The sequence below is a fragment of the Oncorhynchus masou genome, chromosome 6, assembly GCF_036934945.1.
Source record: "Oncorhynchus masou masou isolate Uvic2021 chromosome 6, UVic_Omas_1.1, whole genome shotgun sequence".
Classification (NCBI taxonomy): domain Eukaryota; kingdom Metazoa; phylum Chordata; class Actinopteri; order Salmoniformes; family Salmonidae; genus Oncorhynchus; species Oncorhynchus masou.
The window spans coordinates 46,081,200-46,324,404 of record NC_088217.1 but is presented as its reverse complement, the minus strand read 5'-3'; the positions used below and the strand labels follow the sequence as shown (position 1 = coordinate 46,324,404).

At 42.1% G+C, this 243,205-nt stretch overlaps 10 protein-coding genes and 1 pseudogene across 17 annotated transcripts; 3 read left to right on the top strand and 8 right to left on the bottom strand.

The window, feature by feature from the left end:
• The first annotated feature begins 331 nt into the window (after positions 1-331).
• Positions 332-5,274, top strand: LOC135542149 (E3 ubiquitin-protein ligase TRAIP-like). Its single transcript, XM_064968857.1, has 16 exons — positions 332-545; positions 796-907; positions 1,058-1,115; positions 1,258-1,344; positions 1,477-1,516; positions 1,632-1,759; positions 1,857-1,951; positions 2,120-2,233; positions 2,830-2,917; positions 3,042-3,131; positions 3,270-3,358; positions 3,474-3,629; positions 3,742-3,793; positions 3,948-4,055; positions 4,281-4,331; positions 4,557-5,274. The coding sequence occupies exons 2-16, from the start codon at positions 810-812 to the stop codon at positions 4,668-4,670; spliced, it is 1,368 nt and encodes a 455-aa protein (XP_064824929.1). The 5' UTR covers positions 332-545; positions 796-809; the 3' UTR covers positions 4,671-5,274.
• A 609-nt stretch (positions 5,275-5,883) lies between these two features.
• LOC135542148 (metabotropic glutamate receptor 6-like) lies at positions 5,884-46,220 on the bottom strand. The gene is made up of 12 exons (XM_064968856.1): positions 45,777-46,220; positions 44,011-44,621; positions 15,179-15,395; positions 14,887-15,022; positions 14,585-14,739; positions 14,300-14,440; positions 13,985-14,185; positions 13,104-13,243; positions 12,225-12,848; positions 11,740-12,051; positions 7,420-7,655; positions 5,884-7,285 (listed from the first exon to the last, which is right to left on the bottom strand). The coding sequence occupies exons 2-12, from the start codon at positions 44,551-44,553 to the stop codon at positions 7,282-7,284; spliced, it is 2,709 nt and encodes a 902-aa protein (XP_064824928.1). The 5' UTR covers positions 44,554-44,621; positions 45,777-46,220; the 3' UTR covers positions 5,884-7,281.
• Positions 46,221-46,621: 401 nt separating this feature from the next.
• LOC135541129 (catechol O-methyltransferase B-like) lies at positions 46,622-54,174 on the bottom strand. Of its 2 annotated transcripts, XM_064967246.1 has the most exons (6): positions 54,077-54,174; positions 52,429-52,600; positions 48,626-48,743; positions 47,923-48,116; positions 47,642-47,773; positions 46,622-47,348 (listed from the first exon to the last, which is right to left on the bottom strand). In XM_064967246.1, coding segments are annotated over exons 1-6 (801 nt in total). In that variant the 5' UTR covers positions 54,079-54,174; the 3' UTR covers positions 46,622-47,165. The 2 variants fall into 2 exon arrangements, with proteins under 2 accessions (XP_064823318.1, XP_064823317.1); XM_064967245.1 differs by lacking the exon at positions 54,077-54,174 and having other exon boundaries at positions 52,429-52,751.
• Positions 54,175-54,272: 98 nt separating this feature from the next.
• On the bottom strand, positions 54,273-65,129 carry LOC135542147 (SRSF protein kinase 3-like). Its single transcript, XM_064968855.1, has 14 exons — positions 65,055-65,129; positions 61,978-62,340; positions 61,760-61,868; positions 61,551-61,638; positions 61,273-61,360; positions 61,040-61,146; positions 60,731-60,896; positions 60,453-60,478; positions 59,396-59,768; positions 58,587-58,684; positions 56,523-56,630; positions 56,372-56,441; positions 56,152-56,244; positions 54,273-55,974 (listed from the first exon to the last, which is right to left on the bottom strand). Exons 2-14 carry the CDS (start codon positions 62,225-62,227, stop codon positions 55,790-55,792), a joined length of 1,761 nt encoding a protein of 586 aa, XP_064824927.1. The 5' UTR covers positions 62,228-62,340; positions 65,055-65,129; the 3' UTR covers positions 54,273-55,789.
• Positions 65,130-66,082: 953 nt separating this feature from the next.
• LOC135542145 (coiled-coil domain-containing protein 120-like) lies at positions 66,083-96,068 on the bottom strand. The gene is made up of 11 exons (XM_064968849.1): positions 95,797-96,068; positions 74,903-75,063; positions 74,709-74,811; positions 74,123-74,241; positions 72,804-72,908; positions 72,579-72,699; positions 71,940-71,999; positions 71,354-71,510; positions 71,147-71,248; positions 69,763-70,791; positions 66,083-69,660 (listed from the first exon to the last, which is right to left on the bottom strand). The coding sequence occupies exons 3-11, from the start codon at positions 74,755-74,757 to the stop codon at positions 69,564-69,566; spliced, it is 1,839 nt and encodes a 612-aa protein (XP_064824921.1). The 5' UTR covers positions 74,758-74,811; positions 74,903-75,063; positions 95,797-96,068; the 3' UTR covers positions 66,083-69,563.
• An 81-nt stretch (positions 96,069-96,149) lies between these two features.
• On the bottom strand, positions 96,150-110,228 carry LOC135542144 (methyl-CpG-binding domain protein 1-like). 3 transcript variants are annotated; one of them, XM_064968846.1, is made up of 17 exons: positions 110,027-110,228; positions 108,135-108,842; positions 107,511-107,654; positions 107,069-107,207; positions 106,624-106,946; positions 105,467-105,549; positions 105,264-105,313; positions 104,926-105,066; positions 104,789-104,842; positions 104,561-104,581; positions 100,777-100,875; positions 100,327-100,491; positions 99,919-100,128; positions 99,709-99,780; positions 99,327-99,413; positions 98,995-99,171; positions 96,150-98,768 (listed from the first exon to the last, which is right to left on the bottom strand). In XM_064968846.1, exons 2-17 carry the CDS (start codon positions 108,608-108,610, stop codon positions 98,253-98,255), a joined length of 2,757 nt encoding a protein of 918 aa, XP_064824918.1. In that variant the 5' UTR covers positions 108,611-108,842; positions 110,027-110,228; the 3' UTR covers positions 96,150-98,252. The 3 variants fall into 3 exon arrangements, with proteins under 3 accessions (XP_064824918.1, XP_064824919.1, XP_064824920.1); XM_064968847.1 differs by having other exon boundaries at positions 99,919-100,107; XM_064968848.1 differs by lacking the exon at positions 104,561-104,581.
• Positions 110,229-111,451: 1,223 nt separating this feature from the next.
• Positions 111,452-127,453, bottom strand: LOC135542146 (CXXC-type zinc finger protein 1-like). Of its 4 annotated transcripts, none has more exons than XM_064968851.1 (14): positions 127,126-127,453; positions 116,562-116,674; positions 116,368-116,468; positions 116,132-116,274; positions 114,520-114,675; positions 114,249-114,395; positions 113,987-114,094; positions 113,584-113,762; positions 113,292-113,499; positions 113,042-113,152; positions 112,642-112,691; positions 112,460-112,556; positions 112,186-112,338; positions 111,452-111,868 (listed from the first exon to the last, which is right to left on the bottom strand). In XM_064968851.1, exons 1-14 carry the CDS (start codon positions 127,192-127,194, stop codon positions 111,722-111,724), a joined length of 1,782 nt encoding a protein of 593 aa, XP_064824923.1. In that variant the 5' UTR covers positions 127,195-127,453; the 3' UTR covers positions 111,452-111,721. The 4 variants fall into 4 exon arrangements, with proteins under 4 accessions (XP_064824923.1, XP_064824924.1, XP_064824925.1 ...); XM_064968852.1 differs by lacking the exon at positions 127,126-127,453 and adding an exon at positions 126,412-126,546; XM_064968853.1 differs by lacking the exon at positions 127,126-127,453 and adding an exon at positions 126,000-126,121.
• A 19,602-nt stretch (positions 127,454-147,055) lies between these two features.
• Positions 147,056-159,255, bottom strand: LOC135542143 (transcription factor E3-like). The gene is made up of 9 exons (XM_064968845.1): positions 158,826-159,255; positions 156,815-157,026; positions 156,433-156,657; positions 154,141-154,236; positions 151,768-151,879; positions 151,495-151,545; positions 151,284-151,359; positions 150,586-150,733; positions 147,056-149,085 (listed from the first exon to the last, which is right to left on the bottom strand). Exons 2-9 carry the CDS (start codon positions 157,004-157,006, stop codon positions 148,639-148,641), a joined length of 1,347 nt encoding a protein of 448 aa, XP_064824917.1. The 5' UTR covers positions 157,007-157,026; positions 158,826-159,255; the 3' UTR covers positions 147,056-148,638.
• Positions 159,256-176,985: 17,730 nt separating this feature from the next.
• On the bottom strand, positions 176,986-183,134 carry LOC135541618 (red-sensitive opsin-like; annotated as a pseudogene).
• A 32,331-nt stretch (positions 183,135-215,465) lies between these two features.
• Positions 215,466-228,958, top strand: LOC135542142 (host cell factor 1-like). The gene is given in 30 exon segments (XM_064968844.1): positions 215,466-215,599; positions 216,754-216,924; positions 217,688-217,836; positions 217,985-218,033; positions 218,036-218,144; positions 218,286-218,494; positions 218,611-218,695; positions 218,832-218,938; positions 219,156-219,335; positions 219,461-219,787; positions 219,972-220,120; positions 220,225-220,395; positions 220,553-220,777; positions 221,193-221,300; positions 221,407-221,623; positions 221,711-221,841; positions 222,201-222,339; positions 222,472-222,683; positions 222,834-223,169; positions 223,318-223,750; positions 223,835-223,971; positions 224,202-224,463; positions 224,617-224,898; positions 225,000-225,088; positions 225,199-225,333; positions 225,415-225,544; positions 225,547-225,599; positions 225,734-226,031; positions 226,156-226,219; positions 226,355-228,958. Coding segments are annotated over 29 exon segments (4,992 nt in total). The 5' UTR covers positions 215,466-215,599; positions 216,754-216,758; the 3' UTR covers positions 226,395-228,958.
• Positions 228,959-233,049: 4,091 nt separating this feature from the next.
• On the top strand, positions 233,050-239,015 carry LOC135542141 (GATA-binding factor 2-like). 2 transcript variants are annotated; one of them, XM_064968842.1, is made up of 6 exons: positions 233,050-234,413; positions 236,473-236,709; positions 236,857-237,360; positions 237,472-237,617; positions 237,784-237,909; positions 238,188-239,015. In XM_064968842.1, exons 2-6 carry the CDS (start codon positions 236,496-236,498, stop codon positions 238,473-238,475), a joined length of 1,278 nt encoding a protein of 425 aa, XP_064824914.1. In that variant the 5' UTR covers positions 233,050-234,413; positions 236,473-236,495; the 3' UTR covers positions 238,476-239,015. The 2 variants fall into 2 exon arrangements, with proteins under 2 accessions (XP_064824914.1, XP_064824915.1); XM_064968843.1 differs by lacking the exon at positions 233,050-234,413 and having other exon boundaries at positions 236,449-236,709.
• The last annotated feature ends 4,190 nt before the right edge of the window (positions 239,016-243,205 follow it).

Here is a 243,205-nt window from a genome sequence, read left to right as displayed (position 1 = left end):
TAGATATACAGCTAAATAGAATAGTTAAGAAGCTGAAGAATTTTCCTGCGTGTAACGTTGCACAAAATATTCTTAAATCATAGCTACCTCTTCGAGTCGAGTTAAAATGCATATTGAATGTTGTAACGTTGACTGCCACTGTGTAAAATAATACCACTCGCTTGGGCTGGCTAGCACATAATTTCCTGCCAGAGATGGTACAGGGGTGCAATCATAGTACACAGTTTCGTTTTGCAACAGAAACTAGTTTATTTTCGACAAATTCAGATATGCCCCTCCCCGTTTCGTTCAGTTCAAGAAACGTTTTGCAACAGAATCGTCGTAATGAATACGCCCCAGTTGTTTCGCTATCATTGAATCTTGTGGAAGATATCTGAAAGTACCATTTAGATGATTACGTACACGCAAGGGGCGGGGACTTTTACGTTCGAACTGCGCCGCGCGAGTGTTGTGCGTGCTAGCTAGGCGTAAACATGATTTCATAGTTATTTGAACTGCAATGAATAATATACGTATTAATGTAACAAATACTCGATAGCTTTAAGGTAAATACGGGCGAATGTATGCAACACAGCCTGCTGTATCGTAGGTGACAATGAGGGTTAACAGCTATCTAGTTGGCTAACGCGATCTAGCCGGCTAGCTAGGTTGCTAACTAATGGCTAGATAACTATTGGCAATAATAACAAAGCTAGCTAGCTAGCAATTTAGCTACCGGTAGCTGATATCAACATTAGAACCAGCAAACATGACTATGTTGAACACAAACATGATAACTAGTTTTTTTCTTGACAGGGTGGTCTTCAAAAATGCCTATTCGTGCTTACTGTACCATCTGTTCAGATTTCTTCGATCACTCCAGAGATGTGGCTGCCATCCACTGTGGGCACACCTTCCACTATGAATGGTGAGGTACCAATGACTGTCAGATGAATCAGTATCTACATTAAGGAAATAGTTTGACTAGCCAGTACTTGTGGCCCTAGCCAAATTTAATAGTCTAGCTATTGTTAAATGTCAGTTGTGTGCAACTTTTCACTCTTTCCTCTGCTTACAGTCTTCTTCAGTGGTTTCAGACTGCCCCCAACAAGACATGTCCACAATGTAGAAAACAGGTAGGACTAACTTGCTATACTGCTGACCCCTTCTGAACACTGGTGTCTCATTCTGTACCCGTTACATCAATCCCATTCATCTCAAAATAACCCTACAAATACTTTTTCTACATTTTTATCTTTGTCTGGACTCTCCCCTCAGGTTAGCACCAGACACATTATCAACAAGTTGTTCTTTGACATTGGTGGTGAAGGAGAGGGATCCTCTGCGGATCCAGAGTGTTTGCAGGTAGGCCTACACCAGGAGGACTACCATCTTGACTCACGTTGTGGCAACATTGAATAGAACATTGTCATGGTGTGAATTTGGGATATTATTGTATGATATCGCTCATTCTGTGTTTCATTTTTTCTTCTGCAGAACGAGCTCGATAGAATGAAAGCTGTTTTAAGTACCAAAGGTAAGAGGCCAGTGAACACAACTGATGCTTGCTTTGAGACCACGTGTTATTATGATGGTGTAACAGTTTTGGGCATTTGGACGGCTGAAACATTGACTTGTATTTCTATCCTCAGAGAGAGACTGGAGGGACAGACTGAAGATGGTAGAGGGCTTGAAGGAGACTGTGGACAGGCAGAAGAAAGACCTGGACATTGTTAGGAAGGAGATTGGCGAGAAAGATATGCTCTGCTCAGTTCTCAGGGTAGGATGTTAAGTTGTCAAACATAAAGCCAAATGTATTTACATGCTCCTTTCTACCTGACATCTCTCTAACATTTTGAGGGTTTTGGAACTTTCAGAAACAGATGAAATACCTGGAGAACCAGCAGAGTGAGACTCAGGCTGCTAAGGAGGAGGCCCGACGACTCAGGACCAAAATGAAAACATATGAGAGGTAGCCCACAGACTCGCACAATAATAATTTTCTGACTTTTGTGCCAACCCAAACCATACTGTGCTGGCTTGTATATTTTACTAGTGTGTGTGTGTGTGTGTGTGTGTGTGTGTGTGTGTGTGTGTGTGTGTGTGTGTGTGTGTGTGTGTGTGTCCTTGTCCTTCCCAGTCTGGATGTGGTGTTACAGGGTCAGAGGGCTGAGGTGGAATCCATGATCAGTGACATGGGTGTTGGCCAGGCTGCCATGGAGGAGCTCTCCATCTACTGCATCTCTCTCAAGAAGTAAGTAATGTCAAACATTTACATTATACACTGAGTATAGCAAACATTAGGAACGCCTTCCTAATATCAAGTTGCATCCCTCCCTTGCCCTCAGAACAGCCTCAATTCATCAGGGAATGGACTCTACAAGGTGTCAAGCGTTCCACATGGATGCTGGCCCATGTTGACTCCAATGCTTCCCATAGTTGTGTCAAGTTAGCTGGATGTCCTTTGGGGGGTGGACCATTCTTCATACACACAGGAAACTGTTGAGCTTGAAAAACACAGCAGCGTTGCAGTTCTTGCGTCTGACACCTGCTACCATACCCCGTTCAAAGGCACTTAAATGTTTTGTCTTGTCCATTCACCCTCAGAATGGCACACATACACAATCCATGCCTTAGTGGTCTCAAGGCTTAAAAACCCTTCTTTAATCAGGCTCCTCCCCTTCATCTACACTGATTTAAGTGATATCAATAAGGGATCATAGCTTTCACCTGGTCAGTCTGTCATGGAAAGAGCATGTGTTCTTAATGTTTTCCATTCTCAGTTTACACTGTCAGGGCAACAGTGTTTTGTAAGGATATTTATCAAGTAATTCCTATTATCCTTTGCAGAGAGTATGAGAACCTAAAAGGGAGCCTCAGATATTCAAATGAAATGTCTGAAAAGCTCAAAAGGGAGGTGTTTGCTTCAAACAACAAGGTAATACATGTAACAATATATATATATATTTTTAGAAACACATTAATTTAATTGTTCTGTGATAATGTGGGATGTCTCACCTACTTCCAATCTGAGACTGACACAGTTTCTCATATCTCTGTAGTTGCAGAAAGCCACAATGGAGATGAACAGGACCAATGATGACATGAAAGCTGTCCAAAATGACTTGACCAATGCAGACAAAGAGATCACTGTAAGGAGCCCTCAATTCTGTAAATGATGAGCACTATACAATTTGCAAAGCTATGTTATACTTGGGTAATTAAAAATACTAATGTATTTGAAAATATGAGTTTACTATTCCACTATTTTGTGTTTTTAACACTGTTAGAGTCTGAAGAAAAAAGTTGAGATTCTTCAAAAGACCCTGAGCACACCAACCCGCACTAACGAAGCCTTGAGCCGACTAGTCTTCGAGAGGTTTGTCACTTCACCAATCGATTTTCTACACAGCGCGTGCTACTTAGTATATAGATACCTTCTTGGTAGATCTGGTGTTAGTCACTGATTGGGGTCTTTCCCCCTTGTCTTTCAGCCCTGCCCCAGTGCAGCTGCAACAGCCCCGTCTCCACCAGCCTGCCAACAGTGAGGACATTGACCTTAACATGACCTTTGACATCACCACACCTGACCTGGTGGATAAGAGGGCGTCACAGGTCCCATCCAAAAAGATGCGTCTGGATCCAGCCACGTGAGTCTCACTCTACAGTGTGTCATTGACGAGGGACACATGCTCCTGACACTTATTTGTTAAACGTTTCTGAAGTATTGATCATATTTATCTTATGTTCCTTCTTTCTCAGGTTGTCGTCCTCGCCAACCAAACACCGTGACAGCGCCTCGTTTGGAAGCAAGGTATTTTACCACTTCCAAGGGTTCACTTAACACATGCACCACATGTACTGACTTTGTGATGACCACATTGCTTTGGATACATTTTAAAGCTAGACGTGTTGTACTTTAGTGTGCATGGCATGCCATAAGCTTCTGTGTTTATGAATTCTCCCAGGCCAGAGAGGAGGAGGTGCCAATGGGTACATTCTTCCGTAACTCCATTCTGTTCAGGAAGAAGACCTTTGGTAGCATGCTGGACCCCCAGAGGAGTAAACTGGGAGCTGTAAGTAACCTGACTCTATTCTCTTTCCCTCACAACACTACAGTTACTGTATGATTGTTCTGGTGTTTTTCTTACTATGAACCTGTTCCACATTTTCACACCTTCAATTACAGTGAAGTACAGTGCATTCCACCTAATGACTTCCAAAACATGACCCACAATTGCACTTGCTTCCCTGTCTTGTTCCTGTCAATGAAATAACAACATGTATGACTCATATTCCAGGTCAGAAGTGGTTATGATGGACTTGGAGGGAGAACCAAATTCTTCCAACCTGTATCCTTTTCTTAAACTGTACAATTCAGGTTTCCTGACTGGTATTTCTCATTGAAGCAGGTGTTGAAGTACATATTGTGACTGTATTATATCCTATGTGATGTCTATTGATAAATGTCTGTTATACATTACTGTAACTAATCTCATAGGAAACAATCAGGGAGGAACAGGAAAATGCCATTTGTTATGGAATGCCATTTTCCTTAATTCGGCCACCCACACCAGTCTCCTTTGTCAGATATTCGCCCGCTCGTGATGAAGGCAAAGAGAAAAAAGGTTTCCCGACCAGCTCCTCCCAAGATCTCCACCTGTCTTACTCTGGACAGTTATCTGGAGTGACCTATGACCTGTCCATCCCTGACTAATACAGACGTGTCAGATGCACCTCTGACACTAGGGGCCAGCCGGTCTGGAACAATCGAGGGAGGAGCAACCTGAATAGGTTTACCGGTCCAATAAAAGGACTATGGTCTACTTTGGTTTGCACTTCTTACTTGAGGGCTTGCTCGAGGCTTTGGGCATGAATGGGCACAGCAGATGGTTTGGTGTAGAATATTTGTTTTGGTGTATTGAAACTTCTTTTGTCTCATCATGAAACTGTGTAGTAATCTTGTTTTTGAGGTATTTTATCTAATTGTAATTAAGTGTGCGGTACAGAGTTATTCTGGGAACTTTCCTGTATTGTGAGCATCTGTGAAATGTCAGCCATTTGACTGTTGCACATTACAAAAAAAATCTCTTTCGCACTTGAACATTTATTGTTTTACTAACACTGTCCGAATATTGTAATACAGCACTGTATTGAATATTTGTTTCCCACTTCCCCAGAACATCATCCTCTTGTCTTTTAGTGCTATTTATTTTAGATACATACATACTTTTACTTGTGATTATTGTGTAAGATCTCTTATGTTTGTGAAATAATAAACTATCGTTTCCTTAACTTGAGTGGGCTGTGTTAATGTATGTTATTATTTTTTTAAGTTTCCACACTATGCATCTCGCTATGATACTGTAGCAGAGACGTCCTCTCCACCGCATGGTCCAGTAATGTGTCCCACAGTCCACTCTCCATGCTACAGAATGGTTAATTAAGTTTCTTTGCCAGCACGTTGCTGTTTTACCGTACATTTTTAATAAATCTCCAGCAGGGGGCAGTGTACGGATGATGCCAGCCTCACAATGGCTACAGTTACAGAAGTGCAATAGTACGAAGGTGGAATTATTGGGTTTTATCTATATTTTTCGTTTTCACAGTATTTTTAAGTTAAAATTATTATTTTTCTGAATTAAAAACTTTGTTTCCTGAACTTGAGCATAATCCCAGCCAAGCCAAAAAAGAATCTTACTGCAAATAACTTAATGGAAACTGTGCCGCATCCACTGCATTGTGTTCTGACAAAATCAGAAGCAATACCGCTCAAGAACAGAGTGAATGCTACAATCATGCGATGTAGGACTGCTTGGAGTGTGACCTGAACTGGGCTGCCGTCATTTTGTGTACCATTACAGTGCAAAAGTATTCATTTTCAAATAAGTTTACATAATTTAAATGATACAGTAATTTTATTTTAAGGGAAACTTGTAACATACATTTTGAGAACACAAAAGAGTGATTTAATGGCACAATATTGGAGAACACAAGTGATCATTGATGCTAAAACCAGTGATATTCTCAGTGAACTCAAGTGTTACCATCAACTGTTCTCACAACCGCAACACCAGCAGCACTATAAAGAAATTAGGAACAATCTACGGAAATGCCATACGTTGCTGTCTAGTGTCTACCATGTGTTGTTGTGATTCTAACAACAATTGTCTCAGAACACAATATCCTGTTCAGAACCACTGCTTCTCAATTTAGAAAGTAGCATCGTATAGAAGGTATTACTGCTAAAGCAATTAACAGCAAACTAAACCAAAGCATAACAGAAAATGTTATAATATTAAAATGGTACCTTACATGAGATCTGGCAGTATTGATGTCAGTAATCAGAATTCCCTACAGTTGTTTCTCTTTATCACTATGTCATTCAAGAACCCAACACTAGTTACTCCAGGATAAAGTGGTGCATAGAGAAGCTAGTTCCTTCCAGTGTAATCAGTAAAATATAACCACGCGTCAAAGTTGTGACACCCATACAAACAGTTCTGTGGAAACATTCGTATAATGTACACACAAACTCACAACCCATGCAGTGCTGATAAATCACGTAAACAACAAAGCTTGTTCTCAAAGGATCCGACTTTAGGTCCTCCAGTCAGGAAAATGTTTAACATTTTATTCACTATTGATCCAACTAATTGTCCTGAGAGAAATCAAAGAGAACTAATTCATTGCCATGGTCGCTGAGACATATCCTAATGTAAAAGGAGACTTTGTCCTGAAATCTAGCAAAGCTGTCCACAAGGTTCATTGTGTTCTGTTCTGTTCAGGATTCAGTATGATCCAGGATGATCCAATGCGTCGACTGTTCCATTTACAGTCAGGTCACAGCATCTGTGGCGAGTCAGTGAGTGTGTATTTCAAATTACAGAAAAGGTAGCATCTCCATTTTCCTTTATTTCCATTCCACCCATGAGACAATGTAGCCTTCACCACTGATCAAAAACTGGCTCCTTTTATTTATTTATTTGAATTTTACTTAACCTTTATTTAACTAGGCAAGTCAGTTAAGAACAAATTCTTATTTACAATGACGGCCTACCCTGGCCAAACCCTAAGCCGGACGACGCTAGGCCAATTGTGCGCCGCCCTATGGGACTCCCAATCACAGCCAGTTGTGATACAGCCTGGAATCGAACCAGGGTCTGTAGTGATGCCTTAGACTGCTGCGCCATTCGGGAGCCCCCTCTCTGCATGTGAGGGAGTGCTTTGCCAAGGGAGACCATTATAAGCTGTCGTCTGTTAGGTGCCAGGTGTCGTATTCATCTCTGGTTTCCAGCTGGATTATCTAAAGTGATTGAAGAGAGAGACAATTACCAATTGTTTTAGTGAAAAATGAACACTAATCTGTTTCGAGATCATTGTGAATACATAAGGTAGCACAGGTGAGGGATCAGTGGATACCGCCGGTGCTTTACTCACTGTGATCGGTCAGGCACTATGGCACTACTTTTGGACTCTCCGTTCTGCTTGTCGTCTTTCTGGGAGAGTTGTGAGGTCACTGTGGAAGCCACAGCCTTGGAGCTGCGCTTGCGTTTCTGTACGTTCTGCTCCGGTTGGAAGATGATGACATAGACCTTAGGGACGTACAACATGCCCAGGGACACAGTGGCACTCAGGCTCATGGACACCGTCAGGGTGGTGGTCTGGATGAACATCTAGAGCAGAGGGAAAGTAGGATGAAGGTCAATAATAAATACCTGAGTATACACCTAGACATTTTACAATAGGGTTTGGATTGCCTGGCTGAGTACTAAATTAATTGTTTGTGTTGCGTTCACAATTCAAAAGACACATTTTCCTAATTTTCCTTTCTATCCTATGCCTATCCTTCCATCTATTCATCTGATAATACCCTGAGAATGAGAATGTAGTATTCTGATAATATTCTGAGAATACAGTAAAACTGTACATTCAATAAATATTAATAATAATGTATGGAGGTTGTCTTACATAATATTGTCCATGGAAATCCCCATGACATACCTTTATTATACCTAATTATTGTATGAAGAATTGATCGACAGCAGGTCAAATAGGAGGTACACAAGTATACAGACGTTGTTTCTTCATCTGAATGCTCAAGGAGACAGTTGTGTTTTTAGCCTGGGATGAATGATTTATATCCCAGTATAAGCACTGAGGAGTGGTGCTCTATTTATGGGCCTTCAACATGTCTATTCACGTGTTGTTCCTCTGTTGTCAGCCTGGCAACAACAATACTGAGAACAGACTTGTGATCTGAGTCTGATGCACTGACAATTCAAACGCAGTACATGTCATGAATAAATGAAGAAATACATGCCATAAAAAAATTAATTAACAAAGACCTAAAGTGCATTTGGAAAGTATTCAGACCCCTTGACTTTTCCCCCATTTTGTTACGTTACAGCCTTATTCTAAAATTGATTGAATTGTGTTTTTCCCCTCATCAGTCAACACACAATACCCCATAATGACAAAGCAAAAATAGGCTTTTAGACATTTTTGCAAATCTATAAAAAATATCACACGTAAACCCTTTACTCAGTACTTCGTTTAAGCACCTTTAGGGGCGATTACAGCCTCAAGTCTTCTTGGGTATGATGCTACAAGCTTGGCACACCTGTATTTGGGGAGTTTCTCCCGTTCTTCTCTGCAGATCCACTCAAGCTCTGCCAGGTTGGATGGGGAGCGTCGCTGCACAGGTTTTTTCAGGTCTCTCCAGAGATGTTCGATTGGGTTCAAGTCCGAGCTCTGGCTGGGCCACTCAAAGATATTCAAAGACTTGCCCTGAAGCCACTCTTGCGTCGTCTTGGCTGTGCGCTTAAGGCCGTTGTCCTGTTGGAAGGTGAACCTTCACCCCAGTCTGAGGTCCTGAGAACTCTGGATAAGGTTTTCATCAAGGATCTCTCTGCACTTTGCTCCATTCATCTTTCCCTCAAACCTGACTAGTCTTCCAGTCCCTGCCGCTGAAAAAAAATCCTCAAAGCATGATGCTGCTACCATCATGCTACAATGTAAGGATGGTGCCAAGTTTCCTCCAGACTTGAGGCTTGGCATTCAGGACAAAGAGTTCCATCTTGGTTTCATCAGACCAGAGAATCTTGTTTCTCATGGTCTGAGAGTCTTTGGGTGCCTTTTGGCAAACTCCAAGTGGGCTGTCATGTGCCTTTTACTGAGGAGTGGCTTACATCTGGCCACTCTAACATAAAGACCTGATTGGTGGAATGCTGTAGAGATGGTTGTCCTTCTGGAAGGTTCTCCCATCTCCACACTTGGTTACCTCCCTGACCAAGGCCCTTCTCCCCCGATTGCTCATTTAAGAATGATGGAGGCCACTGTGTTTTTGGGGACCTTCAATCCTGCAGAAATGTTTTGGTACCCTTCCCCAGACACAATCCTGTGTAGGATTGGGACAAGACTGTAACTACCAATTGGATATCACGAAATTGGGGAGAAAAAGGGGGTAAAGTAAAAAAAAAAAACATATATATATATAAAATAATAATTCACACATTAAGGGATGTCAGTAGAAAAATGTAAGAAAAATAGCCAACCCCTAAGTTTGCCATCACCTTACATTCACACTTCCCTATTGATCAACTTGCAATTCTTTACACTTTTCTGAGTACCTCTCAAAGTCTAATGCATCAATAACCTTGCATCCAATCTAAGAACACTCCTTCCCTGTTACTGTAATGTTGTAATACTGTCTGGTCAAAAATGTCAACTAATGCGATCTGAGAACTAAATGTTATTGATGCTATATTTAGATGTTCTAAGCTGTAAGTGTGTAATTGAATAGCATGTAGTGGATATTTATTTGTCTCTCAGAGACCCATTTTATCACTGAGCTTATCTGACCTCTTTTTTGACCTCTTTGATTCATTTCATTTCGATTTGCAGAGGTGAAAAGACTTTAAAGACTTAATTTAGGCTGACTGATTTAACAACATACTCTACTAAACTGAACATACACTACATTGCCAAAAGTAAGTGGACACATGCTCGTAGACTCTCTCATTCCAAAATCATGGACATGAATATGGAGTTGGTCCCCCCTTTGCTGCTTTAACAGTCTCCACTAATCTGGGAAGGCTTTCCACTAGATGTTGGAATATTGCTGCGGGGACTTGCTTCCATTCATCCACAAGAATATTAGTGAGGTCGGGCTCTAATGTTGGGAAATTAGGCCTGGCTTGCAGTTGGTGTTCCAATTCATCCCAAAGGTGTATGATGGGGTTGAGATCTGAGATCTCTGTGCAGGCCAGTCAAGTTCAACCACATTGATCTCAACAAACCACTTCTGTATGGACCTCGCTTTGTGCACAGGGGCATTGTCATGCTGAAACAGGGAAGGGCCTTCCCCAAACTGTTGGCACAATGTTGGAAGCACAGAATCATCTAGAATGTCATTGTATGCTGTCGTGTTGAGATTTCGCTTCACTGGAATTAAGGGACCTAGCCAGACCATGAAAAACAGCCCCAGACCATTATTCCCCCTCCACCGAACTTTACAGTGGGCACTATGCATTCGGGCAGGTAGCGTTCTCCTGGCATCCGCCAAACCAAGATTCGTCCATCAGACTGCCAAATGGTGAAGCATGATTCAACACTCCAGAGAAGGCAATTTCACTGCTCCAGAGACCAATGGTGGAGAGCTTTACATCACACCAGGTGACGCTTGGCATTGCACATGGTGATCTTAGGCTTGTGTGTGGCTGCTCGGCCATGGAAACCCATTTCATGAAGCTCCCGACGAACAATTGTTGTTCTGACTGTCACGCCCTGACCGTAGAGAATGTTTTATGTCTCTATTTTGGTTTGGTCAGGGTGTGATTTGGGTGGGCAGTCTATGTTCTATGATTTTCTATTTCTATGTGTTTGGCCGGGTGTGGTTCTCAATCAGAGGCAGCTGTCTATCATTGTCTCTGATTGAGAACCATACTTAGGTACCCTTTTCCCCCACCTGTTTTGTGGGAAGTTAACTTTGTCTTTGTTCAGAGCCCAAAGCTTCACGGTTTGGTTTTTGTTCTTCGTTTTGTCGGCGTCATTTTTGAATAAAGAAACAATGTACGCTTACCATGCTGCACCTTGGTCCAGTCCTTCTGCCAGTCGTGACACTGACATTGCTTCCAGAGGCAGTTTGAAACTCGGTAGTGAGTGTTGCAGCTGAGGACAGACTATTTTTACCTGCTACACGCTTCAGGACTCGGTGGTTCCCTTCTGTGAGCTTGCGTCTGAGCCGTTGTTGCTCCTAGACGTTTCCACTTCACAATAACAGCACTTACAGTTGACCGGGGTTGACCGGGGCAGCTCTAGCAGGGCAGAAATGTTAGTTATGATAGTCACTGAGCTCTTCAGTAAGGCCATTCTACTGCCAATGTTTGTCTATGGAGATTGCATGGCTGTGTGCTCGATTTTACAGACCTGTCAGAAAAGGGTGTGGCTGAAATAGCCGAATCCACTCATTTGAAGGGGCGTCCACATACTTTTATATTTATAATGTACTTCCTTATTTTAAATCCTGACCATTGTTCCACTGTAAGTCAATGAAGAGGATGCTGAACATACTGTGAGTGCCTCATGGGAAAAAATCTGATATTAAAGGTAACATACAAGCATTTGATAACAGTCTAGAACCTATTCTAGAAAACATACTGATAGTTCTAGGGTTGCTTTTTTAAGTATATAAAAAATTGTCTTTCTCTGCCAATGGATAAATACCAGCAACTATAGAAATGTGATTGATTTTCAAACCTTCTCAGTAGACTGTGCTGTACCAAAGAAGATGGGCACAAAGGCCAGCCAGATGATACAGGTGGTGTACATGGTGAAGCCAATGGGCTTGGCCTCGTTGAAGGTCTCTGGCACCCCTCTGCTCTTGATGGCATACACAGTGCAGGTCACCATCAGCACAATACTGTAGCTCAAGCAGAGGACCAGGGCCAGGTCGGACATGTCACATTTCAGGACCCCACGTGCAAACTCTGGGTTGGGCGGCCGCTGCTCCTCATAGTCTATGATGGTGTGTGGGGGCACCACTCCGAACCAGATGAAAATGCCAAGTAACTGTGGAGATACAGAGAATGATCCAAAGATTGATGTGGCCCATGATTCAGCAGATCAATCTAATTCTCCTGTATACCATTCCAGATACCATTTCCTGTGTCTTTAACAAGCACTGTTGTATTACTGCCTTGTTTTCATCAAATGCAATAGGAGAGGGGCAGCAACTCACTCACCTGCACTCCAATGAGTATAAAGGTGATGATCAGCTGAGAAGCAGGGCTGATGAATGGAGGTGGCGTGACTGCTTTCTTGCCCTGCTCAAAAATACGGTAAATGCGGTTGGTCTTGGTGAGCATAGCTGAGTAGGTAATACACATGCCCAGGCCCAGCAGCAGCCTGCGGAATGCACACACTGGGGCGCTGGGCTCTGCGATCATGAGGAAGGTGATCAGGTAGATGAGGAAGATGCCTGTCAGGAGAACGTAGCTGAGCTCCCGACCGGAGGCTCGGACGATGGGGGTGTCGTTAAAGCGGATGAAGGTGATGATGCATCCGGAGGTGGCCAGAATGCCCAGGACAGCCAGGAACACAGGGATGATGGCCCAGGGGGAGCTCCACTCCAGTTTGATGATGGGTGTGGACCGGCAGCCCGTTCTGTTTGGCATGGGACGCATATCGAAGGGACACATGTCACAGTTTAGCTCATCCAGCTGGTATTGATATCCATCGCACAGTTCGCAGTGCCAGCAACAGGGTACACCCTTCACCATCTTCTTCCTCTCTCCTAGCTCACAGGGGAAACTGCACACCGAGTCAGGGACTGCACGGTCCCCACCCGACCACTGCATCTCCTCAGCCTTTAACAGAGACAGAGACAATGTTGAAGAACATCAAGTGAACTCCTGAAGTAGTCACATCATGTCATTACTGGGGAAAAGAGAATGAATGACTAAATGGAGCTAAATAAAAGTGCATGAATAACTGGAATGAGTTTGGTTCAATTGAAAGGTTGTTAACTCAAAACACAAACAGTACATTCCTCAACGCAATAGCAACACTTATCAAGTGAACATCATCATTGAAAAATAAAATAGACCAAAACAAATGTTTACATTGAGTCGCAGATTGTTTGTCCACTGGCCAATACACCGGTAGCCGGGGTTGGTGGTGTTTGAGAGCTGGAACTGGAAGATGTCATAGCGACCAGGAGCATCTCCATTCTCATTGAACATGACCCCAGTCCCTGCACTGCCTGTTGGATAGAGGAGCAAGGATTTTTAACAGGGCTACCCGCTCGTGGGCCGTGCAATGCTTTTACCTTTGAACAAAGAAAAATTAAACCTACGGTGAACCTAAAGCTCATGTCTTATGCAACCAGTGCAAAGCTGAGCATAAGATCCTTCCTGCTGAGGGTTCCTTTCCATACATGACGCTATTTCTGTACTCTCTGTTCCCTTCAAGCATTCAATCAGAGGGCTTCCACACAAGCAAAGGTCATCCACAAACAGGGAAAAGGAAATAGCTTTGCTTTTCATAGAAAGCTCCTTGGACTCCAAGAAAAATATTTTTTTGTGAAAGATGGAGATGAAAAGAGGAGTGTTTCTTGTGTATGAAGAATAGCGCATTGAAGAGGTTAACACAGAGTGCAGTGATGTCTTCAGTCTGACTTCCATCCACACTTTTTTGGAGTGACTGACCTCTCAGACTAACCACTCTGATGGGATGTGATGGGAACCAGTAGTGGAAAAAGCTTCATGAAACCAGGACATTTCCTCTGTTTGGGCTTTAATTATAAAAATATATAATTTCAATTATCAAGAGTATTATCTGACTTGACAGCCACAACAAAACGAAAAGTCAGGATAGACGATACAATTTCAAACTCGATCCAAACAAAGTTTATTGAACGTTCCCAGACCTGATTAACTGCTGCTCCAACGAAATTTCTCAAGACCCTTTTTAATAATCCCTGGTCTGTACATTTCCAACTCACCATTAAAGTTGACTGAGCGAATGTAATGGAGCAGCTGACTCCCTTCCACTGGGTCCATCTTCTCACAGATGCCCATGGAGCCCGGACAGAGGTCCAGGTGCATGCTGTGTAAGGCATGCGCCATGGCATACACCGCGTCTATCACAAACTGTACTTTCCCTTCCTGCTCGTACTGAGATTCCTGTGCAATTCTCTCTTCCCCTGAAGAAGGGAGGAAGGGTGGCATACAATGGATAAAACCTGTGTAGCCTGTAAGTAAATCTGCTTATTTGAGATAAACCTTTGAAATATGTCAGAAATAACCTTTTTTCCTACCTGTACATTTTCTTCTACCAAGGTCGTACTTGATACCTGGTCGAGTGAGTTTACATTTGAAGTCGTCCTCCCAGTATTCTGCAAACCAGATGTTCCTTCTGTTGTTTTTCAGGGATCTCGAGGTGAAGTAGTTGTCGAACCCTGGGCAAAGGACCAACAGAGCATCACTATCACCTTATTTTTAAGACTTTCCCAGACTTTCCCATCCCCCACTAAAGTTAAATTCATATTGAACACCAAAATACAATGTATCTCTGCAATATCTTTTTCATGTGTTTGCCTTACCATCGATGGAGGCCCTCTTGGGGAGGATGGTGACAGCCCCCTCAGCCACATCCTCCTGGTCCAGGATGGGGGAGCTCTTGGCCCCCCAGCTGTCAGAGCCCACAAACAGGAAGTGACCCGTCAGGTTAGCCCTCTTTGCTGCCTCCAAGACACGTCTGTGATAAGTGGTGATAATGGATTAGCACACTGGACCTTCATTAGCTTTGATTCTATAGGAACTTGGTACTGTGGTGCTTAGAGAACAAGTAGCATGGTGGTTGTGTGACAACAGCCCTAGGGAAAGGAACTAGTTTGCCACTAACCTGATGTCGTCCTCATTAGCAAAGATGATGACCCCACGAGCATTAGAGGTCTCCATTAGTCTCTTGATGATCTTATCAAATCCACCTGGTTTCGGCTCTCGAGGGATTTTGATGGATTGGCCGATGCATAAACCTCCTGAATGAAGGGAGAAGAAAGACAAGACCCAATCCAAGGCTGCTCCTCCATTGGACGTCATGTCCTCCCCATATAGTACCATCAGTTCCAACACCATGTTGGTCATGGTTAGGCTACACCAGAACATTTGAATTCCCCACTAAATTCGGTACAAACCTGCCTCTCGTGAAATCTGGAGGAAGGCATCGACGCCGCTCTCACCGTAGTTTCCTTCTGAGGCCAGTGTAGATACATAGTTCCACCCCATAGCCTTGACGATGTCCACCATGGCCTGGGCCTGGTAGGAGTCAGGAGGGACCACGCGGGAGAAGAACTCATAACGGCTTTTGTCACTCAGCTCTGGAGCCGTGGATGCATAACTAATCTGGGGGATCTGAAAGATACATACGTTACATGATGTTAACGGCTGAATGGTTTTAAGAAGAGACCGGAGACAGTCATTAGATTCAAAAGGAGGGTTAATGGACGTTGGACAGCTACTGAACCAGACACCATGTGTTATTATCAAATCAATCTTCGTCGGGATAAGTCAGACACAGTTGGTAAACTAACCACTTAATACCTTATGATGATATGTTGCCAGTAATTGAGAGTACTGAATAGTTCTCACATGTCCAGCCAATGTAATCCACTAGGACATGGCGACAATCATCCACTGTAATATTTCTAGAGCTTTACTACTGGTCTATGTCGGCCATAAAAACCAACGTCATGGTGAAATACAGATGGTAAATTTCACTGCTGTAAAAGCATTTGTTTGAAAAAAATTAGATTAGATTAGAGGATTAATTTACTGGTGTGCTACTTCCTTAATGACATAGTTTATGTGAGTGGGCTTGACTCTGATCCCACTAATGCCCGCCCATGGCTTGATGAGAGGTTCTTTAGAGGGAGTAGAGAAAGGTAGACAAACAAAGGGTTGTGAAGGGAGAAGAAGAGAAGAGGGAGAGAACCATTTCACAGATTATCTGGAAGGATTATATGGGTTTTAGTCTAATTACATTGAACACAGAGGGACAGAGACAGAGATCAAGAGACAAGGTTACCATATCTCAGCTGAAAGCCATACAATATATTTAATTCTGATGGTCACGTGCAACTTACATTTGCTGCTTTACTTGAACTCTTTCTCTCTAGAACATTCATCTATTACTGTGATAGGTATGGCTCTTACTAGTTTATAATCTTCTGTCTGGGAGGGTGAAATTCGATACACCAAACATTGATGTGATCAATGATAACATCATTTTCAAATATTTACATTCCGTTACTAATTCCTAAAGCAAAATGAAGCCTCCTTTAATCCAATATACAAGGATGGCATAATTTATCTTCAAAATCAAGTAATTATGGCTGTCAGACAGTCCATAAAAAAATACATCTGTAGACTGTTATGCTATGTTGCAACCTTAACTGGTTCTTTGGCCCTGCCATGTACATTTCAGTGACATGTGTGTTGAGTTCCATGACATATCTAAGGATCTCTGACCTCAACCCCATAGACAAAACCTAATCTTTTTCTGACAGGAACATTTAGAGCATAATTATCTAGATTTCCATTCAAATGTTGTTGTAATCCTTATCATTGGCATAAAACACTCATAGCTTAACTGACGTAGAGTAGCTGACATGTTATTTCAAGGTGTTATGACACATTCCTCTTCTGTGCAAACCATTTTCATTCAGAATATACTGAAATTACTGATGGCAAAGCATCAGTAGGCTAAGTATTGTTTCGTAAATGCGCTAGCACTCTCCACTTATAGAATCCTATAGAAGCTCTTACAATTCTATCTCAATGTGTGAGTAGTCACAATTCAAATGTCTGCTGAAATTCAATAAAATACCACAAAGAACATTTAGTTCAGATGTCATGTTAAAATATTATGTAATGTGATTAAAGAGAACAATCATTCAAATATCTGATATGGGCAGAAAGCTTAAATTCTTTTTAATCTGACTACACTGTCCAATTTACAGTAGCTACTACAGTGAAAGAATACCATGCTATTATTTGAGGAGAGTGCACAATTATGAACTTGAAAATGTATATAATAAACCAATTAGGCACAGTTGGGCAGACTTGATGCAACATTTTTAACATATATGCAATGGTTCATTGGATCAGTCTAAACTGCTGCCATCTAGTGACCAAATTCTAAATTGCGCCTGGGCCTTTCTCTTGCATTTCAAAGATGATAGTGCAAAAAAAGCATGTTTATTTCTTTGTATTATCTTTTACCAGATCGAATGTGTTATATTCTCCTACATTAATTTCCACAAACATTTCCACACACTTCAAAGTGTTTCCTTTCAAATGGTATCATGAATATGCATATCTTTGCTTCAGGTCCTGAGCTACAGGCAGTTAGATTTGGGTATATCATTTTAGACAAACTTGAAAAAAAGGGTCAGATCTTAACTGAGTAACTGTGCATACTCTAAAAAAGTGCCTACTGGGAAATGCCAAAATAAAGGAATCAATTGAGTAAATGAGGGATAGAAAGTACAGTGCCTTGAGAAAGTATTCGGCCCTCTTGAACTTTGCGACCTTTTGCCACATTTCAGGCTTCAAACATAAAGATATAAAACTGAATTTTTTTGTGAAGAATCAACATCAAGTGGGACACAATCATGAAGTGGAACGACATTTATTGGATATTTCATACTTTTTTAACAAATCAAAAACTGAAAAATTGGGCGTGCAAAATTATTCAGCCCCCTTAAGTTAATACTTTGTAGCGCCACCTTTTGCTGTGACTACAGCTGTAAGTCGCTTGGGGTATGTCTCTATCAATTTTACACATCGAGAGACTGAATTTTTTCCCCATTCCTCCTTGCAAAACAGTTCGAGCTCAGTGAGGTTGGATGGAGAGCATTTGTGAACAGCAGTTTTCAGTTCTTTCCACAGATTCTCGATTGGATTCAGGTCTGGACTTTGACTTGGCCATTCTAACACCTGGATATGTTTATTTTTGAACCATTCCATTGTAGATTTTGCTTTGTAGATTCCATTGTAGATTTTTTTTGTTTTGGATCATTGTCTTGTTGGAAGACAAATCTCTGTCCCAGTCTCAGGTCTTTTGCAGACTCCATCAGGGTTTCTTCCAGAATGGTCCTGTATTTGGCTCCATCCATCGTCCCATCAATTTTAACCATCTTCCCTGTCCCTGCTGAAGAAAAGCAGGCCCAAACCATGATGCTGCCACCACCATGTTTGACAGTGGGAATGGTGTGTTCAGGGTGATGAGCTGTGTTGCTTTTACGCCAAACATAACGTTTTGCATTGTTGCCAAAAAGTTAAATTTTGGTTTCATCTGACCAGAGCACCTTCTTCCACATGTTTGGTGTGTCTCCCAGGTGGCTTGTGGCAAACTTTAAACAACACTTTTTATGGATATCTTTAAGAAATGGCTTTCTTCTTGCCACGCTTCCATAAAGGCCAGATTTGTGCAATATACAACTGATTGTTGTCCTATGGACAGAGTCTCCCACCTCAGCTGTATATCTCTGCAATTCATCCAGAGTGATGATAGGCCTCTTGGCTGCATCTCTAATCAGTCTTCTCCTTGTATGAGCTGAAAGTTTAGAGGGACGGCCAGGTCTTGGTAGATTTGCAGTGGTCTGATACTCCTTCCATTTCAATATTATCACTTGCACAGTGCTCCTTGGGATGTTTAAAGCTTGGGAAATCTTTTGTATCCAAATCCGGCTTTAAACTTCTTCACAACAGTATCTCGGACCTGCCTGGTGTGTTCCTTGTTCTTCATGATGCTCTCTGCGCTTTTAACAGACCTCTGAGACTATCACAGTGCAGGTGCATTTATACGGAGACTTGATTACACACAGGTGGATTGTATTTATCATCATTAGTCATTTAGGTCTACATTGGATCATTCAGAGATCCTCACTGAACTTCTGGAGAGAGTTTGCTGCACTGAAAGTAAAGGGGCTGAATAATTTTGCACGCCCAATTTTTCAGTTTTTGCTTTGTTAAAAAAGTTTGAAATATCCAATAAATGTCGTTCCACTTCATGATTGTGTCCCACTTGTTGTTGATTCTTCACAAAAAAATACAGTTTTATGTCTTTATGTTTGAAGCCTGAAATGTGTCAAAAGGTCGCAAAGTTCAAGGGGGCCGAATACTTTCGCAAGGCACTGTATATCGAAACCACAGGTGTTTCCACACAAGTGTGGTTTCTGAGTTAATTCAGCAATGAATTCCATCATGTTTAGGGTAATATAAAATAATAGAGTCAGCTATAACTCTGAGTTGGACGGAGACAGACTGTATAGAGCACCGAGATGGACAGTACAGCAAGCAACTGGACGGACCCGCTAGGAAGAACCCTCGAATGGATGTTGAACTGGATGCAGTTCAACAATTGAAACAATTGTTATTGTTTCAAACATTTGTTTTGGTTGTAGCAGTTGGGCTAGCTAGCATGCTAGCTAACAATCATACTGGTTTGGTTCGCTAGTTAGATAATACACACTAGCTATCTAGCTAGCACAATACAGCACTAGCTATTTGGGTTTGTCTAGCTAGCACAATAAAACACTTGATATGTAGCTAGTACAACACTCGCTAGTACACATGTGTGCTTGAGCCAGACCCTACTGAACCCAACTCTTGATTGGCACTACTTGGTGGGTACGGTGTGTAGTTGATCGTCACTACACATTGCGACCCACATGCCCTGCACCCCTGATAGACCCTACTCATCTAGCCTAGTTATTTGGATTCCAGTCTGTCCATGTAGCCAGTTGGCTCTTTGCTATGTGAAAATGTGTTATTTGTTCTAATGTCTCCAATTCATAAATGTTCAATGTCAAAACATATAACAAGTTCAAACAGGTGCCATTAATACAGTTAACAAGTGGAGGACAGAGGAGCCTCTTAAAGGTCTGTGAGAGCCAGAAATCTTGCTTGTTTGTAGGTGACCAAATACTTATTTTCCACCATAATTTACAAATAAATTCATAAAAAAATCATACAATGTTATTTTCTGGATTATTTTTCTTCATTGTGTCTGTCATAGTTGAAGTGTACCTATGATCAAAATTACAGGCCTCTCTCATCTTTTTAAGTTGGAGAACTTGCACAATTGGTGGCTAATTAAATACTTTTTTGCCCCACTGTATGTCCTAAATGTTGAGGATTTTATTTCACAACATTTTTTTCTTCATACACAGTACCAGTCAAAAGTTTGGAAACACCTGCTCATTCAAGGGTTTTTCATTATTTGTCCTGTTTTCAACATTGCAGATTAATTGTGAAGATATCAAAACCATGAAATAACACATATGGAATCATGTAGTAACCAAAAAAGTGTTAAGTAAGTCAATATATATTTTAGATTCTTCAAAGTAGCCACCTTTTGCTTTGATGACAGCTTTGCACACTCTTGGCATTCTCTCAACCAGCTTGAAGGAGTTCCCACATATGCTGAGCACTTGTTGGCTGCTTTTCCTTCACTTTGCGGTCCAACTCATCCCTAACCATATTAAATGGATTGAGGTCAGGTGATTGTGGATGCCAGGTCATCTGATGCAGCACTCCATCGCTCTCCTTATTGGTCAAATAGCCCTTACACAGCCTGGAGGTGTGTTTTGGTCATTGTCCTGTTGAAAAACAAATGACAGTCCCACTAAGAGCAAACCAGATGGGATGGCATATCGCTGCAGAATTCTGTGGTAGCCATGCTGGTTAAGTGTGCCTTGAATTCTAAATAAATCACAACAGTGTCACCAGCAAAAGCACCCCCACACAATCAAACCTCCTCCTCCATGCTTCACGGTGGGAACCACGCATGCAGAGATCATCCGTTCACCTACTCTGTGTTTCACGAAAACATGGCGGTTCGAACCAAAAATATCCAATTTGGAGACCAAAGGACAGATTTCCACCAGTTCATTGCTTGTGTTTCTTGGCCCAAGCAAGTCTCCTCTTTTATTGGTGTCCTTTAGTTGTTGTTTTTTTGCAGCAACGAAGGCCTGATTCACGCAGTCTCCTCTGAACAGTTGAAGTTGAGATGTGTCTGTTACTTGAACTCTGTGAAGCATTTTTGTTTGCAATTTCTGAGGCTGGTAACTCTAATGAACTTATCCTCTGCAGCAAAGGTCTTCCTTTCCTGTGGCAGGTCTTCCTTTCCTGTGTCGGTCCTCATGAGAGTCAGCTTCATCATAGTGCTTGATGGTTTTTGCGACTGCACTTGAAGAAACTTTCAAAGTTCTTGACATTTTCCATATTGACTGACCTTCATGTCTTAAAGTAATGGACTGTTATTTATCTTTGCTTATTTGAGCTGTTCTTGCCATAATATGGACATGGTCTTTTACCAAATAGGGCTATCTTCTGTATACCAACCCTACCTTGTCACAACACAACTGATTGGCTCAAACCCATTAAGGAAGAAAGAAATCCCGCAAATTAACTTTTAACAAGGCACCCCTGTCAATTGAAATGCATTCCCGTTGACTACCTCATGAAGCTGATTGACAGAATGCCAAGAGTGTGTAAATCTGTCATCAAGGCAAAGGGAGGCTACTTTGAAGAATCTAAAATATACAGTATAATGACTTATTTAACAGTTTTTTGGTTACTACATATTGTAACGACTGGGTTGAAGAAGGAGACCAAGGTGCAGCGTTGTAGGCGTTCATTATTCTTAATAAACTGAACACCGCAACAAAATAACAAAGCAGAAAAACGAAAGCGCACAGTTCTGTCAGGCAACAAAACAGCTAAACAGAAAATAACTCCCCACAAAACCCAAACGGAAAATCACAACTTATATACAACAATAGACAGCTGTCTCTGATTGGGAACCACACTAGGCAAAAACAACAAAGAAATAGAAAACATAGATTCTCCCACCCAAGTCACACCTTGACCTAACCAAATATGTGTTATTTCATTGTTGTGATGTCTTCACAATTATTCTACAATGTAGAAAATAGTTAAAAAAATATAGAAAACCCCTTGAATGAGTACGTGTGTCCAAACTTTTGACTGGTACTGTATATGTTAAGTTCACACAACAATCACCCCAGACTTTTTTTAAACACCTTTCTATCAAGTATTTTAGCTACTACTCAGGTACATTTTATACCTACATTTCACTGTTTTGCTCTTGTCCCTGACCCAGACATTTGAGCTTCTACTATGTTTTTCTATGAGAAGACATTAATAATTACACATTATATAATGTTATTTACTATAGAAAGAGTCAATGGCATAAAATCTATATCAATATTTACTTTGAGTATGCCCTTTATATATTTTTTCACACAAAATATACCTGTCCTTTGGTAGTGGTGTCATTTCCACCACTGAGGACAAATAACTCATTGATAAACTTTTTTCAAGAGAATGTTATCATGGAAACTTAATGTGACACTGAAGCACATGGCTGCAGAGGACATTTGTTCCAGATGTCCAGAAGTTTGCTTGTGTTGAGAATATTATTTTTGTCAGACATTTCCAAACAGGCTATAATTTCTTTCATTTGTGGTAGAATTTTGTATATTTGATGTATGTATTGTAAACTATATGCTAGTTGTAATACTAGCCAAAGCATGTTAAACTGCCTGTAATTTTTCTCCAAAAACTGTATTAAGCATAATTTCCACCACAGTCATTTCCATTACAAACTTAACTGTGGTGGAAATTACAGAACATGGTGCAAATGATCCATTATGTTTTTTATTTATTTTAGGCTTATTTAATCATGTTTTAAATTAATTAGAAGATGCTACATAAAACAGCACAGACATAGAAATAAAATAAAAAAGGATCCAATACGATACCAGGAACATCTGCATACAGACAGGGAGAGATACTGGAAGAAAAAAGAGAAGGGAGAAGTGAAATCTATCTCTGAACTTGCAAAGTGAGAACAAAAAAGCAAGTGAAGAAAACGGAAATGCAACCAACGGAATAGAAGACTTTATCTAAAGATAAAAGTTGCAATGGAGACCTACCTATCAGGCAACACACCACCTCAGTCACCAGATGACTTGCAGCCAGAGGTCAACATAACTGCCCCTAACTTACCTACCCCGATGCATGCCCTGGTACCCCTTCCTCATTGTCTGCAAGAGGAATGAAAAGTCTAATACTCACAGGAAGGAAAAAGGTTGGAAGAGGTCACTCAAAAACATACAGAGATCTTTGCATGACAAATGTCAAACTTCATAATGCTTTACGGAAAGCTGAGAAATACAAAAAAGGTATTCCCCAAAGACAAAGACAAAACAGCAAATGAAGGGAACTCTGAATGACACGAGAAGGATTTAATTGTTTCAAGATTCCATCATTGCAGAGTTAAAGCAAAAGTATCAAAACATGTTCAGTGCCAAGGACAAACAAGTGGCTTCAAAAATGCTCAGAGGCTACATCCTGAGAAAGTATGGCCTGGTCAAAGCCACAAACAGAGAATGAGGGAAAAGGGAAACAGGCCAACAAGTCTTCAATACTCCATTAAAAAGCAGTGTGACAGATGTATTACAGCCACAGGAGACAAAATCACTAGATTCTATGAACGTGATGACAACAGAGCAACAACTGGGAAAAAGGACACACTAACGAGGAACAAGAAGAAAAAGATGCACTTCTTGAATGGTACAATTCAGAACCTTTATCATAAGTTTAAGAGGGAATATTCAGAGATTAAAATGTCCTACTATGAATTCTTCAAAAGAAGAATTTGGGTTGTCAAGCCAACAGTCCAGGATAGGGACACATGCCTCTGCAAAATCCACGTCAACCTCCAGTTCATGGTGGACAAACGGCAGTATCACAATGTGATCAGCTGCAACAACATTGAGAACCTCATTGAGTCTTTCTGCTGTGAGGACCTAAAGAAAGAGTGCATGTACACAGAGTGCTTCCTTTGCCAATCAAAACAGCTTAAACATCTGACTTTGATGCTGGTGAGCAGACATGCTGGTTTAGGTGGAAAAACAAAGCTGAAGAGACAGAGAGAAGACAAACAAAGAGGGAAACATGGAGAAGTTCACGGTACATTTGACACTAAAATAAAATGTGTGCGGCACGCTACAGACTCTACTGGAGGACTTCTCCAAAGGAATGAAAGAGAACTTTGGGAAACACGTGTACAATTTTCGACATCAATAAAGAGGAGATCATTGTGCATATTGACTTTGCAGAGAACCACTTCTGTAAATACACTAGTGAAATCCAGGCAGTTCACGCTGGTGATTCTCACAAGCAGGTGACCCTCCACACCTGTGTTGGATATACCACAAACTATACAGTTTCACTTTGCTCACTGAGCTCTGCTATGCAGCATGACCCCTCAGCTATCTGGGCCCATCACTTAGAAACACTGGCCTACATCCTTGAGCTCTGCCCATCGGCTACTTTTGGAATCTTACTTTGTCTTATATTAATTCAATGTTTAACAATGGTTGTTGTTCAAAATGTTTGCAATAAAATATTGTTTTCATACGTTTTGTTTTAACATACTGTAGATGTCATTTCCACCACACCCATATCTTCTGGGTAAATTAGTATAGTATATATAATTTACATTGATTGGTTTGTTTTCGATAGGTGGTTGATATCATAATCTCACAAAAGGTTTGGGTAGAAATATTTTATGTTTCAGGATAAATAAACCTTTTCACCTGTCTCAAAGGCAAATTTATTGAATTATTAGTATCAGGAAAACCTTAAACGTCACTTAAAATAATATTCAATACACGTTAATGTACAAATGTATAAGAAATGTGTTCTAGATAAATTGTATGATATTTCATTTTCAACTAAAATGGATTTTTAATGACGTGATGGAATTGACATTTGTCCATGGCTGTCTGGGGAAAATGACAAAAACATATAAATTCCTGAATAGTACGATCACAGCCATTATCAGATATTGTTTCTAGACAAATCAAAGACAATTATAATACTGGTAAAATGGTGTTTCAATAAGTTTTCATTTCTGAAATCTTGCAGGGCCAAAGTGCACGAAGTTGCAGAATCACCCAGTTACCATGATGATCATTTTACATTAGTCTGGAAAATATTGTAAAACATGTTGATGCTCTCATTATCACTGTGTTGACACATACTGCTTTTTTTGTTACTATTTTGCATGGGTGAGCCTGGTGGATGCCACACCACTAACTCAAGCTGAACTGAAAGAGGTGGTTGCAGCTTTGGTCCATGTTGTGTCTAGAACTGTCTCCACACTGACAGGAAAACACACGCACTGCTGGGAAGAAGCTTGCCAGACCCAAATGCTTCAAATGACACAATTACTTAAGGGGCTGTCTGTTTGACAGTTTTATCAAAAGGAAACCACCAGAACAATCCCTCACAAGGTCGACTAAAAACTGTGAAAAAAGTACATTTATTGAAACTGTTTTATCATAAACTAATGATTCATTAATTACATGCTGCCTACATGTTGTGTCACCCTTTCCTGATGTCATTTAATAAATCCTGACTGCTGTCTCTAGGTTAGTATTATATGGCACTTGTAGCTGAATGTATTGCTAATACCGCCCCAAAAACATTGCCATTCCCATGCTGATTCATTCTGTGTATCTCATTAATCATTTTCATAAACATCTGTGTGAGCTATGTTGTGTTGTTATTCCTGTGTTGACAGTTGGTCAAAATGGCAAGAATTACAAATCTATTTATACATTTTCTTTCATTGATTTTGATCTCAGTGCCAGTTCCAACATCATAAATTGTGTACTCTGCCAGGTCTGAACTACATGTTCTCTGTGGTATTTTATTGAATTTGGCCAGTTCATTAAGTACACCATCGCTGTGACTCGCTATATAAAGCAGGCAGACGGGCATCGATGCATTCCATTACTGTTCGATTGAATGGTCAAAGCGAGTGACCTAAGAGACTTTGTGCATGATATGATCATTGGTGCCAGGCGTGCCGGTTCCAGTATCTCAGAAACGGACGGTGTCTTGGGTTTACCAAGAATGTGGCGACAAACAAAAAACATCCAGTCAGCGGCAGTCCTTTGGGCGAAAAACAGCTTGCGTGTGAGAGAGGTTGAAGTAGAATGGCAAGAATCGTGCAAGCTAACAGGCGGGCCACAAACAGGCAAATAACGATGCAGTACAACAGTGGTGTGCAGAATGGCATTTCGAAAAGCACAACTTGTCGGTCCTTGTCATGGTTGGGCTATTGCAGCAGAAGACCACACTGGGTTCCACTCCTATCAGCTAAAATCAAGAAGAAGTGGCTCCAGTGGGCATGCGATCACCAACACTGGACAATTGAGGAGGGGAAAAACATTGCCTGGTCCAACGAATCCCGGTTCCTGTTGTGTCATGCTGATGACAGAGTCAGGATTTGGTATAAGCAGCATGAGTCCATGGCCCCATCCTGCCTGGTGTCAACGGGACAGGCTGGTGACGGTAGTGAAATGGTGTGGGGAATGTTTTCCTGGCACACGTAGGTCCCTTGATACCAATTGAGCAACATTTGAATGTCACACCTTGTAGAATCCATGCCCCAAAGAATTCAGGCTGTTCTGAATTCAGGCTGTTCTGGAGGTCTGACCCGCTACTAGATGGGTGTGGCCAATAAACTGTCAAGTGAATGTATATATTTAGCTGTAGAGGGATAAGTGTGTTGACTACCGATGCCACCCCAGGTTAAACGAGAGCATGAAGAGCTCTGCCTAGTAATACAGTACAATACACGTTCTTAGATCTGATGGGAACTCCCACTGTTTCACCCAGGGAAGAGGCTAAGACTGAAATACCTTTCTGGAATTTGTTTATTTTAATGTAACTTTTAAAGGTAGAGTCAGCGATATGACATTGATGCAGACGTAAATGCGTCCTTTCTGGTCCAAGGCAACCTAATATACTGTAAGTTGGGCTAACATGAGCAAAAGGGGTGGGTTAACAGGATCACATTGTGTTTATGAACAGTGAGCCTCAAAAGTACTGGGACAATGACACATTTGTTTGTTGTTTTGGGTCTGTACTCCAGTACATTGGATTAGAACTTATATGATGACTATGAGGTTAAAGTTCAGACTGTCAGCTTTAATTTGAGGGTATTTTCATCCATATCGGGTGACACCTGTTCTGCCAGTCACATTCTGTTAAAGGTCCCTAAAGCACACACATCCTTGGGTCACTTGTCTTTTCAGTTCGCTGCAGCTAGTGACTGGAACAAGCTGCAACAAACACTCAAACTGTAAAGTTTTATCTCAATCTCTTCATTCAGACTCAATTGTGGACACTCTTATTGACAGTTGTGGCTTTGCATGATGTATTGTTGTCTCTACCTTCTTTCCCTTTGTGCTGTCGTCTGTGCCCAATAATGTTTTTAGCGTGTTTTGTGTTGCTACCATGTTGTGCTGCTGCCATGTTGTGTTGCTACCATGCTGTGTTGTCATGTGTTGCTGCCATGCTATGTTGTTGTCTTAGGTCTCTCTTATGTAGTGTTGTGTTGTCTCTCTTGTCATGTAGTGTGTTTGTCATATTTTTTATTTAATTTATTTTTATTTTGAATCGCAGCCCACAACTCCTCAAGAGGCCTTTTGCCTTTTGGTAGGCCGTCATTGTAAATAAGAATTAGTTCTTAACTGACTCGCCTAGTTAAATCAAGGTTAAATTTAAAAAAATAATTAACAGACATCTCAATATCAACTGTTCAGAGGAGACTGTGTGAATCAGGCCTTCATGATCGAATTGCTGCAAAGAACCCACTACTAAAGGAAAACAATAAATAAAATAAAATAAATTGTATTGGTCACATACACATGGTTAGCAGATGTTATTGTGAGTGTAGCGAAATCCTTGTGCTTCTAGTTCCAACAATGCAGCAATATCTAACAAGTAATCTAACAATTCCACAAGAACAACCTAATGCACACAAATCTCAGTAAAGGGATGGAATAAGAATATGTACATATAAATATATGGATGGGCCATGACTGACCGGCATAGACAAGATGCAACAGCTGGTATAAAATCAGTAGAAACATCTGGGATGAGTAGTGCAAGATATGTAAATATTATTAAAGTGACATTAATAAAGTGACTGGTGATCCATTTGTTAGAGTGGCTAATGATTTCAAGTCTGTATGTAGGCAGCAGCCTTTCTGTGTTAGTGATGGCTGTTAACAGTCTGATGGTCATGAGATAGAAACTATTTTTCAGTCTCTCGGTCCCAGCTTTGTTGCACCTGCACTGACCTCGCCTTCTGGTTGGTAACGGAGTGAACAGGCAGTGGCTCGGGTGGTTGATGTCCTTGATGATCTTTTTGACCTTCCTGTGACATTGGGTGCTGTAGGTGTCTTGGAGGGCAGGTAGTTTGCCCCCAGTGATGCGTTGGGCAGTCTGCACCACCCTCTGGAGAGCCCTGTGGTTGTGGGCGGTGCAGTTTCCATACCAGGAGATGATACAGCCCGACAGGATGCTCTCAATTGTGCATCTGTAGAAGTTTGTGAGGGTTTTAGGTGACAAGCTAAATTTATTCAGCCTCCTGAGGTTGAAGGGGACAGCAGTGGAGAAACTTGAAACTTTCCACGAGAAACATGAAACTTTCCACCTTCTCCACTGCTGTCCCATCGATGTGGATAGGGGGGTGTTCCCTCTGCTGTTCCTGAAGTCCACGATCATCTCACTATTTTGTTGACGTTGAGTGAGAGGTTGTTTTCCTGACACCACACTCCGAGTTCCCTCACCTCCTACCTATAGGCTGTCTCATCGTTGTTGGTGATCAAGCCTACTACTGTGTTGTTTGCAAACTTGATGATCGAGTTGAATGGCCACACAGTCACAGGTGAACAGGGAGTACAGGAGGGGTCTGAGAACGCACCCATGTGGGGCCCCAGTGTTGGATCAGTGAGGTGGAGATGTTGTTTCCTACCTTCCCCACTTGGGGGCGGCCCATCAGGAAGTCCAGGACCAAATCGCACAGGGCGGGTTTGGGACCCAGGGCCTCAAGATTAATGATAACCTTGGAAGGTACTATAGTGTTGAATGCTGAGCTGTTGTCAATGAACAGCATTCTTACATAGATATTCCTCTTGTCCAGATGGGATAGGGTAGTGTACAATGTGATGGCGATTGCATCGTCTGTGGACCTATTGGGGTGGTATGCAAATTGCAGTGGGTCTAGGGTGACAGGTAAGGGAGAGGTGATATGATCCTTGAATAGTCTCTCAAGGCACTTCATGATGACAGTCCAGTTACCTTTGCCTTCTTGGGTACATGAACAATGGTGGCCATCTTGAAGCATATGGGGACAGCAGACTGGGATAGGGAGAGGTTGAATATGTCCATAAACACACCAGCGAGCTGGTCTGTGCATTCTCTGAGGACGAGGCTAGGAATGCCGTCTGGGCCGCAGCCTTGAGAGGGTTAACACATTTAAATGTCTTACTCACGTTGGTCATGGAGAAGGAGAGGGGGAGGGCACAGTCCTTGGCAGCGGGCCGCGTCAGTGGCATTGTATTATCCTCAAGGCGGGCAAAGAAGGTGTTTAGTTTCGCTGGAAGCAAGATGTCGGTGTCCGTGACGTGTCGGTTTTCTTTTTGCAGTCCGTGATTGCCTGTAGACCCTGCCACATAGGTCTCGTGTCTGAGTCGTTGAATTGCGACTCCACTTTGTCCCTATTCTGACTTTTCGCTTGTTTGATTGCCTTGTGGAGGGATTAACTATACTGTTTGTATTCGGCCATATTCCCGGTCATCTTTCTATGGTTTAACGCGGTTGGACACGCTTTCAGTTTTGCACAAATATCGCCATCTAGCCACGGTTTCTGGTTAGGGTAGGTTTTAATAGTCACAGAGGAAACAACATCTCCTATGCACTTCCTTATAATCTCCCTCACTGAATCAGCGTATAAACCTATATTATTTTCTGAGGCTATCTGGAACATGTCCCAGTCTGCGTGATCAAAACAATGTTGAAGTGTGGATGCCAATTGGTCAGACCAGCATTGAATGGTCCTAGTCACGGGTACATCCTGTTTGAGTTTCTGCCTATAGGAGGCGAGAAGCAAAATGGAGTCATGGTCGGATTTGGCGAACAGAGGGCAAGGGAGGGCCTTGTATGCATCGTGGAAGTTAAGAGTAGCAGTGATCCAGTGTTTTGCCAGCCCGGGTACTACAATCGATATGCTGATAGAATTTAGGTAAGCTTGTTCTCAAATGTGCTTTGTTAAAATCCCCAGCCTCAATAAAAGCAGCCTCCGGATATATGGTTTCCGGTTTGCATAGAGTCCAGTTGAGTTCCTTGAGGGCCGTCGTGGTGTCTGCTTGGGAGGGGATATACACCGCAGTGACAATAACCGATGAGAATTCTCTTGGGAGATAATACGGACGGCATTTGATTGTGAGGAATTCTAGGTCCAGTAAACAGAACGACTTGAGTTCCTGTACTGTATGTTGTTACAATTACACCTTGAGTTGTTAATCATGATACATACACCCCCACCCCCAATGTTTATTCCTCTCGTCGCGACGCACAAAAAATCCCGGTGGCTGTACCGATTCCGACAGCATGCCCCCAAAGAGCCATGTTTCCATGAAACAGAGTATGTTACAGTCCCAGATGTCTCTCTGGAAAGCAACCCTAGCCCTAATTTCGTCTACCTTGTTTTCAAGAATCTGGACATTAGGGAGTTAGATACTCGGAAGCGGTAGGTGGTGTGCGCATCTCCGAAGTCTGACCAGAAGGCCACTCCGTCTACCTCTCCTGCGGCGACGTTGTTTTGGGTCAGCCTATGGAAACATTTTGAATGCCTCAGGTGGTTTGAACAAAAGATCAGCTTCAGGAAAGTCATATTGCTGGTCGTAGTGCTGGTAAGTTGATGTAGCTCTGATTATCAATAGTTCTTCCCGGCTCTATGTAATAATACTTCAGATTTTCTGGGCTAACAATGCAAGAAATAATAAATAAAAAACAAAATACTGCATAGTTTCCTAAGGACTTGAAGTGAGGTGACCCTCTCTGTCGACGCCATCTTGCTAAGAAGAAGAGATTTGCTTGGTCCAAGAAAAATGAGCAATGGACATTAGACTGGTGGAAATGTGAGATTTTTGATTCTAACCCGTGTGTTTGTGAGACGCAGAGTAGATGAATGGATGATCTCCGCATGTGTGGTTCCCGCCATGAAGCATGGAGGGGGAGGTGTGGTGGTGCTGGAGTGCTTTGCTGGTGACACTGTCAGTGATTTATTTAGAATTCAAGGCCCACTTAACCAGCATGGATCCCACAGCATTCTGCAGTGATCCGCCATCCCATCTGGTTTGCGCTTAGTGAGACTATCATTTGTTTTTCAACAGGACAATGACCCAAAACACACCTCCAGGCTGTGTAAGGCCTATTTGACAAATAAGGATAGTGATGGAGTGCGCATCAGATGACCTGGCCTCCAAAATCCCCCAATCTCAACCCAATTGAGATGGTTTGGGATGAGTTAGACTGCAGAGTGAAGGAAAAGTAACCAACGAGTGCAAAGCATATGTGGGAACTCCTTTAAGACTGTTGGAAAAGCATTCCAGGTGAGAGAATGCCAAGAGTGTGCAAAGCTTTCATCAAGGCAAAGGGTGGCTACTTTGAAGAATCTAAAATTCTTCAAATTCTTCAAAGTACAGGGAGTACAGGAGGGAACTGAGCATGCACCCCTGAGGGGCCCCAGTGTTAAGGATCAGCATGGCAGATGTGAATTTACCTACCTTTGGGGCCGCCCATCAGGAAGTCCAGGATCCAGTTGCAGAGGGAGGTGGTTAGTCCCAGGGTCTTTAGCTTAGTGATAAGCTTTGAGGGCACTATGGTGCTGAATGCTAAGCTGTAGTCAATGAATAGCATTCTCACATAGGTGTTCCTTTTGTCCAGGTGTGAAAGGGCAGTGTGGAGTGTGATGGTGTGCAAATTGGAGTGGGTTTAGGGTTTCTGTGATAATGGTGTTGATTTGAACCATGACCAGCCTTTCATAGCACTTCATGGCTACAGATATGAGTGCTACGGGTCGGGAGTCATTTAGGCAGGTTACTTTAGTATTCTTGGGCACAGCGACTATGGTGGTCTGCTTGAAACATGTTGGTATTACTGACTCAGACAGGGAAAGGTTGAAAATGTCAGTGAAGACACTTTCCAGCTGGTCAGTGCATGCTCATGGTACACGTCCTGGTAATTCGTCTCGCCCTGCGGCCTTGTGAATGTTGACCTGTTTAAAGGTCTCACTCACATTGGCTGTGGAGAGAGTGATCAGACAGTCACCCAGATCAGCTGGTGCTCTCATGCATGTTTCAGAGTTACTTGTCTCGAAGCGAGCATAAAAGTAATTTAGCTCGTCTGGTAGGCTCCTGTCACTGGGCAGTGCTTCTGTGCTTCCCTTTGTAGTCTGTAATTGTTTGTAAACCCTGAAACATCTGACGAGCTTCGGAGCCGGTGTAGTATGACAGTGCCGACTGAGATGGCAGCATAGCGACTAGCTCTTAGAAAACTTTGCAGTATTTTTATTTATTTTTTACTATTTTTTACATTATTAGCTCAGGAAATGTTTTGTGTCTTTATATACAGTTGGGAAGAACTATTGGATATTAGAGCGGCAGTCACCAGAACTACCAGCATTATGTCCAGGAATACAACTTCCATGGAGAAGATTCTTTGTTCACTCTTCCCAGAGCAATTTAACTTATTCCAGAGGCCAACCCAAAACATCACTGGCAGTGGAGAGGCACTCAAGGCGGTCTACTGGTACACGCATACCACCCACCGCTTCCGAGTATATTACTCGCCAATGTTCAGTCTTTGGATAATGAAGTTGATGAGCTTAGAGCAAGGATTTCTTCCAGAGAGACATCGGGGCCTGTAACATACTTTGTGTCAGAGTCGGTAAAGCCAGCAGGATTCTTAGTACATCACTCAGAAAGGAATAAATATTTATCCGGGAAGCAGAAGGGTGGAGGGGTGTGTTTCATGATTAACGACTCATGGTGTAATTCTAGGAACATACAGGAACTCAAGTCATTTTGTCCACCCGACCTAGAATATCGCACAATTAAATGCCGACCTTATTATCTCCCAAGAGAATTCTCCCCCATCATCGCCACGGCCGTTTACATCGTACCTCAAGCCGAAACTTTGATGGCCCTCAAAGAACTTCACTGGGCGTTATGCAAATTGGAACTCACATATCCTGAGGCTCAATTTATTGTAACAGGGGATTTTAACAAAGCCAATCTGAGGACAAGGCTGCCGAAGCTCTATCTGTCTTTCTCGCGCTACTAAGACTCTCGACCATTGCTATTCAAACTTCCGGAATGCTTACAAGACCCTCCCCCGCACTCCCTTTGGTAAATCTGATCACGACTCCATTTTGCTCCTTCCGTTCTATAGACAGTAACTTACAGGAAGTGCCCGTGCTTCGTACTATTCAACACTGGCCTGAACAATCGAAATCCACTCTTCAGGATTGTTTTGATCACGTGGACTGGGATATGTCCAAGGTAGCTTGCGGAAATCATCTAGACGCATATACAGATACGGTGACTGAGTTCATAAGAAAGTGTATAGGAGATGTAGTACCCACTGTGACTATTAAAACCTACCCTAACCAGAAACCGTGGATAGATGGTAACATTCATGCGAATCTGAAAGCGCGAACCACCACATTTAACCATGTCAAGGTGACTGGTAATATGGCAGAATATAACAGTATAGTTATTCACTACGCAAGGTAATGGAGTCGCAATTCAACGACTCAGACACAAGACCTATGTGGCAGGGACTACAGACAATCACGGACTACAAAAGCAAAACCAGCCACGTCGCAGAGACCAACGTCTTGCTTCCGGACAGGCTAAACACATTCTTCGCACACTTTGAGGATAACACAGTGCCTCCGACGCGGCCCGCTACCAAGTACTGTGGGCTCTCCAAGGACTGTGGGCTCTCTAATATTTTCTAACATTTGAAAGGAAACACTTTGAAGTTTATGGACATGTGAATGGACTGTAGTAGAATATAACACAATCGATCTGGTAAAAGATCAAATAAATAAATAAAAAAACGTTCTTTTGTATTTTTTTGTATTTCATCTTTGAAATGCAAGAGAATAGCATGGTATTCTTTCACTGTAATAGCTACTGTAAATTGGACAGTGCAGTTATATTAACAATAATTTAAGCTTTCTGCCAATATTAGATATGTCTATGTCCTGGGAAATGTTCTTGTTGCTTACAACCACATGCTAATCATATTAGCCTACGTTAGCTCAACCGCCCCGTGGAAGGGACACCAATCCAGAAGAAGATTTATTAACCTGTGCAAGGCTGCCGGCCCTGACAGTATCCCTAGCCGCGTCCTCAGAGCATGAGCAGACCGGCTGGTTAGTGTGTTTACGGGCATATTCAATCTCTCCCTATCCCAATCTGCTGTCCCCACATGCTTCAATATGGCCACCATTGTTCCTGTGCCCAAGAAGGCAAAGGTAAATTAACTTAATGACTATCGCCCCGTAGCACTCACCTCATGAAGTGCTTTGAGAGACTAGTCAAGGTTCATATCACCTCTACTTTACCTGCCACCCTAGACTCACTTCAATTTGCTTACTGCCCCAATAGATCCACAGACTATCCAATCGCCATCACTCTGCACACTGCCCTATCCCACCTGGACAAGAGGAATACCTACGTAAGAATGCTGTTTATTGACTATAGCTCAGCGTTCAACACCATAGTACCCTCCAAGCTCATCATTAAGAGGACCTGTGTCTGAACCCCATCCTGTGCAAGAGGGTCCTGGAGTTCCTGACAGGCCACCGACAGGTGGTGAAGGTAGGAAACATCACTTCCACTCCGCTGATCCTCAACACTGGGGCCCCACAAGGGTACGTGCTTAGCCCCCTGCTGTACTCCCTGTTCACCCATGACTGCGTGGCCAAGCACGCCTCCATCTCAATCATCAAGTCTGCAGACGACACAACAGTAGTAGGCTTGATTACCAACAATGACAAGACAGCCTACAGGGAGGAGGTGAGGGCTCTGGGAGTGTGGTGCCTGGAAAACACCCTCTCACTCAATGTCAACAAAACAAAGGAGATGATAGTGGACTTCGGGAAACAGCAGAGGGTTCCCCCCCGTATCTATATCTATGGGACCGCAGTGGAGAAGGTGAAAAGCTTCAGGTTCCTTGGCGTACACATCACTGACAAACTGAAATGGACCACCCACACAGACAGTGGCGAGGTCAGTAGAGGTGCATCAAAGCTGGGACCGAGAGACTGAAAAACAGCTTCTATCTCAAGGGCATAGACTAGGAATCACTGGCCACTTTAAGGAATGGAACACTAATCACTTTAATGTTTACATATGTTGCATTACTCATCTCATATGTATATACTGTATTCTATACTATTCTACGATATCTTAGTCACTTAATACCATTTACATATCTTGCATTACTCATCTCATATGTATGTACTGCTGTTTTCTATACTATTCTACTGTATCTTAGTCTATTCCGCTCTTACATCGCTCATCCATATGTATATAGTCTTAATTCATTCCTACTTAGATTTGTGTGAATTTAGTATATGTTGTGTAATTTGTTAGATATTACTTGTTAGATATTACTGCACTGTCGGAGCTAGAAGCACAAGCATTTCGCTACACCCACAATAACATCAGCTAATCACGTGTATGTGACCAATAAAATTTGATTTAATGATTCGAACTTAGTCCTGTTGTCACGCCCTGACCTTAGAGAGCCTTTTTATTTCTCTCTTTGGGTAGGTCAGGGTGTGATTTGGGTGGGCATTATAGTTTTCTATTTCTTATTGTGATTATTGTGATTTGGGTGGGCATTATAGTTTTCTATTTCTTTGTTGGCCAGGTATGGTTCCCAATCAGAGGCAGCTGTCTATCGTTGTCTCTGATTGGGAATCATACTTAGGCAGCCTGTTTTCCACCCTAGTTTGTTGGATCTTGTTTTAGTACAGTTATTGGTGTTCATAAAAAATAAAGAAAGATGTACGCTTACCACGCTGCGCCTTGGTCTCATTCCAACAACGGACGTAATAGCTGTATAGACACATTGCCTGTTTGACGGTTCGTCGGAGGGCATAGTGGGATTTCTTATAAGCTTCCGTGGTAGAGTCCCGCTCCTTGAAAGCGATAGCTCTACCCTTTTAGCTCAGTGCCTGTGATCTATGGCTTCTGGTTGGGGTATGTACGTACAGTCACTGTGGGGACGACATCATCGATCCACTTATTGATGGAGCCAGTGACTGATGTGATGTGCTCCTCAATGCCATTGGAAGAATCCCGGAACATATTCTAGTCTGTGCTAGCAAAACAGTCCTGTAGCTTAGCATCTGCTTTATCTGACCCCTTTTTCATTGACCGAGTCACTGGTGCTTCCTGCTTTAATTTGAGCTTGTAAGCAGAAGTCAGGAGAATATAATTATGGTCAGATTTGCCAAATGGAGGGCGAGGGAGAGCTTTGTACGCGTCTCTGTGTGTGGAGTAAAGGTGGTCTAGAGTTTTTTTTCCTTCAGGTTGCACATTTAACATGCTGATAGAAATGAGGTAAAACAGATTAAAGTTTCACTTCATTAAAGTCCCCAGCCACTAGGAACGCTGCCTCTGGATGAGTATTTTCCTGTTTGGTTATAGTGGTATACAGCTCATTGAGTGTGGTTTTAGTGAAAGCTTTGGTCTGTGGTGGTGGTATGTAGACAGCTACGAAAAATACAGATAGTGTGGTCTACAGCTTATCATGAGATACTCTACCTCAGGCGAGCAAAACCTTGAGACTTTCTTAGATATCGTGCACCAGCTGTGGTTTATAAATATACATAGACCACACCCCTTGTCTTTCCAGAGGCTGCTGTTCTATCCTGCCAATGCAGTGTGTAACCTTCCAGCTGTATGTTAATCATGTCGTTGTTCAGCCATGACTTGGTGAAACATAAGATATTACAGTTTTTTAGGATATATGTGCTTTTAGCTCATCCAATTTAGTATCCAGCGATTGTGCGTTGGCCAGTAGTACGGATGGCAAGGGCAGATTAGCCACTCGTTGGCGGATCCGCACAAGGCACCCCGGTCTGTTTCTGCGATATCTTTTCCGTCTCTTTCTCCTGCGAATAACGGGGATGAGGGTCTGTTCGAGTGTCTGGAGTAAATCCCTCTCGTTTGACTCATTAAAAATAAATTATTTGTCCAGTTCAAAGTGAGAAATCGCTGTTCTGATTTCCAGAAGCTCTTTTTGGTCATAGAGGGTAGCAGCAAAATTATATACAAAATAAGTTAGAAATTTTTTTTTTTAAACGAACAAAATTGCACGGTTGGTTAAGAGCCCATGAAACAGCAGCCATCCTCTCCGGCTCCATCTTACTTGCGCCAATTGTGTACAGATCCTTGCAACATGGGGCCATACATTATCATGCTGAAACATGAGGTGATGGCGGCACGACAATGGGTCTCAGGATCTCGTCACAGTATCTCTGTGCATTCAAATTGCCATCGATAAAATGCAATTGTGTTTGTTGTCTGTAGCTTATGCATGCCCATACCACAACCCAATCCACCACCATGGGGCACTCTGTTCACAACGTTGTCATCAGCAAACCTCTCGCCCACATGACACCACACATTCTGTCAGCCATTTGCCCAGTACAGTTGAAACTGGGATTCATCTGAGAAGAGCCTACTTCTCTAGTGTGCCAGTGGGCATCGAAGGTGAGCATTTGCCCACTGAAGTTGATTATGATATCAAACTGCAGTCAGGTAAAGACCCTGGTGACAATGACAAGCACGCAGATGAGCTTTCCTGAGACGGTTTCTGACAGTTTGTTGTGCAAACCCATAGTTTCTTCAGCTGTCCAGGTGGCTCGTCTCAGATGATCCCGCAAGTGAAGAAGCTGAATCTGGGGGTCCTGGGCTGGCATAGTTACACGTGGTCTGCTGTTGTGAGACCGGTTGGACGTACTGCCAAATTCTCTAAAATGACTTTGGAGGTGGCTTATGATAGAGAAATGAACATGCAATTATCTGGCAACAGCTATGGTTGACAGTCGGTATGCCAATTGCACGCTCCCATAAAACTTGAGACATCTGTGTCATTGTGTTGTGTGACAAAATTGCACATAAATAATATGGATCACCACAGATAACACTGCTACTCCTACTGCTCTCTCCTCGTCCGCCCACGTGTTCTCGCACACCCCGAGAGCTTCTGGTCAGCGGGGTGGTGGCACCGGGATCCTCATCTCTCCCAAGTGGTCATTCTCTCTCTCTCCCCTTACCCATCTGTCTATCGCCTCCTTTGAATTCCATGCTGTCACAGTTACCAGCCCTTTCAAGCTTAACATCCTTATCATTTATCGCCCTCCAGGTTCCCTCGGAGAGTTCATCAATGAGCTTGATGCCTTGATAAGCTCCTTTCCTGAGGACGGCTCACCTCTCACAGTCCTGGGCAACTTTAACCTCCCCACGTCTACCTTTGACTCATTCCTCTCTGCCTCCTTCTTTCCACTCCTCTCCTCTTTTGACCTCACCCTCTCACCTTCCCCCTACTCACAAGGCAGGCAATACGCTCGACCTCATCTTTACTAGATGCTGTTCTTCCACTAACCTCATTGCAACTCCCCTCCAAGTCTCCGACCACTACCTTGTATCCTTTTCCCTCTCGCTCTCATCCAACACTTCCCACACTGCCCCTACTCGGATGGTATCGCGCCGTCCCAACCTTCGCTCTCTCTCCCCCGCTACTCTCTCCTCTTCCATCCTATCATCTCTTCCCTCTGCTCATACCTTCTCCAACCTATCTCCTGATTCTGCCTCCTCAACCCTCCTCTCTTCCCTTTCTGCATCCTTTGACTCTCTATGTCCCCTATCCTCCAGGCCGGCTCGGTCCTCCCCTCCCGCTCCGTGGCTCGATGACTCATTGCGAGCTCACAGAACAGAGCTCCGGGCAGCCGAGCGGAAATGGAGGAAAACTCGCCTCCTGCGGACCTGGCATCCTTTCACTCCCTCCTCTCTACATTTTCCTCCTCTGTCTCTGCTGCTAAAGCCACTTTCTACCACTCTAAATTCCAAGCATCTGCCTCTAACCCTAGGAAGCTCTTTGCCACCTTCTCCTCCCTCCTGAATCCTCCTCCCCTCCCCCCTCCTCCCTCTCTGCAGATGACTTCGTCAACCATTTTGAAAAGAAGGTCGACGACATCCGATCCTCGTTTGCTAAGTCAAACGACACCGCTGGTTCTGCTCACACTGCCCTACCCTGTGCTCTGACCTCTTTCTCCCCTCTCTCTCCAGATGAAATCTCGCTTCTTGTGACGGCCGGCCGCCCAACAACCTGCCCGCTTGACCCTATCCCCTCCTCTCTTCTCCAGACCATTTCCGGAGACCTTCTCCCTTACCTCACCTCGCTCATCAACTCATCCCTGACCGCTGGCTACGTCCCTTCCGTCTTCAAGAGAGCGAGAGTTGCACCCCTTCTGAAAAAACCTACACTCGATCCCTCCGATGTCAACAACTACAGACCAGTATCCCTTCTTTCTTTTCTCTCCAAAACTCTTGAACGTGCCGTCCTTGGCCAGCTCTCCCGCTATCTCTCTCAGATTGACCTTCTTGATCCAAATCAGTCAGGTTTCAAGACTAGTCATTCAACTGAGACTGCTCTTCTCTGTATCACGGAGGCGCTCCGCACTGCTAAAGCTAACTCTCTCTCCTCTGCTCTCATCCTTCTAGACCTATCGGCTGCCTTCGATACTGTGAACCATCAGATCCTCCTCTCCACCCTCTCCGAGTTGGGCATCTCCGGCGCGGCCCACGCTTGGATTGCGTCCTACCTGACAGGTCGCTCCTACCAGGTGGCGTGGCGAGAATCTGTCTCCTCGCCACGCGCTCTCACCACTGGTGTCCCCCAGGGCTCTGTTCTAGGCCCTCTCCTATTCTCGCTATACACCAAGTCACTTGGCTCTGTCATAACCTCACATGGTCTCTCCTATCATTGCTATGCAGACGACACACAATTAATCTTCTCCTTTCCCCCTTCTGATGACCAGGTGGCGAATCGCATCTCTGCATGTCTGGCAGACATATCAGTGTGGATGACGGATCACCACCTCAAGCTGAACCTCGGCAAGACGGAGCTGCTCTTCCTCCCGGGGAAGGACTGCCCGTTCCATGATCTCGCCATCACGGTTGACAACTCCATTGTGTCCTCCTCCCAGAGCGCTAAGAACCTTGGCGTGATCCTGGACAACACCCTGTCGTTCTCAACCAACATCATGGCGGTGGCCCGTTCCTGTAGGTTCATGCTCTACAACATCCGCAGAGTACGACCCTGCCTCACACAGGAAGCGGCGCAGGTCCTAATCCAGGCACTTGTCATCTCCCGTCTGGATTACTGCAACTCGCTGTTGGCTGGGCTCCCTGCCTGTGCCATTAAACCCCTACAACTCATCCAGAACGCCGCAGCCCGTCTGGTGTTCAACCTTCCCAAGTTCTCTCACGTCACCCCGCTCCTCCGCTCTCTCCACTGGCTTCCAGTTGAAGCTCGCATCCGCTACAAGACCATGGTGCTTGCCTACGGAGCTGTGAGGGGAACGGCACCGCAGTACCTCCAGGCTCTGATCAGGCCCTACACCCAAGCAAGGGCACTGCGTTCATCCACCTCTGGCCTGCTCGCCTCCCTACCATTGAGGAAGTACAGTTCCCGCTCAGCCCAGTCAAAACTGTTCGCTGCTCTGGCCCCCCAATGGTGGAACAAACTCCCTCACGACGCCAGGACAGCGGAGTCAATCACCACCTTCCGGAGACACCTGAAACCCCACCTCTTCAAGGAATACCTAGGATAGGATAAGTAATCCTTCTCACCCCCCCTTAATGATTTAGATGCACTATTGTAAAGTGGCTGTTCCACTGGATGTCAGAAGGTGAATTCACCGATTTGTAAGTCGCTCTGGATAAGAGCGTCTGCTAAATGACTTAAATGTAAATGTAAAATGTAATAGAGTGGCTTTTATTGTCCCCAGCTCAAGGTGCACCTGTGTAATGATCATGCTTCAGCTTCTTGATATGCCATACCTGCCAGGTGGATGGATTATCTTGGTAAACGAGAAATGCTCACTAACAGGGATGTAAACAAATTTAAATTTAAAGAAATGAGCTTTTTGTGTGTATGAAAAATGTCTGGGTTCTTTTATTTTAGATCATGAAACACGGGACCAACACTTTACATGTTGCGTTTATATTTTTGTTCAGTGTATGTGAAAATATGTGAAAATGTTTGCTCTTGGACTGAATGTAAATATATACTTTTACATAATCTATAGAGCTAAAAACAACAATGGCATTGACATTGAGGTTAAGAACGTGTACTATATCAATTTACCTCATTTTGCTAACCGTTACTTTGGACAAAAACATCAGTATTGTTTAATGCTTTAAATATAAAAACTAAATCTTAAAATTACAGCACAATGAGCAAACTCTGAAATTTCAATTAATCTTAATTAATCACAGCAAATCCTATGATTAACTTGATTGCATGTGAAAATCCATGTGGAACTTCACATGTCCTAAAACCACATGTCTGACTCATGTGAAAGATATAAAAATATATTGTGTTTTTTTTACATGTCATTTGTCACTTGTGTCCGAAAGCCACATATTATTTTTTTTCCACAATATTGTTTTAGCACATTTGGTTCTTTGGAAGTTATGGGAACATATATGTTTGGTTTCACATTGGTTGGGGGAACAAAATCATACGTTTCCCGCAAACACATTTCTTTTTTATTGTGAAACAGCATAATTGAGATTCACATCTATAAGCTTCTGGTCGCTATCTGTGGAATTAGACCACTGCACCACCAGAATAGAGCTACCATGCCATGTTTTCTTAAGTATGCAAAGCTGTTTATTTTAGTTGATTCAAATTAGATGATAGACAGAGTTTTGTTGATGCTGATAAAGGAATGTATATGTTTTTATATAACATTCTTAGAACGTTCTCTGAACGTAATTAAAGTTTTATTGTGTTTTTTATGGATAGTTTTCTTAACGTTCTCTGAACAATTTGAGAACATGACTTTAAAATAGAACAATGAAGAAACCTGTAGGGAACGTTATGCTGAAGTACTGAAATTCCCACAGAAGAACATTATTTCTTAACATTCTTGGAACAATGAGAACATGACTTTAAATAGAATCATGAGGAAACGTTATGCTAAAGTACTGAAATTCTGAAGTACTATTGTTTCTTAATATTTGAATGTTTTTTCTTAATGTTCTTAAACTACAGGACCAGTCAAAAGTTTGGACACCCCTACTCATTCAAGTGTTTTTTTAGTTTTTAAAAAACTATTTTCTACATTGTTTAATAATAGTAAAGACATAAAAACTATGAAATAACACATATGGAATCATGTAGTATCCAAAAAAGGTTTAAACAATTAAAAATATATTTTATATTTGAGATTCTTCAAAGTAGCCACCCTTTGCCATGATGACAGCATTGAGGTGCAGTTAATTGCCGATTTCTGAAGCTGGTAAATCTAATGAACTCTGCAGCAGAGGTAACTCTGGGTCTTCCTTTCCTGTGTTCGGTCCTCATGAGTGGCAGTTTTATCATTGTGCTTGATGGTTTTTGCGACTGCAATTGAAGAAACTTTGAAAGTTCTTGAAATTTTCCAGATTGACTGACATTCATGCCTTAAAGCAGGGGTGGGCAATTCCAGTCCTCAAGGGCCTGAATGGTGTCCCAGTTTTGCCCCAGACCCAGCTAACACACCTGACTTCAATAATCACCTAGTCATGATCATCAGTTTAGAATGCAATTTGATTAATCAGCTGTGGGGGATGGAGAAAAAGTGTGACACCAAACAGGCACTCGAGAACTGGAGTTGCCAAAGCCTGCATTAAAGTAATGATGGACTGTCGTTTCTCTTTGCTTATTTGAGCTGTTCTTGCCATAATACGGACTTGGTCTTTTACCAAATATGTCTATCTTCTGTATACTACCCCTACCTTGTCACAGCACAACTGATTGGTTCAAATGCATGAAGGAAAGAAATTCCACAAATAAACTTTAAACAATTGACACCTGTTAATTGAAATTCATTACAGGTAGCTGGTTGAGAGAATGCTAAGAGTGTGCAAAGCTGTCTTCAAGGCAAAGGATGGCTACTTTGAAGAAACTAAAATCTAAAATATATTTTCATTTGTTTAACACTTTTTTGGTTACTACATGATTCCTTATGTGTTATTTCATAGTTTTGATGTATTCACTATTATCCTACAATGTGGAAAATAGTTTAAAAAAATAAAGAAAAACCCTTAAATGAGTAGGCGTGTGCAAACCTTTGACTGGTACTGTAGGTCTATAACCTCTCATATAGTTTTAATATAAACTCATGCAAAAATCAGTAGCTGTGCATTGGTAAAATCACTGTGGAAGTCAAGCCCCAACAACATATTACAACTTACATGTTGTGATAATTGCGTTGTTTGCATTAAAGGGATGACACACACTGTCATTGCACTCTGAAAACTCTCAAAGGGAAACGCTGTCGTAATACCTGTCATGGCAGGCCTCTGGAAGAATCACAATACCATAGTAACAATGGTGAACTTTTAAGATTTAAGGCACACCTGTTAATTGAAATGCATTCCAGGTAACTACCTCATGAAGTTGGTTGAGAGTGTGCAAAGCTGTCATCAAGGAAAAGGGTGGCTACTTTGAAAAATCTGAAATATATTTTGATGTTCTGTTTAACACTTTTTTGGTTACGACATAGTTTTGATGTCTTCACTACTATTTTACAGTGTAAAAAAATAGTACAAATTAAGAAAAACCCTTGAATAAGTATGTGTGTCCAAACTTTTGACTGGTACTGTATATTAACTCTGATGAAGAAAATGTGTGTGAGGATGAGAATTCAGCATGGGATTATAGTATAGGGAGGGCTAAAAATGCACAGCACAGGAAGGAGTCTCACCGCAAAGAGTCTCAGCACGTTGGCCACCATGATGGACACAGAGCTGCCTGATGCCCCAATTACTCCCACCACCCTCTCTGGTTTGCGAATAATGGGTGGCTCATTGTTGGAGCAACGCACGTCTGAGTTATCCTTCTGGATGAGGGCCTGGACGAAGGTGAGTGACTGCTCCAGAGCGTAGGTGTCTCTGGAGCAGGTGTCCAGGACCATGGCCCCCAGGGTGATGTTAGGAAGGAGGTCAGGGTCACTGTTGATCTGATCCAGCGCATACAGCATGGCCTCCATTCGGTGGATCCCCTTCTCCCTCTTGATCTCCCCACAGGGCACACCGGCTGGCCCACGGGAGTGCACTGGAAACAGGCCACCCAGGGTGATGTCCCCCTTGATCTTGATGGAGTGTGGTTGTGTGCCCTGTTGAGCCCATGCATATGGACTTAGACCCAGAAACAGCATCCACAGTAACCTGAGCAATGTAGTTACATGGCATCCAAACAGTGGACCAAACCGACAGCAGAACTGTGATATGTGGCACTGTGATATCATGATTCTGGCCACCAAAGGTTCCTGTATCCAGTGTTAAAGTACCAGGCTTCTCCCTCTACATGTGGTACCTGTGAACAGTAATGAGGACATGTTGGTCTTTGGTTTAAGTTCAGTCATAGCTTTTGTTACATCAATTTTAGACACTGAGTGAATAAAATAACTGTTAATCATACAAATGGATCTGCAAGGGCTCTTACCATGACATCAGAAATTACTATACAGTATGTCTTGGCATCAATGGCATATTACCAAACATCATCATTCAATCGGACAATATAGGACATGCCACTTCAATTCTTCACCACAATCTCAAAATGGGAATAAATATGTGTCTGTGTAAGAGAAGATCTACTGCTTCTAGACTTAAACATAGTCACACTCAAACCCCACAGCAAAGAGTCTTCTAAGTAAAGGGTATCTGCATGGTTGGACAAGTAAATCACAGCCAAGAGAGCAGCAAAGAGCATAGTGACACATCTCATAAATATTGCACAAAAGCTAACATGGACAGATATGTGTTTTATGAATGTTTTTCATGTTCTGTAGTACTATTTAGGTTTAATGAAACATAAGGGAAACATTGGGGTGAGAAATAGAATTAAGGGGCATGATCAAGATACAAATATGTGTTAGGCAAAGATCAAGTCTTCTCCTGATTAATTTCATCCTGATATGAAGCTAAGAATATAAATATATACTGAAATATTTATAGCTCAATTTGACTGCCTATCCAGCTTACTTTCCTTCCAATTTCACTGTGTCATCCAATTAAGTTATAACAGTATTGAAAAATGGCATATGATGTAAAAGATTTGGTTTAAGACAAATCCGACTAAAGATATTGAAATTACAAATATGATGTTCCACCGAGTAAGTTTAATTAAAGTTGTATCTGTTCACGTTTTTTTGCAAAACAGAGTTTAATCTTAGTTGTATGATTAGCATTAAACCAAACATTATATTCTATAATTTGATGCAACATATCAATATTGTGCAAACAATGAAAAAACTGCCTCGAAGTTTTTTGGCATGAAGTTTACACAAATGATGCAATGCATTGAAAGAGAGATCTGCCTCACAGAGATTAAATGTTCAATACACAGTTTGGGTAGCAAGCTTAACACGTATATGACACATATAATAAAAGAGCCAAATGTGACCTAGGTACTTGAAATCTGAAAAGAGGTTTATGGGTGTAATAAATATAAGAATTGACTGCTTACCTGAATATTCCATTTGGACCAGTCTTGATTTCATCCATCACTCCAACACTCCCACACAGGTCTATTCCCATATTCAATATGTGATGATGTTCAGTGCCAGATTCTTCATTGTTTTAGCAAAAAGTAAATCCATTAACATCTCATATATTATATGTATTTTCTAAAAAATAACTGGAATGGACTCAAATCCTTCAATAACATAACATTTTTTTTAGTTAGCAAAAAAGGATCGAACATTTTGGCATTCGAGGCTTTAGTGTATAGCATTGTCTGAATCACGGAAAAGTAGAAAAAACACCATATTATACCACTGAGATTCTACAAATCACTGCCAAATCCCTTTAAAGTTCTCTCCCACTTGCTCTCTGTTTATGTCACTGCCTCGCTCTCTCTGTTGAACCCTCTTCTCTCTCAGTGCACTAATGGGCACAGATTGAGATTATCATGCGGCCGTCTGTGAAGAAATCCCTAGGTGGACTAGCCTTTATATTTGTATGCAGCTGTACTATATGTAGTACCCTCCCCCTTTTATGATGGAACTCCGTCACTTTGCAGGGGAGATTAGAAAGGCAGCGACATGAGAATACATTCTCATACACACCTGTAGAATATCATGTTCTAACTACTGAAACATGTTCAACTAAAACAATAGTGATTCACACAATCACATGGAAATGAAAAAAGATGCATGTGTTTCTCTGCTGTATAGACAAAATCATTTTCTATAGCATCCCCAGGATCAGTCACATTAAATAGTACTGTTAATCCACGGCTTAAGTTGATATTTTAGTGATCTGTTTGATACCCATTGGATTTGATCAAATCAACGATTTTGGTGCAACAGACCTTTCTCACAGAATCTTTAATAACTAAATGGAGACCTGATACAGATTCATAACAAAACATAAATAATTATTTACAGTTGCTAGATACGGTGTGAGATTTGATTTTAGTCCGTTTTCTGTCTGCCTGTAGCGGAAAGAAGACTATACATGCTATGAAGATATGATAGGGCTGCTTTTCAGTTGTTTGATTGGAATCTCTAAAAAGGCACACTACTGCCACCTAGTGTATTAGATCCATGTTTGACATCACACTACCGTAATCATGCAGCGGTAAAACTGACAGCACTAAATGTAACTGTCAAGACCTGACATTTTAACAATTTGCATAGCTAGATAGCATTGTGACAAAGTCAAAACACACAGAAATACTTTTCAAAGACATATTGGTTTACTCTAGATAAATTATACAGGGAAAGAAATGCTTAGCACAGTAAGTTACAGTATGTCATAACTCAGATGTGCTCAGTGCTTAAAATTGAAACAACCAAAAGAATACATTACAAAGAGAGTTACAGTGTTTTAAAACAAGAGGTTCAATGTTTGGCTAGTACCCTAAGAACACAGACTTCTCCAAGCCGTCCTCTGCTTTGGTGTACTCCAGGTGGGATCTGTAGTACTGGCTGTTGTAGTGAGGGCTGTTGCGGACGTACTCCAGATAGTCAGGGGTTCCTGGACAGATTACATTGTCTGCCAGCAGCACTGTGCCTTTCTGTATGAGACCACACTCCTAAAGAGAGAGGGATATAGAAAGAGATATAGTTGGGGGAATGGGAGAAAGAGAGGGAGATGGGAAGAGATATAGTTAGGGAGATGGGAGAAAGAGAGGGAGATGGGAAGACATATAGTTAGGGAGATGGGAGAAAGAGAGGGAGATGGGAAGACATATAGTTAGGGGAATGGGAGAAAGAGGGAGAAAAGAGAGAATGACATGTGTTTTGTTTATTCAAATCGGGGTAAGAATGTAGGACTATCAATGCTTCACTATCATCACAGGATGATCAGACTAGTTATCTTACTTACCTCCAGCAGTTTTGTGTCAGGAAGGTAGCGCTCTTTCCAGTGGTCCAGGAAAACTAAGTCAAACGCCTGGACCCCGAAATGCTCCTTCATCCAAGGGATCCAGTCTCCTGAGGCTCCCTCCACTAGCTGCACCTGGACAACAGTAATGAGATCTCATCTAAGCTTCTGAGTTATAACTGACCCGTATCTTTTAACATCTACTACCCACCCATATTTACATGAATGTACATCATGTTCATCATCAGATGTAATTATATTCATCTATCCTAATTTCCTTTTACCTTATCTTCCAGTCCTGACCATTTGATGACTTGACGAGCAATGGCAGCATAATCTGGGTTGAACTCCAAGGTAATGACACAGGCTCCAGGGGGTAATAGGCGGGCTATGCGTACTGTTGAGTAGCCACAGTAGGTGCCTAACTCCAAGACAGTGACTGGACTCACTTCATTGACCACCGAGTCCAGAATGGAGCCTGTAATGAAGTCACAATATATAGACACATACACGAAGATGTGGACACAGTCAAGACCAGGCAGACATGTGGCCTGGGGTGGTCTAGAGGTCTAAGAACACATCCTGTATATACGGCTGCAACATGGGTTAATTCAATCTGACTGTACTTTCAGCACTCTCCCCTACCTTTCACCTCTATCTATCCAATAAACATACACAATATTTACTATATATATACTGTGTTTGCGTATATATATATATATATATATATATATATATATATATATATATATATATATATATATATATATATATATATATATATATATATATATATATTTAGGTTTTAAATACCAGGCAGACTGATGATAGGGTAAAGATCAATTAAAGACTTCTATTCTCATTCAGCTGGTTATCTGAGGCCACCTGATTATAAAATGCATGCACACACACACTTTGGATAAAAGCATCTGCTAAATGGCATTTGTTATTATTATTAATAACCCATTCAAAGCACATGTAGAGTACCTTTCTCATCCCCCACATTCATGGCCCATTCTCTATGTCTGCAGAAGTGGTCGATGGCTGTGATCACACTCTGGGGGTCTCCTACAGTGGCTTTCGTCTGCACTGCCTTCAGAATACGCTAGATATGTCAGAGGGAAAAATTACGGATGGTATTGTACCTACGATGATGCCTACATTACATTTAGTATTTACTATTTTATTAGGATCCAAATTAGCTGCTGCCAAGGCAGCTGCTTCTCTTCCTGGCGTCCAAACAAGAATAAAACGACACATCACAACAAAACAATAGTCTACTCTACATCATAAATAAAACAACACATCACACAATACATTGTGCACTATACACATTTACACTGGTCCACCATAACAAATGTACAATATAACATGTACAATATTACACCAATACAATATCACAAATACAATGTGTGTGTGTGTGTGTGTGTGTGTGTACGTGCATGCACGCGTGGCAATGGGTGTGTGTGCGTGTCTCTTCACAGTCCACTATTTATATAATAATAAAGAATGTACGCATACCACGCTGCGCCTTGGTCCCATCCTTATAACGATCGTGAAAGAAGAACCCACCACAAATGGACCAAGCAGCATGTTAATGAGGAGCGGACATCATGGGCCCGGGAGAAAGATGAGTGGAGGACATCCTGGACCTGGGAGAAGGTAATGGCAGGGGACAAGACCCTGCCATGGAAGCAAGTGGAGATAGCGCAGGAGGAAAGGCGACGATACGAGGGGACACGGTTAGCACGGAAGCCCGAAAGGCAGCCCCAATATTCTTTTGGGGGGGGGGGGGTTCACACGTGGAGATTGGCTGAGTCAGGTTGGAGATTTGAGCCAACTCCTCGTGGTAGCGTGTGACTGGTCAGGCACCGTGTTATGCAGAGATGCACACGGTGTCTCCGGTTCGCATTCATAGCCCGGTGCGCTCTATTACAGATCCTCGCATTTGCCGGGCTAGAATGGGCATCCAGCCAGGACGGATGGTGCCGGCTCAGCGTTCCTGGTCTCCAGTATACCTCCTTGGACCAGGATATCCTGTGCCGACTCTGCGTACTGTGTCTCCGGTGCGTCTGCACAGCCCAGTGCGTCCTGTGCTGGCGCCCCGCCGGGCTCAAGTGAGCATCCAGCCAGGACGCATTGTGCCAGCTCTACGCTCCAGATCTCCAGTGTGCCTCCACAGTCCAGTACGTCCTGTGCCTGCTCCCCGCACTCGCCCTGAGGTGCGTGTCACCAGCCCGGTACCACCAGTGGTGGCACCACGCATCAGACCTCCAGTGCGCCTCCACAGTTCAGTACGTCCTGTACCTCCTCCCCGCACTCACCCTGAGGTGCGTGTCTTCAGCCCGGTGCCACCTGTACCGGTCCCACGCACCAGGCCTCCAGTGCGCCTCCAGAGTGCAGTACGCCCTGTTCCTGCTCCCCGCGCTCACCCTGAGGTGCGTGCCCCCAGCCCGGTACCATCAGTGCCGGCACCACGCATCAGACCTCCAGTGCACCTCCAGAGTCTAGTATGTCCTGTGCCTCCTCCCCGCACTCGCCCTGAGGTGCGTGTCTTCAGCCCGGTACCACCTGTACCAGCACCACGCATCAGACCTCCAATGCACCTCCACAGTCCAGTACGTCCTGTGCCTCCTCCCCGCACTCTCCCTGAGGTGCGTGTCATCAGCCCGGTACCACCAGTACCGGTCCCACGTATCAGGCCTCCAGTGCGCCTCCAACGTCCAGAGCTTCCGGCGACGTTTCACAGTCCGGAACCTCCAACAACGGGCCACAGTACGGAACCTCCAACGACGGGCCACAGTCCGGGACCTCCAACGACAGGCCACAGTCCGGAACCTCTAACGACGGGCCACAGTCCGGAACCTCCAACGACGGTCAACAGTCCGGAGCTTCCAGCGACGATCCCCAGTCCGGAGCCTCCAGCGACGATCCCCAGTCCGGAGCCTCCAGCGACGATCCCCAGTCCGGAGCCTCCAGCGACGGTCCCCAGTCCGGAGCCTCCAGCGACGGTCCCCAGCCCGCGGCCTCCAGCGATGGTCCCCAGCCCGGGGTCTCCAGTGACGGTCCCCAGTCCGGGACCTCCGGCGATGATCCGCAGTCCAGAGCCTCCGGCGATGATCCACGGTCTAGTTCTACAAAGGCGGCGGGATCAGTGTAAAGAGGAGGGGCGGCGTCCAGAACCAGAGCCGCCACCAAGGGTAGATGCCCACCCGGACCCTCCCCTATAGGTTCAGATCCCCACCTTTAGGGTGGGGTACTGTCACGCTCTGACCTTAGATATCTCTGCTTTCTTTAAATTTTGGTTAGGTCAGGGTGTGACGAGGGTGGGTATGCTAGTTTTTGTATTGTTTAGGGTTTTTGTATGTCTAGGGGTTTTGTAGGTCTAGGTAATATTTATGTCTATGGTGGCCTGATATGGTTCCCAATCAAAGGCAGCTGTTTATCGTTGTCTCTGATTGGGGATCATATTTAGGTAGCCGTTTTCCCTTTTGTGTTCGTGGATTCTTGTCTATGTGTAGTTGCCTGTCAGCACTCATTTGTATAGCTTCACGTGTTGTTTTGTTATTTTGGTTAGTTTGTTCAGTGTTCATTCTTATAATAATAAAGAATGTATGAATACCAAGCTGTGCCTTGGTCCTATCCTTATAACGATCGTGACAGCTATGTTTTATCATTTTTTTTAAATCTGAATTTACTGCTAGCTTCAGTAACCTGATGTGGAAGAGAGTGCCATGTAATTATGGCTCTATAGTACAGTAAGTTTGGACTTAGGGACTGTGAAGAGACCCCAGGTGGCATGTCTTATGGGGCATGTATGGGTGTCTGAGCTGTTTGTTAGATGCTTGAACAGACAGTTGGGTGCTTTCCACACTTCAATACTTCTGACAAAGACAAGTAGTGATGCAGTCAATTTCTCCTCTACTTTGAGCCAGGAGAGATTGACATGCATGTTCTTGATATCAGCCCTCCGTGTACATTTAAGGGCCAGCTGTGCTGCTTTGTTCTGGGCCAACTGTAATTTGCCTATGTCCTTCTTTGCGACACTTGACCATATATATATATACATACAGTACCAGTCAAAAGTTTGGATACACCTGCTCATTCAAGGGTTTTTCTTTATTTTTACTATTTTTTACATTGTAGAATAATAGTGAAGACATCGAAACGATGAAATAACACATGGAATCATGTGTTAGTAACCAAAAAAGTGTTTAAAAAGTGCTTTGCTGGTGACACTGTTGTGATTGATTTAGAATTCAAGGAACACTTAACTAGCATGCCAAGAGTGTGCAAAGCTGTCTTCAAGGCAAAGGGTGGCTACTTTGAAGAAACTAAAATCTAAAATATATTTTAATTTGTTTAACACTTTTTTTGGTTACTACATGATACCTTATGTGTTATTTCATAGTTTTGGTGTCTTCACTATTATTCTACAATGTGGAAAATAGTAAAAATAAAGAAAACCGAATGAATGAGTAGGCGTGTGCAAACTTTTGACTGGTACTGTAGGACTATAACCTCTCACATAGTTTTAATATTAACTCATGCAAAAATCAGTAGCAGTGCATTGGAAAAATCACTGTGGAAGCCAAGCCCCCCCCCCCCCTCAAATGATAATCGTGTTGTTTGCATTAAAAGGATGACACACACACTGTCATTTCAATCTGAAAACTCTCAAAGGAATCTGTTGTTATACCTTTCATGACAGGTCTCTGGAAGAACCACAATACCATAGTAACAATGGTGAACACCAAAGACTGAACTATACATCTGTTTAGAGAGCTCACTTGAGGACGTGAAGTCCGGGTCAAGGTGTCCAGTGCACGCTCCACGATGACATCATGCCACAGTAGTGCCAGTCCTCCATGATACTGCACAGCCATGGGGATCACCCAGCGGTAAAGAACAAAGAGGACAGCCGCTCCCATGATCAAACCAGAAAGAAGGCTCAGCAACATCCTAGGACACACAAAGATGGCTGTCATAAAAATGAATTCACTGTAATATAAACTATTTCTAATTTAGTTATGAAGACGGATAAACAGATAAATAACCATAGACACACTGTACCCATTTTAAAAGATTTTGCAATACAGTATGTCCTCTTATAAACAACAAGAAATCTGTGTGATCATAATGAAATGAATACTTATGGAAATCAATGCCCACGTCCATCAGATCTTGTATCTCTCCTTTCATTCCTCCTTTTGTACTAGGCTAATGAAATGGGTATTTACTATGCAGCAGATGACACTCAAACATGTCCTCCTCTCATTATCATTCAACCACTGTTGTCATATCCACTCATTACTCTCCATCACACTCACCATCACTCATCAAGGGGAAATGTATTTCATGATTGGCACTTTATATTAATATTTTTAACAAATACATTCATGTGTCCATGTGTTTCAAAATAATACTAACTAAATCACACTGGACTATGACAAAGTAACAACAAACACAACAAGTGTCTATTCGTGAAGAAAAGTCAACAACCTAGCGCTCACATTGAAAATCAAAATCACCTCTGAAACATGGTGGTTGAGTTGAGAAAAGTGCAAAAAGGGATAAGAACAAATCCTAAATCCACTACAAAACACATGATTTACACGTATGGAGGCGGGGGGTGGGAGTGTGGACTCTTGAACCTTTCATAGAGAATGCAACTCATGTCTATAAGCCCAGGAGAGGCTGAGCGGAGGTAATGCCTCGAGATGGGCTTTGCGTTGCATAGCAACGGGCAGAACAGGTCAAGCTGTGAGACAAAACCCATGGCACTTGGGCTGAGACCATCTTTACTTAGCCTTTCTTACACGTACGTGTACTGTAGCTACACACATAAAAGCTTCTGGAAATGTAGTCAGGCGCTTTGAGAGAGTGCCTTAATTAGATGGCAAATATACAGCAAATTGTTTGATGAAGCGGATTAACTGTACCATATTCCAGTGGGCCTTGCACCCTCAAGGTGCTTGAGATGTATAAAATGTATAAAGACAAAATAAAAATGTATAAAGACAAAATATTAACACCCGCTTATACTAAATAATCATAAACTGCAGTGTACAGAGAGAGAGCTCAATAAAACAACTCTGAAGATCGTTCCAGGATATCATGAGGTGAAGAGGGGCATACGAATCAGATGACAGAAAACACATGCCACACATATTTAACCCAATCCCCTCTGATGTAATTATGGAATCGAAACAGTTCCAATGAAATCTACACAATTCAGTCAGTCAAACATCAAAATGCTCCGCAACATCTTAAGCTTTTTAGAAAGGGAGAAGACAATTTACTGCACTGTTATCATGAAACCACAGTTGAAACCAACAATGTAAGCATGCAAAACGTAGCAGCTATTTCTTATACTATTTCAGCATGCAAAGGTAGATCAAAGACATGTCAATGGCATAATAACATGGCTATACTTACATCTGAAGCTTGTCAGTCTCCAATCAGGATGGAGATATTCTTCCTTTTCTTCACTTACACTTCTCCTTCTTGATGCCACCTCTCTCGCCATAAAACTGTTCCACACCTTCCAGCACAGTTCGTCTCACACACCAGCGCATTTTCACGAGACCCCTCCCTACATGCCAACCCTCCCCCTCACTTTCCGCTGCTGAATAATAGCTAACCCTTAGTGTGAACAGAGCGGAATCCCACTGGGCACGGACGTCAATTTAACATCTGGTTCACGTTGGATCGACATAACTTCGTTGAAATTGGAAACAACAACGTTGAATTGACCAGTGCGTGCCCAGTGGGATGTGGAGGTCTCACTAGAGAAAGCCCACTCTCAGTCATCAACACACTCACAGCCCACCTCACGCATAAGTTGGATCAGAAGGGACAACACAGAAGGAAGCAATGAAAAGAGAGGAGGTATGGCTTACCTTGCATGGACTGGATGACCGGGCTGCAGTTTTGAACCCTACTCATCAGTATCCTAATCCCCTTTGAAGCCACTCCTCCTCTGTCATTCCACGAGATCTCATCACAGGAGTCAGGTGAATCAGAGTATTATGAATTCATGCATGAATTGGCTAAATTAACACAACGTCTAATTCTGACCCGATTTCTATTAATTGTTTTAAGAAACGTGGTAGATAATGAAAGCCTTGTATAAACAAATAGCATTTATTCAATGAAAGACAAAAACAAAAATAATGTTCCCAGTGTGCTTTTGAAAAGGCAGTATTCCAGTAAGTCTGGCCTTCTTTATGATTTTGGTCATTGATGTGCTCCAATTTGAATAATCTGAACACAGGCCATCACATCAGAAATAATCTGGAATATCAAATGAATATCAAAAGAAAGCTGTAAAATTAAACAGTGACAGTTTTACATAAACTGGATTTGTTTCTCATGTCATCTCTCCATATCAAAAGTTATTATCTCCACATCAAACGCTTCAAATCACCCGACAAAATATAGTGATAATTGATTGCTCTCGCAGAGTAAACAGAAAAATAGCACATGCAGAAAATCAGCTGAAAAAAAATAACACTTGCTGAATTTCATACATGACCCACAAAACCCCTTCCCCCACTTTAATGGCAATTCTGCCACTTTTTAACCTCATAATTATCACCAGCACCAAACCAGTGTCTACATACGGTATGTGAAAACAGCACGTTTCTATGATCTGTGGTTAAACAGATAAGGTCCTAAAAAAGACTTCTCTGTGACATCACAGGGTAGGATTAAAAGTAAGAGAAACTGATTTTCTAAACCTGCAACAAGTTACTAGTCAGAGGGAGGGTATTTTCTTGCTTCCCACGTTGCCACGTGTCTCACAGTGTTAGAAAATCTCCTTTTTTTTAAATGTTTCAACTTCTGATGATGTCATCGCGTTTAACTTTTTTTATTTATATTTTGTTCTACAAAAAGTAGAAATACGCAAATTTCATATTTAGACACTGGTATTGTGCTTGAGATAATGACATGAGGTTTAAAATGGGTGGAATTACCCTTGAAATCATCATCATATTATGGGACTTCACCTCTGTAACCTCTGTGGCCTCGGTGAGACGGCTGTGTCTCTGATGTAATCCAGGGTGGTTCAGACACTGTGCAGTGGTGGCGACTCTGTGTCCATGAGGGGATCCAGAGGGGTTCAGACACTAGGTAACAGTATGATGTCTATGAGGAGATCCAGGGATGTTTTAAACACTGGGCAGCGGTGGCTCTCTTCTCTGGGAGGGGCTCCAGCATGGTGAGGAGGAAGGCACTGAACTGGACTGCCTGCTCCCGTGGCCACTCGTATTTATCCAGCAGGATCTCACACAAACTCCACGGCTTCAGCCTTGAGATGCGCCTCAGATGCCCTGTTAGCAAACAAGGGAAAGAGTCTTAGTATTGACTGAACAGAATATGTCAAATGAATTTGATAGTCATTGTGTGGGTGAAATTAAAACAAGGGTGATTCACATAAATATGAATCAGATGCTACAAGAAACCCTTTGTGGAAACAACAGTTCACAAGTCATTGTTAATAGATATACCTTTGTGATTGAAATATCGCCTGGAGTTTCTCCCTGAGAGGGCAAACTGGGATGGAAGGGGTCCCAGCAACTCAATTATGTGAGCAATGTGATCTGAAAGGAGACATTGGACTATGCAGGTGAAATAAATATTATAGCATTTATTTTATTTCCTTTTTTTATGAGCAAGACAAATCACGTGGAAAAACACAGGACAGAGAGCAGAAAGGACAAGGCTTACCTTCCTCTCGAGAGAAGTTGTCCCCTGAATGGGGTTCAAACAGATATTCCCCAGTGGCCAGCTCAAATGCCTGTATGGATATGTTAAGAGTTCTTAGTAATAGATATTATGGACAGTCATAAGGGTGGATGTGGTGCTCCTGGGTTCTCACCATGCAGGCTGTGCTCCAGATGTCTGCAGGAGTGCCATAGCCAGCCCCAATCAGGACCTCCACAGAACGGTACTGACAGGTCTGGATGTCCTCTGTGAAGTGTTTGTACTGAAGAGCAGAGACATGAAGAATTAGCCCTCCATACTATGAGCAATTACTTGATATTAGCCTGTTGAATGTTATATTAATGTATTTTGTCATCTAAGGTACCATATTTAATACCTATACATTACCAGTCCGAAGTTTGGACACACCTTCTCATTACAGGGTTTTTATTGATTTTCACTATTTTCTACATTGTAGAATAAAGGTGAAGACATAAAAACAATGAAATAACACATATGGAATCATGTAGTAACCAAATAAAAGTGTTAAACAAATATATTTTATATTTGAGAATATTCAAAGTAGCCACCCTTTGCCTTGATGACAGCTTTGCAAACTCTTGGCATTCTGTCAAACAGCTTCATGAGGTAGTCACCTGGAATGCATTTCAATGAACAGGTGTGCCTTAAAAGTTAAAAGTTCATTTGTGGAATTTCTTTCCTTCTTAATGCGTTTGAGCCAATCAATGGTGTTGTGACAAGGTAGGGTTGGTATATAGAAGATAGCCCTATTTGGTGAAAGACCAAGTCCATTTTATGGCAAGAACAGCTCAAATAAGCAAAGAGAAATCACCATCATTACTTTAAGGCATGAAGGTCAGTCAATTTGGAAAACGTCAAGAACTTTGAAAGTTTCTTCAAGTGCAGTCACAAAAACCATCAAGCGCTATGATGAAACTGGCTCTCATGAAGACTTCCACAAGAAAGGAAGACCCAAAGTTACCTCTACTGCAGAGGATAAGTTCATTAGATTTTTTAGAGTTACCAGCTTCAGGAATTGCAGCCCAAATAAATGCTTCACTTAGTTCAAGTAAACAGACACATCAACTGTTCAGAGGAGACTGCATGAATCAGGGCTTTGTGGTCGAATTGCTGCAAATAAACGATTAGTAAAGCACACCAATAACAATAAGAGACTTGCTTGGGCCAAGAAAAATGAGCAATGGACATTAGACCAGTGGAAATCTGTCCTTTGGTCTGATGAGTCCAAATTAGAGATTTTTGGTTCTAGTCTTTGTGAGACACAGAGTAGGTGAACGGATTATCTCCACATGTGTGGTTTCCACCGTGAAGCATGGAGGAGGAGGTGTTATGGTGTGGGGTTGCTTTGCTGGTGACACTGTCAGTGATTTATTGTGATGGTGTGGGGGTGCTTTGTATATAATAATAATATATCCCATTTAGCAGACGCTTTTGTCCAAAGCGACTTACAAGTCGGCTGGGGCCACTACTTTACATATGGGTGGCCCCAGTGGGAATTGAACCCACGACGCTTGGCGTTGCACGCGCCATGCTCTACCGACTGAGCCACAGCTTTGCTGGTGACACTGTCTGTGATTTCTTTTGAATTCAAGGCACACTTAACTAGCATGGCTACTACAGCACTCTGCAGCAATACGCCATGCCATCTGGTTTGCGCTTCGTGGGACTATCATTTGTTTTTCAACAGGACAATGACCCAACACACCTCAGGCTGTGTAAGGGCTATTTGACCAATAATGAGAGTGGTGGAGTGCTGCATCAGATGACCTGGCCTCCACAATCACCCGGCCTCAACCCAATTGAGATGGTTTGGGATGAGTTGGAACGCAGAGTGAAGGAAAAGCAGCCAACAAGTGCTCAGCATATGTGGGAACTCCTTCAAGACTGTTGGAAAAGGATTCCAGGTGAAGCTGGTTGAGATAATGCCAAGAGTGTACAAAGCTGTCATCAAGGCAAAGGGTGGCTACTTTGAAGAATCTCAAATATAAAATATATTTAGATTTTGAATTATTTAATACTTTTTTGGTTAATACATGATTCCATGTGTTATTTCATAGTTTTGATGTCTTCACTATTATTCTACAATGTAGAAAATAGTAAAAGAAATTAAGAAAAACCCTGGAATGAGTAGGTGTCCAAACTTTTGACTGGTACTGTATTCATTCATATACATAATGTCTGTCAGATAGTAACTCACCACCCAGCAGGCGTTGCCCAGATCTGCAATCTTGATGCTAATTCCATCAGCATTCTGTGGCTTCAGAAGATTCACCAACATATCTGTTTCACTGAACCCTGAAACAAAATACAAGACAGATGGTGCAGATAGATATTATGGATGATGGATGTGCCGTGAGTGCTCTGGTGTAAAATGGATGCTATGTATGATGTATTACAGCATAAATATCATTCATATACACTGAGCATACAAAACATTAGGAACACCTGCTCTTTCCATGACATAGATATGAAATGAAAGCTATGATCCCATATTAATGTCATTTGTGAAAACTACTTCAATCAGTGTAGATGACGGGGAGGAGAGAGGTTAAATTAAAGAAAGATTTATAATCCTTGAGACAATTGAGACATGGATTGTGTTTGTGTGCCATTCGGTGTGTGAATGGGCAAAAATGCGCTCAAGTTTCCCTGTGCATCAAGAATGGTCCACCACCCAAAAGACAGCCAGCCAATTTGACACAACTGTGGGAGGCATTGGAGTCAACATGGGCCAGCATCCCTGTGGAATGCTTGACACCTCGTAGAGTCCATGCCCCAACGAATTAAGGCTGTTATGAGGGCAAAAGGCATTGCAACTCAATATTAGGAAGGTGTTCCTAATGTTTTGTACACTTAGTGTAACTTAATCATCAGCATATGCATGAAATATTGTAATGCAAATCATGAAAGTTCAATTGAAACACTGGACAGGTATTCTGACATATACTACACGGAAATATGCTGTGACAATATACTCTATACAGGGGGCTCCAGATCAAGACTGACCATGTGATGGTGATGAGGGCTGGTTGTCTCTCTGGGTAGAAGGATGCAACACTGTAGATTGTCTAGAGCAGTGTGACATTGTAGTCAATGATGGTGCATCTTCTATTGGTGACGAGACTGACTCCCTGCTGTCAGAGCCCATTGCTTCTTCATGCAGCAGGTTCCGTCTCCATGTAGTACGCACAGGACCTGAAGGCTTAGGGGGAGAGGTGGAACTGGGAGTGCTACAGGGAGTGGTGATATTGGAGAATGACACATGAGGTTTTGCCCTCTTCTGACGGTCAACTAAATTGTCCTCGCCCTGTTGCGGCTGTTGATGTTTGTTCTCCTTTCTCGACAACCTGGCCCTCGGGATCCTGGAAACCTTCCCGGTCTATGAGCACAGTCACAGGATTTGTTGGGAAACTTAAAATGAGACGTCTCTCATTTTGCAGCATGCAACAGCGTTAAATATATTTTAAACCAATCTCTGCAAATAAGGTACATTTCTTTAAATATTAGTACCACAAATCCCTTTTGCATGCAGTGCATGCTAATTTTCAATGAATTGATCAAGGTGAACAATTTCACTACAAACACAAAGGTATAGTTATACATACTGAATGAATACAAATATCAATTAGTAAACTGTGCATCTTCATTCAGAAATGCTGTTCATGTCCAAGTTAATGATTAATACACATTTGTTATAGCACACACACACCATTGCTGTTGTAATGGTTGAATGAGTAGAACACCTGAAACAATACTGTAACTATTGACAACAGCCAGATTCACAGATCAATGCTTTTCTCCAGAAGAACCTTAATAGGGCCAAGATGCAGTGAATCAGCACACACTCACAATGCCAAGTCCATCTTACCCAAACCCCAAGAGTTTGGAAAGCCACAGTCAACTTCCCCAACAAGTTTGACACAATCTAATACCAAAATGATGATAGGAGGGGTCAGAGAGACAAGATGAGGTCATCAAAAGATTACCAGAAACTATGTTTCACCCTTTGTAGCAATATGGCTGGTTCATGATTTGAGACAAGACAAAGAGTTGATTGCCATACCTGCTTCTCTCTTAGACTGGTATTTTCTGGCATCAGTAGTAGATGAAGAGATCAGCAAGGCACAAGAGAACATGAAATCAAATCATAGAGAACAAAAATAATAACATTAGGTAATATTAAACTTTGAATATTCAACATTGTTATTGCATCTCCATCTATCTGTAACAAATCTTTTCCATTTCCCTCCATCTAAAAAATAAATTAAGTTTAAAAAAGACAAGAGGGAATTGTACTTAATGACACATGTATGCCAACTTGGAATAGAGAGCAATCCTAACCTGAACAGCTTGTGGGAGCAGGAGAAACTGGCAGCTCCTGTAGGTTGGTGTCGGCTGCCAGCTCCTGGACGTAAACATCATCCACTCTCAAAAGGATGTTCTCTGGCTTGATGTCTGTGTGGATAATCTTGCATTTAGTGTGCAAGTAATCTAAGCCCTGGAAAACCTGTGATATGAGACAACAATGGTGATATACTATGGCTACATGACACCAGGGAACACACAAAGGAGATCATCCTTTCACAAAAGCTGCTCTAGATGATAAAACGGTAGAGACAGGATGTAGAGATCACAGGGGAAAGACACCACCTGTCTGAGGATGCTCTTAACGCAGGGCAGGGGAAGGCCAGTGTAGTTGGATTTGATGATCCACTTCAGCAGTTGGTGACCCAGCACTTCAAGAACCATGCATACATCTGACACATTGCTGAATTAAGGAGAAACCATTTCACTCAGATGTGCAAGTTAACATACGACACATACTGTATGAGAAATAGATCACGGGTAAAATGATAACACGTGGAGGACTTTTAAAAGGATACGCTCCCCATTGACTCCAGAGACCTTGAAGTCATCGATAAGTTGCACAACAGTGTCTCGTTTAGGGTCAGATGGGTCACTGTCCCTTACCTAAATGCAATTGATAACAGGACATAACTGGGGAGTAAACATGTGACTGTTCATTTTCACCATTGTGCAACTAATAAAAGGCAATATTTCCTAATAAGCTTGGCTCTGGTTGATGAACAAGCAAGGTATTAGACTGATTAAGCCTATGTAGCAGAGAATAAAAGGTTGAACATGGGTATACAATACTAACACATTTCAGAAGCTTGATCTCATCCAAACCAGTCTCTGTGAAGGTTGGAGCACTCTTTACCACCTTCAGAGCCACGAAACGCCTCTTCCTGCTCATACAAATAAAACATGTGAATCACTTGCTTTAACTGTCATAATCACAATATGAAACCGAAGGTCAATCAATAACCAAAAACAATGTTATCAGTATACTGTAACTATTATACTTACTCAATGTCCCAGCCTAGCCACACAGTGGAGAAGTGGCCCCATCCCAACTTCTTCACCACCTGGTAACGGTCAATGAATATTGCTCCAATTTCCACCGGGTAGTAGCCACCTACAATGAACATTGAAGCCTCTTTCCGATCAACAATAAACTGTATAAAAACTCCTACCACACAATATTGTATTGTTGTTTGGTGATATTTGGCACACTGGTGAAGTACCTATACAGTAATCAGATGGATTCTCCTGTTCCTCATCATCGGATCCGAAAATCTCAGGTGAAGGGGAATATGATGATAGTTTGATGGTAAGGGGTGGTTTGGGGGTAGGGTCAACTAGTGGTTTAGGGGTCAGGGATTTGGGGGTAAGGGATGATTTGGGGGTAAGCGGTGGGTTGGGGTTAACAGCAGGTAAACTGAGGGAAAGTGCTGATATTGCAGCAGCATATCTAGATGAAGGCACATTGGACATTGTCAAAGGACACACAATAGAACAGGGAGCCGACGCCTTCTAGCCTAGACAGCACAGGTCATGCAAGTGTAGGGTTGAAGAAAATGGAGATGAAGATGGTACACGCAGAAGGCCTACAGCAAAAAGAAAAACAGACAAACTTTTCATTAAACACTTTCACACTATTATAAATTGACATCCTAAGCATTCATACATAGGATATATGAGGTTAAATCAGACAACACAAAGTGGCCAATGTACAGGTAACTGCCAAAATAAAGGAAACACCAGCATAAAGTGTCTTAATATGGTGTTTGGCCACCACAAACCCCTCTTTTAAAGTCGTGAGATCTCTTCTAGCCATGGTAGTCAAAACAATGGGAAATGGGCATTTTCATACATGACCCTAAGCCACTGATGCAGACCTTTGGAACATCTACATTTTAAAAAGTCTAATAAAATCCATTTAATATATCCTACACCTTCACAATTAATCCATTATTTATTTTAGACAGGTCTAAAGAAACATGATATGAAGAAAATGTAGCCTATTTCAGAAGAATGAATAGCATACTTTGAGTTGTCCTAAATTAGTTCCTGATCTGGCTATGCCAAATGGCTGTGGGCTACACTAGTTCATTTAACAGACAAGACTTGCTTAGAATTCCGTGGCATTATTTAATATTATTTTGTAGTATGAAGAATACAATTGAACAAAGCTGAATAAAATAGACAGGATATTTTCTCCAACCGATTTGAGGGAGTGCACACATGTGGCTATTCTGTTGAGCGGTTAACAAAGAAATATGTACTCCTATATGCTTATTGATAGTTATTAATGTAACTTTAGTTGTTCTACAAACGCTGGGCTATATGTTTGGATTTTTTAATACATTGTAAGGCTGAATGATGCGACTCTAATGATGATTTGAAAAAAGTTGCTTGAAAGACATGAGCTCTGCTTTGTTTTTTGCGCAGTCTGTACACTCTTTGTCAGTCTCTAAATTACAATTTGAGAAGCACTTGATTATGCCTCGAATTTCCCGGCGGCCTCCCCTTTGTGTGGCGATAATGCACCCTAAAATCAGAAGCACCCGGGACGCAACTTTGCGCGTCCTTATCCAATTCAGAGGTGCATATTGAAGATATAGCCAACAAGATGAATAGGCTTAACGAACTGCAAAAGCACTAGCCTATGTCAATCTACTATGCCCCATAGTACAAATTCTACTCTGTGGGATAAATACATATTCCAAACATATTCTGGGACAGTTGTAAAATGCGATAGATCCCAAATTAATATAAACACTAGCATCCCCAAAAAGTTTTTTTACGCAATGAGGCTGACGCAACAGATCAGAAGATTTAGCTAAAAATGTTGATAAACTATTCGGCTATATCTTCCCATTATAAGTGCAGTAATGCACACACAGCAGTAGGTTATACGCGCAAATGTTCCATTAGCGGGAAAACACCATTATCAAAAGTGACCATGAATGCGATTATGCATATAATGCTTTTATTATAAAGGTGCATTTTTATGGTGAAAATTATCTTCCCCAAACTTGAAACAGTGACCCATCTGACCCTATACAGTATGTATGCCCGTTAGGCTCTGCACCCCTTGTAAAGAGGATTAATGTGTTTCATTTTAAGAAGTTTTTTGGCCACTTTAGTTGTGATTACAAACCTTGTCAAAACATATAGGCCTATGGGTTAGGCTATATGAGATGTCCGACTCTGATTCGAAACAGTCACACAAAAATCTTGCCTTGACATGTAATAAATAATATATGTGTGAAATTCGCTCTGATTTAGAATAGCACTGTTAGAGGGAGAAGCCCAATAACAGTGACTGAAAGGTCACGTGGAATTTGACTGCCTTCATGACTGGTGGCACATGGTGTGGCGGTAATAGGGTCACCACAAAAGCCCTAGGTGTGAATACTTATGTAAATTAAGTATTTACTTTTGATTTTCAATAAGTCTGCAAAACATGTTTTCACTTTGTAATTAGGAGGTATTATGTATAGATGGGTGAGATTTTTATTTTATTCATTTTGAATTCAGGCTGTATGTAACAACACAATTTGGAGTAAGTCAAGGGGTATGAATACTTTCTGAAGGCACTGTACTTCGTATTCCTCATTTACTGAAGTATTTTCCTTTATTTTGGCACTTACCTGTATCTACAAAAAAGTAAAGCCTATTCAAATTCTAAATTTAGTCAATCTTATCATTCTAGAAACTGTCTGCAATTACATTTTCAGGGTCCAGTGGATGTGCAAGAGACAGTTTATTTTTAGCTGTGTTTCGATGAATGGCTTGTCAACTTAAATAGCTCTTCAAAGCTGGCCTGTAACTATTGACTGGGTGCATGCTCTCTAGCAGAGTCCTTCTTGTAAACATGTCACAACGATAGCTAGATAGGGCCGTCTGTCAAGTCATTCTCTCAGTCAAGTCATGAAGGTGTCAAACACAACCTCCAGTTTGAGTTGTTTGGTAAGACTTCAGCACTGCCAAGTACAGCAATCCTGTCCTCTAAATAAAACAAATGTTTAAAAAATGTAACAGATGATTTACATTTGTGTAACTGATTTATAAAAGTAACTATCTAAGGCAAAACAGAAATTAGCGTGCTAATAATAGTCGTTAGGTAGCCTGAGTCTGTTCTCGACAAAAGTTGTTTATATGTTGCAGTTTGTCATTGTTTTGAAGCCTATTTCAGCGAACAACTTCAAGTTCATGTATTTATTTCAAGGTGACATATTAAATAACAATTGGTTCTAAACTTTATTACACTCTGTAACTGTGAAATTATTTTTAAAATATTTACCCAAATACTTACATATGATAGTGAAAAACGGTGTCCTCCGATTTCTCTGGCAGCTGAGGGACCGTTCTTCCCTCGTCAATGTTTGCTCTGCGTGCCTGCCTGCCTGCTTGCCCATAAGCACAGCATATGTTCTGAAAATGACGTGAGCTGAGCTGTGCTGGTGGCTGGCAGGACACTGGTTTCCACTTTCCACTAGAATCAGTGGTATTTAACTGGGTCTCCGCGGCCCGCTGTAGGGGGTTTCAATGTTTTTATGAATATTGCTAGAAACAACAGAATACGTTCATTTGGAATTTCAAACCTACAAGTGTATGTGCCTGCTGGTAAGGTTTCTTAACTTGGACATACATTTTTGCCAACACATGGCTAACCTTTGTTTAACCAGCTAAACAGCTGCTCTTAGTGAAAATGTGTTTGGGAGTTATCTTTCTAGCTAATAGGCTATGTTGGAGTGTACAACTCCGCTTCCAATTATAATGTGGGGTGGTTAAAATAATGAAAAACGGTCTACCAAATCTATTCATTTTAAAATGTTGATTACTTCTCCGTCCCATTATCATTCACCTGATGAGAAAACATATGATTGGGTCACTGGTTTGCCTGGGAGGGGGTCCCTGGGCAATATTTTTTTTTAAAGACCACCACTAGATAACACAGCCAAAGTCAAATTGGCTATATTTATAAAGATGAATGCTTTTTGGTCTAAATTTAAGGTTAGGGTTAGGCATAAGGTTAGCAGTGTGTTAAAAGTTAGGGTTAAGGTTAGGTTTAAAATTTTAACTCACTGTGCTCTTTCCCTCACTCACAAACTCCCTCCAGGGGTGGAAAGAGTACTGAAATATCCTATTCATGTACTGTTACTTTAATAACATTTTACTCAAGTAGAAGTAAAATTACTCAGAAAAGCTATTCAATTTTAGGAACAAGAGTATTTGCAATTAGTTACTTTGCACCTCTGTAAAAAAGTAATCTGTCAAATTGTGTCATTCTTCAAGCAAAGCCAAAGCCATTAGAATTAGGCTAATAAGGATGAACTGATGAAATGTCCTATGATACATATTTTATTGAACTGAGGCAAATCACTCACAGTCATTACATTGTAAATACATGAAAATCAACATACTGTCGTTTTTTTGTTGTTGAATGATTCCATTTCAACATGTTTAATTAACCATGATTACACTTTATTAAAAAAAGATCAATGAATGCACCCCATCCTCCTCCCACCAAAAATGTACAGTATGTCTCACCCCTTTGAAATATGGTCATGGCCTAATGGGATGAAAAAAACTTGTCTCAACTCATTCCAGTCAATCAATATAACTCATTTGTGGCATTACTCCAAAAATCGAAAAAACAAATACATTTGTAAATGTCAATTAACACCACACTTATCTTGCTGGTGCTGAGAATTGTATGGGCTTTATGACAGAAGTGTATTTCACAAAAAGATACAAAATATTATTAAGTTCATAAATATACAATATATATATTCTGGATAAATTTGCTTTGAGCTGAGTGTATATTCATTATGTTTTACAGACATAAGTTACATCACCTGAAAAATACATTTATGACCCCCAATGCACAGCAGTTTGGTCATCCGTTTCAGGTTTAGACTAGCTGGAAGAATTTCACACACTAACTACTGAATGGGAAAACAGCAACATTTAAAACCATATAACATTCCACTAAAGGTACTTGAGAAAAAGGAACATTTTCAGCTGTAAAACATGTCAATAGATGAAAAGCCATGGCATTCATGAGTCTATTATCCTCAGTAAAAATGAAAGATCATTATTAGCTACGTACATACTTTTTTTGTTTTCAGATGACAGTTTGCACCATAATGATCAATGAAGAAATACACTTACACTTTCAATATTATTCCAGAGGTATTCCTTTCCTACCATTAATTTAGTTAATGATGCACTTTTATAATGGTATAATCATGAACCTATGATACACAAGAACAGACAAGCACATACACTATAAATACAAAAGTATGTGGACACCCCTTCAAATTAGCGGATTCTGCTATTTCAGCCACAACCATTACGGACAGGTGTATAAAATCGAGCACACAGTAATGCAATCTCCATTGACAAACATTGGCAGTAGAATGACCTTTTCTGAAGAGCTCATTGACTTTTAATGAGGCACCGTCATAGGATGCCACCTTTCCAACAAGTCAATTAATCAAATTTCTGCCCTGCTAGAGCTGCCCCGGTAAACTGTAAGTGCTGTTATTGTGAAGTGGAAATGTCTAGGAGCAACAACAGCTCAGCAGCTAAGTGGTAGGCCACACAAGCTCACAGAACGGGACCGCTGAGTGCTAAAGCGCGTAGTGCATAAAAATCGTCTGTTCTTGGTTGCAACACACACTACCAAGTTCCAAACTGCCTCTGGAAGCAAAGTCAGCACAATAAGTGTTAGTCTGGAGCTTCATTAAATGGGTTTCCATGGCCGAGCAGCCGCAGACAAGCCTAAGATCACCACGCGTAATGCCAAGCTTCGGCTAGGGTGGTGTAAAGCTCGCCATCATTGGACTCTGGAGCAGTGGAAACGCGTTCTCTGGAGTGATGAATCACGCTTCACCATCTGGCAGTCCGACGGACAAATCTGGGTTTTAGAGGATGCCAGGAGAATGCCACCTGCCCCAATGCATAGTGCCAACTGTAAAGTTGGTGGAGGAGGAATAATGGTCTGGGGCTGTTTTTCACGGTTTGGGCTAGGCCCCTTAGTTCCAGTGAAGGGAAGTCTTAACGCTACAGCATACAATGACATTCTAGACAATTCTGTGCATCCAATTCTGTGACAACAGTTTGACAATTCCCTCCTGTACAAGGCGAGGTCCATACAGAAAGGGTTTGTCGAGATTGGTGTGGAAGAACTTCACTGGCCTGCACAGAGGCCTGACCCTCAACCCCATCGATCACCTTTGGGATGAATTGGAACGCTGACTGCGAGCCAGGTCTGATCGCCCAACATCAGTGCCCGACCTCACTAATGCACTTGTGGCTGAATGGGAGAAAGTCCCAGTAGCAATGTTCCAACATCTATTGGAAGGGCTTCCCAGAAGAGTGAAGGCTGTTATAGCAACAAAGGGGGGACCAACTCCATATTAATGCCCATGATTTTGGAATGAGACGTTCGATTAGCAGGTGTCCACATAGTTTTGGTCACGTAGCACATCATGGGAAGCTCTTGAATTGTGGTGGCATTAATGACTTAAAATATTTTTTATCATTATGATAACATTGTGCCAACACTAGGAGTAGCGTATGACAACATGATTTCATTGGAAATGGAATCTCCTACTAGCACAGTTCTGACATAAGGCCTGCTCATGCCATCATTCAGCAGTGCCATCCCTAGCCCTGTTCTTGTTAGATCCTTTTAAAAGGAATTTATAGTCAAATCTTTCTTATTATCATGATACATACAGATCCAAATGTGTGGTTTATTGTTGATCTTGAATGTCCAATTGGGCCACACATTTTCTTATTTGCTCAAACTTGATATCCTGTCAACCATTTTCTGGTTTTCAAGTGTTCTCTCTTGGGGAAAATGTCCCATCCCACTGTTCTACTTGCTTTTGAGGGGTTAAGGCTTTTGACATTCATAAAGTGCTCTGAAGGAAAACATGCTACGCAACTGAATGAATAAAAATGACAAGAAAGTTCATTAAACGACTGTCCTAGACCAGTAAAAGCCCTCTGAACATTACTATTATGACATTTCAGCAGCTGGACTCAGAAAATGCAGAAAAATGAGATTGCATGAAACAACTCAATTTGGCAACAACAGGCATTGCTTTCATTTGTTGATTGAAGACCAAGCTTTGAAAGGATTAGTGTTAGCATTGCAGATTATTAGAAAGCACTAACGTTTTTACAAAAGGTAGGGTTCTGTTTTAAACACAGAGCCACAGCTCCTGTTCCTCAGTCTACCATATTGCAATGTAAGTCCCCATTCGTTTAACAAAAATGAGAAATAGCAAGCCAATGCATTTTTGATGGACAGATGAAAAGATAAGACAGATGTAATATATTCATCTTTACAAACATGTACATTTACACATTCACTGGTGTCTAAATACTTTTTAGATCATATGAGTTCATTACATATGTTTGTAAATCACAAGACTAATGAGCAATAAATGACCTGTTCTATATCTATTCTTTATACCTCATAAGATACAAAATAGTTATTTAGAATACATATACTATATTCTGTAAAAAAATTATATATTGGGAGATTTGTTAGGTTAAACAAGGAGGATGTTTGTTACATGTGGCTTGGGTCTGACCAACGATAGAATACAATAAATACAGTATACGGTAGCTACAGAATAACAGGGCATTCAGAACGGCTTTACAGTCTTTTTCTGCTGGGGTTGTAATGTGTTTTTTTTTAGCTTGTGGGGTCACCTTATATCAGCTCCCTTTACATTGTCTGGATCTGTGTGTGTGTGTGTGTGTGTGTGTGTGTGTGTGTTTAAAAAATGATTCAGCTACATTAGACCAACGTGCCAGGGTCAGCGCTGGGCTCCTTCGGAGTCATGTCTTGCATCTGAGGATGAACGGGCTCTTGATAGAGTGAGAACTCCATTGACCTGCCATAGAGAGAGCACAAATCATCACAGTACTCAAAAGTACCGGAATCTGCACCTGTGTGAATGTTACCAACAATCATTACAAAGTACAGAAATACTCACCTTCCATGCAGTGGGTGGCCATGGAAGCTGGCTGACTGAGACATCTGGGACCTATGGAGTGGATCACCTTGTATAGACTGAGCCTGGTGCACCAAAGGGTGGGGGTGTGAGAGGCGGGAGACCCCTGAATCATGCCCCTTTGACGTGGTAGTTGGGTAGCCAAGGGCGTTCCTCAGGTACCAGTCTCTGAGACCCTCCAGCGCCAGAGCTTTATGTAGACTCCTCGTCGAGTCCTCCGGGGTTGGGCGAGAGAACTGGGGAGGCCTGTGATTGAACGAGGGGCCGGACAGCTCAGTCTGGTAGGGGTGCAGGTTGGGAATGGAGGAGGTAGTGGAGCTTGGGGCAGGGTGGGGAGACTCATAGGCAGAGAGCAGGATGGTGTCATGCTGCAAGGGGATGAAGGGTCCACAGGACTTGGTCCGCGTGACTTTGACTCTGTGAGGCTCATCCTGGGAGCCACGGATCACCATGGGGCTGTAGGGTGGGGCAGCACTGGGTAGATGCACCTGGGATAGGGAGAAGCCGTTGGCTTGAGGAGGCACTGCAGCAGTGGACGATCGAGGAGAGGAAATGTCCTGCCAGATTCTACCTGTTGATTGGTACAGCTGGTGTTGCACTTGAATCCTCTGTTGCTTCCCCCAGATGTAATCCATTAGGAGCTCGTTGTAACCCCCTCCCCCTGCTTCTCCTCTCCCACCCATGGACAGCCGCATGTTGCCCTGCTCCACAGATCCGTCCAAGTGTCTCTCAGGACTGCCCAGGTGGATGTGCCTCAGCTTGCCATCAGTGAGGGTCTCAGAGCTTTTGTAAGGCCCTCCTTTGGCGGGCATCCCGTTCCTGGGGCCTGGGTCCTCGGGGAGACTGGAGCGGTCAAGCAAGGCCTCAGAACTGTTGCTCCGCCGGGCACGGGAGCTGTACGGGCAGCCTCTGCGCTCCGAGGAGGAGCCTTCCTGGGTTAAGGGCACCATATGAGGTACATCCAGGCTGCCAGACCACTGCTTTAGTGCAATCCCACCAGAGCCATCCGATCTGAAGGAGAGAAAGAGAGCAAGGAGCTTATTGTAATAGGTTAGTCCTAATGTAAACACAATATCTTTACATTTCATATTCCATTGATTGAATGTGTGATATCAAAGGGAGCATGATATAAGTATCTATGGCACTAAGCATCTGAATTCTCACAAAATAAATCATCTTGAGAGCTTTGATGATAAAATGTTGATGCAAATGTTGATGCAATGTTTACCATTGCTGGCATGTTCTGTAGTCTAATTACCTGCTGCACTCATCTGTTATTCTGTCAGCCTCTCTGTCATCATAGTGGGTGGGTAGCAGTGGATGTGCTGCATTAAGCAGAAGCACTGGACCAGAGGAGGAATATTACCTGACATGAACACTGATTGGGGCAGTCCGGGCGATGAGGGGGGTAGCAGGAACACTTCTGCCTTCAACATTAGATGTACTCCTTGGTAGAGAATGACTAGGGCTAGGAAAAACAACATGAGTTCATAGCTTTAGACACAAGAAGTAGGAGAGCGTTACACGTGTACACACACACACACACACACACACACACACACACAGACAATACCTGATGGAGCTGGTCACAGAGTTACGGCGCGTCCTCATTTCATAGTATATCTCCACTGGGGACAGTTTCCTACAGACCTGGTGGTCTGGGCTGCCCAGGGACAGACGGGGCTGGGACATGGAGCGGTGGTCTGCTGCCACACTGGGAGAGGACTCCTCTAAGGGAGGGAGAAGATGAGGTTTGGTCAACTTGAGTCACCCTAACTCACAATCGACACGCAAATACAGTAAACAGAACATTCTCTGTCATGAACATAATCAGACAGCAGCCGTCTAATTCTGAATTTAAGGAAGACAAATGTAAGTCTTCGCTCTTCTCATTTTTACGATAGGTACTGAAATGTGATCTGTCATCTAGTAACTGATTATAAACTGAGTATGCACAGTACCAATCATCCAATCTCTCTTTTTATGTAGCCTCACCGAATAACGCAATGAAAACAAACTCTGTCTAGACGTTTGGATAATATTTTGCAAGACTTCAGTGTTTGGGTGAAACAGACAAAGCTAACTGCTCAATGATTTTTACCCACTAGCATTAACAGATTTGGTTGTTATGATTGTTTTTGCAGCTCTGGCTAGCTCACCGTTGTCATGGGATGTTGAATCTGACATGGAGCTAGTGCTCTCTGACATCACCGTGTCCTCTGCAAGAAAAACAAACACTACCTCTTTGTATCACATGGAGTAGAGACCAAATACACACACTGTACCATCACATCATTGGAGGGGACAGGAGAGGAAACTGGCTCATATCAAAGTGAACTTCTGTGAGGTTAACCTTTCACTGCAGTGAGCTAAATCAGGGCCACACAGAGAGTTTCTTGGTAGTCTTAAACAAATACACCTGACACACATGGTTATAGGCTTTAAAACAAGAAGACACCTGTACCATGTCGGATATAGAGTTGAAATGTATTACATTTTGAGTTTGCATCCCAATATTACACTTTATATACATCACAGAAGATTGAAATATAACAAAGAATTGACATAGAATCACTGGATTTCCAGCAGTAAATTTGTATTTATTTGATTAATTATCAAATGATGAAAAATATTAATAACATTCCACCAATGAAGCCACTAGGTAATGTGACTGCAGGAAAGGGCTACCCAGTACCCAGTTGTTTGGCCTAGATAGATATCATGGAAACATTTATCAAGATATGTATGTATAGCTGTGAACACGTCTTTGAACTCTGCTGTACACAGCACTGCCTTACCTGTGTGGCATCCCCGGTGAACGGTCCTCCTGCTGTTGGGGACATTCCTGTCTGACTCTGAGTGCCTGTACAGGGCACCACTGAAGATTGTTTTCATCTGCCTTCGCTGACCTGTCTCATCCTGCACAAAGCAATAGCTTAGTCAGTGATGTGTTGATAACCAGTATTAACAGACATTCAGGACCTCTGTGACCAGTGTCACAGTATTTGAGAAAGTCCTCTGACCTCTCCCCTGGTGTTGTTATGTGGCAGGCCAGCCCTGCGCTGTACAACGGGAGCTCTCTCTCCTGTCTCCAGGGGGAAAACATGTGGGACCTTCCCGGTCAGCTCCTGCAGACAAAATACATGCCACAGAATTAGCCTAGTTAGATTAAAAAGTGAACACTGTTTTCATACAGCCAATGCCAAGTCAAATGTCATACTGTCTGTTATATAATATAGTTATATAATTGAGCAATAGAAACAAATGTAATAAACACTGATACATATCCTGTTAGTCTCCAGTCTTTGTATCTTAAAATAGTTGATTGTTGCGCTTGAATACATGTGCTAGAACTAATGTCATAATAGTCCAATGAAGATTAAACTGTTGTTCAAGAATAGTATCATTTGAATGGTGGTACATCTGACCACCAAATCAAAAGTACTGTATATAGAGAGTATATAGAGAGCGTTTCCCATGCATTAATAATCTTATTCTAGAGAGAAGCTGAGACACATCTGTGTTCAATTTCAAACCAAAAGGAGGGGGATGTGTGAAACAGCTGTGAGTGAAAAGCTGGAGCTGCTGCCTGGTATGTCTGGCTCTGCCTCTGGAGAAAATCAGGCTAACATTGATACGCTGTCGCTACATATTCTTGACTCATGCAGCTCTGGAAGGGGAAAGCTTTAAACTTCGCTATGGAACAAAAGTTGCCAAATGTTGTTCTTTCATCTGCAGCCAAACTCAGTGAGCCTGATTTACAATTTCAGGTGGTTGAGGTTTACAGGGGTTTAGAGCTGCTCCGTACTGAGTCAGATACAGAAAACAAACCCAAAGTTGGTTTATGCTTTTCAATAATCTGATAAAGCACACGTCTCTATATCATGGCTTGGGTGAATGGAGCCATTCCCTCTAACCTGACCTGAGACCTACAATGGTTAACAGGTAGGAAAGAGGAACTGACCTGAGACCTACAATGGTTAAAAGGTAGGAAAGAGGAACTGACCTGAGACCTACAATGGTTAAAAGGTAGGAAAGAGGAACTGACCTGAGACCTACAATGGTTAAAAGGTAGGAAAGAGGAACTGACCTGAGACCTACAATGGTTAAAAGGTAGGAAAGAGGAACTGACCTGAGACCTACAATGGTTAACAGGTAGGAAAGAGGAACTGACCTGAGACCTACAATGGTTAAAAGGTAGGAAAGAGGAACTGACCTGAGACCTACAATGGTTAAAAGGTAGGAAAGAGGAACTGACCTGAGACCTACAATGGTTAAAAGGTAGGAAAGAGGAACTGACCTGAGACCTACAATGGTTAAAAGGTAGGAAAGAGGAACTGACCGCCTCCAGCAGACACACTTGTCTCAGCTCTCCCACTCGGCTGCTGAGGAGGTCCTCCAGGAGTTGCTTTCTCTCCTGCAGTGCGGAGATGCGTTCAGCTTGCAGCTTGCTATCCTGATCTGCACACCAACACACACATCAACACATGCAGCTGAGACAACAACCATTTATACAATTACTTTGTTGCAACAATGGTGTTATTAGGTAATTACAGTATTACTGAGCACTTAAAATATTGTGTAATTGCATCAGATTATCAATTAAGATCTGGGGGCAGATGTGTTAGAAAAGATACTAGAACGAGGAGCAGAAGCAGGGCGATAGTTCCACCCCCCTGTCTCTGCAAGTTCCAGGCAAGTCTATGGGCCAAATGTCCCCTCCCCGAAAGATGTGAACACCTGCGAAATTGGGATTTGTCTGAAGGATCAGTGACGGAAAAATCTGTGCACCGGAACAAAGTTAGTTGTTAGTCGTTACATCCCACAGGCTGTTGACAGATGCTACGATACCATCTTATGTTACATGCGTCTGTCCACAAGAAATTAGTAAGTAACCCCAAATCTCTCTGTGGAGGTGTAAAACTCACCTGGAGCCCCCACACTCATGGATGTGATGAGGCGCCCTTTGACCTCCATGTGGTCTGATTTGTGAGGTCGTGCTTCTCAAACCTCAGCCAATCAAAACCTCACCTGTTGAGAGAGAGCACTGTGATTACCTAATAGAAATGGAACAAATAATGTGGGCCTAGAACACAGGTTGGTTTAAATACATTCATCTTACCTAGCAACTTCAAGCATGTGTTCTTCAGTAGTTTGGTTAGCCATCTATTTTTGTTAAACCAGTAAGAATGTGTCTTCCACTAGTCAAAAACAATAAAGTGATCCCAGCCACCGCCAGTGGGGGGAGCCTCTGTGACTCTTTTCAGGTGTCTAATGCAAATCCTGTAACAGAGAGGCAGAGTTTCAATTTTTGGTAATGTGACTAAAAACGAATAGGCCTACAGTTAATATAGAATAAGAACCGTGTGTGTTGTTTCAATGATAGACTATCAGGCCTAGCCTGTCTATGTCCATCGTATGTGCATTATATAAAATGTATGCTTGGTGGCATAGGATGGCTTCATGTTAACAGGATAATTCAAAAGTGTGCTTAATAGTGATTCAAAAATTAAATAACATAAGTATTTAACATGATAGTGTAGACTGTGCCAACATAATAAATAATATTAAAGCAATTGTACGAGGGCTTGGCCTGCCTGCCTGCATCTCTTAGCTCTGACAATCATGTCTTCGAAGAGGAGTGAGAGTGAAACAGAATTAATAACGTATGGAGAAGAACAGATGGAGAGAAACCTAAACTGTGTTTCATGTCTCAATTTCCAAAGGTAACCAACACAAAATAAAATAATGTACCAAAAGTAACAGCAATAACTTTTCACTGAAAGTAAGACACAATCTGCTCTGTTTATGCCCAGTTGCACACATTCAGTGAAGACAACTTACACCAGCATTCCCCAAGTGAGGATGGCTTTCACTTCAGCAGTAATAAATTCATTAACTAAATTCATTAACTTTTTTGAGGAAAAGATCATGATCATTAGAAAGCAAATTACGGACTCCTCTTTAAATCTGCATATTCCTCCAAAGCTCAGTTGTCCTGAGTCTGCACAACTCTGCCAGGACCTAGGATCAAGTAAGACACTCAAGTGTTTTAGTACTATATCTCTTGACACAATGATGAAAATAATCATGGCCTCTAAACCTTCAAGCTGCATACTGGACCCTATTCCAACTAAACTACTGAAAGAGCTGCTTCCTGTGCTTGGCCCTCCTACGTCTCTCTATCCACCGAATGTGTACCAAACTCACAAAAAAGTGGCAGTAATAAAGCCTCTCTTGAAAAAGCCAAACCTTGACCCTGGTTTATATCTTATCTGTCAGAACGATATCAGTTTGTCTCTGTGAAAGGTTTGTTCTCTGACAAATCAAATGTAAATTTCGGTGTTCCTCAAGGTTCTGTTTTAGGACCACTATTGTTTTCAGTATATATTTTACCTCTTGGGGATGTCATTAGAAAACATAATGTTAACTTACACTGCTATGCGGATGACACACAGCTGTACATTTGAAACATGGTGAAGCCCCAAAATTGCCCTCGCTAGAAGCCTGTGTTTCAGACATAAGGAAGTGGATGGCTGCAAACGTTCTACTTTTAAACTGAGACAAAACAGAGAGGCTTGTTTTAGGTCCCAAGAAACAAAGAGATCTTCTGTTGAATCTGACAATTAATCTTGATGGTTGTACAGTCGTCTCAAATAAAAAAACTGTGAAGGACCTCTGCGTTACTCTGGACCCTAATCTCTCTTTTGATGAACATATCAAGACTGTTTCAAGGACAGCTTTTTTCCATCTACGTAACATTGCAAAAATCAGAGACTTTCTGTCCAAAAATGATGCAGAAAAATTAATCCATGCTTTTGTTAGGTTAGACTATAGCAATGTTTTACTTTCCGGCTACCCGGATAAAGAACTAAATAAACTTCAGTTAGTGCTAAATACGGCTGCTAGAATCCTGACTAGATCCAAACAATTTTATCATATTACTCCCGTGCTAGCCTCCCTACAATGGCTTCCTGTTAAGGCAAGGGCTGATTTCAAGGATTTACTGCTAACCTACAAAGCATTACATGGGCTTGCTCCTACCTATCTTTCTGATTTGGTCCTGCCATACATACCTACACGTACGCTACGGTCACAAGACACAGGCCTCCTAATTGTCCCTAGAATTTCTAAGCAAACAGCTGGAGGCAGGGCTTTCTCCTATAGAGCTCAATTTTTATGGAATGGTCTGCCTACCCATGTGAGAGATGCAGACTTGGTCTCCACCTTTAAGTCTTTGCTGAAGACTCATCTCTTCAGTGGGTCATATGATTGAGTGTAGTCTGGCCCAGGAGTGTGAAAGTGAATGGAAAGGCTCTGGAGCAACGAACCACCCTTGCTGTTTCTGCCTGGCCGGTTCCCCTCTCTCCACTGGGATTCTCTGCCTCTAACCCCATTACAGGGGCTGAGTCACTGGCTTACTGGTGCTCTTTCATGCCGTCCCTAGGAGGGGTGCATCACTTGAGTGGGTTGAGTCACTGACGTGATCTTCCTGTCCCCCCCCTTGGGTTGTGCCGTGGCGGAGATCTTTGTGGGCTATACTCTGCCTCATCTCAGGATGGTAAGTTGGTGGTTGAAGATATCCCTATAGTGGTGTGGGGGCTGTGCTTGGCAAAGTGGGTGAGGTTATATCCTTCCTGTTTGGCCCTGTCCGGGGGTATCATCGGATGGGGCCACAGTGTCTCCTGACCCCTCCTGTCTCAGCCTCCAGTATTTATGCTGCAGTAGTTTGTGTCGGGGGGCTAGGGTCAGTTTGTTATATCTGGAGTACTTCTCCCGTCTTATCCAGTGTCCTGTGTGAATTTAAGTATGCACTCTCTAATTCTCTCTTTCTTTCTTACTCTCGGAGGAACTGAGCCCTAGGACCATGCCTCAGGACTACCTGGCATGATGACTCCTTGCTGTCCCCAGTCCACCTGGCTGTGCTGCTGCTCCAGTTTCAACTGTTCTGCCTGCGGCTATGGAACCCTGACCTGTTCACCGGACGTGCTACCTGTCCCAGACCTGCTGTTTTCAACTCTCTAGAGACAGCAGGAGCGGTAGAGATACTCTTAATGATCGGCTATGAAAAGCCAACTGACATTTACTCCTGAGGTGCTGACTTGCTGCACACCTCGACAACTACTGTAATTATTATTATTTGACCATGCTGGTCATTTAAGAACATTTGAACATCTTGGCCATGTTCTGTTATAATCTCCACACGGCACAGCCAGAAGAGGACTGGCCACCCCTCATAGCCTGGTTCTTCGCTAGGTTTCTTCCTAGGTCTTTGCCTTTCTAGGGAGTTTTTCCAAGCCACCATGCTTCTACGCCTGCATTGCTTGCTGTTTGGGGTTTTAGGCTGGGTTTCTGTACAGCACTTTGAGATATCAGCTGATGTAAGAAGGGCTATATAAATACATTTGATTTGATACCCAACAGTTTATTTCAAGTGACAGCATTCTCCACACGTTCTCTAAAACAGTGGCTCCCAAACTTGTTTGTTGTGAGCTTAACCTTCAGGATTTTCTTGTGACTCACCTAATAAACCAAAAAGTATAGTCAGAAACACAGGAACACATCCCACAAGTGGGTCCTGATTCATCATTTTGGAAACATTGCTTCAAGATATTTAGCTGACATCTCAACATAACCTTTAAAGGCAGTCTAGCACCTATTTCTCAATGCCAGAAACACATATAATAGTAACTTAGAGCACCCCAATAAAACGTTCTCAAATGATAAACTCTTAAATGAATTGTTAGAATATTGTAATGTTGTTCCAGAAGGTGGGTTGAGGTTTTCTCTAAATCAAACTTCAGAAACAATCCCACAACGCTCTGCAGTCAGCGTCACTCGGTGAATGAAAAACTTCTAAAAAGTGGGATAAATGTGTATGTTAGGTGGGGAATTGGGCGTCTACTCGTCAATATGCGGGCACATTTCATCCTAGTACTTCCATGGCAATCAACAATGGATGGAGGGCTTCAGCAAAAATGCGCTTCTCAAAGTGGATGCTGCACCTACCATTAATGTTGCTTCTTAAGCATCTCAGACAGCTAGCAACAACAGCAGAGACCGCAAGTATGATCACTGGCATGGAAGTGAACCGGGTAATTGAAAGAGCAAGCTAGCTGTAGGCTGTAGAGCTACCGCATTTAGCTGACGTCTTTTATCGAAATAACACTGATAAAACTACGCACATGTAAACACATCTATCATCTAACTGCTGATGCTGTCCTAGATAGGCTTGTACTATGGGAAATAATAGTTTTCAAGGTCTTTTGGGGGGCTGTTGCGGTAATTTGTCACTGTGGCTATAGTGGAGTTTTCTATACGGCCTGCTGAGTGCGGGCTAAACTGAAATGCTATGCTTTGGCCATGGCTCGGACCGCGGATTGGGTGTCACTTCAGATAAACCCCGGAGCCATGTTTTCTTTGGAGGGGTGGACTTTGGTCCATGGGAAAGTTTATTTTTGGATCTTACGATCAATGTAGTCACAGTTGTTTCTTGTTGAAGAGGCAGCAGATAACTTTAGCTTGCTATCCTCTTACTCCATTTCTGGATGACTTTTTGCCTAGATTTTGTTTGTGTACTACCATATGTCGGTAACATAGCGAAGTTTACCACTGGTATGGGCCAGTAAATATCCTAAACCTAGCCAGTTTAACAGTGATAGCTGCAAGATAAATCCTTGGATAGAGGGAGGAGAGAATTCACTTTCTGTTTCATCTGCAGCTGGCATTCTGGTGTTCACTCAAATCTGTTTTTACACTTAATTATTGAAATTATATTTTTATTATATAAAGATTGTAATTGTATCAATATGTTGTGAATATTGTTGAAAATCCTCAGAGCCATTTTACATACAAAAAATGAAGTTCCACTTGCTGCGCCCCAGTTTACAGGCAACATGTTCCTCCACCGTTTGAGAAATTACAATCTTGAGTTCTGGGTTTTCCGGCAGTCTACATGGTTTTTATATGTGGGGAGCATAAATTGTACAATTTGTAAACTAACAAATAATTTTCAAGTTAGAACCCATGTATACTGAACAAAATTTAAACGCAACATGTAGATCCCAGATCACAAAAACTCACAAAGAGCTAAATTCTCTCATTCTGTCCACAAATTTGGTTTACATCCCAGTTAGTGAGCATTTCTTCCTTGCCAAGATAATCCATCCACCTGACAAGTGTGGCATTTCAAGAAGTTTAATAAAAAGCATGATCATTACACAGGTGCACCTTGTGCTGGGGTTAATAATTCTGTATACATCTGGCTCTTCTTTGGACACTGTTAACAAACCTCCAGATGAGCTTCAATGCCATACAACACTCCTTCCGTGGCCTCCAACTGCTCTTAAATGCAAGTAAAACTAAATGCATGCTCTTCAACCGATCGCTGCCGGCACCTGCCCGTCCATCTAGCATCACTACTCTGGACGGTTCTGACTTAGAATATGTGGACAACTACAAATACCTAGGTGTCTGGTTAGACTGTAAACTCTCCTTCCAGACTCACATTAAGCATCTCCAGTCCAAAATTAAATCTATCTAGAATCAGCTTCCTATTTCGAAACAAAGCATCCTTCACTCATGCTGCCAAACATACCCTTGTAAAACTGACTATCCTGCCGATCCTTGACTTGGGCGATGTAATTTACAAAATAGCCTCCAACACTCTACTCAGCAAATTGGATGTAGTCTATAACAGTGCCATTCGTTTTGTCACCAAAGCCCCATATACTACCCATCACTGAGACCTGTATGCTCTCGTTGGCTGGCCCTTGCTTCATATTCGGCGTCAAACCCACTGGCTCCAGGTCATCTATAATTCTTTGCTAGGTAAAGCTCATTCCGTCTTATCTCAGCTCACTAGTCACCATAGCAGCACCCACCCGTAGCAAGCTCTCCAGCAGGTATATTTCACTGGTCATCCCCAAAGCCAACTCCTACTTTGGCCGCCTTTCCTTCCAGTTCGCTGTTGCCAATGACTGCAACGAATTGCAAAAATCACTGAAGCTGGAGACTTATATCTCCCTCACTTACTTTAAGCTTCAGCTGTCAGAGCAACTTACCGATCATTGCACCTGTACATAGCCCATCTGTAAATAGCCCACCCAACTACCTCATTGCCATATTGTTATTTATTTTTTGCTCCTTTGCACCCCAGTATCTCTACTTGCACATTCATCTTCTGCACATCTACCACTCCAGTGTTTATTGTAAAATTGAAATTATTTTGCCACTTTTCCTATTTATTGCCGTACCTCCCTAATCTTACTACATTTGCACACACTGTATATAGACTTTTCTATTGTGTTATTGACTGTACGTTTGTTTATCCCATGTGTAACTCTGTGTTGTTTGTGTCACACTGCTTTGCTTTATCTTGGCCAGGTCGCAGTTGTAAACGATAATTTTTTCACAACCAGCCTACCTGGTTAAAGGTGAAATAAAAAAGAAAATGCCACTCTAAAATGTGAAATTTTGACACACAACACAATGCCACAGATGTCTCAAGTTGAGGGAGCATGCAATTGGCATGTTGACTGCAGGAATGTCCACTAGAGCTGTTGCCATAAAATTTAATGTTCATTTTCTACCATAATCTGCTTCCAACACAGTTTTAGAGAATTTGTCAGTACGTCCAACCGGCCTCACAACCGCAGACCACGCCAGCCCAAGACCTCCACATCCGGCTTCTTCCCCTGCGGGATTATCTGAGACCAGCCACACGGACAGCTGATGAAACTGAGGAGTATTTCTGTCTGTAAAAAAGCCCTTTTGTGTGGAAAAACTGGCTCCCAAGTGGGCGGGCCTATACCTTCCCAAGCCCACCCATGGCTGTGCCCCTGCCCAATCATGTGAAATCCATAGATTTGGGTCTAATGCATTTATTTCAATTGATTGATTTCCTTGTATGAACTGTAACTGTAATAAATGTTGCATTTATATTTTTGTTCTGTATATGAGTGGAGACCATCCTCCTCAGTGAAAAATAAAAATAGTAAAACATTAAAGGTATCCTTTTTAGATAACTCTACTAAATATATTCATGTCACCAAATAATTGATTAAAACACACTGTTTTGTAATGAAGATCTACAGTAGCCTCAGCCGCACTCTGTAGGGTAGCACCACGTTGTAGCCAGAGGACAGCTAGTTTCCTTCCTCCTCTGGGTACATTGACTTCAATACAATACAGAGGAGACTCATGGTTCTCACCCCTTCCATAGACTTACACAGTAATTATGACAACTTCCAGAGGACATCCTCCAACCTATCAGAACTCTTGCAGAATGAATTGACATGTTGTCCACCTAATCAAAGGATTAGGTAACTAATCTAGTACTGAAAGCATAAGATACAGCTAGCTAGCACTGTAGTGCATAAAATGTGAGTAATTGACTCAAAGAGAGAGAGACAGTTGAAAAGTTTTAAACAAATTAAGGAGAAGCAAAAGAGAGAGAGCTAGCTATATTTCATAGTATGTATCTTTTTGAAACTTTCACTTACTTAGCTAGCTAGTTTAGCCTACACAAATACCTGGCTCAAACAGAGATGGGTGACATGTTAGTTAGCTGGCTATGGCTATCCAACACTGGAACTCTTCCAAGTCAAGGTAAGCTTTTGGTTTTATTAATTTATTGCCACTGGGGCCTGCCGGTGTAACTGCTTAACTGCTTGCTGCTGACTGTACACAGTACTTCATGATTGTATTGGGTTTAGTAAGGCGTTAGTTCTAGTAGCTAAGTTGACTATGACGTGACAACGATGTAGGCTGTGTAGCAGTTAGTGGCCATGATATGAAGGTTTGGCTTGGAAAAGTTGTTTCACCAGGTCACAGACAGCTGATGTGTTGGGCACTGAAGTCCACAAGCGAAGGGAAAAGGTGAGAGGAGGATAGCGAGTAAATCGATGCGAGAAGGAATGATATACAGTGGGGCAAAAAAGTATTTAGTCAGCCACCAATTGTGCAAGTTCAGCCACTTAAAAAGATGAGGCCTGTAATTTTAATCATAGGTACACTTCAACTATGACAGACAAAATGAGAAAAAAAATCCAGAAAATCACATTGTAGGATTTGTAATGAATTTATTTGCAAATTATGGTGGAAAATAAGTATTTGGTCGATAACAAAAGTGACTGGCCTAGCCAGTCTCCAGATCTCAACCCCATAGAAAATCTATGGAGGGAGTTGAAAGTCCGTGTTGCCCAGCAACAGCCCCAAAACATCACTGCTCTAGAGGAGATCTGCATGGAGGAATGGGCCAAAATACCAGCAACAGTGTGTGAAAACCTTGTGAAGACTTACAGAAAATGTTTGACCTCTGTCATTGCCAACAAAGTGTATATAACAAAGTATTGAGATAAACTTTTGTTATTGACCAAATACTTATTTTCCACCATAATTTGCAAATAAATTCATTACAAATCCTACAATGGGATTTTCTGGATTTTTTTTCTCATTTTGTCTGTCATAGTTGAAGTGTACCTATGATTAAAATTACAGGCCTCTCATCTTTTTAAGTGGGAGAACTTGCACAATTAGTGGCTGACTAAATACTTTTTGCCCCACTGTATATTAATTCATATACAGCACCAAGTAAATAAACATCAGATAAGGTCCATTATCTACTGCCTGGACTTTAAAGCCTGCCAGCAATGGCCAAAGCAGGAGGTTACTCATCTCAGTCTAAAGAAGTCAGGGGTAGCCTATCATTTTTCTTTATGGTATTATTCAGAATTCCATGCAAGCTTGTTCCAAATCAGGCCTTATTCCCTTATGCTGCATAGAGAACAAACAATAGTTATTCTCTTCAGTGCCAGAGCATCTCTCACTCCAGAATCTTAATCATAAAGAACAGGCAGCTCCTTCCAGTCTACTAAATAACCAAATCCGTCTTTCCTAAGCAAAACACCATCAACAACACAGAATGCCTCAAGAGCTAAGAGTAAGGTTGAAACATTTTTAAGATGTGTACAGAGAACGGCACCATATTATCATCGTAAAAAAACAAACATGTATCTACCACCTCAGTCATACCATATGCGAGATTCATGCTTCAAATACCTCACACATTTAACATGGAGTCCAGTCCTGGAGTTGAGACGGTCCAATTTGTGCGTACTACTGTGAAATTCCCCTTGTGTGATAGACACCGTTTCTTAAACGGAAGCAAACGGATTCAGTTGTTTGTCTTAAACAAACAACTGACTCGGTAATGATTCACTGTCCATCGACACTGATAGTCTGACCCAACCTATCGCATGAATCCACTCCAGTCCTAGTCAATCGATTATTCTTCATTTAACTTAATGTGCACTGAAGAGGACATCATGTTATTGACCAGAGGGAGGTGGTGTACCAAACTTCGACCAAAATTATTAATAAATGTGCCATTCAACAGTCTAAAAACATGTAGGGAAAGGGGTAAGACTGAGAGATTGATAGGAAAAATGGCGAGACAGACAGGAACAGTTGGGTGTCCACTTGGACGGAAGTGTGGTGAGATGATGCCTGGAGCCATAAGGCCGGCACGTCATCTAGGAAGGTTTTCTTCCACACAAACCAAGTAATACACACAGCACAGAAGGGCAGTGTGAGCAGCTAGATCTCTACTTTCCACAATCAGTTTAGAAAGTTCATAAATAATGAAGGTACGTTCATAAATAATGAAGGGAAACATGGCATGAGAGGGATGAGGAGCGGGGGAGCTGGTAAAATACAACAGGACTCCTATCTTACTGTTCTGGATTTACAGCCTTTTGAACCTAGAACCAAATAAAGCACACCTGAAAGGACTGCTGATCCCATGGTGTGAGTCAGAGGTAACTACCGTACTGGCACATCTGGAGGGCAGATGTGTTCAGAGACACAGGTACAATAACTCAGCACTAATCTCACATTCCTGAGTGAATCCTACGGGAAAGAAAGAAGGTTTAGAGGAAAATCACCAGTCAGACCAAATGAGGTAAGAGACAGTGAGATGAGTGGGATGATCAGAGAAACAAGACGGAGTGACTATTGACAGTATAAGAACGAGATGGACACTTGGGAGACCCAGCCAGAATATGCTAGGAGTGAGACGATGGTTATCGTGATACAGATGAGCTGTGGAGAGAAACACGCTGATTAAAACATGAGCTTTGAGCGCAGGCAGGCAGCCCGTGTGCAGCTCGCATCACACGCATGCAAAATGCAAATCAGCCAGGAGTTTAATATTCAAGTCCAGGGGGGCCACATAGTCAATGCTGCAGGGCAGGCCTCTCTTTCTCTTCTACTATGTCCACACATCTTTACAAGCTTAGCCTATTATATGATAATATTCACAGGCCGTATAGCCCCACCACTGCAGGGCAGGCAAAAATCCATCACAGCTCAGTAAACAATGCGTCATTCCAGCCCATTTAAAGATACTGAAATGGTTTTCTTCTGTAGCACAGATAGTCCAAATACGTATTAATTTGCATATTTTTGTACATACTACTTTGAATACTGTGATGTAGGCTACTATATCTTTGCCAAATGGAAATTGTTTCTTATTTATAGGTACCCAATGCTTTGATACCATTATGATGTTGATGCTACTAGCAGAGACTCAAAGAAGAGCAGCTGAAATGTGTCCTCGGCTCCAGTGCAGATAGACCCTCGGTGATGCTACAGTGACACACTCAATCCTGGTGGTGGCTACAACCATTGTTTACACAGCTGCTGCCTGTTCCTGTCATTATTTGTCAAATGACACAAACTCACCTCAACAGATATACTATAAATATATATACTCAGCATCAGAATTTAATAATAACTAACCAATATTATTTTTTTAAAGGACAGGCATTCTTTAAAAAATTTTTTAGAAGAGATCTCTCTCATAAGTAAGCATTACTGTATCAAACAGATGTATTGAATTTACCTGCTCTCTTCTGTAGCTCTGGCACATTTTCTCTATGTTCATTTGTGTAACTTTCCTGACTTGACTTCAGATAATAGTATAGTTAGTATGCAGTATTCCTGGAGGACAGTTATGGAGACGAAACCTTTAGCATAAGACAGGGGGTGGGGGATAGAAAGTTAACAATATAACAGAGGAAATATCCACACCTGGGAAGGAACTTCAGTTGAAAATGCAGAGTTTGAAATGCATATCTTACCATATGCATTTTGGCCGAAAATATGTTTTCCGTTTAGTTCATTTTATTGTCATTTTCATTTGCGTACCCCTCTAAAGGTCCCTGACTCCTGTTGCTTTTGCAAGAGATACACTACATGACCAAAAGTATGTGGACGCCTGCTTGTCGAACATCTCATTCCAAAATCATGGGCATTAATTTGGAGTTGGTACCCCCTTTACTGCCACAACAGCCTACACTCTTCTGGGAAGGCTTTCCACTAGATGTTGGAACATTGCTGCGGGGACTTGCTTCCAATCAGCCACGGGCATTAGTGAGGTCGGGCACTGATGTTTGGAGTTTAGGCCTGGCTTGCAGTCAGTGTTCCAATTCATCCCAAAGGTGTTCGATAGGGTTGAAGTCAGGCCTCTGTGCAGGCCAGTTCTTCCACACCGATCTCAACAAACCATTTCTGTATTGACTTTGCTTTATGCAAGAGGGCATTGGCATGCTGAAACAGGTAGGGGCCTTCCCGAAACTGTTGCCACAAAGTTGGGAGCACAGAATTGTCTAGAAAGTCACTGTATGCTGTAGCGTTAAGATTTCCCTTCACTGGAACTAAGGGGCCTAGCCCAAACCATGAATAACAGCCCCGGGACATTATTCCTCCACCGCCAAACTTTAGAGTTTAGAGAACTCTACCTGCATTGGGGCAGGTAGAGTTTTCCTGGCATCTGCCAAACCCAGATTCGTATTTCGGATTGCCAGATGTTGAAGCATCCCTCCAGAGAACGCGTTTCCACTGCTCCAGAGTCCAATGGTGGCAAGCTTTACACCATTCCAGCCGACGCTTGGTATTGCGCATGGTGATCTTAGGCTTGTGTGCGGCTGCTTGGCCATGGAAACCCATTTCATGACTCTCCTGACGAACAGTTATTGTGCTAACATTGCTTCCGGAGGCAGTTTGGAACTCAGGAGTGAGTGTTGCAACTGAGGACAGACAATTTTTATACGCTATGTGCTTCAGCACTCGCCAGTCCCATTCTGTGAGCTTGTGTGGCCAACCACTTCGCATCTGAGCCATTGTTGCTCCTAGACATTTCCACTTCACAATAACAGCACTTACAGTTGACCGGGGCAGCTCTAGCAGGGCAGACATTTGTTGGAAAGATGGAATCCTATGAAGGTGCCACGTTGAAAGTCACTGAGATCTTCAGTAAGGCCATTCTAATGACAATGTTTGTTTATTTAAGGAGATTGCATGGCTGTGTGCTACATTGGTGCACTAAAACTCGTAATGTTTTAAGTAAACTCTTCGAAAAAAGGTTTCCAAAGGGGTTCTTCGACTGTCCCCATGGCATAGGATAATCCTTTTGGTTCCAGGTAGAACCATTTTTGGTTCCAGGTAGAACCCTTTTAGGTTCTAGATGGCACTTTTTTTTAAGAGTGTGCAGTCGTGGTCAAAAGTTTTGAGAATGACATGAATATTAATTTTCACAAAGTCTGCTGCCTCAGTTTGTATGATGGAAATTTGCATATACTCCAGAATGTTATGAAGAGTGATCAGATGAATTGCAATTAATTGCAAAGTCCCTATTTGCCATGCAAATTAACTGAAACCCCAAAAAACATTTCCACTGCATTTCAGCCATGCCACAAACGGACCAGCTGACATCATGTCAGTGATTCTCTTGTTAACACAGGTGTGAGTGTTGACGAGGACAAGGCTGGAGATCACTCTGTCATGCTGATTGAGTTTGAATAACAGACTGGAGGCTTAAAAGGAGGGTGGTGCTTGGAATCATTGTTCTTCCTCTGTCAACCATGGTTACCTGCAAGGAAACAAGTGCCATCATCATTGCTTTGCACAAAAAGGGCTTCACAGACAAGGATATTGCTGCCAGTAAGATTGCACCTAAATCAACCATTTATCAGATCATCAAGAACTTCAAGGAGAGCGGTTCAATTGTTGTGAAGATGGCTTCAGGGTGCCTAAGAAAGTCCAGCAAGCACCAGCAAGCACCATTTGCTAAAGTTGATTCAGCTGTGGGATCGGGGCACCACCATTACAGAGCTTGCTCAGGAATGGCAGCAGGCAGGTGTGAGTGCATCTGCACGCACAGTGAGGCGAAGACTTTTGGAGGATGGCCTGGTGTCAAGAAGGGTATCAGAGAAGCCACTTCTCTCCAGGAAAAACATCAGGGACAGACTGATATTCTGCAAAAGGTACAGGGATTGGACTGATGAGGACTGGGGTAACGTCATTTTCTCTGATGAATCCCCTTTCCGATTGTTTGGGGCATCCGGAAAAAAAGCTTGTCCGGAGAAGACAAGGTGAGCGCTACCATCAGTCCTGTGTCATGCCAACAGTAAAGCATCCTGAGACCATTCATGTGTGGGGTTGCTTGTCAGCCAAGGGAGTGGGCTCACTCATAATTTTGCCTAAGAACACAGCCATGAATAAAGAATGGTACCAACACATCCTCCGAGAGCAACTTCTCCCAACTCTCCAGGTACAGTTTGTTGGCAAACAATGCCATTACAAAAAGTCATTACAAAATTGACAGACAAACAACATGAAAAACTACAAGTAATCTAGTAAAAACCACCGAATTCACAAGAGTATAACCAAATCAAAAACAGCAAATTAAAAACATTGACGGGTCAGTGAATCAGTCTCAAGATCATTCATCAGTGATTTAAAAATACCAATCGGGACAAGTTCTTCCAGCTTAAAAGTATTTTGTAAGGCAATAATTATGCCATCAGTCAGGATGTGTCCCAGAAGTTAATTGACAGTATGCCAGGGCGGATTGCAGAGGTCTTGAAAAAGAAGGGTCAACACTGCAAATATTGGGCTTCAAGGAAAGCAGTTCAATTGGGCGGCAGCGTAGCCTAGTGGTTAGAGCGTTGGACTAGCAATTGGAAGGTTGCAAGTTCAAACCCCCGAGCTGACAAGGTACAAATCTGTCGTTCTGCCCCTGAACAGGCAGTTAACCCACTGTTCCCAGGCCGTCATTGAAAATAAGAATGTGTTCTTAACTGACTTGCCTGGTTAAATAAATTAAAAATTGACTCCTTGCATCAACTTCATGTAATTTCAATAAAAGCCTTTGAAACTTATGACATGCTTGTAATTATACTTCAGCATTCCATAGTAACATCTGACAAGAATACCTAAAGACACTGAAGCAGCAGACTTTGTGGAAATTAATATTTGTGTCATTCTCAAAACTTTTGGCCACGACTGTAGGCAGGAGGGAAGCCATTTCGTTGGTGGGTGAGTGAGACTTCGATTTAAAAAAAGATATTGTAAATACAGTCTTCAGGATTTATTACAGTCATTCTGTCTCTCATTCAACAAGCTGCACCTGAACAGTCAGCCACCAGCTGGACCCTGTGGAGAGATTATGGAGGGTCGGGTGACCTTCCAATATGATATCGTCTCACTCTCTGTGCCTCCCTGAACTACTGATTATAACATGCTTATCAGCAAGACCCAGAGCAGCTTAGCACATGGTGGCCAATCCTATGGCTAGCGCAGTATTCCCATTTTGAAATCCTACTCCCTCCCCTCTGCCCTTGATGGCTCGCTACCCTACGCAGATCTGAAACAACAGTATAGGTGAAATCTGGTGAGTCCTCCTACTACTAGATTGCTGGTAGGTTCAAGGTAGAACAGAATGTAATAAAAAAATGGAATGTGGCCCTATGTCAATAGAGATTATTACTATACTGTTTTCCCACATGAAGGGATCTCTGTATCTATTCCAAATCCTTGCAGTGAAAATGTTTTGTCCTAATCCCCAAGCCCTTTATACTGGTTCAAATCCTCGCTGTTAGATGACACAGAGTCTCATTGACACATCACAATGTGTACGATACAAGGTAACACTTTCGGCACTTTCACCTATCCAGCTGAGTCTGGGTCAGTGTGTGGGTGGGACCCAAAAATGTTATAGTGTAGGCTACTTTAGACAGAGTGTACAAAACATTAAGGACACCTGCTCTTTCCATGACATAGACTGACCAGTTGAATCCAGGTGAAAGCTATGATCCTTTTTTGATGTCACTTGTTAAATCCACTTCAATCAGTGTAGATAAAAGGGAGGAGACAGGTTAAAATAAGGATTGTTAAGCCTTTAGACTATTGAGACATGGATTGTGTACTGTGCCCTCTGAAAGAATAAAAACATGCACTCAGCCATCTACACACAATACCCCATAATGACAAATGCTCTGGATTGACGTGTACAACAGCGTGTTCAGGTTGCCGCCAATATCCAGCAGCTTCGCACAGCCATTGAAGAGTGTGAAAACATTTCACAGAACACAATCAGCATCCTGATCAACTCTATGCAAAGGAGATGTGTCAGGCTGCATGGCTAAAATGGTGGTCATGATCTATGGCCCTTTTTCTTTAAGGTACAGTGCATTCAGAAAGTATTCGGACTCCTAGACCTTTCCACATTGTTACATTACAGCCTTATTCTAAACTGGATTAAATAAATGTTTCCTCAATCCACACACACACACTAGCCCATCATGACAAAGTGCAAACATGTTTAGAAATGTTTGCACATTTATAATAAATAAAACTGAAATACCTTATTTACGTAAGTATTCAGACCCTTTGCTATGAGACTCAAAATTGAGCTCAGGTGCACCCTGTTTCCATTGATCATTCTTGTGATGTTTCTACAACTTGATTGGAGTCCACCTGGGGTAAATTCAATTGATTGGACATGATTTGGAAAGGCACACACCTGTCTATACAAGGTTCCACAGTGCATTTCAGAGCAAAAACAAGCCATCAGGTGAAAGGAATTATAAGTAGAGCTCCGAGACAGGATTGTGTCAAGACACATATCAGGGGGAGGGGTACCAATAAATATCTCCAGCATTGATGGTCATCAAGAACACAGTGGCCTCCATCATTCTCAAATGGAAGAAGTTTGAAACCACCAAGACTCTTCCCACAGCTGGCCGCACGGCCAAACTGAGCAATCGGGGGAGAAGGGTCTTGGTCAGGGAGGTGACAAAGAACCCGATGGTCACTTTGACAGAGCTCTAGAGTTCCTCTGTGGAGATGGAAGAACCTTCAAGAAGGACAACCATCTCTGCAGCACTCCACTAATCAGGTCTTTATGGTAGAGTGGCCAGACAGAAGCCAATCCTCAGTAAAAGGCACATAACAGCCCGCTTGGTGTTTGCCAAAAGGCACCTATAGACTCTCAGACCATGAGAAAAAAGATTCTTTGGTCTGATGAAACTAAGATTGAACTCTAGACAGAATGCCAAGCGTCACGTCTGGAGGTGAACTGGCACCACCCCTACAGTGTAGCATGATGGTAGCAGCATCATGCTGTGAGGATTTTTTTCAGCGGCAGGGACTGGGAGACGAGTCAGGTTTGAGAGAAAGATGAACGGAGCAAAGTACAGAGCGCTCAGGACCTCAGACTGGACAACAACCCTAAGCACACAGCCAAGACAACGCAGAGGATTGGCTTCGGGACAAGTCTCTGAATATCCTTGAGTGGCCCAGCCAGAACCCAGACTTGAACCCAATCGACCAACTCTGGAGAGGCCTGAAAATAACTGTGCAGCAACGCTCCCCATCCAACCTGACCGAGCTTGAGAGGATCTGCAGAGAAGAATGGGAGAAACTCCCCAAATACAGGTGTGCAAAGCTTGTAGCGTCATACCCAAGAAGACTTGATGCTGCAATCGCTGCAAAGTAAAGAGTAAAGGGTCTAAATACTTAAGTAAATGTGACATTTTATACATTAGCAACCATTTCTAAAATTTTAGAATAAGGCTATAACTATCAAAATGTGGAAAAAGTCAAAGGGTCTGAATACTTTCCGAAGGCACTATGCGTGCCATTCGGAGGGTGAATGGGCAAGACAAACGATTTCAGTGCCTTTGAACGGGGTATGGTAGTAGGTGCCAGGTGCACCAGTTTGTGTCAAGAACTGCAATGCTTCTAGGTTTTTCACGCTCAACAGTTTCCCGTTTGTATCAAAAATGGTCCACCACCCAAAGGACATCCAGGCAACTTGACATAACTGTGGGAAGCATTGGAGTCAACATTGGCCAGCATCCCTGTGAAACGCTTTCAACACCTTGTAGAGTCCACACCCTGAAGAATTGAGGCTGTTCTGAGGGCAAAAGTGGTGCACCGATATAACATTGTTTGGCCGATACCGATATCCGATATTTTCCTTGGCAAAAATAAATAAATACTGATACTTAAAAATGTTGCGGCCTTTTAAGGATTCTAGTACAGTTAAATAGTTAACACACACACACACACACACGGACGCAGTGGTCGAAGGCACTGCATCTCAGTGCAAGACGCGTCACTACAGTCCCTGTATCATATCCGGCCCGTGATTGGGAGTCCCATATTGCAGCGCACAATTGGCCCAGCATCGCCCGGGGTAGGCCGTCATTGTAAATAAGAATTTGTTCTTAACTGACTTGCCTCGTTAAATAAAGGTTACACACACACCATACTGACCAAAACGTAATTTTGTTGGCATTTACGTATTTCCCCATTGCCAGTAAAACTTAATCGAAATCTATTTCTCTCACTTACTTGCTGTTCATTTGTTCAGTCGTTTCATTCTCAACCAGGATTTCATCATACATGGCAAGCAGTGAAGTTTCATATCTGTCTGTCCGTGGCCTCTCTTCCTCGGTGCGCACTGTCACTGTGTCCGTTTCCATCTCGTCCAGCTGTGTCTGTAACATTTCACGTAAACCCTGTTTCTTGTCCCCATCGAAGCAGCGGTCCTTGTACATAGCATCGAGCATGGTGGCAACACAGTGAAGAGAGAATGCCACCGAATCGCTTGTTCACAGCCTGTCGCCAGTTTTGTTGAGCAGGTGTTTCAAATGCCATGACAGAGGGTATCATGTCTGCTGCAGGCGCCATTGATGAGCTTATTTCTAGAGTCAGTTGTTCGAATGGAGCTAGCTAGTGTGTTCATGATTCCAAGTTTCAAACATGTTCTCAAATGCATTGAAATGGCAGCAGCGGTATGACAACCAGCACATTCATGAGCATGAATTACGACTTTCCTCAGTACGAAATCCTCGATGACCCATTGTGCTGTCAGACTCAGCATGCTCATGGGGCTGATATCGCTGGTCCAAATGTCAATCATGAAGCTAATAGCAGTGACGCTATTACTGTGTAACTCCGATAGGGCAACACCTGACAAATAGCGCACTTGGTAACTTAGTGTCTGCCGGTGCTCGACCATTCGGCGAGCCAACATCACCCACAACAGAGAACGGTTGATTGTCAAGGGCAATGAATTCCATTATCTTGGCGTTAATGGATTTTGCCTTTTGAGTTGTCTCGCTGAAATGTTCTTACTCAGTCAAATGACTGCTCAACTTGTTGACTGCTCGATCCACACAGCAGACATTGTTGGCTATGTTCGGAATGCGGTGTGGTGTCATTACGTTATGTACCTACGTTATATAGGTATGCATGTCAGCTTTGACATCGGTTTTGCACATCGCCATTAAACTAGATATCGGGCCGATGTCGATGTTGGCATTTTAAGCTAATATCGCCCAACTCCGATATCTTCACCAATATATTGTGCATCCCTATTAGGAAGGTGTCCTTCGTGTTTTGTACACTCAGTGTATATCTGGTAGCTGATAACTACATTCATGGAACATCAAGCCAGCTTCTCAAATCCTGTCAGTCCGTTCCAGTTCAACATCCAATAAATGGCATGGACATGGTGTCTCCTTGGCGCAACAGCCAATTATAATGTTTGTGTTCACCTGAGTCTGAAAACTGTACACAAGGTCAGAGCATGCTTTATAGAAAAGTAGAATAGTAATTATAATTGATATACTTGATTTATATGAAACAATGACATGATGAGGGGAAGAAGGCCAAACCAGCCTGCAGCTCTAGTTAACTTTGGCTATAAGAAAACAGTGTGCGCAAACGATACTCCTAGACAAGCCTTCAAAAAGGTTTACTGTCTGCCGCCCACTGATTTCCAGACCATTCTTTAACTTCATGGATGTACTGTGACCATCCTCTAATGGCCGTGCTCAATGAACTCAAAGAGCATGTGAAAAGGATCACTTCTAAAGTGATCAGTGCCAAGCATCACTGCATTTGCAACAGTATAGAAAATCCTTTTCTGAGAACACTGCAGTGTTTCCCAGACAGACCAAAGCAGCAGCAGCAGTGAATTACCCCGAGGCGCTGTCCGGGTGAACAGATTTGGACAAGTACCTCAGATCCTGGCAACTCTGGATATCCTTGTTCATGAATGTTTCTATAATAGTGTTAATATCAGTGCCGGTCAATGAGTGTGGGAACATGCACAACCTACAGAACTCGTCTCTAACAACTCCACTGTTAAAGCTGAAATGATAAATATAAGTAACATAATATAACCATCTTAAAGGTTGAGAAAATATCAAAAATATGTATCCTAAATATATATAACATAATTAACCATCTTAAAGGTTGAGAAAATAAAGAAATATTTAATTATGTTGGATAGTCAGACAATAACAGGGACAGATTACATGAAAATTGCTTTTGAGAACAACAAGTAAAGGCTCTAGGTAGTAACTGTATAAACTATTGATGGGCCCAGTGTATGTATGTATGTATGTATGTATGTATGTATGTATGTATGTATGTATGTATGTATGTATGTATGTATGTATGTATGTATGTATGTATGTATGTATGTATGTTCCATATCATCATCATATGCAGCAACAGCTCGAGGACATTAAAGCCCCCCCATCATACATGTGCCTCAGTAAATCCTACAAACATAGAGTTTTGTAGTATTCAAAATAAAATCTTGATATCTTTTTGAAATTTAGTATGTGTCCAACATGATATGGGAATTCATCAATGTGTCATGATGAAATGTCAAAATGTACGGTACAACCAGAAGAAATCACAACCAAAAATAGGCAGATGTTTTGGTTTTTCATGTGACAGGAACACAGTGGAAAGGCTACACAAATATTACAGTAGCAGTAGTGAGGTTGTTGAATAGAAGATATATAATTATACAAATTATATTTAAAAAAGAGCATGCCACCTCCCCATTCAATTAAGATCATCTTAATAGGCTAAAGAGCAGGAGCCTACCCTACATCTGCATAGATGCTGCAGATGGACACATTAGACTGGTACAGCCTAATCAAAAACAGCTGTGGGTTGATGAAGGCATCTCATATTGCATTTCTTAATTGCATTGCGTCAGGAAAGACTTTGAATGCACATTTTTGTTGTAAAGTAATTCTACAAAATGATATTGCATTAGGTTTTACTTGCCTGAAAGGGAACCCCGTGATGACGAAGATTTGAATCTCAAATGAATTAAGACCTGCCATGAACTCGTGGCTTGAGTATATTATTGGCTATAGGCTAATATTTTCCATGATGTACACTTGCCTATACTGTTACAACGAAGAGGACACATTAGAGCCTATAGAATCCACATCACTGGGATTATGACCAGTGTGTGCGCAGGTCTCCATGGTGCTGTTCAATGTGGTAATACCACGGGAGACGGCCCGATCAAAGCGCTCGAGGTTATGTTCTTTGACTAAAATGTTAGTGTAGCAATCAATGAACCATTCGCTACAATTTCACGATATTCTTCTTCTGCTTATCCAATGTGGCTCCTATTCCAATTGAAATGCATCAGCTGCCCCTTTCTCGCGCGTCTAAAACCCCCCATTCTCCCTTGCGTCGACGCCTTCCGCATCTCAAACGTGAAATCTGTCTTCACGGAAAAGGTTGTCCTACCTACTGCAACGGAAAATATATAGAACGTTTTGAATAACATGTTTCCTATCACACAGACCTATTAGTATAATTTCACTATCAGTCATGTTTAAATACCTGCGTTTTGCCTACATTTCCAATCCGTGGCGCGCTCCGTGTCGTCCTACATTATAGCCTATACTGTTTGCTAAATTCACAAACCATGGTCACCACACCTTGTATGTAAATTAGTAGCGTGCTCAATCCTTGATAAAGAAGCAAATAGGCTTGGAGCTGGAATAGCAAGTTTTTATTTTCATACGGCCCTTCACTGCCTCCTGTTGTAGCCTAACTGACATTTTACAATGAATCCTATCCTGATAAAAAAATAAAAAATGTATTTGCCCTAAATACTATATAAATTCGTATAATGAATCACAGCCACAAAACTAAATGGCCAAAATACTTATATTTTCATCATAAACCACCACTTTTATTTTTTTAATTGGCTTTATTATATCACCAGAATTTCCCACTTTACAGATGCAGATTTCTCCACGATACCAACAGTTACAAAGAAACCATATGGAATAACTGAAGTAGAAAACAAAAACAAACACAAAAAAAACACTGACCAGCCCCATAGGTATCTAATTCACATGCTTCAAACAAGGGGCAATAAGAGGGATTTTTTTCAATCATGATAGAATCATTTCGGGATTAATTATTATTATTATTTTTTTAAATACAAATATTTCTTATATAAAATAACTGTACAGAAAACGAAATAGTGCTTAAATTTTAGCACATCTGTATTTTTCAGATGTATATCTGAAGAGTACATCTTCAACAGAGAGAGACCTGACTGTAGTTATGTAGCAACATTTCCATGAGCACTGTCAAAGATACAGCATAACATGCTTAATTCAAATCAAGCAAGCCATTTGGTTGTGGTTCTCTTCAGATGATAATTGACAGTGGCAATAGGAAGATAATGCTTGAGAATTATCACACTGTCTGTCACCCTCTAGAAGAGGTTCTGGAAGCCCTTCTCTCAAAAACATTGTGTTAAATGATTGACAATGTGATAATCACATCACAGGAGGTTGGTGGTACCTTAATTGGAGGATGGGCTTGTGCTAATGGCTGGAGAGGATTCAGGGAAACGGTACCAAATACAGGTTTTTGATGCCATTCCATTTGCTCCATTCCGGCCATTATTATGCACCGTCCTCCCCTCTGCAGCCTCCTGTGAATCTCATCCATGTAGGTCTTCATTTAGGGCATTGGTTTCACATATTGATTTGCAAATCAATGATCTAATCAAACAATACTCATGTGCTAATGGTCAATAACTTGTTTGAAGGTTTCTTACTTTCCCAAGATAATCAGTGGTTTATCTACATGAGGAAATGTGGACACACCGACCTTCCACCTCGATCACTAAACAGAAGAAAAATAAACAGGACACATGGCTCACATTGGATGTCAGAGAGCAGCTGAAAGCTATATCTGTATTTTGTACTAGTTCTCCAATCAACCTGAACACCTATTGGAAAAAAGCAGGCTTTAAACCCTCATGATTTGTACATTTTTTTGTAAGACAGACTAACAAAATGGGCTATAAAAACACTTTCCTCAATTTCTTAAATATAATTGCAAAGTCTAGTGGTATAAGTGTAAAATACAACAGTCCTGGTTGTCCATTGCCAGCAGACTTGAAATGTTCTTTAAGGGCAGAGCTGTGATACTCTGTACTGTAACACTGCTAAGTGCTGGTGACTTAACCCTGCAGCACCAAATGTTTTTAAGGCCAGGCACCACAGGATGAAATGACATCACAGCATCTACCTATCAATTTTTAGATTTGTTGGTATTTTGGTCCATTAAATTAGTATTTTCAAAAAGTAAACAAAAATGACAATCTTGATAGTGCATATTTTCATTAGTTTATCATACTACAGTCATCAAAATGTCATTAATTTTAACCACTTTAAAATGGACAAACATCCATAATTTCAAAGCCCACTACAATGGATTACACAATTTATAAGCCCATTTCATAGAAAATGTAAAAAACTGAACTATATGTAGTAACTTACTTTGAAGAGATGGTGATTGGGTCTAAATAGGTGTTTGTTAGTCTAAATTCAGTGTACTTGTCTAACTGCCAATTCCGAAAAGTCAAGACTCTTCCCACACGCCAACTAATTCCCCCCAGCTTCAGAAGCAAATAGTGAACCTTGGATATACTCATACTTGCCCAAATATTCTAAATATGTTTGTTTTTTAATGTGCCAAAATGCATTTTACTTTCATGTCTTAAGTATTTTACAGATTAAAAATATTTTTAAAGTATTTGTCCACAATGCACTTAGTAAGTCCGGTCCTGGAGTGTCTTAACAATATGAAACCAAAAATATTTAGGCTGACTTAATCCAGTGTCCAGACTTTTTTGGTGTGTGGGATATGCAAATATTTAATTGAGATGTCACCTAGTTTGTATATTTCAATTTTTTTTAAATCTGAAATTGTAATACCAAAAAATATTATTTGTGTCTACATTCAACTGTAGAAAGTTGATTGTGATATGATTAAGGTGGGGAATCCCTATTACAGTGTGGTGGCTGGCCTAAATAGCTGCAGGATAAGGCCTTACACCTCACACAGTGCTCGGTTTCTTTAAGTACCAGAAAGTCACAGGTTGATGCCCGCTCAATGATAATTGGAGCCTGGCTGAATGGCTGTTCCTTGGTCGGGACCCCCTGGCACACGTTGTACTTCTCCAGATCCAGGAGCAGGTTTGCCACCTGGGGCACAGATGTCAAGCAGGATGGGTGAGCTTCATACAGCGGGTGGGTGAGGAGCAGCGGCTGGCCCTGTACACAGATCTGATAGTAGAAGCTCGGGTCAATCTGCACGGTTGTGTCCACCATGTGGGAGAGCTTAGAGCACTGCAGTAGCTGTAGTGTCGGGCCCTCCACCATTATGGCAAACCAGAGTGTGGGGAGTGCAGAGCTGTGAATGGACTTCAGTAGCTTTAACAGCTCATGTTCTTGGTCGATCCCACTTGTTCCTGCACTGTCAGCAAGACTGAAGATCTGAGTGATCTACACAGAACATAATAGGGGTAACAAAATACAGTTGGAATCAATTCCGAGTCAATTACAGATTTACTTTCACATGCATCTCCTATAGAATATTTTAAAATCCAAGCAATCCAATGTAAACCCTAACTTCCTGTAGTTTGAAATTGAAAGGTAATTATTGGCCTTAAATATCAGTTACAATGTTGTAAAGTGTACTTATGCACCAAAGCAGGAAGTGGTCACTTACCATAGGTGTGACCTCCTCCACTTCTGGCTCCACAGACGGCGTTTCTACATCCATGTCCACACTTGGCCTTCCTCCATTCATTCCACTCTGTCTGTCCGGAGCTGCTGAGGATGTATTCTCAACTGGGGGTCCAACATATTTCACTGCGGGGTCTGCCGGTTTGAACAGTGTGCAATACTGGGCAATAAGAAAGAAATACACCATTACACCATACTCCAGTCTAAATATTAAAAAAGTGAACACTGAAGAGCACACGAGTCATGGGATTTTATTATACTGTAAAACATTACATGCTTAAGAGAATTTTAATAAGGTAGAGAAGGGTGACTCACTGCTGGAGAACTTATAAGGTTGAGGATATCTGGGACATGCTCCAGAAGTGAATTATTTTTGACAATTTCCACAGTCTCTTTGTGAGCCTGTAAAATATGAAACATCTGTTGAAAATATTGTGCATTTGAAAGATAAGAGAATTTTTAACCAATATAAAATGCCAAAAGGCAAATGCCACAAAAGTAAACCTAAACAGAAGCTTAAAAGGGAAAAACCATCATGATGTGGCCAGTGACACTTCTAGCTCTTGAAAACCTGACTGCTGACATGCAAAACATTTTTTGGGATTAGCAGTGGACTAATGAAAAAAGAAGAAGAAAAGACCAAGAGATAGGTTTGAGTTGATGTTCTCTTTAAGTTTGAATCCAAATTGATTCCAACCTGGACTGTCGGTATGTGGTTTCTGAAATTCTCATCCTGGCGTTTGCTGGGAAGCATAGGGCGCCAATGTGCCTACAACAATAACAGACAATTAATGCACATATCAGTATTTGCATGGAATCCTGTAGTCAAGACAATGTGACGTTAAAGATAGGACAACAATAAACATTGCCTTTCCCTATTGTGCCATCTCCACATAGCAGTACTCACTGTTTCCATGTAGCGATAATCCTCTTCTTGCTGCAGTGGCTCGTTGTCATCATCAGTGAACTCCATGTCCACTTGCAGATGTGGTGTTTTTCTTTTCTTTGAGGTTGTCTTGCGACTGTATGTAAAGTGAGGCCTAGGCCTGCCAAGCTGCACCCACCCCTCTTGGGACCCAAAATCAGTCTGGCCCAACTGAAAGGGCAACAAGTGTCTCTGTCAAACACATACATACACATAAGAGCACCATTGAAAGCGTTGTTAGGAGTCCATTCATGGCATAACAATGAGTACGGCCATTGCTTAATTCCAAACAAGGACCAATTCAAACGGTACTTTCAAAAAATATTGTCACCCTCAAAATGCTCATACAACTGACAATTATTTCAACATAGGTGAGTAATCAACCCTTACCATGGCCTGTCTCTGGCACTGCCGTAGACGACACTTCTGTCTCTTCTTATTGCTGCCTCCAAACTTGGGTTTGTCTATGCAGAAATCACAAGTGCCACAGTCTGTCCTACTATTACAGGCTTCACACTTCCCACAGGAGCGCCGCTTACGTTTCCTCACCCAAGCCTGAAAGTCAGAATTAGAATTAAAATGTTTTAAAAAATACATATCATTATTTGTACTACTATCGTTTAAATGTAAAACATTTAAATTAAAAATCCAACAAGTACATGTCAGTGTCTAGATATTCAGTGGAACGATATAAGGTAGCTTGTTGGCCCAAACTGTGACCAAATTCAGATGGAGACCTCACTAGGAAGAGCAGGGTTTTAATGTGGGAGAGGTTGTAATTGGCCAGCAGAGGGCACTCCTCGATAGAAGTGGTGTAAGATATCTTGAAGCAGAGCTCACCTCATAGTCAGCATCATCACCATCAAACTCTTCATCGTCATCTTCTATATCGACATTCACAGAGAAGTCCTCAGGGTCACTGTATTGAGAAGTGGAGTTCTGTGGGAATAATGAGATTTATCTATTCTGCCCTTTCCTCTTTATTCAATACCAAATCTAATTTTATTTGTCACATGTGCCAAATACAACAGGTGTAGACCTTACTGTGAAATGCTTATATACAAGCCCTTAACCAACAATGCAGTTAAAGAAATAGAGTTAGTAAATATTTTCTTAAATAAAATAAAAAATAAAACAAAAAGTAAAAATAACGAGGCTATATACAGGGGGTGTCAGTACAGAGTCAATGTGCGGGGGTACAGGTTAGTAGAGTTAATTTGACTATGTAGGTAGGGTTAAAGTGACAATGCATAGATAATAAACAGCGAGTAGCAGCAGAGTAAAAACAAAAGGGTAGCTGTGCCACTAGAGATTCTGGGTGCGAGTCCAGGCTCTGTCACAGCCGGCAGCGAACGGGAAACCCATGGGGGGGCTCACAATTGACCGAGCGTCGTCCGGGTTAGGGGAGGGTTTGGCCTGGCAGGTATGTTCTTGTCCCATTGTGCACTAGCGACCCCTGTGGCGTGCTGGGCGCAGTGCATGCTGACATGGTCACCAGGTGTACAGTGTTTCCTCCAACACATTGGTGCGGCTGGCCTCCGGGTTAAGTGGGTATTGTGTCAAGAAGCAGTGCGTCTTGGTTGGGTTGTGTATCGGAAGATGCACAGCTCTCAACGTTTGTCACTCCCAAGTCTGTATGGAAGTTGCAGCGACAAGACAAGACTAACTTCCAACTGGATACCACAAAATTGAGGGAGAGGTTGTTGTCACATTGAGGGAGAGGTTGTTGTCCTGGCACCACACCGGCCAGGTCTCTGACTTCCTCCCTATTGGCTCTCTCATCGTTGTCGGTGATCGGGCCTACCACTGTTGTGTCAGCAAACTTAATGATGGTATTGGAGTTGTGCTTGGCCACGCAGACATGGGTGAACAGGGAGTACAGGAGGGGACTAAGCACGCACCCATGAGGGGCCTCAATGTTGAGGATCAGTGTGGCAGATGTGTTGTTGCCTACCCTTACCACCGAGGGGCAGCCCGTCAGGAAGTACAGAATCCAGTTGCAGAGGGAGGTGGTTAGTCCGAGGGTCATTAGCTTCGTCATGCGCTTTGTGGGCACTATGGTGTTGAATGCTGAGCTGTAGTCAATAAACAGCATTCTCACTTAGGGGTTCCTTTTGTCCAGGTGGGAGAGGGCAGTGTGGAGTGCAATTGAGATTGCAAATCTGTTGGGGCAGTATGCGAATTGAAGTGGGTCTAGTGTTTCCGGGATGATGGTGTTGATGTGAGCCATGACCAGCCTTTTAATGCACTTCATGGCTACCAACGTGAGTGCTACGGGGCAGCAGTCATTTAGGCAGGTTACCTTCGCTCCCTTGGGAACCAACCGGGACTATGGTGGTCTGCTTGAAACATGTAGGTATTACAGACTCGGTCAGGGAGAGGTTGAAAGTGTCAGTGAAGACACTTGGCAGGGGGTCCCGCGCATGCTCCGAGTTCACATCCTGGTAATCTGTCTGGCCCCGCGGCCTTGTGAATGTTGACCTGTTTAAAGGTCTTGCTCACATCGACTACGGAGAGCGTGATCACAGTCATCCGGAAGAGCTGGTTCTCTCATGCATGCTTCAGTCCTGCTTGTCTCGACGCAAGCACAGAAGGCATTTAGCTGGTCTGGTAGGCTTGTGTCACTGGGCAGCTCGCAGCTGGGTTTCCCTTTGTAGTCCGTAATAGTTTGCAAGCCCTGCCACATCCGACGAGCGTCAGAGCCGGTGTAGTAGAATTCAATCTTTGTCCTGTATTGAAGCTATGCCCGTTTGATGGTTTGTAAGGGCATAGCGGGATTTCTTATAAGCGTCTGGATTAGTGTCCCGCTCCTTGAAAGCAGCAGCTCTAGCCTTTAGCTCTGTAATCCATGGCTTCTGGTTGGGATATGTACGTACGGTCAACTGTGTGGACGACGCCGTCGATACACTTATTGATGAAGCCGCTGACTGCGGTGATATACTCCTCAATACCATTGAATGAATCCCGGAACATATCTGTGCTAGCAAAACAGTCCTGTAGCCTAGCATCCGAGTCATCTCACCACATCCGTATTGAAGCGAGACACTGGGACTTCCTGCTTTAGGTTTTGCTTGTAAGCAGGAATCAGGAGGATAGAATTATGGTCAGATTTGCCAAATGGAGGGCGAGGGAGAGCTTTGTATGCATCTCTGTGTGTGGAGTACAGGTGGTCTTGAGTTTCCCTCTGGTTGCACATGTAACATGCTGGTAGAAATGAGATAAAACGGATTTAAGTTTGCCTGCATTAAAGTCCCCGGCCACTAGGAATGCAGCATTTTCTTGTTTACTTATGGCCTGATGCATCTCGTTGAGTGCAGTAATAGTGCCAGCATCGGTTTGTGGTCGTAAATAGTCGGCTACAAATAATATAGATAAACTATATCTTGGTAGATAGTATGGTCTACAGCTTATCATGAAGTACTCTACTTCTGGCGAGTAATACCTCAAGACTTCCTGAATATTAAACATTGATCCGTGGTCGTCGTTCAGCCACAACTCGGTGAAACATAAGATATTACAATTAACTTCTTATGGCTGGGGTCATTATTGAGTAGCTTGAATGAATAAGGTGCCCAGAGTAAACTGCCTGCTACTCAGGCCCAGAAGCTAAAACATGCATATTATTAGTAGATTTGGATAGAAAATACTGAAGTTTCTAAAACTGTTTGAATTATGTCTGTGTATAATAGAACTCATATGGCAGGCAAAAACCTGAGAAAAAAATCCAACCAGGAAGTGGGAAATCTGAGGTATGTAAGTTTTCAAATCTGCCTATCCAATATACAGTGTCATATTGCACTTCCTGAGGCTTCTACTAGATGTCAACAGTCTTTAGAACCTTGTTTCAGGCTTCTACTGTGAAGGGGGAGAGAATAAGAGCTGTTTGACTAAGGGGTCTGGCAAAAGGCCATGAGCTCAGTCAGTAATTTTCTCTCCATTTCTGCTTTTTGTAACTCCTCCTCCTGTAACCCCTTTGGCTGGAAAAATGGCTGTGTTTTTCTGTGACTAGGCGCTGACCTAACAATCGCATGATATGCTTTCGTCGTAAAGCCTTTTTGAAATCGGACACTGTGGTGGGATTAACAACAAGTTTATCTTTAAAATGGTGTATAATACTTGTATGTTTGAGGAATTTTAATTATGAGATTTCTGTTGTTTGAATTTGGCTCCCTGCACTTCCACTGGCTATTGTCAAGTAGATCCTGTTTAACGGGATCTCAGCCATAAGAAGTTAATGTCCCGTTGGTAGGATAGTCTCGATCATAGATCATCCAGTGTACTTTACAATTATTGCACGTTTGCCAATAGAACGGATGGTAGTGGCGGTTTACCCACTCGCCGATGAATTCTAGCATGGCATCCCATCCTCGGCTCCCTGTATTTCCGTCTTTGCGCGAATGACGGGGATTTGGGCCTGGGCTCGTGGAAGCAGTATATCCTTTGCGTCGGACTCATTAAAGAAGCTCTTTTTGGTCATGAGACGGTAGCAGCAACATTATGTACAATATAAGTTACAAACAACACGAAAATTAATTAAATTACATTCATAGTTTCCTTTGCATATTAAATGTTTACTAAAATAAGGATTAGATGAGTATTATTAGAGAGGGCTGGGTATTGTTACCTGCAATTCTCTGCTGTCAATCTGCAAAACAAATGCTTTACATTCAGTTATGGGAGCTTTTCATGGAGAGGTGAAGAGAATATTCCAAATTCACTGCCAATGTTCATATGTGGACTTGTGGGACATACTGCTCTATATTGAATAAGCATAATAGATATGAATAGACAATAGCCTTCTGCAGTTGTCATATACTAAGATATCCTAGGTAATGGGGTTCTAGAAAATTACCTGAAAATTCGTCATGGGATAGGGATCCAACATTTGGGGACCATCGGGTTTATACTGAAATACACATACATAAACAATCAAAATAAATCACCACTTGGATTTCTTCAATCTCTGTCTGTTCTTTGGTCAGTCTGTACCTTGAGGATAGGACATTTGCATTTGCGTTTCCGACAGCGGACAAGTTTTCTGGTGTCAGGGTTCAGTGTTTTTTTGCAGTTGGCACAACTCCCACAATCTTCTGTGGTAAGGCAAGCCCTACAGTGACCACAAGGAATCCACTAAAACAGACAACAATAATTCTGGAGTTAGAGTATTCCTATCCATTTAGACCTATGTTGATAAATCCTTGTTTAACTACGTAAAACTGAAATAATTAAATAGCCAAAAATACAAAACGGGAAGTCAAGGAGCATGCACGCATGTTAAAAACAGAAATGGGAGTAGTAGACTCGTTAGTTGAGGAACACCTGTTTACCTTTCTGAATCTTTGATGAAGTTGAATCTTGGCTATAGTTGGATTGTTGGCTAAAAGCAAAGAGGGATACTGTTAAAATTAAACATATACTTCATAAAACAGTAAAAACAGGCACATTTACAATGCTTTTAAACTTTAAAATATGTAAATTCTGTTCCTCTTTAAAACAAATTTGTAAAATGTTTTTTCTTTAATTGACATACCCCTGCATATGGTGCAACAGGGACTCTTCATCTGCCTTTCATACTCTGAGCCTGTATATGAATTACCACAAATGGCACAGATGCTGAAATAAAGAGTATCGAAGCAAGTTACCTAAGGTACCAAGTGCATAATATCACAATCATCCTCAAGATATTAACATCAACCCCTTCAATCACTCCCATGTATTCTTTGCTTATTTTACATTTAAGAAAGCTGTATCTCAGGGGAAAACACTCAAGCAGACATGCAAAAAAAACATTTCCAATTCACACATGCGTATAATAGGGCAAATATAAGCAAATTAACAAATATGTACTGAACAAAAATATTAACGCAACATGCAACAATTTCAATGATTTTACTGAGATACAGTAAATCTGTCAATTTAAATAAATAAATTAGTTCCTAATCTATGGATTTCACATGACTGGGCAGGGGCGCAGCCATGGGTGGGCCACAGGGGCCATGGGGACAGCCAATCAGAATGATTTTCCCCAAAGGTGCGTTTTTTACACACAGAAACACTCCTCAGTTTCATCAGCTGACCGGGTGGCTGGTCTCAGACGATCCTGCAGGTGAAGAAACCAGATGTGGAGGTCCTGGGCTGGCATGGTTACATGTGGTCTGTGGTTTTGAGGCTAGTTGGACGTACTGCCAAATTCTCTAAAATGACATTGGAGGCGGCTTCAGGTAGAAAAATTAACATTCAATTCTCTCGCAACAGCTCTGGTGGACATTTCTGCAGTCCACATGCCAATTTCACACTACCTCAGAACTTGAGACATCTGTAGCATTGTATTGCGAGACAAAACTGCACATTTTAGAGTGGCCTTTCATTGTCCCTTGTACATTATGCTGTTTAATCAGCTTCTTGATATACAACACCTGTCAGGTGAATGGATTATCTTAGCCGAAGAAGAAATGCTCACTAACTGGGATATAAACAAATTTGTGCACAAACTTTGAAAGAAGCCTTTTGTGTTTATGGAAAAATGTCTGGTTTCAGCTCCTGAAACATGGGACCAACACATTACATGTTGCGTTTATATTTTTGTTCAGTGTATATATAGCCTAAACCATGATTATGTATGAGGAATTTGTAAACTTAAATTCTCAGAGATAAAATTATAGGATAACATAGAAGCATTTGACTCACCCAAAGAAGGGCTCTGAACCAGCCTTCCCATTGATGGAGACTGAAAGTGATGATGCAGGGCTCAAGGGCAGTTTAGTTGCATTTTGCTTCACATCTTCCACATCATGAGCGACAGAAGCTGAACTAATCTTTGCGAGAGGCGTGTTCGGTCTTGGGGGAGTGTTATGTTGGAGATCTTTGCTTGGCGTGCCCATAGAGCTGCGACTCAGAGGGGTCAGTCTGTGATGGGAGTCAGGACTGTCTGCCCGGTCCCCTCTGTCCTTCAAGCTGGACTCTGAGGAAAAGCCACAGTCCACTAAGGGAGGAGGATCCTTCTGTATGTTCTAACAGACCATGGGTTAGAATAGACAAGATGGTAGTTGTTAGAAAATACATTCAAATTAGTGAAGTGAAAGAAAAGGTATAATTTCAAGTAAATACTAGGAGCTTTTTATTTTATTATTACCGTCTTTCTCGCGCGCAAGGGCTTGGGTTGTCCAGCACCCCTGAACACCCCTGCTTTGTAATCAAACATTGTCATGTCCAGAGTATCTGCCAGGACTTTGGAAAGCTCAACCCTACTTCTCACACGCTCATTACTCGGACTTCAGGTTCACAGAGAAGGGAATAAAGATAGTGTGATCCATTAGTGGCATAAATTATTTATAAAAAGTTACCTTAAAGCATATAATACTGACAATGAAATTAATGCGCTGTGGGACTCAGTATTATTAAGAAATTGGTTTTACCGTGTTTTTATTTCAAACCAACGGCTTATTCAAACACGTACAGCAAGTGAGCTCTCGTAAATAACAATGAACCTCATGTCATGAGACAATACCAATGGTTAAAAATCTAGACTGGCCCATGGTCTAAAAATGAATAGAGTTTTGCCAGAATGTTTTTACCTCATGTAATAAACGTCACTCTGACCAACACTAGAACCTGAACGACGAACAACCGCTTTGCGCTTCCACCCCTTTCCAAGTGCCGGCCAGTCCTCCCAGCCCTCTTCAACTGTTACTCTTTTCTTCCGTCTATAAACAGAAAACCTGGCATAAAATAAAAACACATGTCAGCAAAGTATATCAGCTTAAGAGCATAAAACATAACAGCAGAGCATATCGACTGGCTATTCTGTATAGTTTGACTGTCTACATATTTGCTACAAAAAAGAACATTTGGGGCCCATTACAGCAGGTTGACGTTAATTGTGATAAATCTTGCCCTGGAGGCAGAACTGAGCGATTTCTGCTTGATAGGCCAGCTGCAAAGACAAAATTGTCTATATTACAAGAAATATCAAAACCTCCAGGACAAGATTCATGACAAAAAAAAAAACACTCAACTGCCCCAATTCACTGGCCCAGATAAATCCTTCTTTAAAAAAAGTTGGGTACTTTTATGTTGGGGAGTAAATTAGCCAACTTCTGTATTGATTTATGGGCCCTAGAAACCCTGACGTTTTAATAACATTGATACAACAGCAGCCAACGCTAGTCAAATCAAGTGTCACATCTCACTCAACATACAGGTTGTTGCTGTTGATTTTCTTCTCAAGGCCTGCCACGCTACCGCTCCTTTCGCTCCCTGCAACACTCTCCTCTTCGGCATCCCCTTTGCCATTCACGCGTCGCTCCCCCATCGCAAGGCCCAAGTTCCAACCCTGTGTGTCATCTTCATAATTGTCATCCTCCAGGGGCTCAAACCAGTCTACAGGTTGTTCCTCAGCAACTCCCCCTGGGATCTTCTCTGTCTGCCCATGGCCTGTCATCGCAGGAACAGAGGTGGCATGGTCCTGAATGTCAAGGCTGTCCGAGGGAGCCAGGGCCTCCAGTGGCGATAGGACCTGAGAGGTCCTCTCCAGCCCATTGTCCCCAAATTCAGTCCTCTCCTCCCTTTCTATAAGTAGATCATTTGTAGGTTTTAGTACCTCTCCATTTATCTCCATGTCTTCCTCCCCTGGCCCTCTCCCAGAACCTCGGTTATCCACCAGTCCTTCATTCATTTCTGTGGCTCTATACACTCATGAAGCCACAGGTCTAAATGTTCTCCAAAATGTTCTTGAACAATGACTTCCAAGGTTCACACATCCAAGACCTTGCATAACAATACAGAGGAGTGCTCACATCCAGTGGGGTCCTAGAGTAACTCAAGCATAAACTTTGCTTCTCTGTATATGTGCTTGCATCCCCGCAGGGCTTCCCAAAACCTTCAGTCTTCCCATTGATGTATAGGACCTGAAAAGATAAAGTTGAGAAATAACAGCATTGGCTTTACGCAGGCTGTAAGCAGAATTTCACATGGGTATACCCTGAATCAATGCATCCACATCATAACACCATCCCAATACAGTCAGCTGAGCTGTTCAAGAAGTTTCAGCCTAATCAAACCAGTCTGCTATTGCCAGAGACTGCGACTCATAATATATTACTAACTTGACAGTCAGCTGTCCGGTAGTTGAAAGTAGGTAAGTTTTGTTAACAATTACAAACATCATGTAGGTAAGTTTTGTTAACAATTACAAACATCACGTATATATGATGTCACGTATATATGAAAATAATATGTACTTAGTTGTATTAGTAGTTTTTATTAGTTGTATTGCTTTTAGTAGTTATACAACAACTTCATTTTGTTGTACATTTTTTAAATGTTATTATTATTATTTGACAGTATTTGCCATATTATTGTTTCTACTTTTATTTTTTTTACACTTGAAACGAGATGGAGCATCATTCAAACATTGCATCCTCCACAATGTCAAATATATTCAGACATGTCAATTCCTATCTACTGTAACGTTAGCTACAATAATCAAACCAACGTTAATCAATAACTCTTAACAATGTAACAGTTAGCTAATGCTCCTCTCCTCTATGTACTGATTATTTTAGTGACAGTGTTAACAGGTATTTGGTAAGAACGACATAAGTGGACATAGTAGCATCATACAGATAAGTTAGTTAACGTTAGCTAGCTAATACTACCATACTTCGTCGCCTTTTGATTGTTAACTAACGTTAGCTAGATAGCTAGCTTGTTAACATAGCAGCTAACGTTAACAAGCAAACGACAATTCACGACCACCATGGCAAAACAACGAAAGTAATTTCAAACACAATCACATATTGAAACCAAAACCGCGAAACAGCTACCGAGATACCACAGACAAATATATGAAACATATTAGGGCTAACGTTAGATAGATAACGTTACCTATTCATATAATCAGTGTAAGCGGAAGTATAGCTAGATCAGTTAGCCACATTAGCTAGCAAAAACGTCGTTGACTGTTTATTGGACAGAGCTAACGAGCACACACACCACTTACGAGGAGAAACATACATGTGAAAAATGGACGCAGCTCCAAAACAAAACAGCATAAATATTTTCAAATCAGCATCTAATATCGAAAACTTACCATCGACCGTTAAGAACCGGAAATTACATGCAACATAACAGGAAACACAAATTAAACGCAAACTTGGATACTTGGGTCGTCCCTTCCCTCTACCCCTTACTATTTCTACTGCTACGTTAGTTTACCCCAAATGTACGTTAACCTTAGACAGTGTATATTACATTGACAAGACATTCGCGTGACCGCTACAACAATGGAAATTCATGTCCTCAAAGATGGAAGGCAGGCGGGAGAAGGTGAAATCAGGTGGGACCATTCTAGCCAATAAGAGGGCAAATACTCGTGTGACCAACATGCCGTAGAGATAGATATGTTAATACAACATGTATTTATTTTATTAACACTTTAACTATTAACACTATATATAGACATAAGACATTTGAAATGTCTTTATTCTTTTGAAAATTGCGTGAGTTTAATATTTACTGCTCACTTTTTGATAATTTCACTTTTGTTGATCCATTTCACTTGTTTTGGCAATGTAAACATGTTTCCCATGCCAATAAATCCACGTGAATTGAATAAAGGACTCATCTTTGTATCTGTGACATTATAGCATCTTTTACAGAATGGGCAGTGCCAGAGACTATCTCCATTTTAAAGTAGTCAATTTTCTTCTCCATTAGCTGATTGCTTGAAAATCATAGGAATAGCCACTTAGTTGACTACTTTGAAATGGTGGAATCCCTCAATGGCAATTGTCCATGCAAAATCAAGTTATGCCCATGATAACTCAGTCCTCTGTCTCCATGACAACAGGCATAACTCCAAAATAAAGTATTTTTTTCAAAGTTGCCGAAATGCCACGTGCATCCACTCATAACAACCTAGCCATTACAAAACATCTATTCAATCAAATAAGCCTCACGTTAAAAAAAAATGTAATTCAATGTATTTTTGACCAAATTCGACACTCTGACCTCTATACAAAAATTCTTCACTTCGTGGACTTATTTTCGTTGCCAGATTTTGGGTGGAGTAAAACCTCTCGCTTCACTTAACCGAACTTCAGTGGGGTGACGTCAGAGTTCGGACGTCCCAATTATACCGTTTAGATGTATCCTTTCTCGCTCACGTGAAATGCCTGCTTTTAGTAGCAAGCGCGCGTCTCTTTTTTTGTTTGTATACCGGTGTTGTAAAGTATGACTGTATATTTTATATTTCTTAATAAAAAAAGTATCTAGCTAACGACTACTAAACTCACTTGTGGTGTGAATGTGGGGAATATTCCATCTCATGATAACTTAACAGTTGACTGTGGTATAGTGCAGCTAAAGGGGTTTGAAACCACTGGTGTACCTGTTTCTTAGTGGGTGCGATAACAGAATGACATAGCACATGGTGAGACAAACATCAAACAAACAAGGATACAAAGCAAAATACTCAACACAAATATAAATGCAACAGAAAATTATCAACTTCTTGTGTTGTACACATATTCTTTATTTTCTTGACTAGAGAGATACCAGCAGTGACAGTGCAGCAATAGTACTGGACACAAGGAAAAATATATTAATTTACCATTTAAATATTTCAGTTAATCAATTTCAGCACAAAAGTCATAAAATCCTTAATAAAAATAGCCGAAGTCTCTAACAAAAAGATGGAAAGGATTATATTCTAAAATATAATATAAATCTTACAAATGTACAAAAATGCCACTCAGAAATAACATGAAGATGCAGATGTGACTGTCTATCTGTCCTTGTTGCAACGGAGATCTGTTGTCAGTGGGTCATGCTGAATGGTTTGGTGCAGCATGAGAGCAAGTAGACCTGCCCTGTTGGTCATAGCAGTCCTCATGTTGCGCTCCTGCTCAAAGAGCTCATCTAGTTTGTACCACTGTTCACAAATACATTTTGGGAGAAAAGCAAGGTGTAATGATTAATATACTCAAATCATTTTTGAAAACTGTCTTTGAAATCAAATGTTTAAAATTCACTTTCACGATCCTATCAACTACTACTTATGAAGGTCAATTATGTTTGTTATAACCAGGGTCTTAGTCAATTCCAATTCAAGTTAGCTAGAAATCAAAAGATGAACTAGAATTCTGGGATCTTTCTGATTCGAATCTAAAGGAATTCTAATGGAATTGACCCCAACCTGGATGAAGTGGCCTAAAATAAGAGATTGATGTGGTGCATTCCACTACTAACCACTCGGACACGCTCCAGGTCCACCTCGGCTCTTCTGAGCTTCTCCCAGTTGTAGTGCTTATTACATTTGCGCTTAGAAACCCTGCAGTGCTCTCCCGTCACCTCAAACACATTACGGACCAGAGGACAGCCGCACACCTCATCCCCTGGGACCTACCCACAAAACATGAGAAGGGCAAGAGAAGCCAAGGTACAAATCATGAGGCAAACAGCAGGACAATTAGTGTGCTTTATGACAAAGTTCTTTGGATTTGACTTGCCAATCATCACCGACCTTTGGGTCCCTGGAATGCTCTGGGCACAAGACCTGAAGCCTCTTGCAGTAGGTCTTGCTCTGGGGATTGTACACATCACAGAACAGTCTTGTTGCTCTGAGAAAACAAAAAGCACATAGAATACCTTGGTGAAACAAAGTCCACTTCAAGCAATCCCATTCAAAGTGCTTGACTCTCTTACCCTTCGATCTTAGTTGGGTACATGGAACCAAAAGAAGTCTGGCTCTCATACTGTCAACGCAAAAAGAGAGCGAAATACAGAATGTTATCACTTTATACAGTAAAGAGTACACATTTCCTTGGTCCTTTTGGTAGGAGTGCATATTTGAAACTTATATATTCGTATTGTTAGTACTCTATAATAAGTGTTCATTCTGTACGCTTCATCTTCTCCCCATATAGGATGTTGCAGCAACTGCAAGTAAACACTCATCAGGCAAGTGCACTGCAGTCTGGATGTATACCACAAACTGTCAGAACCAAGATCAGAGAAACTAAACAGGAAGTCTCTGTCTGAAGCCTGTCGCATGTTTCCCAGTCAAAAACGTTAGCGCATATATTATGATGATCTACCGACTCACCTTAGCATAACATCTCTCCATGTGTCGCAATGCCACTTTTGGGTTGATAGGGTGACTGCAGGACACACAGAAAATCAGTAGATCGGTTTCTTCATTATCCCCTTCATTTGCCTGAAACAGGAACCAAAAGATTAACAAAAGAAAGATTTGAACCCAAACGGGAAAAACATCTCTAGTTGAGGAGCTTTGACCTCACTGGATAAATACTGCAGTGGGCAACAACAAAAGTTCTTATACTGAAGGGGCTCACCTCCTCATCCTGCTGGACCACCTGTTGCTTGGCCTTGGCAATGATGCCCTCCAGCTCGTGGAAGCGTTTCTCCATGTCGGTGAGGCGTATGCGGGCGTTCTGCTGATCCCTCCGGATCCGCTCCAGTTGCTTCTTGCCCTGCTCCTCAGCGACGCAGGGGCTCTGCTGCCACTGCTGGATACGCTGAGGGAGAATCTCAAAGATCCGGCTGCAGACAGAAATAGAAAGTATTTTACTGTTGACACATTTTCTTACTGTTGCATTGTGTCAGTGTTGTAATTTGTGTTCTTACTTGGCAGCCAGCTTTATGCCACATTCCTCTGAGCAGTATTTGGAGTTGGCGCGTGCTGCCTCAACACAGCTGGGCCCGAGGCACTGCCGCTGCCCTCCTCCATCTCTGGCATCGCCCTTATTGTTGTGCCGAAGTTTGTCCTTGTGCTTCTGCTTCTGTTTGTGCCGCCGTGACTCTTTCTGATGTAAATTCACAAAAACAAATCCCATTGTACACATATTATATTGTCATGTAAAATCATTCCACTTCTATGTATTTTGTCACAACAGTAATATTCCCACGATGCAATAAAAAACAAAAGCTGAAATATTCAAATATTTGGTAGATGTGGACGGCAACTGAATGGATACAAGTAACAATAATCTTTGTGTGTTTGCTAGATCTAAAAATAAAATTAGCTTACTTTCTTGTCAAATTTATTTTCGCGTCTCTTCACATGCTTGACCTTAACAGCTTTCTTTCGCAGGACAGGGCTGAAGGGAGGGCCGTCCTCCTCATTACTGAGCCATGGCTGGGTTAAAAAAAAAACGATAGATGAACCCACATTCAAAATACTTGAAAGTGCTGCCCAAGCTAAAGATGATCTGTGTGTATTTTGAATGCATTTCAATTTGTTGTTGTTGTTAGATAAATGAGAAACTAGGCTGAAAATTCTATTGTAATACCATGTTTTCGTCGTATCCTGCCGCCTTGTACTTTTCGTAGAGTTCTGCCTCACTATCGTAGTCATCTGAATATCGTCTTCGCCGGTGGTAGGAATTATCCCTCCTTTCACGCAAATTAAACTCTTCATCCTTCACACGCAACATTTTCTGCAGAGAATTTAGAGACATTATGTCACATAGTTTGCAAGACTACAACTGTTTTTGACCAGTTGAAAATAAGTTAGGAGGAAAAATAAGATTGATGGCATAGTCTCATCATTAGGAAACTGACCCTGGCCCGGACATCACACTGCCTAAATCGACACTTCTGTCTTATTTTGTTGGGACCACCAAATTTCTTCATATCCTTGCAGAAGTCGCACGTGGCACAGTCCTCAGTCCTCAAGCAGGGCTCGCACTGCCCACACATACGAGCGGAGCGCTTAACCTGAGAAACACAAAAGAGACAAAGATACAGTGCCTTCAGAAAATATTCACACCCCTTGACTTTTTCCACATTTTGTTGTGTTAGAAGGAATTTAAAAATGATTAAGATTTGTGTCACTGGCATACACATAATACCCCATAATGTCAAAGTGGAATTATGTTTTTCTAAATTTTAACAAAAATTATGAAAAGCTGAAATGTCTTGAGTCAATAAGTATTCAATCCCTTTGTTAAGGCAAGCCTAAATAAGTTCAGGAATGAATATTTGCTTAAAAAGTCACAGAAGTTGCATGGACTCACACTGTGTGCAATAATAGTGTTCAACAATAATAGTGTAATCCCTTTGAGCATGATAAAGTTATTCACTAAACTTTGGAGGGTGTATCAATACACCCAGTCGCAAACAAAGATGCAGGCATCCTTCCTAACTTTGTTGCCGGAGAGGAAGGAAACTGCTCCAAGATTTCACCATGAGGCCAATGGTGACTTTAAAACAGTTAGAGTTTAATGGCTGTGATAGGAGAAACCTGAGGATGGATCAACAACATTGTAGTTACTCCACAATACTAACCTAAATGACAGAGTGAAAAGGAAGCCTATACAGAATAAAAAATATTACAAAACATGCATCCTGTTTGCAACAAGGATCTAAAGTAATATTGCAAAAAACATGGCAAAGCTTTTTGTCCTGAATACAAAGTGTTATGTTTGGGGCAAATCCAATCCAATATATTACTGAGAACCTCTCTCCATATTTTGAAGAAGAGTGGTGTCTGCATCATGTTATGGGTAAACTTGTTATCATTATGGACTGGGGAGTTTTTCAGGATAAAAAATAAATGGAATGGAGCTAAGCACAATCAAAATCCTAGAGGAAAACCTGGTTGTCTGCTTTCTACCAGACACTAGGAGAGGAATTCACCTTTCAGCAGGACAATTACCCCAAACACAACACCAAATCTACACTGGAGTTGCTTACAAAGAAGACAGTGAATGTTCCTGAGTAGCTGAGTTACAGTTACAGACTTAAATCTACTTGAAAATCTATGGCAAGACCTGAAAATGTTGGTCTAGCAATGATCAACAACCAACTTGACAGAGCGGGAACATTTTTTTAAATTAATAATGGGAAAATGTTGCACAATCCAGCTGTGGGAAGCTATTAGACTTACCCAAAAAGATCAAATGAGTGTGAAAACTGTATTTAATTTTCAATAAATGTGCTCAAATGTCTAAAAACATGTTTTCACTTTGTCATTATGGGATATTGTGTGTAGATGGGTGAGAGAAACATTTTATTTGATCCATTTTGAATTCGGACTGTAACACAACAAAATGTGGAATAAGTCAAGGGGTATGAATACTTTCTGAAAGCACTGTATGTTTGTCAACAGAGTAGCTCCAAAGATACATTGAAAGAAAGTGGGGAAATAACGTTTAGATATAAAATAACTAACATTTGATCCACAGCGCTTTTCAGATTTATAATCTGGAGTGCTGTTCTGTCTTTCAAAATTTCTCTCTGACTCTCTCTGGCTCTCTGCCTCCTTTTCACGGCTCTTCTTTGGACGGTATTTTATCTCCAATGATGAGTTGTCGTCTAATCAAAAGCAACAGACATTGTGTAAGGTTAGAAAGCACATGTGAGTACCTAATGTGAATGACAGTGAATGGTAAACCATTAAAACCTCACCTTGGCATCGCAGGCAGTACCACTGCCTGATAGCTTTGGCCATCTTCTCTGTGAGATTGATGCAGTTACCATGAAACCACTCATTGCAATTGTCACAACCACTACAAGGAAAACAGATGTGAGCCCTATGAAACCAAGGTTAATGTTTCAAAGTCATTTCATGTTTACTTGTATGATAATCTGAATAAACTCACATCATGAAGCAATTGATGTCTGGTTTTCGACAAATACAGTACACAGGTGGCTTCTCCCCCTCCATAGTGCTCACAAGCCCTGGTGCAGGCTCGAAGTCTGACACTTCACTGTCCTGGAAGAGATAAACATCAGAAGATCATAATCATCTTGCCAATCAGATCAAACCTCATAGCTAAACTAACCCATTCATGTAATATTTAAACCTCTTACATAAGGATCGGACCGCTTTTTTCAATTTTCGCCTAAAATGACATACCCAAATCTAACTGCCTGTAGCTCAGGTCCTGAAGCAAGGATATGCATATTCTTGAAACCATTTGAAAGGAAATACTTAGAAATGTGTGGAAATGTGAAATTAATGTAGGAGCATAAAACACATTAGACCTGGAAAAAGATAATACAAAGAAAAGCATGCATTTTGTTCTCGTTGTGGTTCCATCATCTTTGAAATGCAAGAGAAAAGGTCCAAATGTAATATTCCAGTTTAGGTGCAATTTAGATTTTGTCCACTAGATGGCAGCAGTGTGGGTGCAGTTTCAGACTGAATCAATGAACCATTGCATTTCTGTTCAAAATGTTGTATCAAGACTGCCCAAATGTGCCTAATTGGTTAATGAATACACTTTCAAGTTCATAACTGTGCACTCTCTTCAAACAATAGCATGGTATTCTTTCACGGTAATAGCTACTGTATATTGGACAGTGCAGTTAGATTAACAATAATTTAAGCTTTCTGCCCATATCAGATATGTTTATATCCTCTGAAATTGTCTTGTTACTTACAACCTCGTGGTAATCACATTAGCTTACGTTAGCTCAACCGTCCCGTGGGGGGGGGTCCTGTTTTAATCCTACACTGTTCATTTAATTTCAGTTTGCGAGAAAACAAGCACTGAATAGTGTAGGGCAGGGGTGTCAAACTCAATCAATGTGAGCCCTTGTGTCTGTGGGTGTTTGCTTTTTCCTTTCAATTAAGACCTAGACAACTAGGTGTGGGGAGTTCTTTACTAATTAGTGACCTTAATTGATCAATCAAGTACAAGGGAGGAGTGAAAACTCGCAGACACTCGGCCCTCTATGGAATAAGTTTGACACGTGGTGTAGGGAACCATTGTACCATCTAAATCGCTGTGAAATATATAACAAATAAAAAAAATGTACAGCTGTTTGAAGCTGATGGACCAAGGCTAAAAAGTTACTGTAGATTTTGGACCACCAGCTTCAAACAGCGGTTTTGGTCCACCAGCAAAAGATACACTTACAGTAAGCAGTTTAGGAAAGTTGCACCCGGCTGTATTTTGAGAAACACTGTAAATGGGGAATGGAATAGTCCAATGGTAATGCGAGCGCAAGGTGAGAGGATGCGTTTTAGCCCGAGGCAGTGTGTGAAACAGCTGGGTGCAACTTTGCTAAACTGAGCACAAAAAGTGTATATTTTGTACTTGAAAGACGATTTCTCGTTTTTCCAAAAGGTTAACAAAACCGTATCGCAAGTGAGGTGTATGTGTTTAGACAGAGCGTTGGGATTAAATAGTACGTCCGAATTGTGGTTCACATGGAGCCAGCTGTGGTCAGTACTATCAGCTGAGAACCCAGCTGGGTAAACCCCCTTGAGTACGAGAACTATAGCTAAACTAGCTTGTTCTGGAGGTCGACCCGATGGGCTTTTGAAAGCATTGTACATTTATTTTCCACCAACCTTTTACTTGCCGAAACATATTTAATTCTCGATTTGGAAGGCACGGGTGTCTTATAGACGTCTGTTTCCAGTTGCAGGTGGAACTCTAATAAACAGAGTTCCCTCATTTTAGCTGCTGGATATTTTGCAAACAACCCAAACAAAGATTTACACACATGCGAGAAGCCATTTCTCAGTCAATACAAAAAGTGGATAAAATATTTTTCTGAATTGTTTTATGGGGTAACCCCTGAAACTGGAAACAGACATTTTAAGACACCAGTGCCTTCCAAATCGAGAATGAAGTATAATCAACTAAAGGTTGGATGAAAATAAATGTCCCTTGCTTTCAACGGACCACAGGATCGACGTCCTGAGTACAAGCTTTCTGCCCCAGTATCTGTGCGATGAGAATGACGTATTTCCAGGACACTGAACAACTATATTAATTTACTCCCGTTACGGCTGGTATTTACTTCCAAAAAAGGTCAAAATAATAATTCACAGGCATCCCCACCCCGCCCAAAAAATGCTTCGGCACCTCCAATGTATTGAGCTGTTGTAGTAGACTTCTGAACCTGTGCGTGGCAGTAATTGGTGATTTATATTGAAGGTGTCAAATAGGCATTTTTTTCAGTTGCTTGAACATAGGGCTGTGACAGTAATTGAATAACCGTGTAACTGAAGGTTATGGATGAAGACGGTCATGAAAATAAAATAACCGTCAAACCATTTAAATAGGCCTACATTAAATGTTACGATATATATATTTGTATTAACTTTATTTTCATGTAGACAAACTTGACCTAATAGCTGGAATGTCTACTAATTATAAGCAAACAAATACAACTAACCTGTCTGTTAAACTTTCTACATCTCCTCCTCTTACCAACTTTCCTTTGATGCGAGAGCAGCTATATCACTAGATGCAGAGCGCTATAGGCTATGGCAACTTCAGTAAAAAAAAATTGTGTGGACTCTTTGATACAATGCACGTTTTCATTGCTTGATATAATATATATATACACACTAAAAAGGGTTGTATGTGTCTTGGCTATTCATTAATTATTCAACAGCAGTCAAAAAGGTTGTTCTGGCTCTGAGGCCTAAAATGTGCTAATGTTTTGTCAAATGGACAATTCGCGAATCCTCTCTAACCTGGCATGTTATAATTTGATACAGATTTTTTTCTTAATTTAGACTAATCAACGTTGATCAGGCCCGGTCCTGGCCGATTTGCTGCCCTAGCCGAGGCTAAAAAAATGGCCACCCTCCTATCCCAGCAAAGAAGAATAGTAACCTAGGCTATTCAGTGTGAAATCAAATTGTATTTGTCACATGAATCGAACACAACAGGTGTAGACCTTAACGTGAACTGCTTACTTACAAGCCCTTCACCAATAATGCAGAATTTGTAAAGAATATTTCTTTTTAAGTAAGAAAATAATTGCAAAAAAAACAACCTAAAGCTGTATACAGCTACAGTGCCTTGCGAAAGTATTCGGCCCCCTTGAAATTTGCGACCTTTTGCCACATTTCAGGCTTCAAACATAAAGATATAAAACTGTATTTTTTGGTGAAGAATCAACAACAAGTGGGACAAAATCATGAAGTGGAACAACATTTATTGGATATTTCAAACTTTTTTAACAAATCAAAAACTGAATAATTGGGCGTGCAAAATTATTCAGCCCCCTTAAGTTAATACTTTGCAGCGCCACCTTTTGCTGCGATTACAGCTGTAAGTCGCTTGGGGCATGTCTATCAGTTTTGCACATCGAGAGACTGAAATTTTTTCCCATTCCTCCTTGCAAAACAGCTCGAGCTCAGTGAGGTTGGATGAAGAGCATTTGTGAACAGCAGTTTTCAGTTCTTTCCACAGATTCTCGATTGGATTCAGGTCTGGACTTTGACTTGGCCATTCTAACACCTGGATATGTTTATTTTTGAACCATTCCATTGTAGATTTTTCTTTATGTTTTGGATCATTGTCTTGTTGGAAGACAAATCTCCGTCCCAGTCTCAGGTCTTTTGCAGACTCCATCAGGTTTTCTTCCAGAATGGTCCTGTATTTGGCTCCATCCATCTTCCCATCAATTTTAACCATCTTCCCTGTCCCTGCTGAAGAAAAGCATGCCCAAACCATGATGCTGCCACCACCATGTTTGACAGTGGGGATGGTGTGCTCATTGTGATGAGCTGTGTTGCTTTTACGCCAAACATAACGTTTTGCATTGTTGCCAAAAAGTTCAACTTTGGTTTCATCTGACCAGAGCACCTTCTTCCACATGTTTGGTGTGTCTCCCAGGTGGCTTGTGGCAAACATTAAACAACACTTTTTATGGGCATCTTTAAGAAATGGCTTTCTTCTTGCCACTCTTCCATAAAGGCCAGATTTGTGCAATATACGACTGATTGTTGTCCTATGGACAGTCTCCCACCTCAGCTGTAGATCTCTGCAGTTCATCCAGAGTGATCATGGGCCTCTTGGCTGCATCTCTGATCAGTCTTCTCCTTGTATGAGCTGAAAGTTTAGAGGGACGGCCAGGTCTTGGTAGATTTTCAGTGGTCTGATACTCCTTCCATTTCAATATGATCACTTGCACAGTGCTCCTTGGGATGTTTAAAGCTTGGGAAATCTTTTTGTATCCAAATCCGGCTTTAAACTTCTTCACAACAGTATCTCGGACCTGCCTGGTGTGTTCCTTGTTCTTCATGATGCTCTCTGCGCTTTTAACGGACCTCTGAGACTATCACAGTGCAGGTGCATTTATATGGAGACTTGATTACACACAGGTGGATTGTATTTATCATCATTAGTCATTTAGGTCAACATTGGATCATTCAGAGATCCTCACTGAACTTCTGGAGAGAGTTTGCTGCACTGAAAGTAAAGGGGCTGAATAATGATTTGTTAAAAAAGTTTGAAATATCCAATAAATGTCGTTCCACTTCATGATTGTGTCCCCACTTGTTGTTGATTCTTCGCAAAAAAATAGTTTTACATCTTTATGTTTGAAGCCTGAAATGTGGCAAAAGGTCGCAAAGTTCAAGGGGGCCGAATACTTTCGCAAGGCACTGTATATACGGTACCGAGTCAATGTACGGGGCTACAGGTTAGACAAGGTAATATATACAGTGCCAGTCAAAAGTTTGGACACATCTACTCAGGGCTTTTCTTTATTTTTTTACTATTTTCTACATTGTAGAATAATAGTGAAGACAAACTATTAAATAACACATGGAATCATGTAGTAACGAAAAAAAAGTGTTGAACAAATCAAAATATATTTCAGATTCAACAAAGTAGCCACCCTTTGCCTTGACAGCTTTGCACACGCTGGTCATTCTCTCAACCAGCTTCACCTGGCATGCTTTTCCAACAGTCTTGAAGGAGTTCCCACATATGCTGAGCACTTATTGGCTGCTTTTCCTTCACTCTCAATTGGGTTGAGGTTGGGTGATTGTGGAGGCTAGGTCATCTGATGCAGCACTCCATCACTGCCCTTATTGGTCAAATAGCTCTTACACAGTCTGGACGTGTGTTGGGTCATTGTCCTGTTGAAAAACAAATGATAGTGCCACTAAGAGCAAACCAGAGGGGATGGCGTATCGCTGCAGAATGCTATGGTAGCCATGCTGGTTAAGTCTGCCTTGAATTCTAAATAAATCACAGACAGTGTCACCAGCAAAATCACCCCCGCCACAATCAAACCTCCTCCTCCATGCTTCACGGTGGGAACCACACATGCGGAGATCATCCGTTCACCTACTCTGTGTCTCACAAAGACACTGCGGTTGGAACCATGAACCTCCAATTTGGACTCATCAGACCAAAGGACAGAATTCCACCGGTCTAATGTCCATTGCTCATGTTTCTTGCCCCAAGCAAGTCTACACTTCTTAAATGGTGCCCTTTAATAGTAGTTTCTTTTCAGCAATTCGACCACAAAGGCCTGATTCACGCAGTCTCCTCTGAACAGTTGATGTTGAGATGCGTCTCTGTGAAACATTTGGGCTGCAATCTGAGGTGCAGTTATTCTGGGTCTTCCTTTCCTGTGACGGTTCTCATGAGCCAGTTTCATCATAGCACTTGATGGTTTTTGCGACTGCACTCGAAGAAACTTAAAAAAGTTTGTGAAATTTCACTCGTTTGCATGCTTTTCTGGTGATATACAGTGACTTCGAAAAGTATTCAGACCCCTTGACTTTCTCTACATTTTTGTTACATTACAGCCTTATTCTAAAATTGCTGAAATAGTTTTTCCCTCATCATTCTATACACAATACTGTTAATTTATAATAAAATAAAAAACTGATATCACATTTACAGAAGTATTCAGACCCTTTACTCAGCAAGTACATTGTTGAAGAACCTTTGGCAGCGACGACAGCCTCAAGTCTACTTGGGTATGATGCTACAAGCTTGGCACACCTGTATTTGGAGAGTTTCTCCCCTTCTTCTCTGCAGATCCTCTCAAGATCGGGCAGGTTGGATGGAGAGCGTTGCTGCACAGCTATTTTCAGGTTTCTCCAGAGATATTATTGGGTTCAAGTCCGGGCTCTAGCTGGGCCACTCAAGGACATTCAGAGACTTTTCCTGAAGCCACTTGTGCGTTGTCTTGGTTGTGTGCTTAGGGTCATAGTCCTGCTGAAAGGTGAACCTTTGCCCCCAGTCTGAGGTCCTGAGCGCTTTGGAGCAGGTTTTAAATCAATGATTTCTGTACTTTGCTCTGTTCATCTTTGCCTCAAGCCTGACTAGTCTCCCAGTCCCTGCTGCTGAAAAACATCCCCACAGCATGATGCTGCCACCACCACCATGCTTCACCATAGGGATGGTGCCAGGTCTCTTCCAGACGTGACACTTGGCATTCAGGCCAATCTTGTTTCTCATGGTCTGAGTCTTTAGGTGCCTTTGGGCAAACTCCAAACAGGCTGTCATGTGCCTTTTACTGAGGAGTGGCTTCCGTCTGGCCACTACCATAAAGGCCTGATTGGTGGACTGCTGCAGAGAATGTTGTGCTTCTGCAAGGTTCTTCCATCTCCACAGAGGAACTCTAGAGCTCGGTCAAACTTATTACATTTAAGAATAATGGTGGTCACTGTGTTCTTGGGGACCTTCAATGCTGCAGAAATGTTTTGGTACCCTTACCCAGACACAATCCTGTCTCTGAGCTCTACGGACAATTCCTTCGACGTCATGGCTTGGTTTTCGCTGTGACATGCACTGTCAAATGTTTTACCTTTTTATAGACAGTTGTGTGCTTTTCCAAATCATGTCCAATCAATTACATTTACCACAGGTGGACTCCAATCAAATTGTAGAAAACTCTAAGAATATAAATGGAAACAGGTTGCACCTGACCTCAATTTCAAGTCTCATAGCAAAGGGTCGGACTACTTACGTAAAATATAAACGCAACATGCAACAATTTCAAAGATTTTACTGAGTTAGTTCACATAAGGAAATCAGTAAATTGAAATACATTCATTAGGCCCCAATCTATGCATTTCACATGACTTGGATTACAGATGGCTTTTTTTTAAAGGGCGTGGATCATAAAAATCAGTCAGTATCTGGTGTGACCATCATTTGTCTCATGCGACGCAACATCTCCTTCACATAGAGTTAATCCAGCTGTTGATTGTGGCCTGTGGAATGTTGTCCCACTCCTAATGCCTGTGCTAAGTGGAATACGCTGTCATACATGTTGATCCAGAGCATTCCAAACATGCTCAATGGGTGACATGTCTGGTAAGTATGCAGGCCATGGAAGAACTGGGACATTTTCAGCTTCCAGGAAGTGTGTACAGATCCTTGCGACATGGAGCCGTGCATTTTCATGCTGGAACAGGAGGTGATGCTGGCAGATTAATGGTACGACAATGAGCCTGAGGGTCTTATCACGGTATCTTTGTGCATTCAAAATACCATCAATAAAATGCAATTGTGTTTGTTGTCCGTACCTTATACCTGCCCATACCATAACCCCACCACCACAATGGGGTACTTTTACTGAGTTCAAACGTTGACATAAGAAAACAGCAAGCCCACACGACACCATACACGTGGTCTGCGGTTGTGAAGCTGGTTGGACGTACTGACAAATTCTCTAAAACAACGTTTGACGCAGATTATGGTAGAGCAATAGCCTAGTGGTTAGAGCGTTGGACTAGTAACCGGAAGGTTGCAAGTTCAAATCCCTGAGCTGACAAGGTACAAATCTGTCGTTCTGCCCCTGAACAGGCAGTTAACCCACTGTTCCGAGGCCGTCATTGTAAATATGACTTTGTTCTTAACTGACTTGCGTAGTAAAATAAAGGTAAAATAAAAAATAAAATGTTCTGGCAACAGCTCTGGTGGACATTCCTGCAGTCAGCATGCCAATTGCATGATTCCCCAAAAGTTGTGGCATTGTGTTGTTTGAAAAAACTGCACATTTTAGAGTAGCCTTTTATTGTGCCCAGCACAAGGTGCACCAGTGTAATGATCATGTTGTTTGCAGCTTCTTGATATGCCACATCTGTCAGGTGGATGGATTATCTTGGCAAATGAGAAACTCTCACTAAGAGCTCTGTAAACAAATTTCAGCACAAAATTTGAGAGAAGTAAGCTTTTTGTGAGTATGGAACATTTCTGGGATCTTTTATTTCAGCTCATGAAAAATGGGACCAACACTTTACATGTTGCATTTATATTTTTGTTCAGTATGTGTGTAAAGATGTGTGTTGAGTGTCATTTAAAATATTGCATGATGAAGATGGAGGGGTGTGTGGCAAAGATATGGTGTGTCTCTCCAGAATGCATGCATATGTAGGAAAGTGACATTTGTCAATATCTGTCTTAAAATCCCCACATACACCACTAATAAATTGAGCTTCTCAGTCATTTTCTCTTCACCTCACACAAGTAAATAGTCTTTTTTAACATCCATTGAGAATGATAGTTCCTCAGTATTTGAAAAATCTTTCCAACACTGCCGGCCTCGATAAATCAAACAAGCCTCGGTGTGAAAGAGAAAAATATCATGATCTGACGATCCCACATATCCAGTGGCTGTCCCGAGCTCACTGGCACATCAAACTCTGAGGACCCTGAATAGGCTAGTTAATACAATGTTGCAATTTAGCTAGCAACAGGCCCAACTCAGTGATAATTTGATATGTTGCACTTCACTAGCAATAGCCTAAATCAAGACAGATTGAAAGAGAGGCAGACAGGCGTAGTAGAGAGATTAATGTAATTGAAGGAACACGAATTTTCACCAGGATATTTTCTACTGTTTTTTATTTTGTCGACTTTAGGTCCATGTATTTCAATTAGTTGATGACGCAGCCTACTGCTGCATTGGCCATAGGCTATCTCTGAGTTCCTTACTCTCATTTCTTTAACATCTAATTGATCACAGTGAATACCAACTTTTAGTACAGATACTGGGGCAAAGTTTTCAGCCATTAAATTCACCCACATTTGGCTCCATGTACACTACAATTACGACACTAGGTTTTGACTTATTTTTAATTGGTCCGTGGGCCATTTGCCCGTCCCTGGGACCGGATTAGACCAAGCATCTGGGCTCTTAACAAAACATCCCGGGTCAGAATATACTATCGTTGGGTTGGGCAAAGCTATCCATCTATCTATCTATACCGCTGGAGTTTCGGTCTGATCGGCTAATCATAATTTTTTTAACAACTACCCTGATGGCAAACACAAAATAAACATTTTAAATTGTGTCATATCTACTATTTTACTTACACTCTACATCGGGTCGTACCGGTCTGCGCAATGAGACATTTGTTTACAAACGAATTCCACCTCGTTCCAGATGGCAAATTCGCTAGTGATATGGCTCTTGATAATACCACAGACGAAAAAGGAAGCGAGACAACCCACTCACTGTTTTTTTCTGGTTCATTATTGCATAGGTGCCTATGGGAGACACACCCAGTTAAGTAGACCGGAACTTACCTTTTTTTCAATGGTAAACGGCCAGGGTGAACTATATTCATTTATCCACCATCTTTGCTTAATACCCAAAATTACTGGCAAGCTAACTACCTACTTTAGCCAGGGACTAGCACGAATCTACCTCAATGCTAGGCAACTAACCGTGAAATTCACATAAAATAAAACGCCTCTCTTTATTAATTTAGTTAACCAACATTACCATTTGTGATGTCTTTGCAATCCTCGATCAAATTTCAACGATAGTAAACAACTGCTCCGGGTCAAAATCTGGTTCGACGACGCCGGAAATCATCGGCTGAACTCGGATGGATTCGGTATATAGCTGGCCAACCATTGGTTGGGTCTTCTTCTTCTATGATGTCATTGCGGTGGCGGTCCGCAAACAAACGTTGAATGTGCATGCCCCCGCCTACTGTGCTGGAGTGTGCGATCAATCATGGCTTGCCTAATTCTGTACTACTAAGAAAATAAAATGTAAAAACCAGATAAATCCCTACTAATTTATACCCCCCCCCAAACAAAAAACTCCCAAGCCCCCAACCATTGGACTTGATATTATGCTGAAACAATCCCCCCTAAGGATTATTCAGCATGTCAACAACCATTTCGGCAGTAGCATCTGTTACCCTGAATAACTATTTTGCCTTATCCACAATAACCTTCCATTTCTGCTCTCCACGACTTGAGGCATGTTGATGAAATTAAATGAAAGCTATGAAGTTAACTTTATTTCACTATCAAAGTGTCCTTTGACACAGCACATTCATGAGCACAAGATTTCTGAACAAGTCTCGAAACCATGCCAGGACCAGCAGAAGCACCAGCTACCACATTAAGCCCACTGTGTGTAAATGAGGCCCTGTGGTCTCAAACACCATCACCACTCTGGCACATTATTACTCTTGCTTCCTACCTTGGTCCTCTTTATGCTTTCTTTACTTGACACTCCACTGCTTTCTGTATCATGATCTCTTTTCTTCATACGTCTTTCCACTACCGGCAGTTCCGTTCCTCAACCCTCATCCTCCCACTCCATACCAGCAGAACTGACACCCATATTGTTCACAATCCAGCACAGCTCTTTGTTCTCCAACCTTTTCTCCATTTCCTTCTCCATTTCCTACATTTCGTCCACACTACTCGCCTCCATTTTCAACCAACTTTAGCAAACCAACAATCACGCTTCCTTTTTTCCTGCAGCCATGAGTTGGTTCTTCTTCTTCTTTGAGGTCTATTGGCAGACTACAAACGATACGGTCTATTGCCGGCACCTACTGTATGGTGTGGTAAACTATAGAAAACAATTATTTGGGGGAGGGGGGGGGGGGGAGACATCATGCAAAATAGAAAAATAGACACATTTAAAAAAATCATCCCTCTCCTTCAGTAACAGTCCAACTCTAATCACATCCCAACAGGCTCAGGGACCTGTGAGAGTGGAACATTATTCAACAGGATTCCTTGCAAGGCCTCAGTTGTAAAACATTTAGTCCTAAAAAACATTCAGCTGATACCAATGTTCTCTGATTTCTTCTCTATTTACGCTGATCATTTTATGACCATTGCAATAAATGACACAAAGCCCACCTTTTTAACGTGGATTATATTAGCATCCCTCAGATGCCTAGAAACATTCACTGGTGCAGGCTCTACTACCATTGCATCCTCAACATTTCTCACTCCTTCAACTCTTTTCTTTGCTTCCAGATAGGAGACTCGCTGGCCAGCCCTTACTCTTGTGACATCTTTCTACTTCAGCCTAACAGGGCAATCAGGAAATTCGGGTGCATGTTCGTCACCACAATTGCAACATACAGTATAACCTCCGCTGGCACTCAATACTCTTCCCGTATGCATGCACTTGCCACATTACCAAATCTTTTGCACTTATGACACTGAAAGGGTTTATGCACAAAAGCTCTTAAAAAGCCACTGAACACACCGACTAGCACATGTGCTTTTCTGTTGCTCATCAGAAAAATGCAATTTCAGTCTCGGATGTGTCTTTCCTGACCGATTCTGCATTTGGTTAATGATGTTTGTTTCGCATGAGACACTAGATGCAGAAGCCTATTTCCCTTCTTTAAAATCCCTTGAATTAATCTAAGGTAACTCAAGAAATCTGTAATTAATGAAGTTTTTGCCAAGAATGTTTTAGTTGCACAATGTTGCATCTAATTAAGGTGTTTGGTGCAGTATTTCTCAAGTTAAAAAAAATGCAATGTGTTGTCTTAAGTAAACAAAGTCAGAGCTTCTGGGCAGGTCTGTCTCACTATCTATGCATAGAGAGCAATCAGCGCAGCTGTTCACCTCATGTTGGTGGTCAAATGGACATCGTCAAGTCAAAACCAAACCTTCATTTACCCGTTGTGACACACGGATGTTCCAAACGTCGTTTTCAACGATACTGACTTTATAAGAAAATACGTTGTAATAAATTTTGACACTAGAATAACTGTTTCTGACTTATATTGATGCCACATTGTCACGCTCGCTATCCTCAAACTCACTGTCATAAATCGACCAAGGCGCAGCGTGTATGTAGTTCCACATCTTTTAATGAAAGTGAAACAACCAAAAAACAAACAGGTAAACAGCAAAGAGCGTGACACACACACACACACACACACACACACACACACACACACACACACACACACACACACACCGTTTTCAAAGGGATTCATTGCTTTTTAAAGGCAGTCACTCTTTAAGGGTATCTCATAACCCCTATTTTTAAATGAGATGGGAGACTCTTCATCAAAGAACAAAAGTATGGATGAAGTGAATTTATTCAGTCCATCCACCATATGGGTCAAATGACGGGTCACCTACTTCCTCATGTATTTAATCTGCATGCATTTCATGCGCTAACCCCCTTGACAGGCACACTGCTCCCAGATAACACTTGTCTAGAACCCTCACTCCGACTAAAAACACATCTAGACTAGGCTTGGATTTCCTCATTTCCAGCGCAACTTTACTTCTCTTGTTTACTTTCTTTTTTGCCACTGTAGCCCACCCATTCTCATTCTTTGTAAGAATCTCCAACCGACATGCAGTCAGTTTCAAACAGAACACCTGTGCAGTCAAGTCAATCTCCTACGGTGATTCATCAAGGTGTCACTTAATCAGGTGCATTCAAATGTAAAACATTTTACCTTGTTTGGCTGGGTAACATTCAAGATAGCAGCATTACACCCCATATATTGTTTCTGAATCCAGTATCTAGAAATATTAGTCTCTAATCCCACTTTATGTTATTTCATCTCATCAGTCACTTCTCTCTCTCGCACACACACACACACACACACACACACACACACACACACACACACACACACACACACACACACACACACACACACACACACACACACACACACACACACACACACACACCAGGGAGAGAAGCATGGGAGGGAGGGGAGCGGTAGTCCTCCGTGTTGTTTAGGTTGTTAGTACAGTAGGCTGTATCCACTTTCAACTACAATGCCAGAGAGCTTCTATCCATGCCAAGGCTTCTAATGTAGGTACATTTCGTTATTGCAGAATATGTAATTACAGTGGTTGCATTGCAAAGTTTTTATTAATCTATTAGTAAAATTCTTGCCGTGTGTGATACTGCTGTCCCGTACAAAAAAAAAATTCTCAATCTATTTAGAAATAGATTCACAATAAGTAAAATATATTTGCTATGCATTTGATAATACCAATATGCTTTTTAATATTTCATTTAGTGTACTTTAGGATTATGTCTTTAAAAAGATGAAAATAGAATTGCTTCTGAATGTGATGTGGATTCTACTCTATCGTTCACTGTGGTCAAAGCAAATTCATTTTGCTTTGACTACAATGAATACATGTTTTTTAAATTGTATTATTTATCAATGGCATGCACAGATTAAGTTTGCTGGTTGATCGGGGCCATATATGGGGCCTGGTGGTCAAGACTCATACCTCAAAAGAGACTCTTGGCCAGGGAAGGGGGTTGTGCTGATGTGACGGTCAATTCTTACACTTACAGAACTCTCAAACCCTTGCTGATTACTAGCAAAGGCAAATTGTGTGCTCTTATACTTTCATTAGGATGTCAGCATTTCCTCATCCTGGCCAGTATCCAGAAGTCTTTTTCAAAATGTAGATTAATAATATATTAACTATGCTATTTGTTGCATATCTGTGCATTTCCACCAGGTCCTGATTGTAAATTAAAGTACCTGAAACTGCTGTCTCCAACCAATTTAGTGAATACCTGAAATATCCTTTGTCTCTTTCATGCCTTTTAGATCTCAAATTGATTGATCTGCTTTAGAGACAGCAAATGTTTCATGACTGATGCCATGGATGGGAACCTTGAGTCTGGAGATGTGAATAAAAAGAGATCAGAGTTGTGCTATGTAATAGACGACCTAAGTGCACAACATGCTCCTAATGGATTGGACCATACAGGTACTTCATGTGCTTCATGTGTACAGATTGCTAGCCTTTCATTGTGAATGTTCAGTATTTCTGGGTGTATTGTAATTTCATAGCTATGTGTTATGTTTTTTTCCCCTCACCCAGGAAACAAATATTGCATGTTGAATGTGATCATTTCTTCCCAATCGAAGAATCTTTGACTTTGTCAGACCAGGTGCACAATGACAGTCAACTATCTTTGACTGAAGTATCTGCCAATGAGAGCTCCTACCTGCTACCTATTTATTCTGTATTACCAACAAAAAGATTAGGTATCACTTTGAATGAAGATTGAAACAATCTGTACATTGCATTAGCTGAAAACGTAACAGACCACCACTAATGTCTTGATCTCATTTTATATCAGGTCTGTCACATTCGGAAACTCCTATTGGTGAGAATTCTGAATTTCATCACCAGAACATCCATATAACCTTACCAACAGACGACATGAGTGACGCACAACAATGGTCGGTGGCAAAATACCAACCACAGCTTACTTCCCCACAGTTGACCCCCACAAAGCATTGCCCACCATGCCAAATGAGACAGCCATCCACTTCAATCAGCAAGAGCAGCCACAAAACTTCTGCTGCACAGATCCACCAAGTGGAAGGAGATGGTGAGAGCCTATGCTGAATGTGATGCAATTAATTGCTTATAGATTTAGATAGTATAAATGTAGTTTTTTATTTATAGTGTTGTACTTTCCAAATGCCTCTGCCCTTCCAATCCATGTTTCCCTGCTTCCTGTCTTATCACACCTTTAGGCCTGTGTGCCTCCATCCTCTTGGCATGTCTGTTCTGCCAGCCTTGGGACTGTTTACTGGCCACGGGGAAAGGATGCCATGTCTGTGCCTCGTCCCTGTGCTCTTCCCTATGCTCCACAGTGTGCTGCTGTGAGCCTGATTCCCTGGAGCCTCTGTTGGACACGCCCCATCACTGTGGCTGCGGTGGGTGTCTGGATGCCCACTGTTGCCTGTGTGGAGGTCCAGGATTTGAGTGCTGTGTCTGTGCTACATGCATACATGCCACAGAGTGTCTGGATCTAGGCATGGAGATCTCACAAATGCTCTTCCACTAACCAGATCAGTGTCAAACGAATGTGAACACTGTGAAGAGTCGGATATTGTAGAGATTGCGTGGGTTAAACTCAAAGGACAATAATGAATCTGCTAAATCATCTAACAAATGTAGGTGTTGTACAGTGGAGGCTCACAATAATGTCCGGAACGGCGCTAATGGAATGGCATCAAACACCTGGAAACCATGTGTTTGATACCATTCCACTGATTTCGTTCCAATCTCCAATCATTGCCACTAGCCCATTCTCCCCAATTAAGTTGTCATCAACCTCCTGTGGTGTTGCATCTAGATCTTGGGTTAACTGACAACGTCTACTTGGTTCTTTGTATTTCTAAGTCTGCACTGGCAACCGGATTTTCTAACCAATGACTCAAGGTGACCCACAATGTAAAAGAGAGCTCACTGTAACCACATACTGACAACTCTGTGATCATTATATTGCTGTTTATAAGCTGTCTTGATATTGGCAGCAGAGAGAAAGGATAGGAAGTGAGAGTGACTATTGAGAGGGTAGCACTGCACTTTAAATTGATTGAGATTAGTGATGAACTAAATCATAAATCTGCTCATATACAAATGTACATTTAATTCAGAGCAAAGTGTCCCTAAGTGGTGAGTGAGGCGGGGGTGGGGTGGGGTAAATTATCTGGAATTCTTAACTGCAAGGAAGGCATCAGCATTTAGAAAGACAACTGAGAATGAAAAGTTAACAACAGCATGGTAATATTATTATGGACAATAAAGAGTTTGAATTCTACAAATGTAATATATTGGTAGTATAGGGCACATTTTCAGTATGGCTTGATATTCAGAAGTTTCTTAGCTACACTGTATACATTTATAGAAAATTAGTGTTGATATTCTTAGTATTCAAGACAAAATATTAATAATGGAATTAAATTGATTAAAATGAACCCACTTACACAGAAACTGTATCTCTAGACAATTGCACTCATGTATTGAATATCTGTATTTTTGGAGATTGCACTAAGTATACTCTCCCTCTTGACACAATAACTTTCTGACACTTCAGCAATTTAATTACAGTAGTTTGGGAAAATAAAGCTGTAAACCTCCTTGCTCTCATGCAATCTGTGAAAATTCTGTATAATTTCCTGCAAGGTTAAGGGGACCCACAACACTACTATATTGAATACATTCCAAATCCATGTGCCAGTTGATGCCTAAGTATGTACTGATACGTGTGTATGTTCGTGACTGGTAGACGCTCCTGGTGTGAATGTGGTGTAGGGGAATGACGGTGAAAACCCTTAAGTTCAAACTTTAGAGGGAGGAAACTACGTAGCTTCAGCGGGAGCCAAGGACCATAATTGAAACTCCCATCTGATTCTGGTTCATTTGACTGCGCAGTAGGACCTTGTTCAAAAGCTCAGAAACAATACCTCATACAACCATTATGGGTGGTAACTGTAACACGTTACACTAAACCACAGCTAAAGCCCGTTAAAGGTGATAGACTGTAACAAGGCTCAAGATAGAGGGCTGCATCCACAACAGAGATCATTGCAGTGCGGTCAGCATATTTCATGCTGCTGTTGGGATGTCCAGCAGATTATTTAGAAACGGCTTTGTATGCATTAGCCTACCAATTGTATTAAGAACACATCTTTGTAACATTATTCACTCTCTCAGAATTTGCTGCTTCAAGTGAAGTAGCCTACCTCTCCTAGTTGGGCATGCAAGATCAAATGTGCCTAGTACACTGAGTGTACAAACCATTAAGAACACCTGCACTTTCATTGACATATACTGACCAGGTGAAAGTCATGATCCCTTATTGATGTCACTTGTTAAATCCACTTTAATCAGTGTAGATGAAGGTGAGGAGACAGGTTTGAGAAGGATTTTTAAGCCTTGAGAAATGGATTGTGTATGTGTGCCATTCAGAGGGTGAATGGCCAAGACAAAATATTTAAGTGCCTTTGAACGGGGTATGGTACTAGGTGCCAGGCACACTGGTTTGTGTCAAGAACTGCAACGCTGCTGGGTTTTTCACACTCAACAGTTTCCTGTGTGTATTAAGAATAGTCCTCCATCCAAAGGGCATCCAGCCAACTTGATAAAACATTGGGAGTCAACATGGGCCAACATCCCTATGGAAAGCTTGACACCTTGTAGAGTCCATGCCCGCAACAAACTTAGGCTGTTCTGAGGGCAAAAATGATATTGATCACCCATATTTGTCTCCATCTGGAAATTGTCCCACTCCTAAAAAGGTTGTCTATCAAACATGGCTCAAGAGAAAATGAAAATGCAAGTCTCTCCAACTCAGCTCTCTTTAAACTACATCTAGCTTATTTGTCGATATAGCCCAGTACTGATAGCCTAATATAATGGGCCACATGAGAATGTCTGGTAATTTAACCTACACTGAGTGTACAAAACATTAGGAAACCCAGCTCTTTCCACAACATAGACCAGGGGTATTCAACTCTTACCCGAAGAGGTCTAGAGCCTGCTGGTTTTCTGTTCTACCTGATAATTCATTGCACCCACCTGATGTGCCTGATTAGAGGGGAACAATGAAAACAAGCAGTGGAACAGGCTTCGAGGTCCAGAGTGGCGTTTGAGGGACATAGACTGACCAGGTGAATCCAGGTGAAAGCTATATTCCCTTATTGATGTCACTTGTTAAATCCACTTCAATCGGTGTAGATCATGTGTCAATCTCATTCCAGATGGCTGAGCGTCTGCAGGTTATCGCTCCACCCTTGTTCTTGATTAACGAATTAAGGTCGTGAATTTGTAAGGAACTCCCCTCACCTGGTTGTCTGGGTCTTAATTGAAAGAAAAAAACAAAAACCCGCAGACACTAGGTCCTCTATGGAATGAGTTTGACACCACTGCAAGCCAACCCGTCATTCAGGGTAGGTAGGCCAGCGGAAAATACTGAGTGTAGGGCTTGGTAATGTTCTCTAGTTGGGCCGTGACTCAGTGTTCGGTCAGTCATGGAGACACTACATCGCCACAAAATCTAGGTCAAGTATTCAAGCCCCTTGGGTGCTGCCATAGAGTTACATTAGAAGTGCCCATCCAAGAAGGCTCAAGGTCTTTGGCCACAGATAAAATGACGTCGCATGACGTTATATCTACTGTAGCTTTGATTGGACTGATCATGTCAACATCATACTTTCAAAATCTTAGCTATCAAGCAGTCATCGTCATGAACCACGTCGAGTCCCATAGGATTTCACACAATTGGCCTAGCGTCATCCGGGTTAGGGGAGGGTTTGATCGGTGGTGCTTTGCTTGGCTCATCACGCTCTCGCGACTCCTTGTGGCGGGCTGGGTGACTGCGGGCTTACCCCGGTTGCCAGTTGTGAGTTTCCTCCGACACATTGGTACGGCAGGCTTCCGGATTAAGCTGGCGGGTGTTAAGGAGCGCGTTTAGGCGGGTCATGTTTCGGAGGATGCATGACTCCACCTTCACCTCCCCCGAGCCAGTTGGGGAGTTGCAGCGATGAGACAAGATTTCTTTTAAATGGGGAGAAAAAGGGGGTATATTTTTCCCTTCAAAATAAACAAAAAAGAATGCCAGAGGTGTTGTATGAAAAGCTGCTGGTGTAGGCGGGAGCTGGATGAATAAATCAGTCGCATGCAGACATCGAGCTCAAGTTTCAATGCCGATTATTTAATGTTCTTTAATGTTTCTTTTTACCTAATGAAACCAATAGCGGGTGGTAATTGTAACAAAAGCTCTTCAGGTTTAAGAGATGACATGTTACCCCAGGAAACCCTGGCCAAATTAGGAGAGGATGTCAAGTCAGTATTATTCTTTGTTTGCCATTATAGTTAAGATCAAATGATGGTTATTGGCGAGAGTGGAGATGGGCTCTATCCGAGGGATCAGGACAGGGGAGCTTTGAGGTCATCAGACACTTCCCTGAAGTATGTGTGGTGCCTCCACTCATCTCATTCCGGTCTCTCGGTGGACCCACTCTCCCCAAATAGAGCCCCACTTGCCACTATACTTTAATTCACAAGGTATTACAAACTGACCACTGTATTTAAGTGGCAGACTTTCTTCAATGTATTTACAATTACATAAACCACAGATTCTTGGTACATTAGAGGAGGAGTAGGATCTTTAAAGTCCTAAAAAGGCATAGCCCATCAAATAACTCTTTTTTTGTGTGTTCTCTGTTAAATGTTTACTCAGCCTACATGTTCACATGTTTATATATGTAATGTATGCAATATTTATTCATACTCTGTCTCTTCCATATCCATGTGATGTCCACCGCCCTCATGTGACGTCTGCTAAAATGTTTTATCTGGTCCTACCATAACAGACAGAACAGTAAATGCTAACTTTGATTCTATTCTATACAAGTCAATAAAATCCACCTTATTATATGGAATGTGCACAGGCTTCATGATGGCAAAAAAAGCATGGTTCTTTAACATTTAAAGAGATTGTCAGCAGATGTGGTTTTCCTGCAAGAGCTACAAATGTATGTCTCTATGTCTACAAATGTAGACATAGAGAACAGAGAATTGCTGACCTCTGACATCATTTGGGATGTTTTTAAGGCGTACATTAGAGGAATGGATATATAATACTCAGCTAAAGTTAAATCTGAGTTTAACATGAAAAATAAATCACTATCTTGGAAAAAGCCCATCAAAATCTTTACAGGGTAAAGATGATAATACAATTTCTAAACTTAGGCAGGAATATGGCCTTTTACTTTTGAAGAGAGCCAACAACTACAGGTTAAACTCAAATAAAGCATACTATTTAATGGCAAATAAACCTTGCAAATCCTTTCGCAGTCCTCACAAAACGAATACACACCAAACCAGTTATAATTCTAAAAGATAAGGATACAAATGCTTTACTTAGAAATAGCAAGGCAAATAATAAAAATGTAAAATATTCTATGAAAATCTATATAAACCAGAATTGGACTGATCTTACAGCCTTCTTCGACTCAATAACCCTGAAGCAGATAAAAATCTTAATCACTAAACACGGAAATCACGCAAAAATAAATATTAGACACTGTTAAAACAATTGTGTGGAGAAAAGCATCATGGATGGTCAGCTTTCCCATAGAATTTTATTTAATATTCTGTATCTTGTCACGTTCTGACCTTTATTTCCTTTGTTTTGTCATTATTTAGTATGGTCAGGGCGTGAGTTGGGGTGGGCAGTCTATGTTTGTTTTTCTATGATTTGGGTATTTCTATGTTTGGCCTGATATGGTTCTCAATCAGAGGCAGGTGTTAGTCATTGTCTCTGATTGGGAACCATATTTAGATAGCCTGTTTTGTGTTGGGTTTTGTGGGTGATTGTTCCTGTCTCTGTGTTTGCGTCAGATAGGGCTGTTTAGGTTTTTGCACGTTTATTGGTTTTGTTAGTCTATTCATGTATAGATTGTTCTTTATTAAAGAACCATGAATAGAAACCATGCAGCATTTTGGTCCGCCTCTCCTTCAACTCAAGAGAACCGTTACATATCTCCCCTATTTACTCAACTGACAACGCACATCACTCAATTCAGTGCTTCCAAGTCCCATGTATCTAACCGTTATTTCAGTTATATTAAAACCAGGAAAATCTGGAGAATTCCCTTGAAATTACAGACCCATACATTTAATAAATTGCAACAATAAAATAGTAACAAAACTCATAAGCAAAAGAATGGCAAAAGTCTTGATAGGACTTTTTTAAATTTCATTTTTACCCCCTTTTTTATCCCCAAATTCCTGAATACGACCTTATCTCATTGCTGCAAATTCTCCAGGCTCGGAAGAATCCTCTGAAATATGACCCACCAAACCGTGCTTCTTAACACCCGCTCACTTAACCCAGTCGCCAGCTGCACCACTGTGTCAGAGGAAACACCGTTCAACTGATGACTGAAGTCGACATGCAGACAACCGGCCCGCCACAAGGAGTCGCTAGAGCGCGATGAGCCAAGTAAAGGTCCCCCGGCAAACCCTTTCTTAACCTGGATGAAGCTGGACCAATTGTGTGCCTTTGCTATGGCCTTTTCTATTCAAAACTTTGGAAGCATTCAAGTTTCCCGCTGAAATAATACATTTCATAAAAATATTATATAAACATCCGAAAGGAAAAATATACACAAATAATATATTATTTGATTACATTGCTTCAGAAAGGGGCACAAGACGGGGATGTCCTCTCTCCCCTCTGCTGTTTGCACTGGCAATTGAACCTCTTGTAGAAAGAGTTAGACGGGACCCAAATGTAACGGGTATCAGTATTGATAAACATGTATACAAACAAAACTTATTTGCTGACGATCTCCTGACATACCTGACTAATATTGAAAACTCAATGCACCCCCTTGTTAAAAACATCAAGGAAAGGAAAGGGGTAAAAGGTTTCATTTCCTACATGTACTCTGGTCTACAAATCTGTTGGGGAATGATGAACCTCTGAAAGCTTGCATGAAGTGGCATGATGACCGTGGTCTCATTTTTGAGGATGAGAAATGGGGAAAGCTCTTTTTAGATGCTCAGCGTCTTTCATTTAACACAAGGCACAAGTTGATGCAATTCATAATTTTACATAGGGTCTACTTTATACCAGAGAGACTGTATAAGATCAATTCTAAATATTCAACATTTTTCCCAAGGTGTAAAACAGGAGTGGGCACATTTATGCATTTGTTTTTGTCCTGCCCTGAACTAAGCAGTTATTGGAAAGACATTCAGATCTTATCACAGGTCGCTAATATGACGGCACTACTAGATCCTTCCCTTATACTTCTTGGAGATGATTCTGTTCTACCAGTTAATACTTGAAGCAAAACCAGATTCATTAAATTGGCAGTCATTGCAGCCAATAAATGCACAGCTATTATATGGAAGAGGGACACTCCGCCAAGCAAGCAGATGCGGCTAAAAGAACTATCTTCCTATATTCCATATGAAAAAATAACATACCATTTACGTAAAAAACCCTTTGAATTTACTGATGTCTGGGGGGACTTTCAGGAGTTTCTAGAGAAGTCACCTTAGCTGCCTCGTTACTAATTTCTTCATGAATATATTATTATTATTTGTTTTTGTGTTGAATCATTTATTTTCAAGCATGGAATGTGAAGGTCATTTTGTTTCTTTTTCTGTTGATAATAAGTGAAGCTAATACCGGTAGAGGGGAGGTAGTGGGGTGTTCATGTGTTGGGGAGGGAAGGGTTTTGCACGATGTGCCACCATGTAGCATGGTGTTTTGTGTAGGTGGAAGGAATAACGGGGCTGTCACACCCTGACCATAGTTTACTTTGTATGTTTCTATGTTTTGGTTGGTCAGGGTGTGATCTGAGTGGGCATTCTATGTTGGATGTCTTGTTTGTCTATTTCTATGTCTGGCCTGATATGGTTCTCAATCAGAGGCAGGTGTTAGTCATTGTCTCTGATTGGGAACCATATTTAGGTAGCCTGGGTTTCACTGTGTGTTTGTGGGTGATTGGTCCTGTCTCTGTGTTTGTTGTCACCAGATAAGCTGTATAGGTTTTCACGGTCCGGTTTTTGTATTGTTAGTTATTTCATGTCTAGTTAATTTCATTAAAGAACATGAATAACCACCACGCTGCATTTTGGTCCGCTTCTCCTTCGACAGACGAGAACCGTTACAGGGGCATTATCTGTGTCATATTTTGATCATTGTTATATTGTTAAAAAATATATATATATAAAAAATGCTAATAAATTTATCGTACAAAAATGTTTTTAATCAAAATACTGAAATACTTGCAATAAGAAATGTAATAACTCATGATCGACATCAATCCTTTAAGTAGACCACAACAAATATTAAATACTTAGAATGCTTGATAAGTGACAACAAATATATAAAGAACTTTATCCCGTTACTCAACAACATGAAAACAGATCTAACTAAATGGAACAATCTCCCCATAAATCGTTCAGGTAAATCTTGTGTATATTTTGAACCTCTTTAGAATGGCGTGGCTCCAAAATGTTTATATTTATTTTCAGTAATACCAATTAATTAACCCACCGAAGACATGTTTTAAAAAATTATACTCTGACATAAGACTACTATAACTCCATATGGGAAAATAAAACTCAAAGAACAAATAGGAACGTTCATGTTCTTAAACATGGTACATGTTCTTAAATCTGAGGGTGGTTTTAACCTTCCAGATATGGAATGCTATCAACTTGCCAACCAAGGCTTTTACTAGCGACATATTGTTAAATGCACTAAAGAGGAACGATGGGTACATAATGGAGAGACACAAGGTCATCCTTAGAATCTTTCACATGTCGGTTTTCAAAGGATGAAGCTAAGAACATTAACAACTTCTCAATTAAGAACCATAACATCATGTAAGAAAATGTAATGGATTCAACAAGAACCAATATCACTCCCTAAAACACACCTATATGGAACAATTCTTGGATAGCATTTCAGAATTCATTGATCAATTGGCCCACATGGAAAACTGAAAAAATAGAAACCTTAAAGTTGAAATAGGATATACAGTTGAAGTCGGAAGTTTACATACACCTTAGCCAAATACATTTACACTCAGAATTTCACAATTCCAGAAATTAAATCCAAAGAAAAATTCTCTGTCATAGGTCACCACTTCATTTTAAGAATGTGAAATGTCAGAATAATAGTAGAGAGTGATTTATTTCAGCTTTTATTTCTTTCACCACATTCACAGTGGGTCAAAAGTTTACATTCACTCAATTAGTAGCATTGCCTTTAAATTGATTAACTTGGGTCAAACGTTTCGGGTAGCCTTCCACAAGCTTCCCACAATAAGTTGGGTGAATTTTGGCCCATTCCTCCTGACAGAGCTGGTATAACTGAGTCAGGTTTGTAGGCCTCCTTGCTCGCACACGCTTTTTCAGTTCTGACCACAAATGATCTATGGGATTGAGGTCAGGGCTTTGTGATGGCCACTCCAATACCTTGACTTTGTTGTCCTTAAGCCATTTTGCCACAACTTTGGAAGTATTCTTGGGGTCATTGTCCATTTGGATTACCCATTTGCGACCAAGCTTTAATACCCACATAATTTTCCTCCCTCATGATGCCATCTATTTTGTGAAGTGCATCACAGTCCCTCCTGCAGCAAAGCACCCCCACAACATGATGCTGCCACCCCCGTGCTTCACGGTTGGGATGGTGTTCTTCGGCTTGCAAGCATCCCCCTTTTTCCTCCTAACATAAAGATGGTCATTATGGCCTAACAGTTCTATTTTTGTTTCATCAGACCAGAGGACATTTCTCCAAAAAGTACGATCTTTGTCCTCATGTGCAGTTGCAAAACATAGTCTGGCTTTTTTATGGCGGTTCTGGAGCAGTGGCTTCTTCCTTGCTGAGCGGCCTTTCAGGTTATGTTGATATAGGACTCGTTTTACTGTGTATATAGATACTTTTGTACCGGTTTCCTTTCCCCATGATGTTAAGCAAAGAGGCACTGACTTTGATTAGCCTATCAGAAGCTTCTAAAGCCATGACATCATTTTCTGGAATTTTCCAAGCTGTTTAAAGGCACAGTCAACTTAGTATATGTAAACGTCTGACCCACTGGGAATGTGATACAGTGAATTATAAGTGAAATAATCGGTCTGTAAACAACTGTTGGAAAATTTACTTGTGTCATGCACAAAGTAGATGTCCTAACCAACATGCCAAAACTATAGTTTGTTAACATGAAATTTGTGGAGTGGTTGAAAAACAAGTTTAATGACTCCAACTTAAGTGTATGTAAACTTCCGACTTCAACTGTACAATCATTTCCATGATAGAATTTAAAAGACATTTTGGACTGATCAATGTAGACATTTTCAAATATATTGTCCTTGTGATGTACTTGTCTGTTAATGTTATGCATTACCTCATGTTTCATACCCAAGATGGCGTAGCAGTGCAGACGTGTTTTGTTCGTCCTCTAGTGTACTTTTGTATTTTTTCAATTTTTTTGTATATATTTCAATTTTATTTTCAATCTCTTCTTCATTTTAGTTCATTTATACCTTCCGGTAACCTGCCTCACCCAATGTGATACGGAACCGCTATTATTTGTCCGTTTTAGACCTTATAGCAAGAACCACAGCCATCAGAAGCTAACCAGCTAATTTAGCTACAAGCTATTTAGTCATTGTTAGCCACTGCTAGCGGCCTCTACCTTCACAGATACCAGCCCTTTTTTCTTTTTTTTGCATGGATAATACTCGCCAGCCTACCAGTAACGGACTGTCTCTCCACTACAACGCCGGATTCCTGCCGTGATCCCTGGACCATTCTCCTGATCTTCACAGCTAGCTAGCACCCACCAAGTTACCCAGTACGGAAGCGATCCCTGAGGCCCACCTCCCGGCCTACTCAGTTGTTCACCCGGACTCCACCCAAACACGGCTAGAACACACTACTCCATCGGATCTTTGCCGTAAGCTCTGGACCTTGGCACTGGATCACCACTGCTACCAAGTGGCTATAGTGGCTAATGCCTCTGCCCCGAGGCACATCTCCCGGATAGAAAACTAAATTACTACAACTACAATACCTCTTTCGCCACCTGGCTTGGATTCTTAGTCGACACGGCGCCCCGCTGCACCACCACGACAGGTCTGCCGACGAATACTCCATTCGCTGTGCCTTCAACAGGCCACCGTCGGAGCAGACGCTTCTACTAGCCCCGTGCTACTAACTTTAAATGCCGCGTCGCTCACGTGCTAGTGTAGTAACTACTACTCTGCGGTTACCCTGTTCCTTCTATTGCTGCCCCCCTGGACCCTATGATCACGTGGCTACATAGCTGATGCCCACTGGACTGTCCATTAATCACGGTACTCCATTCTGTTTATATATTTATTTATTCATTTTTTTTGTTTATCTGCCGGCCTCAGCCGTGAACTCAGGCTCTGTGTGTAGTTAACCGACCCTCTGCCCATTCATCACCATTTTACCTGTTGTTGTTTTAGGTGATTAACTGTTGTTGTTGTCTTAGCCAGCTCTCCAAATCAACACGTGATTACTTTATGCCTTGCTGTATGTCAATATGCCTTGTATACTGTTGTTTAGGATAGTTATCAATGTTTTAGTTGACAATGGAGCCCCTAGTTCTGCTCATTATACCTCTGATACCTCCTTTGTCCCAACTCCCAAACATGCGGTGACCTCACCCATTATAACCAGCTTATCCAGAGATACAACCTCTCTTATCATCACTCAGTGTCAGGACTTACCCCCGCTGTACCCTCACCCCACCATACCCGTCTGCACATTATGCCCTGAATTTATTCTACCACGCCCAGAAATCTTCTCCTTTTATTCTTTGTCCCCAACGCTCTAGGCGACCAGTTTTCATAGCCTTTAGCCGTACCCTCATCCTACTCCTCCTCTGTTCCTCGGGTGATGTGGAGGTAAACCCAGGCCCGCGTGTCCCCAGACACCCTCATTTGTTGACTTCTGTGATCAAAAAAACATTGGTTTCATGCATGTCAACATCAGAAGCCTCCTCCCTAAGCTTGTTTTACTCACTGCTTTAGCACACTCCGCCAACACTGATGTCCTTGCCGTGTCTGAATCCTGGCTTAGGTAGGCTACCAACAATTCTGAGATTTCCATACCCAGCTACAACATTTTCTGTCAAGATAGAACTGCCAAAGGGGGAGGAGTTGCAATCTACTGCAGAGAGAGCCTGCAAAGTTCTGTCATACTTTCCAGGTCTATACCCAAACAGTTTGAACTTCTAAATTAACCTCTCCAGAAATAGGTCTCTCACTGTTGCCGTCTGCTATCGACCCCCCTCCGCTCCCAGATGTGCCCTGGACACCATTTGTGAATTGATCCCCATCTAGCTTCAGAGTTCGTTCTATTAGGTGACCTAAACCTTGATATGCTTAACACCCCGTCAGTCCTACAATCTAACCTAGATGCCCTCAATCTCACACAAATCATCAAGGAACCCATCCGGTACAACCCTAAATCCGGAAACATGGGCACCCTCATAGACATTATCCTGACCAACTTGCCCTCCAAATACATCTCCGCTGTTTTCAATCAGGATCTCAGCGATCACTGCCTCATTGCCTATATCCGCTATGGGTCCGCAGTCAAACGACCACCCCTCATCACTGTCAAATTCTCCCTAAAACACGTCTGCAAGCAGGCCTTTCTAATCGACCTGGCCCGGGTATCCTGGAAGGATATTGACCTCATCCCGTCAGTCGAGGATTCCTGGTCATTCTTTAAAAGTAATTTCCTCACCATCTTAGATAAGAATGCCCCGTTCAAAAAATTTAAAACTAAGAACAGATATAGCCCTTGTTTCACTCCAGACCTGATTGCCCTTGACCAGCACAAAAACATCCTGTAGCGGACTGCCATAGCATTGAATAGTCCCCACGATATGCAACTGTTCAGGGAAGTCAGGAACCAATACACACAGTCAGTCATAAAAGCAAAGGCTAGCTTTTTCAAGCAGAAATTCACATCCTGCAGCTCTAACTCCAAAAGGTTTTGGGACACTGTAAAGTCCATGGAGAACAAGAGCACCTCCTCCCAGCTGCCCACTGCTCTGAGGCTAGGTAACACTGATAAAACCATGATAATCGAACATTTCAATAAGCATTTCTCCAAGGCTGGCCATGCCTTCCTCCTGGCTACTCCAACCCTGGCCAACACCCCCCCCCATGCCGCAGCTACTCGCCCAAGCCTCCCCAGCTTCTCCTTCACCCATATCCAGACAGCAGATGTTCTGAAAGAGCTGCAAAACCGCAGCCATTGACAGCAACCCCTATTACCAGCCTGTTCAACCTGTCTTTCGTATCGTCCGAAATCCCTAATGTTTGGAAAGCTGCCGCGGTCATCCCCCTCTTCAAGGGGGGTGACACCCTAGACCCAAACTGTTACAGACCTATATGCATCCTGCCCTACCTATCTAAAGTCTTCGAAAGCCAAGTTAATAAACAAATCACTGACCATTTCGAATCCCACCGTACCTTCTCCGCTGTGCAATCCGGCTTCCGAGCCGGTCACGGCTCAAGGTACTAAACGATATCATAACCGCCATCGATAAGACAGTACTGTGCAGCCATCATCATCGACCTGGCCAAGGCACCGTATCATTGTTTTCTTATTGGCAGACTCAATAGCCTTGTTTTTTTCTGACGACTGCCTCGCCTGGTTCACCAACTACTTTGCAGACAGAGTTCAGTGTGTCAAATCAGAGGGCATGTTGTCCGGACCTCTGGCAGTCTCTATGGGGGTACCACAGGGTTCAATTCTTGGGCAGGATCTTTTCTCTGTATATATCAATGATGTCGCTCTTGCTGCGGGCGATTCCCTGATCCACCTCTACGCAGATGACACCATTCTGTATACTTCTGGCCCTTCCTTGGACACAGTGTTAACTAACCTCCAAACAAGATTCAATGCCATACAACACTCCTTCCGTGGCCTCCAATTGCTCTTAAACGCTAGTAAAACCAAATGCATGCTTTTCAACCGTTCGCTGCCCGCACCCGCCCGCCCGACTAGCATCACCACCCTGGACGGTTCCGACCTAGAATATGTGGGCAACTATAAATACCTAGGTGTCTGGCTAGACTGTCAACTCTTCTTCCAGACTCATATTAAACATCTCCAATCCAAAATCAAATTTAGAATCGGCTTTCTATTTCGCAACAAAGTCTCCTTCACTCACGCCGCCAAACTTACCCTAGTAAAACTGACTATCCTACCGATCCTCGACGATGTCATCTACAAAATAGCTTCCATCACTCTACTCAGCAAACTGGATGCAGTCTATCACAGTGCCATCTGTTTTGTTACCAAATCACCTTATACCACCCACCACTGCGACCTGTATGCTCTAGTCAGCTGGCCCTTGCTACATATTCATCGCCAGACCCACTGGCTCCAGGTCATCTATAAGTCCATGCTAGGTAAAGCTCTGCCTTATCTCGGTTCACTGGTCACAACACCCACCCGTGGCACACGTTCCAGCAGGTATATTTCACTGATCATCCCCAAAGCTAACACATAATTTGGCCGCCTTTCCTTCCAGTTCTCTGCTGCCAGTGACTGGAACGACTTTTATTTCCCTCACCAACTTTAAACATCAGCTATCTGAGCAGCTAACCGATCACTGCAGCTGTACAAAGTCCATCTGTAAATAGCCCATCCAACCTACCTAACTCATCCCCATACTGTTTTTATTTTATTTACTTTTCTGCTCTTTTGCACACCAGTATCTCTACTTTCACATCATAATCTGCTCATTTATCACTCCAGTGTTAATCTGTGAAATTGTAATTATTCGCTCCTATGGCCTATTTATTGCCTACCTCCTCATGCCTTTTGCACACACGGTATATAGACTTTCTTTTCTCTACTGTGTCATTGACTTGTGTTATTGGCTTGTTCATTGTTTACTCCATGTGTAACTCTGTGTTGTTGTCTGTGTCACACTGCTTTGCTTTATCTTGGCCAGGTCGCAGTTGCAAATGAGAACTTGTTCTCAGTTAGCCTACCTGGTTAAATAAAGGTGAAATAAAATAAAATGTTTTGTGTTGACCCCAGGAAGAGTAGCTGCTGCTTTAGCAATAGCTAATGGGGATCCTAATAAAATATCAAAAACCAATCTGAGAAAGCAGTGGGTATACAAGGAAAGGGTGTTTGGAACAATTTAGCCCAACCATTGAGACACATTGCACTCTGAAAACCCTTTACTTTGTCCATTGTGAAATATCATGATCAACAAGACAAAGCATGGAATTGAAATTTGAAGGTTTTCTAAATTTTTATTTTGGTTAAAATAAAACATACCAGAAAACAGTAAAGAGTGAAAGATTGCTTAATATTGCTGAGTATAGAAAAAGCAAGTAATTCAATACACTTTCAAATATAATTCAAAGTGTCCAACAATATATTCCCTTTAAAGCTGTTAAAGGTTTCTGTTCCAGTAAACACAGAACCATAAGTGAAAATCAGAACAGCAATATATATTTTTCGAAATGATTCAAAAGAGGATCTCATATCAAACCACGGCCGCAGTTCAAGTAACACTAAACTGCATTTTTTTTTTTAAACATTCAGATAATCAGACATTTTGCATTGTTTTTTGAGTTCACGTGTCAAACATTTCTCTTTTTATGTTTTTTTAAATAAAAGCCTGTTTGGAGAGTAGACTCTGCATCCATCTTCCTTGACATGGAGGAAAGGCACAAATGTTTCAACAGCATCTGGGAAGCATCAATTGACAATACATAGAAAAACAGAGTTCCAGACATGTAAACAGACCCCTAACATATACTGCTAATGAACGTACTTTTATTTGAAAAGCTTGTCAATACAAATGAAAGAAAGACTGAGGGCCAGAGGAGTAATACACACTAACCATGCACGGATTTCAGTCTCTTGGAAAAACATGTGGAATGTTACACATTTTCAGATAAGATGGCTCAGAAAAAGGTAACTGTATGTCTAGAGCTAGAAGTCAAGTCTATGTGACAAGGCCTTGGAAAATCGCTATAGAAATCTTAGTCAACATTTTTTTTTGTTTTACCTTTATTTAACTAGGCAAGTCAGTTAAGAACAAATTCTTATTTTCAATGACGGCCTAGGAACAGTGGGTTAACTGCCTGTTCAGGGGCAGAACGACAGATTTGTACCTTGTCAGCTCGGGATTTTAACTTGCAACCTTCCGGTTACTAGTCCAACGCTCTAACCACTAGGCTACCCTGCCGCCCCATAATATCATAATATAATCATATTAGTATTATCATCACAAATTACCATATGATCATCTAAGAAATATACTGCATAGCTCAGTACGTTTCTGCAACACACACAGCACGCAGTGTTTCAGAGATTAGTGCCAAACATTAAAGCTATACTTCCATTGACTATAAAAAATATATATATAATGCACCCGTATAAAGACTTAAATCTATGATCATTCTGTGAAAGGTGGCCTGCGTTGTCTGACTAGCTGCAGCAGCTTTTGCTTTTCTTGTATATTTATTTTGTTCATTGTAAGTTCAGTTACATACCAGCTGTATAGCCATTCAACAGACAAAAGCTTTTAAAAAATGCATAGACAACAGGAAAAGGTGCAACAAACATGTTTTGACAGTTCACAAATATTTTAGAAATGTAAGATACAGTAAATATATATTTTTGGTTTTTAGAGGTTATCAAATCATTTTTTTACATCACAAACTATGTGCCTTATATATTTAATAAAATATCCCTTTGGTACATATTTGTTAGACAAACATGAGATCTGTAAAATGCATTCACTTGTGTACTTTAAGCTATTTTCAACTCCGTTAAAAAAATACCTAAATTTAATAAAGCACCTGTTATGTAGTTCATGCCAATTTCACAAAATAGTCAAGAACCTTCCCACAAAAGTTAAAGTGCACAAAGTATATACTCTACAATGAAGCAATAATATACTGTACTTAACTAAACCACCACTCTATTTCCTCTTTAATGTCTGTGCAGGGAAATCTTGGTTGAGTTGAGGCTTGCAAGAAAAGTAAAAAAAAAAATCAAAATGTCCATATCCTAATTGTACTATGTTCCATTTGAAAATTATTGCATTTATCATTGATGGTGTGCTGAAAAAAAAAGGGGGGGGGGTTCTAAATTCAGGGACCAATATTAACTTGGTAAGGGAGGAAAGGATAGCCATTTACTTTGGACTAATGCATGATTCAGATCAAACTAATTTTTTGTGAAACTGTTGGCTGTTTGTTTTAAAGCAGAGTCCAGTGCCATATGCAGTGTTCTAGCTCTTATTTTCCAGTGCTCCTCCTCCTTTCCCCAACCCTCTCATTACCCAACTCCCTGGTCTCGCTCTACCAGTTTGACCCCAGTATGTCCCTGCTACAAGTCCTCCTCCATACTGAAGCTGCTCCCACGACTGCTGGTCTTTGAGGCACCTGGTGACACAAAAAACAGTGGGTCCACCCTCTCTGGGGACAGTGTGTACCCCTCGTCCATGATGATGTCCCCCAGCCCCACGTCTAGGTACAGCCCAGCATTGGAGGGGTCATCCAGCTCGGTGAAGCTTACACTGCCCAGGTCCAGGGGGCTGCTTATGGTCACAACCACAGGGGAGTCAGAGGAAGGTGGGGAGGAGGTAAGGACAGGCTGTGCCATGGCTGCTGCCCCCAGGCTGAGAAAGGTTTGGGAGCAGGCCTCTCCAGCGCTGGGCCCCAGTTTATGGTCTCCCTGCAGAAGGTGCTGCTGCTGAAGGAGGGAGGGGTCTGAACTCAGGCCATGGGACATCGGACTGGAGAGGCCATGGAGCTGAGCCTGCATCTCCAACTCCTTCACATAAGAACAAAAAATAATAGTCTCTCAATATATTGTATGATAACATTTCTAGATTTATTTCTCCTTATATTCATGATAACTATAGTAACTTCAGAAAGTATTCACACCCCTTTTGACTTTTTCCATATTTTGTTGTTACAAAGTTGGATTTAATTCAATTATTTTGCCAACGATCTACAAAATACTCTGTCAAAGTGGAAGAAACATTTTTACATGTGTAAAAATAAAAATATTAAAAATAAAATATATAAACGCAGTGACCAGTTTATTAGGTACACCCATCTAGTACCAAGTTGGACCCTTTGCCTCCAGAACTGCCTGAATTCTTCAGGGCATGACATTCAATCGTTGCTCAATTGGTATCAAGGGACCTGAAGTGTGCCAGAAAAACATTCCCCACACCAGTACACCACCACCACAAGCCTGTCCAGTTGACCCCAGGCAGGATGGGTCCATGGACTCATACTGTTGAGGTCAAATCCTGACTATCAGCATGACGCAACAGGATTAGGATTCTAGGATTTTGCCTGTGCTTAGCTTTATTCCATTTCTTCTTATTCTAACAAACTTCCTTGCCGATGACAAGCATACCCATAACACGATGCTGCCACCACCATGCTTGAAAATATGAAGAGTGGTTCTACATGATTTATTGTGTTGGATTTGCCCCAAACAGAATGCTTTATATTCAGGACATAAAGTTAATTTATTTTAGAGCCTTATTGCAAACAGGATGCTTGTTTTGGAATATTTTTATTCTGTACATTTTATTCTTTTTTTCACTCTGTCAATTAGGTTAGTATTGTGGAGTAACAATGTTGTTGATCCATCCTCAGTTCTATCACAGCCATTAAACTCTGTAATGGTTTTAAAGTCACCATTGGCTTCATGGTGAAACTCCTGAGCGATTTCCTCCCTCTCCAGCAACTGAGTTAGGAAGGACATCTGTATCTTTGTAGTGACTGTGTGTAGTGATACACCATCCAAAGTGTAATTAATAACTTCACCATGCTAAAAGGGATAATCAATGTCTGCTTTTTTATTTTTACCCATCCACCAATAGGTGCCCTTCTTGAGGCATTGAAAAACCTCCCTGATCTTTGTGTTCGAAATACATTGCTCGACTGAGGGACCTTACAGATAATTGTATGTGTGGGGTACAGAGATGAGGTAGTCATTCAGAAATCATGTCAAACACTATTATTGCATAGAGTGAGTCCATGCAACTTATTATGTGACTTGTTTAGCAAATTTGTTGCCATAACACAGGGGTTGAATAATTATTGACTCAAGACATTTCAGCTTTTCATTTTTAATTAATTAGTTAATTTTGAAAAACATAATTCCACTTTGACATTATGGGGTATTGTGTGTAGGCCAGTGACAAAAAAATCTAAATGTAATCCATTTTAAATTCAGGCTGTAACAACAAAATGTGGAAAAAGTCAAGAGGTGTGAATACTTTCTGAAGGCACTGTATGTCCAATAACTGACCTGGATGCGTAGCATCAAGCTGTGGTTAGCATGTTCCAGCTTCTTCTGACGCATCTCTACCTCCTTGGCTCTCTGCTGCTCCTTCTGCAGCTTCCTGATGTAGTCCACCGAGGCCTTCAGAATGGTGCCCTTATTCCAGCGCATCTCCCTACAGCCATGAGAAAAAGAGAGAAGGTTGTTAGAGAGGAATATCAAATCTGATACAAATTGAATATTGCTTTTCAGCGGCCTCCCGGATGGCACAGTGGTCTAAGGCACTGCATCGCAGTGCTAGCTGTGCCACCAGAGACTCTGGGTTCGAGCCCAGGCTCTGTCGCCGCGGGCCGCAACTGGGAGGTCCATGGGGCGATGCACAATTGGCCCAGCATTGTCCGGGTTAGGGAGGGTTTGGCTGGCAGGGATATCCTTGTCTCATCGCGCACTAGCGACTCCTGTGGCAGACCGGGCGCAGTGCACGCTGACCAGGTCGCCAGGTGTACAGTGTTTCCTCCGACACATTGGTGCGGCTGGCTTCCGGGTTGGATATGCATTGCATCAATAATAATAATATTGCATCAATAATAATAATAATAATATTTTAATATTGCTTTTCATTCCCAAAATGTAAAATCTGATTGAGATTTATGTGTCAATACCACCACTGATCAAGTCATCCAAAGTAAATGTCCTGAATAAGAGAACAATAACGACAAACTCACGGGTCACTTGACTTGGGTATTATGGCCCCAAGCTCCGTTATGCGGTCATTGATGTTAAACCTCCGCCTCCTCTCAACTGTCAAGAGAAACAATGGGGAAAAAGATTAAGAAATGAAACTCACTGCCACTCCCAAGAGGAACAAGAGCTGTCTAGCATCAGAGGGTAAAGAACAATACAGAAGTGAGTAAAAATAAAAAAGGTATGACTCACTGAGGTTATGGTTGTCCTTCTTCTGTCTCTCTTTCACCAGCGCTTTGGTATCTGCATATTGAACATAACATATACTTTAGAGGTGCTGCTGTGCAATCTAAAAATCCATTCTAACAATTTACAATTTAACAAAATGTAAAGTTACATAGGACATAACATAAGAAGTTTATAATCCCCCCAAAAAACATTCTTATCTCCAGAGCTATATAAAATATGGAGGAACTGGACAGTGAGGATCATGGACCTAGTACAGGGAAAGGAACAAGGCCATACCAGAGTATTCCCTTTTAATATTGGTCAGATCCGCAGGGCAGGAGTTGCTGACAGTGAGGGTAGGTGCTGCCATTCCAGGACTATGGTATACATCCAGGAGGTTCCCAGGGAGCTGTAAGAGGCAAGGGAAACCACTGCATTAACATCAAAGCAAACAAAGTTTAACACTGACAACCTGGACAAGCTTCCAGGAGAAACTAATGAAACATAAAAATTCAACTCAAAATATTTTCTATTGTCATACGTTTTCTTGTTCTACATGTATCAGAATACTAATTTAACTGTCATAACTTTCAAAACAGGCTGTGTCATAGCCGTCGGTGATCAGGCCCACCACCAGTGTCGTCTGCAAACTTTATGATGGTGTTGGAGTCGTGCGTGGCCACGAGCAGGCTCCGAGACTGCTGAACAGCTAACTCTAGTGGTCTCCCTACAGAGACCTGCATATTAGAAACTATTTGCACTGACTACCCACAAGCACACACTCAATGCTACCGTTCTATTGTTACATTTTAGACAATTAGCAGATGCTCTTAACCATAATTGCTCCTGTAAGTGCCTTGCTCAAGGGCACAGACAGATTTTTCCCTTAGTTGGCTTGGAAATCCAAACCAGCGACCTTTCGGTCACTGGGCCAACACTCTTAACCGCTAGGCTACCTATATACTATTTATTCCACTGTGTGATCCAAGTCACTACCCACTTTATATTTGTAAATGCAGTGTAATACAGTCCATTATTACTATGCATACTATATCTCTTATTACTTGTCATTTTTGACTTGACCCTTTGTTATTATTGTTATTGACTAATGTACAGCCATGTTGAGGAAGTTAGCACATTAGCATTTCACTGCACATTTTATACCTGCTGTAAAACTGTGCATGTGACAAATACAATTTGATAATGGGAATCCAACATCCTATATTTCCAATAACTCAAATTTGTATATCTATCCTGGTAGAAGTAGAACATTTTTAAGATAAGCTACATTGTAGTACTGTATTATATTTGACCTTCAATGATTGTACATAAGGATACTAAATTACCATACGACAGGTTGGCTGGTTTATATGGAATATAATTTCAAGCAAGTCATCACAATTTATTATAAGCCTAATACCTTGTTGAACCTTCAATTATGGAAAAGTTATCCAAAAGCATTAATGCATTTGAAACTAATCTGACGTGTGTTGCGGTAGGCTATAAATCCTTATAAATGTGAGAAATATTACTAAATGTCTATTTCCCCCCCCCTTTTTTTCCCCCCACCTAAAATGACATAGCCAAATCTAACTGCCTGTCGCGCTGGCCATGAAGCAAGGATATGCATATTCTAGGTACCATTTGAAAGGAAACACTTTGAAGTTTGTGGAAATGTGAAAGGAATGTAGGAGAATATACACATTAGATCTGGTAAAAGATAATACAAAGAAAAAAAATTGTACCATCATCTTGAAATGCAAGAGAATGTATTATTCCAGCACAGGTGCTATTTGGATTTTGGCCACTAGATGGCAGCAGTGCATGTGCAAACTATTAGACTGATCCAAGGAACCATTGCATTTCTCTTTAAAATGTTGTATCAAGACTGCCCAAATGTGCCTAATTTGTTTATTAATAACTTTTCATGTTCAAAACAGTGCACTCTCCTAAAACAATAGCATTGTATTATTTCACTGTAATAGCTACTGTAAATTGCACAGTGCTGTTAGATTAACAAGAAGTTAAGCTTTCTGCCAATATCAGATATGTCTATGTCCTGGGAAATGTTCTTGTTACTTACAACCTCGTGCTAATTGCTTTAGCCTACATTAGCTCAACCGTTCTACAAGAGACCCACCAATCCTGAAGAAGTTTTAACAAGGCCACTCTGCCATGTGCTGCCAAACAACCCGATTGATTTACCTCAATGTTCTTTCTTTTCATGCTCCTGAGGCAAAACCCAAATCCCAATTTTCTGATGCGGGAAGTAATCTCTTCAATCTCTTTCCATCTAACAACTCAACTGTTAAAAACATATTTTGAGCACCCTCTGAATTGTTCACCATTCTAACTTCACATACTGCCATGCATGATTTGTCCCCCTCTCCCGTTTCCCCTGGTTGCTACCCCACCCAGACAACACTGGCCTGACGAGTCTTAGTTAAGTGCCAGAAGAGTATGTTTACTCCTACCGCACCACTGAATTCCAGTTTGAGAAATTCAACCAAGACAAAATAGATATGGCAAGATAATTCCAAAAATGATAGGCTAGTTGTTAATTGAATTTCACTGCATAATTGTCACTAATTTGACAGATCCACACATTTGTCCATACTTGTGTTTTCAGATTAGCCCAATTGCAATTGACAAATACACATTTCCACATACTGTATTAGGCAGCTGTAGACCCAAGTCAATTAACGTCATGAAGTCATCATTGAAACTTGATTCAAGGCTGATGATGTCGTCAATTACGCCATCTATCTGGAAAGACACACAGACATAATAGAACAGCTAATAAAATATATATTTTTTAATGTGGAAAGTTAAAGGACAGCTTGAATTGAACTGTATTACATTACTTACTTGAAATGTGTAAATATATATTTTTACACAGTGGGGCAAAAAAGTATTTAGTCAGCCACCAATTGTGCAAGTTCTCCCACTTAAAAGGATGAGAGAGGCCTGTAATTTTCACCATAGGTACACTTCAACTATGACAGACAAAATGAAAAAAAAAAATCCAGAAAACCACATTGTAGGATTTTTAATGAATTTATTTGCAAATTATGGTGGAAAAAAAGTATTTGGTCAATAACAAAAGTTTATCTCAATACTTTGTTATATACCCTTTGGCAATGACAGAGGTCAAACGTTTTCTGTAAGTCTTCACAAGGTTTTCACACACTGTTGCTGGTATTTTGGCCCATTCCTCCATGCAGATCTCCTCTAGAGCAGTGATGTTTTGGGGCTGTTGCTGGGCAACACGGACTTTCAACTCCTTCCAAAGATTTTCTATGGGGTTGAGATCTGGAGACTGGCTAGGCCACTCCAGGACCTTGAAATGCTTCTTACGAAGCCACTCCTTTGTTACCCGGGCGGTGTGTTTGGGATCATTGTCATGCTCAAAGACCCAGCCGCGTTTCATCTTCAATGCCCTTGCTGATGGAAGGAGGTTTTCACTCAAAATCTCACGATACATGGCCCCATTCATTCTTTCCTTTACACGGATCAGTTGTCCTGGTCCCTTTGCAGAAAAACAGCCCCAAAGCATGATGTTTCCACCCCCATGCTTCACAGTAGGTATGGTGTTCTTTGGATGCAACTCAGCATTCTTTGTCCTCCAAACACGACGAGTAAAATTTTTTACCAAAAAGTTATATTTTGGTTTCATCTGACCATATGACATTCTCCCAATCTTCTTCTGGATCATCCAAATGCTCTATAGCAAACTTCAGACAGGCCTGGACACGTCTGGCACTGCAGGATTTGAGACCCTGGCGTTGTGTTACTGATGGTAGGCTTTGTTACTTTGGTCCCAGCTCTCTGTAGGTCATTCACTAGGTCCCCCCATGTGGTTCTGGGATTTTTGCTCACCGTTCTTGTGATCATTTTGACCCCACGGGGTGAGAATCTTGCGTGGAGCCCCAGATCGAGGGAGATTATCAGTGGTCTTGTATGTCTTCCATTTCCTAATAATTGCTCCCACAGTTGATTTCTTCAAACCAAGCTGCTTACCTATTGCAGATTCAGTCTTTCCAGCCGGGTGCAGGTCTACAATTTGGTTTCTGGTTTCCTTTGACAGCTCTTTGGTCTTGGCCATAGTGGAGTTTGGAGTGTGACTGTTTGAGATTGTGGACAGGTGTCTTTTATACTGATAACAAGTTCAATCAGGTGCCATTAATACAGGTAACGAGTGGAGGACAGAGGAGCCTCTTAAAGAAGGTCTGTGAGAGCCAGAAATCTTGCTTGTTTGTAGGTGACCAAATACTTATTTTCCAGCATAATTTGCAAATAAATTCATAAAAAATCCTACAATGTGATTTTCTGGATTTCTTTTTCTCATTTTGTCTGTCATAGTTGAAGTGTACCTATGGTGAAAATTACAGGCCTCTCTCATCCTTTTAAGTGGGAGAACTTGCACAATTGGTGGCTGACTAAATACTTTTTTGCCCCATTGTATATATATATATATATGGAAGGTACAATGACACAAAGTAAGTAATTATCTTGCCCTAATGAAGAATGATTTCAAAAGAAAAGGCATGTGTCTAAAGAGAGATGCAGATATCATTAAGCTGCCAGTGTAGTATTTAACATCAGACTGTGCAACTAAGCCAACAATGGCAACATGACAAGAGGCATTACAGAACAAACAAAAAAGTAATTACGTGATCAGTAGGTTAGGCCTTCAACCCAAACTTTCATTGAAAATATGTCTGAGACAATGAGAAGCCGTTCAATTGTGAGTTTATCCATGGACTTCCCATAGCTTTATTCCACTTAGACTAAACAAAATGTTTATAAATTGTGGGAGTTCAGATTTGTAACTAATTTGATGCCTGCCGCAAAAGGCAGTAGGTCCATACAAACAGTAGCATGATACCATCCCACTTAAGACATCAAGCCAATGTGAGTGGTGTATTGCAGTGTAATGCAGTCTTCAGTCATACCACATACCTCCTCTTTCTTGGATCCCAGATTGAGTAAAGCCATTGGGCTGTTTGGAGCACTGAGGGCTGTGGGAGTCATCTCAGGGGCAGAGCTAGACAGTGGCAAGGGAGATACACCTAGGATTTGTGGTGCCACCTTATTGCCGAGGGTGGTGGAGAGATACTCCTTCACCTGCTGCCTCTGAGACTGCTGGATGTGATACTTGGTGGGGTTCTCCAGATGGCTCTGCACCTAACACATTTAAAAAACATGTCAGTCAAACAGCCAACTAAGAAGGCAACTTGTAACATGCAAATTTAATATGGAGGTTATAAGCTACCATTTCATGATGTGGCATGCCATGCAAGTGTAGTTCCCTGGAGAGAAGCCATTAGAAGTGGAGTCTCACCTTCAACACCTCCACGGGCACCTGTGCGGGTTGAGGGCGAGCAGCCATTGGGGGCAGAGTGACATAGATGGCAGGGGTGGAGTCAGTTGCCCTGAGCTGAGCCACAGAGTCCTGCTGCTGGGCCTCCCGTCTCTCTTGTTCCTGGGCTTGTTCCCGCATCAGCTGCTGCCGAAGCAGCACACGCGACGACATAACTCAGTTGGGTTGTACGCCTCCATTCAAACAGGAGAGGGAAGAGAGGGGTAAGAATATATACATGTACAATATGCTCTGGCTTTTATATGTATTGGCTGTATAGGCCTCCCTCATCCTCAGATAGCAAGCTCTGGAAGTCAGACTACTGAACAAGATTATATTTCCAACACCCAGATGAACCAGCAGAATAAATTGAAATGGGATTTTGTTCAACATTCTCACTTGCTGGGCTCCTTTCATTTATCCTGCTTTGTGGTATAACTACCCCTCTGTGTAGGTAATGCAGTCATTGGTGCAGGGTCTCATATGGTTAGTTTGCTTACTCTCGTTTTTTAATTTATTTTTTTTAATTTTACCTTTATTTAACCAGGCAAGTCAGTTAAGAACACATTCTTATTTTCAATGACGGCCTGGGAACAGTGGGTTAACTGCCTGTTCAGGGGCAGAACAACAGATTTGTACCTTGTCAGCTCGGGGGTTTGAACTCGCAACCTTCCGGTTACTAGTCCAACGCTCTAACCACTAGGCTACCCTTCCTGACCAATGACTTAACCTATGGGCCTTACTTCCATCAACCCCTTTTGGCTGCAGATACATGTCCTCAGAGCTATGGTATTCAAACTTGTTCAGTGGGGACCCCACTTTTTTCCAGTCAGAGTTTCTGGGGACAGCATTTTTTCCACCCCAAATCTAATGACACATCAACAAATAACCTTCAACATTACATGTTCATCAAAGAAAACAATACATACATTTACTCAATAACATTTTCTTTTTCAAATTATCTTTCTCAAAAACGTTTGTATATTGTCCCATTAAATAATCTGTACTCTTAATTTTGTTACAAAATATATATATATATATTACATCCCCTCTGTGAAGTTCCCAGCGACCACGACTTTGAATACCACTGCCCCAGAAGCAAAAGGTCAAAACAGCCATGCCAATAACTTAAAAAGTATGGATATACTGACAAGATACACGTCTCTCCGCTCTAACAACGGGAGACGTTGTCCACACAGCTGCGCGGTGGGCTGTCTAGTTCCCGCATATCCTTTCTTAAAATTGGTGGATACATCTCATTGTAATACTTTAAATATATATATATTCGACGAGGGTTGTTGGCGTCAACCGCCTGTATTCAAGGCTGAGAGAAGACACCATGCTACTATCCTCATGATGTCAATATGCCTCGCCATCTGCGAAAAACGTTTTTTCCTCAAAGTTGCTTATAACAGCACACTCGTAACAACTTAAACATTAAAAAACTTTTATTCGATCAAATAAACCTCACGTAGCAAATAAGCCATTTATTTTTTGTTGACCAAATTCGACACTCATTGACCTCCATACAAAAACAACTTCCTTGGTTGGCGACAGGAGGGAGACCGATTTTCCGACGAGTTGGGCCTCTCGCTTCCCCTCTGCTGTTTACCAACATGTTGAGTCCAGTTCAAGAATTTAACGATCTGTATTGGAAAGCTCTTGCATTGACTGAATTTAAATGGAATTCACCCTAACTGTTAATCAGATTAACGCCTGTACATTTCAGTTTGCTTACTCCTTTTCTATTAAAGGCAGTGGATAGCTAGACCATAACGACGTTGGCTGGCTAGCTAGCTAAAGTTACACAATAATGACGACTTATCTAAAGATGTGTGGACATATTAGCTAGTTAGCTAGCTGCTAACGTTACGGAGAAAACAGCTACGCTTCCAAAGTGTTGGACAACAAACAATACAAGTTGGTCAGTGTGGCCACTATAATACAACTGTGTTACCACTTCAACACTTTTATAAACAAGACAAAAACATACCTTTACTTCAGTTCAAATAATTCAGAATGAGGCACCTGTGTGTGAGCAGCATTAGCCAACGTTAGCAGGGAGTTTTTTTGGAGGGGGGGCAGGAAGTTGTCAAACTTGACAATTAGTTTGTAAAAATAACAACTGGAGAATTCGTGTTCCCTATCATGTCTGCATTTAGCGTGGAATTCGAATTCTGTCGAGCGAGATACAGTATCTAACTAATGTGCCAATTGTGGAAAATGCCAGCAACGAATCGTGGTGGGGTGTCGCTTCAAAAACAATCGATTCCTTGCCCGTCTCTTCCCATTTCCCGGTGTCAAGCTTCAATCGACTCCTACGATTCAGTATTTTTGCAACGACTAAACTATTTTCCGTAATCTCCTTCGAAAACACAAACTCTCGCATCTTTCACAGCAAAGAAAGAGAGCTGGGAGGGGCACAGCCTGGGATGTCGGACACTAATAAAAATAGAATTGATCACATACACGTTATTGGCAGATGTTATTGCGGGTGTAGCGAAATGCTTATGCTTCTAGCTCCGACAATGCAGTAATATCTAACAAATTACACGACATATACCCAATACACACAAATGTAAGTGGGAATGAATTAAGACTATATACACATAAGGACAAGCGATATCAGAGCAGAACGGACTAAGATACCATAGAATAGTATAGAATACAGTATGTGCCTATGAGATATGTAAACGTTATTAAAGTGACTAGTGTTCCATTCCTTAAAGTGATCATTGATTCTTAGTCTATGACTATAGGCAGCAGCCTCTAATGTGCTAGTGATGGCTAGGCAGACAATCAGAACAATGCTGCTATATAGCAATGCTGCATTTAGCTATTTCTTGGCCTACGATATCTTGAGCAAGTTCACTAAAGTAAAGTAGGGGTTATCAATGAGTAGGCTGAGCTATTCGACACACAACACACCAAACACACACTGGCGTTTTTTATAGCGAAGAGAAAGAGGAGCAGGCGAGGGATCAGAACTGTGCGCATAGGCTATATCTTGGTAGTCTGGTAATCTAGCAATGCCTTGTAAATTCAACTAAAGTATAATAGGTTATCAATAAGTACGGTTAAGCTATTCTTCATTGTGCCAGTGAATTGAAGTTGAACATTGCCAAATGCATCAGTTTAATATAGTGTAGGATGCCACCCTTCCAACAAGTCAGTTCGTGAAATTTCTGCCCTGCTAGAACTGCTCCAGTCAACTGTAAGTGTTGTTATTGTGAAGTGGAAATGTCTAGGAGCAACAACAGCTCAGCCATGAAGCGGTAGGCCACACAATACATAATACCTGTTAGGAGCTTATTGAAATGGGTTTCCATGGCCGAGCAGCCGCAGAGAAGCCTAAGATCAACATGCGCAATGGCAACCATCGACTGGAGTGTGGACTCTACCTGCCCCAATGCATAGTACCAACTGAAAAGTTTGGTGGAGGAAGTGAATATTGGAACAATATTTCTAACATAATGTGGGATATGGTCAATGGGGAACTAAATAATAATGTAATAATATTGTAATATTGGTTTTCATATTGTGATGTCATTAAACACTGTATGGATGAAATACTGTAACTTGGAAAGTATTATCCCCTTTATCAAGTTTCCATCCAATACGTTCTGCATATGAAAAATTATGAAAGTATTTTTGTTAAGATCAGATGTGATTATAGGAGGTATAAGAGAAACTCTTTCATATAAAAACTGTAGCCACGGCCCGAGTGAGGTCGGAAAGCGTGTCAGGCGAACGGAGCCGTCTCCTTTGGCCAGATTGCATAAAAAGCCTTGATAACGAAAATAACATTACACCAGGAAATGAGGCATTAGCCCACATGTTTGAAATGGTTGAAACTTTGAACCTCAACGCAAGGTGAATAAATAAACTCACCTTCCTTTAGACCAGAGAGACGAAGAGCTTCAGCTCATGTCTATAGTGGTCTGAATTCTTAACCCTGATTAATCAACGAGGGAGAAAGGACAAACTCCCCTTTCAGACAATCACTGGTACAGCTGAATAGCTGTCCTGAGTCAAATATCTTGAACTCTTCAAACCATCCCATCCCATCCTACTATGAGTCTCAAATCAACCCACTGGAACCATCGGCACGGCTGGCTTATCTTCAAATAAGCAGCTTCAGAAGGGAATGGAAGAGTGAACTCTCTAGTTCTGTTTAGGACAAAGACACCCATACGTAAATACAGTTGAAGTCGGAAGTTTACATATACATTAGCCAAATACATTTAAACTTAGTTTTTCATTTAAATCTAGTAAAAATTCCTTGTCTTACGTCAGTTAGGATCACCACTTTATTTTAAGAATGTGAAATAGCAGAGATAATTATTTATTTCAGCTTTTATTTCTTTCATCACATTCGAAGTGGGTCAGAAGTTTACATACACTCAATTAGTACTTGGTAGCATTGCCTTTAAATTGATTAACTGGGTCAAACGTTTTGGGTAGCCTTCCACAAGCTTCCCACAATAAGTTGGGTGAATTTTGGCCCATTCCTCCTGTCCTGACAGAGCTGGTGTAACTGAGTCAGGCGTGTAGGCCTCCTTGCCTGCACATGCTTTTTCAGTTCTGCCCACACATTTTCTATAGGATTGAGGTCAGGACTTTGTGATGGCCACTCCAAAACCTTGACTTTGTTGTCCTTTTTGCCACAACTTTGGAACTATGCTTGGGGTCATTGTCCAAATTGAAGACCCATTTGCGACCAAGCTTTAACTTCCTGACTGATGTCTTGAAATGTTGCTTCAATATATCCACATAATTTTCCTGCCTCATAATGCCATCTATTTTGTGAAGTGCACCAGTCCCTCCTGCAGCAAAGCACCCCCACAACATGACGCTGCCACCCCTGTGCTTCACGGTTGGGATGGTGCTCTTCGGCTTGCAAGCATCCCCCTTTTTCTTCCAAACATAACAATGGTCATTATGACCTAACAGTTCTATTTTTGTTTCATCAGACCGGAGGACATTTCTCCAAAAAGTACCATCTTTGTCCCCATGAGCAGTTGCAAACCATAGTCTGGCTTTTTTATGGCGGTTTTGGAGTAGTGGCTTCTTCCTTGCTGAGCGGCCTTTCAGGTTATGTTGATATAGGACTCGTTTTACTGTGTATATAGATACTTTTGTACCTGTTTCCTCCAGCATCTTCACAAGGTCCTTTGCTGTTGTTCTTGGATTGATTTGCACTTTTCGGTCCCATGGTGTTCATACTTGCATACTATTGTTTGTACAGATGAATGTGGTACCTTCAGGCGTTTGGAAATTGCTCCCAAGGATGAATCAGACTTGTGGAGGTCTACAATTTTTTTTCTGAGGTCTTGGCTGATTTCATTTGATTTCCCCATGATGTTAAGCAAAGAGGCACTGACTTTGAAGGTAGACCTTGAAATACATCCACAGGCACACCTCAAATTGATTCAAATGATGTCAATTAGCCTATCAGAAGCTTCTAAAGCCATGACATAATGTTCTGGAGTTTTCAAGCTGTTTAAAGGTACAGTCGACTTAGTGTATGTAAATATCTGACCTACTGTAATTGTGATACAGTGAATTATAAGTGAAATAAGCTGCCTGTAAACAATTGTTGGAAAAATTACTTATGTCATGCACAAAGTAGATGTCCTAACTGACTTACCAAAACTATAGTTTCTTAATTAACATGAAATTAGTGGAGTGGTTGAAAAACTAGTCTTAATGACTCCAACCTAAGTGTATGTAAACTTCCGACTTCAACTGTACATTAATTTTTTCTTATTCCAAACGGGTGGCAGAATAGTTATAGAATGTGTCCCCTTTTCTCTGTCTCTCTTTTTTCCCCCTCTCAATCTCAGGGGAGCAAGACATACAGTATCTTGTCAGGAAAATTAGGGACCTTTATCTCATGTAAAGGGTGTATGTTTATTCTGTGTTATTATTTAGTTAGCTAGTAAATAAATAATTAAACCAATTGGTGTACTACTGAATCATGAGCAAGGCTTGGGTTTTTGCAGATTCAAGAAGGTTACGACTCGTCAGAATGATGATATGATAAGAGATAATGATTAATAAGATGACGGTTTATCGATTAAATAGATATATACACGTTATGGTGTTTAAATCGGGAGATGGTAACTCTAAACAACCTCTTCCTTGGTGCCCCAAATCCTAATGAGTACATTTTTACATGATTCATTTAAATCAGGTAACAATTAAACATAGTTAGTGGATTAAATAAATAGTCATCAGATTAATGAAAGTCACAACACTTGTTTCTCACAATAAACCTTTAATTTACCTGATCTGTGTAATCGGAATGACTTGATAAACTATTTACACCAGGGTATTCCATACATATCCTGGATATTTACCCTCATGTAGGTCTGCTCATTTGGAGTGAAAACCTTCAGGAGCATAACACTGTTCAGAAATAATAAATCTAAAGCCATTCCAAAAGTACAATAATGACATGGTAGACAATTTTTTTTGTCTAATATGTTTTCTCACACAAGTTCGTTTCCCAGAATCGTCCCTTATTTACGCTTGGTTGTTGGCCCCTTTGTTTCACCAACATTTGAGTCCTCTGTAGGTTCAGTACTAACCGCAGGCCACAAAGACTGACAACAATAGGGAAAGCTCTGGTCCTTCATAGCTCTATGGTTTGCTAACTGCATCCTGTGGCGACTCCTCGAAGCTGTGGTGGCACATCAAGCAGTCTTTTTATGTATTGGTAAACTGCTCACGCGCCAATATTTAACAGGTGTCAAGACTGGAATTGATTAGCTTGTTCTACTGTAATCATTGGGTGCACAAATTAATCACTCACATTGACATTTGTAAATAAATCAATGGAACTGGGACCACGATGACAAGACAAAATTTGGGCACTCTTCCTGATTTGGCATTGGAGAAATATAACATTAATGCATAGGCCTCTCTCTCTGTCCAGTCTTAGCCTGTAATTTCTGTAGTTATCCGAGTTCCACCTCTTTGACACAGGTTCCTTCCAAATCGAGAGTGAATTAAGTATCGCCAAGTAAAGGTTGGTCAAAAATATTAGGATCATATATTTCGTATGCACGACCTCAGACACACGCTTTAGATATGCCGGTGAGGTTCAAGTTCACATGGCTACTAATGTCATTTCTGACTTTGATATACCAACAAGTCTTTATCTGTACTCAAGTTTTGAAATGTAAAATGTTGACTGAATTGCACATCATGCTACCACTAGGGGATGTTGTGAAAATGGTATAACAATATCGACTGAACAGATATCATTATTATTATATATTTTTTAAACACTCTGTCTTAGATTACCTTTTATTTTTCATCCATCTGAAAATGCAAAGTTCATTGCTGTCGTCAGGCTGTCAGAGTTCGGTAGCAATTTTGTCTGAAAACAAATGGTGAGAAATGGGAAATTGGATAAACTCACAGATCAACCTATCAATTACAATACTGACGGTAGAATAACAAACAAAAAAACTAACTTCAAAGAAACAAAATAGGATTGTCATATGATCTACAAACCAAGAATTTACCCAACAAAATGCTAGAACATAAGACATACCAGCTCTTTTCTGCTGTTTTTTCCTTTTCTTCCCAGCAACCATGAGTGCTTGGCCCTGTTGAATTGTTTTATTTATTTTATTTAACCTTTATTCAACCATTAGGCTAGTTGAGAACAAGTTCTCATTTGTAACTGTGACCTGGCCAAGATAAAGCAAAGCAGTTCGACACATACAACAACACAGAGTTACACATGGAATAAACAAACATACAATCAATAATACAGTAGAAAAAAATCTATATACCGCATGTGCAAATGAGGTAGGATAAGAGAGGTAAGGCAAAATATAACATTCAAAATATCCTTTCAATCCACGGCCCTGGGGGCAGCAGCATCAGCTGAACCACCCGTCTTTGCCCTTTGCACTTTTATCTCCACAGTCATAGATTTGAACTTGTGTGACAGAAAAATAAACTAAGTATATTATATATTAAGATATATATTATATTAAGATTCAATTCATCAAAGGACTTTGAAGTGGGCCCCAGCCCAAGTCATAATACTACTGTAAAAATGAAGCAATATACATGATCATCTGGGTTGTGTTCAGTATAGGGTTGCCTGACAAAAAATAACTCCTGTTCAATCAATTGGTTGACATTTTAAATGTGTATTTACTGAACTTGTCTGATGCTTTAAGCACAGTTTGATTCAATAATTAAGACAAACAAATGACTAAAGGGAGTCTGACCAGCAATTGATTTTGACAGGTCATGCTCAGACTTTGAGCTGTGTAAAAAAAGAAGAAATGTAAAAAAATTACAGCGAGTGACTAACTAGCACCCGTTCTCGCTCACCTCCTTACTGCAGCAACCACCACAGAACATCAAATTGTTTTTCACGCAACATAAATTACAGCCATTTCTGACTCAAAGGTTCTGTTACCGAAATCCCTCCATATTCCCTCAACCCTTGCTCTCTTTACATGACACATGTACGCATCGCATATGCGTGACCAAAGACCTATTTGCACGGGACTAGTATTACTAGAGAACTTTGGGTACATAATTATTACTCCAGAATTCCCGTTATTCCAGAGGACAATTCGGATGGGATCAGCTTTCTCCAAACTGCCCCCTTATTTCTTAAATATATATATATATAAATTGACAGTTATGATAGAATCCTGGAGGTTTTTATTATAGTCTTGAAGATACAGTATTTCAACATGTACAGGTGATAACTCGAGCTTGGTTCCCAAGTTTCTAAACCATACCAAACCATCTTTGGTCTAGTGTCGCCATAATATTTGAATTGAGGAAGTGTGATCATAATCATTAGTGTATTTTAGTGATCTGCAGTGCGTCCTTAAATGCCCTCCAATCTTCAGATGATAAATATTTCACTTGAGACACGTTAAATCTATGGATGAGAAAGTAAATGTACAATTTCCATTATTTCAGTTGTATGTGGATTGCAATCTATTAACAGCAAGGATTGCATTAAATATGCTCAATATTTTTTACTGATGCATTTGGCAATATTCAATTCATATGCAGAAAACATATACACAAAAGCATTCACTTTAATAGAAGTTGGCTCCCCTGCCTGTTCGGGCGGTGCTCGGCGGTCGTCGTCACCGTCCTACTAGCCGCCACCGATCCCTTTTTCATTTGTCTGTTTGTTTTTTTCTTATTAGTTTCACATGTGTTTCTGTTGTTTGGTTTAATGAGCTTCCCTATATTTAGTAGGTAGACCCGCCCTTGTTTTGTGCGGGATTGTCTTTATGTTACATGTGTGCATTTTAGGTAGAGGTGGATTTATTTTCTGAACTTGACACCCTGTGTTTTTTTGGGTTGTCTGTTACGTTGTATGTCCGCGCCCTGTATTGTTGGGCTTATCATTTTGTGTGCCGTAGTAAAGAGCACCCTACCCCAGTGGAACTCTCTGCGTCTGATTCCTTCACCCACCTAGTCCCGCCTGACAGAATCCCGCACCAAACATATGGAATCAGCAGGAGCAGCCGCACCTCCTCTCCCATCAATGGAGGAAAGGGTCCTCCATCATACCAGTGTTCTCCACAGGATTGTCTCTGCAATGGATCAAATGATGTAGAGGATGGATCGATGGGAGAGGAGTGGCCTTCCCACCTCATCTCCAGCACCCCCTCCTCCAGCACCTCCTGTTCCTGCTGTCACGACTTCCGCCGAAGTTGGCTCCCCTGCCTGTTCGGGCGGTACTCGGCGGTCGTCGTCACCGTCCTACTCGCCATCACCGATCCCTTTTTCGTTTGTCTGTTTGTTTTGTCTTATTAGTTTCACCTGTGTTTCTGTTGTTTGGTTTTATGAGCTTCCCTATATTTAGTAGGTAGACCCGCCCTTGTTTTGTGCGGGATTGTCTTTATGTTACGTGTGTGCATTTTGGGTAGAGGTGGATTTATTTTCTGAACTTGGCACCCTGTGTTTTTTTGGGTTGTCACGTTGTATGTTCGCGCCCTGTATTGTTGGGCTTATCATTTTGTGTGCCTGTTACGGATACAGGTATCCTGTGTGTGTCTGTGTGTGTATGTATCCTGTGTTTGCTCTCCTTCTCCCCTCACAGGTGAAAATCATCACTCCCCAATCAGTCACCAATCATCAATCAGAAGACACCTCCTCCTGTTTTCCTACCCAATCACAGTTCCTTTCCCTTGGTTTAAAAACCCTGTCAGTTGTTTGCTCTTGAGCTCAATCTCTCTCTGTAAATGCCATGTTTGTAGGACTCTGTGATTTCACTCTCTCGTTGTGTATTAACCTCTCTTTTGTTTGAGCACCTCCATAGCACTTTGTCATCACCTGTGAGTATTGTTTTGGTTATGGTGTTTGTGTTTGATTGCTGGTGGGAAAAGTGGAAACCAAGACAAGTCGCCCATGGGCATACACTACCCGTAGGTAGACTTTGTTAAATACACTAGTAAGAACTGGGTGGACCACCCACTGTATTTTTGGTGAGTTAGTTAGCTGTTGTTAAAGTAGGCTAGTCTAGCTTAGGTTTTTTTTGAATACTTATTGTTTCTTTCCTTGGGTCCAGCTCAGCCCCTTTTCCTGCTCCCCCCCATTACCGTGTGTTTTCAAATAAACCTTGAGTTTGACGGTAGGCATCTGTCCGCGGTGGCGGCTCTGGCGCTGAATGTGGACCCCACTCCATAATTGTCTTAGTCCACCTCCTTAGCGTCCCTTGAGTGGCGACCCTCGCCGCTAACCTTGGCCTAGGAACCCTAACAACGGGCCCCACTGGACTGAGGGGCAGCTCGGGACTGAGGTAGCTCGGGACTGAGGGGAAGCTCGGGACTGAGAGGAAGCTCGGGACTGAGGGGAAGCTCAGGCAGGTTGATGAATCTAGCAGATCCTGGCTGGCTGGTGGTTCCGGCAGATCCTGGCTGACTGGCGGTTCCGGCAGATCCTGGCTGACTGGCGGTTCCGGCAGATCCTGGCTGATTGGCGGATCCTGGCTGAATGGCGGATCCTGGCTGAATGGCGGGTCCTGGCTTACTGGCAGTTCTGGCAGATCCTGGCTGACTGGCAGTTCTGGCAGATCCTGGCTGACTGGCGGATCCTGGCTGAATGGCGGGTCCTGGGTTACTGGCAGTTCTGGCAGATCCTGGCTGACTGGCAGTTCTGGCAGATCCTGGCTGAATGGCGGATCCTGGCTGACTGGCGGCACCTGGCTGACTGGCGGCACTGGCGGCTCCTGGCTGACTTGCGGCACTGGCGGCTCCTGGCTGACTGGCGGCGCTAGGCAGACTGGCGGCACTGGCGGCACTGGGCAGACTGGCGGCGCTGGGCAGACTGGCGGCACTGGCGGCGCTGGGCAGACTGGCAGCACTGGCGGCGCTGGGCAGACTGGCGGCACTGGCGGCGCTGGGCAGATGGGTAGCTCAGGCGGCGCTGGGCAGACGGGTAGCTCAGGCGGCGCTGGGCAGCCGGGTAGCTCAGGCGGCGCTGGAGAGGAAGGCTCAGGCGGCGCTGGAGAGGAAGGCTCTGGCAGTGCTGGACTGAGGAGCTCTGGCGCCTCTGGAATGAGGGGCTCTGGCACCTCTGGACTGAGGGGCTCTGGCACCTCTGGACTGAAGGGCGGGATCTCTGGCAGCGCCGGACAGGCGGGAGACTCCGGCTGCGCTGGAGAGGAGGAAGGCTCTGGCAGCGCTGGACAGAGAAGCTCTGGCGCCTCTGGACTGAGGGGCTCTGGCGCCTCTGGACTGAGGGGCTCTGGCGCCTCTGGACTGAGGGGTTCTGGCGCCTCTGGACTGAGGGGCGCTGGCTCCTCTGGACTGAGGGGCTTTGGCGCCTCTGGACTGAGGGGCGGAAACTCTGGTAGCGCCGGACAGGCGGGAGCACCTTTGTTGATGGGACGGAGTGACAGCCTGGTGCGGGGTGCCGGCACTCGTGGTACCGGGCTGGGGACACACACCTCAGGGCGAATACCTTGCATACTATGCCAAATCAACTGCTCTCACTCTTCACACTCCCCCAATTCTATTAACACCTCCTCGAGTGTCTCCTCATCTCCCATCCGTTCACTCTCCTCCATTCTGTCCAATAACTCCTCGACCCTCTCAGACTCAGCCCTCAGCTTCGCCGATAGCTCCGATAACATCCATGGCTCCTTACGGTAAACAGGGGGAGTTGGCTCAGGTCTGGCTCCTGAGTCTGCCACACTCTCCCTGTGCCTCCCCCCCAAGAATTTTTTTGGGGTGCCTCTCGGGCTTCCAGCCGCTCTGCCGTGCTAGCTCCTCATAATGCCGCCTCTCTGCTTTCGCTGCCTCCAGCTCGGCTTTGGGGCGGCAATATTCCCCTGGCTCTGCCCAGGGTCCTTTCCCGTCAAGGATCTCCTCCCAAGTCCATTTCTCCAAATAGTGCAGCCTCTCCCACTGCTGCTGCTGCTGCTGCTGCTGCCTCTGTTGCTTCTCCTGCTGCTGTCTTTGCTGCTGCTGCTGTTGCTCCTGCTGCACCTGGCGCTTCTCCTGCTGCTGCTGTTGCTACTGCCTCTGTTTACTACGCGCTTGGTCCTTGGTTGGTGGGTGATTCTGTAATGGTTTTCTTCTGGGGAAAGAGAGGCGGACCAAAATGCAGCGTGGTTAGTTTTGTGCATCTTTAATAAAGATGAAAGTACAACAATCTACAAAACAAGAAACATGAAAAAACCAAAACAGTCCTATCTGGTGCCACAAACACAAAGACAGGAACAATCACCCACAAAACCCAACACAAAACAGGCTACCTAAATATGGTTCCCAATCAGAGACAATGACTAACACCTGCCTCTGATTGAGAACCATATCAGGCCAAACATAGAAATAGACAAACCAGACACACAACATGGAATGCCCACCCAGCTCACGTCCTGACCAACACTAAAACAAGGAAAACACACACGAACGATGGTCAAAACGTGACAGCCGTAGTAAAGAGCACTTTACCCCAGTGGAACTCTCTGCATCTGATTCCTTCACCCACCTAGTCCCGCGTGACATTGACAGGCTACATGTCGGCCCTTCATATAGCTTACGTCCAGCGAATCACCTGTCAAACTCGTTCCCTCAAAACACAGGGATGTCGATTCACAGTATTACCAGAGGACGGGACTAAATGTGAGCTGGACGTAAGCTATATGAATGGCCGATGTGAGCTTTTGTGCTTGTGTGTACATAATTGCATTACATAATTGCATTACCCGACCTGAGTCGTAAAACTAATCCCATCTGAATAGGGTACAATAGGGCCTGACCTAAAGCATATCATAATTACATCAATAAATTAGTTATAGCCAACTCTAAACACTTAACAGCATATTAACAGCACGTAACACATATAGTGTCCAGGGCACCGCTGGGGGCTGAGGGGGGTCTATAACAAGCGGCAACGGTGAGAGACTTGTTTCTGGGAAGGTGGATTTTTAAAATTGTTTGGGCACCGACCTGGATAATATGAGAGAACTCTGCAGGATGTCTCTGCAGTAGATTGCAACTCTGCCCTCTTTGGCAGTTCTATCTTGTCGGAAAATGTTGTAGTTGGGGGTGGAAATTTCAGGGTTTTTGGTCACCTTCCTAAACCAGGATTCAGACACGGCTGGGACATCTGGGTTGGCGGAGTGTGCTGAAGCAGTGAATAAAACAAACTTAGGGAGGAGGCTTCTAATGTCAACATGCATGAAACTAAGGCTTTCACGGTTACAGAAGTCAACAAATGAGAGCGCCTGGGGAAGGGGAGTGGTGCTAGAGGCTGCAGGGCCTGGGCTAACTTCTACATCACTAGAGGAACAGAGGAGGAGTTAGATAATGGTACGGCTAAAGGCTAAAAGAACTGGCTGTCTAGTGCGTTCGGAACAGAGAGTAAAAGGAGCAGATTTCTGGGCGCGGAAGAATAGATTCAAGGCATAATGTACAGACAAGGGTATGGTAGGATGTGTTTCAGTATGATATGTTGAATAAAGGAATAAAGACGGACACCAATGTCAAGTTCAATAGCCTTGTTTGTGCATTGTACAAATCCCTACATATGGAGTCCGGGGAACAGTCCGGCTAGTCGATTACCTATCAACTAGACTCCGTAACATCATCCTTTTCAATAGAAAGTGCAAACATAAAGGCATAACATTAAGTTCTTAACAGTCAGGTCATAACAATAGAAAAAGCATGACATTTTCTTTTTACTTCAGTTGTCATCTTCCTTTTTAAATTTAATTTAATTATTTAAGAAAAATCATGTATTTTAATTAACCGAGGGCAAGTTAACAGTCTCTTGCTTACAGAGTAAGCCTGTCCGGTGGCTTGCACAGCCGACCAACCCGTGAGTAAGTATTGGCTCTGACAGGGGTAGGATTAGGGCCATGAGCTGGAGAGCTTGGTGGGGTAGAAGCCTCACCTTCAGTTGGCTCATGTCTCAATTCTGAGCCCCTTACCCTTAGGCCTGGACTGTGATCCAGCTCATCTAGGTGAGTGTATGGCGTGTTCTGGTTTGTCTGCTCTGCTATGCGCAGATCCACCCGATTGCGACGATAGAGGGAGCCACCAACATCCATCAGGTAAGAACGTGGTGCAACTCTCTGCAGGCATGTGCCCAGCCTCCAAAGTCCTGTGTGGTCTCCCGGCAGTGGTTTCATCCTTATCGTTTCACCCACCTCCAGCTCTGGTAGGTCTCGAGCAGTCCGGTCGTAGAAGCACTTATCGAGCTGCTTTCTGTGACGCAGTTTGTCCGTGACGCCAACCATGACGCAGGGCTCAAGTAACTTGTTAGCTCCGTGGATGGTAGTCTTCAGACGTCTGGACAGAAGTCGTTGTGCTGGGCTGCTGTCCATGTTTTCGGTGGGTGTGTTCCTCCACTGTAAGATCACTTTCCATGGGTCGTTGCTGTCGCACAAGGCCCTGCTTAACAGGTTTTTTGCAATCTTGACAGTTGATTCTGTCTTGCCATTTGCTTTTGGGTGTCTTGGAGAGGAGGTCACGTGGTCAAACTCCCATTCTGAGGCGAAACGCTTGAACTGTGCAGTCAATTGTGGGCCATTGTCCATGATTACCTTGTCAGGCTGACCTTGCCTTGCAAACTGTGCCTTGCAGCGCTTTATGACTGTCTCTGCAGACAAGTCAGGGAGCAGTTCCATTTCCCAAAAGTCAGAGTAGTGATCAACGATGAGAAGATAGTCCTTTTGTCTGTGGCTGAATAAGTCCATGCTGACGATTTGCCAGGCCCTTGTGGGAAGTTCGTTTGACATCATGGTTTCCTTTTGCTGTTCATCAGAGTACTCGTTGCATGTAGTACAGTTGCTGACAAAGTCTTTCATTTCTGCTTGCATGTTTGGCAAGTATAATGTTTCACGAGCCTGGAGGTAGCATGCGTCACCTCCAACGTGACTGGAGTGTATGCGGGTAAGATTCTCTGGACATAGTGATTTGGGAATAATGACCTTCTGACCTCTGAACAAGACGCCATTTTGCACGCTGATCTTAGGTACGGCCAACCTGTGAGAGCCATGGACTTCAGTGACTGTAGGTGTTCGTCCTTGTCAGTGTGTTGCCTGATCTGGGCTAGGTGGTGATCTGTGACGTTTAAGTAGTCTGCCTGATTGATCTGTTGAACATCTTGTTGTTCCTGCTGTAGCGAACAGATGGCCTGCCGCTGATAGACAGTGCCTCTGCCTGTACATTGTGTTGTTGCCCTGCTCAGTGTGTAGCTGATGTACATCTCTGGTCCTGGCTTGTAAATTACCTTCAGGCTGTAGTTTTGCAGAGTCAGGAGCATGCTTTGAAGCCTCTTGGGCACGTTGAGGAGAGGTTTACTGAATATGGCAATGAGTGGTTTGTGGTCAGTTTCAGCGGTGGCCAGCTCTCGCCCATATAAGTAGTGATGGAATCGACAATACTGAGGCACTCTTTCTCAATTTGTGCATAGTTTTGTTCGGTGGGGTGAGTGCTCTCGAGGCAAACGCAATGGGCTGGCCTTCCTGCATAAGGCAGCATCCAAGTCCCCTTTGGCTGGAGTCGCTCTGGATTGTGACAGGCTTCATGACGTCGTAGTAGCGCAACACTGGCATGGATGAAGCCAGAGATTTCATTTCCTGCATTACGGCCTCGTGCTTGGGTAGCCAGTGCCATGGTGTGTCTTTGTCCAGCAACCGGCACAGAGGCTCACAGACTGCTGATAGGTGTGGCATGAACTTTGCAAGATAGTTTGCAAAGCTGATAAGAAGCTGTACCCCCTTTGCATCAGACGGGTTTGGCATGTTGAGGATCGCTCTGACCTTGTCTGGGTCCGGCTTCAGGCCTTTCGTCTTTCACCTTGAACTGCAGCTTCTTCAGGCCAAGATGAAGCTTAACTGATCGGCAGCACTCCATCAGTGCCAGGAGCTTCACATTCATTTACATTTACATTTAAGTCATTTAGCAGACGCTCTTATCCAGAGCGACTTACAAATTGGTGAATTCACCTTCTGACATCCAGTGGAACAGCCACTTTACAATAGTGCATCTAAATCATTAAAGGGGGGGGGGGGGTGAGAAGGATTACTTTATCCTATCCTAGGTTCGCGTTTTGCTTCTTCGTCTGTGTCACCACTGCCTACGATCAGGACATCATCAGCGATGGGTTCAATGCCCTTGAGCCCAGTCAGTAACTTGTGCTGCTTGCGTTGGTATATCTCAGGCGCCACTGAGACACCAAACGGGAGCTTGAGCCAGCGTTTCCGACCCCAGGGGGTCCAGAACGTAGTCATGAAGCTGCTTTCTTCGTCCAGCTTGCATTGAAGGAATGCATCTCGGGCATCCACCAAGGTGAAAATCCTGGCCTTGGGAAGCTTATAGAGGACATTGTCTAGTGTCGGCATGATGTAGTGGGATTGTTTCAGTGCTTGGTTCAGATGCTTTGGGTCGATGCAGACCCTCAGCTTCTCTGTTTTTTTCACTATGACCATATTGCTGATCCAGTCAGTTGGTTCAGTCACAGATGTCATGTGGCCATCGGCCTCATACTTGTCCAGCTGGGCCTTCACAGCCACTTTCATTGCAATGGGCACATTGCGAGGAGCACACTGGACTGGAGTGATGCTCTCATCCACTTCAAAGTGTACCTCCCCAGGCACAGATTCAACGGGCATGTTGAATACATCATCATATCTGATGAGTAGTTGTTCTTTGGACAGGGGTCCATGCTGGAGATGATCCACAATGTGCAGGTCATTTGGTACAGTGAACTGCACCAGTCCCAGGCGTTCACATGTAAAGCCTGAGAGGAGAGGATGTTGACTGGTTTTCACAATCTCAAACTCCAGCTTGTGTTTGCGTCCCCAAATAACACATTCGGTCTCAAAGGTGCCTATAGAGCTCATTAGCTCTCCTGAGTACAGCTTTAGTCTAGTATCGCTGGGCAATAGATGTGTGTCAGGTGCCAGATTGATTTTGTCTTTGTAGCTCATTACATTGCATGTAGCACCGGAATGCAGTTGACATTGTTGTTGCTTGTTGTGTAATCGTAGTGTCACAAACCATTACTTCCCTCTTGAGTGTACAGCCCCAATGGATTCATGCATGTAAATGTCACTTTCACTGTTCAGCTCTGAACATTGAGTGACATCATCAACACAGCCCTCACTCACCCTTCTTGTGCTTTTGAGACACACTTTTGCAAAGTGATTATTAGTTCCACAAGATCTGCATGGTTTTCCGTAGGCAGGGCAGTGCTATTTGCCACGTGTGTGTGTATTCCCACAGTATTTACATGCTACGGGGCTCTGTGTGTTTACCGTTTGTGTTGAATTACTCTGCCTCGATTGGTTTTGTCTGTATGTCTGCCTAGCAACAGTGTGAACAGTATCAACGTTGGAGTGTGGGGTTTCGATTTCCATTGCTCTCATTCTCATGTCAGTGACTTCAGCAGTGCGGCACATTTCCATGGCAGTTACTAATGTTAAGCCTCTCTCTCTCTCAGTAGACGCCGGCGCGTATCCTCATTTGCAATTCCCAGTACTATTTTGTCACGAATCAATTCATCTTTCAATCCCCCGTATTCACAAGTGGCGGATTTCTCTCTCAAACGGGTTACAAAGTTGTGTACTGAATCACCCTCTTCCTGTTTGCAGCTTCCGAAAATGAACTGCTCGTTAATGAAGTTTCTGGCGGGTTTGAAGTAATTCTCCAATGTATCCAATATAGCCTTTGCATCACACTGTTGTCGTGCTGTGAGGGTGAGATTGTGCCGGTAGATATGCCTGCATTCCCTGCCCAGTTGCTGCTTGTACCTGGTTGGGTTTCTAATGTAGACCGGTCGCCAGCGCATAGTCCTCGAATTCATCCCTGAAGTTGTCCCAATTAATATTCCAGTCCCCTGTGAGAACCATGGGATTTGGTGGCGGAATGTTCGCTGCCATAGCGATGGAATAGGATATTTCTTTGCCTTCAGTCATCGAGGTAGGTAGTGATGCTAGCTAGCCAGCTAACAACGAGGTGATCAGTGTTGTGCGTAGGAAACGGCGTGTGTTCGCATATGGAACGTAACTGCGCCTATACTGTACTTAGCTACAAAAATAACAAATGTGTGTTTTCCAAGCCACTTCTGATACCATGTTTCAGTATGATATGTTGGATAAAGGAATAAAGACGGACACCAATGTCAAGTTAAATAGCCTTGTTTGTTCATTGTACAAATCCCTACATATGGAGTCCGGGGAACAGTCCGGCTAGTCGAATACATATCAACTATACTCCGTAACAGGATGTGAGTACAGTGGGGGTAAACCTAGGCATTGAGTGATGATGAGAAATGTTTTGTCTCTAGAGGCACTATTTAAGCCAGGTGAGTTCACCGCATGTGTGGGGGGTGGAACAAAAGGGATAGCTAAGGCATATTGAGCAGAGCTGGAGGCTCTACAGTGAAATAAGACAATAATAACTAACCAAAACAGCAATAGACAATGCATATTGACGTTAGGGAGAGGCATGTGTGATATATGAGTGATCATATGGTGCAGTGAGTAGCTAGGGAGCTGAAGACATGGCGATTCAGACAGCTAGCAGGCCGGGGCTAGCAGGCTAGAGGATGGGCCTCAGGGGGACGTCGCAACAGAAGAGCCTGTTGAAACCCCCTCGAACGGTTTCGTCGGCAGACCAGTCGTGATGGATAAGCAGGGCTCCGTATCAGCAGCAAAGGGTCCAGGCCAATTGGCAAAAGAGGTATTAAAGCCCAGGAATTGTCTGATGGATCTCTTCGGCTAGCCGGGAGATTAGCCTAGCCCCAGGCTAGCTCCAGGCGAACTGGTGCTTGCTTTGGGACAGAGACGTTAGCCATGAGTAGCCACTCGGATAGCAGCAAGCTAACTGCGATGATCCGGTGTAAAGGTTCAGAGCTTGAGGTAGGAATCCGGAGATGTGGTAGAGAAAAAGCAGTCCGATATGCTCTGCGTTGATATCGCGCTGTGCAGACTGGCAGGAATTGACCGTGCTGAGGCTGGCTGATGTCTGAGTTAACGGTGATGACCACTAGCAGTGGCTAACTGATTGCTAGCTAGTAGCTAGTTAGCCGGTAGGGATGTCCTTGTCTCATCGCGCACCAGCGACTCCTGTGGCGGGCCGGGCGCAGTGCACACTAACCAAGGTTGCCAGGTGCACGGTGTTTCCTCCGACACATTGGTGCAGCTGGCTTCCGGTTTGGATGCACGCTGTGTTAAGAAGCAGTGCGGCTTGGTTGGGTTGTGTATTGGAGGACGCATGACTTTCAACCTTCGTCTCTCCCGAGCCCGTACGGGAGTTGTAACGATGAGACAAGATAGTAGCTACTAAACAATTGGATACCACGAAATTGGGGAGAAAAAAGGGGTAAAAAATATATATATATATTTTTAAATCTTAAAAATATATACACGAAGAAAAACTATATATACCTGGGACAGGACAAGACAAAGACATCTGACTGCTACTTGTGTCCTCCATCTGAGTAGGGTTAATACTGTACTTTTTCATTACAGTCTTTATTTAATCATTGTAGCCGTTTGTAGAGCAGTGGCCCCGGTGCAGTCAACCATACAAAGAAAAGGACTATTAAAGGCCCAGTGCACTACTTTTGTGAAAAACATATATTTTATTTTTTATCCAGGGTTTTCAGGGGAGTGCCTCAACTCAGCCCCTCTACTTCCCGCGGCTATGGATGTGGGGACTGTAGATGGTCAAGGTCTTGCAGCTGTTGAGGAGAGTTAAGATGATCACTGCCTGGTAAACAGACCAGACCATTTTTTGTCAAAATCTTGAGGGCACACGTGTCCAAAAATGGAATGACTAATGACTTTTCAGATCAAGCATACTTGCATAAGGTGTGACTTAACCGGCCAGTACGGGTCACCTTTCCATCCACTTTAGTTTCTAAGATCAAGATTACGGCCACTTCAATTGGTATGACCAATCCAATGCCGCTGTATAATCCTTTACATTTACAGACTCCATACCAAGAGAGAGAGGGATAATTAAACATAAGAAGACTTTGAAATGGAATGTCTATCTACAAAGTGAGCGAACACATCGTCATCTGATGCTTTTTCAAATAAAATAAATGTACACAAGAAAGGCATTTGTGAAACATTTAGAAAAATGTGTGTTGTTAGAGCTTTGTAACATGAAATCGGTAAGAGATTTGAGAATCTTGTTAAGATTTACCTGTTTGTTCATGAAGACATATATAACTGGATTGTAGATGGTGGCGCACTTGGCAAAGTAGGCAGGCATTGCGGCAGCCAGAGGGTGGAAAGCATACCCAGGGTTAGCCGCAGCAAAGCAGGCAAAGCAGGTATAAGGTCCCCAGCATACACAGTAAGCTATAATCATGACAACCACCATCCTGGACACTTCCTTCTCAGCTTTCTGTGTTGACTCAGAGTCTTTCTGCTGTGCAGCAACCTGTGGTCATTCAGAAGGAATATCAAATGGTTAGATTTATCCCTCTGATATGCCTTTTCAAAAGGTACACTTGACCATTACTGTATTTACCAACATTGCTGCTTGCTACATTATAGTATATTTAAAATATCACTTACAGCACGGATGGCGAGCCAAACGAAGATGTAGCAGAAGATGATCACGAACAGGGGGAAGAAGCAGCATGTAATCATGAGAACAATCATGTAGGACTTGACTCCAGGATCCTCATTACCTACGAAGACATCAGGTCCACATGAAGTCTTCAGGCCATGAGGCCAGTACCTGGTGGAGGGAGAGAGAGATAGAGAATTGGTTAAATAATGACATGTTTTGAACTTGAATCGTCTGTGCAATAAGAAGAGAAATCCCCACCTGCTCCAGCCAAAGATGGGGGAGAACACCAGAAAGCAGCCCAGACCCAGGAGAAGATAATGCCTCCCATGGCCCATTTGTCATCAAACTTGACACTTCCAAAGGGCTTACACACCACCACCCATCTCTCCCAGGAGATGACAGCCAGAGACCATAGAGCAGCAATACCTGTATAAGATTTACATTTACATTATACAAAAGAGACATTCTGATTATTGTTATGGTGCTCTAGCAACTGCCAAATACTATTTCTCAACACTATGTAGAAATGTAGAATTTCCTTGTTAAATATTAGATCAAATTGTTGTCCATGTAAAACTGCATTTTACCACAAGTGGAGACAGTGAATCCCTCAAAGACACACATTGGGTGTCCCAGAATGAAGTAGCCAAAAACCTGGTTGATAACGCTGATGGTGCTAGCCAAAAGTGTCTCCCCAATGTCAGCAATAGCAAGGTTGACCAAGATCCAGTTGAGAGGGTGTTGGAGCTTCTTGAATTTTGCAGTGGCCACCAGTACCAGGCCATTGGTGAAGACTGAGAGGATGACCACTATGATCATCCAAAGTGTTGAAACATTGTACACCCATCTTGGAGCAATGTGATAGTTGGGGCCCTCAAAGGGATCTGAGAAAAAAAAATAGAAAATAATTTTGTCAGAAGAAGAAAATGACAGGTGCAATTGCCTGGTTAGATGAGCTACATGCTTTTAAATGATCAGTGAAGATGCAAAAGCAATGCCAATTACAACAATAATATTAATTCATTAACATTATGTATGAAGCACAAGTTCACTTATGCCATCCATGTTGTATATAACATCAATACATACAGGAAACAACCTCATGATTTAAATAAAATAAAATATATGATTTGGAAGTTGCAATAAAGGCAGAAGCAGTTGCTTGTTCTTTCCCACCTTTGGTGTTATTGCTATTGGTGTAGGTGAAGGACGATTCTCTTGTCTCTTCATTATGTCGCCTGGCTGCATAAGCTGCATTTCCCCAACCCTCTGCCAAGGAATCTGAAGAATATGCTAATCAAAAAGACAAAATATTATATCCCTTTCAGTCATTAAATTGTTCTAAAATTTTCACCTTGCCAGTTGTTTGTTGCCACAGTTGTGTTTTTGGCCTTAACTGTTGCCAGCTTTTTCTGTCTTCTGGTTTGCTTCTCTTGCTCTTCACCTGTTGTGGTGTTAGCAACCAACAAAATTGTGTACCCCAATCTGTGGGGTTTTATTACAGCTACGTCCTCATCGAGATTAAGATCTAAATCAGAAATGGTTTCACACACACACAAAGTTCAATTACTGTACGCTGACCCGGAAGAACTGAAGACCAAGGTTTGAATTTAAGGTTAATCCTTCTTGGATAAGAAGTGCTTTTGGTGTCGCGTTCCTCAGCATTCAGGCGAAATTGCTTATCCTTTTCATGTAAGAAAATAGTTGACTTTAACAATTATTCTTAGAGAAAATGTATTTTGACAATACAGTAATACAATTCCATGCTCAAGCTTTTCATGCTGTAAATACAAACCAATAATGAGGAAAGTGGATCACTTTGGGTCTTTAGGCTAATTGGAGAGATAATCTCTATCCTATCTGCTTTACAAGAGAGTTCATATGGGGTGTGTCATGTGAGTTTGGTCTTTAAACATTCATAACAGGTAGCAGTGAATAAACAGTTGAAAAACATAGAAAGTGAGACCAGAAGGTATTTTCATTTTGCTGCATGCATGACGTTTATTTTAAGCAGAAAAAAACCATTGTTAAATACATTTATACACAATTATCATGTATTATTTTTGTGTTTGTTTTTGCAAGAGGGCTACAAAATGTTTACCTCACAAGTTACTTTGAAAGTGAGAGGCTTTGAAACCATAAATTGTTCACATAGTTTTGAAATTATCAGATTTCCAATGGCAGTTTATTTCAGTTCTCCTTAGCAGTGATGCTGTCTAGTTTAGCCACTGAAGAGTGAAGGGAATGCCTTCCAAGATGGCAACTTTTTCTTTACCACTTGAAGAGACATTGATAGTAGTACTATATATACACACACATATTCCCATAATTTACCACAACAGTCAAAAAACTCCTAGGGTTGGTCCATATCAATTTAGGTTGTGTGGGTAAGGTTTTTTTACACACATTGTACATGAGTTAAAGCTTAATAATTTCCTAAAAAGTTGTGGGAAATTCTTTTAAGAAACACAAGAGGATGTACTGTACATTTGTTTCCAAGAGGTCGCCTGGGGTTTATGCAGGTGCCACAGAGGAAATCTTTGTTTTTATTGTAGACACTTCAGAGACATCTTCTGCCAAAGAGCTGCATGGTGCAAGTACGGAACTGGAGAGAGAGGAATAATTCAACATAAGACTTTGAAATTGAATGTCTATTTACAGAGTGAGCGAACACATTGTCATCTGATGCTTTTTAAAATAAAAGTACACAAGAAAGGCATTTGTGAAACATTTAGAAAAATGTGTACTGTTAGAGCTTTGTAACATGAAATCGGTAAGAAAAAAGACATATATACCTGGATTGTAGATGGTGGTGTGTTACGCATGCCTCTATGAAGAGGGAACGCAACACCCTGCTACAACTAAACTCTCCGTGAAGTGAAAAAGGTATGGACTGTGGGTGCAAGAAAGAATGACAACAGGCAGAATGTGGTACCGTTTACCAGGACTTTATTCCTTCACACAGGCTGGACGGAACCAAAGCAAAGAAAGTAAATCTTAAAGCCCCCCCTCTCCTATCTTACCTGCCTACCCACTACTTACCTAATTTAGCACCACCTGGTGCCCTAACCAAAATACAAGGGGTTGGTCCACCCAGGTCTTACCTAGTGTGCCTAGACAGCGAATGTGCTACGGGTATATGTATGCCCGCGGGCCTCTTGCCTAAGCACTCCCTAGGTGCCTTCCCCTTCCCCCCTGGGAACAAATGAAACAGAATATTAAACAAATTAACAAACTAAGAAACAAAGGACATCAAATAAGCTCTATCTGAGCAGCAAACTCACAAAACATACCAAATCTCCCCAGCAATGACCTCCCCAGCAATGACCTCCCCAGCAATGACCTCCCCAGCAATGACCTCCCCAGCAATGACCTCCCCAGCAATGACCTCCCCAGCAATGACCTCCCCAGCAATGACCTCCCCAGCAAAATCTCTGCAATGACCTCCCCAGCAAAATCTCTGCAATGACCTCCCCAGCAAAATCTCTCCCTCCTGAACAGAACACTGGCATTTATATAGCTTCAGAATGAATGGGTAATTGGAGACAGCTGCGTCTTGACGAGGGGGCGGGGTCAGCTCTCCAATTAGCCATGGAGTCGACCAATCAGCTGCTTGAGAGATTTCAGGAAGCCATTTCCTGAAATAAACACATGCAAATACACAAACTACAACACATAAACTGGGGAACGTAACATGGTGCTCTTGGCAAAGTAGGCAGGGATTGTGGCAGCCAGAGGGTGGAAAGCATACCCAGGGTTAGCCGCAGCAAAGCAGGTATAAGTTCCCCAGCATACACAGAAAGTGATAATCATGACAACAACCATCCTGGACACTTAATTTTTCATTTTCAGCCTTTCTGCTGTGCGGTAACCTGTGGCCATTCAGAAGGAATAGCAAATGGTTAGATTTATCCCTGTAATATACATTTCCAAAAGGTACACTTGACCATTACTGTATTCAACAACATGGTTGCTTGCTACGGCCAGGAGGAGGAAGCAGCATGTAATCATGAGAGTAATCATGTAGGACTTGTCTCCAGGCTGAGGCAATGACCACGAAGATCATTCAAAGTCTTGAAATATTATACAACAAAATGTATTGTGCGTACTGCCAGTGCCAGTTACAAATGGCAGGTCTGCTGTTTGTGAAATAACTTATACAAGACTACACTGCAACAAAAGACATTTAGCAACATCAATTTAGTTTAAAACCATTACCAGAGGTGTGGACTCAAGTCACATGACTTGGACTCGAGTCAGACTCGAGTCACAAATATGATGACTCGAAACTCGACTTTGACTTTAACGCCAATGACTCGTGACTTAACTTGGACTTGAGCCTTTTGACTCGAACTGACTTGATACCCTCCCCAAGGCCAAATATAAAAAATTATGCTATTCAAAAAAGTGTGCAGCGAAACAACTCTTCATTTAAGGGTTTACAGTTTGAATTGGGCAGCAGCCAATCAAATTGTGCCAGCTGAGAAAAAGTTGCGCGTGGCAGTGCAGAGGAACGTCGGCGGGTGAATTCAGATGGAGCCCTTGGAAAGATACCCAATATTATTATTTTCAGATATAAAGACTACAACTTGACTGCAAGACTGCAACTTGCAAAACATGCGTGAAGAAAATTAGACAGAGGCGCAACAACTTCCAACTTTGTTCGACATTTAAAGCTGCACAAAGAACGGTAAGTCGTGGCTAATATAGCAGACAGGGTCCTTCTCATGGCTACCCATGTATTTCCATGGAAATATAGAGTTTATTTGGAAAGTAATAAATATATATATATATATATTAAAAGCATTCATGATTTGCATAACTGTAATATACTAACTATTACTCTTGTTAAAAATATGAAATGGTATTACGTTTGGTGAAGAGCACTTTATGACTTGTTTAGGACTCGAAACTCAAAGTTTAGGACTTGAGACTTGACTTGAAACTTGTTGGTCTTGACTTGAGACTTGACTCGGGCTTGCTTGTCTTGACTTGGGACTTGAGTGCTAAGACTTGAGACTTGTAAACAATGACTTGGTCCCACCTCTGACCATTACCCTCTGTAATTCTACAATAACTACAATATTTTGGGGAATGCACAGAATTAGGCTCTTTCAATACTACCAAATGATATCAACCAAGGCACTAAACTGTACAAAATGTACTGTACCTTCGGTGTGACTGCTGTTAGTGTAGGCGGAGCCTGATTCTCTCATTGTATCATCGTTCCCCCTGGCAACAAACACTCCTCGCTCTGCCTTCCTGGACTGGTTAACAGGAGTTCCTGAAGTTGACTGCTGAAGTCCTATCCATTCTTCTCAACTACCCTAGGGCTTATATACCATCCTTTGGGTCTTTTGAAAGGATTATGGCATTGGAGGAATTAGGGCAGAGTTGGCACATGGGCCATGTAATAATTTGTGCAATGGCATAGACTTGATTGTCTTTTCTTAACATTTTCCACTTGCTATGTCAGTCACTAAATTAGCTCATGTCAGCAATTTTTTGTTGCTGATTGCTTGGTAAGCTAGTCTAGCCAGCTATCTAAATCTTGTCATTAGCAAATTACCAACCGGGCATGCAGGGCATGTGCTCAGGGGACCTGACCTCCAGGAGGCCCCCATTGATTTTGTTAGTCCCTCTCACATAGATATCACATGAACACAGTGGTCAACAGTCATTCAGAGTTGCTGGTGCAGAGCCCCACATTTTTAGCAAATGGGCTTGCATGTTTTGCATGTTATTTTGCCGTTAACACGTGTCACATATCAGTTTGTAAACAGGGGTAAAACAATATATATATCATTGAGTTAATAAAGCTGCATACAAACATGGTCTCTTTTTTGTTTTCTTGAGTAAGCGAACTCCAAAATGCAGGTGTTTCAGCCTAGCTCAGTGCTTTCTGTGGTGGTGGGGCAAGCCAGCAGAAAATATGAAGCATTGCGCTGTGATTGGCTCAGTGTTCTGTGATTCATGGGGACACTACGTCACCTCCAAGTCTAAGGGTAAAGCTTGAAAATTCAAGCCCCTTGGGTGCTGCCATAGATTTACATTAGAAGTGCCCATTCAAGAAGATTCAAGGTCATTGGCCACAGACAAAATGACATCAAATCATGTTATATCTACAGTAGCTTGGATTGGACTGATCATGTCAACATCATACTTTCAAAATCTTAGCTAGCAGTCATCATCATGAATCAAGTCGACAATCTACTGGCAAATCCTTTTAATCCTTATCATATGAAGAGAAATAATGAAGAGAAATTACAGATATCGGTGCTCATCGGCCATTGGACATAAACATTACACAACAAGTTTGAAATCGCAAATTCAACAATAAGTGGTTTGGAAGGAATCAGTGGCTAACTGCAAGTATTGCAAGTAATCATTAGCCTGCTATTCGCACAATAAGGTGAGTCCAAAAATGTCTTGTATTCTGCTGCATAAATTATGTAATATGCCAGGGGGATATGTATACTGTAGCTAAGAAAGTAATATTAAGTTTATGTTGTGTAGTAAGCTGTTAGTAGCCCATGTGCCTCACCCTAATAATTTGGTATATTTTCACCTCTTAATTTCCCCTACTGTTCTGACTTGGTGGTGCACATGTAGCCTATAACCTGTTTTTGAGAAATGTAATCATTGCATATTGTAAGAGCTCCCATTGTCTGCTTATATGCCCCCTTTATTTATCCTACAGTTCTGACTTGGTGTACAGGGAGAACACTGTAAGAACGGCTGTTCTGACGCTGTACATTTCAAAAGTGCTGAACAAATAGTTATATTGGCTACGTCGGTCCTAGCTCACTCATTAATGTCTTAATCTCAATTACGGATTGCCTCTTATTCGCTTGTCTTCCCCTTATGCCGTAGTTTGTACATCTCAATTGTCAGTAGAAACCACATTTGTTTCAGCAAGTCGGCCATATCACCTATGTTTTTATAAAAGGCTGTAAATGAGGCTGAATGAACTGTTTCGCTGCCAGACAAGGTTCCAGTGATAGCCATGTGTAGCTGTGGTAAGGTGTTGGGACTGCTGTTGGGACTCTCCTGTTGGGACAGCTTTATGTAGGCTCTAACAGTTTGTGGGCACCGTTTGTCACCGTTATAGAGCAATTCATTTATTGTTTATTGTTGTGTTGTATAGTGGCATTGCTGGCATGCATCACACCTTTTTTTTCAGCACCAAGACTTACATGCTAAAATCGCCACTGTATGAACATGGTACAAGCCATGGCAAAATGTCTAGAATGGCAGGAAATGTGCAAAGGACTGCAAAGGACTCCTGCCACCCGAACCATGGACTGTTCTCTCTTCTCCTGTCCGGCAGGCTCCGAAAGAGCTTATTTCCCCAGGCCATAAGACCATTGAATAGTATAAAACTGTTGAATAGCTAACTACCCATGTCCTCCCTCTGTCCCACAGACTATTGGCACGAACCCTATGCCCATCCTCAGGTCTCTACCACTCAACCACACACACCTACATTGACACTCTTTACATTCAATCATTTTCACACACTCACTACTGACACCTTACATATACACCAGTGGTGGACATTGCCGTTTATGATGAGGGAGGACAATTTCATTCTTCATGAGCATGGCCTTATTTCTATTACAGCATGTTGGATGACTGTCATTCATATTCCGTTCACCCAGTTCAATGTAACATCGATAGGTTTAGGATACTACATGATACTCAAATGTTCCCTATACCCATCATGGGGTTGCTACAACCTCGCCTATGAATGAAGTTCACAATGTAGGTGCAGACAGGTCGAGACAAAAATTTGAGATGACAGACAGTGACACATGGACAGACATTGACACATTCAATAACGCATTGTGCGCTCTTGTATGCATCTAGCTTATCTAGGGTGTAATAATTAGTCCAACAGTTGCAAACGAGAGTTTCCATTGGACAAATTCAGGTATTGTTATCCCCGTTTCGTTTAATTCCGTTTAAGAAGCAGTTTTCAAACAGAATCGGCGGAATGGAAACACTCATAATCACGCATAAACACAGTTCACTTTCATAGCAACCATGTTTTATTCCTTCCCGCCTCTATGCACTCTCCTCTCACCTTTTCCCTTTGTTTATGGACTTCAATGAACAACACATCAGCTGTATGTGACCAGGTGAAAAAAAACTTTCCAAGCCAAACCTTGTCATGACCACTACACACAGATTACATCGTTATCCCCATATTAGCTAAAGTAACGTCCTAGTCAACATAGCTAATACAACTAATGCGTTAGTAAACCCGCTATAATCTTGCAGTCACGTTACAGTGTATAGTCAGTAAGCAGTTACACTGGCGGGCCCCAGTGGCAATAAATTAATAAAACCAAAAGCTTACCTTGACTTGGAAGAGTTCCAGTGTTTTGTTGGATGGTCATAGCCAGCTAGCTAACATAGCATCCCTCTGTTTGAGCCGTGTGTTTAAGTAACTAGCCAGCTGCATTTCCTAGCTAAGAAAGTGAAACTGCAAGTGAAAAAAAGAAGACAAATTCTTTCTCTCTCTGTCTCTTACTCGGTTCTTCTTCATTTTTGAAGAAACAACTTTGTTGAAAACTGTTCAACTATTGTCTTTCTCTCTCTTTGAGTCAACTACATACCACATTTGATGCACTGCAGTGCTAGCTAGCTGTAGCTTATGCTTTCAGTACTAGATTAATTCTCTGATCGGGTTGACAACTTGTCAGTTCATGCTGCGAGAGCTCTGATAGGTTGAAGGACGTCCTCCGGAAGTTGTCATAATTACTGTGTAAGTCTATGGAAGTGGGTGAAAATCAAGAGCCTCCTAGGTTTTGTACTGAAGTCAATGTACCAAGAGGAGGACGGAAGCTAGCTATCCTCTGGCTACACCATGGTGCTACCCTACAGAGTGCTGTTGAGGCTACTGTAGAACTTCATTGCATTTTAATCCATTATTTGCTGATGTGAATATATAGAAAAAAAGTAGAACTTTTTCAATGTTTTATTATTTTTATTTTTATGAAATTCACTGAGGAGGATGATCCTCCTATTCCTCCTCTGAGGAGCCTCCATTGATATAAACTCACACTCACTCATTACCATGCACACGCCACATACCCTACTGCCAAAATAAATGTATTTATTATAATGATTAATATTACCATTCATTGCTACTATATTGTTTATTACAATTATTATTATCATTAGTATTTAACCTGCTACCAGACACATTTACCCCTGTTTACATGTACTGTTACCGCTGTTTACATGTACTTTTACCGCTGTTTACATGTACTTTCTCTCCAGTACCCCTGCACATTGCAATAACAGTGCTGGCACTGTACTGACCTGTACAAGACCTGCAAAACTGAAATATCACATTTACATAAGTATTCAGACCCTTTAAATTAGTACTTTGTTGAAGCACCTTTGGCAGCGATTACAGCCTTGAGTCTTCTTGGGTATGACGCTACAAGCTTGGCACACCTGTATTTGAAGAGTTTCTCCCATTCTACTTTGCAGATGCTCTCAAGCTCTGTCAGGTTGGACAGCTATTTTCAGGTCTCTCCAAGAGATATTCGATCGGGTTCAAGTCCGGGCTCTGGCTGGGCAACTAAAATACATTCAGAGACTTGTCCCGAAGCCACTCCTGCATCGTTTTGGCTGTGTGCTTAGGGTTGTTGTCCTGTTGGAAAGTGAACTTTGCCCCAGTCTGAGGTAATGAGCACTCTGGAGCAGGTTTTCATCAAGGATCTCTCTGTACTTTGCTCTGTCCATCTTTCCCTCCATCCTGACTAATCTCCCAGTCCCTGCCGCTGAAAAACATCCACACAGCATGATGCTGCCACCACCATGCTTCACAGTAGGGATGGTGCCAGGTTTCCTCCAGACGTGATTCTTGGTGATTCCAAACTTCTTCCATTTATGAATGACGAAGGTCACTGTGTTCTTGGGTTCTTCAATACTGCGGACATTTTTGGTACCCTTCCCCAGATCCGTGCCTCGACACAATCCTGTCTCGAAGCTCTACGGACAATTCCTTCAACCTCATGGCTTGGTTGTTGCTCTGACATGCACTGTCAACTGTGGGACCTTATATAGACAGTTGTGGTTACAGTCTGAACAAAAAATTGATTAAATTGAGTTTTTTTGCACCCATACACACACACAATACCCCATAATGACAAAATGGAAACATGTTTTTAGAAAGTTGTTCTAATTTAACGAAAATTTAATTCAAAAATATCTAATTTACATACACTACAGGTCAAAGGTTTTTGAACACTTACACATTCATGTGTTTTTCTTTATTTTTACTATTTTCTACATTTTATTTTATATTTGAGATTCTTCAAATAGCCACCCTTTGCCTTGATGACAGCTTTGCACACTTACACTTACACTTAAGTCATTTAGCAGACGCTCTTATCCAGAGCGACTTACAAATTGGTGAATTCACCTTCTGACATCCAGTGGAACAGCCACTTTACAATAGTGCATCTAAATCATTTAAGGGGGGGGTGAGAAGGATTACTTTATCCTATCCTAGGTATTCCTTGAAGAGGTGGGGTTTCAGGTGTCTCCGGAAGGTGGTGATTGACTCCGCTGTCCTGGCGTCGTGAGGGAGTTTGTTCCACCATTGGGGGGCCAGAGCAGCGAACAGTTTTGACTGGGCTGAGCGGTAACTGTACTTCCTCAGTGGTAGGGAGGCGAGCAGGCCAGAGGTGGATGAACGCAGTGCCCTTGTTTGGGTGTAGGGCCTGATCAGAGCCTGGAGGTACTGCGGTGCCGTTCCCCTCACACTCTTGGCATTCTCTCAAACAGCTTCACCTGGAGTGCTATTCCAACAGTCTTGAAGGAGTTCCCACATATGCTGAGCACTTAAGGGCTACTTTTCCTTCACTCTGCAGTCCGACTCATCCCAAACTATCTCAATTTGGTTGAGGTCGGGGGATTGTGGAGGCCAGGTCTGATGCACCACTCCATCACTCTCCTTCTTTGTCAAATAGACCTTACACAGCCTGGAGGTGTGTTGAGTCATTGTCCTGTTGAAAAACAAATGATACCATCCCATCTGGATTAGGCTTAGTGGGACTGTATCGCTGAAGAATGCTGTGGTAGCCATGCTGTTTAAGTTTGCCTTGAATTCTAAATACAGCACAGACAGTGTCACCAGTAAAGCACCCCAACACCATAACACCTCCTCCTCCATGCTTTACGGTGGGAAATACACATGCGGAGGTCATCCGTTCCCCCACTCACAAAGAAACGGCGGTAGGAATCAAAAATCTCCAATTTGGACTCCAGACCAAAGGACACATTTCCACCGGTCTCATGTCCATTGCTTGTGTTTCTTGGCCCAAGCAAGTCTCTTCTTATTGGTGTCCTTTAGTAGTGGTTTCTTTGCAGCAATTCGACAATGAAGGTCTGATTCACACATTCTCCTCTGAACAGTTGATGTTGAGATGCGTCTGTTACTTGAACTCTGAGAAGCATTTCTTTGGGCTGCAATTTCTGAGGCTATTAACTCTAATGAACGTATCTTCTACAGCAGAGGTAACTCTGGGTCTTTCATTCCTGTGGCGATCCTCATGAGAGCTCGTTTCATCATAGTGCTTGACGGTTTTTGCGACGGTACTTGAAGAAAATTTCAAAGTTCTTGACATTTTCCGCATTGACTGACCTCCATGTCTTAAAGTAATGATGGACTGTAATTTCTCTTTGCTTATTTCAGCTTTTCTTGCCATAATATGGACTTGGTCTTTTACCAAATAGGGCTATCTTCTGTATACCACCCCTATCTTGTCACAACACAACTGATTGGCTCAATGCATAAAGAAGGAAAGAAATATCACAAATGTACTTTTAAGAAGGCACACCTGTTAATTGAAATGCATTCCAGGTGACTACCACATGAAGCTGGTTGAGAGAATGCCAAGAGTGTGCAAAGCTGTCATCAAGTCAAAGGGTAGCTATTTGAAGAATCTGAAATATAAAATATATTTTGATTTGTTTAACACTTATTTGGTTACAACATGATTCCATTTGTGGTTATTCAATAGTTTTGATGTCATCACTGTTATTCTGCAATGTAGAAATAGTACAAATAAGAAAAACCCTTGAATGAGTAGGTGTTCTAAAACTTTTGACCGGTAGTTTAAGTATTGACACATCTGAGTCGATTACAGCTTTGACTCGTCTTGGGTATGTACAGTATGTCCAGTGGTGAAAATGTGATACTTAAAGTATTGATACCTTAACAGAAAGTTACTCAAGTAAAAGTTAAAGTCACCCAGTAAAATACAGTAGGGTACAGTCATAGGTACACTTCAACTATGACAGACAAAATGAGAAAAAAATCCAGAAAATCACATTGTAGGATTTTTTAATTAATTAATTTGCAAATTATGGTGGAAAATAAGTATTTGTTCACCTACAAACAAGCAAGATTTCTGGCTCTCACAGACCTGTAACTTCTTCTTTAAGAGGCTCCTCTGTCCTCCACTCGTTACCTGTATTAATGGCACCTGTTTGAACTTGTTATCGGTATAAAAGACACCTGTCCACAACCTCAAACAGTCACACTCCAAACTCAACTATGGCCAAGACCAAAGAGCTGTCAAAGGACACCAGAAACCAAATTGTAGACCTGCACCAGGCTGGGAAGACTGAATCTTCAATAGGTAAGCAGCTTGGTTTGAAGAAATCAACTGTGGGAGCAATTATTAGGAAATGGAAGACATACAAGACCACTGATAATCTTCCTCGATCTGGGGCTCCACACAAGATCTCACCCCGTGGGGTCAAAATGATCAATCAAGTGAATGACCTGCAGAGAGCTGGGACCAAAGTAACAAAGCCTACCATCAGTAACACACTACGCCGCCAGGGACTCAAATCCTGCAGTGCCAGACATGTCCCCCTGCTTAAGCCAGTACATGTCCAGGCCCGTCTTAAGTTTGCTAGAGAGCATTTGGATGATCCAGAAGAGGATTGGGACAATGTCATATGGTCAGATGAAACCAAAATATAACTTTTTGGTAAAAACTCAACTCGTCGTGTTTGGAGGACAAAGAATGCTGAGTTGCATCCAAAGAACACCATACCTACTGTGAAGCATGGGGGTGGAAACATCATGCTTTGGGGCTGTTTTTCTGCAAAGGGACCAGGACGACTGATCCGTGTAAAGGAAAGAATGAATGGGGCCATGTATCGTGAGATTTTGAGTGAAAACCTCCTTCCATCAGCAAGGGCATTGAAGATGAAACGTGGCTGGGTCTTTCAGCATGAAAATGATCCCAAACACACCGCCCGGGCAACGAATGAGTGGCTTCGTAAGAAGCATTTCAAGGTCCTGGAGTGGCCTAGCCATTCTCCAGATCTCAACCCCATAGAAGATCTTTGGAAGGAGTTGAAAGTCTGTGTTGCCCAGCAACAGCCCCAAAACATCATTGCTCTAGAGGAGATCTGCATGGAGGAATGGGCCAAAATACCAGCAACAGTGTGTGAAAACCTTGTGAAGACTTACAGAAAACGTTTGACCTCTGTCATTGCCAACAATGGGTATATAACCAAGTATTGTGATAAACTTTTGCTATTGACCAAATACTTATTTTCCACCATAATTTGTAAATAAATTAATTAAAAATCCTACAATGTGATTTTCTGGATTTTCTTTCTCATTTTGTCTGTCATAGTTGAAGTGTACCTATGATGAAAATTACAGGCCTCTCTCATCTTTTTAAGTGAGAGAACTTTCACAATTGGTGGCTGACTAAATACTTTTTTGCCCCACTGTACTACTGTAAGTATTTGGTTCTAAATATACTTAAGTTTTAACAATAAATGTAATTGCTGAAATACACTTAAGTATCAAAAGTGAAAGTATAAATCACTTCCAATTCCTTGTTAAGCAAAGCAGACCACACCATTTTATTATTTAAAAAATGTATTGCTAGCCCCGGGCACACTCCAACACTCAGAGTGAGTCCGCCAGATCAGAGGCAGTAGGGATGACCATGTGTTCTCTTGATGAGTATGTGAATTGAACCAATTTCCTGTCCTTCTAAGCATTCAAAATGTAACGAGTACTTTTGGGTGTCAGTGAAAAAGTAGTCAAAAATATGTATAGTTAAGTTCAGATGCCCCTCAAAAATGACTTAATACTTTAAAGTATTTTTACTTAAGTAGTTTACACTACTGAGTATGTCTGTATCAGCTTTGCACATCTGGATTTGGGCACGTTCTCCCATTTTTCTTCTGCAGATTTCTTCTGGGAAAACTAGATGGGGAGCAGCTGTGAACAGCAATATTCAAGTACTTCCACATATTTTCAATAGGATTCAATTAATGGCTTTGAATGGGCCACTCAAGTACTTTCGCATTCTTGTTATGAAGCCATTCCAGCGTTGCTTTGGCTGTATGTTTGGGGTTATTGTCCTGTTGGAACGGAAATCTTTACCTCGGTCTAAGGTCGTTTGCACCCTGAAACAGGTTCTCATCAAGGATTTGCCTATATTTGGCTCCATTCATTGTTCCCTCTCCCAGTCCCCCCCCCCTGAAAAAGCCAGGTGATGAGCTGTGCCTTTTCAAACTCCAGGCGTGTCGTTTGCCTTTTTCTCAGGAGTGGCTTCTGTCTGACCACTCTTACATAAAGCCCAGATTAGTGAAGTGCTGTAGAGACCATTGTCCTTCTGGCAGGTTCTCCCATCTCAGCCAAGGAACACTGTAGGTCTATTAGAGTGGTCCTTGGGTTCTTGGAAAAAAAATATTTATCCATTTTTAATTTAGGCTGTAACAACAAAATGTGAAAAAAGTCAAGAGGTATGAATACTTTCTGAAGGCACTGTATGTGGGTTAGACAGATGTAAGCATGGAGGGATTTGTCTACAGACTAAAGCAGCTTATTTGGACAAATGGGGTTCTGCAGGATTTAGCCTACCAATAAAAGTCTAATTAGTATTGACAGGAGTCCAGTCAGAAACGTCTTAATCTCTCCTGATTGATGATTAATTTTGTGGAGGCAGGGTTTATCCAAAACCCAGAATGAAGACAGATTTAGTCCCTGGTGGTAGAACATACGCATGGTTAAGGGTTTTGTTTAACTCCTGGTATCGTTTTCCGTTTACTTGAGTTGTTAAATGAGACGTTTAACTAACAGACTTCAGAAGACCTCCAAGAATGGGAGAGGATGGAAGCAGCAAACACGATGACACGCAAGAACAGTCTGTTAAAGTGTTACCTCCGTGTTTTCTTTTGTCCTACTTTCACTATTCTTAGCTGTTTGACTGTGTTACGATTGACAAATGCTCCTTTATCCTGTTACGCAATTATTATTATTATTTTTTTTTTTGGGGGCTATAGCACAACTAAACCATTAAATTGAAGGAACTTCTTGTAAAGCCTACCTGCCATCTCCTCATCGAGCTCCTCCATAAAATGCTGCATCGCTTCGAGGGTAAGTCTGGAATTCCGCTAGTTCTGAACTATTCATGATTGGTAAAAGTTCACTACTAGCAGAACTCGGATTTGCCCCCGACTTTCTTCAAGAAATTTGACCAGAGGCGAAAATAACGCTCTTGTGTAAATTGGGATTTTGGTATTGTCTTTGTTGTTTATGAAAGACTAATGTAGGTCTACAGGTATATATTGGGATGGAATGGACTTTTAATCATGTAAACGTGGTGTGATCTGAACATGGTTTGCAAATTGTATTTGTGTGGCCTTGTGTTCGTTTTACATCATTTCATGATTTCATTTCAATCACATTACTTCGTTATTTTTATTATAATAATAATAGTAACAATACTACCACATTATTTTTTAAATTATTATTATTAGCCTACTATTAGTGGTATTACTAATTTGTTAGTATTGTTTTATTTAGCATATTACTTTATTAATAATGTGTGACTACTTATTGATAATAATTGTGTTGTTGTTTTTGCTGTTTTTCTGGAAGAATTGTGTTGTTCTGGAAGAAATATCCTCCATTACAATCAATATTTTTCCAGGCTAAATTCTTTGACAGATTTTGCAGTAGCCTACAGTACATGGGGAAAACCAGGTAGGTTTTTTAAATGTTTTATTTCATCATAATATAATTTAAATATCCTTATTTATTAGCCAATTTTATCACAACAATGTATACCTTATAAAGGATCAATGATTCTATGTTTTAAATACTGTAGTCTTTGAGGGGGCACAACGTACTGAGGATGGCTGGGAGATGATCCGAAAGGGGGCTAGGCCCCCGACCATAAATTGAAGAATTTAGCGTTTTTGAAACACCTGAAAAAACGTTTTTCCTGCTATATGGGGCCATAATTATTATGATTAATTCTATGTAAAAAAAATGCATATTTTTCTGCTTATGTAAGCACATGTAAGCTGTCTGTATCCTCCTGACTGTTGGTTATTTTTTTTAAAGAAACTAAATATTCTTCGCTGCATCTCTGCTAAATTCTGGGTAAATGATTGAAAGGAATTTAAGCCTTGTTCAGTACATTTAGTTATTGCTTGCTTTTCTAAAGTCTACCAACTTTGCCAGCAGGAATGCCAGCTAAAAGAGATAGACAAAGCTAGTTACTAACTTGATTGATAGCCGGAAATGGCTTCTTCATAGCTAGTTATAAGGTTGGGAGATTGGGAACCTATCTGTGCTAGCTGAAGCCAAATTAATAAAATTCCTAGGTGGCTAGTAGCAATACAGAAAAACAAGAACTAGATATACATTATATGACCAAAAGTATGTGTACACCTGCACGTCGAACATCTCATTCCAAAATCATGGACATTGATATGGAGTTGGTCCCCCTTTGCTGCTATAACAGCCTCCACTCTTCAGGAAAGGCTTTCCACTAGATGTTGGAACATTGCTGCAGGGATTTGCTGTCATTCAGCCACAAGAGCATTAGTGAGGTCGGACACTGATGTTGGGTGATTAGGCCTGGCTCGCAGCCGGCGTTCCAATTCATCCCAAATGTGGTCAATGGAGTTGAGGTCAGAGCTCTGTGCAGGCCAGTCATGTTCTTCCACACCGATCCCAACAAACCATTTCTGTATGAACCTTGCTTTGTGCATCTGCCAAACCCAGATTCGTCTGAAAGACTGTCAGATAGTGAAGCATGATTCATCACTCCAGAGAATGCATTTCCACTGCTCCTGAATCCAATGGAGGCGAGCTATACACCACTCCAGCCGACACTTGGCATTGCGCATGGTGATCTTATGCGCTTGTTTGCGGCTGCTTGGCCATGGAAACCAATTTCATGAATCTCCCGACAAACAGTTATTGTGCTGACGTTGCTTCTAGAGGCAGTTTGGAACTTGGTAGTGACTGTTGCAACCAAGGACAGACGCGCTACGCACTTCCACACTTAGCGGTCCCGTTCTGTGAGCTTGTGTGGCTTACCACTTTGTGGCTGAGACATTTATATTGCTCCTAGACATTTCCACTTCAAAATAACAACATTTACATTTGACCGGGCCAGCTCTAGCAGGGTATTTGATGAACTGACTTGTTGGGACATGACACCATCACAGTGAAAGTCACTGAGCTCTACAGTGAGGCCATTTTACTGCCAATGTTTGTCTATGGAGACTGCGTGGCTGCGTGCTTTATTTTATTCACCGGTCTGCAATGGGGTGGTTGAAATAGCGGAATCCACTAATTTGAAGGGATGTCCACATGCTTTTGTATTTACACTGTACTTTTGTATATATACTGTATTTTTTAAACAGGATAAATCTGAGGGGGCACGCGTCTGTACGCACCTGTGGCTGCATAGTTGAATTAAGGATAGAGCTGTTACGCACTAATTAAGTAATTAAGGACTAAGTGTAATTACGGTGCAGACTTTGCCAATAGCTTATTACTGTAAAGGAGGCATGACGATAATGCTTTAACCTGTTAAGCCTTTTGATTTCAATACTTATTGAAGTAAATCGCTTTTCTTTCAGAAGGTGGGAACAAACGCATTTTAATGAAGGAAAAACATTACCACAATGACCTCAGGCTGTCTTTTTTTTAAGATTAAGCGATTAAGATCACTATATTCGTCAGTTGTACACTGAAGGTCCAACCAAAATGTTACTTTCACTTCATCCTAAACGCTCCGAAAGACACACATGCAGGTCGGAGAGGTTGGAGCAGTGGGCTGCCACACTGCATGCATGTGGAGCAGTTGTTGTGAGGGGTTTAGTGCCTTGCTCAATGGCTCAAGGGTATGAGAAAGCGAGGAGACATATGAGAGGGGTCAGAGTGGGAGAGTTTCCAAGTTATCTGATGTCACCTAAACTATATAATTACCACTACTCCCCCTATCATTAGCTGGTTGAATGAACTCTGTAAAAATGAATACCCTTCCGAAATTCTCCTACTTTTTTTCAAAATTCCTCCTTACCTTGATTTAATGGTGAGGAGGCGGGGGAGGGGGGAAATATGAATACTTTCTTCATAAAACACCATTTTTCACCACCATACTACGGTGGCTACTGCTACTTCCTAACATTGCGTACAGTGTTCAACCAAGGGTAAACAACAGATTGCTGCAATATGATTGGCTGAAGTACAGTTGAAGTCGGAAGTTTACATACAGTTAGTTTTTTTTTTTTAGGTTGGTCAGTCACAGTCATTTTTCAACCACTCCACAAATTTCTTGTTAACAAACTATAGTTTTGGCAAGTCAGTTAGGACATCTTCTTGGTGCATGACACAAGTAATTTTTCCAACAATTGTTTACAAACATATTATTTCACTGTATCACAATTCCAGTGTGTAAGAAGCTTACATAAACTACGTTGACTGTGCCTTTAAACAGCTTGGAAAATTCCAGAAAAGTATGTCATGGCTTTAGAAGCTTCTAATAGGCTAATTGACATCATTTGAGTCAATTGGAGGTGTACCTGTGGATGTATTTCAAGGCCAATCTTCAAACTCATTGCCTCTTTGCCTGACATCATGGGAAAATCAAGAGAAATTAGACTTCAATATAAATTGTAGACCTCCACAAGTCTGGTTCATTCTTGGGAGCAATTTCCAAATGCCTGAAGACGGCTCCACAGTACTGTCTTTTATCGATGGTGGTTATAATATCATTTAGGACATTGAACATAGCTGAGGGGCAACCATGACCAGCTCGTAAACCAGATTGCATAGTGGAGAAGGTACAGTGGGATTCGAAATGGTCGGTGATCTGTTTGTTAACTTGGCTTTCAAAGATTTTAGAAAGGCAGGGCAGGATGAATATAGGTCTATAACAGTTTAGGTCGAGAGTGTCTCCACCTTTGAAGAGGGGGATGACTGCGGCAGCTTTCCAATCTTTTGGGATCTCAGACAATACAAAATAGGTTGAACAGGCTAGTAATAGGGGTTGCAACAATTTTGGTGGATAATTTTAGAAAGAGAGGGTCCAGATTGTCTAACCCAGCTGATTTGTAGCGATCCAGATTTTGCAGCTCTTTCAGAGCATTAGCTGTCTGGATTTGGTTGAAGGAGAAGTGAGGGGGGCTTGGGCAAGTTGCTGCAGGGGGTGCAGAGCTGTTGGCCGGGATAGAGGTAGCCAGGTGGAAAGCTTGGCCAGCCGTAGAAAAATGCTTATTGAAATTCTCGATTAACGTAGATTTATCGGTGGTGATAGTGTTTCCTAGCCTCAGTGAAGTGGGCAGCTGGGAGGAGGTGCTCTTATTCTCCGTGGACTTTACAGTGTCCCAAAACTTTTTGGGATTAGTGCTACAGGATGCAAATTTCTGTTTGATAAAGCTAGCCTTTGCTTTCCTAACTGACTGTGTAATGTATATTGGTTCCTGACTTCCCTGAAAAGTCACATATCGTGGGGGCTATTCGATGCTAATGCAGAACGCCACAGGATGATTTTGTGCTGGTCAAAGGCAGTCAAGTCTGAGGTGAACCAAGGGCTATATCTGTTCTTAATTCTACATTTTTTGAATGGGGCATGCTTATTTTAGATGGTGTGGAAAGCACTTTTAAAGAGCAACCAGGCATCCTCTACTGATGGGATGAGGTCAATATCCTTCCAGGATACCCAGGTCGATTAGAAAGGCCTGCTCGCTCTAGTGTTTTAGGGAGGGTTTGATAGTGATGAGGGGTGGTCGTTTGTCCATGGACTGCTTAAGCATGCAGGCAATGAGGCAGTGATCGCTGAGTTCCTGGTTGAAGACAGCAGAGGTGTATTTAGAGGGCAAGTTGGTCAGGATGATATCTAAGAGGGTGCCCATGGTCACAGATTTAGAGTTGTACTTGGTAGGTTCCTTGATTAATATCAAATCAAATTTTATTTGTCACATACACATGGTTCGCAGATGTTAATGCGAGTGTTGCGAAATGCTTGTGCTTCTAGTTCCGACAATGCAGTAATAACCAACGAGTAATCTAACCTGACAGTTCCACAACTACTACCTTATACACACAAGTGTAAAGGCATAAAGAATATGTACATAAAGATATATGAATGAGTGATGGTACAGAACGGCATAGGCAAGATGCAGTAGATGGTATCGAGTACAGCATATACATATGAGATGAGTTATGTAGGGTATGTAACCTTAAAGGTCCATAGTTTAAAGTGGCTAGAGATACATGTATTACATAAAGATGGTGAGATGCAGTAGATGATATAGAGTACAGTATATACATATACATATGAGATGAGTAATGTAGGGTATGTAAACATATTAAGTGCCATTGTTTAAAGTGGCTAGTGATACATTTTTTTCATTCATTTCCATCATTAAAGTGGCTGGGGTTGAGTCAGTATGTTGGCAGCAGCCACTCAATGTTAGTGGTGGCTGCTTAACAGTCTGATGGCCTTGAGATAGAAGCTGTTTTTCAGTCTCTCGGTCCCTGCTTTGATGCACCTGTACTGACCTCGCCTTCTGGGTGATAGCGGGGTGAACAGGCAGTGGCTCGGGTGGTTGTTGTCCTTGATGATCTTTATGGCCTTCCTATGACATCTGGTGGTGTAGGTGTCCTGGAGGGCAGGTAGTATTCCTCCGGTGATGCATTGTGCAGACCTCACTACCCTCTGGAGAGCCTTGCTGTTGTGGGTGGAGCAGTTGCCGTACCAGGCGCTGATACAGCCCGACAGGATGCTCTCGATTGTGCATCTGTAGAAGTTTGTGAGTGCTTTTGGTGACAAGCCCAATTTCTTCAGCCTGCTGAGGTTGAAGAGGCGCTGCTGCGCCTTCTTCACGATGCTGTCTGTGTGGGTAGACCAATTCAGTTTGTCTGTGATGGGTACGCAGAGGAACTTAAAACTTACTACCCTCTCCACTACTGTCCCTGTCGATGTGGATAGGGGAGTGCTCCCTTTGCTGTTTCCTGAAGTCCACAATCATCTCCTTTATTTTGTGGACATTGAGTGTGAGGTTATTTTCCTGACACCACACTCCGAGGGCCCTCACCTCCTCCCTGTAGGCCGTCTCGTTGTTGTTGGTAATCAAGCCTACCACTGTAGTGTCGTCCGCAAGCTTGATGATTGAGTTGGAGGTGTGCATGACCACGCAGTCGTGGGTGAACAGGGAGTACAGGAGAGGGCTCAGAACGCACCCTTGTGGGGCCCCAGTGTTGAGGATCAGCGGGGTGGAGATGTTGTTACCTACCCTCACAACCTGGGGGCGGCCCGTCAGGAAGTCCAGTACCCAGTTGCACAGGGCGGGGTCGAGACCCAGGGTATCAAGCTTGATAACGAGTTTGGAGGGTACTATGGTGTTAAATGCTGAGCTGTAGTTGATAAACAGCATTCTCACATAGGTATTCCTCTTGTCCAGATGGGTTAGGGCAGTGTGGTTGCGATTGCGTCGTCTGTGGACCTATTGGGGCGGTAAGCAAATTGGAGTGGGTCTAGGGTGTCAGGTAGGGTGGAGGTGATATGGTCCTTGACTAGTCTCTCAAAGCACTTCATGATGACGGAAGTGAGTGCTACGGGCGCTAGATTTTTGGTTCCAACCGCTGTCTTTGTCAAACAAAATCAAAATCAAATAAAATGTTATTGGTCACACACATATTTAGCAGATGTTATTGCGGGTGAAGCGAAATGCTTGTGCTCCTAGCAGTGCAGTAATATCTAACAATTCACACAAAGTGTTAAAGAATGGAGTTAAGAAATATATAAATATTACGACAAGCACTGTCGGAGTGGCATTGACTAAAATACAGTAGAATAGAATACAGTATATACATATGAAATTAGTAAAGCAGTATGTAAGCATTATTAAAGTGACTAGTGTGCCATTATTAAAGTGACCAGTGATTCCATGTCTATGTATATAGGTTAGCAGCCTTGAGTAACCGGGTGGTAGCCGGCTAGTGATGACTTTTTAACAGTCTGATGGCCTTGAGATAGAAGCTGTTTTTCAGTCTCTCTGTCCCAGCTTGAAGCACCTGTACTGACCTCGCCTTCTGGATGGTAGTGGGGTGAATCCGGCCGTGGCTCGGGTGGTTGACATCCTGGATGATCTATTTGGCTTTCCTGTGACATCAGATGCTGAAGGTGTCTTGGAGGGAAGGCAGTGTGCCCCCAGTGATGCGTTTGGCAGACTGCACCACCCTCTGGAGAGCCCTGCGGTTGTGGGCAATGCAGTTGCCGTACCAGGCAGTGATACAACCCGACAGGATGCTCTCAATTGTGCATCTGTAGAAGTTTGTGAGGGTCTTAGAGGAAATTCTTCATCCTCGTTTTGAGGACTAGCGAAATGGAAGTGTTGTTTCCTTCCTTCACCACCTGGGGGCGGCCTGTCAGGAAGTTCAGGACTCAGATGCACAGGGCGGGGTTCAGACCCAGGATGATGAGCTTGGAAGGTACCATAGTGTTGAAGGCTGAACTGCAGTCAATGAACAGTATTCTTACATAGGTATTCCTCTTGTCCAGATGGGACAGGGCAGTGTGATGGCAAATGCATCGTCTGTGGATCTATTGGGGCGGTAATGCAAATTTAAGTGGGTCTAGTGTGTCAGTTAAGGTAGAAGTGATATGATCCTTAACTAGCCTCTCAAAGCACTTTATGATGACAGAAGTGAGTGCTACGCGGCGATAGTCATTTAGTTCAGTTATCTTTGTTTTCTTGGGTACGGGAGCAATGGTGGACATCTTGAAGCAAGTAGGGACAGCAGACTTGGATAGGGAGAGATTGAATATGTCCGTAAACACTCCAACCAGCTGGTCTGCGCATACTCTGAGGACGCAGTTAGGGATGCCGTCTAGGCCGGCAGCCTTGCGAGGGTTAACACGTTTAAATGTCTTACCTCGCGTTGGCCACAGATAACGAGAGCCCACAGTCCTTGGGAGTGGGCTGCGTCGGTAGCACTGTGTTATCTTCAAAGCTGGCAAAGAAGGTATTAACTGGTCAAGGGAGCAAGACGTCGATGTCTGCGACATGGCTGGTTTTCCCTTCGTAATCCGGGATTGTCTGTAGATCCTGCTACACACGTCTCGTGTCGGAGCTGTTGAATTGCAGCTCCACTTTGTTTCTGTACTGGCGTTTTGCCTGTTTGATTGACTTCCGGAGGGAATGACTACCGTTTGTATTCAACCATATTCCCATTCACCTTGTCATGATTAAATGCGATGGTTTGTGCTTTCAGTTTTGCGCAAATGCTGCCACCTATCCACGGTTTCTGATTAGGGTAGGTTTTAATAGTCACAGTGGGAACAACATCCGCCATACACTTGTTGATGAACTCAGTCACAGTGTCAGTGTATACGTTGATGTTATTCTCAGAGGCTACCCGGAACATATCCCAGTCCGCGTGATCAAAACAATCTTGAAGCATGGATTCTGATTAGTCCTGGATTGGGTAGGTTACTTTCTAAATGTAATCGGTTACTAGTTACCTGTCCAATTGTAATCAATAACGTAACTTTTGGATTACCCAAACTCAGTAAAGTAATCGGATTACATTCAGTCAAAAGTTTGGACACACCTACTCATTCCAGGATTTTTCTTTATTTGTACTATTTTCTACATTGTAGAATAATAGTGAAGGCATCAAAAGTATGAATTAACAAACATGGAATCACATGGAATGTAGTAACCAAAAAAAAGTGTTAAACAAATCAAAATATATATTAAATTGGAGATTCTTCAAAGTAGCCACCCTTTGATGACAGCTTTGCATTCTCTCAACCAGATTCATGAGACAGTCACCTGGAATGCATTTCAATTAACAGGTGTGCCTTCTTAAAAGTACATTTGTGGAATTTCTTTCCTTCTTTATGTGTTTGAGCCAATCAGTTGTGTTGTGACAAGGTAGGGCTGGTATACAGAAGATGGTATTTCACTAAATAGAGCTAAGTCCATATTATGGCAAGAACAGCCTAAATAAGCAAATATAAACGACAGTCCAGTATTACTTTAAGACACGAAGGTCAGTGAGTCTGGAAAATGCCAAGAACTTTGAAAGTGTCTTCAAGTGCAGTTGCAAAAACCATCAAGCACTATGATGAAACTGGCTCTCATGAGGATCTCCACAGGAAAAGACCGACCCAGAGTTACCTCCGCTGCAGAGGATAAGTTCATTAGAGTTAACTGCATTTCAGATTGCAGCCAAATAAATGCTTCACACAGTTCAAGTAACAGACACAGCTCAACATCAACTGTTCAGAGGAGTCTGCATGAATCAGGCCTTCATGGTCAAATTGCTGCAAGGAAACCACTACTAAAGGGACACCAATAATAAGAAGAGACTTGCTTTGGCCAAGAAACACGAGCAATGGATATTAGACAAGTGGAAAGCAGTCCTTCGGTCTTATGAGTCTGAACTTTCGATTTTTTTGGTTCGAACCACCGAATCTTTGTGAGACGCAAAGTAGGTGAACGGATTATCTCTGCATGTGTGGTTCCCACCATGAAGCATGGAGGAGGAGGTGTGATGGTGTGGTGGTGCTTTGCTGGTGACAATGATTTATTTAGAATTCAAGTCAAACTTAACCAGCATGACAACCACAGCATTCTGCAGCGATACACCATCCGATCAGGTTTGCACTTAGTGGGACTCTCATTTGTTTTTCAACAGGACAATGACCCAACACACCTCCAGGCTGTGTAAGGGCTATTTGACCAAGTAGGAGAGTGATGGAGTGCAGCATCAGATGACTTGGCCTCCATAATCACCTGACCTCAATCCAATTGAGATGGTTTGGGATAAGTTGGACAGCAGAGTGAAGGAAAAGCAGCAAACAAGTGCTCAGCATATGTGTTAACTCCTTCAAGACTGTTGGACAAGCAATCCAGGTGAAGCGGGTTGGGGTTGAGAGAATGCCAAGAGTGTGTAAAGCTCTCATCAAGGCAAAGGGTGGCTACTTTGAAGAATTTCAAATATATTTTGATTTGTTTGACACTTTTTTGGTTACTACATGATTACATGTTGTTTTGATGTCAACACTATTATTCTACAATGTAGAAAAAGTGTAAAAAAAAGAAAGAAAAACCCTTGAATGAGTTGGTGTCGACTTCTGACTGGTACTGTACTTTCAGATATGTATCATATATGTAGTCATTACCTGATCATGTATGGATCCGTATTTCTCCCAAAAGTCATAATAAAAAAAAAAAATTCTTACATGATATATAATATACATCTTCATATGTCTGATTAAAAATGGACTAAAGCTGACTCATGATCAATGTCCAGCGCCCAAATTAAATTTACCTGTTCAGGTGCCAAAAATAATTGTGTTTCTTCACATGAAGGTGACATAGCTGAGCATACATTTGCACAATATTCAGTCGTAGACTACAAGGCACAGAAAAGCTAACATTGTCATTTTTAATCCAAAGCACATCTCTGCCATTTTTTTAAATGCAGCACAGCAAAGCCAAAGCTGCAATCACAACATGTTTTCTGTAAAGACGCAAATATAGGCCAATCTTTGCTAAAAATGTATTTTATTTAACAGAAAATACAAGTTGCACACAGTTGTTATGGGTGCAGATTGGGTCGTCAATGGCAGTCCCTCATAGTCCAGACCCAAGGTGCTGGTAGTGTTGGTCTGTGATCCACTCCAAACTGTTAATGCATAAATCAAAATTGTGTCAAATGGCAAGAAAATGTCATTTCACATAACCATACCGAAAAGGTAGCTACTCTACCTGTTTCATTCATGATGAGAAAACGAACTGAAACAAGCTAGCTAGCTAACCAAGTTGCCAGTTAGCAAACTAGCTTATTTTAACCAGTAATACAAAATACACTAAAACATTTAAAAAATGTTAGCTGTCACCTAGAGGATTAATAGGGGGTAAAATAAAAAAACATACTTGAAGGGAAGTAAATGTTATTTGTTATCTGGATAATCTCCTGAAGTCTCACCACAGTTTATTACCACTTAGCTGACAGTTCCAGACCCCCCCAGATACGGGAAAACCTGGAGGGGCTCTCGCTGTCTTATTTCATACCCACAGAGTTATAGCTGGGTCAGATCAAACATAGGATCCTTAACCTCTTTGTTTTTGTTAGGCACACATACATTCCTTCTTCCACAATGGTTATGATTTCCAATTTGCCCTTGTCCATGCTACATAACCTCTTTCTTATGAACTAACATTATTAACCAGATATAGTAAAACAGGGTAGAGTTTAATTAGTTATAGTTATAGTTAAATGTATACGTTGTTTAGTCATTATTCATAAAATTCATAACAGTTAGCTAGCTAGGCTACGAGTTAGCTTTTACTCCCCTATCAAGCCTAGCTAGCTAGCCCTACTGATTGCTGGCCAAATTAGCTAACGTTCTTGATTCTAGTTACTAAGATAAATAAAACATCTAAAATTATCTACTCTAACTTATTTGAAGTATTTTCTGAACAGCTTCTCACTTCTTTGTTTCTTCAGTTGTCAAGTCGACCACATACCGCTTACAAACTCATAAGTCAATAGCCGGCAATACCATGAATGATATCCGGAGGAATTTCATATTTGACAAATTATTGCTTTAAACTCAGAAATACATCAGAAATCATCTTTATTTTCAGCATATCAAGATCCGGATATGGACCTCAGCCAAGAGAAGCATATCTGGAATCAATATACTTTGTTATCAAGGAATATGTATGCATACAGTCAGTATTTGCTAACATGAAGAGAGAAAATAGGATATCACATACACTACATGACCAAAAGCATGCTCGTCAAACATTTCATTTCAAATTAATGGGCATTAATATGGAGATGGGTCCCCCTTTTGCTGCTGGAAATACCTCCACTCTTCTGGGAAGGCTTTCCACTTGATGTTGGAAAATTGCGTCGGGGACATGCTTCCATTCAGCCACAAGGGCATTAATGAGGTCGGGGACTTATGTTGGGAGATTAGGCCTGGCTTGTAATAGGCATTCCAATTCATCCCAATGGGGTTGAGGTTAGGGCTCTGTGCAGGCCAGTCAAGTTCTTATAAACCGATCTCGATAAAACATTTCTGTATGACCTTGCTTTGTGCACTGGGGCATTGTCAAGCTGAAACAGGAAAGGGCCTTGCCCAAACTGTTGCCACAACGTTTGAAGCACGGAATCATCTAGAATGTCATGGTATGCTGTAACATTAGGAATTCCCTTCACTGGAACTAAGGGGCCTAGCCAAACCCATGAAAAACAATCCCAGAGCATTGTTCCAAAGTTTACAGTTAGCACTATGCATTGGGGCAGGTAGCGTTCTCCTGGCATTAGTCAAACCCAGATGTCTGTCGGACTACCAGATGGTGAAGTGTGATTCATCACTCCAGAGAACGCGTTTCCAGTGCTCCAGTGTCCAATGGCAACGAGCTTTACACCACTCCAGCCGACGCTGGGCATGGTGATCTTAGGCTTGTGTGTGGCTGCTCGGCCATGGAAACTCACTTCATGAAGCTACTGACAAACAATTATTGTGCTGACTTTGCTTCCAAAAGCCGTTTGGAACTCGGTAGTGAGTGTTGCAACCAAGGACAGATGATTTTTATGCTCTATGTGCTTCTCCACTCGCCGATCCCATTCTGTGAGGTTGTGTGGCCTAACACTTTGCGGCTGAACCGTTGATGTTCCTAGATGTTTCCAAATCACAATAACAGCACTTACAGTTGACGGGGGAAAGCTATAGCAGGGCAGAGATTTGACGAACTGAATTGTTGGAAAGGTGGCATCCTATGACCGTGTCACGTTGAAAGTCACAGCTCTTCAGTGAGGCCATTCTACTGCCAATGTTTGTCTATGGAGATTGCATGTCTGTGTGCTAAATTCTATACACCTGTCAGCAACGGGTGTGGCTGCAATAGCAGAACACACCCATTTGTCAGGATATGATATAAATCCACAAAACATTAATTGGAAATGGTCTGTAATTCTCTAGAATATCAAAAACATGCCATGTGAAGATATCTCCTGATATGGACCCTTTTCGCCTAGTGCCTCATTGATTGAGACAGTAGTTGCAGTCAGTAGTTGTGCAGTTATGGTCAGTAGTTGTAGGCAGTATAGGGTGACCAGACGTCCCCGTTTTCCAGGGACAGTCCCCGTTTTTTGGTGGCCTGTCCCCGGCTGGAGCTGTCCCTGGAAATGTCCCGTTTTCATTTCAGAAATCTGGTCACCTTCAGTCAGTAGTTTTGTGGTTGTGGTCTGTAGTTGTGTGGTCAGTAGTAGCCAGTAGTTGTGTGGTCAATAGTTGTGTGATTGTGGTCAGTAGTAGCCAGTAGTTGTGTGGTTGGGGTGAGTTGTGGTCATTAGTGGTCAGTAGTTGTGGTCCATAGTGGTGTGGTTGCAGTCAGTAGTTGTGTGGTTGGGGTGAGTTGTGGTCATTAGTGGTCAGTAGTTGTGGTCCATAGTTGTGTGGTTGCAGTCAGTAGTTGTGTTTGGTAGTTGTGTGGTCGGCGTTATGCAGTGTAATGTTAGACAAATGCAAAAGTAGGGCAGTGCTGTTTTCCTTCATTCATTTTCTACATGCTGTGTCTGCTTGTTTAAGGTCCATCAAAAATTGCAGTCCGTGTTGAAATCGGAGAAAACAAATGATGGTTCTGAGAATGAGTATCCATAGCAACGGACATGAGAGCTGTTAGCTGACGTTAATTAACTAGTTACTTTCCATCACTCAACTCCGATAAGCAGCTTTTATTTTTTATTGGTAAAAGCGAATTTTGTTCCAATTTTTTTATTTAAACAGCAGAGAAGTGGACAAAGATTTCATATACTCTATGTTTTAGTCTAACTTGTTGGGGGAGTGGTCAAACGGCAGTTGTTTCTAAGAGTTCACAGAAAATGTTATTGATGCGGTTACTAAAACAGCTGTAACTTTGATCTATAAGAGATATTTTTGTTTAGACGACAGATTTGAATAGCAGATAAGTAGACAAATATGTCATGGCCAATAACTTGTCTAACTTGTTGGGAAAGTGGTCAAAATGTCAGCGGTTTATAAAAGAAGTTAGAGGAAATGGCTGACTCGGTTAGCTAAACAGCTGTATCGTTTGATCAGTATAAGATATTTTTGTTCCGAGTTCAGATTTGATAAGCAGAAAAAGATTTCATACGCTCTAACTTTTTGTCTCAGTTGTTGGCAAAGTGGTCAACGTAACTGATATGTTTCAAAAGTTGTGTGGTTGCCTTTACAGTAAATGGAAGTGATAATGTCACACTTGGGAGATTTAGAACGTTGGAAAGTCCTATGAAAGTGAAGATGGACAAAAAGGACCAAGTTGTATACCAGCAACTCAATCCATTCCCGTAAACACAATGTCAAGTTTGAGTGGCTTTTTTTGGTTTACACGGTGTAAGAGGAATTAGGTGCTAAAGCAAAACTAGAAGAAAAATAATAAGTAGTATGTCAAATATTTAAAGTGGGGACTTTTGCTTCGCAAGCACCATTAATAAATTGCATGAATTACTGCACAATGCGATCAGTTAACAGTTCTAAACATGTATTTTTATTCTATGCGCTGTCCGGAGCCGCTGAGCTGGAGGAACGAGGTATTAATCCTGCTGTAGGATTCATTGCAGCCAGTATGTCAAACGAACTACTAAAATGAACGAGTCACTCTGAAAAATGAATCATGACTCTCAAGTCAGTAAAAATAGTCTTTCAAAAAGAATGAATCGTTCTCAAACTGCACATCACTACTCTGAACCACAAAAAAAAGTATTTTACTTGATTCAAGATAGTGTAGTTAGACAAAGCAAGGAACGTACATTTCTAAATGGGATGTCGTTTTTGAGGGGGATTTGCTGCTGTTGTTGGTAAGTAATGCATCTTGCTAGCTTCTAAAACAACTTACTCAACCTTTAATTTCTCCTTTTACTGAACGTGCTTCTGCAGGCACTTCCACAATCTCATTAGTAATTAACACAGGTGCGTCACCGTAATTAAAGGTCTAATTCTGGACAGAATTCTTGCAAATGACGTGGAAAGGCTTAATTTGTGCTAATTACATGATACATTGATTTGATTAAAGTTAGCAACACTTGGTTTACTGACCTCTTGAGAAGGTACATTTATCCTTTAAATGTCAAGGGCAAAAATAGAATAACATGATATAAAAATGCTTATTTAGATTTTTTTAAATGTACAGAATTAAGATGCAATGGCATCTCAGAAAAATATATAGTGTATATGTAGTGAGCTCATGTCAAATTAAGAAAGTATTGATTGTAGGCAACCAAAGCCTATCAAAGTTCGAATAAAAAAGATTCCAAAGCATCTGTGGAAAGAATTAACAATCATTTTTGGCAGAGAAACAATGCGCATTTCACTTTTTAAATTATAATAACTAAAAGGCATGTCTGAAACTGAAGCCATGGGCAAGATGTTTAATCAAACTATGTCACGTTGACTTTTATTAGTATACCATACTTTTAATTATGTTAATCGGATAATTTGTTAATTAATTTATTACCCTCCCCCGCGCATCACACAGCTCTCTCTTACACACAGCTTACACATGTTCAAAGACACACACTTATTTATTTACCTGTGAAGTTCTTGAACAACCATGAGATCATAAATGTTTTAATAACTGTTAGTTGCATGTGTATATCAATCAATCACATTTATTTATAAAGCCCTTTTCACATCAGCAGATGTCACTAAGTGCTATACAGAAACCCAGACTAAAACCCCAAACAGCAAGCATTGCATATGTAGGAGCACGGTGGCTAGGAAAAACTCCATAGAAAGGAAGGAACCTAGGAAGAGAGGAACCAGGCTCTGATGGGTGGTCAGTCCTCTTCTGGCTGCGCAGAGTGGAGATAAGAGTACATGGCCATTTAAGGCCAGATTCTTCTTCAAGATGTTCATAGATGACCAGCAGGATCAAATAATAATCACAGTGGTTGAAGAAGGTGCAACAGGTACCTTAGGAGTAAATGTCAGTTGCCTTTTTGTAGCCGAGCATTGAGGTCCAGAAAGCAGGTGCGGTCTAGAGAGAGTCGAAAACAGTAGGTCCGGGACAATGTTGCGTGCCCGGTGTACAGGTCAGGGTTCCCTAGACCAGGCAGAACAGTTGAAACTGGAGCAGCAGCACAACCAGGTGGACTGGGGACAGCCAGGAGTCATCAGGCCAAGTTGTCCTGAAGCTTGATTCTAGGGCTCAGGTCCTCAGGCTAATAGAGAAAGAGAAATGTTGTTTAACACCTAACCTTTTTTGTGCGTCTACTTCACAGATATCATCTAATAGACCTAAATAATAAAGGTTTGCTGCATTAAAGTCCAAACGGCATATAGTGACATTATGTGGGGAAGAAAAGATGTAAGTAGACCTACAGTTGTGGCCAAAAGTTGAGAATGACAGAAATATTAATTTTCACAAAGTCTGCTGCCTCAGTTTGTATGATGGCAATTTGCATATACTCCAGAATGTTATGAAGAGTGATCAGATGAATTGCAAAGTCCCTCTTTGCCATGCAAATGACTGAATCCCCCAAAAACATTTCCACTGTATTTCAGCCCTGCCACAAAAGGACCAGCTGACATTGTGTCAGTGATTCTCTCATTAACACAGGTGTGAGTGTTGACGAGGATAAGGCTGGAGATCCCTCTGTCATGCTGATTGAGTTCGAATAACAGACTGGAAGCTTCAAAAGGAGGGTGGTGCTTGGAATCATTCCTCTGTCAATCATCTTCCTCTGTCAACCATGGTTACCTGCAAGGAAACACGTGCAGTCATCGTTGCTTTGCACAAAAAGGGCTTCACAGGCAAGGATATTGCTGCCAGTAAGATTGCACCTAAAGCAACCTTTTATCGGATCATCGAGAACTTCAAGGAGAGCGGTTCAATTGTTGTGAAGGCGGCTTCAGGGAGCCCAAGAAAGTCCGGCAAGCGCCAGGACCATCTCCTAAAGTTGATTCAGCTGCAGGATCGTGGCACCACCAGTACAGAGCTTGCTCAGGAATGGCAGCAGGCAGGTATGAGTGCATCTGCACGCACAGTGAGGTGAAGAATTTTGGAGGATGGCCTGGTGTCAAGAAGGGCAGCAAAGAAGCCACTTCTCTCCAGGAAAAACATCAGGGACAGACCGATATTCTGCAAAAGGTACAGGGATTGGACTGCTGAGGACTGTGGTAAAGTAATTTTCCTCTGATGAATCCCTTTTCCGATTGTTTGGGGCATCCGGGAAAAAAGCTTGTCCGGGGAAGACAAGGTGAGCGCTACCATCAGTCCTGTGTCATGCCAACAGTAAAGCATCCTGAGACAATTCATGCGTTGGGTTGCTTCTCAGCCAAGGGAGTGGGCTCACTCACACTTCTGCCTAAGAACACAGCCATGAATAAAGAATGGTACCAACATATCCTCTGAAAGAAACTTCTCCCAACCATCCAGGAACAGTTTGGTGATGAACAATGCTTTTTTCAGCATGATGGAGCACCTTGCCATGAGGCAAAAGTGATAACTAAGTGGCCCGGGGAACAAAACATCAATATTTTGGGTCCATAGCCAGGAAACTCCCCAGATCTTAATCCCACTGAGAACTTGTTGTCAATCCTCAAGAGGAGGGTGGACAAACAAAAACCCATAAATTCTGACATGCTCCAAGCATTGACTATGCAAGAATGGGCTGCCATCAGTCAGGATGTGGCCCAGAAGTTAATTGACAGCATGCCAGGGCGGATTGCAGTGGTCTTGAAAAAGAAGGGTCAACACTGCAAATATTGACTCTTTGCATGAACTTCATGTAATTGTAAAAAAGAAGCCTTTGACACCTATGAAATGCTTGTAATTATACTTCAGTATTCCATAGTAACATCTGACAAATATCTAAAAGACACTGAAGCAGCAAACTCTGAAAAGTAATATTGGTGTCATTCTCAAAACTTTTGGCCACGACTGTACAGTCTTTACCCGCTGTTCCTGACAAACTATCAGCTATCAATGCTAAGCTACTCCAGTCGAACTGATCTTCAGTCACTAAATCCACTGTGATCCCAAACCTGTCAATGCATAACACAAGTCCTCCAATTTAAAACATCTATTCTAAAGCTAAGACTACCCTCCATTACTGAAAAACATGCTGACATGTTCCAAGTCAGAATCGTTTTTGTTCAGATGCCGGTCACAAAATGTTATGTCATCATGACATGTTGGACATATTTAAAAAGCAACTGGTATCAGACAGGTTTACTTATTTTTTTCTTGAGATTAGAAGTCATGTTTTAGTCAATTTTTGATGCAAAGTAATTTGACCTTTTCCATTACTCTTGTGCCATGCATGCACTCTTTAAAAATACCATGCATATACTACAAGCAATATACAAAAATGCACATAAGTGCAAATGTATATTGCAAATGGATGTTGTTTCACATCTTAGATTATATGATAGATGAAAGGACAAATTTAGGCTAATAGAAAAACAATCAGATAAGTCAAATAAGAAAAAAGTGTAATGGGTATATCCATTTGAATTCAATCTCTTTTACATATTTGCCCAGTGTAGGTGCTCTGAAAGGGAATTTTTGGACCAATTTTTTATTTTTTGTCCTCATATTCGCATATGTTGTATGTTATACCCTATTTTACATAATCTGAGGTTTTTGTGTTGTGCTCACCATCAGTTGAGACACAACATGCTCTTGAATAGAGGGTGGGGTCAACTTTCAAATGGTAGCACAAATATGGTTTGAGGTCCACACGTCAGAGAATGGGACTGTTGTTTTAAATTATACTGTCAATCCTCTATAGAAATCTATTGAAATCGTAGAAATAACGATAATAGAATAGACACGCCCAATTAGGTTGACATCCGATGGTGGGTGGACCGGAGGCCATCTTTGTGGTAGTAATTAGAAGATACAATTTAAATTCAATTTACATTTCAATGGTGTACCAGCTAAATTGCAGTGGTCTGAAGGGATATGTCAATTCTAAGAATTCTATTTATATGATTGAAATAACACCCATACTGTATTCAAGAGCATATTGTCTCTCAACTGATGGCAGGCACAACACAAAAACCTCAGATGTAAAGTAGGGTCTAAAACATATGCAAATATTTAAAACATGAGTGTACATGTATTTAGATAATTGAAAAAAAAGTCTTCATTTTTATAAAACTACATTGAACAAAAATGTAAAAGCAGCATGTAATGTGTTAGTCCCATGTTTCATGAGCTGAAATAAGAAGCTGATTAAACAGCATGATCCTTACATAGGTGCACCTTGTGCTGGGGACAATAGGCCACTTTAAAATGTGCAGTTGTCACAACACAATGCCACAGATGTCTCATGTTGAGGGAGCGCACAATTGGCATGCTGACTGCAGGAATTTCCATTTAGCGCTGTTGACAGATCATTTTATGTTAATTTCTCTACCATAAACTGAGGCATTTGGTAGTGCAACCAACAGGCCTCACAACCGCAGACCACGAGGGGGGAGTGGCCTGCACCCCTGCCCAGTCATGTGAAATCCATACATTAGGGCCTAATTTATTAATTTAAATGGACTGGTTTCCTTATATGAACTGTAACTATAAAATCTTTGAAATTGTTGCATTTCATATTTTTGTTCAGTATATATTTTTAAAGAAATTATAAAATAGTTTGAAAGCTTTTAAATAATATCAAACTCAACCGTTTATCTTTTCCAGTGATGAAGACAGATGTCTCATGGGGCATGCACAACAGGTCAAATTTGAGCACCTTTATCTCCTGAATGTTTTGGCATTCAGGTCCAAAATAACTTTCTGACCCATTCTTCCACGAGCAAACATATATGGAAAGGTTTGTTTAATTCAAAAGGGATGTTGTCAAAAAAATTACTGAATTTAAATGGGTTTACCCTAATCATATATCCTGAGACAAAGAGGACCAGGTCAGATGAGGACTTTAAACACTGAGGTGAGAACAGAGGAATCAAATGCAGAGAAAGGAGGAGTATCTGCTTGCTATAAAGAAAGTGAGTGGGTTGGTTGGCTGGCAGAAATGTTGCTCTGTAACCCTCTCCGTTCCTTCAGCTACATTATGTGAATTAACTTAACAGGAGAAAACAAATCCCTGTTCTAACTACCTGTACATTTCCCATAAGGAACTGGACAGGCAATGTGAAGAGGTAGGCTCATTTGGTCTTCCCTCAAATTGCAATTTAAGTAAAGCATGCTGGATGCCTAACAAGGATTTGTTTTCACATTTAATGTAGATGAAGGCACGAAGAGGATTAAATAAAGAACTCTCAGTAAGCACCTGAGACATTTTGCTGTGTCAGACTACCCCCTGCCAACCTTTTGCAAGCACAAGAGAAAATGCAGTTCTGTTCCATTGAGGAAAGCGCCCGCATCTGGCAGATGGTCAGAATATAAGCCTATGCCCCACCATAAACCAAAAGAGCAACAGTGAAAATAGTAGCAAAATGTCTCAGGTATAAATGCCTACTAAGTGCTTTTTTTCTCCTGTCCGTTCCTTCATCTACATTTATGAAATGTGAAATTAAATCCCTGTTAGACATCCAGCATGCTGTACTTTTCCCATTGAAATTCAATTTCAATTCAATAATTGAAAAGTAATTAATTTTAAATTCTTGAGATTGAATTTCAATTCACTTTAATTTACCCTACATTAATTTACCCTAATTTACCCTACATAAAAGGTATGCTGTTCATAGCTTACCTACACCTGAATAGCCTACTGACAGAATAACCTAAAATAGTCCTACCCCTTAGCCTGGCTCTTTGAATGTAGACAGGTCTATGTTCCACAGCATTTTTGTTGGAATTATGTTTTACTGTAAGAAAATAAACATATCAAAAACAACAGAAATGCTTATCCTTTGCAATAATCCATTAAAGGACATGAACAGTCAATCATGCTTTTCATTAAATTGGGTGATATTTGATGGAAACCAGATCAAAGAAATTCTCTGGAGATGATTTTACTGCAACACTGCATCCAAGTTGCTACATTTGCTGTCAGTCAAGGCAAGCTCATCAATTTAAGCTCCCTGCCCACTGTCTGTTTTTTGTATAGTATTTTACCCCCGTTTCCTACCCAATTTCATGATTGCGATCTTGTCTCATTGCTGCAACTCCCCAACAGGCTTGGGAGAGGCGAAAGTTGAGTCATGTGTCCTCTGAAACATGACCCATCAAACCATGCTTCTTAACACCTGCTCCCTTAACCCGGGAAGCCAGCTGCACCAATGTGCTGGAGGAAACACCATTCAACTGACAACCGAGGCAGCCTGCAGGCACCCAGCCCGCCACAAGGAGATGCTCGAGCGCGATGAGCCAAGTAAATCCCCCGGCCAAACCCTCCCCTAACCCGGACGACACTGGACCAATTGTGCGCCGCCCTATGGAACTCCCAATCGGTAATAACACAGCCTGGGATTGACGCCACGACACTGCGATGCAGTACCTTAAACCGCTGCGCCACTCGGGAGGCCTCAGCCTGTTTCAAACGTCCTGGTAGTTAGCAATGAGAGAAAAAATACTTATCAAAATGAATGTTAAGCACCTTTAAGCCATTTGAAGCTAAAGAGTCATGTCCATTGGCCAGTCTTGTTCTTTGGGTCTGGAATTTTCCCATGCAGGATATGCCCCTCATATGTTACTTTGCATACAGACAAGAAGTGTGAATTGCCTTTTTACAATATTAAAGTGAATGTCTTCATATGGCTTACTGCGGACCTGTGGGGCAGGCTATTTGCCTTGTTGATGCCTTCGTGCATACATTCAATGCGACATTCAGATACGCCCAAATTCGGTACGGCACTGTCGCTTTATTGAAAGTGGGGGCGTGGCAATTAGCAGTGGGTGTTGAATGGGACTGTGAAGTCCCCCAAAACAAAATGTTCATAATTCCAGTTTATTATGTGCTTTGCTATTTACGTTATTTAGATAACATAAATAGCACAACTCTCTTATATGCTTAATCGTGTATTAAACTGAAATATGTGTGCATCGCCATCTTTATTAAGGGACAATGTTGCCCGTGCAAGTATGATAACTTCCAACGAACTAAATTAAATATTGGATGTCCAAATATAAATGCCCATTTCAAAGATATTACACTGAATTGTGTAGGTTGTTTTGAAGTCAAAACGCACGTTTATCTAAGTCCAATGTGCATTAATTGATAGCGGTTCTATACCAGTCGCCATGTTTGTTTTGGGTGACGCCAAATGCTGTTTTCCTCCCCTTTTGGTTGTCAAGAAGATGGCAGCTTCCAGGCAGGCATGAGAGGGAATACTTCTTAACAAATCGAATGAATTTGGGCTAGTGATTCATGAGTAGACACCCAAATCGTCTTATTGGAAATAGTACACCGAAATAAGTAAGTAATATGTCTTATGGATGTCAGATTTTGTAAATATAGGTGTTTTGTTGTGGCGAACTGTACGGCCATTTTTCTTGAGGGAGCTTAAAAGTAGGCCGATTTTCGAAAAGATGGCTGATTCCAGAGACGGCATGATAAATAACAACACTTTATTTGAAATGTTACATATTGAATTACATTTCACTGGCTATATAATGCATTTATATTTTATCTAACTATTGTATGTAATTGGTAAAGGACGCTGTGCTAATAAGCTTGCCATGCTAACCTTGTGAGTTTGCTGGCTACGATAGTCTATTAGCCATAACTCTGTAGTGCATGCGCGGGTTTCTAATTGATGTGTTGTGAAAGTTTCAGATTTCACGTGGTATTGTGCATCTGAGAAATTACATTCGATTCCACTTGAAAGATGTATGCAATTGTAATGCAAAGCAGAGGTGGCGATAGATTGAATGAATGTGACAAATATGGCGACTCCCAGAGAAGCGTGAAAATCGCAATCCACAAACGGGTCTAATTGCAAATGCTTTTCGTGTATTATTAGTGGTACACTTGATCCACATATTTAGTAATATGACTGTAGTGGGATATGGCTAGTACACCTGCTTGTTGAAGCAGTAGGTTAACGCTTAATTTAACACACGTATGTCTTTCATTTGTCTTCTCTTCCGCCATTTTTCAGACTGGCGGAGGTTTGTTTGGTTGTTATACAAGATGGCGGCTCCCATAGTGGCACTTTAGGGTCGCTTCAAAGCTTTAACTGCAAGGTCCAAACGTATTAAAAAAAATCTAAGGACGCGTAATATAACTTGTATGCTTTGAGTTGTGATGTCGAATACATTTTATCTTTAGAGTGAGTAGCTATTAGGTGTATCATAATTCATTATTATAATTGCCGGCTTTTTGCGAAACGTCAGGAAAATGGCGACTTCCCTGGAGTTTACAATTACAATATTATTTTTTTCAAATGCACGCTATCAATGCATCGGGTTTGGGCCCAACATTCGATTGCACCTGCAGTTTTCACTCTGCACAATTTGTTATAGTTTTATCCTCACTTCGCAAGTACAAATAGACTTGATCAGAACTTGTCATCAATCTTGTTTTGGAGTTCTCGTTTTTTTGTTTAAACAACCCTTTTTTCCCTGAAGAGGACATGACTGGTTCAGCTCTACAGCCACGATGGAAGCGGGTACTGGGATGGTCTGGCCCTGTCCCTCGGCCCAGACATGGTCACAGAGCCGTTGCTATAAAGGAATTGATGGTTGTTTTTGGAGGAGGAAATGAAGGAATTGTGGATGAGTTGCATGTCTACAACACAGGTAAGATAACTTCACCATGCAGCCGAATCTGCATATTGCTAACTCTCCATACACTAATCCATACACTAATTTATTTGATATTAGAAATTACTGTAGGAGATGCGTCATTCTACGTTAACTTTTTTCTTCTTCTAATCCGATGGCCCCTCTATATGTTGCATTCGCCCGCTGTTGTCAGCAGCCTGCTTTGTGTAGTGTGCTGGAGATCAGATTTCGAGATGTAGTCTGACATTACCTGACAAACTGTCGCCGCCTAGTGGCAAAGAACGGAAAGCGCACAAATGAAAATGGCGCGCTAAAATAAAATGGACGACAGGAGCACTGTTTTGAACACTCAATTATTGGATGCATTCAATTTCTGTTCACTTTATTGTACTGATATTGTCCCGAGTTACAAATGTAGTCCTTTCAACATTTTGTTCCAAAGAAACACTTATGTAGTCAACATGCACAGTTATAAGTCTTAAATTATTATTATATGTTACGTTTTTGAGAGCGCAATGACGTTACACAGTTGAAATTTCAGTTGACGTTTTTAAACTTTGGGTTATGCAGATAAAAGTACAATGCATAGAACATACACTTCTCATGTGACACTTTCAAACAAGATGCATGCTACATTTGTCAGAGATGCTTGGAACATGCTTGATTAAATATTTACTCAAAAGAGCATTTGCTTCACATCATAGGCCTACCCAGCACTTGACCACCCAACAATGTCTATCTGTCTATACACAGACTAACCTCTATTTATTTAATCTAGCAACAAACCAATGGTTTATCCCTGCGGTTCGTGGTGATATTCCCCCTGGATGTGCTGCATATGGTTTTGTTTGTGATGGCACCCGGCTTCTGGTGTTTGGTGGAATGGTGGAATATGGAAAATACAGCAATGATCTCTATGAGCTACAGGTAATGGAATGCTTACACCACATTCTTGCTATAACATTGGTAGAGCTAAAGCCAGGGGTAAATGGCTGTCTTTAAGTACTTATAAATAGATTATGATTAATGGATTACAGCATGCTATCATCTTTTGCATATGCTTTTTTTTGTTCAGGCCAGCAGATGGGAATGGAAAAAGTTGAAAGCTAAGACTCCCAAAAATGGCCCACCCCCTGTCCTCGACTTGGCCACAGTTTCTCGCTGGTGGGTAACAAGTGCTACTTGTTTGGAGGACTGGCTAATGACAGCGAGGACCCCAAAAACAACATCCCCAGGTACGGATGCCTTAAGAAGGAGATGTGAAATGTGACCAGTGGGGTAATGGGATAAATGATTATGTGGAATGGAAGCAAACAGAGATTTTGTCGTAAGCAATTTGAAATACTTTCTGACTGAAATCTCTATTTTGTAACTAGATACCTGAATGATCTGTACACCCTGGAGCTTCGTGCTGGCTCCAGTGTTGTGGGCTGGGATATACCAATTACTTATGGTGTTTTGCCACCTCCTCGCGAGAGCCACACTGCCGTAGTGTACACAGAAAAGGACAGCAAGAAATCTCGCCTGATCATCTATGGAGGGATGAGTGGCTGTCGTCTAGGAGATCTATGGACACTTGACATCGGTAGGCTCCTGAGTTAACAGTATTACCATATTATTGTATATAATCACTTTTTGTCTCTTATTCGCATAAATCAGTCTAGTCGGTGTATTATCTAAATTATCCTGCTCTGTCTGCAGACACCCTGACCTGGACTAAGCCTTCAGTGAATGGCACAGCACCTCTGCCCAGGAGTCTTCACTCTGCCACCACCATCACAAACAAGTGAGATCTCTCTGAAATTATAAAAATGATATTATGATCATTTAGATCTCTTTATATCTCAATTGGTTAAATCTCTCGGCAGTAGCCTATTTTTGATGACTGCTTGATTCTCATCTCTTTGTCTACCTCATTGTAGGATGTTTGTGTTTGGGGGGTGGGTTCCCCTGGTTATGGATGATGTGAAGGTGGCCACACATGAGAAGGAATGGAAGTGCACAAACACACTGGCCTGCCTAAATCTTGGTTCGTCTCTCCGTTTTCAGTTATTGGTGCTACTACTGCATTAAACCTTACACACTGATTGTTTCTCTAGATTTGATTTGTGTATTATGAATTGATCGACTCCAACAAACTCAGTCTGAGTGAACATTCATTGGTAAATGGCAGTGTCACCTGGTGGTCAAGTTTTATATTACTGTCAAAAAATCAAATGCAAACCTCATGTTTCTTTTTACCACAGACTCCATGGCCTGGGAATCAGTGGTGATGGATACTCTGGAGGACAATATCCCAAGGGCCCGGGCAGGACATTGCTCTGTGGCCATCAACTCTAGGTTGTATGTCTGGAGTGGCCGTGACGGTTACCGTAAAGCATGGAACAACCAAGTCTGCTGTAAAGACCTCTGGTACCTTGAAACAGGTGAGTCAACTCCTATTTTCTCATTTACTCTGGTAAAGCAAGCCCACAGTATTTGCTCAACTGTGCTCTTGGTGAGGCTTTCTCTGCTTCTGTTGATATGTGACCATTTTATGTTTTGGTTACAGAGAGGCCACACGCTCCCTCGAGAGTGCAGCTAGTCCGTGCCAACACCAACTCCCTGGAGGTAAGCTGGGGCGCTGTGTCCACTGCAGACACCTATCTGCTGCAGCTACAAAAGTACGACATTCCTGCTGCCACTGCTGTGACCTCGCCGGCCCTCAATGCCGCCACCTCTCTGCAAGGGAACTTGCCTAAGGGCCCAGCCACAGCTGCTCCCTCTGCTCAGAACCTACCACACACAGGTATCACTATTGTGCCCCAGGCTTCTTCCCCTACAATCCTTCCCAACATTCCCAGAAGCCCGCTGGCTGCCTCCACAGCTCATGGGCCAGGTAAAACCATGGATGTCCTACTTGTTAAGTGGAGGTTGTTTGTACCATTTTATGGACTATTGTCACAGTTTTCGTTGTTCATCTTTACAGCCCATTGTATTTTGATAACCGTATACCAAATGGTATGTAAAAAGCAGACCTCGAAGGCTCTATACACTGAGCAGGTTTTCTGTTGTTTTGACAGCTATCTTGAAGGTTGCAGCGCCTCCGTCTGGCACGGGTACCTCCCTTGTCACTGTGCGACCCAACCAGGCTGGGAAATCCCCTGTCACTGTGACATCACTTCTTCCAGGAGTTCGCATGGTTGTTCCTGCCCAGACCGCCCAAGGAACAGTATGGACAATTGTGAAATGGTTTTGTTATTCAAGGATAAAAAGTTGTCTCGAGAGTAATGCCAAGAGTATTGTCTCACTCGGGACTGTTTGTTTTTCTTTTAGCCAGTCGGCAGCAGCCCTCAGATGAGTGGCATGGCAGCTTTGGCTGCAGCTGCAGCAGCCACACAGAAGATCCCACCCTCTTCAAGCACTGTACTCAACATTCCAGCAGGTGCCACCCTTGTCAAAACCATGGCTGGCTCCACCACAGTCAAAATGGCATCTCCTCTCATGGTAAGACCCTCTCATGGTAAGACTCATCTAATATCAGTCTGTTAAAAAAAATAATGAAACTCAATGGCAGAATGTATGGGTTTGTCAGGTAGTCTCTGTCATGGCCCAGTTTAGAATTTACACCCGTAGTAACACAGTTTGTATTTTCTACTTCCAGGTTAGTAACCCAGCCACTCGCATGCTGAAGACAGCTGCAGCTCAGGTGGGCACAGCGACCGTATCGTCACCCAACTCGCCCAACAGACCTATCATCACTGTGCACAAGTCGGGCACGGTTACCGTAGCCCAGCAACACCAGGTGGTTACCACCATGGTGGGAGGAGTCACCAAGACCATCACCCTGGTCAAGAGCCCCCTCACAATGGGAGGCAGCGGCACTTTGGTGAGAGAACTAGACAGTCTTACAGGACACGGAGGGGAGGGAATACAGGCAGAAGGTTGTGAGAAATGTCTCTCCTTATACAAGATCTCGCTCCTTAAGAATTTGATATGCATGCTGTGAACTGAGAAATAGTTTCACACTTTGGCTAGTTTTTTGTTGTTGTCCCCCACCCGTATCAGATGAATCTTATATGGCCTAGGCATGAACCCGTGATAGAAGATGTGGCTGTGGAAACCTCCAAGATAAGGAACAGCTTGAGTTCATAGATCTGCACGACTGTCAGGGTCAGTTAGATTGGCTGTACTCACAGTTCAGCCGTACTCCGTTCAGTTGTCCACATGACACTGATCTCCTGGCGCCAAATACTGTGATGTTTTCTGGTGACTCATAAACTTGAGTCTCTCTCCTATGTCAGCAGATCTCCAACCTTGGCAAGATGATGTCTGTGGTACAAACCAAGCCAGTGCAGACATCGGCTGTTACAGGCCAGGCTTCCACTAACCCTCTCACACAGTTCATACAGGTCAGCTATCTGCATGAGAGCAGGAGGAGGTAGTAGCTAAAACTCCATGGGCAGGCTCAGCCTGCTTTCAGTTGATCATGTTCATAATCCACTTTGTCTCCCGTAGACCAAGGGTTCTCTCCCTGCCGGCACCATACTGAAGCTGGTGACCTCAGCGGACGGCAAGCCCACCACCATCATCACCACATCCCAGGCGGGAGGAACTGGGAACAAACCCACCATCCTGAACATCAGCGGCATGTCGCCCACCACAACCAAACAGGGTACCACCATCATCAAGACCATCCCTATGTCTGCTATTATGACCCAGCCTGGAGCCACAGGTCAGAACCCACTGGCTTCATGTTTCAGGGACAATTCAGCACAATACAAGAGGACCATATGCTGACAGTTTGTTTTGTTGCTAACAGTGACCAGCAGCACAGGGAAGACGCCCTATACCATCATCAGCACCAAGATGATGACCACTGGCACTCCAGGCAAAATCATCACTACCATGCCCAAGCTTGGCACTGCAACTGGCCAGCAAGCGCTGACACAGGTACCTCACAGAAATGATGACCCTTACAACCTCTTGTAGAATATGCATATATATGTTTATGCATAATATTTATAGGCTATGTGAAACAATTTGAGATGTTTCAGTTTTGACATTGATGCCTTTTTTAACTTTTAAATGTCACATGGCATTTTATATTTAGTTACATTTGATAAATATCATACGGCTAAGTACAGCAGTGTTTGGAGCAGTTGAAATGCATGCATACCTCGGGACTATATTTGAATCTTCTCTGATTAGTGCTACCAATAGCTGTATCAAATGTCTTGCCCCAGTGGAAGAGTGTAATAGTGCCCCCTAGCTTCTCAATTATTATTTTACCTCCCCCTTGGTTTTTATAGGTGGTTTTGAAGGGAGCCCCGGGCCAACCTGGCACCATTCTGCGCACTGTACCCATGGGTGGAGTCAGACTCGTCACCCCAGTCACGATGTCTTCTGTCAAGCCCAATATAACTACACTGGTCGTCAAGGGAACAACTGGTATGGATAACATTTTCATAATTACAAATAGGTGCTGTCTGTTCAATTCATAAGTATGCGGCTAAAAACAAAATCACGCATAGTTCCAGCTGTCTGCCCCTTGTTGAGTTAGTACTTTGTTCGTTCCCCTAGGTGTCACCACCCTGGGGACTGTCACAGGGACAGTCTCCTCCAGTCTGGCAGGGAGCATTGTAGCCAGTTCCAATGCCTCTCTGGCAACTCCAATCACCACCCTTGGCACCATCGCCACCCTGTCCAGCCAAGTTATCAACCCCACTGCCATCACTGTGTCAGCAGCCCAGACCAGTCTGACCACAGCTACTACCCTTTCCGCTTCCACCATGGTAAGCCGACTGTGCTATTCTTTAATACAGATATGTAGCTATAGCTCCAATTATGTCATTGGGACATGAAGTGTCATGCTGTACAATGTGGATAACTTTTTGATTGGGTTTTCTCCATCATAATCCATACCTGATGTGCTCTCATTGCAGTCAGCAAACCAGCCTACCCAGGTGACTCTCATCACCACCCCCAGCGGGGTTGAGGCCCAGCCAGTGCAGGACCTGCCTGTGTCCTTCCTGGCCTCCCCCACCTCTGAGCAGCCCTCTTCCACTGAGGTCGGGGATGTCCCTGGCACTGTCACCATGGTCTGCTCCAACCCCCCCTGTGAGACCCACGAAACAGGAACCACCAACACCACAACCACAGCCTCCTCCGATATAGGTGGGGTGCAGAGGGTCTGCTCCAACCCCCCCTGTGAGACCCACGAGACGGGCACCACCAACACCACAACGACCGCCTCCACCAACATGGGCGGGGCAATGAGGGTTTGTACAAGCCCTCCATCAGAGACCCACGAGATGGGCACCACTAACACCTCAACCATCACCCACTCCATCATGGGGTCTAACCAAATGGGCACTGTCCAGAGTAGCTCATCTTCTCACCCCCCCATCTCTGTCCTCTCCCCCTCAGACGACCACCTCTTCTTCCCCCGGAACCGCCACAGGCAACCAGGGACCAGAGAACCTGAGCACCGGCACCACATTCACCCCCACCACGGCATGCTCCAACATGGGCTCAGCCCAAACCGGAACTGTGCAGAGTTCCAAGCCAGCCGTGGGCTCTACGATGTGCTTAATCCCACCCTGCGAGACACATGAAACAGGCACAACCAACACTGCCACTCAGTCCTTGTCCAGCATGGGTAATGGGCAGACTGGCACTCTACAGAGGGTGTGCTCAAACCCACCCTGCGAGACTCACGAAACTGGGACCACCAGCACCCCGTCCCAGGCCAGCTCAAACATGGCCGGGAACCAGACAGGGACGGCGCAGAGGGTGTGTTCCAACCCCCCCTGTGAAACCCACGAGACTGGCACCACCAACACGGCAACTACTGCCACAGGTATACCTTTAGAATAGATACTGTTTTTTAAATGGTTTTATTTTAATGTTTAGGGCTATATTTAATGCCATGTGTTTCCTACAGCAGATGGAGCAGACAGTGCCACCAGCAGTACAGAGACTCCTTCCACCACTGCATCAGAAACAACCCCAGCCACCATCCAGAGCAGAGCCATCACTACTGTGACTCAGTCCACACCAGCCCCGGGGCCCTCAGTACCTGTAAAGAAACCCCTAACTGAACTGACAATGCTTTGACAGTCTATACTCTACTGATAGCATAACAATTGTGGAATTGCTGGTGTAAGAGTTTAGTTCAGAATTACTCACTGACATGGTTAGGCAAATTATCAGCAACTCATGCCCAAAATCAATAATGTATGGAAATAATTGATTCATCTTGTCCATTTTGAGAATTTGCACTCATTCATTTCTACCCTTTTTATCTCCAGTCCATTTTGTCGATCACTGAGGGTGCTGCTGGTTCCACAGAAGAGCCCATGCAGACAGACGCGGCCACGGAGGGGGGAGAGACAGCTATGGAGACTGGGCTGTCCCCAGAGCTGTCAGAGGGACAGATGGGGACAGGTCTGTCTGCAGAGGAGCTGGCTGTGACCGCAGCGGCGGAGGCAGCGGCGCAGGCTGCAGCCACAGAGGAGGCCCAGGCCCTGGCCATTCAGGCAGTCCTCCAGGCAGCACAGCAGGCAGTCATGAGTAAGTATGGCCCTCAGTTTGGCAGTGTATTACCAGGCAATTGTTGGTAGATGATAAATGGATTAATCTCAAAAGACTTTAAATGTGTGTGAAGACAACCGCTCCCCAACTGTAACAATCTCACAATCAAACTGCGTTCCCCTGCATGTATAGACGAGGGTGATTCTGGCTCGACCGGACAGCAGGCCATCACAATCCCCATCGTCCTGACCCAGCAGGAGTTGGCAGCCTTGGTCCAGCAGCAGCACCAGCTCCAGGAGGCTCAGGCTCAGGCCCAGGCCCAGCAGCAAGGAAATGCCCAGGCCCTACCCACTGAGGGCCTTGCCCCCGCAGACAGCCTCAACGACCCTGCGTCTGAGAGCAACGGACACCCCGAGATGGCTGCAGCTGTCTCCAGCGCTGTGGCATCACTGCTGCCGCGCACATCCACTGAGAGTGAGTATTTCTTTACATTCTCTTTTAGGAGTGTAATTCTTTGTTCTTACTAATAGTTTCTCTAGGTCTTAAATTGACTTCTCCCTATTGTCCCCTTGCAGCCCTGGCCCCCTCAAGCACATTTTCTGTTGCCAGTCCAGCCAAGCTGCAAGCTGCTGTAGCAGAGGTGGCCAATGGCATTGAGGGTGGGGTGAGTACCCATAATGTCCTGCTTGTATCCTGCCTGTGATCAGAATTTGAGAGGAATGTTGAATGGCACAACATGCTTTAACTCCCTTTTTATGTTGCGGAAATATACAGAAGCTAAACCCTCAACCAGCCCCTATCAAGACTCTTGTAAAAAAAGAGAACCAGTGGTTTGACGTTGGCATCGTCAAGGTGACAAACATGGTGGTTACGCACTTCTTCATCCCAGAGGACGATTCTCAAGTGGAGGTAAGCCTCAAACCTGGATTCATGCCTTTTATGGCTTTGAGATCAGAGTTAAGTGCAGCATTAACGATGTGTGTGTTGTAGGATGACTCGGGTGCCATCCCAGACTATAACCAGATGAAGAAAATGGAGCTGCAGCCTGGCACAGCCTACAAGTTCCGTGTCTCTTGTATCAACGCTTGTGGTCGTGGTTTCTTCTCAGAGATATCTGCTTTTAAACCTGTTTACCAGGCTTCCCTGGAGCACCTTGTGCCATCAAAATCAGCAAGGTAAAACTGCAAACTAGAAACGGAATACCCTTGACAAATAATCAGAGGTTGTAGTTTTTCTAGTCTTGATGGAATATGGATTGTTTTTTCTGCTGGCTTTGCGTTAAAACAACGGTTCCATCTTTCCCTCTCAGAGCCCAGATGGTGCCCACCTCACCTGGGAGCCTCCCTCTGTGACATCAGGGAAGATCATTGAGTACTCTGTGTACCTGGCCATCCAGAGCACCCAGACAGCTGAGCCCAAAGCCTCCACCCCAGCCCAGCTGGCCTTCATGCGAGTGTACTGTGGGCCCAACCCCTCCTGCTTGGTGCAGTCCTCCAGCCTCTCCAATGCCCACATAGACTACACCACCAAGCCTGCCATCATCTTCCGCATAGCTGCGCGCAACGAGAAGGGCTATGGCCCTGCCACACAAGTCCGATGGCTGCAAGGTGGGTAAACTTTCATTTAAATTCTGCTGTTCAGCAAAATGGAGCAGCGTCTCTATAATTATGGTTGTACTTGTTTTTAAGTGTGTAAGTACGGTTTCTCTTTAATGGATTTTCCCCTTTTTAGAGTCCAGCAAAGATGGAGCCTCGGCAAAACTTGCCCCAAAAAGACCCGTTTCCTCGCCTGATGCGTAAGTACCTGGTTCCATCTAATCTAGCCTACATTCCACACACATTATCATCACTAACTGGTTGTGGATTAATATTTTCCTCAACAATGGCAAATTATTTTCAATAAATGTTTTGCTTTCTGTCTGCCCCTGCAGTAAGGCTGCTTGTCAAAAAAAAGCAAGAACGGACCCGTGAGATTGCACAGATGACACCCCCTGCTGTTCTTTTTGACCAGGAAGACTGATCCCTCCATCCTCATCCTGACTTCACCCCATTCTCAAGTTAACCTACATCCAGCCAGCAACATAAACAAAATGGCAGCAGAAACCCTAGATGGAAGTCAATAAGAGATATGGTTCTGTAGGCAAGACCCTTTTTCTATTTGCCCCACTATTTGTAGAGCAACACAAATTTAAAAAAGCACATTATAGCTTTTACTTCATAACTTTTTAAAGTTTTTTTCTCTCTCTAGCTACTTTTATTATACATCTTTTTGGCTAATTTCAGTAGTTCAGCAATTGTAGATAAACATTTACAGCTTCACAAGCTGTGAGCCGGCCTGAGCTTAATGTTATTTTTTTGGTGTTCGGGGGGGGTGTAGTGAGACTACACGAGCTGAGGTACAGTTTGAGGATGTGCTGAACAAGAGGCAGTGGTGGTGTTAGTTTAGATGGGAGGAACAATCAAAATGGAAAAAACAAACAAAAGGGGTTATTTTTCCCTCAAGGAGAAATGTGCTTAATTTAAGAAACCAATCGATTCAGATATCATACTGGATTCCAGTCTCCTAGTAATCTCATCAGTGTGCTCTTCCCCTGAGATGAGAACTGAGGTCTGATGCTATGAAGAGGACAACGAATCGAATGACGAAGGGAAACATATGTAGTGAGACTGACTTTTCTAGGACTGAAACTTGCAGCATACACACACATCTTGCAAAAATCTTCCCCAGAAATTAGCAAGCACTGATGCAGAAGATATTTGTGTAGTTTATTTTTGTATTTTTTTAAGCTTTTCCTTGTCACTGCATTTTTAAAACGTCAACTACTTTTTTCTTTTTGTGTTTACTATTGTTCGTCCCCATCGTTTTCAAGTGTTGGTGGGAAGACGGGTGGCAGTGCTGAAGTAGCCACTATTTTTAAATCCTGGTTCGATCAGTTGTATGTTGTATCAGAGGGTATGAAAAATAAAGACTTTTGTATTTGTCCTGACTAGGTCCCCAGATGTAATAGGACTGAAGGGAATTTGAAACAGACCCAGGGAGAGGAGTGCTTTTAATTTGTTTACCACAACTTTCAATGCTTGTATCACTGTGTGTATGCCAAACATGGAAAATTAATGAAGAAAAATCTGATCAGTTCTCATACTCCTTCCCTCTTTCCCCGCCCATTTATTTTAGAACGGGTATCCTTAACTGGCGGCCCACGTTTAGCGCCCCCCAAAAGAGTGTATATTTTTTGTTGTAGGACATAATACTGTAAAAACATCAGGAAGTGATTTTTAATTTAGGAAATCTGTTTGGAAGTATTCCCATGCATAATAGAGATGTAGCAAGGTTTGAAATGATTGTTTTAGTCATATCTGGTTGGGCTTCTTTCGGTCAATTTGCATTCTACACATTTTTTTTGTAATTATATTCCGGCCTCGCGACAAAACACTCAAGAAAAAAATCAGCCTACGGCTTAATCGAGTTGGTGATCCTTGTGTTAGACAGAAATTATAGTGGTAGATTTTCTTTCCTTAAACTGTTAGGAACCACCAAATCCAATTTACATGTATTTTTTTAGGCTCTTATTTGAACAACTATTGAGGTGAGGTGTGCAAGTTAATTGTGAAAAGTATACCTTTAAATTGGGATGTTTTGGTGGGAAGGAAGAAGCATAGCCAGAGTTTGGACTCGCTTGTAAATTAGTTGTTCCAGAGCAAGAATAAAGTAACATCTTGACATTTTTATATAATTACCTTTACCAAAATGTTTTTACATGTTGGTCATCTCTCACTTGCCTTTTGTGTCTAGACTTGTAAAAGAAACTGTCTCCCTGATTCAATTGCATTTATTTAACATATTTGCAAGTCTGAAACACAGCAAGGTTCATTACCGAAACATTTGTCTTCAGGATAAATCACACCGAGTTTTATAAAGAGGGAAATCTTGGAGTGGACATGACTGTATTCAGTAGTTCGTGAAATAAAGAGTTTTCAGAATGGAAATGACCAGAGAACAAGTGAAGTCAGGGGAGAATGTGTTACCTCTTGAGATTGTAGTACTTGCTTCTTGGTTTAATTTCTTCTCTGGGCATCACCTTAGTCTCCAGATTATCCTGATTTATTTCTATAATGAAACCCCTGTTTCATATACATCCATGATTTTGTACGTGTCAGTGTCTGTTGAGCAAAGCTAGACATGCATGCAACCAGTGTATTTTAGTAGTAAAGCCTTAAGTTTGATCATAAACTGAAGGATCTAAAAAAAAAATTTTTTTTTTTTTTTTTTTTACATTTAATGAGTTTGTTCCCTTCATGTGGTATACAAATGTGTCCTTTTCTTCCACAGTACCTTTACCGGGTCACTATTTTTGCACAGTGCCGAGGTCTTTCAGAACTTTACCTCCCACAGTGGGGCAGGTGCTGGTCTTAGCACTGACACTTGTGAGTTTCTTCCAGCTGTTTGCAGGTTATCTGGAATTTTCTGATGTGTGTTTTTTGTACTGTAGGGAGTAATGTATCTTTTAACATCAAAATAAACATGTTAAACATCACATTATTTCCAGTCATTGTGGGATAGTTTGATACACTAGCACTATAATGCACAGTGATTCAAAGTTGGATAAAAAAAAATGTATGCCATAGTTTGGATAATAAACTACTGAATAAACACCAGTCTTAGTGGTTGCAGTCATCATCACTTTCACAACTGCAAGCCCCAAAGAGACCTAACGCTGACTCGCTCACCTGTTGTAAAGCTATCCTGGCTGCATTTGAAAAGGGCTTTGCCATATCAATGTCCCCCTTGGCTCTTCCCTCACAGTACTGTGCACCGACAGTTGAAGTCGGAAGTTTACATACACCTTAGCCAAATACATTTAAACTCAGTTTTTTACAATTCCTGACATTTAATCCAGGTAAAAATTCATTGTCCATTTGCGACCAAGCTTTAACTTCCTGACCGATATCTTCAGATGGTGCTTCAATATATCCACATAATTTTCCTCCTCATAATGCCATCTATTTTGTGAAGTGCACCAGTCCCTCGTGCAGCAAAGCACTCCCACAACATGATGCTGCCACCCCCGTGCTTCACAGTTGGGATGGTATTCTTTGGCTTGCAAGCCTCCCCCTTTTTACTCCAAACATTACGATGGTCTTTATGGCTATTATGGACATTTTTGTTTCATCAGACCAGAGGACATTTCTCCAAAAAGTACGATCTTATTCTCCATGTGCAGTTGCAAACTGTAGTCTGGCTTTTATACCTTTGTACCTGCTCCCTCCAGCATCTCCACAAGGTAATTTGCTGTTGTTCTGGGATTGATTTGTACTTTTCGCACCAAAAACGTTCAACTCTAGGAGAGAGAAGTTTGAAGGTAGGCCTTGAAATACATCCACAGGTACACCTCCAATTGACTCAAATGATGTCAATTAGCCTATCAGAAGCTTCTAAAGCCATGACATCATTTTCTGGAATTTTCTGAGTTGTTTAAAGGCACAGTCAACTTAGTGTATGTAAACATCTGACCCACTGCAATTGTGATACAGTGAATTATAAGTGAAATAATCTGTTTGTAAACAATTGTTGGAAAAATGTATTGTGTCATGCACAAAGTAGATGTCCTAACAGACTTGCAAAAACTATTTGTGGAGTGGTTGAAAAACGAGTTTTAATGACTCCAACATAAGTGTATGTAAACTTCCGACTTCAACTGTATCTCTTCACAGCACAGCTTGCTTCCGGCACATCTACAAGAAAGGAAAAGCCAATTGGCTAGCTTGTTCTGGACAGATAGCTCTTTTTAATGGTTACAGAGATCAGGCTGAGAATATTTCCACTAACAATGCAGTAGCTTCCTCTCATCTTCCTCCACCTCCACTATTGTGAAATAACTCAAGTAATATCTAGTGAAGTCAGACACGTTTCAGTGTCAACCTTCTTCAGTGTGTGTGTGTATAGTGAAGGCAAATATTTGGTAGGTTAGCCTTGGGTCAGGGCCTCCGCTACTATGAGACTGGAAACTCTCTACCCTGCAGCAGTGTCCCAGATCTGAATGAAGACTAATATGAGTCTTGTTATGAGCTGAGAAAAGACACTAGCAGCCACTATCAACAGCTGTTCAATTATTTAATGTGTTGGGACAGATTGGACATAATTAAGATAGTAAGTACCACAAACAAGTACTCACCTGCAGAATGACTGCACTTCCCTCAAGGCTCACTTCTTTGGTGAGAAAGTCAGTCCCAGTGGTTGCTAGGTACATGTTAGTGAAGCAATAATTTACATACTGTATCTGTTCATGAAGAAGGATTTCCCCACCCTGAGCACACACTGAGTTCCCCTTTCATCTCATTTTTGGACTGTGTCACACACAAAATTGTATGACAGTTCACTTTACAGAACAGTGATATGGATGCAATTATCATTGATGAATTACATTTGTGATATGAACGTTATTTGATACTGTGCTATCACAAACAATACCTTGTAGAATAACTATGAACTTTATAGTAATTTGACACCGTTTGTTTTTTTACAGTAGCATAATTTGACCCTATGTTGCGTCTCAGAAAAAAAGGAGGGGATTCCCAAAGAGAAAGTGATCTACCCTTTCCAAGCTCCTTTCCAGAGAAAAGTCGCATTAAGGGGCACATATGGCAACTATAAAAAATGACAAACCTACATTGGCCAGCATTGTCTAATATTATTTTTTGGACTCATGCAGAATTGCCGAGGTTTAGGTTTGCCCAATTCCGTAATGAGTTCAGACGTGTGGTAGCCGATCTTATCTGAAAACAGACTTGTCTGCGTGCATCTTTTCCCTGTCTTAATTTACCAGCTATGTTATGTCCCATCACTTTCTGTAAACATATTCAACAATGGCAACAACTTTGGTTAAAGGACTTAAGAAATCGAATATCTGAGGTAATTATAGATATATGTCAGACTTTATCTCACGTTTGTCTTTGTTTCTTATCAGAGGGCAACACGAAGTAAAAAACTATTTCTGGCAGTGCTGACAACCCCAATTCGAAACACAATTTTCCTCCTTTTTTGCCCACATTTATTCAGCTGGTTATTGACTTGAACAATTTGTACGGAAGTTTCTTTCAATGGACGTTACATTTTTGGAGATTTAAATCTTGCATTTAAATCCCATCCCAGTGCAGAAAGCTGCTAGAAAGAAGCCTGGCGCCTTGGCAAGTGCTTCAACGACGGCGCCAATTACATGAAAGTGAATGAAGCCAATTAACCATCGAGTGAAGACGACTTGAAATGAAAGACCCTCAGCCAATGAAACAGAGGGTGGTCCGTCATATGATGTTATATATGGGCCATGATTAATCAAGACGGTATATCATATCATATTATACACTCAAGATTTGATCTTACTTTGATAAATACATTCATCATGTGATATCATTATCACAATATCTGTAAAAAACAAAAACAAAGGGGGCTATCAGAGTATCAAATAGGAAAGATCTAATCTTTTCCAATAGGAAAGATCAAATTAGACAGTAAAGGTATGGTATGGTGTTTCAAGCACTTGCAACAGTAGAACAAATATTTGTTGTTCTGATTTTTATATTTAGAATAATAATGACAACTTGGAGAACTGCAACAACAAAAAAATCAAAGATGGCACTGAAACATTTTAATCACATATTTATGTAATTTTTTATATTGCAATAAAATATCTTAAAAACAAATCTCTGTGAATATGGCTGTTGCTAAGATGTGCCCTTCTCTTCCAGGGCCTGTGTAAGACGCATATCTTGTATTTATCAGATGAAGCGCTGACAATAGCCTTGCTTAGAGTTTTATACACACAAATATGTTGGGGTGTGTCAGGGTTTTCTGGCAGTTGGGGTGTGGTACCAGCCTATAATTTGTGATTGACCATTATTGAGTAAATATTTCATTAGTAATAATTTTAAATGATTTGTGTAATAATCCCAGTTTTTACTGTTATAACTGTGTAGATGCTCTAGACAATTTTTCTCTGATAGCACACACTTCATGAACACAGAGACACAGCATGCCTGAGAGTTAGCAAGAGAGAAGGGGGGGGGGGCACAGTAGTCCCGGGTGTATACCAGTGTCTGAGAATGGCTCAGCAGCCTCTGTGTGGTAAAGATAAGACTACTGCATACAAAGAAGACTGTTTCTTGGGAATTGGAGGTTTGACCTCAATGGCCACCCGCTGTGTCCCCTGCACCCCCCTGCACCCCCCAACCAATAACCAATTCTATTATGATAAAATTGCTTAACTGTATAATATAGGTTATACTTTTTCAGTTTCGTGTGTGTGTGTGTGTGTGTGTGTGTGTGTGTGTGTGTGTGTGTGTGTGTGTGTGTGTGTGTGTGTGTGTGTGTGTGTGTGTGTGTGTGTGTGTGTGTGTGTGTGTGTGTGTGTGTGTGTGTGTGTGTGTGTGTTTTTACGGCGCATGCCAGTGCAAAGACAGAGATGTATATTTGTGTGTGTAAATGTTTTTTTTCCATTTTGTTTCCCACTCATACACATGTGTATTATGAGTGGCATGGCTTTGCAGGGTGCCTTTATTCCTCCTGTGTTTACTGGGTGACAGTGTAATTCCTGGCCTCCCCCTTTCATCTTGATAACCTCTTATCAGAGACAAGCAGCTCGCTGACAGAGTGCCACCAGCCACATCCCTCGCCACCGCTCTCCACCACTCTCCTTTCCTCACACAAACCCAGCTGTCCACAGTCAGGACCACCTCATCCTCTCGCTCTCATCTTCAATGTTTCTCCCTTTCGTTGAGTGAGCCATGAGGCTGAAAATGATCTCTACGACTTTGGATTTTGTGCTTCATTCATCAATCAACACTGTATATTTCCTCAGTATTGTTTGAATTTGAATATTGTGTATTTGAATGCTCTCTTTCACCATTATAGGAACAGGGACTATACAGCAGTTGTTCAGGTAAAGTCTGTTCTTCTGCAAAAAAGACAGTTACAGGCAGTGAGCTACAGTAGGACGTGTTTCTTGTGCAATTAAAAGGTTCACTTCTCTCTAACTCTCTCCTAATTTCCCTGAAAACTGTAAATGAACAAAGGAGGAGGAAAGTGGAGGATGCTTTGACTACCAAATGACTGTGACAGAGTGAGGCCTGTCTGAAGCCTACCTGTGTCCAGACCATATCTCTCCATGATTGCAGCACCTCTCCCGATTTGCATTACTGTCCTCCACTCTAAGCTGTGCTGAACCACAGAGAAATGTATTCTTTGCATTTTTCATTTGCTTTGTTTAAATGCCCGCCTCTCCTTTTTCCATGTGTATCTGGTCTTATCTGCATTGTATGCATATCCATCAACAGACAAAAACAGTCCCTGCTGTAAGCTGGCTGCATGACTCAATAAATATTGTAATTCAGGAGAAAATACTGAGAAGAGATTCCAAAGTGCAAAAGTCTAATGGAGGCAGTGAAATGCTGACTTGGATATCTTACTAGTCTAAGATATTGGTCGAGATATAACTGAAACAAGTCACATTAATACACATGTCATTTTAATACCCGTCAACTCCCCTTTTTTTATACAACAGTTCCTTCACATAAATCGTATACAAATAATGTTAAAACGTTCCTGTTCACCATTCCTGTCAATAACACAGAGGTATATAATGATTATAATGAGTTTCTGGGTATATTTACTGACAATTTGTAGTTGTGACTGACTATTGTGAGTCTACCCAAGCAGACAAATTAGATGTCTCTTGGTATAGCAGGACCAGGAGGTGTGTCTTTCAAAAGAGTTCTTCCTAACCCCTCCCATCGCTCCCTTTCTAACGTTAACCTCAGTCATTTTTTCAAGGGGTACAAGACCTCGGTTATTCTTCTGGCGATTTGCCCACACAGACATAGATCCAGACACTGGAACCTCAGGGCGGTGTGTTCTCTCAATCTCTCACCTAGCTGGGTATCTTGTACTGCGGCCATCCTCTACTCACCTTTGACATCCACTCTTCACAACGACCTCAGGTAGGTGCAGCGTTTCTATCACATTACAGTGCCACTGTACACTCTTGGAAAAAAACGTTTCTAATAGGGTTCTTCGGCTGTCCCCATAGGAGAAACCTTTTTGATTCCATGTAGAACCCTTTTGCATTTTGGGTTCCATGTAGAACCACGTGTAGGAAGGGGTTATTCAAAGGGTTCTCCTCTGGGGACAGCCGTAGAACCCTTAAAGGTTCTAGATAGCACCTTTTTTTCTAATAGTGTTCACAATATCAGCCTGAATGATAGTGGAGGATCACAAGTGTAATGGTGTCTACCTGAAACCTGTGGAAGTTAGCCTTCTGTATTACTCCAGACCATTAGTTGTTTGATTGGCTGCAACCATATGTGAGATGGTAGTGGTGAGTGGCAATGACCTCTTTAGATAATTTTACATTTTGGTAACCACAACTGTAATCCTACAGTTACAGTCAATGAGTAGATGGTTGAATTATTTCTACACAGACTTATCAACATGTGTTGTGGAGAAATGGTGCATGGATGTTCATGGATGTGAATTTATCAAGCATTTTCATTTAATTAATTTACTTTAATTTACACACACACATTAACATTAGAAAAATGTTACGTTACAACTTTATTGTAACATCTAATTATTTTTGCCATAATGGCTGGTATACAACGAGAGTAAATTCCATTGCAAAATGACAGTGAAATGTCACTGTTTTCCTAACGTGGTTATTAAGGAAATAGTTTTGTTGTTGTTGTTGCAGTGATAGCATTGATTTATTCTGCACTGTTTGTTATTCAGAGAAGTTCCATGACAGTGGTTTTGTATGGTCTGCCGGGTGGTAGTCAGCAGTAATTGTGCGACAACACATTTCTATTAATCAGATGAGATTAGGGTTGGTGTTTCGTCGCATCACTGATGCTGGGTATATTTAGTATGACAATAATGTGCTCTATCTGATTTTCTCAGACTCTATCAGACCCTATCAGGCTCCTCTTTCCTCTTATCACAAGTTAATAAAGATATGGGTCAACATTGTCTCTACTACTGACAACTTGCATGGTGTGTTCCAGAGCAGACACTACTTCTGTTATTTCCATAGATGTATCATTTGTTTTGGTTAGAAGCACTCTCTGTTACATTATATAATCAATTAGCCACTACAGTGAATGTGATCACGAAGTCGTGGTAAAAAAAAGAAATAGATGGGCAAACAACTGTGATCGCCGGTCATGGGGAAAAAAGTAACGCTTCCAATACATTAAGTGTATTTTTCGGCAAAAAGTGTGGAAGCTGTAGGGGGGTAACTATGTTTATTTGCGTTTACCCTCCACTACACAATAAACTAATTTATACTAGGCTTATGCACTTTATGTTATGCTAAATTGTCACTGAAATACATCAAATTATCTAAATGCTGAACATCTAGATTATTGCCATCTAATGAACTGTTTTCAATTTCATTATTACATTTATATTTGCTTTCCTGAGAACTCACATTCTGTTTTGACATTTAACCTTTATTTAACTAGGCAAGTCATTTAAGAACAAATTATTATTTACAATGACGGCCTACAACGGCCAAACCCGGACGACGCTGGGCCAGTTGTGCGCCGCCCTATGGGACTCCCAGTCACGGCTGGTTGTGATACAGCCTGGATTCAAACAAGGTTGTCTGTAGTGATAACTCTAGCACAGAGATGCAGTGCCTTAGACTGCTGCCCCACTTGTGAGCCCTAAATAGGAATTCCTATAAAGGTCATTGGTTGTAAGCAAACGTTTGTTCACTGTTTGTAGTTACAGATAGGCCTATTTATTTTTAGGGTCTACTTTCAGCCACAGTCAAATGAGGATCCTTGAAAGGGAAGTTTGAAAACCTGCTGCTGTTGAGTCCCCTTCATGTCTTGAAGTTACATGTGTTTCTTTAAAATGGCAGCCTCACAAAAAACAGTATTTGTAAACACTTCACATCAGCCTACTGAGATGCTGGTACTGTCTGGTTGTTGCTATAGCTCCTAATCAGGTTCCAACTAGGAATAATTAGGTTTCTCCTAATCCTTTCTGTTGTTTCAGAGTTAGTGGTTATCTCTGTAAGAATGGAGGATTCCTCTGAACAGTCTCACTGGGTGTCTCCAGCTCTGCTCAGCTCTGATCCCCTGGCCAGCTTCTCCTCAGAGCCTGGCTTACTACCTCCAGGAGAGGAGGGAGAGCCCTTCTTCTCCAACCCTGAGACTGACTACACCAGCCTTCCCTCCTACTTCTCCAACCCCAGCCACAGCAGGGCTCCATCAGGCTACAGACAGAGCTCAGGTCAGAAGCGAGGAACATAACATAACTTTAAAACATTTATGTTGACCTTTCATAGTGTAAATTAATATTGCATTAAAAATAATGCAGTTTCTGTAATCAGGGACTCCCCTGACAACTGTGCCCCTCTACTGCTTCTCTCTCATACAGTTCGCCAGGTGTACTCCTCACCCTCTCTCCTTGGCAACCTTCAATGGCTGGATGGCCCTGGCAGCCACTCTCTGAGCTCTCCATACAACCCATCATCCTCTACCTGGACCAGCAACCCTTTCACTAAGACTCCTCTGCACCCATACACCCCAAACTCCCTTTATGCCTCCAGCGCCACGTCCTCGTTCACCTCCAGAGATGGGTACTCCTCTCCAGGTAGGGATGGCAAGGAGAGTCCCAGGCTTCAGGAGGCCCTGAAGGCCGAGCGCTTGAGTCCTTTGGGTGGAGGTGGTGGAACCAGTTTTCTGAATCTGACTTCTGCTGCTGGGAGTGTGTGCACACCATCTCCCCACGCCCATTCACACATGCTGGGCCCCTACAGCTCGTACATGACCTCTCCACAGGACTACACAATGGCAGGCCTTTACTCCTCCCCAGGAGCATGGATGAGCCCCTCCTCCTACTCCCCCAAACTACGTAATAAGATGAGGCTGTCTCCACCAGGTGAGCATCATGCATCATATCCATGCTATCCCACCTAAGTAAGTTTACTCTGTCCTCTGAACGTCCTGTGGGATTCCAGATAATTATTTGTGTGTCTGTGATTTGTGGCAGAGGCCAGAGAGTGTGTCAACTGTGGAGCCACTGCCACCCCTCTATGGCGTCGAGATGGAACAGGACACTACCTGTGTAACGCCTGTGGGCTTTACCATAAGATGAATGGCCAAAATCGTCCCCTGATCCGACCAAAGAAAAGACTGGTATGATATGACATAAGGACCGGATAAGATATGATAATAATCCGTTGTAAATTCTATGGTGTTGACATGCCAATCAATTGGTCGAAAAACACAATGAATCCAAATAAACATTGGAGCTCGTCTTTAATCTACAGAATTGACTTATCTTTCTCTCTCTCTGTTTCAGATTGTCAGCAAGCGGGCTGGGACTCAATGTGCCAACTGTCACACCAGCACCACCACGCTGTGGAGACGGAACGCCAGGGGTGAGCCTGTGTGCAACGCCTGTGGACTCTACTTCAAGCTGCACAACGTGAGTCAATGAACAAGATACATTGAATGTTCTCAATTAGCTAGAGAACTACTATTACTATTTGTAGCTAGCACTTCCTCAGTGATTGAAACGGCAAAACCCCACACAACCCCAAGCTACTGATTCGGAACCCAAGTGATTGAACATAAACTTGAACTTAAACCCTAAATTTTAACCTTAATCTACCTCCTGTAGTATAGTAGTATCAGGTAAATAATGGAGAAAGAGAATGTACTAATTTATGTATGTGAAATTAAGATACACTGCTCTTTTGACAGGTCAACAGACCCCTTACTATGAAGAAAGATGGTATCCAAACACGAAACCGTAAAGCGTCCAACAAGAACAAGAAGGGCAAGAAGAGCGCCATGTTGGAGCAGTACCCTGACCTTTCACAGGGTCTCCCCCTCGATGACCACGGAGGCCCCTACTCGCTGGGTCCAGGGTCACAGCTCTCCTACAGCCACACCCCTCACTTCCTCTCCCCACCCTCCGGCCTGCACCCGTCTGTCAGCCTGTCTTACACCCATCACCCAAACACTGGCATGGTGCCCACACTGGTGTGAAACAGACCTAGACACATTCAGACCCATAAAGGCAACATACAGCATATACAGTACAGACACAAACTCACCTACTGAGGAATAGCTTCTTTGTAGCAATGGATGCCTTGTACATAAATGCATTTAGACTTTTTTCCTTCCTATTTTATGTGTGAAGTTGATCTTGTCTTAACACTGGACATAATACTGCACATTTTTACAAGATCAAAAAATAAAAACTTTTATGGAAGGATTTGATTGTATTTTGTTAAAGGCATATTCTATTTTTATGAAAACTAAAACTTTAAAAGTAAAGTTTAAACTTCCCACTGTAATCATTGATACGGGTAACACTGGTATAAACTTGTAGCTAGCTGTATTTCGTAAATACGTACTGAATTGTGTGGACTAAAGTTGCCATATCCCTTTTCAAATGTTTATGATTTTAGTTGAAGGTGAAAGGGCATTAAAATGTGAATTTTTTGTATTTGCTACATTTCTATATTTGTAATTTCTTACAAGCTCCTCATAAACAATAAAACATGAATGGTAAAATTAAGAAAACTGTTTCTGATTATTTACTATACAAATTCCTGGGTTTGAGGCACACGTTTATCGTTTTCAACATGTAAATGGTATTTAAATTTTCTGCACTCTTTCAGGTGCTGTGGTGAGACACTATAGTGGCTTTGTACCTTCACTCACTGAGGTATAATGGTGTCTTTGTCCAGGCTCTGTTGGGGGTAGGGACTGACAGTGGAATTGCATTGGGAGCACCGGACATGCAAATCCTCAGTTTTCCATTAAGCAGCGGTAAAGTGACAAAACATTCAACTCAAGTGAGAAAGGTGTGCCAGGTTCTACATTTAGATTGATGTGGCATTACCTACCGTTAGGTCAACAAAAATTGACACACAAGCTGGCACACACACACACACACTCAACTAAAAATAACTATATGAAGAAGTGTAATATTCTATATTTCATGGAGTCGTGGCTGAACAAGGACATGGATAATATACATATCGCTGACTTTTCTATGCATTGTCAAGACTGGTCGGGCAGCCTCGGAAAGATGAAGGAGAGGGGTGTTTTTTGTTAAGAAAAGCTGGTGCGTAATCTCTAATGTTAAGGAAGTCTCGAGTGGATGCTAAGCTACAAGACTGTTTTGCTAGCACAGACTGGAATATGTTCCGGGATTCATCCTATAATATTGAGGAGTTTACCACATCAGTCACCGGCTTCGTTAATAAGCGCATCGACAACATCGTACGTACATATCCCACCCAGAAGCCATTACAGGCAACATCCGCACTGAGCTAACGGCTAGAGCTGCCGCTTTCATGCGATACACTAATCCAGAAACTTATAAGAAATCCTGCAACGACCTCCGACGAGCCATCAAACAGGCAAAGCATAAATACAGGACTAAGATCAAATCCTACTATGCCGGCTCTGATGCTCGTGGATGTGGCAGGGTTTGCAAACTATCTCGGATTACAAAGGGAAACCCAGCCGCGAAATGCCAACTGACGAGCTTAATGCCTTCTATGCTCGCTCTGAGGCAAGCAACACTGAACCATGCATGACAAAGCACCAGCTGTTCCAGACGACTTTGTGATCTCGCTCTCCATTGCCGATGTGAGTAAGACCTTTAACAGGTTAACATTCACAAATCCGCAGGGAGAGATTACCAGGACGTGTATTCAGAACATGCGCTGGTCTGCTTGAAACCTACATGTTTCAATCAGACCACCATAGTTCCTGTGCCCCAGAACGCCAAGGTAACCTGTCTAAATGACTATCGCCCCGTAGCACTCACATCTGTTGCCATGAAATGCGTTGAAAGGCTGATCATGGCTCACATCAACACCCTCATCCCAGGCACCCTGGACCCACCCCAGAATTTAGGGAGAGGGGATGTGTGGAGTGCAATCTTTATTGGTGGACAAGTGGAACACATCTGTGAGATGCTGTTCATCGACTACAGCTTAGCGTTCAACACTAAATTGCCCTCAAAGATCATCACTAATCTCAGGACCTTGGGACTGAACACCTCCCTTTGTAACTCGATACCGGACCCACTCACAGGCCGCCTCTAGGTTATGAGAGTAGGCAACAACACATCTGCCATGCTGACCCTCAACATGGGGGCCCCTCAGGGGTATGTGCTTAGTCCCCTACTGTTCTCCGTCTTCAACACCATCATTAATTTTTCTGATGACTTGACGGTGGTAGGCCTGATCATCGATGACGAAGAGACAGCCTATAGGGAGGTCAGTAACCTGACAATGTGGTACCAGGGGCTGTAGTGGAGCAGGTTGAGAGCTTCAAGTTCCTCAGTGTCCACATCACTAAGTAATTAACATGGTCCACAAACACCAACACAGTCGTGAAGAAGGCATACCAACGCCTCGTCCCCCACAGGAGGCTGGAAAGATTTGCCATGGGTCCTCAGATCCTCAAAAAGTTATACAGCTGCACCACTGAGAGCACCTTGACTGGCTGCATCACCACTTGATATGGCAACTGCTTGGCATTTGACTGCAAGACGCTACAGAGGGTAGTGCATAAGGCCAAGTACATCACTGGGGCCGAGCTCCCTGCCATCTAGGACATCTATACCAGGTGGTGTCATAGGAAGGCCTTAAAAATTGTTAACCACTCCAGCCACCCAAGTCATAGACTTGAAACTCTGCTACCGCACGGCAAGCCGTACCGGTGCACCAACATTGGAACCAACAGCACCCTGAAGAGCTTCTACCACCATGCCATGAGACTGCTAAATAGTTAACCAAATAGCTACCCGGACTATCTGCATTGACACTTTTTGCACTCTTTTGACTCATCACATAAGTTGCTGATACTGTTTATTATCTATCCTGTTGCCTAGTCATTTTACCCCTACCTATATGTACAGTGCATACAGACCCCTTGACTTTTTCCACTTTGTTATGTTTCAGTATCTTTAAAAAATGGGTTAAATTGCTTTTTCCCTCCCCATTCTACACACAACACCCCATAATGACAAAGCAAAAACAGGTTAAGAAATGTTTGCTAATTTATATATTTCAAAAAATATGATATTTCAGTTACATAACCCTTTACTCAGTATTTTGTTGAAGCACCTTTGGCAGAGAATATACAACCTGGAGTCTTCCTGGGTATGAAGCTACAAGCTTGGTACACCTGTATTTGGGGAGTTTCTCCCATTCTTCTCTGCAGATCCTCTCAAGCTCTGTCAGGTTGGATGGGGAGCGCCGCTGCACAGCTATTTTCTGGTCTCTCCAGAGATGTTCGATCAGCTTCAAGTCCAGGCTCTGGCTGGGCCACTCAAAGACATTCAGAGACTTGTCCCGATCCACTCCTGTGTTGTCTTGGCTGTGTGCTTAGGGTCGTTGTCCTGTTGGAAGGTGAACCTTCGCCCCAGCCTGAGGTGAACATTTCGCCCCAATCTGGAGTATGTTTTCATCAAGGATATCTCTGTACATTGCTCCCTTCATCTTTCCCTAGATCCTGATTAGTCTCCTAGTCCCTGCCGCTGAAAAACATCCCAAAGCATGATGCTGCCACCACCATGCTTCACCGTAGGGATGATGCCAGGTTTCCTCCAGACGTAACGCTAGGGCATTCAGGCCAAAGACTTCAATCTTGGTTTCATCAGACCAGAGAATCTTGTTTCTCACAATCAGAGTCTTTTAGGTGCCTTTTGGCAAACTCCAAGTAGGCTGTCGTGCCTTTTACTGAGGAGTGTCTTCCGCCTGGCCGATTGGTGGAGTGCTGGAGAGATGGTTCACCTTCTTGAAAGTTCTCCCATCTCCACAGAAGAATTCTGGAGCTCTGTCAAAGTGATCATTTGGGTTCTTGGTCACCTCCCTGACCAAGGCCATTCTCCCCCGATTGCTCAGTTTGGCTTGATTGGTGGAGTGCTGACCGGGCGGTCAGCTCTAGGAAGAGTCTTGGTGATTCCAAAGTTCTTCCATTTAAGAATGATGTACACTTCCTCAGATCTGTGCCTCGACACAATCCTGTCTCAGAGATCTTACGGAAAATTCCTTTGACCTCATGGCTTGGTTTTTGCTTTGATATGCACTGTCAACTGTGGGACCTTAAATAGACAGGTGTGTGCCTTTCCAAATCATGTTCAATCAATTGAAGTTACCACAGGGAGACTCCAATCAAGTTGTAGAAACATCTCAAGGATGATCAATGGAAACAGGATGCACCTGAGCTCAATTTTGAGTCTCATAGAATAGGGTCTGAATACTTGTGAAAATAAAGTATTTCTGTTTTTTATTTTTAAATACATTTTCAAAAAATTGAATGCAAAAAGGTAATGTATGAACAACAATCATAATGTGCTTTGTAATGAATCAGAGACAAATATGATATCAAAGTTTTATATACTGATGTAGCCAAAGGCAAAATCAATATCATGTGCTACTATCTAACTGTAAGTCGCACTGGACCTTTTTTTTGTAACATAGCTGAACTAGACTAAATTATACATATAGGTATTTACAAGTATAAACCAATATAATATAGAAGTTGTGACCTCAAAAGTGTATTTTTCAGTCCGCGGTGGGGAGTAGGGTTGGGGTTGCTCAGTACAGTGGCTGTCTGACTACTGATAACTTATCACTGAAGCCACACACTGTAAACCACCCACCTGCTGCCAAAAGCCAGTCATACACACTCCCCCCGCAGTTACTCACTCAGAGGCTCTGCAGAGCACACAGGTACTAAGCCCAACG

What these genes read in the sequence shown, in the direction of transcription:
- LOC135542141 (XM_064968842.1), top strand. Translation starts at nt 236,496, where the DNA reads ATGGAGGATTCCTCTGAACAGTCTCACTGGGTGTCTCCAGCTCTGCTC. An exon ending in GATGAGGCTGTCTCCACCAG is followed by an intron (nt 237,361 to 237,471) that starts GTGAGCATCATG and finishes GATTTGTGGCAG; the next exon opens with AGGCCAGAGAGTGTGTCAAC. An exon ending in TCCGACCAAAGAAAAGACTG is followed by an intron (nt 237,618 to 237,783) that starts GTATGATATGAC and finishes TCTCTGTTTCAG; the next exon opens with ATTGTCAGCAAGCGGGCTGG.
- LOC135541129 (XM_064967245.1), bottom strand. Translation starts at nt 52,626, where the DNA reads ATGACAGCCATCTTTGTGTGTCCTAGGATGTTGCTGAGCCTTCTTTCT. An exon ending in GAATGTGGGGGATGAGAAAG is followed by an intron (nt 48,117 to 48,625) that starts GTACTCTACATG and finishes ACTTCATTACAG; the next exon opens with GCTCCATTCTGGACTCGGTG. An exon ending in GGTCAGGACTGGAAGATAAG is followed by an intron (nt 47,774 to 47,922) that starts GTAAAAGGAAAT and finishes ACTGTTGTCCAG; the next exon opens with GTGCAGCTAGTGGAGGGAGC.
- LOC135542148 (XM_064968856.1), bottom strand. Translation starts at nt 44,553, where the DNA reads ATGATATCACAGTGCCACATATCACAGTTCTGCTGTCGGTTTGGTCCA. An exon ending in ACGTGCTGAGACTCTTTGCG is followed by an intron (nt 15,396 to 44,010) that starts GTGAGACTCCTT and finishes TGTATCTTTCAG; the next exon opens with ATCCCCCAGATTAGTTATGC. An exon ending in TTATACTCATTGGAGTGCAG is followed by an intron (nt 12,052 to 12,224) that starts GTGAGTGAGTTG and finishes GTATCTCCACAG; the next exon opens with TTACTTGGCATTTTCATCTG.
- LOC135542149 (XM_064968857.1), top strand. Translation starts at nt 810, where the DNA reads ATGCCTATTCGTGCTTACTGTACCATCTGTTCAGATTTCTTCGATCAC. An exon ending in CGGATCCAGAGTGTTTGCAG is followed by an intron (nt 1,345 to 1,476) that starts GTAGGCCTACAC and finishes TTTCTTCTGCAG; the next exon opens with AACGAGCTCGATAGAATGAA. An exon ending in ATGCAGACAAAGAGATCACT is followed by an intron (nt 3,132 to 3,269) that starts GTAAGGAGCCCT and finishes TAACACTGTTAG; the next exon opens with AGTCTGAAGAAAAAAGTTGA.
- LOC135542145 (XM_064968849.1), bottom strand. Translation starts at nt 74,757, where the DNA reads ATGGAGGTCAAAGGGCGCCTCATCACATCCATGAGTGTGGGGGCTCCA. An exon ending in ATAACAACACCAGGGGAGAG is followed by an intron (nt 72,700 to 72,803) that starts GTCAGAGGACTT and finishes TGCTTTGTGCAG; the next exon opens with GATGAGACAGGTCAGCGAAG. An exon ending in GGCCACCCACTGCATGGAAG is followed by an intron (nt 69,661 to 69,762) that starts GTGAGTATTTCT and finishes TCTCTATGGCAG; the next exon opens with GTCAATGGAGTTCTCACTCT.
- LOC135542146 (XM_064968851.1), bottom strand. Translation starts at nt 127,194, where the DNA reads ATGAAGAAAAGAGATCATGATACAGAAAGCAGTGGAGTGTCAAGTAAA. An exon ending in AAAATAAATTTGACAAGAAA is followed by an intron (nt 113,763 to 113,986) that starts GTAAGCTAATTT and finishes AATTTACATCAG; the next exon opens with AAAGAGTCACGGCGGCACAA. An exon ending in TACCCAACTAAGATCGAAGG is followed by an intron (nt 112,557 to 112,641) that starts GTAAGAGAGTCA and finishes TTGTTTTCTCAG; the next exon opens with AGCAACAAGACTGTTCTGTG.
- LOC135542144 (XM_064968846.1), bottom strand. Translation starts at nt 108,610, where the DNA reads ATGAATGAAGGACTGGTGGATAACCGAGGTTCTGGGAGAGGGCCAGGG. An exon ending in TTGACAGCAGAGAATTGCAG is followed by an intron (nt 100,876 to 104,560) that starts GTAACAATACCC and finishes TTATTCCCACAG; the next exon opens with AACTCCACTTCTCAATACAG. An exon ending in TGGAGGAGGTCACACCTATG is followed by an intron (nt 98,769 to 98,994) that starts GTAAGTGACCAC and finishes TGTTCTGTGTAG; the next exon opens with ATCACTCAGATCTTCAGTCT.
- LOC135542143 (XM_064968845.1), bottom strand. Translation starts at nt 157,006, where the DNA reads ATGTCGTCGCGTGTGCTGCTTCGGCAGCAGCTGATGCGGGAACAAGCC. An exon ending in TGCCCGTGGAGGTGTTGAAG is followed by an intron (nt 156,658 to 156,814) that starts GTGAGACTCCAC and finishes TAAATGTGTTAG; the next exon opens with GTGCAGAGCCATCTGGAGAA. An exon ending in TATTAAAAGGGAATACTCTG is followed by an intron (nt 151,546 to 151,767) that starts GTATGGCCTTGT and finishes TTCAATATGCAG; the next exon opens with ATACCAAAGCGCTGGTGAAA.
- LOC135542147 (XM_064968855.1), bottom strand. Translation starts at nt 62,227, where the DNA reads ATGTCCAATGTGCCTTCATCTAGATATGCTGCTGCAATATCAGCACTT. An exon ending in CCAGTCTAAGAGAGAAGCAG is followed by an intron (nt 59,769 to 60,452) that starts GTATGGCAATCA and finishes CTGTGCTCATAG; the next exon opens with ACCGGGAAGGTTTCCAGGAT. An exon ending in TGGGCAACGCCTGCTGGGTG is followed by an intron (nt 56,631 to 58,586) that starts GTGAGTTACTAT and finishes TCTGCTCTTCAG; the next exon opens with TACAAACACTTCACAGAGGA.